At 39.1% G+C, this 288,358-nt stretch overlaps 1 protein-coding gene across 12 annotated transcripts; it reads left to right on the top strand.

The window, feature by feature from the left end:
* The first annotated feature begins 45,696 nt into the window (after positions 1–45,696).
* On the top strand, positions 45,697–226,397 carry ZBED1 (zinc finger BED-type containing 1). Of its 12 annotated transcripts, none has more exons than XR_011136614.1 (8): positions 45,766–46,046; positions 86,665–86,772; positions 102,316–102,384; positions 157,656–157,757; positions 172,817–173,024; positions 189,756–189,963; positions 221,995–222,369; positions 225,935–226,037. XR_011136614.1 is itself a non-coding variant. In XM_068922140.1 (8 exons), the coding sequence occupies exons 1-8, from the start codon at positions 45,932–45,934 to the stop codon at positions 226,130–226,132; spliced, it is 1,080 nt and encodes a 359-aa protein (XP_068778241.1). In that variant the 5' UTR covers positions 45,766–45,931; the 3' UTR covers positions 226,133–226,397. The 12 variants fall into 12 exon arrangements, 11 of the variants coding, with proteins under 11 accessions (XP_068778259.1, XP_068778200.1, XP_068778241.1 ...); XM_068922140.1 differs by lacking the exon at positions 221,995–222,369 and adding an exon at positions 204,420–204,491 and having other exon boundaries at positions 225,935–226,397; XM_068922149.1 differs by lacking the exon at positions 221,995–222,369 and adding an exon at positions 204,420–204,491 and having other exon boundaries at positions 172,820–173,024; positions 225,935–226,397.
* Positions 226,398–288,358: the final 61,961 nt, after the last annotated feature.

Genomic DNA, 288,358 nt, shown 5'->3' on the forward strand with positions numbered 1-288,358 from the left:
CCAAGTGTGAAGTCTAATTGTGTGATTCAAGATGATTTGACATTGAGTGTTGGTGACTGAAAGCTCACCTTTGCAACAGGGGTCTGCGTTTGAAAGGAATTTGTTTGGAAGGAGGTTCTTTTCCCATTTCGAACTGTTCAGGCTGTATTTCGAAGGTCTTTCGACCTGACTAGTTGATCAAACATGACATTACCATTAAAGCACCCTACTAATGTGATTATAGCAGCAGTGACATCAATGTTTACTTGCCCTGCAACTACAGTAGCAAAGCATTTGTTTACTTCTCTTATGTACACTGAAATGTTTGTTACTCAACAGTTCCGAACAGCAAAGCAAGAAAGGAGGAGGAAGGGAAAGCTCTTAAAGGCATTTAAAAAGTGGCATAACTCTGTTCTCCTCATGCACCTGGAAAGAAAATAATCCCCAAGTCCTCTTCCTTGAAATTTTTGCAGGTTCACTAGTCAGTAAACTTGTTCCTACCTAAGCGGCAAGAGCCCTTCACACTTTGATATGTCAGGTTGTATCACATGTCCCCCTCCAAATAACAGCAATACACACCTTCTGCCTGTATCCCAGCTGGCAGGAAATAGCATCCAATATAATTACAGTGGCTTTGCCATGTAGTGTTAATTATTTAACAGTAAACTAGCATTTAAATGTATTAGTTATAGAAGAGGATGGAATGTGACAAACTAAAGTGATTTCCAAGAAACATTAAATATTGACAGGTATGTGTGTGTGTGATTAAGTGTCTTAAGAGTCAATATGACTAAGTATGTTTTATAGTACCTGTCATAGCAAACATTAATTAAGTTAATATTTGAAGAGGCTGTGCAATAGTCTATTCAGTTATTGTCTGACCACTAGTGTTTCCAGATGGCTCATTATTATATTGAGAATGTAATTTCTAGGAGACAAGATGTATAAATATTTTTTTCTAACAGCTTTTAATCAAACATAAATGTGTGTGTGTGTGTGTGTGTGTGTGTATAAAGCATATATGTATATGTATGTATTTGCATAAGCACTAACGGGTGTTTTCCAGCTTAGCCCAACTGAAAAATTAGCAGAGCATTAATTAGGAATACCATATTTGATTTATAATTGAAAGTAGCAGATTCATTGGCTATGGAAAATAGTATATGTGTTCATTACTGTATATTAACAAAATGCAAAAACCTAAAAATACAAAAAACACCTTTCCTGTTACTGTGACATCTGATATAAGAGGACAAAATCCTGGCCTTGCTGAGGGCACTGGGAAGTTTTACGGTCAGTTTCAGTGGAGTCAGAAAAATATTTGGAGTTTTGCATGTGAATTTGAAACAGCAGGAAGTTACTAAAGCTAAGAGAAATATTAAAATAGTAGACAAAGGCAAACTGGTTACAGTACAATACCTAAAAGTGTTATTTATATATTTATTTCCTTGCTTGCTCAGAAGCTTAGCGGCAGTTTTATTTCTATCTAAATAGGTGCTTGTATTTCTGCCCCAGTCTAGCAGTTTGCACCAGATTGCTCTCTTCTAGCATATTCCTAGTGTTTTCAAAGGTGATATGGGAAATATGATTTGCTGCTGAGATATGAAGTACGATAGAATTGGGTAGATACAGATCACCTGTAAGTGTAATTCGGCAAAATGTGGTTTGTAACATCATGAGTAGTACCTAAAAACACCTATGTTTAAGGCAAAGACAACTTATCATGTTCCTACTTGAGCCAAGAGAAATCTTTACCATATTACAAAAATTGGTAATGTCATGCATTGAGAGGATATTATTATTCAAAAAGCAATTTAGTAGACTATTCAAGCATCGTGTGAACTAGGATACTTAAGGGTTTTGTCTTTTTTTTTTTTTTGCAAAAAACACTGGAAAAGTTATCACTGCCTCATCTGCAGAAGCGTGTTTTTTTTTTTCCTGAATGTTACAGATTAATTATTACTGTGAGGCAGTACCTTATAGCACAATCCCAGGAATCAAAAAATCCAAATACCCTGACGCTGCCATATGGGTTAAATGTGCAATACGTCTTTGGATAAGTCGTTTAGGTCTGCGTCCAACATCCTTTACTTGATCCTTATTCAAGCGAACTTCCTGGAAGCTTATTAAATATTTTTCAGAAGAGGTACAAAAGGTGAACCTCTCAGTTTTGCATATTCTCTAATTCCTGCCCTGTTAAAAAGGGTTAATTAGGGCCAGGATCTTCAGAATATGCCTCTTTGCATTGTGTACCATTTCCTTAGAACTGGCTTAAAATGTACGTTGAAGATCATTCCGGTGTAAGAGGGCCTCCTTAGACGTGAAAGGTTAGGCAAGGTCCATGGAGGGCTGTAAAAACACTGCATAATCGAGAAACCTCTGTGTCATAGGAGTGCTCAGTTGTTCTTTTTTCCCCTCCAGATGAGGGTAGAGTAGCAGAGCCTCCAGGCTGTTGTCAGACAGGAGGTCCGGATTTGCCCTAAACCAGCCCCATTTACTTAAAGGTTTGATGTAAGAACAATTTTCTGAAGTGCTGCTATCTGTTCTATGCAAGAGGTCAGACAAGACAATTTTGTAATGGTTCCTTGTGGCCTTAAAATCTGTGACCCTTCAAATATTTGTAACATGGTAAGCACTCGGTATGACTGTATGTTTATAAACTGCCTGAAGGTGGGATTGTTGGGGTTAGTTATGTTATGATTACAACACTTGAAACTCCAGAATGTTCCTTTAAAATATCAAATTCTGAGGCAGTGTTAGTGAATATGGTGTTATGAGAACAGGTATATTAAACCTGAATATGGTAAACTTGGTATATGAATGACATAGTTTTTCTTCTTTCTTTGCTATAGTAATGATCTGGCATCAGTAATGTTAATAAAAATTCTGGTGTTACGGAGCTCTAAAGTACCGAAATGTTCGCCCTTCACCTAAAGATCAGATTCTGTATACTGAAATAACACACCAGCTACATACTGCTAGACACTTGTCTGGCATGCTCCCTCCCTCCTGCGTGGCACTGCTTTAGGAACGGAATTTAATAGTAAAATGTATGCAAAAGTTACACTACCGTTTCTCAACAGATGACTTTTTTCCCAGTTTTTCTTTGATGCATGAGTGTTTTCTGCTTTTTCTTCTAAGCTATAATCTTCTGAACTGTGACTATTTAGTACATGACGCAGTTTGCAGACAAACTGCACAAATTGATTTTCCTGAAGTGGGCTGACAAAATGATGAGTGTATTGGAAAGCTACACACACTTAAATATTTGTTGTTCTACATTAAACTAGGTTTTTCAAGTAAAAATCCCTTTAGCCTTTTTTATTTTAGTGTGCTGCTTTTAATATGCATGCTTACTATGGTTCATATAGTTGCACAGCAGTATCTACAATTGTTAGAGGCACTCCAGTAGCTTTCAAAATTTTGCCTGAATGAAGACGTTTGAGCTACAGCTTGGAGGGATTCATAATAATGACCGCTGTTGATAATTATATCCTTAATTTGAATGTTTTGATGCACTACTTTTGAATGTTAAAAGATTCTTGCTGGTGTTTTCACGAATTATCATTGAACTAAATTATATGTAAAGGGGACATACACCAATAAGGTGACATTCAGAGTTTCCAGGTAGAACATTTTATGAAATTGGATCATGGTTGAGAATAAGGTGTGAAAAAAATTAGTTGTGACTTGTTAAAAAATCGGAGGGAATGGGAAAATAAAGAGGGAAGAATATTACACCAAGATGGAAGAAGAGAGATTCCAGCTTACTAAAATTTTAAAAAGTGCAACTAATGTGCAGTAGAATGCTGAACTCATGCCACTTTCATCTACAGTATATATGTATGTATGTATGTATGTATGTATGAACATGTTTTATATATATATATTCAATCAATATGGGTGAATCTCTCTCTCTCTCTCTCTCTCTCTATATATATATATATATATATTCATCTCTAAAACTAGTTGAGAATCTTTACATGGATAATTTAATTCCTTTAGGCTTGAAACTTGGCTCTATTATTGCCCATATACATTTACTTTAAAACAAAAGAGTGTTGCAGTTGCTTTCTAGAGGACTTTAGGATCAAACAAATATTATACACTGAAATTTTAAAGGAATCATTCTCATAAAGAAGTTCATTTTCCTTTGAACAAATACGACATGTGCTAGAAAAAATACATTAGTAACAAATAGTTTTTATGTATCATTTTTTCTTCAAAGAGATAAAGCCCTCACAAATTAGGGAAAGAGGCTATTAGGCAATTGACCTATTCTGATCAAGAAATATGTATGAGAAAAGAACATCTCAGAGGAAAAATAAGCAGAATTGTAATATTTTAGCTAAAAACAGTAAGAGCCAACACCTTCAAACAAAAGTACAATTTTTTTCACCTAGTACACATTCTGTACTTTGTGTCTTTATGTGCAAAGGAGGAAGCAAATCTCCTGAAGTTATGCATGCCAAAACTTAGGCACAGTGAAGCCTGCTACATTATTATGATACTTCTGAGGTATGATACTTTGTAAAGCCTGCCTGAGAAAATGTTTGGTTTTGAGTGGAACAAGAGAATATATGTACTAAGGGCGGGGGAAAAAAGCCTTTTGTATTTATTGCATATTGGAGCAAACCTGGACACATGAAAAAAAATGTTATTTGCTTTTCAGTATCAATTTCAGTAGTAAGCTGTATGTGCTGTGAACCCTATTACACAAATATTCGACAAACTGATTATTTTATATGCTACAGCAACAATGAAGCAAGGTTTTCATTAAGTGTGGTCTTCAGGGAAAAGATGTGTGACAGCTAACTTGCAGGATATATTATAAAGCTCTTTCAATTAAGGTACTTCTGAAAATAACATACTATCATCATCACCCTTGTAAGATACGTATATATGACTGGGATTAAAACTAACAAAGTTTACAATCAATCTCCATTCTAATGACTTGTTTTTATTTCATATGGTAATACCATTCTGGCAAGTCTAGTAGGGACTGTAACAAAGTGGGAGGTTAATGAAATCTTGGTATCAGTGAAGATAAAAGGAAGATATTGTAAGCGTACAGAAAGACACTCATTGATACATGTTTCTAGTGACTGGCATAGCATGAATGAACTGTAATGTAAATTAAGAACTAAGGAATATGCATTTATTCATTAACATGGTGATGCAGAAAGATGGCACATTACTACACCTACCAACTCCTACCAAGCCACTGCAGCCTGTGGTTATTCTGGTTAGTTTGAGAATGCTGGTAGAAAAGAGAGTAGGATTGAAAGCGGCTGGGCATTTCTAATCTGTGAAGCGAGCCAAAGTAAAACCTGTGTGGAGCAAACTTACAAGGACGTATGAGAGTATTCCCTGTAAATCCCTAGGAGTCCTCTAGCCACTTCTAGGGAACAGGCATGTGACTGCAGTGAAGCAATTGCTAATAATGATGCTAACAAGTCTGATACCAAGATCTGAATAGAACTTTGCTTCCTTGGCTCTTAGAACACTTTCCAAAGTATTCTGGGTCTATCACTTGCATTTTACATATGGAGGAAGAAAGCTATGGGAGGACCCAGAGAATCTTTTAAGGCCACCTCAACAATCCAATGATGTGTAAGATAGTCTTCAACACTTTCTTTTCCTTTTTCTTTCTCCATCTGTAGGAGGCAATGGTGTGCACTCTTGCCAAGTTTGCAGTGACACTGAACTGGGGGACCCAGTCAATACACTCAAGGGCAGAGCTGCCATTCAGGGAGACCTAGACAGGCTGGGGGAGTGGGCCAACAGGAACCTCATGAAAATCAGCAAGGACAAATGCCAAGTCCTGCCCCAGAGAAGGAAGACCCCTCGTGACGATACAGGCTGGAATGGAGGGGCTGAGGAGCAGCTCTATGGGAAAGGACCTGGGGTTGTGGTGGACAGTGAACTGAAGGAGAACCAGTGGTGTGTCCTGGCAACAAAGGGACCAACAGCACCTGGGCTGGATGGGCAGGAGCACAGCCTGTAGGTTGAGGGAAGGGATCATCCCCCTCTACATAACATTCATCAGACCACCTCAGGGTGCTGTACCACGTTTTGGGCTCCCAGTGCCAGAAAGACATGGACAGCGAGCTCAGCAAAGGGCCTCCAAGGTGGTTGAGGCTGGAGCACTTGCACCATTAGAGAGGCTAGGGGAGCTGGACTTGCTCAGCCTGGGAAGGGATGGCTTCGGGGACACTAAACAGCTTCCTGGTGCCTATGAGGGGTCATCAAGGGATGGAACTGGGCTTTTCATAGCTCAGCTTCATAGTTGGAGAACAAGAGACAACAGGCATAAATGAAGCAAGGGATAGAAGGAAAAACCTTTTCCCCATGAGAACAGTCAAGCAGTAGAGTGCGTTGCCCTATGAAGTTGTGCTGTCTCTGTCCTTGAAGGTTTTCAAGACCCAACTGGACACAGCCCTGAGTAGCCTGGTCGGACTCCAGAGCTGGCCCTGCTTTGGGCACGAGTGTGGACTACAGAATTCCTGAGGTTCCTTCCAACTTAAATTATCCTGTGATTTTATAATCTTATGAAATATGTACTCTTTACAGTCTTTTACTGGAATGAGCTGTGGCTTGCTTGTTCTAATGTACTTTTTCTCCCTTAACACTTAACATATGTTAACCAGGAAAATGAAAAAGGTCCAGGCCCGGAACTCTGACTTCCTGATCTATTCTCAGTAGTCCTAGCTATCCTTAGATTTCACTATGTCCAGCAGTTCATAGCTGGTAACTTCTTATCCAACACTTCCGCTGTATGGTGTGGGCTGGAGCTGAAGTGGTACACAGCAGTGCATCGCTATAGCAGAATGACCGCTATGCTGATATATGCATGGAGACCAAAGCCATCAGGTACAAGAGTAGCCTGAAGGTTGAAGACTAAAATCACAATGCGGTTATAGTCTGTTTAATTCTTACACTCTGTGGGGATTCTAGCACGTTTCTGGGAACTGGAAATTAATTCAGTTACATTGCTCTGACTATAATGTGATCGTGCTGGGCATATTCTTGTGCAATATGGTGTTTTCCCTACTCTTGTCCAATTTCTGTCTGGCTTGGTGTTCTCCTTCAGCTATACAAAGCATGTTATGTTAACTGTAATGTCCATGCAGGTAGTCTATGCAATAGGATTTTCAAGCAGTTCCTAACTTGAATAGGAACTCTTCTGAAGAGAGAGACAATCCCATGGGAGCTGTCAGCTTCAACATCAAACCTGCCATCTCATTCCTAGGCAGCTCACAGTTTGTATTTAGATACACAATTGAATACCAACTGAATAGAAAGATACTTAATGCAAAAGGCTGTTGTATTTTATTCCCAGAAAGAGAAAACATTCTGTATAGTAATCTGAGATTTTCTGTCACACCTGCCTGCTGCACTTAATCCTGTGCAGATACCAGTGAGAACTGGGAAGTTCCATAAGATGGACTTTATCCTAACATTTCTGGGTACACCAATATTTATTCCAAAATTACAAGACTAATTTATCAAGAGTAATTATTTTCAATGCAAATCTGAAATAAATGAGAGCTTCAGTCAAGAGATTCAACCTTTGATTCTTTCACATTAGCATACAGACTCACTACCGTCCTCCTTATTAAACTCATGGAAAGCAACATTTGTATATCTCAATATATATCTATAAATATTTGTATATATTGATTTTTTTTTATTTGAATCTATTTCAAGTCACGATGAAAAACTTTTTGCACCTAGGAAGGAAAAGATTGTTACATATTTGGATGCATAAACCACTATTTTGAAGATTTCTGAACTGACTTTAATTTTTCCCTCGTGGGCCTGCAAGGCTAGAGAGCTTTTAAATTAAAGGTGGCAGAGAAGCAACTTGCTATTTAGGTAGGTTTATGAAAGTTCTCAGTCTTCTAAAACTAAATTATGTATGAAGCACCAAGCTACTGTGTTGTGTATTAAATTCACAGGCCACTGTCTTTTTTACATTATACAGAGAACTACGGTGAATGAACTGGATATACACAGTGTATCTAATGCATTTATTCAATAACTTCTTTGAGTCTACTGTCTTTAGGAATTAAATGTTTAATTGTTCCTGTCACTGGAACAAGATGTTGACACCAAATTCATTTAATGTGAATCAGTATGTTGGAGCCGATATGCATTCCAAGGAAAAAGTGTGAAAGTCTTATCAAAAAGTATTACCACATTGCCAAGGGTTTCTTTCACTTCTGACTTTACTAATAAGATCAGCTAGAAGGTAAACCACAACAGAGAATGTGGGAACAGGCTCAGAGGACATTGCAAATCCTATTGTGAGTCATTCTCTTAATCATATAGGCAGAATCCTATGGGCAAGAAGGGTGATACATAAATGAAGGGAAAATTTTGCTTGCTGTGGAGGAGATGTTCATTTGTTATAAACAGCTGACTTCAGTGGAGTGGTGCCAATTTATATTAACAAAGGATTTGGTTCTGAGGATATAAATGCATTAATAAATGGTTGAAGTCCTTCAAACTGCAGACAAGAGCACACAAGTAAGTGATCCAGCTAGGATGACATCCAGCCACCTTTAACTCTTCAGTCCATGTAGCCTATCATCATTTTATGACTAGCTTGACAAGGACTGATGTGACACATATGCTTTTAAACTAATAATGTTTATTAATAATGTATAATGTGTGTACTATATATAATGGTGGTAAATTAAAAGGCAAACTGCTACCCCATGAGAAAAAATGTTCATGGTATATGATTGAGAAGTATAGCAATGTAACACATGACTGTGCCTCAAAGATTTTTAAAAACGAAGGTAAGCATGAGTAAAAAAAATCAGCACTCCAAAGAACCTCTGTACATATCAAAAAGGAGTCATTCCTGGATAAGCCTAACGGTGTGCTACTGCAATTTTATGAATGTCAAGTAGACAAACTAAACTTATTATTCACAGTTTGGTCTTCTAGATGATTAGAGAGATAAAGTGGTACTTATGATAAGTGTAAAAATAAAAACCCCCTCAGGAAAAGTAGAGGGCTAACTCTGAAAGACAGTATTCTGATGAGGTATACTGGTAACTGTGCTTTGATGCCTGAGAAGAGGTTCGGAGGACACCTCAGTAATAGCTGGAATGAGAGATCAGTGGATAGCATAGTATATACATGTACATACATATATTTGTGTGTATACATGTACATGTACTAAGTATATACATGTATACATGTATATACACAAATATATGTATGTACATGTATATAGACAGTACAATCTAAATATATGTATGTACATGTATATACACAGTACAATCTAACTCCATTTTAATGGATTTCTTTTGTAACTCAGTTTCCAGTTCTGTAATCAATGACTTCAGACTTCTGTTTTGCTAGAGTGAAACATGTTGTTTGAACTTTGACTTGCCTAATTTAAAGTGTCCTGGGGAATATGGCAAATTCAGGATACTTTTCTCTGGAAATTAGGATTCCAAAAAAGTAGGTGTCTCTGGCAAATCTTTTGAGAACTTGCAAACCTCAGATACATCTGGGAAAGTCAGTCCTTGGGATGCATTTCCCACCAGGACACAGTGTGAAGATGCAGAGAAGAGTCTACCCTGGCAGAGGTTTTCCATTGTCTGGCAAGGACAAGAAGTGTAGAGCTAGACCACGACTTTAAGATATACTGCATTGTGGCAGGCACTTTTTGGTGCAGGCTTTGAAACAAGCTTGAACGCACACTACTAAATTTGTAGTGATGTGGCCTAACAAGGCAAATGTTATGACTCTATGTAGGCATGTATCAATGTGCTTAATGAACATTTTATTAAATAGCATTTTCTATATTGAAATAGTAAGATGAATTTCTTATTTTGCTGTTTTTAAGGCGGCTGCTGGTTGACTTAAACTTCTTCATATCTTGTCCCTTATGTTCCTGTGATGTCTGTGCTGGTGTAATAATTTTTGTTCATTTCTCTCTGAGCAACAGTTTGAATTGTGAACTCCATTTATTTTTCTTTTTTATAGCGTAAATGTTATTTTCCTTTTAATTATATAAATGTTTTAAAGTGTAGGTTTGGCTTTTATAATCAGCTGGATGTTGTCGACTGCCTGATTTCAATTTTGACAAAGTACCTTCATGCTTCTTAATCCTAATGTACAGCACAACAGCTACCTAACAGTCTAATCCAACTCACACTGGAACTGTTTTGCAGGAAACCTGTACTTGATTGCACCTTCAATACTTGGGTAGTAATTTTTGTGCCCTGCTAGGGGACAGGCTGAAAAATCCAAAATTATTGTCACCTTTGAGCATAACGAAACATGACAATAAGCTCTTTCAAAGTAAAAAGTCAACACATTTTTCCATCTTTACTCTAATAGTAGCAGTTGGCATTTGTAGCCCAGAATACTTTGTCCTTTGAATAGCAGTACTTACTAAGAAAAGCTTACTCTTGTTTTCCCTTGTGTTAAAAAAACAAAACAAAACTTTTCATTCAAAAGCAAACTCAAATCTTGCTTGTTACTAGCACTTTGCTGGTTTTTGTCAATCATGATTTTTCAATTTGCAAGATGTTTCCTATGATATTTATTACATTATCACTTACACTAGAAGGATTTGTCATCATGAGTTTAAAAGAGATGCTACACGTACCTGCATATACAGGCACACACTCACACATTTATTACTAATAAGCCTCTAATGATGCTTGAAATAAAAATGTTCACTTCTCATTTGGCCATTTCCTGTAAATAGACAATCGTTTCCTGGTTTTGTGCTTAGTTTTGATTTGAAGTTTGTTACATGGGCTAGATCAATGCCCCAGAAATGAAGAATTAGATCATTTTATTCCCAAAAGCAGCTCCTGGTATGCTGAAGTTGATATGGCTTTCCACGGCATTTATGCCAGCTTTCAGCAAGGGGAGTGGTAAGAATGGAAGTAATCTCTGTCATAAACTAAACGTGCTTCTGAGCTACCTTTGTGGATGGGCTGTTTCTCTGGCCAAGATCACGGCCTCTGCTTGTGTGTTTGGTTCATTTCCTACTCAGCATCTTTAGGCAGAGAGATGAGATCTCCCTCTTTCAAGAGAATCCTCAGCTTCTACTAATGGCCTAACATCCTTTTATCAGGCTGAAGCTCAGTGATGACCCAAAGATGTAACAGTGCTCTAGGGCATAATTGGAGCATTGGCCTTATATCGGGCAATTTGTAGATTTGGAAAGTATCTTGATTGTCAGCTGATCTGGACACCCTCAGCTCTTACTGATTTTTTTTTTTTTGGATAGTGATTTATATATCTTTCTATAAATTTTAAAATTTAATACAAAATATAAATATATAGCTATATATAAATTTCAGTCTAAATGTGTATATATTTATACAGAAACATAAATCATGAAATGAGGAAATATTAAAAAATGGAGAAACATTTGATTATTTTTAGATTGGTTCTTAGGTATGCAACTGAAATACTACGTTGTTTTGTTATTTAGTTAGGGACAAAAAAAGAGGGAATAAAAATAAAGAATATATAAACTTTTTTCCATTGGAAAAGCTTATATTCTCGATCTCATAGTTTACCAAAATACAAAAGTATTTCTACAGGCATCTCATAGAAAAATAATAGCATCCATGGATTTAACAGTATTGCAAGATCTGTCTATTTTTATTTGAGAGTGGCTTGTTTGTTTTTACATAGAACAGGACCTACCAGAAAAGGCTTAGTCAGTTTGTAGAGAAAATTATTGATTTTCCCATAAGTTTGAGTGCACTGGTGTGGAAAGTATGATCTTAAACTTCTAATGCATTTTCAAATGTAAACAGCACTGGGCTTTGACCAGCCTGCATTTGTATTTGTTCAGGACCTAGCACCCCGGAGACAGAATACTGTAATAATAGGAATAATATCACTGTAAAAATAGAACAAAAACTGTAAAAACAGGAATGCTGTCTAGCCTCTATCCTGTAAATATGAACACCTACATAGCACCACGATGTCCAGATACTTTTAAAAAAAGATAGTATTAGCTCCCCTGTTTTACAGGAGAGGTAACCGAGGCAGAGGAGTTGAGATGCCTTATCTGAGTTCACCAGCAGGACTGTGGAAGAACCAGGCTTAGAAGCAGGCTCCATGAATCTCAGTCCGGTGAGCTGTTCTGCAAACTGCGCTGGAATAAGATAATGATGTTGATGATTACTGTGTTTTGATCTGAGAATGTAGTGGTAACAGGTTACATATCACTGCGCTATCATTCTATATAATTTTCCAAACATTTATAAATAATTCAAACTTCAGGTTGAATGTGGCACATCAAAGGTATCTCGTCACATTCTCTTGTTTCTTTACGTTAAAGGATCACTGGAGGCGGTGCTGATATGCTATAGCCATTAAATAAAACACGACATTTTGAAGTGAACGACATTTGAGTACTATACTTTGACTTATAACAGGAAAGCAGGAGCATTGCTAATAAATTTGGTTAGAGCACTGACATCCTGAGGACAGTTAGAGGAGTATATTGACGCTGGAAACCCTAGTTATTTAAAAAAAAGAATGAGGCAATTACTGACAAGATGAAAGAACATTGCTGGGTAGAGAGGCTGGGGCTCTTCATTGTGACCATTCCTCTTAAATAATATGTCATTATTTTAATGACATATTATCCATGTCAGCTTATGCTAAAATGGGAACCACTGTTTTCAGTGAAAGGAAACTGCATCTCAGATTCAGATTGAAAACCAAAGCAAACCCAAACTGCAAATTTGATTTTATTAAAATGTAAAACTAGAGTTATTTGAACATATCTTTGACCTTCAAGCTCTTTTCCTAAATGTGGGAACAACAGATGGTGTTGCTGAATGTTTAAAGTTGCATGAACGAACACATTAAGAAATGGACATAGTGCAGATAAAGTCTAGAAACATTTCAGAAGGATTCAGAAGGCAGAACTGCCCAACAAATTAAGAAAGCACACAGCAAAAGCGGTGACTGACCATGGCATGTTGGCAAAAACGAGACAATTTTTTTATTAGTGTCACCGTACAAAGGAAACAAAACCGTGTGAGGACAGCTGAACTAATCATTTCCCTTTTAAACTTGGAGAGTTGTGTTAGAGACAAAAATGCCAACTCCCCTGGACTCTATATGAATGAAGTGATGTAAATGAGACTAAATGGTAGTATCCTATTAGTGACTGAAAATGCAGTACCTTCTGTGATAAGAGATTTGGAAGGTAACGTAAGTGATTTTAAGGAGGTCTCGATCAATCAATTAAATGGCTTGCTAGGAGAAAATCCTTTTTTAAATGAAAGTTTACAGGATATTCAGTTTAAAATGTCTAGATATTATTAATACAATGTGATGACTTTTTAAAGATATGGTAATAATTTTTAGAGCAAAGAAATGTAGATAAAAGACCTGCAGAGAAGTTTAGAGACTGTTCTCAGCACTCCACTGCCCTCTTTTGCCATGTACCGGGAAGAGCAGGAATAAGCAGTCACAGGTGCCATCACAGCAATGGACACTTCTCTCTCTCAGGACAGATACCCTATAAAATAGCTTATACACCAGTTACAGCCCAGTAATTGTCCTTTGGAAATCTTCTCTTTCTTATTATAGAAGGAAAACTACTGCAAATATTAAATCTTTTACATGACCGAGAACCAAATATTCACAGTTCACTCCTGCAGATATTCCACTGAATTCTTAAATAGTAATTAGAATCTGATCCCAGGTAGACTTGTTCAGAAAGTATTGCTGAACAGCATCTAATGGATATCCGTAAGAAATGGAATTAAAAACTACATGAGGACTTGCCCTCCATGTGCATTCTGTTGGGAAACAATACAGACTTGTTAATATTACTTCTGCAAGCTGTTTTGCAAAGGAGAAAATCACTTTAATTGTTTACTTTCTTTCCATCTGGTTTATCAGGAAAAATCATTTTTTGAAAATTCTGGGCTGGCCCTTCAAAATCTTCCCATTAGTTAACAGGACACAGGTGAATAATTATATTTATGCTTATCTTTCTATTTTTCACAGTTGCTAATACTCCCTAGTAGCTTGAAAATGATTTTGCGCTTCCTACCATTTTGACACTGAAATTTATGTAGAAAAAGAATAGCCTTTGGCCTGCAATGTTGTCTTGTTACCTTGCCAAGATGTTTTTTGCTTTTGCACTAGTATTATTGACAGTGAAAACACAGTGGCTTGGAGGAGTTTTTATCTGTCAAGGTTCCTGCAAAGTCAGTAAAGAATAATAGTCCAACATGAACAAATACATTCATCTCAAACCGAATTGACTCCTGGGTAAACTTGGCTCCCCTTATTTTTACAAGTAGAACTTTTGTTTTTTATTCTTGTATTTCATGGGAAATGAGCCTTTCATGCAGTAATTATTTGTACAAAAATATATGTGGAAACATTTAGAAACATGCAACGTGGAAAGTATTAGTACTTATATATTACATATATCCTATTACACCATATTATTGACAATTATTAGACTACCTATTACAAGATATAGTCTTTTAACAGCTAGCCAGGATTCTCTTTTAATGTGAAGAGGTAGTAATCTGAGGATGCTTAACTTCTGTTATTGTCAATGGCAACAGATTTGTTGACATATAAAGTAGTTGCCATAAAATCTTTTCAATAGTTATTTTCACAAACTTGTGAATAACAGCCATTTAAAGGTTGATGCAGTACTATACACGCTGCTATATTAAAGTCTGGGAGCAGGACAGCTGGAAGGAAGATAATGAGAAGACTTCTGGGGTGGCCAAAGAGCATTACACAGCCTGAGAACAGGAGGTGAGAAAGCCAGGGAGATTTAGGGAGGACCATAAGAGCATATAGGAAATTAGGACAGAAGGAAGTTAAACTGCTCAATCCCATTCATTGAGTCCCATCAGGGCTCAATCCATGAGCCCTGATGGGATGCACTCACAAGTGCTGAGGGAGCTTGCTGTTGTTACCGTCAGGCCACTCTTGATTATCTGGAAGGTTGTGACTATTGGGAGAGGTTCCTGAGAACTGGAAGAAAGCAAGTATTGCTCATATCTTCAAGAAGGGCAAGAAGGAAGGCCCAGGGAACTACAGACCTATCAGCCTCACCTCCATCCCTGGGACTGAAGAACAACTAATCCTGGATACGATCTGCAAGCACATGAAGGAGAAGAAGGGGATCAGGAGGAGTCAGCTTGCATTCACAAAGTAGAAATCATGCTTAACCAACCTGATAGCCTTCTGTGATGGAATAACTTCCCGGGTAGATGAGGGCAGAGCGGTGGATGTTATCTGCCTTGACTTCAGTAAGCTTTTTGACACTGTTTCCCGTACCATCCTCGTAGGCAAGCTCAGAAAGTATGGGCTAGATAAGTAGATGGCGGGGTAGATTGAGAACTGGCTGGAGAGGGCAACTTTGCAGAGAAGGACCTGGAGGTCCTGGTGGACAAGTTGATCATGAGCCAGCAATGTGCCCTTGTAGCAAAGAAGGCCAATGGTATGCTGGGCTGCACTGGCAGTAGGTTGAGGGAGGTGATTCTTCCCCTCTGCTGGTGATCTTATCAATGTGTACAAATGTCTGATGAGAAAGTATAAAGAGGATGGGGCCAGGCTCTTCTCAGTAGTGCCCAGTGACAGGATGATAGCCAGTGGGCAAAAACTAAAACACAGGAAATTTCTGAACACTTGGCATCCTGCTCAAGCTGACCCTGCTCTGAGCAGGGGGCTGGATGAAATGATCTGCAGAGGTGCCTTCCAACCCCAGCTATTCTGTGATTCTGTGATTCTCTTTCCTGTCTGATCTACAGTTGGCCCAACTCTACTGAATTTTTGGCATATGTGTCAGCATACCTACCTTCCTCCAGCTGCTACTCTAGCAGGACATAAGAGAGAAAAGGGAGAGGCCTGAAGAGTCAGGATTACAACAGACTCTAAGGAGCTTGAAGAAGGGCCTATAGCTACAGTCTAGCTGAAGCTGTGGCACTGCGTATGAACAGATAGCAGTTGTAACAGAACTGCCTGACAGAGTGTGAGACGCTTGGTGGCTTGATGATAACAAATGTGTTGAAGTAACAAACTTCAGAGAATTCACAGCAAATAATCTGTTTAGCCTTCTCCTCTTGCCTTCACTTCCCTTTCCTTCCCTGTCGTCACACTGCCCTTACCTTCCCTGAGATCCAGGTATCTACAGATAGTAGATACTGACTTGCAGCCCTTCTCAAGGCTTGTGAAATTCTTGAGTTGAGTTTCAAGGGTTCTATTTTTTTCTGCTTTTTTGTCTATTATAGAAAAAGACATAAACATTCATTTAAGCTAGAAGCCCAGAAAGTTAAACTACAATTTTAGTGTACTCAAAAAAACAAATCTCCCACTTTCAAGCAACAATTTTAAGGTTTTTTTTTTAATTTACTGAGGGTAGAACGTATGAAAAACTGGAGCAGCACAACAGAGCATCAGGATGGAAAAACTGTAACAGAAGGACTAAGCTGCCACCCCATGGGATAAATTGAAAGTATCTGAAATAGTATATTATCGGCTTGGATCAGAACGTGCTTTTGAAATGATGCTGCTGATTGTCACAGCTTCCTGACCTTTGGTTCATATCTCAGAGCTGTCTCAGAGGATGTGAGCTGGGTTCTTTTTGGATAATCTGTGTTGCAGGATGCAGTCCAGAAGCCCTCCTAACGTGCTTCAGCTATCATATACTAGTGATACTGGTTATGACACAGGTGCCAGAAAAATATGGCTTGCTTTCAGAGGTTCCAGGTTTTTCCAAAAGCTTAAAGTTTAAAGTTCTTCGAGCTCTAACCAGCTTTGAGCTGACTCCAAAGTGTTGCTTAGAGCTAATTCCATAAAAGTGATCTTTTTTCTGTGTTCTTGCAACATACTATATTTGATAACATTTTTAACACTAAAGTGTAGCTATAAAAGTTATTATAAGTAATACTTAATTAAAATTAGTATTAGAAAAATACTAAAATATTAATATTTTGTATTTTTACAGTTTGGGAAATATTACTATAGATACAGATATTCTGCAAATCCATTTCTTTATGAGGCTATAACTATAATCTGTACAAAGCAGTTGGATATTTGCCATCAACTCACACTGGTCCAAGATTTCAGTATGAATTTCTCCGTTCAATGCTTTTTATATTACACAATATTTTTCTGTTTCAATGATCAAATGTTATATTTCAGTGATCAAGTTTTACGCCCAATGTACCCAAATATTAGAGAGAAGCAAGATTTTTTTTGATTTCTGTTATTTCACCATGTGATTTTTAAATTTTTTTATATTGCTACAAATGTACAATGTGTTCTGAGTGCAACTATCAAAAGATGCAAAGGGCAGTAGTTATGCATGTTCCATTGAACTTCAAAGGAAACTGGATGCTAAACAACCTCAGGATATTTTAGGCATTTCAATATATTGAATAGTAAAAGAACATTGTCAGGCACCACATTATTGAGAATCCTAATATCATTTTTGAGACTAGCAAAAAGAGCAAAGAAGTGTGGTAGTGGCCATCTATTAGCATAATCCAGTAATAACAGACTCTGCATAGCAATTATATTGAATTATCTATTTATAAAATATAAGTAAAAGAAAAGAACTGAAAATGATTGTTAGGTCCAAGTAGCCTATGTGTCAGAATCATGCTCTATAGGATCAGACCAATGAACTTTGAGAAGCTGAAACTAGTTGGGACACAGTTAGAGAGAAATATCTGTATAGATGGCTAACTGGATTATGAAATAGCACATAGACAAGAGAGAGGTAGCGGATGAAGGAAGTAATTTGTCAAAAAACTGAAGTAAGAGATCCCACCTTTACCATTCAGTAAACTGCACTTTTAACTATTATGCATTACTGGTACAAGTAGTCAAAAGGGATATCTTTGAACATCTAAAAGAAAGAATGATGACCAGTGGTCATATGAATTTATAAAGACAAAATCATGTCAGATAGTGTGGTTACGTTTTATGAACAAATCAAAAAAGTGGGATTTACCAGAGATGTGTTGTATGTAGAGTGCAATAAAATATTTGATACAATGTGTCACAAAGCATTATCTTGAAAAAGAAAAGATTGGCTTCAATACAGTAAACACTTGCATGGACATTGACCCACAGCTTCTTGGAGGACTGGGTAAAGAGGTGGCCAGTGGCAGGAATTAGAGAGGAACATTTTCAATGAGATATCTAAAGAGTGATTACAAGACATACTTTATTTAACATCTTGTGAGTGGTCTACCTTGAATACAGGTTCCTTGGGACAGGAACACCCTTTTTTTTATGTTTTCCTGGTCCATGGTGAACTTCCCTGGGCTATATTGTGGTAATAGTAATTAATTAAAAAATCCAAGATATATTTTACAAACTTGACTTTGCCCATTTGCAAGACAGATATTGCTGTGCAAGGCTTCATCTCCAATAATGTTCTAATGAGTCTGTCATGTAGAATTTAAGAGCTAACTCTTAGGAAGACCAGTTGTCTTTGACTCTTCTTTTGAGAGTGGAAAGAGGACAGGTCCCCATTTAGTATCTAATTTAGTTACTTTGGCTCACCATCTAGAAAGGTCTGTCACTCTCTAACAGCTAAACAGGAAGCTTGTGGATCTTACTGTTTAGGCTAAAGTTAACCTTTGTGGTTACTGCTCTTAGGTGCCCTGACTAATTGCTATTAGTAAGATTTCTGAGGGAAAATATTGGCCTTCTCCATACAAAATTTTATCCTCATCAGAGTCATAAACAGATCCTAATCCTGATGAGGACAATTAAGATATTCTCAAATGAAATACAGATGAAGTTTGCATTGGACAGATGTGTTACAGTATTGTATCACTTAGGTAACTAACAGAGGCCATGTTCTAAGAAGAAATAGTCTGAATTTAACATCAGAGGAAGCAATTTAACCCTTATTGTTTGAAGAAATCTGTACGCACACTGGCATTTTATGCCCTACCTCCATTAGCAACACTGATATGAATTAAAGCTACATTAGAATATAAACATTGTCAGCTCCTGAAATTCAAGCAGAGTGGAGATAACTGCTTCCACGCAATTAATAGCTGAAGCTGGTATAGAAGATTGGACTCTAGAAAGTGAAACAGTTACACAGGATGAACAAACAGTTCACCGTACAGGGAGATTTATATCTAGAATAGCTGTTGTCACAATGTTGAAACGGAATGGAGGAAAAACTGAATGCAGCAAACTTGAAGATGGTGACATTTTTTTTAAAGACTAGTTTTCATGGAAAATTCTTACGAATCTTGGTGGAGATTCCTCTATGTGACGAAAACCAGCCACTTAAAACTATCCTCTGAAGTACTCAGCAAAGCGATTAGGGAGCCAGATTCTTCACACAGACTAGTTCAGTTATCATCCTGTGGCACCAACAAAAAACAAAGACAAAAGATGTAAAACCTGAATGTGACTCTAGTGTATAGCAGTTTTGTATTGCCAAAGGTTGCTTGGTGATTAAATAAAGGTATATACAAAAGAAAGTCTAATCAAGTAGCTGGTACCCTTCACTCGAGGTGTGTTGATAACAGCGTCTACCGACAGATCATAACTGATAAGAGTACAAAACTGACTTGGGAACAGAAAATGATAATGACTTAACATCACTGGGTGACTTGACAACCACAAAGATCCCCAAAGAGCCAATTATTTCAAAAGACTTCAATATCAACCCCACAGAAGTCATAACCATAAACATTACTTCACAGAATCACAGAATCACAGAGTCAGAGAATGGCTGAGGTTGGAAGGGACCTCTGCAGATCATCTAGTCCAATCCCCCCTGCTGATGCAGAGTCACCTAGAGCACATTGCATAGGATCATCTCCAGACAGCTTTTGAATATCTCCAAGGAAGAAACTCCACAACCTCTCTGGGCAACCTGTTCCAGTGCTCTGTCACCCTCACAGGAAACAAATTTTTCCTCATGTTCAGATAGAACTGCCTGTGTTTCAGTTTGTGCCTCTTATCTCTTGTCCTGTCTCTGGGCACCACGGAAAAAGAGTCTGGCCTCATCCTCTTGACACCCTCCCTTCAGATACTTACACGCATTAATCAGATTACCCATTAGTCTTCTCTTCTCCAGACTGAACGGGCCCAGCTCCCTCTGCCTTTCCTCATAGGAGAGATGCTCCAGTCCCCTCATCATCTCTGTAGACCTTCACTGGACTTTCTCCAGTAGTGCCATGTCTGTCTTGTACTGGGGAGCCCAGAACTGGACACAGGATTCCAGGTGTGGTTCTCCCCAGGGCTGAGGAGAAGGGGAAGATCCCCTCCTTCGACCTGCTGACTGCTACTTACAGATAAGATGATCATCTGGCACAAAAAAACCAAAGATATCCAAGTATCAACTCATACATACAAACTGAGTTATAAAGAACCTAGAATAGAAATAAAAAAGTAATAATAATAATAATTACAGATGCCATTGGACTCTGAACAAAACCTCAGTGACTTGGAAATTCTAAATCAGTGCCCAGAGTCTACAAAATGCTGTCTTTTGAGAGTATTGACCACGCTGTGACAATGTTTTCACACTTAAGGATCCAGCTGTAATAAAGATTTCTAGGCCAAGTATATCCCATTAGATTTGTATGTGAAATAAGAAAATGATATGAAGAATTCAACAACATTAATTTAAATGTTAAGTCTATGTAGTTTAGCTAACTGTCAAGAAAATGAAAATACACTAAACAGGTCATCTACCTTGAAGGTACAAAGAATAGTGAGGGAGAAGGGTTTTTTTCAGATTGGTTCCTGCTCAGAGGATTACATAAAGCAACTGAAAAAACACTATAACGTCTGTCGTGCTGGGAGCTGGGTGTGAGTGTATGACAGATTCTTCCTTCTTGCCTCTATTTCTGAAATAAAAACAATACAGAAAGAATAATTATGCTTTAACATGGGCTATATTAAGTAAGTCAACACCTGAATAATTTCTCCTTATCTCCTGTTTCTGTGGTTCTTCAACATACGGGATACTGGCATTTCTAATCATTTTGTTCCATTGGAATAAAGATAAGTTTGTTTTTGTCAAAAAATATAGTTTCTAACTGATAAGACTTGTGATTTCTGATTCTAACAACTAAGTATTCAGTAATGTTAGAAGTACTATTTATATTTTATATAATTTTTAGGAGAAAAAAAATAAGATTAGCATTTTCCTGAAGCTATTTTATTAAATAAATTCAAGAGAAATTTCTTTACACACTTAGTAGAAAATAAATATTGGAAAATAAAGCAAAACAGAACTAAATAAATGTGGCCTCTGCTAAAAGACTTAGGGGCTGAGATGCCTGTTTTCAAAGCATCTTATAAACAGTAATCAAGTCTCGTAATTATGTGATTTTACCTATTTTTTTGTTTCTTTCACAGATAGCAATACCCACTCATTAAAATTCTTTCCTTCTCCCTTCTCCTTGTGGAAGAACAGCCAAGGACAAATTTTTTTTCTAAAAGACATTAAAGGTCCTATTGACTTCGATGAGAGCTTAATATGTACCCTCTGATGAGAACATTCGGTCTTCATAATTGTCCAATTAAAGATCCTTACTCAGAGAAGGATTTCCTTTATGGGGAAGCTTTCATGCGACTTACCAATGAGTTGCAGTGATTTTTTTCATCCAGTTAGTAGTTTGTTATTTCTGAAGCCGAATGACTTCACTGAATATATAACGTTCATTAAAAAGCAACGTGCTATTCAGAGGACTCTTGTTTTACATAATACTTTTCTTTTTTTTATTACAATGATAACTGACATTTTAGGAACTGGCTAGAAATTTTTCACTTTGAGTCTTTCACTTTGAGTCATGCTAAATGGCTATGAGTGTTCCATGATTTTCATTAAAAAATCTTTTGATAGGTTGTTGCCCCTGTGATCAGAGACACCCTGTGGCAGGGTAGAGATCACTGAAGTCAGTGGATCTCTGAGCTCATGTTCCATCTTTTCAATTTTCCTTGGAATGTCCAGTTCTGAAAGTTGAATGATAGAATTGTGATGTCAGAGCAATGTGAGAAATCTCTGCATATGTGGATCAAATTAAAAAGTTAAATCTAGATGAAAAAACAAATAAGGTGACAATGACACAAAAATATAAGTAATTTTAAAATGGACTGAGAAGCTAGCCTATGTGTTGGTGAAAACATATGCAAAATTGAAAAGGGAAACTTCTATAAGTACTATGACAGTGATGACAATTGTCATGATGGGTTTGATAGTCTTTTATTTTTAAAATCCTAAACTTTAACATTCTAATTGTATCTAATTATATCAGCCTCCCGATACTTTTAGAAGTGGATGTCTAATGACCAAGGTTTGTAGTAAAAAGTGGCTTTTTACCGTACTGAAAGTTTTGCAGACCAGAAACCTGATAAAAAAATTCAAAATGTGTTTATTTACAAAAAATGCCACGATTTTTAGTCTATACATGCTATTTTGAGACATAACCAAAGTCTGACAAACAAATCATGATTTGGAGTGAACTCTTCCTACCTTAGACATGTAATTCATATTTGAATCTTAGATGTCTAGCAAAGCCATTCCCATGAGGTACGTGCCTGGGCAATGGAGAGAAGTGGATGCCTATGAAAGCCTCCAGGGGGAGATGCTGACCAGCAAACTATGTGCCTTCTCTTAGGGAAACACAACTGCTCCCTGAAGGCCTCGAAACTCACCTGCTTCTCTCCACACATCATAGAGAATGAGGTTAAGAGGATGGCTGCACTGGACTCCTAAAGTTTAGGCAGAGATCAAGTGCTGCTTTAACACATGACCTTGTGCTTTGGTTTGGCAGTCTTGATTTACTGACGTAGATCTATTTTTTTTTTTTTCCCAATATTTGTGTGTTTGCTGCTCCAAAAGCCATTTACAGAGATATTGACAGCCTAATGATATACTTGGAATCAGAAAGGTTTCAGTGCTGTATTCAAGTACTTACTTTTATAAAAACCTGGTTTTAGTTGGCACATCTTTGAAGTAGCTGAGCGTCTAGACAAGACTCCTAAGAAAGAAGTGTTAATACATGGATTACCTCCACAAAAGAGACCTCTCTACCATCTGAGCAGAATAAATGGCATATGCTCCAGTTTACTGTCTAGTGGTAGTCTCTTTAGGAGTCCCAACTTTTTATTTGTTGGGATCGCATGGTGGGGAACATTTCCAATAGGGCGTGCGTCTGTTATTTTTTAGCGCTTCTTCAGACACAGATTACTGAAGTTCTGCTAGAAAGTAGGAATACCACAACCTATTTGGCAGTTTGGCAAAATCTGAAAATTTCACCACCAGCAATCGGCTTTTCAGTGTGAGCATGTCCCTGTTAACTATATTCACGTAGATGAGCTTATTAAGCTATGCAGACTGACATTTACTCCTGTAGAGAGCTGCCTTTATGTGGAAAGTTATCAGATACTAAAATGATTCATCTGCTACTTCAGGATAGCTGTTCAGTTTTATTTCAAGTTAAAATCAAACAGTTACTTTTGGCATGAAAAATAGGGAAGGCAGGCAGAGAAAGAGAAAGCACACCTTATACTTGAAATCAGACTTTATCTTATACCTTACTTTATTATACTAGTGAAGAAAATAACATTTTTATTTCCAAATATTTAGACACTCCAAGTAATATTCAGCCATCGCAACACAGTTTTAAATTAAGCAAGAGCTAGTATTACAGTAGGAAGCTTAGTTAAGTATTTTTAAATGTTCTTAATCTTAAATGGCAACATAATCTTTGAAGAAATTCAGTGTGTCTCAAAAAATTGACATAGGCATAGTCATGAAGTGGCAGCTGACCTGCAAGTGTGGTGTTGCCTAGCAATCCCTCACCATCAGACAAAATGCAGAAGTGGGTTAGAATGATTTACACAAGGAAAGAAATAAATGCTAATTTTCTCTAGAAGATTCTAGTTTCTGTGGTTATTAGGCAGGGTATTAATTCATGACCCTTTCTTCTTTTTTTTCTTTAGGTAGTTGAAAAACATTTTGAAATAATCAGTGCAAAGATGATATATCTGTGAGAACACAAATACATATGCATCCAAAACACTAATTTAAAAAATAGTTGCTGTAACTAATAAGTTTGGAGGGAAAGAATAATACATGCAAAGGGAATGTTGTTCTAATACTACTGTGAAAGTTTTTATAGCCATTTTGATTTCTGGATCAGTTGCCAGTGTCCTGACCCTGCCACAAACTCTTTGCATGTGGGATGCTGAACCTGCTGATAGTCTGACTGCTTTCAAAAAAAGTGCTAATCTAGCCTGAACTCACTGCATGACTGAGGCCTAAATTATGAGCAGCCTGGGTCTAGAGAGGAAAAAGCTCACCAGCTCAGGTCATTGTGAAACTCTTGTGCCAATCTATTGCAATGGAAAAGGAAGTATTCTGAATTTGGAAACTTGGTGGCAGAGGTTGAATGTTTGATGGTGATGAGAAGCTTCTTTCTCCCTCTTCATGTTTTGGTGTACGATCCACATTTCCTCCCTGCATAGTAGCAGATAAGGAAAAAGGAGACATTTTGGTTCATCCTATTTGCCATGTCCATACAGATCTCTCACTGGGTGCAAAGAGTAAGTTAAAAGCTTGGTTTATCACGTTTTATGATTGTGCTGTAGGAAGAGCAGGGTGGACTGATGCCTTGTGCGGTACTATGTGGCTGACAGGACATCTTCCCACTGTACAAAATAGAGGTGCTCTCTCTTGCTTTTCCTGGAGATTTTTCATGTCTCTTAGGAATGACAAGAAGGGCACCTCCTCCCGGGCCTCTTATGAACACTCATAGCCAGGTATTTTTTGCACCTCCTGACTGTAAGGACTGCAAGCACACCAAGAGTCTTTATGTAAAATGCATTCCCTCCCACTCTCAGATCTGCAGAAAGCCTAAACACAGACTGAGCTCTCACTTCCAAAGATTTCTGTGTGAAATTAATGCTGTACTCTTAACACGTTTAGTTTGTAGCACCCTGGAAATATATCTGCCCAAATGAAAGGTACAGGGTACCTACCGTCAGAATTCGTCACCTGCTCGGTAAAAAGTTCTTGTGAAATGAAGCATAGCATAGATTAGGGAAGATCTGTAATTTGTATAGTGTGTTATGAATTTCCATAAAAGATACCACCAAATGTAATAGTTGCCGTTCAAAAATAAGCACAATAGCTTTCCACTTGTTGGGTATTCTAGTACATGGTCAAAGTGTGTAAAGAATTTAATACCTCTGTCACTTAATCTGGAAATGTGACATTTCTATAGCGGATGACAAATGGTTTTCCAGGCACGTTTCTGAGTTTATTTAAACTGAGAGGTAGCTGTTGTCTTTCTGAAATGTCAGAGTGTTTGTCTGAAGACCATAGATACTCCTTTCCTTTAAATGGCATTAAGTGTGTGAGAGTAGGACACATAGGGTCAAAGAAAGACCCCTTTGTGCAATAAATAACTCCCAAGTCATAAATCATCACTTTATGTAAGTATCCAAAAAGTTTTCAGCACGGTTTTGTCTGACCTTTTAACAAAGGCAATAGTACTTCTGCTTGCTAGGCAACTGATTTTTGCTCATCTCTTGAGAGTTGAAATGAAATAGCAGTGATTCTTTACTGCTGCTTCAGAGGACTGCAGAAAGAAAGAATACTTAATCAGAATGCATAGCTTCAGGAAATTACCAACAGCTATTATGAAAATAAGTGAAAATATTTCAGAATCCCCCACTGTTACAAATGGGACTGCTTGCCAGTCCTATAGCTGTACCATTTTAATGATAATTTCAGGAGGATACAAAGCCTGACAACATGTATCATGACAGGGAAATCAGATCTGCATCCAGAGAGAGCAATTTCAGACAGGAAGCAATGGGAGAGTTTCACAGTTCCTTTCAGATAAGAAATGTAAGCCAAATACGAATGTAGAAAATGAATTAAAATGCCACATAAAGACTTCTGTCAAAAGTTAGGTATTAAAAAAAATCCCCCACAAAATGTACCTAAAATTTGCTGTGGACATGTATTTTCCCATTTGTCATCATTGCAGCTTCCTGTGACTTTGACAATAAAAAAACAGAACCAAACATTATTAATGATTTAGTTGCACTGAGTGTAAGGACTACACATTTTGTAAATATTTGCATTTTGTCTTTATTAAGACAGATTTTGCTAAGCAGCCAAAATCATTGATTTCTATAACAGGAAGAGCAGGCTTCCATTTGACGCCCAAGTAACAGAGAGAAAATGATTTTTCGTACATATAAGCAATAATACAACATTTTTAATCTGAAGTTGATACAAAATCTACTAATATTCCCATCTTTGTACAGACTTAGCTCTTGTAGGATACTGTATGAGTTTCACAGACGAACTATGCAGAACTATGCGTCTGTGTATGTGCCTAGGAGGAAACACTCAGTGAAGAACTGTGAAGATCTTGACTGATTTTGCAAGGGCATCCCGTTAGCTTGTGCATGTTCTGTGTGCCTTCAGTGCCCAATTCAGAGATATAATGTGTTTCCTATTGCTCTCAGCTGGAGATGTGGCAGGTAAGTTCAAGCTGCAGAAGCAGGCTTTTAGCTGTAGAGGTCTGCATTGCAGTCTTTGATGTGTTAATCAAGATGGCAGGCATCACGCAAGGTCATTAGCTACTTGTTTACCCCATCCTGGAAAAGGGCCCTGCAAAGCAGAACTTGCATTTGAACTTAGCTTTGCAGACAGGCAACAAAGTGTGGAGTGTTTCTGGATTTGCCTAAAACGTTTGTCTTACTCAACTGCACAGCCTTCACGGGCTGAGAGACCTTTAACAGAGAGGAACTGTGGAACAGGAAATTTTCAGTCATTTCTCTCTATATGACAGACTGCGGGCAAAACTAGAGTAACTCTGCTAACATGTGAAAAATCATCTGATAATAGGTTGCCGCCAAAGACTCATATCTCAGAGGAGGAATAGTCTCAATACTTTCTTTTTCTTGGTTTTGGTTCCAGAAGATGTGCCTGTCTCGTGACTGTAATAGTACTCAATCATCATGCTATAATTAAGACCTTTTCATGTAATCATCTGTATAACTGATTACTTTGGGCTATAACCTGCTCATGCTGAGCTTACTGGCAAAGTTCCCACTGACTTCAGCAGACGGATTGGACCTTTTCATAGCTATTTACCAATATTATTTGACAGCATCACACTTATGAGACAGTTCATAGTGGATATTAATTATTTAGATTCTAACTCTTGGGCTATTAAAATGACACTTCAGAAATAACATGCTCTTTTTCAGAATCCTGAGTTTGTTCTGGTCATTATTGCTTCTAAAGAATATAACACAGAAACAAGTTTAAAAGGTATGAAAAAGATTTTGTCCAAGAGGCTGAAAATGTTAGACTTTCCAAGTAGGAATACAGGAAGGAAGATGAAAGATGTTATGTTGTGGGCGATGCAACAACATTCTCTTGCTTTTTAATAGTAAAAAATAGCAACCAATTAAACAATCAACCAAGCAAATCCATTACAACGTTAAAAGGAAATATATCCACAGATTTATTCATTATGTAAAAAAAAAAAGTCCCTCAAACTTTTTGGCTAAGTTTTGCCATTAACTGTCATGGGACTAGGATGCCCAGGAGATTAGCAGGATGCCAAAAATGATTGGACATTATAGGGACAGCAAGAACAGACAAAATGTGAACTTCATAAGGAAAGTAAGCACTTGTTTGTAAAGGTTAAGAGCTCATTTTTCAAAATATTGAATATATAAAATTCATTTTGACTTGAGCAGGAGTTGAGGGTGTGCAGCAGGTTTAGAGAACAGATCTTAACTTCCTCTCACAAGGGCAAAGTGTCTCTATATTCGGCTGTTTTTATTTTTCGTAATTGGTAGTGGAGCAGCACTTAAGGGATACCGTTACAGACAATGATTCCCTCACACTAGAAATAAAAATTGTTCATTACTCCAGAGGCCTTCAACTCTAAAGCCAAGACAGCAATTGGAGACAGTTTATTTAAAAGAGAGGTGAAGAGAAAATTTCTGCAGTCAGTCTTTAAGCACCAAATGCAGGTGTCTGAATTTGGAAGCTGATCTGTTGAAGTTCTCTGCTTCGTCAACAAGCAGACAGGCTACTCGAGGTGATAGCACTGGTGCCTGAATATTGCATAACAAAACTCCACGTCTTTCTTTCTAGGGATTAAACAGGGGCTAGGGAGATGAGCCAGCTAACATAGATGGGCAGCATGAGCACACTTGCTGTGGAATTGCAGCTCACACTATTGGGCAAGAGGCATATCATTGCCAAACATTATTTCGCTCTCCTTCCTGTGGAGCTTTTGTTGCTGTTCACTGTCAAAACAATAACAGCAGCATATTCTACATTGTAGGCTGAGTCTACTATGAACTAGATGTTGGTGAGTACGTTCAGAAGATACAGTCACCTAATCATCCAGCTGAGGCATCCCCTGTGAGTGCATCACAGAACACGTCCTGCCTGAGTACCTGGCTTCCAGCCATGTCAAAGCAGGTGAAGGGATTGCATACCTGGGTCAGGGAGTGCAGGAGCACTTCTTCACCTCCCCCTTTAAACATCAACTTTATGGGTGTATATATGGTGCACCTATAGTATCTTACAGTGTGTTCTGCCATAGGGCTTCTATGTTCCTGTAGCATCTTAATCAAATTTCTTATGTGTTGTAATTCACAAATGCCTTCGGAAAGGCCTAATCTTAACTACTAATTGCAGGAATACTCCAAATACATGTGGATTGCATGTGAATTTTTATGGTTATGTCTACACTATCAGCAGTGTCGCCCAGCAGAAGCAAGCTGAAGATAAAACAGTTGGTACTGAGGACCCCTCACATACAGGTGCTCCAGAGGGTTTTACTTTGGACGAGGTGCAGTGTCACCCCACGGTCTCACCACCCACCAGTGGGTGAAGCACTTTCGGTGTGGTCATCGGGTATGTCCTCTGGCTTAGCAGCAACCAGGAGGAATCCTCTGCGTGCATGCTGAGACTGTGCTGCGCTGCGAAGCTATCAGGCTGTGAGGGAACAGTCAGGTTTTCTTCAGAGAGAGCAGTTCTTCATCTGAACTGAAATGCCAATGAAGGGGCACCCTCTATCTGTAGTTCCACATACAGGTATACTGAAAATCTGGTTTTATGCATAGCTCTGTTTAGCGAGGCTATCCGTTATCCTGTGTTAGCTGATGCACTGAGCCATTTTTCAAGAGTCAAGACAGCCTAAAGGACAGTGTAGGACCCAGGGCTACATTGTTTCTAATTCTACCTCTCTGCTTAAATGAACATGTCTCTTTATCCCTTGTTTTATTTTAACTTATCTCTCTTGGATTTTATGAAGATTAAATATTCATTCTTTGTACTATATTCAGAGATGTACAGTGCTCTGTATAACTAGGTGCTGTAAAAAAAAACAAACTACATGCTGCAGTAAAGCTGCTTTGTAATCATACTGCTAGAAAGGAAGAAAGAAGGGAAGAAAGGAAGTTAGAAGGAAAGACAAACAACCTTTTATTCAGGATATTGTCAAAGAGAGGAAGTGATGAAAAGTATCAAAACAGAACTAGTAAAACAATAATGGATGGAAAAGTTTATTGTCAGCAAATAATTATTTTCAAAATGCAAACGTTTCCACAGTGCTGAAAATCTTACTTCCACATTGTCGTGGAGGAGTGGGGAGTGATGCACTTCACTCGTAAGAGAGAAGCAGAGATGTGTTTTATTAAGATAAGATAGCGATTTAACAAAGTTCAATTGTAAATAAGACAATGATTCAACAAGGGTCAATGGCAAGGTTCACTTGGTTATTTACTGCATGGAGGACAGGGTCAGACAAAAGTGTCAAGGAGACCCTCCCGTTGAGTCACGAGGTTCAGAATGGACCCTCTTGCTCTCTAAACTCCTTCTCAGAGGACTCTAGGTGCGGCTGGATCCAGTCTTAGTCCCAGACTCGGTCAAGGGTTTATGTCTAAGGATTATGTGCACAATCAACCAAAGAGGTAACTCAGCAGAGTTACAAAGTTTCAGCATGCTGTTAGTCACTTAGCGGGGTAAGGAATCTCTTGACCTTGAGGAGTAACCTTGAGAGGCGTCCCTACTCCAGGGGAGATCCTGGCATGCAGCCCACTGCCATGCAGGAGAGCAAAATGGGCTCTGGGCTGCAGCGTTACTTATGGGGTAAGACGATTGACTCATAGTCATATATGCATACTTGCCGTACCTTGGCTGGTGCACATTCAACTAGTCCTTGGCTATTGTGCCAGATTCCGCTCTTATGCAGCTATCACGATCGGAATGCAGCCATCACGACCGCTATTGATGGTTTATAGCCTTACTGAGGGCTATTGTCTGAGCAGAGCTAGGAGTCAATGCTCAGGTTGAAGGGGAGGAGGGAGCGTGCCAACACCGTCACACACATCCTTGTTCTGCCTCAAAATATTCTGCTTTGTCAATTAGTGTTTAATTTTCATATTCCTTATCCTCATTTCATGTTGACTTTTTTATCATACCACAATACCAAATTAAATATTACAATCTGTTCCCATCAGATGTTACAGTTACTGATATGTGTTGGACGTTATTTTGATAGTATTTTTATTTAATACCTAAGAATCACAATTTTTGCAGAATTTTGCTCCAAGAGGAATTTGATTTTTGTATTCTGATTCCTTATGAAAATAAATATTGAAATGTTAAAGTGTCCCTGAGAGTGGAAATTCTTGCCAGCTGTAATTCTAATTATCTTAAGTAATTTAGTTTCTGAAGCCAAATAGACCAATGACAGCTATAATATGCAAGTCTACGAGTTGTAGTCTACTGATATTCACAACTTATGTTTTCTATTTGAACAATTTTCCTTAGTTTAATTTTTATTTTCTTCTCATGTATGACACTTATACAAGTCACATTTACTCTAAACTAGCTTTTAGTCATTTAAATCTTTTACTCCATTGATTTTAACATCAGGCATTATCTTGGTGTTGATATCTTTTGAATGCACATTGCATTCAAAAGATCTCTAGTTTATAAACTAACATTTGTTTGATCTGTTCTTTTGTTGGTTAGGTTATATGAATTAAGAAAAATTGACCATTTGCATTTGAAGAAAAACATTTATGGAAACTTGAAATTTCTCCAGAAAAATATTAGCTTGAATCCTTTCTCGTAGAGAAGATTTCTTTTTCTTTAGTATCCCCTCTCTGTATATGAGTATGACTAGACAAATTCACATCCCCAAGTAAGAGCTGATAGGATTTAAGGTGAAAAAACATGACATCTGGAATTTTTTTTCAGCTTACACATTTACAAAATGATTTAATTGTACTTACCAGCTCAGCAACTCAGCTTGGGCTATGGAAGTCAACAGGGGTTTTTCTAGCTTCTGTCTTATTGTATTTAAGATTCTGCAGGCCAAATTGTACTTTCATTTATACCTGTGCAACCCCAATGATATTTAGTAGTGTTGTACAAATGTAATTGAGAATATCGTTTGGCCTGCAGTTATACGGAATCACATATTTGTTTTTTTTCTAGAGTCGCTTTTCAAAGCAAAACCACAATTTCACTACAGAGGAACTGTGACACTTAAAGAGATATCATCACTATGCAAATCTGAGAAATAAAGGCAGTATTTCAGAAATTGACTGATAAAACAGAGCAATCCCATTTTGGAGGAGGTAGTCCTCTACAGCATTTACATTTTAGTTATTGCTGTTCTCATTCCTGTAAAACCGGTCTCAAAAACAGGCTGGCTATTCAGAATTGAGAGAGCGCTGGGAAGCACAACAATTTAGAAGGCAGAGGATCCATTCTCAAATCACTCGAAGGAAGCACTGGAAAGAAACAAGGCCTTTTTGTTATGACAAATATAGAAAAATGTTTTTGTATTGGAATGTGATTTTGGCAGCTGTTTTATTTTCCTTTTGTCATTTATTGTTACAAATCCAAAAGGATACTTGGTATGTCCAGCCAACCTTTCTTCCCTAACCTCCATTCTTGAATATTCTTCACAGTTCTGCTATTTCCTTTCATTTTTCAGTAAGTGTCTTATCCAAAGTGAACTAAAGTCTATGAAGTGTTTTTATAGATTTGCTTTGTATCTTATCCTTAATGAGTTACTAGACAAAATCCTCAGTTTAAGCAATTTCTGTCATTTTTATAAAGATATTGCTAGCTGTGAATTAGCTTTTGACAGAAGGACTGCAGCCTAACAATAGCACCGGGACATGCAATCATGGAGATGCTTCGTAGTGATGTCTATGAGGCTGTGTAGCCTTTCTTTCCTTCTTTCTTGATCTGGACTATATCTGCTGCTGAGGTGTTGTCACACCATGACATACAAAATGACAAGTGAAGCTGAAACTTCATTTTTAACCTTTAACTTCTAGTGTCATTTGACTATACTCTATAGGGAAAGTGATTTATGGTACTGGCTTTGCCCTCTTTGCTTTGCTATGAGATGAAGAAGTGCCTGATAGTGGGTATCCATCTTCATTGTCGTTATTTTAATTGGAATTTGTAGGTACTAAAGATGCAGAAGACAGTAATGGTGCCTTTCAGAATATTATAAGGTGAAGAAATGTGCTTAAGGAACTGGCAGATTCTAAGAAAAAAGTATAAGAAAAAACATCTCTATCAAAAAAAACAATGTTTGTTTGCTGATTCTAATTAGTACATAGTGGTTTTATCATGTAACTTTCATTGATCTTAATGGATAGATATGTTTCTAGATGCACAAGAGGGCTTATTTCTTAAAATTTGATTATTTTAAAGGGGTTTCTGTTATAAATAACTAAAAAGGACACTGAAAAATAGGTAAAGCCCAAAATGTTGCAAATACACTAAATATCACAAAATTACAACATGAAGACGTGTTCTGCTTTCTGGACTAACAGTGGTATTGCCAGAGCTAACTGATAGTTCAGTGCTCTGTATTGTAATAGTCACACTCCTTCCTTCCCTGTCAGCTCTTCTGAAGAATCCCTGCATGAAAATGTAAAGCAAGAGTTCAGATTTCTCTGTAGAAGTTGTCACAGGCAGAAGCCTTATACTTGAAGTGGAAGTAGAAGGCAAAGAAGAAAGATAAACAAAAGCTTTGAAGAAACTGTACTGAAGTAAGGAAGCAACATAATAAATGACTAGGTGAACTAGGTGCCATGCTTTTTTTTTTTTTTTTTATGATTTTCAAGCTCTGCCTAGCAGTAAAAGGAACATTGGTAAATAAAACTAGTCAATCAGGGGAGTGATTCATAGGCAAGAACACACCAATTTAACGTGAAAGGACTTATGGGGGTCTGAAGTGTGCAGTAAACTGTGCAGGTGATGGAAAAAGGCTGTGTGTGCTATCACTAGCTTCTCTCTCTTTTTCCTGTGAAATACATATTTATACCAAGCCTATCATCATTAATGGTAATTTTGGGAGCCACTGGACAGAGGTGATTTTATCACTCCACACTTTAGTTGCCAGTGGCTTTTAGTCACTAATAATCTGAGTTAGTTTTTGATTAGTGGCTACAAGTTATCAAGAAACGTATCTTTAGGGCAGTGAAACCTATTCTCTCTCTTGTAATTTTGGAATACATTTCAAGTGAAGTCAGCAGTGTTCCACTGATGCATAGCAAGCTTAATTGAAGGTAAAATTATTTCTATTTGCAGGTGCAATGCTAATACTGAAAGAAGAGGAAAGTTCCCCTTTGTGTAAAAGGTCTGAATGCAGCAAAAAAAAAAAAACCTCTTGAGTACCCAAAATGATATACTTACTGTCTCTCCAGAAATGGGTGAATGAATGTCATTCAAAGGACACAAAACAACCATGTAAAAAAATGTTCAACTAGTTGGTTTTTCTAGCGGAATCTCTTTAGCATACATAAATGGAAACCGGATGGTCTGGAAACAAAAAAACAAGCCAAAATATATGTACCAAGTAGGACCATCCTCTGATGCGATGATCAGAAAAGGGGTTAGAGGTTATTAAGGGAAAATCATTGAAACTAACCCTAGTGCACAGTAAAAAACCGAAATAAGATAATGAATTGCAATAGCACATGGTCAGATATATAAAATAATATGGTGATTTTATGTGAGTGAGAAAATAGCAAAGAACCTGTTTTTTCTTTTTTGTGGTAGATGGAAAAATGTTTTTTTACTGAGAAAAAAATGAAGTAGCTTTGCTCAAAAGGTATATTCATTTTCACGTACGTTATATTTTTAAGATTATGTTACATCAAGCGTTTGCTTCAGAAAATTATAATGATTGATATTTTATCTTTTTAGAAAAAACATTGTGATACATAATATGAGAATACCCAATGACTCAGCAAAAATAAGCAAGAAGTAATCAACATGGTTTTTCCCCCAGCACGAATAAATCTTCTTGACCATAAATCAAACAAGTTATTGCAGAGCTCAAACAGCTCTGAAAATTCCAAATAGCAGCAAAAGCTAATTAAAGAGGAAAGGTCTAGGCTGAAACCAAGTCTTAAATTCAAAATGTTTCAGGAACTAATTGCAAATTCTTTATTTTCTTTCTTTTTTTCCCTTCCCTCAAGTGGCAAAAAATAATAGCCTGAAACAAGAACAGAAAAAATATTACTTACAAATTGTCCTTACCAATGTAGTGACCTAACTGGTGAAGAAGTTGTGCGGTCCCAAAGTGTGGCTGGAAAATTACACAGATTCAGAGCTCTCTTCTACTAATCAGCTAGCAGATGTTATCCAAGTCATTTCATAGTATTAGATAAGGTTCTGGTTCATCTCCATCTGCAGTACTGATCTTGTTACTCTCAGCACATAAAGAGATTTCAGCCTATAAAGCCATAGCTGGATGGCTGTGCTACAGACAGTCAGGAAAGCCTGGAAACAGAGTTTTAGGAAAACATCCTAATGCAATGTTATCTGTATTTTCATCTGATCTAGCAGTTAGAAATAAGGAAGAGAGCTGCATAGTGTGTCTAGCCAATTCTGTGCAGGCATTAACAAAAACATCACTTGTCCATGGTTCAGTTAATACTAATACTTTAATCTCTTCCTAGTTTACGTGTGCAGTTTAGCACTGTAAATGTATGAAATATTCTATATACCAATCCTTATTTCTGTTTATCAGTCTCAATTACATTAATAGACACTCGGTAGTTCACTTTAAAGAGGAGGTGTCAAAATAAAAGTTAACAGAGTGCTTTGTATTGTAAATTCTCTCTGAGAAGACGTAAAAGATATTTTACAGTAAACAGGAAATGAGTAAGAGACAAAACAGAAGTATATAAAATAATGAATAGCTTAAAGATAGAGTGAGAATTTTGTTTTCCTGCCTCATAATACTGAAATAAGGGGCTATGAGAAGGTGGTAAACTCTAAAACATTGTGAAGAAATATTTTGTCACACAGTGTGTTTGCTTAGACCGTGAAACCTGGCACAACTATAAGAGATTCAATAAAATTAAAAAATAATTGGCATAGTCATCTAGATGTCAAATATATCTAGAGAGAAAGTTAATGATAGCAAGACACAAAATGGATATTAAAACTTCAGAATTTTAGTCCAACAATCATTATTTCAAAATCAATAATAGCTGGAGATGGCAAAGAAGGTGGAGATTACCACATAGGAGATTGTCTGCTGAGAATATTTTGCACTTCCCTCTAAGGTAGCTGGAGCAGGTTATTTTTACAGATACATACAGATACATACAAGATTTTACTTTTCGTCCGATGTAGCTATGCCATCTTTGTTCCCTTCCTTGATCTACACCACACACATTCATTCATATGCATTTTTGAAGTTGAGTACAATTTTATTTCATAGTATCAAGATTTAAATTAACCTTTTGATTAGAACAGGAACTGTTAATAATAATTAAATAGAATGAAAATTAATTCTATCTGTAAGAAATTAGCAGGTTTTTTGGCCCTGAATGTAAGCAAATTTATGGTTTTTTGTGTATATAAGCTCTATTTTGATTAAACAGTCAAGTCCTCTTTCTGTTCTTACTCCTTCTATTTAATCAGCAATATGACGAGAAATAGAATCAGATCCTTGATTACTATTGATGGCATACTGTAAACAGTTTGTTGCAAGATAATGCAAAACAAGGGCATGATTGATGTTGTGACAAACTAAAGACAACGAAACCCAGATGCAGAATTTAGAAAGGGAGACCGGTTTTACCTTGATTCCTCCTTGAGTAAAATATTTAAAAATAGTCAAATGGATGTTAATAATATTGTTATTAGGAAGCAAAAAAAAAAAAAAAAAAAACAGTTAAAAGACAGACTGACCATGAGCAAGTAGGCACAAGACCCAACACGCAACTTGCAGGAACCCCCCTTGTTTTGCAATTGGAAGCCCAGCTAGCAAGGTTGTGAGCATAAAGCCACTCATCCTCTACGTAATGTGTATTTTTAGTAGCTTTCTTTCCTTTAATCTGGATAGTAATAGAGACTCCCTGGTTTATAATTCTGATAGATTAAAATTTGTTTATTAGGGTTTACAGTTTGAACATGAGGCTACCAGGAGAATTTGCTTTCCACCTAAAAGTTTTGTGCAACGAGTGCACGTTATAGCCAATACAACTTTTTATTCAAAGTAATAGCAATACTGTAAATAGGATTTATGTAGAAAAAAATCCTTCCTCTTTTGAAGGAAGAAGTAACAGCATAAACCAACCCCTTTAAACACTTCCATATTAAGTCTTGGATGTAGGGAATGCTGCTACCCTTTTTAGATGCTTAATGAAATTTCAGAATTATTTGCCTCTACACATAAGCGTGCATATACATCTACCATATATATGTATATTTTATTTTTTTTACTATAAGAAATTGTCTTAGTTTTGAATAGTTTAGTACTGTAGACCTTAGATAAATCTGCTTTGATGTGAAGTCGGAGGGAGAAAACCATCTTCTGGCTAGGACTGTAGAATGAAATGTTCTGCAGTGATAAAGAAGCTTGCTATAACCTAACGATTAACAGTCAATGTGACATGTAGTGAATCACTATATGATTGCTCTTTGGAAATTTCTAGGAAAAACATCCTAGTCTGAAGAACTAACTTTAAAGATTATAACTCTTTACTTGAATTAGTGGTTGTAAAGGCCTTTTACTATATGAGAAATACTAGTTATAAAATAGACTTAAATTTTAGTTTTAAAAGCTTCTAATGCATATGAACTACCTATGTCATTTTATAGTGGCATGTTGGCACTTAAAAACATACTATTACACACACTTAAAATCTCCAGAAGCTAAAAATATTACCAACTTATACACAAACAGTGATATCTGAGTCTTTTTTGTTAGGTTTATCATCATTAAATACTGATTGTAAATGCCTGGTTTACATTTTCATGTACTGATCTGAACAGTAGCATATTTGAAAACTATATAGAGTCTAGACAAATACAGGATCTCAAATGCACAATTTCTAACCACCACGCCTCTTGGAATGGACATGCCAGTTCCTGAATATTATCTATCAAATTTTAGCAATCTGCATTCTATGGGCAGCTAGTGTACTGAGAAATAACCGCGTTTTCACATATTTGTCAATCTCTAGCGTGAGATTTTAAAAATGACTGATCTTTCACTCCACACTGTCAAAGATGATGATATTCAATTAAATTACTGTCTTAATATTAAGACTTTGAAAATAAAGTATGATAAGGGATGTATTGTGTATAATTTGAATAGTTTATCACCTTAGAAAAATAACATGGCCAGTATCATATGTGTAATTTATAATCGGGCATCTCTGCAGAATTCTGAAAGTATATTCTTAATAACAGTCCTGATTAGCTCTTGGCTTTCTCCAATACTTAAAATCTTTTCAAGTTTATGAACAGAATGAATTGTCTTTGTTCATTTCTAGTGCATATATTTTAGGGGTCAAACTACAATTCTGGAACATTTCGTTGTTCATCACAGATAAATGTTAAAAAAGAAGATTCAGCTCTGCTGAGTTGTCTCTGCTATTGTTCTTAAGGCAATTTGGCACTCCAATCACACCATGATTTTCCTTTATACTAAAAAAATGATATGAAGAATGAAAAATAAAGTTCAGTGTTTACAGACTTGACTCACCCCGAGACCAAGAAATAAGAAGCATTTTTTTCAGGTGTCTCCTCTTACCTCATCTATATCACGTGTGATTTTGTTCTCAAGGATAGCAGGACCTCTTTATTCTTTTGTTTAGCTATGGCTTTTCCTATTAGATTTTTTAATTCACACATTTTGACTCCATTCATTTCTTGGCCATGCTGGCTTTTTACACAGTTGCTTTGTGCTTAGTAAATGCATGTAATGCTATAGAACAGCCCAAATCCAAACCATTAGCTACACAATCCAAACATAAACAAGTTATATAACACTGCAATCATTCATTTATTGAAATAAGTAGAAAATTCAAGGCATGTATAATCTTCTTGGACAACTGACAGGCAGGTGTGATCAAGAGAATGGGGAATCCAGTGATTGTGCTCAGATAAGGAGAGACAGGTTTGTCAGGGTGATTAGAAAATAAAGTAAAATGGAATTAGGAAAAATGGAGAGAGCGTTGACCATCCCAGAACAAGGAGAAATAACAAAGTAGAGGCAACTGGGAATTGTAGATGAACATACTGCAGCAGTAGTCAGCGCGCATCTGAGGAGATTTGGGAACCAGAGCCTGATGATGAAGAGGAACACAAGGCAGCTGTGCTAGAAAAGTGATTAAAAAGAAGAAAATGTGTAGAATGTGTTTAAAGAACTGCTAGACTCTCCCTGATTCTCAGTTCCCTGTATATTTGGCAAAAGCAGGGAGAAAGGTAACACCGGACTTTCAGCACATCTCAGCTCTATCTGTTCTGCGGTAGGTCATTTAATGCGAGAGCAGAGCAGACTTTTAATTTAGAGCCTGCTCCCTGTTGCCTGCAGGAAGCAGAGAGTGAGCATGGTGGTTGGCGTTAGGCACATCCTTCCTGCTCTTGGCCCACCTCCTGCGCTCCCCACAAGCACCCAGCACAGCTCTTGGGGGGGATGGGAGCCACTGGCCCAAGCACCAGCTCTTGAACAGGAAGGGTGGTTTTACTGCTTCTCAGCTGTGCTGCCTTTCAGACTTCCTTGCACCACAAGAACAAATCAGCTCATGTGGACATTAGCGTTAGTAAAAACTGCCCATCTCCACCCTTCCCACTGCATGCATTCATCTGGGTTGGTAGTGAGCTGGTCCATTTCTCAGCTGTCTTTTCCTATCCAGAGTCAACACATATCTAGCCTTTCTCACAACTCCAATTTTCTGTTATCTACATATCTTCCTTTTCTCAGCATTTGCATTGTGTTTTGGCCTGATCTTCTTCCCTCCAGCTTGTTCTACACACCTTTTTTCTCATCACTGCATTTCCTCTCTCATATACAACAGCCTAGAGACAGGGAGTCTAAACCCCCCCAGACAGTCTTTAATGACAATAAAAAAATCGCTGTTCCCATGTTCAAGTCTCAGAGTGCTGTGGGCAGGATCTGCCCCCGAGGAGCCCAGAAGATTTGTACAGTAAGTACAAAAGCAGCATGGGCCCTAAAGACAGCATGTATTAGCTCCAATCCAGGAAGTCAATTGGCAAAACAGGAATACATGAGGAAAAGTACCTCACACAACAGGTGTTAGGCACACAGAGACAGACCAGAGCACAAACCCATGTAACTTCAGGTTGAATGGAAAGTTCAAAACAGTTAAGAATTGCTTTATTTTGGCAGCAAGTGATGCCTTCCATTATCATCTAAAACTTCAGAAACAGCTCCGTCCATACATACATTTCTGGATGGCACAGTCCTTGACACTTTGTCCATTTCTAGAGACCAGGAGACCTCTTGGAAGACTTGACATCTGGAGTGCATCTCCCATCTTATTGTACCTGGCCATCCATCCATCAACAGTGTGAGGACTCTCTGTTTGTGTCTTGAAGTTGTTGGCTTATCTATAATTTGTAGGACCTAACATACTGGCATGCTCAGGAACCAAGGCTCCCACATAGTTGGGGTTCAGTCCCACCAGGCCCTGAGGCTGGCTGGCAGCCTGTGTGAGAAGTGAATGCAATCCTCAGGGCAGTGTCAACAGACGTCACAGATGAAACCTGTGAACTCGGTTACTGAATCTTGACTACTAACAGGAGTAATGTTGTCATAGCTGTGCCCCCCTAAGGTTACAGGCAAAGTTAGGTGTGCCTGAAAGCTCATCTACGATATTCTCCCCACTAACTTTACCTCATTTAATTTTGATATATGTGATACTCATGTATTTTTGCAAGCAAATGGCACAAAACTAGAAGTGCTGATGAAGATGAAATCTGTTTTATGAGGCATGATTCTGCTTTTTTATTTTCTTCACATTAGAATGTCGCAAATCAAGTTTCTGATGAAAGCTATGTTTTATCTTACAGCATTGGTAAGAAAGAGATCATAGAAAGATGGAGGAAACAGTGTCCTGGAAAACTCTTGTTCTGACTGAAAATCATCTACTTGGCTCTTTCTTGGACCTTAGTAAAATCCTCTTAGATATGGGTTGGGCAGTGTTGCACACAGTATTCCATGTGTGCTTGCAAACATTACTATACAAACATTGAAGTAACCGCTATACAGTTATTGATACTAGACTTTTTTTAACACAACTGCAGTAACTGTCAACAAATCCATTACTTTAGCGGGCATAATTAATCTTTTTTCTATAGCATTATTTAATCAATGTCAGAATACTGCCAATCCACCTAGCTTGTTTAAGTAATCTGAAATTCTTCTGCTCCTCTCCCATCTGCACTAATATAAATAACACTGTGTCATTTTGCTGCAACAACTTTTCCTTTATCCCATCCAAGGCATTAAGGAATGTGTTAGCCAGCAGAGGACCTAGTAGGGAAACTTGATGCCCTGATGTTATTTTGCTCTTATTTCATGATGAAAGTTGATCATTTAGTTTTGCTCTATTTTTGATGTGGGTTTTTGTTTCTTTTGTTTTGTAAATATGTTGGTTCTTATCCCACAATTGTTTAGCATCCTTATTGTACATGCATGCAGGATCTTGTGAAAAGGCCTTTGAAACTTCATGTGTGCTAATTAATTGGTATTCTTTTATCTACTACTTATGGGCAAAAAAAAAAAAAAAAAAAAAAAGCCTGAGGAATAAATGAGAACTGATTTCCCACTGCTGAAATAATGCTGGTTAATCTTTGCTGTATCCAGAATTTCCAGGTATTTTTGTTATTCTTGCAGCCACTTCACCAAGTAAATTTGCTGGTCACAATTTTCATTCTGCTAATACCCCAAATCAATTCTAAGCATATTTACTATTTTAAAGTGTTTTTTGACAGAGATTGATCTTTAACAAAAGTTTTGTGTATTTCTGTTAGCAGCACAGCTGCTTTATACTTATGTTCCTGCAGAAGTTTCATATGTAAACACATATCTTTCTTTCAAATTATCAGCTTTTTTTCAGCATGTCTTCTTCTAATTCTTCAGTCTCTGGGTCTTGATTGAACTGCAGGCAGAGGCAAGGGGTGAGCTCAAATCTTACCTGATACGAAGTAGAGGTATTGGGGTGATGCAAACCCAGCCCTAAGTACTCATTTTCCAGGTTTATCACACCAAATATATCCTGACAGTGCAAGGTATGCTGAATACGCAGAATGCCCAAATACAGTAATCACAGCAGGAACAGTACTTCAAAAAAAATTCAGTGACGGTAGTAAGTATGCTGTGCTTCTTGTAACAGCTTAGTGGTTTGAGCATTTGGTTGAAGAGGGGAAGTAGGTTCCAGGACTCTGTTCATACTCATTAGTCCATATTTTTGCCCTATTGCTCTCTAGTCCAAAAAATGTAAGCTGTTCAGGGAGTAGGCTGGAACTCTGTCCCTTCTTTCCCATGGCTACAAAACTCAGATTTCTTCTGTTTACTCTGCTCCTGTGCTTCACTTTCTTATCAGCATAGCTACCTGACAAGGGTCACCTTTCCCAATGACATTATTTTCTCAAAAAGAGAAATATCTGAAAAAGGCTGAGAAAGGTCAGAACTTCCCTGTCTTCATGAACAAATGCCATCACCCTGATGCTGTTATACAGAAGGTAGCTCTTACACCCATTTACTATCTTCCCCACTGTTACTAAAGAAAAAACAGATTTCATTTGATAATTTCCCACAGTAGAAGATTCTGGTCTGGGTTTCAGGGCTTTTCTCTTTAGTAGCTTCAGACAGCTCTCCCCTTGGCAACAAAGTTTCTTTCTCCTTCCCAAGCTACTAATGAGGGTGCTGAAGAGCTAACTGTAGTGCTTTATATGATTCTGCTATGCTCCAGTGCAGGAGCCTGCAGCCTATTAGAATATCAGGCATGATGATACTTAATTTGGGGGTATCTAAAGCGATTGTTTTTTGCATATAGGGGAAAAAAGATTAAGAGTATGCAGTCTGTCAAAATTGTTTGCAGGTGCTCAAAAACCTACATGAATCCCAGACAGCGATCCTATTTCCCAGCACCGCCTAATCTTGTGGGCACCTCCCCACTGAACCTGAAAGCTCCTCAGGCATTTAACTTTATTCACCTACACATGTTAAGGAGATCCTGTTTTGGGAAGACAGGCACTTGTCTCTTGCCTAAAGTTCTATTACAATCCAGCTTTAGGAAGACAGGCTTTTAAATCCCTTGGCAAAGCCTGAAAAATTAGCAGCAGTCAGAATTATGTCTTCTGGTGTGGCATACGTGCCAAATACTTAAAGCATATATCAAATTAAGCAAGCAAGTAGAATTCTAAATTTACTGTTTGAGAGGGATTGATCTAACACCATTTACGTCTTAAGCAACTGCCCTAACTATTATGCCATGATTCAGGCAAAAAGCATTAGCGACCTCTCCTACTGAATTTGAACCGCTGTGTGGTGAATGCAACAAGTTGCTTGACTTGGTCTCATCTCGAAGGGAGCAAAACTAAGGGACCAAACTCATATTCCTGAGAGAGGTGCGTTGCATAGGAAGTCGTCACAGGATAAACACTCAAAATAGGCTAGGACTCCATTTCACTCCCCTCACCATCCACCCTGTGTAAGAGAGCATTTGACTTGCTAGGCTAACCTTGGGTCCCACCCTGTCTGCTTTTACATAGCCTCTCATTCCTGGCTGCACAGGACCTTAACTACAGCAGCTGTCGTCCATGAGACCTTACAGTGGTTGATTATGCCATGCTGCTGGGAAGTTTGAGCTAAGGGTTTAATTAGAGCCTAGCAACAACATCATCCACTTCCTTTCTTACAGCTTAATGCATCTTTATGCAAAAGGTGGGTGGAAACACTATGATCACATACTGCTTCATTAGTGCCAGTCCTGCAGATGGGTTGGCGCATGTGGAGATGGAGCATGTGGAGATGGAGCATTACTAGCATTTCCAATGACTTTCCAAGAGGATATCTGTGTTCTAACCACAAGCTGGCTTTGCCCACTGGCGGCAAGAGATCACTTCACAGTCAGTGGAAAGAAGGAAGCGCCCTAAGTACCTCAGAGGAAGCAGTCATCTTCTGCAGGTCTTCAGAAGTGCCTCTTTCTATCCACCAACTGTATAGGAAAGTCAAGGTAACTAGATTACACCTTTCCTCCCTTCCAGGGGTCAAACATACAAAATTTCTTTGAGGTAGTGTCTCAGGGAGGTATCTAAAGTAGAGGGACAAGATTCCATTCCAACTACTCAGAACTTTGCAGCTAATGATTATACGGAGAAAAAAAAAACAATATGTCAATAAAAGATGAAAACTATTAAAAAAAATCAAGGAAAAGAAAATATCAATTAAAAGTAGAATGTATTATAAGAAAATTTTTGAAAAGCATTAAGCACTAAATGTTTCTTTATATTTTCCTTCCTTCTCCATTTTGCCTCCCACCAGCCTGGAGAAAAACTGACTGAGCTATAGTGTTGAAAAATTTTTTTCTCATTCTTTCTCTAAAGCTCTCTACTCATGAACCACGGAGGACTGAAAATTAGTTTTAACACCTTCAGAAAAAATAGTGGGACCAATAAAATCATAGTATTAACCAAACAGTTGTTCCCCACTTAGTCTAATTCTTTATTTCTGTCTGAAAAGGACAGAAACATATTTATTTTCATAGCTTGAATATGCATCGATTGATTTCACTATACTAGAAAACCTGACTGAGAACTTTCCTGTTTATACTCAGATCATGTAAATACACTGCAGGCAAGTAGCACAGTTTAATGTTGCAAAGGGCTTTCATTAACATTATAATTCTGAGAAAAGGCTATAAAGCAGCATAAAGGAATCAAGATTTGATTTTTCCCGAGATAAGTTGAGAAAATAATACACCTTAACTAAATGTCAGTGTTTCCTCTTTCATGTCTTTTTGTGATGCTCATTTTACCACTTCATTCTTGGTTGAGAACAATATACATTTAGAATGAATCCTTCATTGATGCAAGCAGATTTACAACATTCTGTTTATTACTTATGTATGTCTAATTTCATGCGTTAATAGAAAAAAGGGAAGAAATTCATCAGAGATGCACAATATTAACTCTGTATTTTTGTCCTAGAGAACTACACAATAAGCTTTTATTTTATGCATATGACTGAAATTAGACAGCCAATTCTGCTGAACAATCTGACTTGACAATGAAAAACTATGTTAATTAAATCTCTCCTAGACGGTAAGTTTATTTTTCAAAAGAGATTGCACTTCAAATGCATTTCTAGAGCTTTGTACGGTTGCCCATGTCATCCCCAAAGACAAAGTGTTACTTACATCAAATCGAATGTGTAGGTAATACTCTTGTGAAACTATTGTTCGTACTTCTTGCTTTGTATCGATGTTGTTACTCATCTGTATTTATGGAACAATACCAGCTCTGTGAGTGAAAAACAATGTTAAGCAGTGCATTTCCAGTAGCCTAAACCCAGTCTACCAAAAGGGTTGGTAAGTAGGATTTGCTGTTCTGACTCAAGTGCTTGGCATCTCAAAAATTAGACTGAGGGTTTAAAATTGAAAACATGAAAGTTTCAAGATGAAGCACTTGATACGCAACTGCTGTAAAGTTATGTGTTCATGAGGCTGGTATAAAATTCAGGCTCCGAATGCAGCAAGACTTCTTAAGGCTACATTGCAGCGAACCTACATTCAAAATACTCAGAACTTTTCTGCAACGGCCAAAGCTGCAACAACGGGAGAAGTTAAGTTTTCTGACGTCCAAGGCGACGCGAGCTTTGCCTGGAATACGCGCTGCCTACGGGGTTAAGCAAGAGCGGCTCGGCCGCGCCTCAGCCAAGCAAACCCGAGTCGCCCCGACGGCGGCGCGCGGTCACCGAGCCCGCCAGGGCCTTCTGCCTGTTCACGTGGCGACCGCCCAGCTGGCGGCCACCGGCGCGGCGGCCCCGCCGCCCCTCACCGCGGCTGCCGCGCCCGCTCCCCGGCGGGGCGCCTCGCCTCGGCCCGGGCGACCCGCTGCCGCTCCGGCTCCGCAAACGAGAGGCCGCCCCGGCTCGCCGACCGGCTCCCGGAAGGACTGCGCCGGCTGCCCCACCGCAGCTCCGTCAGGCAGCCGAAGCGCGGCGCAGCGCAGCACGGGCCCTGCCGCCCGGGGCAGCCGGGCCGGCCGCCGCCACCGGACCCGCGGGGGCAGCAGCTTCTCCGCCGCCGGCGCGGCGCGGCGCGGCCCTTCCCCCCCGCACATGCCCAGAAGGGCGGGAGCCGCGGCGCGGCGGTGACAGCGGCGGCGCTTCCCTTCCGCCGGGCGGGGGCTGCGCTGCGCCGCGCCCCCGCCCCCGCCCGCCCCGCCCGCAGGCGGCGGAGAGCCCCGGCCGCGGCCGCGCACGCACAGCACACGCACACCCGCGCGCGCACACACACACAACCCGCTCGCTCGCTCGCTCGCCCGCCGGGGCGCCTTGCCCGCCTCGCCTCGCCTCGCCTCTCCCCGCGCCGCCAGGGGCGGGAGGCGGCCATGTCGCTATTGTCTGCGCGAGCGGTGCCCTTGCTCAGGGTTTACTGCATCGGCCTCGGCGTCATCCTGCACCAGCTGCGCCGCCGCCTCCGCCCGCGCTGCCCCCCGGCCCCAGGTGAGCATCGCGCCCGGCGCAGCCCGGGCACGGCGGGGGGCGGGGCGGGGCGCCGGGGGCTGCCGCCGCCCTGGCCGGGGCGGCAGAAGTTTGGCGCTGCCGCTCCGCCACCCGCGGAGGGCGGCGGAGCCCTGCCGGCCCGCGACCTGGCCTGTGGGGGCCGCCGCCCGGCCGCGACCTTGGCCGCAGCCGGGCCCCCGGTCCCCAGGCCTGGGGACGCCGCCGCCGGCAGGCCGCCGAGTCACCCCCCGCCGGGCTCCTCCTCCCCGCGGGCCGCGCCGCCTCGGGGCAGGGGGCCGGGGCGGCCGCTGAGGCTGGCGGTGCGCCCCCTCCCCCTCCCCGCCCCCGCCGCCCCGGGCCCCGCCTCCCGCCCGGCGGCCGGGCCGGGCCGGGCCAAGCCGAGCCGGGCCGGGCCGGGCCGGGCCCCGCCGCCGCGGCTGCTCCGTCCGGCCCCCGGGGCCGCGGCCGCCCCGGGCGCGGGGCGGGGCGGGGCGGGGAGCCGGGCCCCGGACGGCCCTGGCTGCGCCGCCGGCCTGAGTGCGGCCTCGGGAGGCGGCGAGGGCTCCGCTCCGCGGGGGGCGGGGGTGCCTTTCTTGTGCGCTTCCCTTTCTCTCTCTCTTTCTTTTTTTATTGTTATTGTTTTATTTTCTTGACCGCTGTGCCTCAGACCCCCGGCTTAGAGACGCGGAGCCAAGTAGTGTTCCCGGGCTCAGGTAGGTGCTCGGGGCAGACGGGCTGTCAGCGCCGGTGCGCGGGGGCTCGCCGCGCCCGCCTCCCGCCCGCCGGCCCCGGGGGGTCCTGGCGGCGCCCCCGCCGCCGAGCCCGCGTCCTGCCGCCGCCCGGCCCGGCCCCCGCAGCCGCCGCCCTGGGAAGGAGCCTGTGTGCTCTCAGCGGCCAAGCTGTAACGCTGCTGTCATGAGTTGCCGGCCTCTGCGCTAGCAAGCTATCGACGTTTGTACGAGGGACTTCAGGGGAGTTGTTTGTGCGAGAAGTTAACGTTTTTGCATCTTTCTGATTTTGGTCCACAGCTTATCTGATAATAACTCTCAGTTTTTCCCATATAACTTTTATGACGGAAACTTTGAGTTTTCCAGAAAACAAAACTCTGAATTTCCTCTTTCCTGACATCAGTCTCTTAAGCTTTTAAAACGTTTGTAATTTTATAAGCTTAACAGCAAACTACAAGTCCGTACGGACATGTACAGTATCATCAGGACTCAGCAAAAAACTACATACAAGTTGGTGCCTCTGACTTTCTCTGCCTAGCTGCAAGTGTGCCTTTGTTGAACTGTTGGTAGTTAAAACAAGAGTAACAGTAAAAAAATTGGAGAGAGCATAGCATTTCAGTAAGCAGACGAGGCATCCATGTGTAACTTAGGTTGCAGAAATAATTGTTTTAGAGACTATCTGAAGCACTGAGGAGCAGAAAGAACAAGTAAGCTACAGGGTAAATGCGTATCTGCGCATTTCACCACATGTGGCCCCACTGGATAGTGGTACAGTTAAGTTTATTCATTCCTAATAATTCTGCAGCAGGTTTGGATTCTGCTTTCTCATTCTCAAAATGTAATGATAAAAAAGCAAAAACAAACAAAAGAATCCTAACAACAAAAAAGGCAGATGTGTGTACAATTTGAAGTCATCTGAGCATTTTTCTAGCATTAGTGTTTCTTGGCAGAGTAAAACTGGGTATTGTGCCTAGGGTGTGTAACACTTTCCAAATCTTTTTTAGAACTGAAGAGAAATAGCATGACAGAAGTGTGACCCAAGTATTTTGTTATATTACGTTCTTAAATATTATTTTAAAAAATGTTAAATATAGAAATGTCAGATTAGGCATAGTGAACGTACAACCTGGGAAATGTCAGCTGGGCCAAGTAGGACCAGCATAGATTTGACAGATCTGGAAAGTTTTCTTTCAGTTCTAACTCAGGCTGGTTTCTTCCAAGGACAAGTAATTTCCTCCTGGGATAGTTGTGCACAATTGCTTCTTGGCAGTTACCTTTACCTGCTGCCTTGCTTTAACTTGGTTTGTCTAGCCATTCCTTAAAAAAAGCAAGTCAGCTTGTCAGCAAGAGCATTTTTATCTAGATGAGCCTAGTTTTCATATAATAATTTCAAAATAACAGCTATATTGTGACAAAAAGTATTTCAAAAAGTGAAAGGGTTGATTAGAATATGCTTAATTAAACCTTGGATCAGTAAACTTATTGTGAAAAAAAAAAAACAAGTTACTTTTCAAGATGGTAATCTAGAAAGCTTTGAAATGCATACGTTAAAGATTCTGTATATCTTTTTGCATGGATGTCCTCTCACAATTATACACATTTTATTGTGATGATAACTGTCATAGTATCTTCCATGAGAGAAAACTTGAAAGGAAGAAATGGGACTGGGTAGTGAACTGATCCATGTCTCTGATCCAGTCTCCTTGGCCTCAATTAGATTGTCCGAGTTCCCAGTCATAATGCAGCATAGGTGCAGCTCCGTTGTGGAAGTTATAAAATAGAGACACATCTCATGCTTGAACTGTAGGCTGATGGATAAAGGCGATACGGAGATTGAGTGTGAACGTAGCCCTTCTGTCCTGAGGTATGCTGTTCATCTTCCAGGAAAAGCTTACTTTCTAACATCTACCAGAACGGTGTTCAGGATCTTCAAAAGTAAAACAAATTAGCTCCTTTTCTTTCCCCAAACTCTGACTAAGTTGTATGCTCTTGGTATATGTGCTTTAACACATGTGCTGTCACATCCTACTAAAGTTCATCTAATTTTTATAGGTGGGATTAAAGATAGTTTATCTGGGAAGGAGGACAGTTTGAATTCTGAAATCTAGATTCAGTGCAAAAATTTAATAATTGTTTTGAACTATGAACAAAAAGACAAAACTATTCAGCATGAAGGTACAATCACAAAGTATTACAGCATAGGAAAGGTAGCAGTTTTGTCCAAAATTCTAATCCCTGAAACACAGGGAGAAGAAATTTAAAGCCAGGAAGATAAAGAGGCTGCAATCGATGACTGTATCATTAAGTAAAATCACTGTGCAGCAGTGAAAGAGAAGAGTTAATACTCTTTCCTATGTTAAAAACATTTTTTTTCAAGTACCAGTTGCATTAATGGTCTAATTGCAGATACATATTGTAAACTGTATTAGTGTTCTGTGGGCTAAACTATTAATAGTTGCATTAGAAGCTAGTTTAATTTTTTTTTTTTTTACAGTGCTTAATCTTAATTAATTGGGGGAAAAAAGACCTACATCTATAAGCATCTCAATAACTTCAACTTTTCTAAAACAAAGACCTAATCAGCGATTCATAAAAGATTAACTAATATTTATTATGACACCAGGATATAAACACTGGAAATCTTGTCATTGAAAGTAGTCTTACTGATAGCAAAAATGTTTTATATAATAATATTTTTCTGATATTTTAGAAGTTTCTCAAGGAATTAATTTTGGGTGTTTCCTCCTGCATGTATCATCTTCTGTATACTTCGTTTTATTGAAATACGTTATGGAAAGACTAAATGCTGCATGTTTTGTAGTTTGGATGTCTTAGTAGTTATACTTGTACCTGTGATGTGTAGAAAAATAGTTTTGAAGAGCGTAGTAGTGTGACTGAGGTTTGGAAGACCTTAAACCGGCCCGTAGTCTTGAAAGTGATTTTAACTGCATGTATATTTTTAATTTGACCCAATTTCTAACTAATGAATCAATATTTTAATTTGTGCGAAGTTTCTTTAGAATGGATCATGAAATATTAATTTGAGAAAATATATCTCTTAATTTTAATTCATATATTGAGGGCTTTTACTTTAAATGACTAAAGTATAATAATAGATTAAGCACTTCCTGCTTAAAGTAGTAAGGACTCTCGGTTATAAAACATCTCGTTCCAGTGGTAGCTAAAGGAATGATCAGGTAGGAAAAGTTGATGTTAGGCAAAAATTAAATTACATCTGATAATTAGTACTCCTCCCCCACACGCACACAGAAGAGAGTTATTTAGGTAGCTTCAGAAGTTAGGAAATGCCAGTTTTATTGTTGCCTCTGTGCAGAATGAGGCAAGGGTTCTGTGAAAACGGTACCGTGTAATTAGAGTCTGTGTCATACGGTATATACACAAGGGGGCAGAACTAAGGCTGCATGATGGCCATACACCTGACATTTCCTAACATTCAAATGCTTGGTTTCACAATCAAAGTTACTCTAGTACAGTTTTTGAAAACTAGTAGTATTCGTATACTAGTAGTATACAAAATAGCATTTTCCTTGTTAGTGGGGAAGTCAAATTCTGTTTCTTATCCTCTGCAGTGCGACATCATTGGGCTTTGAACCTTTGACGTCTAGCCCTGCAATATACTGGAGACACATGTTTTTATGTTATGAGAACGAGCATGAGTTGAGAGGTGTAAAGAGCAAGGCTGTGCCTGAGAGCGTGAGCGGGAGAGCACCCATCCGTTGCCAGCAGCGGCCGGGAGTGCGGGCATGAGGTGAGGGGCCAAGTGCTGTTAGGGACCCGAAACCTGATCTCTTCTTCCTCCCCTTCCTTCTTCTCCTGTGATAGCTGATGTCATCTCCAAGGCCAGTAGAGAAAAATTCCTGCAGAGGTGTTGTCAATTCAGCTTTTAAAAGGCCTCAGCCCTGGTATTTGGTGTTGGTTTTGGCCAGCTGTATGAACGAGACAAAGGAAATAGCAACTTTTCAGAATTTGCACTGCATTTAAACGTGGGTGGAAATTCAAGAGAGAAGGGAAAGGCACTTTCGTAGCCTGAAGGCTTCTGTCTGCAGGAAGGTCTTCAGCAAACAAAAATGGCACTAGTTTTTTTATGATGGAAAGTTAGGCAGCCTAAAAGAGCGCTTCTGTCAGCTACCCATATAACAAGCTGCTGCACTTCCCAAAGGCCATGAAGTGCTTTGTTTCGAATAGATTTCATTCTGCTAGGGGTTAATGTGTTTAGTTTTGCTCACAGTTGAAGGTGCTCTGTTTTTTTGCCAGGCCTAGGCTGTGGACATTTCAATTGTTTCATGGAAAGAGGAAAAACTTACCCTTCTTAGAGAAAAATGTGCAACTTTTCTTTTTTTTTTTTTTTTAATAATACCACTTATGCTGTATAACATTTGAGCAGAGAGAGAGATGATTAGTAGTTTATATTAGGGCTATTACAACAGTTGAAATGTGGTTTATAGCATTCAAATAAAGGCTAACTTATGTTGACATATCCTGAACTATGGCAATGCTACTGTGTGCCACTGTTGTTAAATGCCAGATCTATCTAAAAATGACAGTAAAGCTGTAATGTACTTGAGAATAAAGGGTGGGGTGAGTCTGTAACACTCCCTTGCTCTGAAATGTATTTTATTGGTCTTTGATGAACTATTTTGATCCAAGATGTGTCATGCTAATTTTAAATTTTAAAGACACATCACCTCTTTCATTAAAGTGCCTTCCTCCTTGCTTCCAGGAACTGTCATGTAATAGCAAAGGAAACCATAAAATGTAGTGAAATATCAGGAGCCTCTATACTTCTTTGAGATACTGTGGCATGGATTGAAGTGGAGGAATCTATAGAAGCAATAATAATACATATTGATATGATGTATCTTGTCAATATACAATTGAAAGCTTTAGCAGTGATATTTATATTATTCTGTATTATACCACTTTCTCTTTCAAAATCTTCAGTTATTGTGAAAGTGCATACCATGGAGCTGTCAATATACGCCTCTTTGAACTTATGCAGCATTACCGTAATGAATCACTGGTTTATACTGACAGCTAAAAAGCACTGAATGAATCATAGTAGCAGGCATACCAGTACCTGGAACATTTTTTTTTTTCTCCTTCAAAAAATCTGCACCAAGAAGTAAATCTTTAGATATAAATGCTGAAAACAAGTCTAATGAAATACTTACCTTACATCTCTCACTCAGATTCTAAACCAACAGCTTTATTTAAATACATTTGATCATGGTAAATCTGTCTTTGTTTTTTCATTCAAAATCAAATCAATCATTCAATTCACAAAATTCTGCAAAATATCTATGATAGTTCAAAGGGAAAACATGTTGGTTTTTTTTTCCTTTTTTCTTTTTTCTTTTTTTTTTTTTTCTCAATGTTCTTCAACAGCAGAAAACCCTCTGGGAAAAACTTGCACGCATAAAATTCTTTGGGATGATCTTCTGCAGCAAATTTGAAAAAGTCAGATCCTTTCTTCCTCCCTCTACCAGCCAGCATTTAACTCGGGGTTTTCTGGCACATGTGGCTCCTGATGAACAAAGCAGGGAGCAATCCCATTGCTCTCAGGCTGGCTGCATGAACGGTCTTTTGGTTTCTGTTCTACTTTCTTCCTCTGGAGTCTTATGTAGCAGATCACATCAGTGTTTAACTGAGGGCTTCGTTCTGCTTCCTGATCCTTGCCAAGCTCCTCAAGAAGGGCGCGTTGTGCTCACTATGGCTAGACTGATGTCGTGGAGAAAAGTAGAGAAGTGTCAGTGTGCAGTTGTGCTGTTCTGTGGCTTGTTTTTTTGGTATAGAGAAATAAACTCCGGCAACTCTGGTTGCCTGCGCCATGGACAGAGACGCTGTAGGCATTAGATACCACTTGCATTTGACTACTTGCACCAGAAAAACTTTTCTGTACAGATGTTTAGATACAGATTGCCAAGTCTTGCCTTATCACCACACTCTTCTCTAGAATGTCATCCCGCCTTCCCCTCCCCCCGACTTCTTTACTCTTTTGGGGAAAAAAAAAAAAAAAGGATATTTATTTTCTAACTGATGTGCTTAATAACATTTATTAGTGGTTCCCTGTCTGCCTTTTCCTGTAATTATAATGCACTTTTATTCCAGGAACCATGATTGTGAACCAGTAGTTCAGGAGGTTGATTCGATTTCTGAAAGAGAAGGACAGGAAAAGTTTCAAATGCGTATTGTTGCTCTGCTTGTAGGTTCAAATTCTGTTTCCTTTTCTTTCAATCAGAAAACATCTTTACATTTCAAAGGAGCAGGATTAATGCCATAATTTGCATGATAAGTTTTTTAAAAAACAAACCTCAGTTTAGTTACATCAAGCTAACAAACTTCTTTCAAAATAAACAGGCAATAAAACCTTTGCTCCTTCAGTATCAGGTTTCATTTGAAATAAATGTTAATAATGGAGTTCACTAACTCTTAGGCAGGAGGGTGTTGATCTAGCTTCAACTGTAACTTAAGGGAGAAGGAAATCCTGTAGCAAATGGCAATAACGTATCAGCTCTGTGATGACTGTTACACTTTCTTTACCAAGAATTATGTAATTCCAGAAACAAGATGTTCTCAGATCTTCTAGCTCAGTTTCACAGCAGAATGTGATATATTAAAAACCTTTTTAATTTTTGATATTCTAATGGGCTTCTTGTAGGTCACACTTCCTGCAAATCTCATCTTTAAATTTGCAAATGTAATTAGTAAGGTAGGTTTCTTGGTATATTCACAGAAACACTGTTTTCACATAGTTAAGTGTGGTCAAACTTGTGCTTTCTCATTGTATCTTTATCTTGCTGCCTTTATCAGGTACTCATTAATGAGTGAAGGATCAAAAGGTGGGACGGTGGCCAAGAAGCAATGGAGAATAAAAGTTTAGAAGGTTCCCCATCAGACCTAAAGTTAGTGGCTCATCCGAGAGCAAAGAGTAAAGTGTGGAAGTACTTTGGGTTTGATACCAATGCAGAAGGATGCATATTACAGTGGAAGAAAATCTATTGCCGTATTTGCATGGCACAGATCGCTTATTCGGGAAACACGTCCAACCTTTCATACCACCTTGAGAAAAATCACCCTGATGAATTCTGTGAGTTTGTGAAGAGTAACACTGAGCAGATGAGGGAAGCCTTTGCTACTGCCTTTTCAAAAATCAAGCCAGAATCATCACAGCAGGTTGTTCAAGATAATCTAATTATGAAGACCTACCAGAACTATGAAAACAAAAAGCATCAAGAACTGACATCTGCAGTCATCAGCTTAATTTGTGAGGGCATGTATCCTGCATCTATTGTTGATGAACCCACATTCAAGGCCCTCTTGAGAACAGCTGATCCCAGGTATGAGCTTCCTAGCCGGAAATATTTCTGTACAAAAGCTATTCCTGAAAAATACAACGCTATTAGAGAAATTGTATTAAAGGAGCTCACTGAAGTTCTGTGGTGTGGCATATCCACAGACTTGTGGAGGAGTGAAAACCAGAACAGGTCATATGTAACAGTTGCGGTTCATTTTCTCAGCAGTAGTCCTTCTAACTGCCTGGCTGTTAACTCACGGTGTTTAAAAACATTTGAAGTACCAGAGGATAATACTGCAGAGACTATTACACGAGTCCTTTATGAAACCTTTATTGAATGGGGGATCAATACAAAAGTCTTTGGTGCTACAACAGATTATGGTAAAGACATTGTGAAAGCTTGCTCTCTCCTAGATATTCCAGTACAGATGCCTTGTTTGGGACACACTTTTAATGCAGGAATACAACAAGCTTTTCAGCTCCCCAAACTGTGCAGCCTTCTTGCCAGATGCCGAAAACTGGTGGAATATTTTCAGCAGTCTGCAGTAGCAATGTATATGCTGAGCGAGAAGCAGAAGCAGCAAAATATCCTCCACTGTATGCTCGTAAGCGATCGTGTTTCCTGGTGGGGAAGCACGCTTGCTATGTTGCAGCGTCTTAAGGAGCAGCAGTTTGTCATTGCAGCAGTTCTCGTGGAAGACAGCAATAATCACCACCTCATGCTGGAAGCCAGTGAATGGAATACAATCGAAGGCCTGGTGGAACTGCTGCAACCTTTCAAGCAGGTTGCGGAGATGATGTCTGCCTCCAAGTACCCAACGATAAGTATGGTGAAGCCGCTTCTCCACATGCTTCTCAACACTACCCTGAATATCAAAGAAAATGATTTGAAAGAGATCAGCATGGCAAAGGAAGTAATAGCGAAAGAGCTGTCCACCACCTACCAGCACACCCCTGAAATAGACATGTTTCTCAATGTTGCAACTTTCTTGGATCCTCGCTACAAAAAACTACCTTTTCTTTCGGCATTTGAGCGGCAGCAGGTTGAAAACAGAGTTGTGGAAGAGGCAAAAAGCCTTTTGGAGAAAGTAAAAGAAAACACCTTTAGGACTGAAGAAAAGTTCTTCACTGTTTCAGAAGAGCCCCCTGTGAAAAAAATAATAATCTCCTCCACTCCTCCTCCTACTAGTGTAATCAACAACATGCTTGCAGAGATCTTTTGCCAGACAGGAGGTGTGGAAGACCAGGAGGAATGGCACGCTCAAATTGTGGAGGAATTGAGCAACTTTAAGTCACAAAAGGTCCTTGGTTTGAATGAAGATCCACTAAAGTGGTGGTCTGATAGACTAGCGCTGTTTCCAGTTTTACCAAAGGTTCTTCAGAAATACTGGTGTATTCTGGCCACAAGGGTCTTTCCCGAACGCCTTTTTGGTTCTTCTGCTAATGTTGTAAGTGCTAAGAGAAATCGGTTAGCCCCAGCTCATGTGGATGAGCAGATCTTTTTGTATGAAAACACTCGGAATGGGTCTGAGGCAGAACCAGAAGACGAAGATGAAGGGGAGTGGGGTTTGGAACAGGAACAGATTTTTAATTTGAATGACTCAGTAAATGTAAACAACAATTTCTTTAACATCCGTGACAGTGGATTTGTTTAACAGGACTACATTTAATAACAAAAAAAGGTATTTGTCTTAAGTTACCAAAAATACTTCTGTTTGATGCTATGAATGCTGTAAATATTGAACAGTTGTAACAAACTTGATTTAGCTTCCAGTGTCTATGTTTTTCCCACTGTCTTAAAACATGAATGACTTGTGATTAAACAGCACTGAAATGAATGAGGAAATAAATTCTACAAAGACCGTGATTTCTGACTGTGACCCAGATTTCAGAAAGCACTTATCCATGTGCTTCATTTCCACTTACTTCAATGGGACACAAACACGTGCTTATGTGCTTTCTATAATAAAAATATTTTCCTGAATTAGGACCCTAAGCAAGGGAGTTTTTAATGTTCATGCCTCCATGTATAAATCCTGTGTGGCTTAGGATGTTAGCTTTAAATTTTGGATTTTAAGACATTATTTTTAAAAACCATAGATCAGAGCAGCAAAGATTTTTAGAGTGTATCAATGCTATAGAATAGATAAAAAGATATTGAGCCTGATTTTCTTTTTCACTACCTCATATCTTAGGCCTGGTCTATGCTAGAAAAATTCACCTGATAAAACTGTGTCAATTAGGGGAGCAATGTATTATCATTTTAACTGATACTGTTATGCTGGCATAGGCTGTAGTGTGGGTGCACTTATACTGGGATAATTTATTTTCTTTGCAGCATGGTATAAATGCTATAAACACTTTTTAAACTGGTGTTGTTTAGGTCGAGGCAGTGTTGTGTTACATTCACTTTGTACAAACGTTATAGATAATTCCATGAGGTGCAAAGCAGCAGAGAAGTCAGGCCCCTTAACAATGAATGGAAGAATAGAAAGAGAGGTTGGAAAACTCCTAAGGGTCATGGCTCTGTTAATGTGTGTATTTTATAAAGTATTTACCCTTTAATTTAAATGGGGACTTTGCCCAGGGTAGCTAGAAAATTTTGTTGGCGAGAAAAGTAAAATAAATAGCTTTAATATTATGTAAATATATTTAAACGAGGGGACCGCTCTATTTCCCCACATGTATTTAGTAACTGTTTTAAAATTGTTTCTTATTATGTTAGCACTTAAACTTTTTTTTTTCCCTGTCTCTCTTTCGATTCAGTTTGTAGAGTGGACTTTAGTCTGGTCCAGTCAAATGTTAGACTATTATTTCCAATTAGTTGTTGTGTATTGTAACTGCTCCCTTTATTTCTGTATGCTTAAATGTTTTAAGCCCTCTGGAGAACTTGGCAAAAAACAAAAAAAACGAAAAAACACATCTCTTACAAAGTACGGCAGGTCATGAACAGGATTATAGTTCATACTTGGCACAGAGTGGGATGACAGCCAGCATTTTTATATGAGGTATGGTGGAGGACTTTTAACAATGTCTAGTTATTATCAAAGTTTTCTGGTGGTTTTATATTTGTTACTTGTGTCTGTCCTCCCCCACAAAATCTCCCAAATAGAGCTGTTTGGGGAGGGTCGTTCTCCCTTGAATTAAATGCCAATATTTCCTATTAGCTTTTAAAGGTGTATAAAGATGTAAATGAGATAACTTTTGAAATTCTGTGCCTAGATGCAAAGAACTAACTTAGATTTGCTCTCCTGTGGCAGTCTCAACGGTTATACTGTTAAACACAAACATGCATATATGTCTTAGGCTTTGTGGTAATGGCTGGCAGAGTGAAAGCCTAAGAGTGATTTTGCATATTTGTGTTAAGTGTCTATGATTATGTTAAGCACTACTTTTTTGGTGAGAGATCTATTGGATACTGCTTGTTACCAATTTGTAGGAGAAAATTTCAAGTTTATCATCATGCCGGTGTCCTCAGATGTTTGGTTTTAGAAAGGGCCTAGCCAGAAGGAATATACAAAAATGAGAATTACAGTGAAATTTAATATATTACCAAAATGTTTATTTGTATTTTGCTTTGATAGTTCTTACAAGTTTGAGGTGTCTTTATTTTCTTTTGCCAGTACATGGTGGGAAGGGTAGGGGGGGAGGGAAGGATGGATTATAAAATAAAGGAGCAGTGAAGTAAATAGTAGCAAACTACCTGGCAAGTTTAAGCCCAGGAAAAATGAGTTTAACAGCTAATGTGACACAGATTTGGCTGTCAGTAAGCTTGAATTTTCATTGTCCAGCCCTCTGAAAATTCATTTGCATTTGTATAAAGTACCTGCACAGCGCATTATTTTGAATGTTGCTACTTTGTGTGTGCACTGAAGAGGTGCCTGTGATTATCCCATGAGGTAGAACAGAAGCTTGGCCTAAAAACGTCCGGAAGTGTAGGCTATCTGTGAGGGTAGCACAGTCAGATAATGGGAGGGAGCAAGATATAGCAGGTCTCTTTTTCTGTTACCTGAGTTCCTGTTACTCCCCTAGAATATTTAAGAAACCCTTTTTGTTTTGTATGTCGGGTTGGATGCCAGCCAGCGTCAGTTGTGTCCATTTTCACCACCGCCGCCTGCTACTACTGAGGTTGGCCTTCAAGGAGTTGCACAAGTGCTGGCACAAGGCGTACGGATCTCATTTTATACCAGTGTAATTTAAAATTGAAATCAGAGTAGGGAATACCAGAGTGAGCAGAGTATCAGTCTCCAGGTCTGAATTCAGCTCACGTGTATTGGCAGTACCCAAGTCCTGTTTCCATCTTCATCTTGCTAGGGCTAAAAGTGTGTAGTTCAGCTTATGGCTTACCTCATAAGCAGTTTTACTGAGACCAGGGCAGTGCACTATTCTCTTCCTTCTAGCTTCTTTTTATTTTTTGGTATCCAAAATAAAACTGTAGTTGGTTGAATTGATATGTCTCAGCATTCTTTTAAAAAAAGAAAGAAAGAAAAAAAAAGAACAAAGCCATTGTTAGTCCTACCCATTGTCTGTGAGATTTTTATTTAATGTTCTAAGCCTGGAATATTGTTAAATAAACTAGAAAAATAAGTTAGTTACTAGATTATTTGTCTGATGTGTGTTCATATCTACAGCACTTTATGACTTTGAACTCTTCTGCAACAAGGGGAGGTTGTATTCTAAGGTTTTAAAGCTATGCATTTATTTTCCTTTTGATGCTGTAAGTTATTTTAAAAAAATGCTGTACAAATCTTTTGGATTAAAAATATGAAGATGAAAAAAGTCAGAAGTTTAGAGAATTTCTCTTGCTTAAAAACGTGTGAAGTTTTTCATTTAACCTAATTTTCTGTTGTCTAGTTGGGTGAAGAAACAAAGTTGCAGATCTATTTTAAATATTGTTACAAAATGAGTAAAACTATGTTGTTATTGCCAAGGGTGGGCCCAGAATACATTTCAAATTATGCTATTAATTCAGATTGATGTTGATTTTTCTTGACAGCTAATTTGAATCCTCAGTCTAATATTTCCTGTTCTCTTTGGCACAGCTGAGATCTCTTTGAGAGGCAATAGAGGGACTTCAACTTTTGAATACTTTCGTGCTGGAAAAGTGTATTTTCAAATGCTCTTTCAAAATATATATTTTGTGTCAAAAGAAGAAGAATTACCTTTTGCTACCAAGCCAAGTATTTCCAGTTCAGCATTTAAACTCTGTGGTAGGATTAAGAATGCAGCTGAAAGGACTTTTCTCTGAAGAACCAATCTTTAAATACAGTCTACCTTTCTGTGTCATCAGATAGTATTATGAATCTCCAAAACCAAGATGAAGTTGAAGAGGCGATTTTTTTCAGCAGACTGTATATGAGATTCCTCAGTTTAAATTAAGGACACAGATATACATCGTAGTGGGTTTCTGATTTTGAAGCTGTGGATTATTTGGGGAAAGGACATAGTATTTTGTATTTCAATTGCAGTAATATATCAGAGATCATACTGAAATTATGGCTTTGTGTTACCAAGTCTTAACAAAATGTTTTCTGGCCCCAAGTGAATAACTTAAATAATATTTCAAAGCAGGAGAGTTTGGGATATTCACAATACTTCTCCTATTTAGCTTTATGTTAATGTTATCACAGTAAAGAAGAACTTGGATCACTTTGAGCCTATTCCAGGCATTTGGAGCAGGATGATCTGTGGGATAGAAAGCTGGCATCTGAGCCCAGAGCTCTGGATTCGGTTTCTTGTCTGCAGCAGACTCCTGGTGTGATTCTGTAGTTTGTTTTGCCATCTGTGAAACCAGATGAAATGTGGGGGATAAATGCACTGAGAGGCAATCACGTGATTGGTGACAGGGCCTGTAGAAGTACCCTGAGGAAAATGCCTCTGTAAAGAGCTGGAGCATGGTGTGACTCCCTGGCTCCCTGCCACTGTCGCAGCTGTGCCTCTTGTGCCCTGGAGCCACCGAGGGGAGTGCAACACAGCCAAGTCCACCTGGGCCAAGTCCACCTGCTGCTTCCTGCAGAGCTGCCCTCCCTGTCAAAATCAGCTGTGATCCAAACTCAAATAAAAACTCACATGGGAAAAAGATCAATAATATGCAATTGTCTGAGTTTTTTAATATGCGCATTTTAAGATGAACTGCAGTAGAAGTTTATTCAGTGCTCTCTGCCGCTCGTGTTAGCTTTGGCAGTTTCTCCGTCATTAGTATCACAATGGTCCAGGTAGCTTTACAGAAACATGTGTATGCAGGCAGGAATATTACAGGCAAAAGAAACTTACACTCATTGGCTAGCTGTAGTATTTTATAGGACTTCTGAAAACTTGAATGTTAGGTATCGTTCTACATGACCTTGCCCTTTCTGCGTGATGGCTTACAAAGAAAGGGCTGACTGAGTACATGGTTTCTGAGGGAAGGAAAGCATTTGAATTTTAATGTGGAAGTAGTATACTTTATACAACGCAAGACTATCTTGCGTTGTGAAAACTCTCTTGCTTTTGCTCCGTTTGTTTTGTGGCCTTTTCTTTTCGGCAGGCCAAGGCTATATGGTCTGTCTCACCATATTTCCTCTGAATTGCTAGCCTTCTGCTAAATTCAAGATGTATTTTATTTTAGGGGATGCAGGGAAATAACAGAATTTAAAAAAAAAAAAAGAAAAAAAATCTGTGTCATAAATAGAACTTAAAGATGCAGTGCAATTTTTTGTCTGCCTTAAAAGCACATCACTAAAGCATTACTAGTGACTTCCTATTATTTGAATAGGAATTTCAAAACATACCTCTACATTTACTGTATAGTGCTTTCATTTTACAGCTTGAACAATAGCAATCAATTAAATAGATTTTTTTCTCTTTGTCTTAGCTACAGTTGTTCTCAGCATCCCTATGGTTAGGTTAAAATGACACAAAGGAACAGAAGCTTACTATAAAAAGGCAGAACACTGACAGCTTATCTCATGTTTTAAAAACTTTTTAAAATGATTAAATTTGATTTATCTTTTTAAAAATGATAAGGCTACTGCAGAAACCATCTTTAGATGAGATTCCTTCAGATTCTGAAATGATAATAATACAATTTTTGAGCATTTATTATTTTGGCATTTCCATTCACGATGGCATTGATTTATCTTTCTTCCAGAAGAAAAGGTTAGTGTTCAAAAAAGTGATGCTCCTGCCATCGGTAATGCTTCAAAGTGGTAATCAGACCTATTGTTTATACTTTTTTCAGAGAAGTTGAAGGCTTTTACCTGAAGTCAGTGTATGCTGCTTTCCATGCTTTACAATTACTGCTTATTTCTGAGGTGTTTCATGTGCAAAATCCTACATTATCTTTATTACACTTCCCTGTGTTAATTATAGCCATGTAAAGAAGATGTGCAGAGGCGTGCAGCCAGTGACGAACCAGCTTTCTATCCACTCTGAACACGTGTAAAATTCTGCTTTAGGAAAAGGCTTTTATGTAAGAACCTCTTTCAATTTGTATAGGGCCTGTGCTTAAAATTGTCTGGGCAGGCTGGTGGTGGCAGGAGCAGCCAGGAGGAGATGCCCTGCGGAGCTCTGCTGATTCCTGGGGGCTCGCTGGGGCAGTTTGCTGGGTGGGCTTTTCCAGCCATAGCAGGAGGATGGTGATTTTAAAGCACATAACCTCATTTAACATTTGTTTAGAATAGTCTACTGGGGCTACGACTTCAGTGCTTCAGAAAGACAGAGCTAGAGATTCCTCCCTGTGAAATGATGTGTCCTTGAATACATGGCTGAATTGAACGAAAATTTTCTATATGAAGTCAAAGATACTGGGGAATTGGTCTGAGCACAGTTAGAAAAAAAATCTTGGCATCAAAAGCTTAATCGGCAATAGGAATCCTTATTGCATATGAGGGTAGAAGCACAATCTATGCTGTTCTATCTGTTTGGCTTTTGAGGTAATGTGTTAGAGTAAAATGATAGTAATTTGTGCTCTTGGCTGAAAAGCTGTGTCTGAGAAGCTATATAATTGTTCAATTACTTACGTATTTAATGCTGACACAGAAAAGTGTGTTCTGTGTCTTTCATATAAAGATGTTATATAGATGTTAAGCTGCAGTTCCTATTTGGTAGCTATTTAAGGGGATAACATTTACAATGGTTTTACTTTCTTAAACACTGTGACCAGAGGTACACATAAATTTGACAGTCAGAAACAGGCCTGGATAGCCCTCTTCCTAACTTTTAGGTATACCAGAGACAGGGGTAGATGTTTTTAGTTGAAAATAAAAAACAACTGTTCTTTTTGTTGGCCCTGTTAGGTAGAAAACTGATTAAAATGCAGCCATAAACGTTTATGATAGTATAATAATTTGTATACATATATCTGTGGAGAATAAATGATCTTGATTTATTTAGCACAGTGAAAATATTATTCTATTTTTTCATAGTTGTATGTGTGTGATCTCATTTAACAGTAATTCCCCAGGCAATGCAGAATAAGATTTTTTTTTTTTTTAAGTAATTTCTTTGACTATATACAATTTGCTGGATATGTTATTTTGCCCAAATACTTGCACTCACGAATGAGAAATTAATCATTTATTTCTTAAGAGGGTGCCGCTTTGCTTTTCAGTTTTAGCCATGTTGTCTCAGAATTTCTCAGTTTCTGGGCAATGGGGTTTCATTCTTTTTTATTTTTGTGTGCTTTTTTTCTTGAGTCACCAATGAGATTTACACTGGTCAGTTTTTTAGAGTCATAGCAAGAAAGATGTCAAATCAGCATCAGAAAAGCTCATGCCAGAAACATCCTGTTTCATATGATAAACACTGTGCTCCAGATGAAATCTTCATTTCCTTAAATATGGGTTTCTTGTGCGTTTGTGTGTGTGTGCATGTGTGGAGAATAAAGTACTTTTACAAACAATGCACAGTTCTGTTTTGTGGATGAGAGTCTAGTTTGCTGGGAGTTTGTGCAGTGGGGCACACTCAGTGGTTGGGCCGTAATTTTAAATTTATTGAACACAGCAGAACTTATACATATGAAAAGAAAGAATTCAATAGCATTTGAAATCTAAAAAACTCAATTGCTTAATTAATAAGAACAAATAGGAGGTGGGTCCATCTAGTTTCTCTGTCAAAGCTGAGGAGAAGAGAGGAGAATAGGAAAAATGCTAAAAATGTAAAGGCAGCCTGCAATTCCTTCAGTTTTTATAATCTAGAATGGCATTTGTGAAGTCTTTAAAAGTAAAATTTGCATTTTGGGAAAGTAAGGCAGTTCTCTTTCATTGACGACCTTGTCAGATTTGTAGTGTAATTCCACATAAAACAATAGTTATTTTTAATTACATTTTCTTACATAGAATATTTAAGAAAACTGTCTTTATTTAGTCTCTTGCTGTCTTTCTATTTGCGTAGGTGCTCTGAAATCATGACACCACTTAAACCTATTCAACTAGGAATCCTTTTATAATCTGATGTTTCAGAACTGTGTGAAACAAACGTTTTACACACTTCTAAGTGTTTTCCTACAGCCAGTTGTAAGCAGTGTCAGCTTTAAAACATTGGTCTCTAAAATAGACGCACAGTGTTTTTAAATAATAAGATAGCGGAGAACAGGAGAAGAACAATTTATTCTTGTCATCTGTTGTTTAGTATATAGATGCCCAGGCTGAAATGGCTGTTGCTGAATGATAACTTTTACACAGTTTCTCTGGTCTGCCGAAGATGCATATTCACATATGGTTAAAAAACTTACTATTGATCATAGATGTGGGAAGTCTCAAGGGAGCACATACTATAGTGATAAGGATTTAATCTGGGGATGAGTGGATAACTTGTGTTGAGTATTTTGTGTGCAGTGTGTATATTTTCCTGTCACTAATTTTAAATCCTGTTTTACTTCCTATATAGGTAGCCTGTACGTTAGCGCTGGTGTTTGCTTTGTTATTTGCTATTTGACTTCCATACTTAAAAGTATAAGAATAGAAAAATATTATCTGCAAACTTTAAGACATGATAAAGAAGTTCACACCTGGTGTTATGTGGCTTTCTAACTGTTTTCATGTGTGTTGGTGAACGGTAGGTTGAGGATGATATTCAGTTTGCTCTGTAGTGTTACGAATGCAAGAGTGGCGTTGCTGCTAAGGGATTTCTGTGCGCCCGATGAGGAGGGAAAAGAGCAACCACGTGTGCATGTTATATCTAACAATATGAGGCAATCATAAAGCAGTGATGTTAACTAGTTCTTTTGGAGTCTTGCAAACAAAACAACCCCCTTTTTGTGTCCTTTTCTCTCCTCCCTGCCATTCTTTGGCTGATGTTAACAAAGATTTAAGAGCTCTTTTGGGAAAGAAAAATACCCAGAAAACGTTAAAAACTTTACCGATTGTTAAGAATATTACATATAGTTTTTGTGCCTTCTTTGACTGTGTGTGGGTTGGTGGAAGATAAAATTTTTCTTTTACCTGGACACAAGATCTGTGGATGTCTAAATAGGTTGGAGTGAGCGGAGATTGGTAAATTCTTCCTTCAGTGAGTGATATGGCTTAATTTACATCTTTGATCTGTTGGCTGTGCTTCTAACCTCTCTTTAGGCTGTTCAGGAAAGTTGCTGTGCGCTACAGAGGAGACATAGATTCCTCCGTAGTGTTTCCATGTGTTTATGTGCTGCTATAGCTGCTTTCTGGTCTGTATGTGCTTAAAGGAAGAGCAGGTTTAAGGGTTTTTCCCTGATTGTTTCTTTGGTTGGTTGGTTGATCATTCCGAGAAGAGGATTGTGCAGAAGATAACGTTGCAGGGTGATAAGTTTGCAAACTCTGAGACTACAAAATGATCAATTCATTTTTTGACCAAGATTAAAATGATACAAATCTGGCCTAAAAAGGAGTCAGTGAGAGTTTTCAGATATTCTGCATTTCAGAAAACAAAACTCCTTAAATTAGGTGTCTATATACAGATTGAAGTAATTAATATTAATAATCCATTTTAAATGCCCAGCCTTAGGAAATGAGAGAATACGAAGTACAAGTAATTGCATTATTTTTAGGTAAAATTCTGAGAGTAAAAGGCTTAAGTTAAAGGACCTCCTCTTCTGTCCTATTATCTACATCACAGCAACGTGGAAAAGGATCCATGGTATTTCAGTGAGCATGCAAGTCAAATCTTCTTTTATCTAGTCATTACTCTGCTTGCCAGAGTGTTTCAGTTTAGGTTATTTAGTCTAAACAAGCATAATCAACAGTTTCAGTAGATGTGAATGAACATTTCTATTCCTTGGTCCTTTTTCTTATTGATAAACAGGAACTTTTGTTTTGTTTATTTCTGCGCAATAGAATAAAAAGGCAAATAGGAATCTAATATTAGAGATGGGAGCTTGGGTGTTTGCTTAATGTGCATGCTGCTAAATCACTGATTGATTTCAGAGCTAAGCAGTGCAGCATGTTTGTGCCAATACAGCATTTTGGTGCAGAGATGGCCGGATAGCATCTCACAGAAAATAGCTAAATATTAAGTCGCTCCTTTCCTCTGGCTGCTAAATTCCTTGTTCTAGCATCTTTTCTCCCCATATTTCCCTTCTAATTGTATACTTCCTTTTTCCTTCACCCTCTTTTCCTCATGGTGCGATTTAATACTTCTTACCTCATATTGATTGACTCTTGTTCCTTGTGATTCACTGAAAACTTAACTAGGTTTCCCCCATCTCCTTGCTTCTAGTTTAAGTCTTATGTGGCCTTTGCTTTCAGGTCAGCACTACTCCAATAAATGTGATACTCAACCCAAACATTAGCTAGCTCTGCAGCTGGGAACTTCTCCAATAACTCAGCGTGTCTGCTTTTTGGTGTCTGTTTGGAGTAGTATCTGTTCACTTAGGTGACATAATAAATTTGACTTCTGTTAGCATTAAGGATGCTACAGCCAAGGAGAGTGAACTATAAGATGTATTTGTTCCTTAATGTTATAAAAAGAACTGCTTGCCAAATTCCACTCCATCACCCTTGAATTGAAAGTGCTGGAGGTCATAGAAGTGCAACTGAAGGACGTAAAGACGTGCTGCTAGGGCAATTGCATGGGTGGGAACCTCATCACGGACAGCCTAATGTGACTCCAGTGTGAGTCCACTTGCATGGGCCAAGTTGCACAATCTGAAGTCTTGCTTGGCTGAGCTGTGAATACTGAAGCAGCCTAGTACAGTTTTGCAAGGCCGGAAGGCAGAAGGAAGCAGCCACAAACCCCGTGATTCTATTCTTAGAGATCTCTCTGTAGTAGAACCGTAATATGCCCGTTTATTTAGACTGTTCAAATCCTGTCCCCTCACTTCAAAAGAAGTATTTTACCTGAGCTGGAGTAATGTTGAAGTTTATATAGGCACTGATGTGCTGATTCTCGATTCAAATAGGTTATGATATAGCTTTGAATTTACTGAATAAATAGAGTCTTATGAAATACTTTGAGGTTTTTGTCACTAAGTTTATGTGATTTTTGACTTACCTTGCACATAGGTCAAGATTCAAGATTTGGGCAGTTATTCAGTAGAAAAGTAATAATTATAAGTGTGCATATACATATATATGTGTGTGCATATATACATATACACACACATACACACACACATGCATATATGTATACACATATACTCCCCTGTCAGTGTTTTCAAATATTATATTCTGTCAGTTCCAAGCTTCCCACCCCTGTAGTTTCTAAATTACAGATATAATTACACTGTGATTCTTGGTTTGTGGCTTTGTCATACTGTATAAATTATCGAATTAAAGCTACAGATTTGGTGGAGCATAGCAAAGTTTAAATGGAGTTACTGCCAGCAAGGAAAAAAGTATTTGATAGCTGTAACTCTTAAAACAAACAACCCAAAAAAAGCAATAATACTTTGTATGATTAACGTTTGCTTCATGTCAAACTTGCTTTTTTAAAAAAGTGTTGTAATTTTTAAATACAATTTTAATATTAGCTTTCCTTTCACCATATTTATGCTTTAATTGAGGTTTGATGCTTCACAGGAAATTCCCTGGGTAATGAAAGTGCATCTCCCATCCTACCTAACGTACACTCAGAGCTGTGTAATGCCAAGGATAGCATTTGGCTCTGATCTGCTTCTGTTTTTTGCAGTGTTACCGTTTTCTGACAGAGTGTGCTTTCTGAGCCATAGCTGTGGCACTGTCTGAGGGAATGGCGCTGCTCAGTGTTTTAAATGAGCCTGAAGGGAAAAAGAAACATGGTCCTTAAAGATAATCTGAAATGTGTCTGTAGGAGGACCTTGGGGGAACAGTTAGAAAGTTACTTTTTTCTTTGTGACACATTGCTAATGTAATGATGTAACTAAACACTCTCAAACTGTGTGAAGAAATAATCATCTCCGATAAATTCTGCGCTGAATTCTGTTTTGTGACAGAGTGTTAGATTCACTGATGTGGGAAAACTAAGTCACACCAGATTAAAACCCAGTAGCTCAGTGAGCTTCTGACCTGGGATCTCAAGCCTCCACTTCCTATACAGACAAATCATGGATTGAAGTTAATGAGAATTTTGAATGTTCAAAAAATTTGGGATTAAGTTTTTAATCTGCTGTGATGTTTCCAAGTAGAACGCCTCAGGCAGCGGTTTGATGCCACCTATAGTTGCCGCGGCTTGGTGTGCTGCAGCGAAAGGCGAGTGATACTTCGTCGTAGGAATTCGTACCAAAATAACTGATATTAGGGCCTGTATACCACGTGCTCTACAAATCCAGCACAAAAGAAGCTCTCTGTGCTAAACAGGTTATTTTTAAAACAAAACTAGACAGTTACAGATAACAACTGTCAACCTGTTTTGGCTAAGGAATTTATTAGTGACTGGGGGTCAGAACTCAGGCCTTGAAACGAGTCGGGCTACCATCGCAAATGGCTTATAAAGGATGTGATGCTCAGTCTACATATTGCGCAGAGTGAAAGCAATCTCCTAAATATAAATAAAACATTACTGGCACTGCAGTTTTTTGTAAGCCAGGACTGCTGCAGTGAAGAGAGGAGTTTGTCTGTAACTGTTTTACTGAATATATTACAGAAAACAGAATGCCTTCAGACCAGTAAATGCAAGCTTTTTGGCAATTGTATGTGACTCGGGTGACTAAAAACTAAATGCTTGCACTGTAAAATATTTCTTACAGCAGATATACAAGTGCTTCTTGAACCTACTTATTGAGAATAGCATATTGTTAATGAATAAAGTCATCCAGTGTGAATAGAGATATCATCTGATGTTCTGCTGTTAGAGTGCTCTTGTGCTTATTGATGTCTTCACATACATGTCAATCTTACTTGCGCAGTCATAACTGTATTTATTCCATTACATGGTGTGTGATTTTAACATTAAATAATTGGCCTAAAATTAGTAGGAAAAAAGTCAAGAAATGCAAAATCCATCATATCCTGATGATGTACTTCCTAATCATACGATACAGATATTTAAAGAGCCACTAACTCAATTCTGAAACAGATCTCGAAAGTGGAATGTACTGTCATCAGTAATGTGAGTACCTTGCAGGAGTTAGCACAGAAATGCTCTGCACTTGATTTCACGTCCTTAACTATATTCTTTCTATAGTTTCTCTTGGGTTCGTTGATCGTTTATTGTTGCTATGTGTAATCCTCCAACAGTTCAGGGAGGAAAGAAATATTTTAAGATATAGGAAAAATGACTGCAAAACAACAAAATATATGGAGAATTTTAAGTGCAGATTTTAGCTTAACTGTGGCCGTTAGAGTTATCGTACAATCAAATACGTTCTTTCTTGTTTTTGTACTAATTCAGTGACCTTTACCGGATTTCTGCTATTACATGTAACGTATCTTCTATCCTTCTCCTCCACCTCCATTTTTAAAGTGTTTTAAATTATTTTTTTTCTGCTCAGTGTTTGCTTGTTAAAACCAAACATAAGATAGTCCAGCAAGGCACAGTGAAAACCATATTTTTTTCCAAAGGAAATCATTTTTCTTTCTCCAAAAAAAGTGTGTATATTTATGTGTGTACCTGCACACGCGCACACACACACACACACGCACACAGTTTCTAATTCAGTAAGGTCCAATTTATTCAGTTTGAAATTTTTCGACCCATATATTTTTCAACCCCTCTGCTATAAAAGACAAGCTTAACTCCATTGGGACTATCCTGTACTGTGGCAAATCTGCTTCCATCACTCCTCGTGCAGGTGTGGGTCCTTTCCACAGGCTTTTTTGGTTTTCTCCCAACTGCACAATCCCTCTGGCCAGAGGGGTCTGGATTACGCTGCGATGAGGACGGTGAGCCTTCAGCTTGCTCTCACTACTCACAGTCTCATCGCCAAAAGCTTTGCTCCACCTGAGAAACTGACTTGTTATGGCAGCTTGTGATGAGAGCACGAACCGTAAACGTGATGCCTCCAATAGCGTGGGCATAGTTTCACAGAGGGCTTTGCAGACGCAAGTTGAAACCACAAGGCTGAAGCATCAGCGAATGGGCAGGCTGTCTAATGCTGGACGGCATTAGCTGGCTGTGCGCTGTCCTGTGGCTGTACTAGGAAGCGGCCGGAGCCCCCATGGCTGGCCTGTCTGCAGCTGATTTGCAGAAATTGTCTGGAGGTTGCAAATGAATCAGGGTCTGTGTCAAAACCCGTTTGAAATATATTCCTGTGGCTTGGTCTGTCATGATTTGGAAGAAAAAATGCGGAGAACTTTTCTTCTTTGCTCCTGGCACACGGAGCAGCAAAACGACTGGGGAAATTTGGGGCTGGTAAAATGTCCTCGCCCTCGTAAGAAACATCATTTCTATTAAAGCAGTGCAGATGGTCTGATGCTGGTGAGTTCTTCAGGGTGTCTCTCTTTGTGCGCACGTCCTTACCGTCTGCCTCTGCACTGACTGTAATTACCTCTTTTTTATCTGGACACTGGCCTTCCCTAGATTAAACCTACACAGGGCTTACTTTGCTGGCATAGGATAGCCACCTGGATACTCTACTGGGCAAAGCAGCCTTTTGCAAAACAGCATCTTATTCAGCAGAACAATGTCTTCCAGTGTCCCCAAGCAAAACAGAGAATACCACTGGCTGCAGCTAGAGTATGGACTTTTACTGATACAAGAGTGCTGGTCATAAACTACAGCAGGACGTAGATGTATTAGCCAGATATTTTGGTGTGCCTTTGGAGGGAGGTGATACTTGGCAAAAATGAAGGTGTTTTAACCCTAAAAGCTGCCAGATATCCTGTACAGAAAGTTTCAAAGCTTCAAATACAGTAAAATATGATGTTTATATACAGGTTCTAATAGCTGATGTAGCTTGCAGAGAAGAGAGGGCTCATGTTGCTCTTGCTGCAAGGATCTGCACGTCTCTTACTTTCTTTATTACTACAATTCTTTTTGAGATAGTTCTCAACTAGTGGAGAAGCCTCTCTACAATGCAAAGTGTGAGTGGGTTGAGCGTTCTGATGGTGTGTTGCCTGTGGGATGATTAATGTAGAGTCTGTCTGAAAATTTAAGTCTGGAATCTAGACCACTTACTACATTTTAGGGTGACATCGTTCAAATAATCAAGGAGAACATAGCAAGCAATGTAAGGTGTGTGTTTGAAACGCAGACATTGTGCGTTCCTGGAAAAAGCCCTAGAGAGAGAAATACTGGAAACAGAAGAAAGCTACTGAACAAACCAGTGCAAGCATTTAGTCTTTTATTCCTCGAGCTCTTTTTTTTCCCCTGATATGTTTAAATTGCTAAATTGCTTTATGTTTCTCAAAAAACTTCTTTCAAATGATTTTAATTATTTAGCATCAAACAGAAGTTAAATGTAGGTGCAACGTTCTGATGTTTAATATGAAGTTTTTAATATGGGTGCTGTCTGTAGGTAATGGCAGTCCACCAGCTTTGCAAGGCCTACACACTGAGAGATGCCTGAAGATAGATCAGCTGCACAGGAGCTGATTGATTATTAACCTTCTTGTGTTGAAAATTGAGCTGTAAGTTCTATCTTAATAAATAAAGTATCTTTTCCTAAAAAAAAAGAGCCACACATGCACACATATACACACACACACAACCCCCCCCCCCCAATCATTGCTTGAAAGATTGTGTTGCACTAAGACAGTCTCACACTAAATGACCTATTGCAGGGCCATTTGATTTGAGCTTGATCCACTGGTCAGTTAAAATGGAAAAGCAGAATGCAGGTATGAAACCTGTTTGTGCTGGAGCTGATGTCTGAAAAGTGCTGGTATTTGTGTTTAATGTTCTTAGAAAGACTGATATGGTGTACGGCTGTGTATCAATCTCTTTGAACTACTGGTTAAATGAAATTCTTTTTGAGTGAGATCATAGCCTGGCTAACAAAACACCCAGTGGTGTCTAGGAAGCCTCAGTATTCATTCTGAGAAAAAAATAAGGGTTAGGAGATTTCAGTCACCGAAGTCATGCATTTCTATATCAAATGAACTTTTCCCTTTAAAATTTTTGAAAACTAATTATGGGAGGTAATTAGATGTAGGAATAAAATTAGGACATTGTGTCATACTACTGGAACGCTGTCAATAATGGAGTCCATTTTGTGAACAGCTCCATTTCTTCAGAGAACTCTGTGATGCTCTCTAATTGAAATGTTAATAGCAGAAAATGATACTATAGCATAATGGCCTCTTATATGGAGACATACTTCAAGAGCTTTTAATCTGTGTGGAAATTCCACATATTAAAAATCTTTGACAATTTTGATGAACAGCAATTACAAGGTATGCACAATAGCGGCTTTTTAAAGTTAACTAATTCCCTAAGTCCCATGAATCGGCTTTAGATTAATGGCCTATAAAATTTCATAAGAAAATAAGTTTTTCACTGAGGAATAAAAATGTCTAATTTTTTTTAATCTTTCAAAACAAATAGCTGTCTCTGCTGCAAAGGATATACCTTCTTTGTGAAAACTTTGGTACATATTTTGTGAAGAACAGGAAAGATGGATAGAAATTGAAAATACGCCTGAACGTCGGATAGCTTCAGCATGTGCCAAGGGAGGACAGGTATCTAATAATGGTTTTCATAGAAAAGGACTATCTTGGGAGAATTAGGAGATTATATGTAGTACAGTGGAGGCATTTCTGCTTTTGGACTGTAGCTTCTATATTCCAGTTGAAACCTCTTTCCTGAGCATGTTACCAAAGAAGGGAACTGTGAATAAAATTCCATCTTTGGAGAACAAATATTTTTATTTATTAGACAAAAACATATACATGATATACTGATTGATATATTGAGTACATTTTTTACTGCTGTTTGAATGCTTTACCAGGCGTTTACTAGGCAGAGAAATAAAAATGTCATCGAGAGGATAGTCTGAAGAATGTGGAAACAATGCTTAGGAAATTACTGCTGAGAGGGAGAGGAAGGGGTATTGAGGCTTTAATTCCATCTTTTTTCTTGACCCAATGGCACCTGAGAATTATCTTGTGTTAATGTTGATACAGTAATGGTTTCTGATCATTAGTCACTTTTGAAGATTTTAATAATATGGAAATGAACTTTTTCACATTTTATATTTTAATTAATTGAGGATATCTCGGGGTAGCTTTAAAGGCTGATTCTTTTATGTGCTATGTTTCCTGTTAACTGGATTTTTCCCAATAATCACTAATCATTTAGTACCTCTCTTCCTGATTCTAATTGCTAGAGCTTTGTATATTATAACAAGCACTTCAGTTCAGAAGTGATTGCACAATTTTCTAAAGTGAAGTACTCCAAAAACTTTCAATTACCTTTTAAGTTCTGTATACTGACATATGACTTCTTCTTGCTTATTTATGTTTCATGGAAATCCTGTCACTCTAAAACCGTAGGAAGTAAAGGGGACTGTTTAAATGGTAGCAGAGCATTTTGTTTGTTGGAAGAGGCAGAGCTGAATATGACCTTCAGCTGTATGCTCTTAAGCTTGATTGGAATTTAGAAATGATATTCTCTATCTCAGGGAGAAAAGAAGATGCAGTTTCAAATAATCTTCATGATCTCACCAATCTTTTTTCCAAAATATTTTATCTAATATAGTAAGGAAATGTTTAAAGAGACTATGTGTCTGTGTATTGGTTGCCGTGCTGTATTTCTCCATCTGCGCTCTGAGTGAAAAGTGATGGAATGATTAATTCAGTCTTTTAATAGCATATAGTCAAAATAACAGGTGTTAGAATTTACAAGCAGTAAAACTAGAAACTATAAAGAACATACTAGGATTTGTAATACAATGTACTACGTTGCCTTGAAATATGGTAATACTGTCAATACTGTCCTGAAAATGAAAAAGAAAAAATTTGGATTTTTGAAGGTCATAGTGCAAAATGTGATTTGTTTTCTGGAATTTTTTAATTCTTGTGATGAGATACTAAAAAGTAGATAGCTTTATTTTGCTTTTGGTTTGATTTCTGGTTTGACTATAAGTAAGTGGTGCAGTTTCTATATATGCAAATGTTGATGAATATTTAAGTCTTAACATTTTTTCAACTTTGGGTAGTGTAAATATTCTCTAAAAGTCAATGTTCATGATGGAACCTTTCTTCTACGAAGGGTATGAGAGCCTGGGTGCCCAGATTGATTTCTGCATTATTTGGGATTAAATCAAGAGCAGCTATTTTTTCTGAGGTCTCTTACTCTTGAAAAAAACAATTCATCATTCATAATGTTCTGAAATGTGGTTTCTGCAGTGTATCTAGTTGTGACATTTACTCTGTTTATAGTAGAGTGATAGACACTTCACTCTGCAGATTCACTCTTTTCTTTATAATTTCAAAGTCACTGTCATCATCGTGGTTGTTAGGTCAAAACTATAACCTAAATGATAATTTTTCACAGTTAGACATGAAATTTTAAAACATTATGAGTTCTGTGGTGCATTTCATGCAGATAACAGCAGTGTTTATCAAATTTTACAAAAAAATTGGGATATGATATTTCTGAAATATTTTCTGACATTATTTAAATTTTGCTTTATTTTCTATTTATTGCTTCTCACGAATTGATCATTGGCTTTCTGAGCATGAGCTGGAAAAGTATTACGGCTATTGGGGACTTTTTTTTTTTTTTTGGAGAAATCGGTCTTTGAATGGCAAATTTTTGGTGAAACTGGAACTTTCTGTTGGTTAGAATAAGAGTTATATTGGGAAGGCTTTTTTATGCCCAGGATATAATTGATGAGGCAGACAAGCCTGACTCAGAGCAAGACTTGAAACTGTTTCTTACATCCTAGGGGACGTAAACCATCAGACAATTCGTTAAGTAGTTCTGAAACAGACTTGCATCTATCTATTAGGTGTTTTTATAAGCTTGAAGTCCGGAGAATCTGTCAGAGTCCAGTACTCTCTGACCAGGTTCTTTTAGATATTCCACACATAGAGGGTGTAATGATTAACCTCAGAATTTACTTCTTTGAAGATATTTGATGTTACACAGGATTTTTGATTTAGCAGTGATACAGCAATATACTGAAAACACAATGCAAGCCTAAATTACCCTTAGCAAACCATCGCAATTGCAATACACAGTTCAATCACAATACCAATGTGATCCCCATTACCGGTCTCTATGATATGCTCACCCTCGCGACGCTGGGCACCCCCAGTCCCCAGGAAGGGATACGTAGGTTCAGACCAGCTCAAGCCCGTTGTTCTCTTGGAAGTTCTTTTGTTAGTTGTTGAGCTTTTATCCTCTATGTTGGGCTGAGCTATACTTCCCCCATGCTGGTCTGGCTAACTTAGGGAGACATTCACGCTCTTCTGATGAACTCAGGAAGAAACATTTACACCAGTTGATCCACTCAACTGACTTAGCTGTTTATCTAAAACAAAGGCCACCCTCCGATCCCCTTTGTATTGGGATAAAGTCGGTGGTCAGTCACACCCTACATTATTCCTGAGCTTCTCCTGCACCTCACCCTTGCCCATCTCCTTGCAATGAAAGAAGGCTCCCTGATAGGCAAGGGTGAGGTTTATTTGTCACAAACTCTTAGGTTCCTGGTGCAGAATGAAAACATTTCCAATGTCTGTACCTTTTGCAGGATGGGAAAATTCATTCTACAGATACTAGACTATGCAGAGTCTTCTCTGGGATCTTCTGGGATGAGCGCCTCTTTTTCATCTGTTATTTCACAACAGGAAAAAATATAATTACAAGATGATGTGACTTAAAGAGCATTGTGAAGTTTTACATAAAATGACATTGCCTAAGGTATTGCACAGTTACTTTCACCCAGAGGGGTGGAGTATGGGAGTGTGTATCAGTAAATCTGTTCAAATGATAATCAGATGCTTTTTCTTAAATTAAAGATACACTTGTATTAAACTTCCCTATCTTTAATGTGAGTGGAGACAAAGAGAAGAAAGCCAAAGACTAAGGTTTAATAGGTAAATGTATAAAAGGAATGAAAGATAAGCAGGGGAGAGAATAAATGGCAAATGAAAATATGTCTTTTTCTGTTATTGTAATAGTATTTTCCCATGTAAGAAATGATATGAATAAATCGATTTTTAAAATATATGCATATGTAGGGAACGGTTACTTTCTTCTTGGAGTTAGGATCAAGTTTCTTCTCTTGGTCTTTTTAACAAATCCATTAATCCTTAACACTCAGGGTGTGGCTAGCCAGTGCACAATAATAATTATCAGGATTTCTTCATACTATTGCAATGACCTTCTTGTCCTTATTTCACAAAACACTGTGCTAGATTTTTGTGAAATACTTTTTATGAGAGAAGTCAGGACTTTTCATATCTTAATAGCTTTGGCTGAACTGATTTAATACCAGGCCCTTCAGTTACTTCTCATGTTGCATGGGAGTGTAGTGATATAGAGGCGTTCATGCCCCACGAGCCTTTCACATTCAGCTGTATGGCAACAAATCCCTCAATTGTCTTCCAAGCTAAGAAGGGAGTTTCATGGTCTCAGTCTAGTCCCTGGTTGGCGTCTGTCCCCAAGAAAAAATGATTGCATAGTTCAGTAAAATATGCCCTGTGTTGTGTAATATAAGCAGGTAGTGCTGTGCCAAATATTCTTGCACAAGTTTGTCAATATATATCAGCCCCCGTATCTGAAATATCCTTGTTACTTGAGACTAGTGCTTCTTCAGCAAAAACTGGCTCAAGCTTGGAATAGCAGGGATGTTTAAGATAAGATCTGCATTGAGCTTGCAGAAGCATAACTTAACTAGCAAAATCTATACTTGCAGGTCTAAGGCGATTTTTCTGTCTCTTATTTTTCTCTTTCTCTCTCTCTTCTTCACCTCTTCCTTCCATCCCCACCTACAGATCTAATGCTCTTCTGTTCCTACAAATTCACACATGTAGTTGGAAGCTTTCCTTCCCACTGAAGATTGTGGGCAAACCTGGATTCCTGTGGAATTTCTGGCAGATTTTAATAGTGTACTGCAGTATTTCCCAACTAGCTGATTTGTATAAAGGTGTGTTCAATCTATCTATTTGGCGTTTGTAAAAATTAGATTCAAATTTCTTATCTTTAGATGAGTTTTGGCTAAAAGAACAAAGTACCCTAGAATGGCAAACATGGCCAGAAGTGAGATTTAGGGCTCGGGAACTACACCCTGCCTTCTATTTTTGCTTTATTTACCTTAGGGCAGCTCCATATTTGTTGGGATCACATTTCCTAATAACTCACTGTCAAAATCAGCCTGAACTTGTATTGTGAAAAGATCGGGTATATACTTCATTGTGGCATGCAGCCTTGTATCCCTTGTCTAAGAGAAAACCAATTCAGGCATTGCAAGAAAACTTCCCAAATTAACCATCCTCCTTAATTTTCTACATTCACAGTGTCTTTCCGTTTTGATGGGCAAATTTAGCCTTTTTTTTGTGTGTGGTCAAAGGGCCTGACTGCAGAAAGTCTGTGTAAGGTTTATTAGTGAAAAGGTTCTTCACAGTTAGAGTGGAGAGTCAATTTAAATTGGTTCTGAAAATTATTGTTTCTATTGTCATCTATATTGTTTTTGAAAAGTACGATTATCTTTTTCTCTCTGTGTAGCCATTCTGGTAAAAAAGACCAGGATCAATATTATTGAGGGCCCTGTTTGACAAATAAACCTAAGTCACTCAGGCTCCAACTGAAAGGTATGTGAAAATGCAGCTTCCCCAGGCTCTCTTAACTAGGCAGAATGTGTTCATTTGCAAACACTCCAGTCACAAGCTTTAGAAAAGATGGCACTGAAAATATATGTGCACATGCAAAGAAAATATTCGACTTTCTGATGACGTTGGCAAAAGTTATAATGTTCCTTCCTACCACTTAGTGGCTACAACGCCTTGATTTACACCTTCTTCCACTCACCAAACCTAACTCGATTTGGGTCTGTAAGTAGCAGTAAGCCAAGCAGTACAGGTCTCTCTGCCTGACTATTTTTGCTTTGAGGACAACACATCTATACAAAGCTTTGTGATTCAGGTGTATTAAATTGCTTGGAGAGGTTACTATCTCTTTCAGCCAAATACCTGGAGGTAGGGGAGAAGGTGAGCAGAGGGGCAGTGTTGAAGCACTTGAAAATGGCCTCTTCTCTGCAAAAATATTTTATCTTTCTTCAGTCTTTGGAGAAGCTAATACTCCCTTCTTCTCCTTCTCCTTCCTGCCTTGTCTTTTAAGCTTCTCCCTTTATCTGTATTTATACTGTCTTTCCAAGAATCACTAGAAGAATTGTGGATAGGTGTGTCATGCAAATGAAGTTTTCCAGTGCAGCACTTACCCACTCCCATTTTTGCTAGAGAGATCTCTTATCACAAGGCTTTGATTTTTGATTACTGAAAGCTGTTGCTTTAAAATCTGTCTCAATTATAGTACCATTATTTTTCCTTAGCAAAAAATATTTCTGTCAGTTCTGTAATGCTGGTACTGTGACTCTCTTCTTACTACTGCACCAGTTTATTTTACATCTTCTTTACCAGTATGTGGATTTCTTTTAACATAGCTGGGTCTTGCTATGGATGTTTTGATACAGTCTTTTAACAGTGTCATTGAGCTGTAATAATACTGCTCACCTATGTAATAGGTGCTCACCTATGAAATTCAACAAAGGCCAGTGCAGGGTGCTGCACGTGGGGAGGAATAACTCCCTGCACCAGGACAGGCTGGGGGTTGACCTGCTGGAAAGCAACTCTGCAAAGAAGGACATGGGAGTCCTGGTGGACAACAAGTTGAGCATGAGCCAGCAAGGTGCCCTTGTGGCCAAGAAGGCCAATGGGATCCCAGGCTGCATGAGGAAGGGTGTTGCCAGCAGGTGGAGGGAGGTAATCCTGCCCCTCTCCTCAGCCCTGGGGAGGCCTCCCCTGGAGTCCTGTGTCCAGGTCTGGGCTCCCCCGTCCAAGAGAGACATGGCACTGGTGGAGAGAGTCCAGCGGAGGCCTACGGAGATGATGAGGGGACTGGAGCATCTCTCCTCTGAAGAAAGGCTGCGGGAGCTGGGCCTGTTCAGTGTGGAGAAGAGAAGACTGAGAGGTGATCTCATCAATGTGTACAAGTATCTGAAGGGGGGGTGTCGAGAGGATGAGGCCAGTCTCTTCTCTGTGGTGCCCAATGACAGGACAAGAGGCAACGGGCACAAACTGAACCACAGGCAGTTCCACCTGAACATGAGGAGAAGCTTGCTTCCTGTGAGGGTGACAGAGCACTGGAACAGGTTGCCCAGAGAGGTAGTGGAGTCTCTTCCCTGGAGATATTCAAAACCCACCTGGACACGATTCTGGGCAATGTGCTCTAGATGGCCCTGGTTGAGCAGGGGGGATTGGACTAGATGATCTCCAGAGGTCCCTCTGGAGGAGGAGGAGGAGATGAGGATACGTACAGGCTCCTTAATCTGGTGAGCAGACTATTTTTCCAATTGGCAAAGCTGCTGACTCTCCTCCTTTTATCTATCATTTACTACCCTGCTACGTTCTGGCCATTTGTCCTGGCTTTGCAGATGTCTGATGAACTGGCTTGATTGGATTGCCAGGTGTGCAGCCAGCTCAGCAAAGCTGCTGCAGGCACTGGCCATGCTGCACACGTGCAATCGGGCTGCCGTGTTCTGGAAGGGCTAACTTCGCAGTGCATGGGTTGCACACACTTTCCTGTTTAGGATCTCTCAGACTGAAATATGGGGGATGCAGCTATTCTGAACTCCTGATGTTGGTATTTGTGGCCTGGTTTATTGGCATGCAGTGTCTTAACACCCTTTTGAGCCTTATGCCGCGTTTAAATAAGAACCTGGGTCTTACAGACGCCAGGAGTTTTACTGTCATTTTGGGAGCATTTGTTAATGATCCGTCTTCCCTACCAGTCACTGTGTGGGAGGGTTCTTGAATTAGATCTTATGGCTGCTGAAATTCTTGCCATCTGGCTATTGTTGTTCCATTAATAGCACCTTGAGATACTATTCATTCATAGGATATTTGTAGGACACATTTGCATGATTTGGTTCCTCCTGCTGTTCTGAGTCTTTAGCACCTTTCCCATGACTAACTTCAATGCCAGCCTGTCTCCAGTACCTCTGTTGAATCTTGACTTTTACTTCTTTTGTGAAGATAAAGCCAGACAAAAGCGAGCAGGCTTGTCACCTAGTTGATGCAAATCTTCAGTTATGCTTGAAAAGAGATGCTCTTCCTGGGCAGATAAATTACCCCTGTGCAATATCTCCAGTTGATTCAGGGTATGTTAAACCTTATTGGTCATGTGCTAGTGCGCATGACAGCTGCTCCTGAGCAGAAAGTCTGATGGCTTGGAACTGATGAAACCAGCGGATCCCATTTCATAGGAGGACTAGTCAGGCTGGTTGCCACCTACATGGTTTCCAACCCTAAAAGCCTTCAATCTTAATTACACACTAATGTTCCTCAGGAAGGTGCTAGGAAGCAGAGGCAGAAAAGATTTTTGTGTGCAAATTCAGGAAGATCATTTGCATTTGAAAGATCATCTATACAAGCTTATAACTTGCAACTTCTTTTCTGCTAGTGAAAGCTTTTGTCAAAAAACAAAAAACAAACCTGGTTTATTCCTCAGGACTTGAATGCCTGACATGCAATGTTTTCTGTGAGGATGTGTACCTTCTCGAAGTCCTGGAATGATACTTTTGAGTCTTGATGCTGGGTACTGGCTTTCTACCAAGATAGAAGTGTATGGAGATGTTACTGTAAGGCTCCTACAGAAGTCTACTGCTGAAAGCTGTATGGATTCCCCAGTGGTCTCCTGATTGCCTCCCAGAGTAGCAAATTAATTATTTTGTACCATCTGTTTTGAAATGGATGTTAACGGCTATAATCTCAGCACTATCACAGTATAAATTGGGGGAAAGAGTTGGAACATTTTGAGACAGGAGAAACTACTCAATAATTCTGTGGTAGGTTGAACTATATGGATTCTTTTAGCCAGCTAGAACAACTTGATTGTGTTATATCTTGTGGCATTAGATTAGGACCGACAGTTACAGTTTACCCTCTTTTTCTGACTCAGTGTTGCTATACAGGAACAGCTCCAAACTTGATACTTGCTATTCTGTCATCAAACTAAATATTCATGTGGTTTCTTTTCTTTTCTTTTCTTTTTTTTTTTTCCGTTTGTGGTTCTGCCAGTTACCTTCAGGCATAATATTTGCATGTAAATTATTCAGTTATAGAAGGAAGGAAAAAAGTAACTGTTAAGATTTGTCTGTGGAGGTCTCTTCAGCATAAATTCCACCAAAATCCCTGTGCTACATGCCCAGTTCAGTAGGTGCAAGCAGCTCCCTTCTCAGCACCTCCCAGGTGACCTTTCTCACCAGCTGGTTGGATGCCTTCAGCAGTGCTTGTCTTTCTTGACTGATAATGATGGAAGACTTATTTAGACAATCTAAATTCTGCCTTTGGCCTTTAATGTCTCAAAAAGAGATTTTAATGAAGAGATTAATATAAAGATATTATATTTTAATGTCCACGTGACTCATAATATTCCACAAGGCAGATATGGGATTAATAGTGCAGGGGACGAGACTTAATAAAACTTTGATGCAATTTGCTTTGTACTTTGTAATAAGCTTTTAGTACTTTTTTGCCTCAAACAGACTGTATTGTAAAGATTACAGAATACCAAAGCAATCAACTTTTAAGGGGAACTCTTTTTCTGGGATTTGCATTGTCTATGTTTACATAGTACACTTCTGCAAAGAAGACAGTTTAATGCTTCTGTTTTATTTTGACTGCTTTAATTACCCTCATTTCTACCCCTGAAGTTGAGATTTTGCCAGCAGGAGCTGGTAATTGATACAGAGCATCATTCTCTTTTATTTCTCTGTGGTTTTAGCAATTGCATAGACATCTTTACAGTCCTCTTTAAGAGCCTCTAGGAAATCAGTATTCTTATTTTGTTTAAAAAAATACAGAGTTTGCCTTAAATTCTTCCTAGTATCAGCTGTATGTGGGGATGTGTCTGTACATGGAAGTTATTTCAGATTAAGAAAAAGTATATATAAAAGCACAGTAATTATTCTAAAATAGCTTCATATTTGGACATATTTATTGCAGAATAAATCTACCTTTTCTGCTTTAGTTTAATCCATTTTCAGAGTAGATGAGCTTATTTATTCTGAATAATTTGAGATGCAGGCAGAACCTTCAGCCTGAGAGAATCCTCTATTAGAATTTGGCTTGATAAATAAGTGCTTAAAGACCGCAGCTAGTTTCTTTGAACACAAAGGGAAATGAACAGATAGTGCTTGGTCAGGGTTTTCATTAACACCGGTGCTGTACAGTTCTAATGTCCCGCCATGAAATCACTAGTTACACCTCTGTAACTGAGATCAGTATCTGCCTACTTTTCAGGAGCAGAAGTAGAGCACAAGCTGCAATATTTTATATTAGGTGCAGGAAATGTCAAAGAGAGTCTGCTTTGTATAGCAAACCCGCCGGGACATCACTGCCACCTGTCTCGGAGGGGGCTCTCCAGTGCCAAGCGGTGTTTAGCTCAAGCTGTCACACAAAATAAAACCATATCTGCTGGAAAAGCAGCCCAAGCCTAAGTCTGTTTTGGAAGTCTTGTATTAGTTTGCATTTTGAAAAAGTTGTTTTCAGGTGCACCTCTGTAGAATTCTAGTGGAAACAAGACACTCACAGACTGTATTTTACTATAATTAGTTATAGCTGACTTAAACACTGCACCTAGATTTGATCTTGGCTGGCTGTGATGAAGTAAAAGCTAGCAGCATGTCATCTTCACAGAGATTCTTTTTTGCATTAAGGTATCTATCTTGACGCACCTATTTCTGCTGATGAAAAAAACAAGAATTGGGGTGGGTGATTTTTTTCCAAAAGATTTATTTCAATTTTCAATGGATTTTTTGTTTCCCTTTTCAGATTTAGAGACTGATATACTGAGGTGTGATATGTAGTGTTATGTCTATTCAAAACCATATTCTCTGGAAATTCTATATCGTACCTGTTGTAAATAAACAGATATTGACCATTTACCAGTGTGTCTGTAACCCTTATTTCTCTCTTGAAAAAAGAAAATCTTAATTCTCCTGAATGATTTCTTAGGTTCTTGGAGGCAGCTGCTAAAAAAGGCCTATTTTAAAATATTCTGTGTTATATGATCTTGCTGAATGCATTCCTACAGTGAAATCTGTGTCTCAGTCATGCTCTTATTTGCAAGCTGGTAATGCACCTGATCTGAGTGACCAAAAATTCTCTTGTCTGCTCTGTAGCCTTAATGGATAAGATAGGACCAGGCATTTTCTTTCACTGTCCTCTGCTAAACAGCCCTTCACCATAGTGATATCTGCTATCACTTTGCTCTTCTGACTTCCTCTTTTTTTTCATGTTATCTCCTCTCCTATTCCTGGCTTCTTTTTCTCCCCTTCTTTCACTCATTTTATTATAAGTGAATTAATTTTGCACTAAAATATGACTTAACTGATAGACGAATATAGTGATCGCATGTTTATACAACATAAAGTCCAAATTACAGGCTGACAAGGTAATGAGAAGGGAGGAAGCATAGGGAGTCAAACGAGAAGGAAAATAATGTAGCTGGGCTTAAGTGAAGCAATTCTCTGAGGAATTTCTTTTTGTTGTTATTATTGAAATTTTGTTGTTTTTTGTTTCACTATAGCTGAAAAGAAAATGACTTTGCTTTCCTTTTTTTTCTAATACGCAGATGAGATTGAGGATTAAAAGATAAAAAGGAAGGGAGAATTATGGGGGAGGAAACAAGCCTTGCATTTGTACAACTTGCTTTATCAACTTTCATAGCAGAATTTTCAATATAGATTATGACTGGATTAAACTTTTAACGAAAATTACTTAGTAGACACAAGAACATGTTTTTGCCTTCTAGATGAAGTTTTCTTTGCAAATACATATGGACTTGCCACATGCAGACAATGCACATGAAACTGTCGTGTGTCCAAAAATGACCTTTCCTACTTTAACATCAGTGCAATGCTAGTGCTCCTTATCTGAACTTAAACCTGGTCAACCCTTTCTGAAAGGGTTCAAACGGCTCTTGCAGTGTGGACTCAGTTGACCATGCAGTGTGGACTCAGTTGACCAAAGGACTGTTTGCTTACTAAGAGCTCCTTTTTACATATCTTGAAATTTTTGAGCTAAGAAATCTGAACTGGGATATAAGAAACTCAGGTATTGGTGCAGTAAACTTTAACTTACATTTTTTTTCACAAAACATTTCTTTTTTTTTTATCAAGAGGTGCCTCTTGGTGAAACTAAATGTACGGGAGAATCCAGACCTTTGAATCTCTGCCAGAGGCTGCTTTGAGGAGGGCCTTTTTGTTAACATACATGCTACTTTCCTCCTCAAAATCCTATCAGTTTGGGGGCCATTTTTTTTTCTTTTTTCTGTCCTTACCATTTCATTCATTGTTTCAGGATATGCCTTAATAGAACAGTCTGCCTTCTCGCAAGTAATATTACCCTGTTTCTATTTAAGAGACGTGTCTCCTTTCTGCGCGCCCTTGGCACAAGAGAACTTGTTTTTATTTTCAAGTAGTCTAAAATGCCACCCAAGTTGAACAATGCACACCTATTGTTTCCCCTTTTTAAGGATTAAAATTGTTCAGGGAGTAGTTTTCATTCAGTGGCTGAAAAGACTTGAGATTTTGTACTTGCCAAATTTCAGATTTACCTGGTCACATTGGGATATAAGGGCTATGTATTCCTAGAGAAGTGATATCTTATATCACACAAAAAACATTTCTTTTTTTTCCTCTTTAAAATCTTCATTTCCTGTCTGCATTTTCAAAAACTGCAAAACCATTTTATTCCTTTTTTTTCCCTGCTTCAGTAACAGAACAGACCAGGAAAAACATCATCCAAAAAAGTCAAGTTCAGTAAAGTAATAGGCAATTAAAAAAGACTACATTGAGTGGAAAATTTAGCCAACTGTTTAATATCAGGCCTAGCTTAAATTTCTAGGCTTAACTATTAAAATAACATGGACATCTCTGAGTTACAATAAATAGTATTGGTGGAAATAAGCAGGACTGCTTATATAACTAACTGAATCCAAGAGCAGAGGGTTTTATTTACCTCAAATGATATTTGTTACGACACATACATGTGTGGATATCACTGAAATAGAAATTATTTTTCAAATAATTGCAAATAATTCACACTCTACATGGGTGGAAAAAATAATGTAGGTACCCAAAGAATATAGAATTTCATGTTGAATCATACTGGAGAGAACTATCTTTTAAAGAAAAGGTGAATTCCAGGTCCTTTTTGAAGTTGCTATGAGGAAAGTAATAGGTATTAGCACTAGTGCTATGTTTCATAACTACAAAAAAAAAAAAAAAAAAGCTTGTGTTACACAACAAAGAGATTCCCTAAAAACCTAGAATACAAATTAGAAGGCACTTTGACAGATGAAAGTTGGCATCTTTTTAACATTTGTTATCTATAACATTGCCTACAGATACTGCACCATGGCAAAATGAAATATTCAACACATTTTTTCCTGTACAAGTATTTAGTAGCTTATTTTAAAAAGCAAATAGAAATTCACTTCAGTAGTATAAAGACCACACGTGATTCGTATGAAAGATTTACCACCTCATCAAAAATCATATTTGATATTTGACTTGGTTTATTTCTACCCCATACAGTTAAATTAAAATCCCTGCATGACAACCTTTACTCTTCTTTGGCTGGAGTGCTCTGTCTTTCTTGGTAGAGCAAGAACATTTCCTACCAAGCTAAATGATGCAATCCTCATCCTCATGGGAAAGTTGCTTACCTTCACAGGATCCCTTGATTGCTCATATGAGTAAGGGTTTCGTAATTCTCTCCATCATTTTGAAGACAGTGCAAGCAAAAGCAATTCGTTGATGTTGTTAAGGAAGACATACTTTTCATGCATATATTGTGTACTTGTAATAGCACTGAAAAGATGTACGGAACTGGGCATCAGGCAGGAATTCTGCATAGCATCTAGTCCTTCTCAATCTTGTAACAGATTGGACTTCAGAGCCTAAAGCCAATGTAGCAATCTGGACCGTAATCCATTTCTCCAATTTTAAATAATCCCATGAGCAAATTTGGTAAAAGCCCCTTTCTTACATTCTCAGGACTTTTAGCCTTGTTGGCCCACAGACAGGAGGAATCACCTCATTTGGGACAGCAGCATCCCACCCCTGCTGCAGGCCTCCAGCCCCTTCCCCAGAGCTGGCTGCCTGCTGATGGACCAGCTGCCCGTGAACAGACTGCCATCGCCTCACCAGTGGCATGGTAGCCACTTTGCCTCCTCCTATGGTTGGAGAAGGGAAGAAGGAGATGTGGGCCGCAGGTCTAATCAACCCCTGGGAGAGGGGTGGGTCTCAGAAGCCCCTTCTTCATCTCATAAATTTTAGGAATGTGCCCTACTCACTGGACCACTTGTTTTTGGTTAAAAAGTCCATGCTGGAGTGGAGCTTGTGTGCAGCCAGCCAGCTGTAGGCATCAGAAACCTGGGCTTCCGTGAGAGATGGCTTTGGTGAGGCTAAACCACCTCCTCCTTCCTGCAGGGGCCACCGCCCCATGATTTTCAGCAAGGAGAGTACTCAGTTATGCAATGAAATTCGGTAGAAGAGTTTTGCCCTTTGTTTGCATGTGTTCTTTTTGACTGACATATTTACTGTTTCCCCCGTGTTACTGGTGCAGCAAAGGTAGAGCTCTGTCCTTTGTCATTCACAAAGTTTGCAGGATGTCATGCTATTAGTTGATGTTTTTCCCAGCATGCATGGCTGATGAAATAATCCCTGAATTGAATTGTACCAGATATCATATTGTTCTTAGACAAAGGTAAGGTAAAATTTTTAGAGGATAGATTATGACAGGATAACAGAATGCATGCCGACAGAAATGAGTAACTTTCTTTTCTGAATTAGATGTATATCTTTTGCATCATCAACCTTAGTCTTTCAAGAGCTGTTAATATTGGAAGATTATAGTGTGGTTAATAATGCCATATGTTCTGTACTTTTTATTGCTGTACAGAGTTTGTTTTTGACATTGTTTACTGGCCCAGCATAGGTGATCTGTTAAATGTATGCTCTATAAAATAGATCTTAAATTCGTACTCGTGTTACTACTTTGAACTAACCTTGCGTTATGTCTCTTTCTTCATATAGTTTTCCCTACACAAAATGGAAAGGTTGCTATAGTGACTGGAGGTGCTAAAGGAATCGGTTACCAAACTGTGAAGCATTTGGCGAGACTTGGCATGCACGTTATAATAGGTACAGTCATTATTTTTTTAACATCAATATATTTTTTGTTTCAGAAGGTAAAATTTTACTTTTAGGGAATATTTATATTCCAACGTAACTAAAGAGATGGCAGGGGAAGGAAGGACAGGGAAGTTACAAGGGTTTTACTAGCGTTTAGCATAAATAAAAACTGCGTTTATGCTTTGCTTTGCAAGATTTCAAATAAAAGTGGATGGGCTATTCTGTGCAAAAACTTGAAAGACCTGAGCTACCTTACGTAAGATGTAAATAATAAGGTAATGATAAAGACTTTAAAAAATGGGTTTTAAACAAATATTTTAATATTTTGTCATTAATTTCCTTAACTGAAGATAGAGTATGCTTGAACTTTAGGGTATGCATTTTTAAGAGGAAAACTAATGGAGAACTTGATGGAAAATTCTAGTATGTGGTAAGGGATTATTCATGTTCCTTTGTCTAACAGGGCAAAATAATCCCTTCTAACTTCAGACACATAAAAATTACACGTTTACTTCTAAACCTTGTCACTGTCGGTGACCTTTTTTAGGCAGAGCAGAGAAATAAGTACCCTGAGAGGTACTTATTCATGAACGCTGTGAACTGACATTCGTGTCCTTCTAAGATGGACCAGACCAGTTAAATCACCTTCTGGAGGTGCCTATTTTTCTCCATTGATTATTGAGTTTATAAGATGACTATCTCAGACTGAAATGTCATTTAGACATCTGAAGTGACCATAGGTGAATTTCCACAGGAACTCCAAAATTACCTTGAGCACATAATTTCTTCTCTCTGCTACAGACAATATCAGCGAAAAAAATGTGTTTCTGTGCTTTAATATATTTACTAGATCAATATATAACAACACCAATAGTCATTCATATGTTTAAAACACTACATTTTCTCCCTTATTCTTCCTTTAAGCCACCAAATTTTTACTTAAAAGAATATAGCTTTAACACCATGAAGCCACTGAAGGGTAGTATTTCGTAATATACAACCAAATTGGTGATGTCTTTTTATTCAGTTTTTATGCAGAATATGCTCTCTCTAAGGTTTTGTACATATATGTGTCTTGAGTAAACAACAAGAATGTAGTAGCTCTATATTCTTTTAGTGTAGTGCAGTCAGTAACACTAATGGGATTGCCCTGGAATTGTGCAGGTGTAATGCAGAATACCACTTACTCATACATTTTTTAATAGATGGGTCAAAATCAAGCATCTGCAAAACGCAGGCAGATAGCTAATGATGTCAGTATTAATATTTCATTAAAGAAGTCCCTTTTCATGTTTAAGGTGGACTGCAAAAATGCACTCAATGGGAAAACAAAAAAGCTATTTTTTTCTTTTTGCATAGAGTCAAATAAGCTTAGAACAATGCTATTTTTTTGAAGACTTATTTTTTATCATTTAATGTGTAGGAGATTTAGCGTAACAAAATTCAGTGCAAGATCTTTTGGAAAGGCAAGGTGACATTTATTTACAAAATTTCTAAATCAGTTAGTTTTACCCACTCACAACGATTCTCCCATATATTTCATTCACTCACATTTATGCTCATATTCGTACAAGCACCAAGATATGTGTGCCCAACTGCTCTGGTCAGCATCACTTTTGTGCAACACAGAGGACAAGGCTATTGAGTCCTTATCACGTCTGTGGTTATTCTTGATTGCAAAAGACAAGTTAGTCTATGGATGTGTCTGTTATACCCTTTAGGAATCATCACCTGTTACATAGTGGTCCTTTGCTTCAGAATTTTGCTTATTTTAGCCTCCATGAACCTTAGGCCAGGGTGTTGCTCACTATTTGTTTTCCCTTGTTTGGAGAATATAGACTAGGTCTATAGTTTGTTTTCTAGGTGGGCTAACAGGAAAAGTAGTGGTGCTGCTGATATACTGCAACATCCTCCTGGCCATCCTCCTGGTGTTAGAGTGTGTAGTCTGCTGAGAAGTCATCTGTGCTGTGGTCTTGACAAAAAAGGACATGTTCCTCAGTTTTGCTGCTGGAAACGGTGGCCTGGAAATGGTATCCCGGGAGAATGCCCTTCGCTATCAATACAGGCCATTCTTTTGATTCTTTGCTCTGCTGTTTCTTCTGGTGGTTACCGACACACACATTTCCATTTATTTTTCATTTGTACCAACATTAATATTTGCGTTACAAATCTCTACAAATGTAAATTAATACAATTAATTATAGGAAGCATTTGATGAGTAAGATTTTCAAGTGACTTAATTCTCTCAAACTCTGGCCTAAACACTGGCTGGTGAGTCACAGCCCTCTTCTTTGCCAGTGAAATTCTTTAGAGGAAAGAAGTCTGGTCAGTAAAATGGATAATCTCAGGCTTTGTCCAAAGTGCAAGATTAAGAACGGTCTCAAAAGCACATTAAATGCAATGACCTTCCAGCCTTCTTGCTAACTGTAGTGCCAGGTGTCCAAAATATGCTTAAAATACCTGTTGATACACTGGCATGCTTTAGCACATTCAGCTTCAGGCCACACAAGCAAAAATTTAAGCCTCAAATAAGACACTAAGTGTGTTGAAACTTTCTACCAAAGGAATGTTTTCAGCCTATGTTTGTATATTAGCATGGGATTATGTGAAGAAATTGTGGATGTTAGGTGAATTTGGACTTGAGAGCTAGACCAGCCTCATGTTTAGCTGACAGTCAATTTTGCCCATTCAATGAATGCTTATTTTCCACCATAGGGTCTAAGTAATTGGGAATGTAAGAAATTATATCAGTAAGCAATGATAACCCTGTGGTGGGAAAGTCAGTCAAACTTGAATGGGTAATATGAAGATGAACTACTATTTGTGAATGATTTTGACTCCATTTCACATTTCAGAGGAGTAAATGTTTGAAGTAACTTAATTTCAAATGCAATCTACCAATGGAATGAGCAAAACAAATGGAAAAAGCATTTTACTTTGTGGAATATAAACAGTTATAGTACACAAAGGCAGTATTCTCAGTTAGAGCATATTAGCAAGCTGTTGCACAGTGATTTTACAGCTTCTTACTTTCCAGGCTCAACATTAAACTCCTTTCTCCCACACTCTCTGCAGACGCTGTTAGCCCTGCTCTCAGCCTCTGTCTGTGGAAAAAGGTTGGTGTGAATGCTGAAAGTAATTCTCTACAGGTCTATTTGATAGATTTCATTAAGGCCTTTTGCTCTGGCAGTGATAGCCTTACTCTCAGTTAGTAGTCCTTCTACTTCAGGGATGTCTCGTGAAGGACAGTTGGGATCGCTGATAAGAAAACTTACTGCCAGTTGTGACTCTTCTGAATCAAGCCATGCTAGGAGTTCATGTTTCCTTTTACAGAATTATTACTTGATGAATAAGCTTGCATTACCTTTTTCAGATAGAGGAGGCAAATTACACACTTTTGTGTAGTTGTGAATCAGTAGTTGTGATTGAAGATAGTGTTCTGTGTGGAATTACAAATAAACATGTTCTCATTAACGGAACATTGAAAAGGCCTCCAGCCCATATTGTCTTCTATTTGTAGTCATTCCTAGACCCCAGCCATGTTCAATTCTGATTCATAGTGTTGACCATAGTTTTGTGAGTCTGAACTTAGATTCATTGAAAGTATAAACTCTTCACATTTCTTTTGTCCTTCTTCACCAGGGTTTCAATTTTAAGATGATTCTATGACTGCGTATTAAAAATGCTAATTTAAACAAGCAAAGCTTCAGTTTGATTTTTCTCTCTGTTCTGAGCAACTTAATAAAAGAGGACTGGAACAACTTTTTGTGATGATATCTCATATAGGAGCTTTGATATCCTTGTCTGTGAATGGTGAATGAAAGACAAAAGAATTCCAGCTTGACAATTTTATACATATGCTGCATAGCATAAAACATCATGTTCAAGACCGTGTAATCAGTCTTTAGTGTCTAAATGTATCAGTGTCACAACTTTCTAGGACAATTTCACATTTTGAAGGAAATAGTCATCTGAAATAAATATATATATATAAATATATATACTCAAGTGACTTATTTGAGGATCAAATTTAGGCATGAATGAATGTACTTCACACGCAAGCTCAGCACTTCTTTGTGACCTCTGTAAGCCCTGCAACGCACCAAACAGGAGATATTTCTGTCACCTCTTTCATTCACATTGGTTTCCAATTTTCAAGCTGGATTCTCTACACCATAAATCATACAATTCTAATATAGTGCCATACCACAAAGTGACTTTAGAAAGATAATTAAACTCTATCAAAATGGGACAATTAATCATATTCAGAGACAGTTTGATTTAATTTCAATCACCATAAATTTATAGGGGATACTTTAGTATTCTTTTCTCACTATAGATAGATGTATGAGATGCTTCGTTATAATTTTCCTAAAAAAGTATTTCTCTTCCTATATTTTTGTCATAATTTGTTAGGTCAGAATAGAATTAATAGAGTTAGTCAGGAAATGTTAAAATGTCATCAGACTCTCAAAATGGGGTGGTGACTTCCTTTCTCCTATATGAACACTGAAAAATGCATGTAGATTGTAATGCCTTGCAATTGTTATTCAGCTTAGTTTTTAACATATCCTTACACTGCTATCAGGGTTATGAAACACTCTGCTATAATGCTGTATATTTATACACAAATGCATGTACACACAGCCATGCAAAGCCTTCCAAATCCATAAGAATTTTTTGAACATTTTAGTCCCTAATTTCCGTTTTCTGTTAAAACCTAGAGTCGCACAAGGGCAATAAGCATACTTTAGATTTGCTTTTAACATTTTTTAAAATGCATTTGTGTATGTTTATTCATTTAGAGAATTTTACTAATAGAATTTATATATTTTTATTGGTTATTTGGCAATATTTTAAGGCCACTTATTTATGAAAAAAATTACAGTATTCTTTAGGCCATTAAAAGATATTAGTAAAATAGTGCAAACATTTGAAAAGACCCTTAGGGCACAAGAATTAAGTGCTGAGCAGTATTTTTAAGTAGAAATGTAATTCACTCAAATGTGTAGTTTTATTATATAACAAAATACTTTGGCTAACTGAGCCTATAAAAAGACTTCAACAGTTAAGTGGATGAGAGAGATTCGGGTTGATATAGTTTATTTTGATTGGATTTCCAGAGAATCTTAAAACAAGGTTCCCTAAATGTCTTAAAGACACTACACAGCCAAAGGATGAGAAGAAATGTCATTATATGGATATATTGATTAAAATATAGGAAACAACATGGACAGCAATGTTAATTTTCATGGTAGGAGAGGGTGTTACCACTGGAGTTCAACAGGAATGTATCCTAGAACCTATGCTTTCAACGTATGATTTCAGAATAGTTTTAGAGGTGGAGCAAATAGTGAAGTGACAAGTCTTTCAAATTATATTAAATTATTCAGGGTAATAAAGACCACTGCAGTGTGTAAAGAATTGTAGAAAGACTATAAAAGGCTGGGTAGTAGGTGTTGAAATGCAGATGAAATTCAATACAGGTACATGTGAAATGATGCGCATGGGGAAAAATGATCCTAAGTCCACACACTCACACACAAAAAAAAAGAAGGGTTCTGAGCTAACTATCATCACTTCAGAGGAAGATCTAGGGGCTGCAGTAAATAGCTCTATGAAAACTCAATGCTCAATAGTATGCAAAAAACCCATATAAAATATTAGAAATTGTTAGGAAAGGAACAGAACAAGCTACATCAGTTAGTCACTATGTAAATACTTAGTGTGCCAGCAATGCTAGGATGAGTTCTTATCTCCTTATTTCAAAATGAATAGCAAAAAAACTGAAAAGATTTAGAGGACAAGGTAATCAGGGAGCGGCATCCTTATAAGAAACAACTAAGTGGGCTAGGAGTCTTCAATCTGAAAAAGTATTGACTGAAGAGGTATATGAGGCAGTTGCATAAAATTCAGAGTGGTAGGATTATGATGTTTGCTGACAGGGAACCACTGTTCACTGTCTCTCCCAGAAGAAGAGCCAGGGAAGATCCCATGCAGTGGTGTACTCACAGCAAAAGGTGGTACCTTTTTCATGCGGTCTGTAGTGAAGCTGTAGGACTCCTTACTGTGAGACCAGATGGATGCTAATGACTTACATGGGAAGAAATCCTTTACAAGTTACAGAGTAATTGGAAACCATCTCTGACTTAGGAGACCCCTGAATTTCAAATTGTTCAATTGGGGAATGTTTCAAGTAGATGTTGTTCTATACCTGCACTGTTATTACACAGCTTTGGTATCTCAGCTGACCAAATGGGTCAAGGAGTGCAAAGCTCTGATCTCCTATTCTACAACCACTTGAGTATCTGATACGACATGTGCTTAACTCAGAGAATTAATCAGAGCTGAGAGGTCAGGAATCCTGAATTTTCCCTGTTTTAATGCACATCATGGGAAACTTGGTTCACTAATATTTGCAGAATATTTTGAAGACATCAAATAGCAATTAAGATACATTTTATGATACAGTTTGGAACAACTAGGATCAAAGTTAAATTGTATTTGTATTCTGCATATCTACAAAGAGGTTTGGTTTCTGTATAAAAGAAAACTGTGACAGGTTAGTAGTTCCAAGTCAAGGCATTTTGAAATCATTCTAAAATTCTGAACAAACTGAAACAGTTCTTGCATCCATTTTAGTATTTTATTGGTTAAAAGTTAGTACTGTTGCTGCATGACTCTCAACCTTGGATTACTTCATTTTTGGGGAAATTTAGTTTTAAAATTCACAATGTCAGGTCATTTCAGTTTGTGTTTGTATCTTAAATCACACTAAGCAAACTGAAATGCCCTGTTTGAAGACCGTATGTATCAATCTTATTATATATGAAATTTCATAATAAATTAGAACTTAGTTTTTGATTAGCCTGTACAAATTAACTATGCTGAGGAAGTAAATGAGACAACTTGAATATTCCAGATCTTGCTATAGCTCTTTAGAACAACGAATTTTTTGTCATAAAAATGAGGAAGTATGTAAAAGGAACAGATAAAAAGTTACAGTGCTTATGAGTAGTATGGAGACTATTATAAGCATATTTATAAATACAATAGCACTCCTCAGGAAAAAAAAAAACAGGCTAAAATAAGCCATTGTGATATAAAACAAAATCTCTCAATAGAATAAAAGTATTTAAATAAAAGCATATAACTCAAAAGTTGAAGATATGTCCAAAAGAGAAAGATAGAGCTATGTATAGTCTGTAGAATCTGGCTAAATTAATATAAAAACATAATAAAGGGTGCTTGAAAAATATTTTGAAGAGCAATCTGCTAAAGCATAGACATTAATATTAAACCTTTTCAAAGGGAGCTGAATTAGAAGTCTGCTAGAAAGTTATTTGGGCTGATAGATAACTAAAGTGCAAAGAGCTACTCGTGAATAAAAGGCCACAGAAGAAGAGAGAAATAGTTCAGGAAAGGTTCCACATCGGACCCTTTCCTTATGAGATTGTGTTTGAAGAACTGCCTCAAATGGCACTGTTACAGAAAATGCTTTGTAACAAGGCAGTAACATAAATTAGTAACTAGTCCTCAGGAGGAAGCTCACCTGAGTCTTCAAAGTCCAAACCTGAGTATGGACTTTCTGGACTATTATCTTTTACATAGGACCTTCAGTCATCCTTATCACAGGAGAAGTGTGAAGTAGGCAAATGTGATACCAATTTTAAGAAGAACTTTGTGGATAATTCAGTGAATGTGATTTCTATATTGGAAAAACTAGTAGGCATTATAAGAAATACAGGGTTAAATATATGATGATATATTATAGAAGAGTCAGTCTGGCTTTTCTAGACATGGTAATTTATTAGATGCTTTGAAGACGTCAACAACCGTGTGAATTCATTTAATCTTGATTTTCGAAAGCTTTTGGCAAGGCTGATGCCAAAAGATCTTAAAGAAGCTAGCTTGTCTTGAGATAAAAGAAATATCTCTTGTAGGTTAATCACTGATTAAGAGACAGAAAACAACATTTAGGGAGTATTAGCCGGTTTTGGGATGTAGCAAAGGGACTCCTAATCCCACAGGCATATGTTCAACATATTTATAAAAGCTGCAGAAAAAAGGTAATACTAGGATGATGAATTTTGCACAAATGTATTTAGGATAGTCAAATTAATTTGACTAATGATGTTTAAGGGACCGGAGCATATGTCATACGAGGAGAGGCTGAGAGAGCTGCGACTGTTCAGCTGGAAGAAGAGAAGGCTCAGGGAGCTCTCATCAGTGTGTGTAAATATCTGATGGGGGGGTGAAGAAGAGGGAGCCAGACTCTTCTCAGTGGTGCTCAGTGACAGGACAAGGGGCAATGGGCACAAATTGAAATACAGAAAATTCCATTTAAACATAAGCATAAACCCATACTGTGAGGGTGGTTGAACACTGAAACCCGTTGCCTGGAGGGCTTGTAAATTCTGCATCTTTGGAGATACTCAAACCCCTACTGGACTCAGCCCTAAGCAACCTGCTGTAGCTGACCCTGCTCTGAGCAGGAGGGTTGGAATAGATGATCTCTAGAGGTGCCTTCCAGCCTCAGCTATGCTGTGACTCTATGATTTTATGAAATCTTAACTACTGAAAAGAACTGAAGAATCTCACAAAATTGAATGACTATGTGGTAAAGGGATGAATAAATACTGAGTGTTAGTTAATACAAATACAGCACATGAGAAAAACAACTGCAGCTATATATTTGCAAGAATAGGATCTTAATTTATTAACTGTAACTATTCAAAAAAAAATCTGTGATTTACTGGTGAAAGTTCTCTGAACATCAGCTTCAATATTCAGTGCTAGTCAAAAAGGCAAATGAAATCTTATTAGTTCAGTAGGAAATACAATGAAAACAAGATAGGAAGCTTCTTTCCACCTTTATGGAAATCATTGTTTAATTCTGTTGTGAATACTTAAAAGGAGGAGTCTGGTAGAACTGGAAAAAATACAAGAAAGGGATAATGAGGCCTAAAAGATGGCTCTGTGCAAGGCAGGGCTAGTAAACGAAGGCTTCTCAGCTTGCAAACAGATGACTGAGGTGTGACATCGTAAAGGTTTATAGAATTAAAAATGGTACAGAGAAAGAGAATAAGAAGTACTTATTCTCTTTCTTAGTATGCATAAAGTAGCAAACATCCAACAAACTTTAAAATAAACTACAGCACAGTCTTTTTCATGCAATTATATGTGTAATTAAATCACAGAACAACTTGTCCCAGAACCTTTTGGAGGCTAAATTCTTAAATGAATTGAAAATGGAATTAGATGAAATAATGGGTGATAGGTCCACTGAGAGGCTAGGTGTAACCTTTGATTCAGGAAATCTCTCAAAGGACTTATTACTGAAAGGGTATATCAGAAAAGATCACTCTAGATTTAATGTGTCACTTCTTTTGTAAGCACCTGCCACTGAATATTGCTGAAAACAGGGTACTTGTCTGGACGGATCCTCAGTTTGATAAACAGGTCATTCTTCTCACTGAATCAGCTGGGTTGCTGAAACAGGGCAAGAAAGATGTGCTATTTTTTCTTTGTAAATCAACACCCTCTTTCCTGTTTAGTTTTGCTTCTTTTCTCAAAGGAACACTTACGGTGATATTTTTGTCTTCATGTTAGAAGGGGTTTTATTTTTTTTCTATTTAATTGTGACTATTGTATGATGAACAGGATAACAAAAGAAGTGTGGTGCCTTTTATACTATGTCACATTCTTACACCTTACTGAATAACAGATTCATGCCTTGGAAATGTTACAGGTGAAACCGAAGATCTGTATTCCTCTGTCTTAAATAATATTTTTTGTTTTTATTGAAGACTTTATAGGTTTATTTTAAAAAAGTATTAAAATGTTCACATCCTACTGAGTTCAAATTTCTCATGGTTATCATCCTTAAAGCTATGTGTAGCTGCATCCCTTCCCTTCTTTCTTCCCTTTCCTCCACTCTTGTTCTCACCCTGATTTGGTGCATCAGCCTCTTTCAACTTCATACATTGTTTTCCTTGAATCTACTCTTGTCCTTGAATCTTATTTCATGGCTCACTGTGGAAAGAAGTTTCACACTTGCTCTTTCTCAGCCCTTTGCCTAATGCAAGCCTCTGCAACACTCACCTGCAGCAGCCTCCTTCTGAGGACCAAATCCACTTAGTGGTTGACCTGTCTGACACACTGCTATACTCACAGGAGCATTTAGGCTCAGAGCTTTTCCAGGCAGGCATTCATCTTTCTGAGGCGCATGCCATTCGTTATGCAGTGCCATACACGCTTGCAAATTCATAATCTTCATAACATCAGGTGATATGACACTGATTTTCTCTTGAGGCTTTAGGTGCCCTCACAAGCCCTTCACACCAGCCCCCCAAACACTGCAGTTCACTTCCAGTCATGATGAGAATTATGCTGCTGTGAGAAGGCTCCTTAATTCAAATATCCAGTTGAAATCTTTTGTATATTCTATTATACTAAGAAAACTAACTATTACTATGTGGAACTACTTAATCATATGGTATACATTTATACAGAATTTATTTCCATAATACCAAGCTGCTCTTGGTAATATAAATATGCATTAAAGTTTATGGACACCACTTCTAAGCTTCGATTACTTGGTCAGTGAAGATCTTTACATTAGACCTACCAAGTCTGCAATTCAGGCTGATGTACTTTTCTGGTTCCCTGTCACCTGAAAGTAGTAAACTGTCTCCCCTCATCTGTGCTGAACATCTTAGCAAAGCAGAGGAGGGTAATAGGGCAGGCTGCTAACCCTGAAAAGCTGTTTACCCTTTTAGAGATTAACTGATATACAGAAGTATGGCTAAAGAAGAAAAGGGATTTATTTCTGGGAGTTAAGTTCCCCAGATGCCAGTAAATGCGCAGGGTTGCACTTGTGAGCGATTATATCACTGTTCATAGACTATTATGATTTACTTTCTGATGCTTTGCATTACATTCCTTTGAAAAGTGAAGACTGGAAATTCCTGTTTTAATAAAACACGTGTCAGAAAAGATCTTACTTTTTTATTAAGATCAATTTTGTACATAAAATATGGGTGTGATTAATAATTATTCTTTTGGAGAGATTTTCACCTGCAAGGAAATTAGAAAGATTGTATGAAATTATATATAATAATGTAGCAGGACTGCTTAAATAATGGCAACATAAATATTTGCATAGTGCACAAATTCATTCAGCCTTGTTAGGCTTCTTAGGGTTGTAATTTTGCCATTTGCATTCAGGCTGAACAATACTCTGTAATAAATTCCATTGTAATCACTGAAACGATTTTCAGATTTAAGATCTACCTAAAGTGATTAAGATGACAGTGTCTGACCTTTAGGGTAGGATCTAAAATCTATTACTGTTAGTAAACATTTTTCTTTGTACTTCCGTGGGGGCTTTAGATCAAGGTGTTTTCGCTTGTAACATTTGTTGAATGAGTGTTGAAGAGGAGAGTCACTTTTTGATAGAAAGTTGTATTTAAATTTATTATCCAGTTTTGTTTTGCAATATGAACTTCTGTATTTTGTTAAGAATTAGAATTTTTCATATCATTAAAATGACATTTTATATAGTTGCATCCATTCAAACTTGAACGTCTAGTTTTATTTTCAGAATTGATTGCAGTCAGTGGTATTGTTGAATCAATCTTATTTGAATTTTTCACTATTCTGCAGGAACAAAGTAGGAGAAAAAAGTTAGATATTTTGATGATTTAAGCCCTCAATATATTGACTCCTTTTTTTCTTAAAGCTTTTTTCCAGATTCTCTTGCTGCGTAAAAAACATAATCTATCTTCACTTTCTCCCTTATCCTCCCTTCAAACCATTTGAACGCATAGTAGGCAGATCTTGTGCTACTAATGCTACTGATCTTAAAATTCTCTTAGATGAATTCTTGCATGTTGAAAGTATGAAAAATTATGGTGAATCATTGGCAAAAACTCCAGCGAAAGGTTTCTTCTGTGTATCACAAACTTTCTAAAAGGATATTTACAAATGTGCTACTGAGGAGCTAAAACAGCTGCTGGTGATCAGGATTCGATCCTCATATTATAAACTCGCCCTCTCTTTAACTATAATTAGCACACTATATTCCTGTTTAGCCTGCTTGAATGAACTGCTTTTTTATGAACTGTCTACAGAAGGAGATAAAAATTATTTTTGAATTTTACCACAAATAGTGTCAGCTTGGTGACTTAAAAAATATTTTCTGAATTTAGAATAATTAATTTAATAGTAAAAAGGATGTTCTCTTTTATGGATAACACTCTGTACTTGGAGGATCCCAGAGTGATATAGCAGCAGAGAAGCAAGAAAGGAGTGTGAATCAGGATCATGAGCCCAGGTGGCTGATTTGGGGCAGTGTCCAGCGCAGCCTGAAAGCAGGATTTGTTTCAACTTGGGAGTGGTTTGGGAAGAAGGGTATGTGAGAATAATCCCACCTGTGAAAACAGCAGCCAAACATGCAGATTTGACATGTTTGCTGTTGTTTAGTTGGGTGTTTATGGGACTATTCTTCGTTCTAGGGAAAGTTCTCAAATTCAGGCTTAACTCGTTGTTAAAATGTGAGAGATTTTTATTTGCCTGTCTCCTGAGATGGATGTCAGAGGGTGAGTAATAAAGATCAGGGATATTAACACCTATCCATGCATCTGATGTAAAAAGATTTATTCCTGTTTCTTCCAAGTGTATCTTCTGACAGCTGTATCTACTGCTCAGAGTCTATTTCTATTTGCAGTTATTTAAAAACGATAGAACTAGGTATGGGATGACAACATGCTGAATGCATCTGAAATATTCAGATAGGGAAATACATCCACACAATATATAGAAATAATTGCTTTTTCTGTAGGTTATATCTAAGCCAGATCTGAACTGATTTTCACACGGTAAAGAGAAGAGAAAAAGATCCTATTTTTGTATCCCTTTTTCCCATTGCCAAGTTAAAGCTTATACTTGTGTCCGCTGTAGCCTTACAATAACTTTAAAGAAATAGTAGCAGAACTAGTTTTTACTAGCCTTTCTCTTGGGAATGGCTGAAGTGTTTTTGTTCACACTTTCAGCCTGAGGCAGAGATCAGCCCAGGAAGTTGCATGCCTCATAGCAGAAATCTCAATGTGGAGTTATAATGGAAACTTTTAGCCACAATTAGCAACATCCCATTCCTCTTCTACCCACCATCTGCAAGGGAATGCTGGTCTCCTTGATCAAACTCAGATGTGTATTCTCCTAATCTTATTGTATCTTTTTCAAACATGTGTTTTGAACTTTTTGCAAGGATTGTGGTCATTTATTCACTTTCTTTATACTTTCTTACAGATTTTTCTTTGCAAGAAGTATTTCAAAAGCCTCTATCTCGGTAGCAGCTTTCAGTGAGGCTCTTTCAAATGTATGATGCTCACAGCTTCCAGAATCTATTTTTCAAACTCTCTGTTGAATCAGGGTAGCAATAGACATTTGAAGTGACTGTTTAGCAAAATACTTATTTCATCCCAGTGGTCTAGAATGAAAAAAGTATGCAAATATGAATAAACTGAACTCATTTGGAGGGCACAGAACCTTAATGAATAACCAATTATATATGAGCAAAACAATGTGAATTAAATTTTGTTGTGAAACACAAGCTGTCTTAGAAGAACAGATTCAGTGAACATATTGAGAGTTAAATCAAGACACTGGAGGCTATAATAAGCATATTCTCTGTTTGAGGAATGCTGAGTGAAAGAGGAATCAAATGAGACCTTCACAGAACTGACGCAGAAGTGTTGTTTTTAACCTAACTCTACCTGGTGTTGTAACACACTGATTTTGAAACGCTACTCTAGTAAATCACTTCAGGTGAAATAGTGAGGAAAATAGATCCCTTGCCTATAGCCATAGATTTCCCTAGATATGGCAGTTTCACTGGGGGAGGGGGTTGTTTGTTGACGTGGTATTTATATCCAGAAATTAGCATCAACCTGAGTGTTTCTGTTCTGTAAACCCCCCTGCATGATTTTATGGGGAAAAAACAACAGCAAGGCATAAATACTACAAATGTTTGCTTTGTTCCTTTTTTTTTTTTTTGTTAAGTCTGTGGAGTTGTCTGAGCAATATCATTCCAGAGTTACTGTAATTTATAAATAGCAGTTACAGGGCAGCACAGCCCTAGGTTTTATGTGAGGAATATTTTCTCTTCAGTATCTGAAATGTTAAACATCTTTGTTTTGGCTATGTTTATGTAAGCATTGAGTTTTCCTACATATCGTGAAAACAAAGATATACATTCCCTTCAGATGTCAATGTTGCAAATCATTGTTTTTTATTGCCCAAATACAGAAGCACAGCAAAATCTCCATCCTCAAAAGAATGCATTAGTCTACCTCCCCAAAGTGGTCAGGTTGTCCCAGAAATCTCCATCCGGTGCCCTGAGCTAATGAGCTTCAGCTAATGCAACCAATGGATAGCACATAATCTATCTCAAAGGAGTTAATTCCATTTTTGGAACATACTCTCTGTGAGATCAAATTAATACAGTTTAATAGTACTATAAAGCATGTTCTAACATCCTAAAGTAAGTACAAGCATGTACTACTGTGAGCAGGGAGTTGAACCAGATGACCTCCAGAGGTCCCTTCCAACCGTAATTTAATCTATGATGCTAGGATTCTATCCTTACCCTTGATAAAGTCGAGCCACTGTTACTAAAAAATGAGGAAAAAATTGAAAAAACAAAATTTCTGCATAGCTAACTAGTAAATGAGAGGACAAGAAACTTGTAGCAGGGCACAATATAAAACCTGTATAAAAACCAAGGCAGAGGTTTATATAATCAGAAAAGGAGAAGGCAACTTCATAAAGTTCCTTACAAACATCACTATTTATATATACTTTAGATAACAAACAATTAGATATTTTGATGTTTCATGCTATGGAAAATGTTTGTGGATGGATAAATGGAATATTAAACAATTTTCAAAATTTAACATATGCTACCAAGCACAAAATTTTGCTTGTGCTTGTGTTTTTCTCTTCTGAAGAAGTTATTATAAAACAATTGCCAAGCAAATGTCAGGCAATTATTAGCTGTCCCCCTTATCTGAATGGTACAAAAGGCATTTATTTGATGCTTAACCATATTTTCTGTTAGTATTGGTAAAACCTTTCCAGACCTTTTGGGCCAGCGTAGAGGGACCTTACTAACAACTGTGAAGTTTTCTTCTATTTTGGAAAAAGAGGGAAGGGGTCCACTCTCATCACCTATATTAGGGTTGTTTTGGAATCAGTGTGTGGGATAATTCACTTTGCTCGCAGATTTACATCTAAATTCAGCTGTTCCAGCCAGCAGATAGTCATATCTTGTATAAACAAATGAAAAAAGCATGCAGAACTCATGTGAACAGCAATACACTTGTATAACACTTTTAAAAAACTTCTACTATTCTGACACTCATGAATCACTCATTTTCACTTAAACCTTGTTGTTTTACATTGTCGTTAACCCTTATAATGACATGCTTATACTTACTGTCCTTAAGTTGATTGCATTACTGACATTGTATTTTCTGTATTGTGATACAGCTGGAAACAGTGAAAGTGAGGGCCAAGAAGCAGTGAGGAAAATTAAAGAAGAAACTTTGACTGGAAAAGGTAACACACTATGTCTTTTTTAAGGACTTATTTATTCCCGTATTTTTGATGAATATTCCTTGATAGTGTTTATTGGTAAACAAATGAAGAGGTACCCCAGTGTATCATTAAAGTGTTTATTTTGGGAAATTAATTCTTAAAGTAAAACTGTCATAGGGCTTGAAATGATTAAGATGTTTTTGGTTAAAATATTTGTTTGAAATCTTTACTGTGAGTCACTGCAAAAGAGCTGACTGGAGCTTCTACTGGTCACTGGGAGCTGCAGGACTCCGTACAGTCTGTGTGTGTGTGTGTGTGTGTGTGTGTGTGTGTGCGTGTGTGTGTGCGTGTGTGTGTGTGTGTGCGCGCGCGCGCGCGTGTGTGTGTGTGTGTGTGTGTGTGTGTGTGTGCGTGTGTGTGTGCGTGTGTGTGTGTGTGCGCGTGTGCGCGTGTGCGCGTGTGTCTGTGTGTACAACAATTTGATAACTAGGCAAAAAGTCAGAATACTAGCCATTTCTACTAAGGGGAGCATGACAGCAGGTAAGAGTGGGTGTGCTCTTTTCTTTGTCATTGCTGGTCTTACCTCTCATGGTGCATGAAATCCCATAAAAAGGGTAAATCTTTTTTGGGTAGATGTTTCTAAAAGAACAGAGAAGCCGAACTGTTTTATTTGACACATGGCTAGAGCTTATAGTCCCTCATAATCAAACTGTGTTTTAAAAATAAACAGACCTTTTATACCAAAGTCAAAATTCCCATGTCGTTGCAGTTCTTTGGGTTTTGTTTTGTTTTAATCTGAGGAGCGACCATGTGAGGCTAGCATAAGGAGAGCATAGCTTGATTTCTGAGAAAAGGCGTATTGCATACTATCTGCTGTGTGATTATAATTTGCAGTTTATGATGGAGGTTAGTGCATTTAATATTTTCATGTCTTGAGTTCATTGGGTGTAGCTCCTAGTAGTGTATGATGATTCACTGCTGCCACTTTGATGTATCACTTCTTGGCAAAATAGTAGGGGAGTGCTGCTACTCCACCCTATTTAGGATTTTCATGGCTTTTGCTGAGAACTGATTCTGTTTTTGCGCCTCTAATAACTACTGTTATGACGATCAAAATAAGTTAATTATTGTGTTAAAAAACCTTTCATTAAGATTTATCTTTTGGCTTAAATAAATGTGCATCTATCATAGCCTCAGGATACATGTATGCTATTTTAAAGCATCATAAATTAAGGCACAGTCAGAAGAATCATGAAAGGAAAAAGGTAATTATTACATCGTTTAAATCTTTTGCTGGAAGTTTCTGTACAGAGATCAAAACCATTTGGCATTAATTATATCACATGACCTAGATGAAGTTAAATAAACTAAGTTCTGTCTTATTTTCTCACGTGTATGCGATGATAGACTTTTCTAGCACCTCAAACTTGCTTTATTTTTCTGAAACAAGTAAGCTTTAACTTTCAGTTATAAACTTTTTCAAGGAAGAGCTGGCAGTTTGAAGAACCTGGAACTGTATCAGAGGTTGACTGAAGCTGCCCCTGCTTACAGAAGCTGTTCCCATCTGGAATACTGGGCTCCTAATGAAGAACCACTTAAAACAGTTTTGTTGGACAGTCAAGGAGCTACTCTATCAAAGACCATATTGTAGTAATGTGATCAAGGATTGGGCCAACAGAGCTGTCATTCTTTAACTATGGACAAACTGTATGAATGCGTGCGATCAGTTTGCTATCCAAGTCTTGTATCTCTAATGACAAGGAAAATCTCCTTGCTCCTTTGCAGATTATACATAGAAAGGGAGCAAGAGACCCCATCCTCTCCTTATTTCCTTCTGATAGTGTGCTTCCCCCTCACCCCACCCCAACCTGACCTTTCATCTGTAACCCTGCTCTTGCAATAAACCATCAATAGCAGTTGTGATGGCTGCAACCGATAGGGATGGCTGCATCCGACTCAGAGCGGAATCTGGGGAAGCCGATAACAGCACAATAGCCAAGGGCTAATTAAGCATGCACCAACCAAAATACAGCTAGTAGGTGTGTGTGAATATGAGTTAATCATTTTACTCCATAAATAGGGGGCAGCTCAGAGGCTGTTGAGCTCTCCTGCATGGCAGTGGGCTGCATGCCAGGATCTCCCCTGGAGCAGGGACGCCTCTCAAGGTTACTCCTCAAGGTCAAGAGATTCCTTACCCCGCTAAGTGACTAACAGCATGCTGAAACTTTGTAACTCTGCTGAGTTACCTCTTTGGTTGATTGTGCACATAATCCTTAGACATAAACCCTTGACCGAGTCTGGGACTAAGACTGGATCCAGCCGCACCTAGAGTCCTCTGAGAAGGAGTTTAGAGAGCAAGGGGATCCGTTCTGAACCAAGTGAACCTTGCCATTGACCCTTGTTGAATCATTGTCTTATTTACAATTGAACTTTGTTAAATCGCTACCTTATCTTAATAAAACATATCTCTGCTTCTCTCTTATGAGTGAAGTGCATCACTCTTCACTCATCTGCAACATTCCTGGCTGAACTGTAAGCAGCACTATATTCCACAGAGAAAGCTATGGGAAAAGGCTGGGCTTATTGAATGCATGTGAATTACAGTGTTTTTGAGGAGATATCATCCTTCTATGCCTTGATCCACGCTGTCTGTCTGAGGCTCTGTCTGCTTTCTAAGGGTGAGCGGTTTTACTTGACATAATCTACACTCACTGCAGGGGCAGGTAGAATTAAAAATAGGTACATAAAAGTTTACTATGAAGCAGCAGATGAACAGTAACTTGTGTGTTAACAGTTTCATTGAAGGACAAAGGATAATAATAAAATAGCTTTGCAGAGATGTGACACTTTTTTGCAGCAGCATGGCAAGATATGAAGAGAAGGCTGATAAAACTTTTAAATATGGGGAGGTAGGAAGTCCTGTTTCCCATGCTGGAGGCATTGAAACCAGAGCCAATACCAGAAAGATGGAAGAGCATGGGAGAGGAAGGCAGTTGTGGCAGTTCCCCTATGAGGTGGCATCACAAAAGGTCACGGAAAACCTAAGCCATATGTCACGTCACCTCTTCCAAGCACGCACCCTCTCACATGGTGCTACACATTGCCAGGCAGCCTGCTTGGTTCCTCTTTCCTCCCCATCAACTCCAGTCTGTTTAGGTACCCTCCTCAACTGAGGGTTTCTGTGCTGAGTTACCTATTGCTAAGTGTAAAGAGTGAAGAAGGAGGTGGGTGGGTGAGTGGAGGAAAATAAAGTATGAGCCCTAAGGGGCATGTGAAGTCCAATCCATTTGACTGTCAGAACCTCCTCAATGTTAAAGCAGTCAAAGCCTTCAAATATCCAGAACAGACCAATAGAAGTGTTGCATTGTCATTAAAATTCCATATTGGTGCTATTTCCAAAAGACCAAGGGAAACGTATTGCTAAACTCTGAGTCATAAAGCTGAGAGAAAGCAGAATGTTGTGGGCATTTGTCTTCCTGCTATTTGTTAAATTGGGAACTTCTGTTGTTAATAGTAGCAATTATATGCTGGGAAAATTGTTGATAGCTAGGAATTGCCACAGAGATATTCTAATTGTGTAAGTTTCAAATTTGCTCATAGGGTGTGTCTACATTAGTGTTTTAGTTCAAATCAAGACAGCGCTTTTCAGGCTTACTGAGCTTTGGTTCACAGCAGGAAAAGCATCATAGTTCATGACCTGGATTCTTGTTGGACAATACTAACCTGGGAGATGAGCTGCAGCAGCAAAAGAGCATTTTAACGCGTGGGAGCAAACTCAAGCTAGTCTGAAATAAGAATCCCAGCAATCAATATAAGAGCCTGTGTTGAGTGCCCAGCACGAGCTATCTCTAGAGATTCACTCCTATTGATCCAAACTGCTTGTTAATGTGGATATAACCATTGCTACCAGCCATGAGCGCACTGTTGAGTTACAGAATTTAGACATTTCTCTGATAAACTCAGCTCTCAGTGATACTAGAAAAAAAAAAAATCTTTCCATGTACATAATAAGAGTATATCTCCTGACTCAGTTCCTCTCAGTTTGCATCTCTGCAAATGAATGCTGGTTTTGGCCTGATGATTACAAACATACAAATGTTGGAAACTAATATATAAACATGAATGGAAGCTTTATTCGTTCCAGCATAGGTTCATGAATGCCAATGGAATCAACAATTACCAAAAGTTTATGCATAAATATCACTTAGCACAGTACCAAGGGAAGGCTGTCACAATTGCAGTGTAGGAGCTGGAGTCTAGCTGCAACTAGACTTAAATGGGGAAAAAATTAAAAGTTAGTGCAAAAATGGGGTGTAAAATTCATATTAAGCATAGACCTCTTCAAAAGGATAGGCCTGTATTTAGTCTCACCCAACAACTTTGTGGCAATTCAAATAAAACCACAATTATAAAACAACACACTAAATCCACAGCGCTCATTAGACTTCCATTTAAAGCTAGGTGAGGAAGGAAGATGAGACTTTCTCCTTCAAAGTCAGAAGAATGCAGATGTTAGCACAACAGAAACCAAATTGTGTTATTTACTCTCTGACCCACATCAAAACAGCGTGGGCTAGGCAGTAGGAGGGATGATGTCTCCTCAAAAACACTGTAATTCACATGTATTCAATAAGCCTGGCCTTTTCCGAGAACTTCCCCTGTAGATGTTTGTGCTTCTTGTAGTACAGGCAGAGAATAAGAAGAGTACAAACTCCCTTGCTCCGTTGCTGTGTATAGCCTACTAACAAGCAAGGAGGTTTTTTTTTTTGTTTATATTGGAGATCCTAGATCCAAGAGTTTACCCAAAAGACGGGTTTTACCCAAAGCCAGCCAATATGTACCAAGCATACTGGCAGAATAATCATGGGTTATTCCACTGAGGCTTATTTGTATATCAGGTACAAATTTTAACAAAACTGCCCGCATCTTTCTACTCCATTCCTAACCATTTCTTGTTGACTTTTCCTGTAGACTAGATGAAGCCATTTGGAAACCACATTGCCAAAATTTTGAATTTATTTTTGCCCAAGAGTTTATGCTGGCATGGACATGTGCCGGTGCTGTGTAAGCCACTGGAAAGACTAATGCCTTGTTAAAACATATATAAAAATGTCGCCCTTGACTGTTTCTGTAACATATTAAAATAACATTGATATGTAGGTGTTCAACTGATTGGCCAAAAAATATTACAAAATATCTATGAATGAGAAGTGTATTATCTCTCCATCTATATGTCTATATGAGCATGTGTGAATTTATGTTTGCTCATGTCAGATTTGGTTTTCATACTGATGTAGTGAGGTGTAAAAGTGTAACACGCTAAGTTTGTGGCAATATCTGAAGTGGCTACTCTATCCCTTCTACCACATCCTGCCATTCACATATTGTTACTCTACTGCTGTGGATGCTGAAAGATCTGTAGGATTGTTTTAAAAGAGTTTTCTGGTAATAGCAATACAGTTTCCATCTACATGGTGTCTTTTTTTCATGCTGATGCATTATCTCTATGATCTATGACTAGTATCTCTAGTCAAGGTCAGTCCTCAGTTACAGTTGTACAATTGAACTCCAGACTCATGAAGGCATCCTGAAAGACAGGGTGGTGATTTGTGAGAAGAGTGAAAAAAGTCTCATCATTCTGACAGAATGTCAGTTTGCAGGACCCTCAGTGGAACATCTGAGCTCTTCTTTTTTGTGACTTGATGATGGATAGAAAAACCTTGCCTAAAGATAAAGGGTTTTTTTTCTTTTTTTTTTTTTTTCCTCTAGGCTATTTTAAGGTTATATCAAGTATATTCAAGCTATATGAAAATATTTAAATCATGACAAATATTCTGTGTGTTAAGCTTGTATCCAGGTCTTTTAGGATTGGGTCCTTCACATACATAAGGTACAGAAGACCCCTCGATAAGAGTCCAAGAAACTAATATAAAGCCTAATACAGTTTCTCTGTGCTCATGTCAGTTACATCCCTCAGATAATACAGTTGGAGACTCCTTATTCTATATCAAGCAGGGAAGATTTTAATCCAGAGAAAAGTTTCTCCAAAGCCCTCTGATAAAATCATTTAAGTGAAGAATTAGCAAATCAATTTTTCTTCTTTTCTGTTTGTTTTACATAATATTTTAATGCAAAATATGATTAAATTCATCAAGTTTGCTTGCTCATTTTTTTGGTTCTTTTTTTTTGACTTTTAGTATAACATTTTACAGGATTTTGCCCTCCGTGCTTATGCACATTTAAATTAACATAAGATCCACTTTTCTGAGATTCTTACAACATCTTCGAAATTGAGATGTCGTGTTAATAGGATGGCAATTCAGACATTAAGAGCAATATGAATATGGTTTATGGAGATAAAAATGAACTGCAGATTTGGATACTGACATGGAGATAAGGTCTTTCAAATATAAAATGTATTCATAATGCAAGCAAAAGCTCTGCCTGTCAGTTTCCTAAATTCCCATTTCTTTTGGAAATGTGAAGCATATTCCATTAACAGGCTCTTCCACTAGGAAACATGATTTTCTCTTATTTAAATTATTTCTAATTGAAATGTAGAGACAAAGAAGTGCACAGGTGTAGCTGTAGGCAGAATAATAAAGTCCTTTCAGATGTTTTGAAATGATTTTCTGACTGTAAATCACCTAAGCTTTGTGTGACTAATGGGACAAGAGCTCTGAGGTTAGAATTTTTCTGCTTATGCTGCCTTACTGAAGGTAAATCAGAGAAAAGAAATTTTAAAATTAAATTGCCTCTACAAGGCCTGAAATTAGTCCTATTTCACCCTTTTTTATGATTTTGATCCTCCTTTGCATACTTCCAGAGGCATGGTGTCAAGCGGTGACCTGATAGAGGTGGTGCTGGATTTGACACCTTCCATAGCATGTCATTATTTCTTCAGGCTTGAGAAGTAGTTACAGGTGAGTTCTGTGGGCTATTTCCAGACTTTGTCAGTTCATGAGGAAATTGCCGGAGAATGCTAAAAGATAAAGCCAAGAAGACGGTAATTTGTTTTCTCTCTGGAATGCTTGTATATCTCTCTTCCAAGATCTACTTTCTATGGTCCTATATTCCATGAGTTTTATGTAGGACTTCAGAAGTTTATTTGCATGTAACAAACAGAATATTTTCTGTGCAAATACCATCAGCTTCTTCATGTGGGATCCAGCTGCTGGAAGTGCTGAGAACTTGCAGTTTGAAGTGAGCACTGAAAAGTTAGAGCCTATATTCGAAGTACTTAGGTTGTATGCATAACCTTCCAGATGTGAACTATGTGTAAATAAAGAAATGGTGATCTACACAAGTATGCCAGTAGCTGAGAAGAGCTAGTGCTTCATTGCCAGTTCAAAAGTCTTTCTGTCACAGTGTAGCAAAATCCTCCCATAGACTGATGTCACTTTCCTTGCTGCTTTTCAGTTTTGTGAACAGCAGTGAAAGGAATCAGCTTCATCTTGCAGAAGCGCTGTCTGTGGCCTTTAACCAGAAAAGAGAACCCCAAAAATAGGGAGCAGTCAGGCAGAGGCTGATGGGCCTCCTTGCAGCATGCTTGTGAGCCTGAGCACACCTGGAGATGAACAGTCAGACTTTTTCCTCAGAAGAGCACCTTGTGAGGTGCACCTTGTGAGGGCCAAAACTACTAGTTTGTCCATGCTTCTATCTCAAGGCCCTTTTCAACAGCAAAGAATATAAACTTAAATTAGATGATTTAGCTCTTGAACAGGGGCTGAATGTCATGTAAGGAGTGAGTCCAGCAAAAGGCCATGATGATTAAGGGACTGGACCATCTCTCATAGGAGGAAAGGCTGAGAGAGCTGGGACTGCTCAGCCTGGAGAAGACTGAGGGAGGATCTGATCAGTGGGTATAAATAACTAAAGGGGGATTGTAAAGAGCATGGGATCAGACTCTTCTCAGTGGTGCCCAGTACCAGGATGAGAGGCAACGGGCACAAACCAAGATACAGGAAATTTCACTTGAACATAAGAAAACCTTTTCTTTTTAGTGTGAGGGTGGCTGAACACTGGAACAAGTTGCCAGAGAGGCTGTGGAGTCTCCATGCTCAGGGATATTCAAAACCTGACTGGACACGTCCCTGACCAACCTGTTGTAGCCGACCCTGCTCTGAGCAGAGGGTTGACCTGACCCCCTTGCTCCTCCAGAGGTGCCTTCTAACCTCAGTGATTCTGTAACTCTGTGACCCTTTGAAATTTTAGCAGCCAAAACTGACTGACACCATGTCTGCTGACTACTGTGTTTTGTCTCCTTTCTCTGTGGTATAAAGCATTGTTTTTCAAGCCCTGCTTGACAATTGTATCAGTGTTTATGCAGTACCCATAATAAGGCTCTTGGGCACTGATAATGGTAATAACTGCAATAATTTTATCATAATGCAGTCTTAGGAAATGGGTATTTGAAAAGTACTTTGGAGTAGTACAAGCACCCCCCCCCCCCATCTGTGTAGATAAAATATCAGCTCTGCGGAAACAGGGAAGAGCATTGAAACATTGGTGCTGAGAGCAATATCCTGACTGAAAAGGCCAGGAAGTATAGCCCATGATTCAGGAACAGCTTGCTTTTGTTGTTTTTTCTGGAGTATAGGCTAATATATTTTATTTTAAGACACAGATTTTTGAAACCTAAGTTTTAAATAAAATGTGTTCAAGATTATGTGACATATGAAATCTTTGCCATGTTTTCACATCCTAAGTGGAAATTAGAATGCTCATGTGTACTTCAAAATCCTTCCTAGCCTTTTTAGAAGTTTGCAGAAAATCTGTAATGGCATTTTTTCATAGTATTCTCTGGTACTTTATGCTATGAAATCTTACTTGTAAGAAGAAAAATAAATCCTCTTAAGGGGACTGATAAACACTTGATTTAAGCAAAACAGCTAACACGAGAACCATTAGATGCTTAATAATCATGTCTGGATTTGGATTTTTCATTTCATCAAGGCAATGTTTCTGGGTGGCGTGATGTGAACCATTATCAGCATCTGATTAATTTCACACAGAATCACAGAATGGCTGAGGTTGGAAGGGACCTCTGGAGATCATCTAGTTCAATCCCCCCTGCTCAACCAGGGCCATCTAGAGCATATTTCCCAGAATTGCGTCCAGACGGCTTTTGAATATCTCCAGGGAAGGAGACTCCACCACCTCTCTGGGCAACCTGTTCCAGTGCTCTGTCACCCTCACAGGAAGCAAGCTTCTCCTCATGTTCAGGTGGAACTGCCTGTGGTTCAGTTTCTGCCCATTGCCTCTTGTCCTGTCATTGGGCAGCACGGAGAAGAGGCTGGCCCCATCCTCTCGACACCCCCCCTTTCAGATACTTGTACACATTGATGAGATCACCTCTCAGTCTTCTCTTCTCCACACTGAACAGGCCCAGCTCCCGCAGCCTTTCTTCAGAGGAGAGATGCTCCAGTCCCCTCATCATCTTTGTAGCCCTCCGCTGGACTCTCTCCACCAGTGCCACATCTCTCTTGTGTACTGGGGAGCCCAGACCTGGACACAGGACTCCAGGGGAGGCCTCCCCAGGGCTGAGGAGAGGGGCAGGATCCCCCTCCCTCCACCTGCTGGCAACACTCTTCCTCATGCAGCCCGGGATCCCATTGGCCTTCTTGGCCACAAGGGCACCTTGCTGGCTCATGCTCAACTTGTTGTCCACCAGCACTCCCACGTCCTTCTCTGCACAGCTGCTTCCCAGCACGTCAACCCCCAGCCTGTCCTGCTCCAGGGGGTTATTCCTCCCCACGTGCAGCACCCTGCATTGGCCTTTGTGGAGCTTCAGGAGGTTCCTCTCCGCCCAGCTCTCCAGCCTCTCCCGGGCCCTCTGAAGGGCAGCACAGCCTTCTGGGGTGTCAGCCACTCCCCCCAGTTTAGTTTCATCAGCAAACTTGCTGAGAGTGCACTCTGTGCCTTCCTCCAGGTCCTCAATCAATACATTGAACAAGGCTGGACCCAGTACTGACCCCTGGTGGACACTGCTAGCTACAGGCCTCCGACTAGACTGTGCCACTGACCACAACCCCCTGAGCTCTGCCATCCAGCCAGTTCTCAATCCACCTCACTGTCCACTCATCCAGCCCACACTTCCTGAGTTTACCTAGGAGGATGTGGTGGGAGACAGTGTCAAAAGTCCTACTGAAGTCCAGGGAGTCAACATCCACTGCTCTGCCCTCATCTACCCCAGCCAGTCATTCCATCCTAGAAAGCTATCAGGTTGGTCAAGCATGATTTCCCTTTGGTAGATCCATGCTGACTCCTCCTGATCACCTTCTTGTCCTCCACATGCTTAGTGATGACCTCCAGGATGAGCTGTTCCATCACCTTTGCAGGGCTGGAGGTGAGGCTGACAGGCCTGTACTTTCCTGGCTCCTCCTTCTGGCCCTTTTGGAAGACTGTAGTCACACTGGCTTCCTTCCAGTCCTCAGGCACCTCTCCTGATCTCCAGGACCTTTCCAAGATGATGGAGAGTGGCCTAGTGATAACATTCGCCAGCTCCCTCCGCACTCGTGGGTGCATCCCATCGGGGCCCACGGGTTTGTGGGTGTCAAGTTTGGACAAATGATGTCTAACCTGATCCTTCTCCACCAAGGGAGAGTCTTCCTTTCTCCAGACTTCCTCTCTTGTCCCCCGGGTCTGGAATTCCTGACGGCTGGCCTTAGCAGTAAAGATTGAAGCAAAAAGGGCATTCAGCAACTCTAATTTCCCCAAGATAATTGTCAGCTGTGTTTTAGTCCTTTATTTAACAATATATCTGCCACTGTTTTCTCCTACCGAGATTACTGTTGATTTCAGGCTGCTTGAGAAGGAGCAGCTCTTCAGAACTGATGTGACTTGAGGAGATAAATCAAATCACCTTTCCAACGTGTAGTTTGACCTAGCTGAAAAATAATCTTTGTCAGTGTTTTACCTCCCAAGCACAAAACGTCTATGGGTCTAAGGTAGGAGAGAGATCTCCATGGCTTTGGACAAGATTTTCTGTTGTTCTGTGTTTCCTCTCACTCTATTCTGATCTCACTTACGCTCACACACTTTTGCTTTTTGAATAATTTACAGCTACTAAACTTCCTGGAATATAGATCTCATTTAAATAGTGCCGTATCTGTACTTCTTTCTTTTTATGAATTTAATGGCATATCAGGAAAAAAAAAAGACATATGTATTGTGGGGGAGGAAAGGAAAAGATAGAATAAGGAAAAAAGCAGCTTTTCCTGTTCAAAACTTTGTCACCACAGTTGGTAGCTTCTGAGCTGGAGATGTGTGAAATGTTCATTTTCCAATCCAAAATCTTGCAAGCTTGCTCTTAGATTATATTTTACACTTGAAAGTCAGTCAATAATTGCAAAAATTCCATTGCCCTAACTGGAACAAGTTTTCATGAAGACAGAAATTTCCTGGAAATGTGTCTGTTTTGATGGGAAGCTTTACTGGGGGCAGGGGGAGAAAGAGAAAGAAAGAGAACAATTTTGGCACCCATATCTGCAAAATAAAGGAGAGAAAATGCCATTAACAAGTAGTTAGAGGTAAACTTGAAATGCAGTAGTTTCAGGTTGGGTCAATTCAGTTCAAAGATTTTTCATCTGGCTCATTCTGGGTTTCTTGTGTTCCAGACTACTGTACTATCAAAGATAGTGTTTCTTTTAGAATCTAGAACTAAAAGTCTTCCAGAATTGATAAGCTGGGGTTTAGATTTGCAAATGAATGCTATCAAGTGATTCCTTTTCTTCACCAAAATTTTGCAAAGATTTTGTTTTAAAATTACCACAAAATGGAAATGTTATCCTGTGGATAACACTAATTTCATGTGAATTTGAGCCGATTTTCCACCCATCTGGCATTTTTTTTTTCCTTTGAGATGGTGCAAAATTAATTGCCCAGTCCCAAACTAAATAAGGGTTTCAGATGGATTTCCTTCAAGATTTCTTTCTGAATGCAGAAGGCAAAGCGTTATGCTTTGAAACCATAGGACATAGATAAAAAGAGATGTTAGAAAATCTGCTTATTTGGTGTAAAAACTGTGCCTGTCTTGGAAAGGTAATGTAGCGAGGAGTTCTTCTGAGAATCTTATTAAGGTTCTCTCTCACATTAAGGTGATCTCAAATGTTTGGCTAAAAACTGTGGTATCTTACAGAGATATGAAATAATTTTGTGGAGCCATAAGCCTGTAGTTACCTTACAACTGCATGTGATATATAACTACATTGTGTTTGCCTCCCCAGATGACCTTTCAGCCAGTCCTACAGAATATAGATTTTTTTTTTTCTGCTTGAAATATATCTCTGGAAAGAAAATATCATCCTTTTCTGTGCGTCCTGTTAGAAGGTTATAATCCTATGTTTGTCTTTGCTTGCAAGAGAAAACAGCTTGGGTCACATTCACATATTATCCAGTTATCTGCCAAATACTGACTTTTTATATAAATCTGGCATTCAGATTGGTGCATTCATGAAACCAACAGGAGGGTACATACAGACTAAGTCTGAATGAATCTTGTTATTTCAAGTAATGAAAATGACATCACAGAGGGAGTAACTCTACCTTCGCTCTCCTCAAGTGGCATATGGGAACAGAACATACAGCTAACTATGTAGGGCCAGAAGGGGGGACCTCGGAGAATAGGAATCTGCATTCACTGTCCACTGCAGAGCAGACTTGCATGCACTTTTCTTCATCCTCATGCAGTTAAAAACTTCTGAGGAGGAGGTAAAGAATTTAGGGCCATATTTGCATACTTCAGTGGGAATTTGGGCCCCTAAGTGACTTATGTAATCAATAACTTTGCCAACTCTTGCCAAGTATCCTGCCAGTGTATGTATGTGGAGATGGGAAGGATAATGTAGCTGAAGTGGCTTTGGGAAGCCAGCTCAGGTGAGGTCTCAGGCGAGAGGGCAATATTCTCTTTTGAGTCCTGAAGTTTACCTCCTCTTCTACTCCCAAGGCAGTCTGTCCAGGCTGCATGGTGGAATAAATCCTTTGGTAAATCCAGCGCCACTTGTGTTCTCATTGAAGTTTAATGTTTAAATATGATATGTGCTATTGAAATACAGCAATCAGTAGGCATCTGTGGTAGAGATTTTATTTAGTAATTTTTCCATTTAGATGAAGAAGAGCTCATCAAGTCATTTAAACTGCCAGTGCTAAAGTTAACTTCACAAGGATAGTCCAGAAATACCATTCTCAGGTTGGCTGCAAATCTCACACCTATATTCTGTAGTCTCTTAAACACAATTTTACCTTGTTTGTGAAGATAATATTCTGAAATAATGCTATACTTTCATTCAAGGTGTTTCCATGTAGATAATTTTTAGATGCTGGAACCAAAAGGGTTAACCCCTCTCCTTCACGTAGAAGAGTGCTACCTGCCAGCCCTGAGTTTAGGGATTCGTAAGACAACAGAGTTAGGCCAGCTATGGGGAATTAATTAATTTCCTTCAGCCCACGATAAAAAGCATGTGCCATGGGGAGTTTGGATCAGTCTGGTGAGATGATTCATACAGGAAAATTGCATAAGAAGTAGGTTGGAACTGCAAAGAAAAACAGCATTTGTGGATATGTCTTTTTCTGCAAATAGGTTCACTGTCTCTCCTGTGTAGCCAGTCAATGAATGTAATCGAGCTGTTCTCATCCCAGTGACTGACTTAACTGGGTCTTTTCACAAGTGGCATCACAACAATATAGAATAACTTGCAGCATTTAGGATATTGTTCTTTCTCTCTGCTGTTTATAATACAGTACTTCTTGTCATAACAGGGATAGGAAAAGCATCATGAAATTATAAAACATGGAAAAGTATTAGAAATGGGCAGAGGATATTAATTATCCAAAAAGTAACTTTTCCGGTCAATTTAATTATGAATTGACTAAATCACTAAAGATGAATTGGGTCTTTTAAACATACTGCTAATTCTAGCAGTTAGAGCTATCTAAAAAAATCAGTGCTATTTTTCCTTCAATTTCTTTTTAGCCCCAGTAAGATTATATGTAATTGATGATATAAGCAGAATTCAGCATCAGTGGGATGGTATAAATGTATACCACCAGCAATAAATTATCCTTTTACTTTAAAAATAGAATTTTTATTGGCCCTTTATAGTTTTAAAATAGTATGCCAATTTCCTTGTTTTGCAGATTAATTTCAGCTTATCATTTGTTTATATAGTTTGTTATTTGGGTTAAATAAAAATTAACAACCTGCTGCAGTGATGCTGTAAAAATGAAGATATAACTATGTTCTCAAATAACAGCTAACTGGGACAGGTAAAATGGGGGGGAATGGCAGAAAAGGAGAGCAAAAAAGGGACAGAATGACTGAATAAAAAAACACTGTAAATTTCACATTCCACATTCCACATTCCATTTTCCATTGTCTTTTTGAAAAGCCTTTTTTAAATTTAGTTTTAAATTTATTCTAGAATAGGCAGTTAAGACATTAACATGTAAGTTAGTAAGACCAACAAAGCTGAGAGACACTAAAATATGAGAAGAAAGGAAGACTAGGGAAAAAATAGCAAGAAAAGTAGAAAAGGGTGTAGAAGCATATGGAAACTGAGTAAGTAAAAGAACCTAGAAAGAAGTTATAGTCACTCAAGTTTAAGGAAGTGCAAGATTATATTCAGAAAATCTGAGTCAGACGGGTTGGCTGGTTGTTTGCTGTATATGCTAAGCAGACTTTGAATAGATGAGTCCCTGAGAAAACAACTGGAGTCATTCCATATTTCAGGGTTTAGTTGTTCAGAGTTTCATTCAGCACAGTTACATAATAGAGAAACTATCACACTATCACATTCCAGTTAACACGGCACAGCCTTTATAGCTGTATTTGCTTAAAATACACAAGCTAGGCTAAAACAATGTACATGAGACTGATGCTTCGCTTTAAGTCTCATTTATACCCTCACAGTAGTATTTAAGAGGGTATTAGCTTTGTTTAAGTCCTCAGCTTACGTATTTCCCCCTACCTTTACATCAAGGAAAGGTGCATATTTTCCTTTTCATTCTGTGTACTTACTTTCCTAATCTTCTCTGAAGGTATTCCAAATAGTTTCGTTTTGCTGGCATTATTGTATTTCCTTCTCCTTCTCTCTCTCTGTCTCTCTCTGTCTCTCTCTTTTTTAATAATGGGAAATCTAGCTTTGTAACACACATGTAGCTGTTTCATATTTTGTTTAAAATGGTATTGATATCCTTATATGAGTTGCTTTATATTCTCTGTTATTGCAAACTGCAAGCAAGCAGTAAGTATCAATGGGAACAGCCTGTACTTTCATTGTGCCCTTTCATTTTCAATTTAAAAATTGATCTCAAGTTAATGGTGCTTGCATAGTCAGAAAATTGGACATTCTTTTGATAAGAGAACATTGTGATTTGCTGTTCTGCACATCCCATCTAATATCCTAGGTTTTATTTAGTTTCTCTTTCGCTAGATTCTGAAATGGAGGCATAAACTTACTGCCTAACCAGGAAAAACAAGCTCCTTCATTGACTCGTAAAATACACTCTGATGATCTGGACCTCATTATATCTTTTCTCTGCCATCCATTCTGTTGAATTAGTTTAAACGCTGTTAAATTAAAAAAATCACAAAGTAAGAGTGGTGTGTTATGTCCAATGGGTGTCTGTGTCCTAGGAAGAGGTATCATGCTATCCTTAGGAAAAGCCTAAAAAATAACTTCTGTTAGTATTTAACAGAAAATCAGAAAAAAAACTGCTGAATCATTGTGCAAATTTTCTCTGAAATGGAAGGAAATAACTCCTGATGGGTTTTTCTCTCTTCCTTTACTCCTCTTCCTGCCTACTCTGTCCTAGTACCTCCATGGCTTCTCCATTCCTGCTGGACGATACCCCTGTCCTTGCCCCAAACTGATCTCCTCAAGTCTCAGTTGTATGCATTTTGGACTATTTCTGGCTTGCTTTTTTGTATTTTAGAATGGCAAATTCTGAATTTGACTCCCAATGACAAGACAGAGATAGGTGTCAGTAGGCAGACATAGTGCTTTAAGGTTATGAGCTTAAACCTAAGTTATCCATCTACATCTTGTCATCACTACCCTCAAGCAGTTCCTTGGTAATGTGGATCTCTCTGTTCCTCGGATCCCTTTTTAGTTTGATTTTAGAGCTCTTCATTCATCCATTGCTGTCTATCTGGCCCAGCACTGGTACACTCAGGTGCTAGTTCCTTCTCTAGGTTAACAGGAAGAGCAGTTATGAGTGACTCTGCAAGAAAGCAGAAGCAGGAAGGCAGCCTTGGCTGGAGGCCTCACCTTTTTAAGTCTCAAAGCCCTCTGTATGCTGTAGAGGCTCAGTGGAGCAGAACTGAGTGTGTACTGAGATGTGAGAGCATGCACCTACACTCTGATGGCTAGCAAGGAAGTGGTAAGGGGCAGAGTAGTAGTGACTTCTCCAACTGCAGCCAAATGACTGAATTAACAACTGTTAAGCTTGTTGGTTACCTTGATGGTTGATTGATGGTTGTTGGCCCTTGGTGGTAAGGGCCATTGGTTTAGGTAAAGGGGTCTTCCAGCTATCAGAAGAGCTGAAGGATCTTAAAACAGCAGAGCACTGATGGGAGAGGCCACAAGCCTTGCTGAAGGGAGAAGGAACACAGGAAGGCTGTCACTGCTGCAAGTCAGGGCATGAAGATGTAGAGATTCCCTGCACTACTCAGAGACTTGGGGCTCATGTTGCTGTACACTAATAGGGAAAGATTAGGGAGTCTGCAACAAGGTTTGCGGGCCAGCTGAGAAAGGTGGGTGAGCTCCCTTGTGTTTTTGTGAGTGCTATGGACAAGCTCAGAGCTACCAAAATCTGTATGAGTGACATCAGACAGTATGTAACATAGATGTATTCACATAGTGGTGAATGGCGCAGAGTCAAGTTGGAGGCCTGTGGCTAGTGGTGTCCCCCAGGGGTCAGGCCTGGGTCCAGTCTTGTTCAATGTATTCATCAGTGATCTGGAGGAAGGCACAGAGTGCACTCTCAGCAAGTTTGCTGATGATACTAAACTGGGGGGAGAGGCTAACACACCAGAAGACTGTGCTGCCATTCAGAGGGACCTGGACAGGCTGGAGAGCTGGGCAGAGAGGAACCTCCGGAAGTTCCACAAAGGCCAGTGCAGGGTGCTGCACGTGGGGAGGAATAACCCCCTGCAGCAGGACAGGCTGGGGGTTGACTGCTGGAAAGTAGCTCTGCCGAGAAGGCCCTGGGAGTGCTGGTGGACAACAAGTTAAACATGAGCCAGCAGTGTGCCCTTGTGGCCAAGAAGGCCAATGGGTTCCCAGGCTGCATGAGGAAGGGTGTTGCCAGCAGGTGGAGGGAGGTAATCCTGCCCCTCTCCTCAGCCCTGGGGAGGCCTCCCCTGGAGTCCTGTGTCCAGGTCTGGGCTCCCCCGTCCAAGAGAGACGTGGCACTGGTGGAGAGAGTCCAGCGGAGGGCTACAAAGATGATGAGGGGACTGGAGCATCTCTCCTCTGAAGAAAGGCTGCGGGAGCTGGGCCTGTTCAGTGTGGAGAAGAGAAGACTGAGAGGTGATCTCATCAACGTGTACAAGTATCTGAAGGGGGAGTGTCAAGAGGATGAGGCCAGCCTCTTCTCCGTGGTGCCCAGCAACAGGACAAGAGGCAATGGGCAGAAACTGAACCACAGGAAGTTCCATCTGAACCTGAGAAAAAACTTCTTCACTGTGAGGGTGACAGAGCATTGGAACAGGTTGCCCAGAGAGGTGGTGGAGTCTCCTTCCCTGGAGATATTCAAAAGCCGTCTGGACGTGATCCTGGGCAATATGCTCTAGGTGACCCTACTGGAGCAGGGAGGTTGGACTAGATGATCTCCAGAGGTCCCATCCAACCTAAACGATTCTGTGATTCTGTGATTCTGTATTCCAGACTTTCTCTAAAAGCGAAGGGGATGGGGAGGAGAGGGAAAATGCTAGCCTGTATGGTGAGGAACACCTTCCACTTCCTTTACTAAATCAGATTGTGCCAGATTTAGTAACCAGCTTATTACCTAGAGGAATTACCCACTGAAGCTGCACTTGTCAGCCCTCTGCTCAGCTTAATGGGTTACCAGTATCAAAACTGCTAGTGCAGTAGTTCCTACTAGTAGTATTAAAAGCTTTAGTTTTGCTCCTAATACAAACAATCATGAAGTCCTACAGAAAATGAGCAGCTAGTCTCATAAGTTAAGCCTCACTACAAAAAAATTGAGAAAAACATTGCATTCATCCGTTTTCCTAAGAATCAGTTCGCTCCTTTGGAAATTTTCCTCTTCCAAATACCAGTTGAAAACATGAGCTTTGTAAAGTCCAGTCAATGTACATTCTAAAATCAGAAGCTGAAATGGGATTACAGTGCACTTCTGAAGTTAGGAATTTCCCAAAAGACTAAGCAAAAGTACGCAACTAGGCCACATTTAACAGAGGAATGATTGCAGATAAGTGCAAGTGTTGCAGGAGAGTGGGGGAAAATAGACTATGGGAAAACAACATTCTGGACAAATATGACTTCTTCAAATATTTCACCACTGAAGTTGTGAAGCCCTGCTCCTTCTTTTTCCCCCTCCTCTGTGGGAAACCTGGTATATGCATTTGAAATGCTTATATCAGCATATATTGACTCAATTCTCAAGCATTATTAAAATCTTTAAAGTCCTTCTAGTGGTTTTATGATCATGCTGAACATGAACAGCGAGCAGGTAAAAACCTGTGAGACCACATTGGTGCTTTAGGAAGAAAGAAATTTCTAAACATTATAGTTTTTTTCTTGACATTATTTTCTAAATTGACTTCTATCCCTCACTACCAGGAGCCAAGCAAGTCAAAAACACCTCTTTCTTAAAAAGTAAGCGTTAAAGGCAGCTAAATATAATAATATGAACAAGGCAGAACTTGGTATTTACTTAGCACGAGGAAGAAATGTCAGGGACTCTACATCTAACACTTTATATGATTTCATGATAAACATGAATCACAATGCTACTTTATTTTACCTCTAAATATTTTTTACCTTTTTGAAGCATTATACATTTCTAAGTAATGGGTTTTCAGGGTGTAATTCCATCTCTGTTTGAAACTAACAGCAAAAATTCCATTGACTTGAACACAACTGGGATTCTACCCCCATAATTTACAATGGTGCAGTGTATTTCTGTTTCTTTCAGTGTACTGTCATAATCAGAGGTTTGCCCTGGATTTATCAGTGACGTGACAATTCCAACAATTTGGCTGGCCAGTTACTCAGAGCTGTCCGAGGGAGGCCAGAATTTTCATCCTAGTTGACTATCAGTTCGTGCTGTGAGGTGTGAAGTCTCATGGGCCTTATATTTTGAATTACAATAGGTATGCTTGCAAATGCTATTCTTATCCATATATGTGCTTAATACTAAAAAACATGCACACACACAAAACCTCCTAAATTCCTCTCTTTCTTCAGTCAATAAGGACTGTAATTCAGCTATGCCTTTTAAAATGTGTACCTTTTAATATTATTTTTTTCAATGAATTTACAGTTAATTGCAAGGATTTTTCTTTAAGGCTCCTAAGCCCTTATTTAGCCAGTGTCATGCTGAATAGTGGTGTGATTTCCACATGTGCCCGAGTTCATATATGCTAATCAGCTTGACTGGTTAGAAAGCCAGAGCCTAGCACCAGGCTCCCATTTTCAGAGAGAGCGGCCTGTAAGGGTTAGCCATTAGCTGAATTTAAATGCCTTTTGCCTTCATAGTGCTGGAATCTCAGCCTGGCTCTCCCCAGCTCTCTGCTGGACTTAGAATCCTGCCATCTTGCATGGGCAGAAGCTGGTGAAAGCTGATGACTCCCAGTGCAGTGAGTCAGAGCCTGTTTTTTTGTGTTAGGGCTGATTTCAACCCAAAATAGTCTCAAAAACTGCTGTTTTCTGTTATGCATGGTAGGTATGGGTAACCAGTCAAAAATCTTAGGTGCTTTATATTAGAGCAATGAAGAGGCTACCCTCTCCCAGGTGCTTGTGGAAAACTCCCAGCTCCTATACTGTAAAAAGTCTTTTCCCCTCTAGCTGGATGATTTTTTTTTTTTTTTACTTCATCATCTTTTCAGAGGAAAATGACTCTGTGGCTTCATATTCTCCATATTTTGCAGTAGATGCTTTTACTTTACTGTAAACTTTTTTCCTCTAGTCCCAGACATTTGGCAATCATTTCTTTAATGACCTTCTTCTTTTGAAAAAGTCACACTTATCTAGAAGGTTCTTTCCTCATAGCTTATTTTTCCCAGCTTTCATGCAGCACGTTGCTCTTATATGTAATCATTTCTCTGTTGAGTGTCGCCTAATTGTGTACTTCTGCTTGGTCTTTCGGGAAATTCCTAACGATCCTCCCAAGCCGTGGTTAAGCTAAATGTTTCTATGTCATCAGTAACTTTCACCACCTGTCTATTCAGCCTGTTTTACAGAAAATTCGTAACATCTGGCACCTACCACTTGTTTGAGTATAAAGCCAATACTCCACTACGTTTCTCTTGAGACCACTCAGAATTGGCAGCAAACAAAGGCAACCACTCTGTTCCTGATGAACGTTATCATTAGTTGATCTTTAGACTCAGGGGCACAGGGAAAGGTTCTCCTTGGGGCCAGAACAAAACTACCACTGAAAACCTGCACTGATTTTCTGTAGTGAGGTGTGTGCAGAACAGCAAATACTTAAATAAAGCAAATAAGCATTACTCGGAAATGACTGGTGCCTTTACCTCCAGTCAAGCCCATCTAATTATAACAGCTGTATTGGCAGTCATGGAACTGAAGAATGACACATATGGGTTGCAAGAGAGAGGAGCTGAAGATACCAGGAAAGTAGCATGCTAGAATGTAAGCTGCAATTGTGTAGTGTCTTTAGCCATATGGTATTTTATTCAGGAGCCTGCCTATGTATTAACTACCTCAATGTGTGGCTGTCTGAATTCCACTGAGGAGACAGAAAAGCAAATGAAGGAGCAGTTAGATACAGACCGAGCAGACACCATGGCAAGACATAGAATGGGAAAGCTGTGTTGACTGATTAAAAAACCTTGTTCAGAAAATAAGCCTAATTTTGACTGAATACAGTAAGTAAACATTCAGAAAAAAGACGGATAAATTAAGATTTTTTTTCTCTTTTGTTGGAGTAAAGAAAGAAGTCAGGAAATATGAGCTGCCAGAAAGAACATCTGAAATGCTTTATAGAGGTATTTGTGAATATTGTGACATGAAATAGTGTGTGTATTTTACCTAGATATACTGAACTGAAAGGGATGCAGATACTAGCATCAACACAGAGTGCTAGATAAATGCAAGATTTTTGAGTGCACACTTGTAGGGCATAATTTTATCTGACAAGGGAGAGTTTAGAGAAACAGATCCAAGACTGAGAAGCAGTAAGGGTGGAAGAGCTAGGAACAACTGGAAGATGACTAGGATACCAACTGCAGTTGGAGTTCTGCTTCTCTCCATAAAGAACCACATTAGCTTTATAGCATGGATCCTTCACCTTTTTTTAGTGCAAGAAGTAAACAGTGGTTGCTATCCAGTCTCCATGTTCAGTCTCCCAAGTGATTTGAATTGTTACTTACAAGGGCACTTTGATGTCCTTGTGCATTTTGTGGAAATCTCAGAAAGCAGAGGAAAAGAGTGGATGAGAAATAAGAGCTGTTTCTAAAGATGAACGAAGGTTGGAATCAATGAGTATGTTCTGTACTTTGGATGTTTTTGAAAAGTGTGCTATTTATTGTTATAGTGAACATCTAAAAGCTTCATTTCACTAAGTGATTCAGGTAGAGCTGTACGTTAAGGTTTGTTTTGGCTAGGAATTAATCTTTTCCTATGTTAGCTGAAAATAAATATTTACAAAGTAGATAATGTTTTATTTCTTCAGTAACATGTCAATAACAGCTTGTCTTTGGGAATTTCAGCCTTTCCAAATTCAATATCAGCAATCTTATGTATTTGCTTACCTATTTAATTAAGAATTGGCAGGAATAAAAGGGGAAAAAATAACTTACTTCTGAGTTGATATGATCTTAATTGAGAGTGTCTGGCTCTCACATAGTCATTGATCACTTAGTTTTGTGAATTGTATCAAGGCAAGTATAAGGAATATGTAATACTCCCCTATGGCAATAGGAGAGAGCCCAGGTGTTTTAACACTGTGTTTTGAAAAAGCTCCCAAAGTAGCATGTGGTTTTGGAATCCATGGAGCAGGCAGATGACACCTTTCGAAACACCTGGATTCCTGGATCCATCTGTAGGATATAGCCCTCCTGCCTGAGATGTTATAGCATATTAATTGCCTTTGCCATGCTTGAACAATACCCATTTCTTCTCAGTTCTTCTTTATTCAGAACAAAGGCTACAATGTTTCTACAAAGACCCAATGCCCCAGAAAATGTATTTTTCCCTGTCTTGTTCCCTTCAGATTTGCAGAAAGACTCTGAAGTCTGGAGGAAAGGGGAAACAAGTTGCTTTTACATGTGTTAGATCTTCTATTTCCTATATATGCTCCCTACAATTCTGCACAGTTGAGGGAAACATACCAATGCTTACCTTAGTAACGGTTTGATTCTTAAATAAAATGTAGTTTCTAATCAGACCCTTTCAAATCGTGCAGTAGCAATAGATCAGACGTGAGCATTGAGACTTTAAAATATGTAATAACACAAGTGAGGATTTAGCTATATTTTTGCTAGTTTCCCACTTTATCAATTTCTAAGGAATAGAGATAAACCATGACTATTGAACAATGTAGAGACCAACCGGTACAGCTGTGCATGGGGGAAAAACACAGGCAGTAGAAAAGAGTGAGAGTAAAATGCACTTGGGTTAGTGAACTAGTTTCATAATGAATGCATGACTTGAGCTATTTCTTTTGACTCTCTCAGGTACAGTATTTATGAGCAAACTGATAGATTTTAAGGGAATTTAAGCAAATAAAGTCATCAAATGTGCTGAAAGAATTAAATCTCATGATAAGGTGGACAGCAGACCTTTGTAGGAAGAGAAAAGAAACCCCAAAACTATGTCTGATGCAACTTAGGAAAAATCTATAACATGCTTTATTAAATGGTTATTTTTTGCCACTGCTAACAGCTTGTATGCTATTTCCAACTGTGATTTGCCTAACTTCAGGTTTCAATCCTGTTGTGCCTTTGTCACTTACACCAAAGGGCCTTGGAGCTAGGTCAAAATATTTATGCTATATTAGACATAGGTAAGGTGCCTGTTATGTAGTATTGGCTCATGTCATGACTTTGAGTGATCTACTCACATGGTCTCCTTAAGGCTAAAAATACAATCCGTTCCAGTTTTTTGGAGGGAGAACTTTTGGGCTATGTGTAAACTCACTGACCTGGGCGGCGCTTCCAAATGTTGATGACATCCTCACCCCATACTGAGGTGAGAGAGAGGCACACATCAAAGCTGACCATTGCTTTTCTTTTTGCAGGGAGGAAATCTGCATACTCTGTCTGGAAGGCTAAGTCCTACTATGCTCTGGACAACTAGGGAAAGCTACATCATATTCCCATAGAATAACTGTGTTTGGAAGGGGTCATCAAGTCCAACCTATTAGGAACTTTTTTTGTAAATTATTAAATAGGAAACAGATTAGGATAAAATAATATTAACATGTGTTAGATGAAATGTTATTTAGATCCTTGTTTTTCTGAATTTTTAAGTTGGTTTGCAAGGGAGAAAAGCATCAAATTTCAGTGTTAGAGAGTCAGGAGATTTCTAGAGCTAGCAAGATGGTTTTAGAAGGAGATAAACATTTTAGAAGTTTATACAAGGCATTTCATCCATCCTTTTAGATCAAAGTCTCAGCATCATCTAGTGTAAAAACTATAAATAATATCTTCCAGATACAGCTGCTAGTTCTTTTTGTTCTTAAGATCTAGGGAGACAGACAGTACGAATCTCCTTCCCAGACTCTACCACATTCACTTAGTGACAGATACCTTAGCTAGGAAGGAACTTAAGCATACATCATGAAATTTTTATTCCTTGAAGGAGGTGAGGGCTTTCGTTACCCACTGTTATGTCTCCTATATGAGAAGTAGTCCTTTGGATTGCTATGCTGGGAACACTGTTGTTCAGTCCATCTAACCTTATCATCAGAGTCTACTGCTTGAACTCAGTGACTGAGAGTGCCTTCATGTACTACCTTTGAGTAACTTGTGCTCTTTTTACTTACTAAATATCTCTGAGACACTACTGGGTTCAGCTTGGGCAGTTAGTCTTTAAACCACTGACAGCTGGAAACTGCTAGAAAATGCTGTAGGAAGGATTTATTGCTTTCAGTGACCACCTGCTATGGGACAGAACCAGGGAGGTCCTGGGCCAAGTGAATCTTTTTTCTGCTCAGTTCTGTATAGTGTCCTATCAGGATGAAAATACCTGCTCTGCATTGCTGGATCTCTCACTCATTTCCAGCAGGTGACTGATGATATTAGCTGGACCCAGCCTTTGGGGGTAGGAACGCTCTTTGGCATGCCTTGAACGAGTAGGAAAACAGAGAATTGGTGCTGACTGCAAGAATAAGATTAGGGGCTTGAACTTGGGCTTTCCACTCCTGTGCTGTGTGCCCTAATGCTATATAATTTATTGTGCCACCTTTAGCTATTTTAATCTTTGTTGAGCTCTCTTTAAGTTATTCATCCAAGCTCCTTCACAAGTGAAAGGAGAGAGATTGGCACATCTAAAAGGCTGTTTTCTCCACTTTAGACACCTGTTTTAAAGAGGTCAGCATAAATGACTGGCTGCAACTAGGCAGCTACTGTTTAGATAGCCACAGTTAACCGAGATTGGTCCCATTCTTTCTGTTCCACTGGTGCTATGCATAATTCATTTATTTATGGAAATGACAAATGTTTTTTGGAATTAGTGAAACAATGGTTTAACGGCTCCCAGAAGGATATAAATTAAAGTATTTCAACCTGCTGCACAGCAGTTTGTGTCTATCTGCAATAAAAGGAACATTTATATTCCTTTTTAACATGAGATGAGGGAGGAAGTAATTTTACAAACAATGCACCCAGCTCTTCTAGACAAACTCAAGAGATGTGTGTTATGGTATTTGGCTTCAGTCCAGCAAAGCTATTAGCCATGCGTAACTGTAACAAAAAGAAATCTGCTTAACTCCCCCTTCTTATGCTTTTTAACACATTGATCATGTGTTTTGATCCATTTAGCTCATTGTGCTGGAATATTTGAGGATCCACAAGAAAAAGGTCACAATTCAGTTCAAGGTTCTGTTTACAAAAACAAACAACCCCCCCCCCCCCCCCCCCAAAGCCCAACCTACATCCCCGGTGAGTTTTCCTATTCTTTATTTTCTATCTGTTAAGTACCAGTCCTCATCCACTTCTATTTCTTGATGATCTGGGTGAAATTTGCAGGACTCAGACCTGTCAGACAGGATTAGACCATGAGCTAAAAACAACTATTATTCACAAGAAAAGGGATATCAGCTTTCTCTGGTGGTAACACTGTTGGATCCTCCAGAGTGCAAGGATTATTCATCAAAGGCATGGAAGGGCAGGCTTAACATTTGTAATGTTAAGATATTTTTCTGTTTTTAATTTCTATTTTACTTAAGGGGAAAAAACCTTGTAACATTGAAAGCAACAGTAAAGGGCATGAAATCAGTTGTGCTATTTATGGAATAAATGGTTTAGATAAAGACAGATCAGAATCTGTCTATAGTTTTGCCAGTTTTAAATCTCTCTAACGAGAACATATCAGTGTATTCTACTTTGTTCTGAATATATTAAAATTATCCACTGCATTTTATACTTCTGTGTGGTTCTGATGGGGTCTCCTGGGGTGCATGAGGCAGAGTGTTGCCAGCAGGACGAGGGAGGTGATCCTGCCCCTCTTCTCAGCCCTGCGGAGGCCTCACCTGGAGTCCTGTGTCCAGTGCTGGGCTCCCCAGTACAAGAGAGACATGGCACTCCTGCAGAGAGTCCAGCGGAGGGCTACCAAGATGATTAGAGGGCTGGAGCACCTCTCCTATGAAGAAAGGCTGCGGGAGCTGGGCCTGTTCAGCCTGGAGAAGAGAAGACTGAGAGGTGATCTCATCAATGTGTACAAGTATCTGAAGGGGGAGTGTCAAGAGGATGAGGCCAGCCTCTTCTCCGTGGTGCCCAGCAACAGGACAAGAGGCAATGGGCAGAAACTGAACCACAGGAAGTTCCATCTGAACCTGAGGAAAAACTTCTTCACTGTGAGGGTGACAGAGCACTGGAACAGGTTGCCCAGAGAGGTGGTGGAGTCTCCTTCCCTGGAGATATTCAAAAGCCGTCTGGATGTGATCCTGGGCAATATGCTCTAGGTGACCCTGCTGGAGCAGGGAGGTTGGACTAGATGATCTCCAGAGGTCCCATCCAACCTAAACGATTCTGTGATTCTGTGATAGAACTCTTTTAGCTCATTCATGCCATGGACTTCTGAATGAGCCAGTGGAGCACCTTTCCTTCTATTTTTTTCTTTAGGGTGTTGACTGGAGTAATTGTAGCAAGTTACCTGACCTTGGAGTTAGAACTGAATAGAAACTCTGAAGTTTTAGGTTTGATTGTTATCTCTAGCCTGGGCATGAACAACTAATCTTTCCCCTTTTCGGTTCCTTTCTGTGCGTGTATTTTTCTTTAAGCTGGACACTGCAAACTCTTTGGTCTCCGGGCTGCCTTTGGTCTCCCAGTAACAATGCCTAGTGTAGCACCACTTTTCTATTTAGGGCTTCAGAGAAGTCCTCTTAAATAGACTGAAGAGGAAAAGCACAAATTTAGAGTTACTTCTGTGGCTGATCTATTGGTCTTCCTATTATCTATGAATATGTCCATAACTTATATATCAATACAATATGTATTGCTTCATGTAGCGGGATTCTCCTTGCTCAGGAAGAAGGTCTGACTTCTGTGAACCTCTGAGATAGTGGTCATGACTCCATAACCAAATCTGCGTTCTCAAACAAGCTTCAAATATATACACTTAGGATCAACGTCTATATATTTTAGATATAGATGTCACTCCTGGAATTTCCAGAAATGTAATTTCCAGATTACATTATTTTACATTCCAGAAATGTAAAATATCTGATGCTAAGTACAAAGGCCATGTCCTCATTCACTGAAATTTAAGCTTGTTCTAGAGAGATCTGCATAGTGCTATATAAGTCTATACTTACTAGTGCAGTGTGTATATGTGCATTAGCAGTGAAACACAGGCATGCTTCACCTTGCTCAGTCCTTATTTTATGTAGATGCTCTAAGATTATGGTAATGCAATTTTGCCCCTTTGACAAGTGGAGGAAGCTTTTCAGAAATGGTCCTTCCTGCGTAGAGGTCACAGTCTGCCACCATCATGAATACCACCTTCATCTGTGAATAGTTCAGCTGAAACCGTTTTCAAGCCAGACAGAAAATTAAATTATTCACAGTGGGAAGAGCTTTTCTGCATGATCCAGAATGCCAGAATCTAGCCCTCTGGGACTGTTTGTGCAGTGAGATACTGTTGTTTACTGTGAGTACGAGTGACAAAATCTGGCCCAAAGTTAGTTTCCCCTAAAATGTAAATATAGATACTGTCACAGAAATATGTGCAGGGAGGGGCACAGAACTCTTTGATCCATCTATGATCTTTCCTAGCAAAGTCTCTGTCTTGGTGAATGGCTGCAGCAGTTTGAAACTTCACTAATGTTATGAGGTGACTAAGGGGAAACATTGCTGATCCAGCTCAGAGAAGCAGGCAGTTTGCTTCTATAAAATTACAGTTAGGAAAGCTTTGGGGAGTTTGTGTCAGGCACATCTGAATCACTCAGATCTGAAATGCTGCTAGTCGTGAGAAGGAGAGGGAGGTCATGTGAGGATGAGAAGCTATCTAGATGAACAGAGTAACATTTAATGAAGTGTACAAACCATAGAAAAGGAACCTGTCAGCAGCTCTACCTGTTTTATTGTCTTTCATAAAGACTTGCAAAATATAACACTCAGAAAATGCAGATTTGCATTACTAAGTAGACACTGAGCACCTGGCCCCCTGGTTTGGTCGGAGGTTCCATGGTTTTGTGCAAGGGGCATTTCCCTGGGAATTTGGAGTGGTGATGTCGTTTACTGCAGTTCTGCAAATGAAATACTGTGTATTCTCGAGCAAACCTCTTTCTTGTTTGCAGTTCTATACATACACAGTAAATACCAGTAAGTGCGCACGGAAAATAAGATTGAGGTTTTCTATGACTGGAAAACTAGACTCTCTGACAAGACTTGGCATAACGCTCGAGACCACTGACTCAGCCTTGAAAATCAGGCTGTCTTATCCCCACAGAATAAATTAGACATGATAATCTTTGCAAGTGGAGCAGTGAGTAACAAAACTGCTGGTCAGATATGGGCATACAGTGTTGCTTTTCACAATACTAATATGTTTCTTTAATAGTTTTGTTGCTTTACAGTTGTTTGCCAGTGCTTGTTTCACCTTGCACTTGTGCACTGTGTCCGTCCGTGGTACAGAGGCTTCATCTTTATTTTTGCCTTCAACAAAATTTTTCTTTAGAAATAACATCAGTGTTGGGGGAGGGAATGCTGGATTTTTTTTAGTCACCTCACATCACTCTTCAATTCTTCTCTTTCTCTTTTTTTTTTTTATTTTTCAGTGCCAGTCACATATCCCAGATGCCAAGTGCAGCAGCAGCTGGCTGCATGGCAGATCCCTTAGGCTGCAGCTGGGAGAACACTCTAGGACTTATTCTAGCTGTGCCATATAGATGGTCTGCAGATTATTTGTCTGAGCTGCCATGCTTTCCAGACGCCTCTAGCTTCTTTCTTTCCTTCTTCTATTCCTATAATACATGATGCCATGAATACCTGAAAATGCAGCCTCGGAGAAATCTCTCATATAATGTGTATAAGGTTTCATCTAGCATTAGATTACGAACATACTCTGTCCCTGAATACCCTATGTCTATGATAACAGGAGTCTTATATGAAGCTGAATGGAGAAACATTAATTCAGGAAGTCTGAACTCTCTTTAGAACGATGTACTCAGTGTCCAGATTGCTGGAATGGTACTTTTCTCTTCATAAAGTCGATGTGAGTGAGCTGCGTGAATGTGAAAGACAGAGCAGAGCTTCAGATTTAAACTGGAGAATAAAAGTGACAAGATCAAATAAGAGTAAATTATGAGAAGAGTACAAACACAAAATAGTGTGTTATCTACAAAGGAGAGTTAAAAGCAAATTAAAATCTCATATTTGTCTCCCTGTATATTTTCTTAGGAACACCTGCACTAGTGAGTCTTCTTTACTAGTTCTGCTGTACATTACCTTTAACTAAATCCTTTTAGAGATGTGTTCCAACAGTGCTAAAACTACCGCTGGCATTAATGAAATCATAATGAACATATGGTTGTGCTTCTAACTGCAACATATGTTTTGTAATAGCAGTATAATTTGAAAATAAAGTATAATTTATCCTGATTAAACTTCAGTATCCTTACTCAAGATCAGTAACATCTTGATAGCTGAATGATTCCATCTCAGATTATTGGGGCATATAATTTACTTACAGCTTCAAGGTAATATTTCAAAATATTACTTACTAATAATTTACCTCTCCAGTACTGTGAAGGGTATTAACAGGCTTGAATTTGTTTGTTCTAGAGACAGAACTGCTCATTGACTCAGCCGCCTTCTTTTCCTTTTGGAAAGCATCAAGAAAATAGGTTTCATCAAGTCAGGCAAATACACTACCTCTAAATGTTCTAAAAACTCCTATGCTCTGCTTTGCATCATTTTTGTTTTCTTAAGATACAGCTAAAAGGATGGAGATTGTTACAAGTATTTTAGTTCTGTTCTCATTGCACCTTTCCAGAATAATTGATTATGCTTGCAGAAATAGTACAAATATAGTACGGAATCCAGCTCAAAGCTTCTGTAAAATGCAGAAATGTCATACAAAAGTAACTATAAGTCTAACTAAAATTTTCAGTGCAAATAAAGGTAACTCCACTGTCATTTATTTTAAATCTAATGCTGTATGCTCTCATCTGCTTTATAGTCACCAAACTATTTCTCTTTCTTACAGCTCCTGCATTATCTATGAGTGACACAGTCATATAGGATTTCACTGGTGTGGCTTTCCCTAGCTACTTCTGCATAACTGTTACCTCACCTCGCCACTTGCTATTCTTAACTTTTAGCTTTGTAGAGACATTTCATATTTTGAGATTTTCAAAGGACATTGCAAGGGGGATGTTAATATGTGCCATTCTACTGAGGCTATTCATGCTTCTCTCCCTAGCAAACATGTACTTGTATTCTACCTTCCTAAAGGAAATGCCATTGAATAATCAATGTTATCTCTTCCTCTTGATGAAACCATACCTAGTAGATTTGTTATTGTACTTTCTAACAGGAAACTAGTCTGTGAATGCATTCTTGATTTCTCTCTCCTTCGTAGTTCAGAATAAAAACCTTCTGTTTTCCTCTTTTCTCCAAGGCAGCTTTTCTTCCCCTGTTCGAATTCTGAGTGAAGGATTTGATGCAATTTTTGAGCTCCTTTAATTTCAATTTTTTTGTTGTCAGTAAAGTTCCTGGTAGTTCTCTTTCATGTTTCCGACTGGTAGAATTCCTGATGTTTAGTCTCACATGACTGGCTGATAAGATTTAGTGGCAAAATATCTTGACTGCCCTAAAATAGACTATTGGAAACCTGCAGAAATGTTATCTATTAAATGTTTCTCCATGCTCTGTCCCATTTCTTGCAACAGGAGGTTTTGTTCCAAAAGCTCTTGTGTATTATCTTTTTCTATTTTTCTTTCAATTTCTTTCTAATTTGACTGTATACAGGAGGTGCAGTTATATCCAAAATATTTACAGATATTCCAGAGACTTCATTCAACACTTCATAACACCCAAGAGTCTTCTACTTAGAAACTGGGTAATAAATGAAAATACTCTTGTATTTCTTTCTGATTTTTTTCACCTGCCTCAGATATCAATTTTCATCCCCAAGTCTTATGCTTTGTCTTGCTTTCGGCTTGTCTAAGTTATTGACTATCACCATCACCTTTTCCCAAGTTTCTGATCATATTCTACTTTTAACTTTTATAATATCAGTTGTTCTGTCAATTCCCTTCAAAGAGGACTTCTTCCATCTGCCCACCTGTGCTTCTCTTCCTATCCAGCTCTCTATTTTAGCCATGGTTTCTTATGTCATGTTATGTTGCCTTGTCTTATGTACAACTTCCTGTGGTTTCAACAGTCTTCATCATTATCCTTCCTTTTTCTCATTTTACTTTCCCAAAACCTCCTGCTGAAGTAAATATACGTTTAATTATTAACTTCAGCACAAAGAATATCAAGCTCCACATGGAAATGTTTCTGTGGAACAATGTCAAGAGGGCAGATCATCTTATGTGAATGAAAATTCGTAATGTAGAGGTTTTGTTTAATTTTTCTTTGCCATCATAAAGCATTATCACAGGGCTATGAAATGCTAATGAAAACTTGAATTATGTGTTATAAAAGAAATCCCAGTAGACCAGAGATGTATGGATTTGAGGTTCATATACGATAACATTTATATATCATAAGTTGTACTGTATTAAAAAGGTTCTTCTGAAAGAACCCCCCACTAGTGCGGATGGAAATGAAACGTGGAAGTGATCCATCCAGGAGAACATGTAAGACAAACTTTAATATTCCAGCTTTCCTATTTTCATGACAGGGAAGATGCATGAAATGACTGAGGATAGATTAGTGGGTTCCTTTATCAGGTAACCTGTATTTATTTAATAGTGCTAATATTGCTGAAATTATAAAGGAAATTGCATAGAATTTCCTCTCTGAAGAGGAAATGTAAGTCAGAGTAGGAAAAAAACAAAGCCAACCAAAAAGAAACTTTCAGTTTTGAGTTTTGAGCTTACTGATGTACACATATTTTAGCGGGGAAAAAGCTACTTTTCCCTTCAAATCTTCTTGAAGGTTGAGGCCTAAAAGAAAATACATATGGAGTAAAAACAAAGTAGTCCTATTTAAGTGATAACAATTAGTTTTAAACACTATATTATAATGCTTGAACTGGAAGATATTGCAGTGCCATGGTATGACACATCTCTTTTTCAATAAGGAAGACTAAACCTGCATTTATACCATAGATAATACATAGCAGTGTTTGTACCCTTGCAGTTTGTCACAGAATTCAAGCAGTACGTACCTGAAAAGTTCTCTTTTCATGGCCTATGGATGTGTATTATATGTGGAGATCATGATAAAATGCTGCTCTAACCGCAAAATCACAGGTATCTGGAGCTCAAGAAAATCTGTCTTGAATGATGAGGGGAAAAGAAAATAAATAAAATATTAAAATATTTCTGTGCATGATAGAACCCGTCATTTCTGTGGCCGATACTACATTATTTACTCAATGCATATTTTGATATTGTGGTATCACCTGGGCAACAACTGACTACTCCATCATAATTCTCCATTAGGATAAAGCCACAGAGCAAGGAAAAGCCCTGAGCTAATCTGAATAAAAGATAGAAAAATGCATGTTCTGTGAGGTGTATTCTGTACTAGAGTCTTAATATTGTGGAAAAATGCTAATTTCATCTGTTCAGTAATATTGGTGAGCTTTCTAATCTCATTTAATACCACTTTGTATTAGCATTTTTCTCCATTTGAATTCTCTTCGTACATAATTATATATTTTCAGGCTGTTTGGTCAGAGAGGTGACACAACCAGAGAAGGAATATGAATGACTACAGGATGTACTGTGCAGAGTAATGGTGATGTCAGATAGCCTTTTTTATGAAGATAAAAAGGAAAACCTCCAAGCCAATTGGATTTTCTGTTGGAAGTTTTGATTTGATTCTGCATGAAGCCACAATGTTGTATAGTAATCATTTTCCTTTTCCTATATTTTCCTTTTAATTTTGCAGTAAACAATGAGTTTAGTTACCAATTCAATTTTTAATCATTTTCATAGAGATCAAAATCCCTTGGAATATGAAGCACTATTTAGCATATATTTTGCAATTACCTGTACTAATTTGCATAATGAATTAACTAGTTCATTTATGAATGTTATGTATATATGCGCAAGGTGTCTGTGTATAAAACCCATAGATCCATGTCCATCCATATGCCGTTTCTCTGTTGAGAACTGTTGCCTCCAAATCTGTGCATCTGTATGCATTGTTTCTCAAACGTTTACAGTATGAATGTTTGCTGCTGTCAAAACTGCGATTACTGAAGGAATTAAAGTAAGCAGAATCCACCACTCACAAGCCATAGCGTGGCAATGTGCCTCAGACAAATTAGATGCATTACAGTTGTGTCCTACAACCGTCAAGGAAGTGGAAAAAAACTGTGGCGTCTGTGATGGCACAGTCTGGTGATGACACATTTGTTGACCAACTTATGATAACAGCTTCTTCATGTTGTATTGGAGTAGGGAGAAAATACATGAAGGGAAGAGTTTTCGTTGTAGCCAAACAGCTGTGATAGTTTCCACTGACTGAGAATATTATCCCACATCTTCTATTAGAGCCAGTATTTTTGTTTAGATCTCAGGAACTTCTGAAGTATTTATTCAGTGATTTTCTGACCATGGTAGCAGGGGAAGTGGAAGAAGCCATCTTGTCACTGGAAAAGCCCAGCTGGAGGTGAAGTCTCTATCACCATTACTCTTGCTCTTCTGCAAAGGGTGATGCACCCACCAGCGAGTGGTGAGATAACCAGGACAGCTCTACTAGGTAGAAAAGTAGGACTAAAATGAGTAGGCAGAGGAATAAAGAGTCATCAGCGAAATTAATTTGTAGTAGATTTGCTTCCCTGAGCACTGAGACAGCCTTTAAACTGGGACTATGCCCTGCCCTCCCTGAATAGCAGAACCAAGTCCTTACTTCTCTCTTTTAGAATATGGGTGTTCTTCATTAAGGCATGTTTGCTCATCTTAATGAGCTGTGTGAATCTATTAAGTAGGGAGGCTTGACTTGAATTGATTTGCTTTGTTTAAACATGCTCTAGCTTTTGCTCATGTATATAGCTCATAAAAAAGAAACCTGTTTGAATTTAGCCCAGTATCCCATGATGACTACTTGGATGTTCTGTCATAGCCAAGAGCTTTGAGTCTAGGATTTTGCTGGCAGCACTGCAGCTGCAATAATTAGAATGATATGGAAAACTGAATGACAATTTGAAAACCGAAAGGACTATTGCAACTCTGACAGTTCAGAGATTGCTGACTAATGTCCATTCAATGTGTGTAGGTGAAATTCACGATGCTTTACTTTTTAAAGTAATTAATATGGATCTAATCTATTTCAGAAACCATTCTTTAGTTTAAATACATAGGTAGGAGGTTTATTTGAGTGTTTTGTTTAACCAATCACTTAAAGAGTCAAGTAGAATTTTTAGTGAAATTAATTTTACTTTGTTAATATTTACAAAGGCCTTTGAAGATATTTATTGCCATATATTTGTTAGATTTTATTCATATGGGTTGAAGAATGACCCATTTTTTGTCTCATAAGCAAAAAGTATTTCTACAACTTTCTGGACCTGTCAGTAGTATTTTTTTCCTGATCGGAGCCCGCAAAGGCAGATTTATTGGATTTTCAATAGCTCCTGCTGGAACTATGTACTGAATAAGTATGAATACTGTGTGTCATGAATTTGGATCCTTCAAATTATCTAAAACTGTCATATAATTAATAATAATAATAATAAAGCACAATGTGAATTTGACATGCACAAACTGCGGCCTTAATTCAGTGAGTGGGGATAGCAAACTTTTTTTGACCTGATTTTTGGCTGGAACACAGTCAAGAATGTTGTATTCAGCACCTTCTCTGAGGCTGAATTTAGATTTCTTAGTTGTGATTATTTTCAGTGAAAGAATAGTTCATTTTTAAATGCAAATATTTTCAGTTTTAAGATTTTATTTGCCCACAGTCTAAATAATTCCAATTCCTGTGATGATAACTATTTAGAGATTGAGAATACTAGCCTTTCATCGGAAAGTATATCAGTGAGTGTATTAAACTTGATTATATTTCTGCAATTTTTATTCCTCTTTTAATATAAATTCTTGTTGAATTGTTGGTCTAGCCAGTGCTTTAGGAAATCACAGCAGCACAGGACAAATGGTTATAATCTAAAAATTGGCTCTTTTATGTGGTTGATTTTAATGAATCAACAAAAGAAAATCTACTTGCTGTGGTGAAGTGATCTGTAATCTTAAGAAAGAAGCAATTGTAAAGAAAAATGAAGTCTGAGAGCGCATCTTTTTCTAAAACTAACATGGGTTATATTACTGGTATATTTTTTGTCAATATACATCTGTATATCTGATGTCATCGAAGAATAAGGAAAAATGTCATTGCTGAATAATTTCTGGTAATTAGCTTAAAAAGAGACAGATTTATGGAGGTGCATGCTATTTTGAGCAACCAGTGATTGTACTAGATACACCTCATAGACAAACTTTAAGTCTTCTGTTTAACAATAGGTTCACCATCCTGTCATCCAGGTGGTTTGATAACCCTAAAAAGATGATTTTCCACTTTTGAGAGAATGTTTGAAAGTTGTGCATATGTTTTTTATGCATTTGGGCAATCAATCAATTTTTTTACTTGGCTCTCTTCCCAGCTGCTGGTTGCCTTTACTAGTTAATTTTGCATTGAACAAGCAAATAAATATAAGGTAGTCTCTGTTTTGATTGTCATGTTTTGAATTCTTAACAACAGCCTAAAGTATTACAGCTATATCCAGTCCACATATTGTGGCAAGTCTTGTGAATTAATTTCAGTAATGAATATGAGGAAAATGCTGCTAAAACCCTGCAGTACAGCTCTGATATATTTTCATAGCTATGTACTCTTTAAGAATATTGCCTTGTAGCTTTCATGTAATGATGATTCGTTTTTCTGGAAATTAAGGAATATCAATTTAGCTTGTTTCTTGGTCTATTTCCAAACAGCAGAGTGTTTCCAAAAAGAATTGGTTTTGACCTGCACTGTGGCCCCCTTGACTCTCACACAGTGTGGGTAGCTTAAAAGGCAAACCCAGCCATTGATTGGTTTGGCAGATATTGATATATTGATATAAAGGCACGCAGGGCCCAGATACTGTACGTAGCATGGAGCCTAGCCAAGCAGGGATGCACAGGGGGCACGTGTGCCCTGGCAGGGTCAATGTGGATGCAGAAACCCCAGGAGGAGGAAAACAATTAATATCACATCAACAATTAACATCACTAGGCCAGACGTGGACCACACTACTCTACAGACGCTCTGAAACTGAAAGTTGCTGCAGTTCTCTGGTGCAGCTCCCCAAAGCAGCCAAAGTTGGTTTCTGTTTTCCATTTTAATCCCTGTCACCTCCTTTCCTTTCAGTTGCTTCATATCTTTTTCATGCTTGATCTCATGCCAAGGTAAATTACTTGGAAAAGCTCAATAAAATTCTGGTCAACTGTTTCTGAGCTGCAGAAATGGTCTTGATGCAAGTCACTGGATACAATATGGTCTCTCCTGACATTTTAATGGCAGTGTTTGGCTTCAGGGGCTGGAGGGGGAGGTAGCTGTAGTTGGCAGGGTTAAATTTGGCCTAGGAAAAAAAAGGAAAAATTTGAACGCACCCCCAAATTACATACTTGTTAAATTGCTTGCTTCGCACTAGAATAATTTCGCTATTAACCTTAATAAATTGAGATAGCCCATAGGCTGCACAAAAGAAGTAGACAAGTCAAGGACGTGCCTTAACTCTTTTCCCATTGGCTACCATTCATTGTCTTTTCACTAATCCTTCTTTTCTAAAAAAAAAAAAAAAGTATCAAATAAAAAAATGTGACCTTAAGATTAAGGAAATCAAGGATGCAGACATACTTTAGGCAGTCCACTGCAAGATCAAAAAATAAGCAGCACATTAAAACCCTTAAATCTCTGAATATACATATCTTTTTCAATGACATTCAGAAAATTGGACTTAAGGCAACAAGCTATATATATATGTGTGTATACACACACACACACACACACAAGGTAATAGAAAAACTGGGGAAAGTGTAAGGGAGGATCAAGGAAACGACTGAATGGTTGCAGAAAGTGCCTCAGAGGGCAGCTTAGGTGTTACCCAAGTATTTGCTAAGCGTATTTGCTTATGCACGGCTCTGCATCAATTCCAGACCAGAGCTGACTTGCATCCTGCCAGTTTAGACCCCAAGCAAAAAATCTATGTTCAGTTTCTGTCTAACCCTGTAGATTTTTCCTGCAATAACCCAGTCAATTGTCATTAACTTTGAGAGAAAAATACAAAAGGTACTAAAACTAAAGGGCCTTTCACAGCTATGGAGAAAAGCATAAAAAAATAAATGGCAACAAGTCAGAGGGAGCTGAAATCTAATTGGTTTTAATACAACATTTCTAAAGATTAAAAATGTGATCATATGATGTGTGATCTCCTGTGAAGACCAGAATCAGATCTGAAAACGCAGGTGGTTATTTTCTTTGTTCCTCAGTTAAAGGCAGACCAGATCAAATGACAATTTACCTTTAATAACAATAGTGATAAAACAGAAGCACAAATTACAAGAAGTTGTGGATATTCTATTTCTTCTAGCCTTAGATCAAAATAAGCTACCTTTCTGAAAGAGAGGTTTCTAGTTCCGAAATATAAAGTAATGAGCTCCTTGGATCTTTGAGAAAACTCTTATGATATGAACAAAAAAAGATATAGACAAAGATCGTTAGATGGGTCGGTAATAACAGGTAAAACTCTTTCATTTTTCAACATTATAGTAGAATGATAGGTGCAAAGCATGCAGTCACTTCTAAATAATTTTCATTATATTTGGACACCTGCTCTCATAGGAAACAACAGTGTAATGCCAGTTTCTACTCCTCTTCAAGATTCCTCTGACAAATGTAAAACTAGCTAGAACATTTACTTTCTCAGTATTTGTAAATTACACGTAGCTGCTAGAAATTAATAACATCAACCAAAAAAGTAGGACTTCTAAATGTTTTCTATTGTTCTTGCCATTTTTATTTACTCTAACTATGTAGGAAAATATTTATATACTCTTATTGCTGACACAGGCAGTGAAGGGAGGTGACCCTCTAAAATTTCCTTTGAAAGAGGCCGCCTTTTTCTTTTGATTGTAAAGAAGTTGAAGTGTCTCACATCAGCACTGAAGATGGATATGTAGAGTTTGACCATGGGAATGCTCTTTGGAGAGCAGGGATTTTTGCAGATTTCCTTGTGATATTTCTTGTCCTGTCCTACCGTGATAAAATATCTGTTAATTTCAGTAGGAATAGAGTTATGTCGGCACTGAGCATATGGGAAAAGTGCTCCAAATGAATTAAAGTGGCAGAGAGAATGCAGAAAGAATACCCATTTCTAAACAGTTACACACTGACTTCCTACCTACTAATGAGCTAATTAATTCATGTTTTTATTAGATTGTAAGAAGGACTAAAAGCATTTTGTCTCATTGTTTTTATCATTCAAACTTCTGATGATAAACTTCTTAAGTACTGTTTTCAGACCATTACATACAAGACTTGCAGTTAATGTATAACTGACTATAATTTTCAAACAACTTATGCTTGTTTCTCGTATGCATTTCATTAAAATGCTTTCAAACATAATGGAATTTCATTACAGAAAAGCAGAAAACAAAAAATGCATTTACGCAGCCTATTTATTGTTCGCCTGTTTATAAACATGAAAAGCATTTTCGAATCAGTAAGCATTTTATCAAGTAAGGATATGTCCAAGAGTGACATTGCTGGCATATACTGAATCTCATAAAAGGTCAGAACCGGACTCCCAGCCTTTGTTGGGGGAGGATCGGCTATCTTGACTTTTTAGTCACAGATGAGATTGGATGACAATGACCTGTTTAATGTTAAACTAGTCACTGTGAGATCCCCTAAATCTAAAAGATGCTGGAAAAGGAATATATAGTAAAATGTATGTATGAAAATTAGCACAGAGTCCAGGATCAAAAGAGAAGGTCATTTGACATCAGAGGAAGTAGGACACGAGCTAGCAAACAGTTGGGACAAATGTAGTTGTCAGCCTTGGGCAGAGGGATTTCGACTACCCACCATGGATAAAGTCAAGCAAGTTTACACAGAGGACCGGGGCAGGAATCATCTAAACATTAGAAAAGAAGATTGCTTTTAGTGGCAGTTGCAAAATATGAAGTAATTGTGCAGGGAAACTTTGATTTGCCAGCTCACTCTCCCATTGTAACCGAGAGTATGGTAGAGAAGGGTGTGATAGGAAACTGGAAAGATAAGTCAGAAGTCAAAAGGGATATGATATATCCATGGAAATAGGGATATGACATACACATCAGTAGGATAGTGTGTAATAGTGTCAAGGAGAGAGAAGTACAAAAAATTGTAGAAATATAACAGAGGCTTCAGTTTTCGTTCTTGAGAAAACTGTCAACATTTTCTGTTTCATTACTGACGTATTTTCGGTTTTCACCATTTTGTGAGAAATTTAGCAACTTTTACCTCAAAATAATGCCCTTACCTCTGCCCTCCCATATTTCGTTTTATACTCCCCCAAAGATCTAGCAAAGAAGAAGGAGCAATGTATTAAAAAGTTGCCAAGATGCGTGGAGGTGACTTTTACTGCATGTCCTATATGGAAAACAAAGAGCATGATTTGAATGTGCCTGTCATAGTTGATTTTTCCCTCTGTTGGCATGACGACACTTTAAAGAATTTTAATGGCAGACTTTCTAGTGTGGCTTAGCTGAATGTTTCAATATTAACTTTTAATAATCTCAAGTGCAGCTCTCTGTAGGGTAATGAAATTCAGCAGAAATGTGCTGCACTAATAAGCTTCAAACTGTTAATATTTAGGTGACTTTTGCCTGTCTGGTATCAAAAGCCTTCCCTCAACCATAACATAATATGAGTTTTCAGCTATAAACGAGAGGCTCATCATTTAAAAATAAGTACAAAAAGAAGGGCACCAGAGTATTCAGTGATATTAGGATGACTAACGGTGACAAATATTAGCTACTGCTATAGTGGTTTATATTTTCAAATACCTGTGAAAAAGAGAAACAATCCTAATCAGTGGTGTATACTTTAATGAAATTGGGAAATATTAGTGCCAACTTACATTGAATTCTTTCTAAAATATTGGGTACCATCCTGTTCTGCATGTTCAAGAAAGGTGAACACAAACTGAAACAGATTTTAGAGAAGGATTTTTAGGGTGAACAGAGAATTTGCTTTAACAAAAAAAAAAAGAACTTGGCTTGTTTTTTTTCCAAAAAAGCTAAATGTGAGAGACGACTCTCTTACTACCCATAAATGTATCAGTGGGGCAAATACTAGACACAGTAGAAATATACTTAAAATATAGGAGGAAGGAAATATACAAGGAAAATGTTCTCCCAGAAACATTGTGGTATAAACTAGCCATAAACACATTTAGGCTAGAAGTAGCCCACCAGTTGGAGAAGTATGGTTATGGCCTGGGTTTCCCATAATTGCTGGAGAAAAAAAAAAAACTCTTTCTAAGATGGACACTGATGAGTTTATGAAGGGATATGAAATCATGTTCTTTGATATACGTATGATCTATGATGTCTTTCCTGCCCACTCCATGCTTCCTGAGTTTAACTGAAAAGATATTGCTTGTACATAACCTTATACAGTACAATAAAAATCAGAGTCCTCCAGCGATTTTGTCCTCTCTTCCATAAACCTATGCAAAAACCGTAAGGGTTAGATAACATCTTTTTATTGTTTATGATTGCAGTGATTTCTATAGCTCAATCAAGACTGGTGCTCCATTGTGCTAATAGAAGAAGGCGATTAAAGAACTTGAAGTATATAGTTTACCACTAATTAAAATATGAATAAAATATATATAAAATTAATAAAATTAATTTATTAATAAATGAATAAAATTTAATTATTAAATAAAAAATAAAATTAATTTATAAAATTGCCATTGTATTTTCACTCATAAGAGTTCATAATAATTATTTGTCACAGGGCAATTTTAGCATTTCAACAGAGAAAGAATTCCTTACTAATGTATATAGTTATTTTGCAGTATTTAACCTTTCTAGCTAAAGTCTGGCCATTTTGCTTACAGAGCTGTTTGAAACCTTGGGTTCAAGTATCTCTCAAAGGCTCAAATAGCACTGAATACTTTCACCCATACTACCAAAAGCTAATGTGACATTTTAATGAACTGAGGACAGAAACTGCTGGAATAAATGTGTTATATGGTCGCAAAACCTACATCTTTGCATGGTCTGATGATTTGTTAATGCTTTTTCAAAGTTCATAACGAGTTTTCCCAGTGCATTCTTTCTAGGTGTATTGGATAATGTGATATGAACTCTGAATAAGAATTTTTTCAGTTCTGGGCTTTATTTTAAATCTGATAGTCTTACCATTTGTTATCATCATGGACTAAGTATTTGTATCTATCAGGTCATCCTTGTACACATTAGTATTTTATCTACATTGCCTTGCAAAAGTGTCAAGCTGTGAACAGATAACTGAAAGACGTAGCATTTGTTATGCTAATATGTTGTTATTTGACTATGTTTTTTTACACATGTAGCTCCTTTTGCTTCAGATAAATCCCATTAAACTCTAACTGCAATAAGGGCCTAAGGGAGTCTCTCTATTTATAGGTAAAATCACACCTTTTTCTATTCTTTTCTAATTGTGTGACATTTTAACTATATAAGTAGTGTTGCAGTATAATCTTTCCTGACTCATTTGGATACTTAGGTCAGGATTTTTCATGACTCATAACATTTCTAGGATTATCTGTTATGAGGCTCCGTGGTCCATGTTTTCCTTTCCAAATGTTTCAGATCTGCTTAAAATGTGAAAGTGATAAGTTTTGGTCACTTGGGCAATATTAAGGCTTTTGCTGCTGTTTCAAACAAGAAAATGAATGATGTTGAGAAGAATACATTTTAAAAACATTTTAATCATTTATTTATATTCTAAGGAAATTAAATTAGTACATCTGTGTATGATCCGGTGTACTTCAGGCTAAACCAGATAGGCTGTTTGACCTGTATTTTATTTTGAAGTTACAGTGGCAGAAGCTTAAATTGTATTAAGATTTTCATTCTAAATTCAACTTCCATCTTGCTCATGCGTTTTCAGATCACTTCAGCTTTTAAGATTTTTACCTATGATGTATTATGGAATTGATATGTCACTTATCATTTTTTACAAGGGCATTTCTAAAAAATATTGCATTCTGAGTCAAACTGTTTTTAATAGGTGGCTTTATCAGACTGACCATAGTATAACAGAAAAAGTATTCAGCTGATCTTCGAGAGAACACAATGTTCTTGACATTGTATAAATTGCAGTCATAAGTTTTTCTCTTTTATTAGACATCGGTCTCTATGCTAATAACCTGGTCTTCTTTGCCCTCCTGTAGTTAAAACAAATAGTTATAGTTTAAAGTGACAGATATCTGAGTCTTCGCTATTTATCCCAGGAATTAATGAATGACATAAATTTTTCTTGAAATGTCTATTTCTGGCCTCTAGGATTGCTCCAAATATTCCATAAGTACTAGAAACATACTCCTTCCCCTTCGTTCATTCTGCTTTCATTGAAAAGCTTCAAAAGATAGAATTCTATTTTAAGGAAGAAGATATCATTTACATCCTTCCTCTGCGTCCATAAGCAGAAACAAATCTTAAAGAGTGGCTGAAAGAATGTAAATATGAAACTGTACTGGAGGGAAATGGAGAAGAAGTGACACAGAGCAGAAAAGATGTTGCTCTCGACTTCTGCTTTAGGCTAAGCTATCCTGCCATGTATTATGCAAAATGCACCATAATCCTGGTTCCAGAAAAAGAATGGGGAGCATAAACCGGTCGTTCCTAAAAGGGGGCTCATTTCAGTCATAAAAGTACTAGTTAGGAATGCAAGTGCTAAGCGGAATAAGAAACTGTGCTGGTCATGGGTAGAACAATTCCAATGAAGCTAGAAGAGCACGGAAAGACTCTGCTCTGGGAATGGAGTACAAATATCTCTTTCTCAAAGTTGTGGGTAAAACATAACTTGCAACTTTTGGAATCTTCCGAATGGTCACCCACACACCTCAGTGGAACACTTTTTGCCTTTTAGTGTTTGCTGCTTACTCCAACTGAGGCAAGAAATTTATTAGCTTGATATTGTATCTACAGTTCTCAGTGATAAAGTAGGTGGAAACATTCGGAATTGTCAGAAATTTTTTTCAAACTGTGACATTCTTTGCTGATGTGCTCATTGAGTATGCAGTTTTTTAAAGAGATTTTTAAAGTCCTTTCACATTAAAATAGTATAACATCATAGTTGTCACAACTTATGTAGAGAAAGTGTAACTACTTTTATGTTAAGGAAATATACCTTAAAGAACTGTGCTCAAAAAGGGCTGGATCAGAGCTAAAAAATGTAGCAATCTGGAACAATGCAGTTAAGCATCTTAAAGGGATTCTTTTCTGTTAGAAATTTAAATCACCTAAAAAGCATTGCCAAGCTGTAACAAGTCCTTTATTGCACAAAAACAAAATGATGTGGAAAATAAATATTGCCCTCCAGCAAAATTGCATTCCAAGTTGCCCAAATGTCTCAAATTGTTCTCTGTTCTCTCTGGCTCAGGCTTCCCTTTCTTCCTCATTTACTTAGCTGAGGTAAAGGCAAAGAGATTTCTTAAGAGAAAAAGAGTGCAATTGTTTCCAAACTAGGGAAAGGAAATACGGGTGATCATTTTACCTTTTTTTGCCATGTCTTCAAGAAAGGGTGTCATTCTGCTTCGCCTCTTTTTCTCTGGGATGGATGGATGTTTTAGAACAGGAGTGAAGGCTGAATACTGTGGGCAGTCATTCAGACAGATTGTTTGGATGTGTATTATGGATGCGTGTGCCTATCAAAAGGGAGAAGATTACAGCTTTCTCACTATAAAGTCCTGAAATGTCTCAGATCTGTTATTACACACATACTGAACCAGCTGAGCAGAGTCAGATGAAACTCTGCCTAGATAATATCAGGCGGGTCTATACTCAGGAAATACCAATAAACTTGCAACTGATGAATTTAAATATTTATCCAAGGAGACAGGGAACACAGAAATACTCCAGTGGTTGTCATGAACAACTCTGCACTCCTTTGTTTGTCACACAGGATAACTACTGTTGTCTTCCTTTCTCATTAGAGGAAAGGAAAATACAACCCTGGCCAGACAGGCTTTCTATAGCTCAAGATAAATAGTCCTGTGGATAAAAAGTAGTATCCTTGTTTCTTGCTAGCTTCCCTCAGCTAGAACCTCATCAAGAAAGTATAGGTTCAGCTCAGTAACCAGCAGTGGTAGTGTCACGCTCGTCTCCCACAGGAGATCAGAAAGATGTGTTATACTGGTGCTAATCTGTGCAACGTTCCTGCAGCATCAGGCTCTCTCTTTGCTAGAAACAATATTCTATAAATAGGGGCACAGTTAAGCCATTTCTACCCTTTTTTTTTTTTTCAACCTCAGTGTAGGATACTCATTTACTTATTTTTTTTAGATTTTGGGGTGATATCTGCCTGAAATGTAATCATCCCTCTTAAATTCAGGTCATGATTTTGATCCCTTCTGGCCTCACTGGAGAGGGAACTTTGCCTCCCAGCTCTTACATCTAGCTAGTGCATTGTGCCACTGTGCTGTGCCTGCAGCGTGCTGAGAGCTGTGACCAGCAGCTGTGCAAGCAGTGTTTCTCAGGACAGTAGAAGATGATGGTTTGCTTAAGCAGAAACCTCCTGAAAGAAGATTCCTTCTTGAGGGCATTGAGACTGGGAGGAGAGGATGAGGTGAAGCCAAAGGGAGGTGAAGCAAATATGTATGAGGGTGATTGGATGGCAGTTAGTTCCTCCTTTGAGGATTTTGGAGGCTGAACAAAGTAGGACATTTAGTTTCTTGCACCCATTAGAGCTCTGGAGATGTGGCATAGGCAGAAGAGGAGTACAGGGTGGAGGGAGTCCCTTAGGAGAGTATGCCAGTGTTTAGGAGAGACTAACATTTGCATTCAGAACTTGTTTTGAATTGAAGCATCATTTGTATATTAGAGCCCTCTCAACGCCCAAGTGGCATCTGAACATTATCCTGTTTACATTCCACTAGCTACCACCACTGTTACAGTGCAGATGGCAGTATGTCTGCCTTGGGGTATCACTTGTAATAAGGAGTGAAGGTCTGCAGTTGCCAGAAACTTAATTATCAACAGCCAAGGGTCTGAAAAAGTAGAAAAATTAAATAGAGATAAATCACAAAGTGCTGATGGCTGCCATCCAAGTAGTTTGAAAGAGCCAAGCAACAAAGCAGCCAATCTGCTAATCCAAATATATAATTTGTCCTTAAATTATTTGGTGCTCTACCTGCCCTTCAAATATGTGTTGATCCAGAGCTTTATATGCAGCTAACCAAATTTACTTCTGTTCCAGAAGTGGTGGCTGAATAGATCTGTGACACTTTTTATAAACACTTTTACAGAGGAAGTACACAGCTCCTGTGCCTGTGAGTGTAACCAGGACTGGATTGTCGCTCTGTCTTAATGCGGCTACTGCTCGCCTGTTGGTGCTGGGGAAAGTGTGCTGCAGCAGCTTTTTCCCAGGCATAACTGACCTATTTCCCCAGGCAGAGGATCAGCTGCACTGCCCATCGTTGGGTGAGGGAGGGGAAGTGGAAAGGTGCTCACCAGCAGCTGCCTTTTGCACCGTAGCCTGCGCCAGGGCTGCTCGTGCAATGCACAGTAGCGAGGAGGAGGCTTTATTCAGTCCTCTGCAGATGCGCGAGTTGAGCTGAGTCCTAAACATAGACTTAAAGAGGTACTATGGTGGGTGAGAATCTGCTAAAAACAGTTAGGGTGGTTTCTATATGTTGTAGCATGCTGCACCAACATTTTGCATCAATGCCTTTTGATCTTGCAGTTCTGCTAATCTGGTGCTCTGCAGCAGTTCAAAATACAGCATTCAGATCCAGGCCTGCTGTTAAACTTAGTGTGCTAGAATACTATATTTGATTGCATGACAGTTATTATCTGATTTCTTTCCCAATATGTGTGGATTTTATCTTCCCTAAAAGCGCTAGTTCGGCATTAAGCAGAAATCAAAAAACCTTGTTAAGTGTTTAGATCCAGTATACTGCCAGCTGCAGGTCTCTACTCCCATTCTTCATACTTTCAGGGATCACAGCTATCACCATATTAGAAATAATAATCTACGGTGAGGAGAATTTCTAGCTTCTTCATTAAACTCAGATATTACATCAAAAAATGTAGCAAGAATAATTTCATACTTTGTTAATTCCCTGCAGAGGATGTAAAATTTGAAACAGTCTTGTCTTTCTGCCCTTCTGTTTCTTATGTAAGGAAAGGACTAAAAATCTAGTTTACCTATATTTAGGTTATACTTCAGTATAAACAGACTAACCAGAATTTATTCTTTCTCCCCGCCCTTGCTTAAAAGCTTGTCCCTGAAGGGTGTGCACCAAGGAAAAACAGTGCTGTGGCTTTTGCTTCAAAAAAGATAGACTTTTTTTACCTACTGCTGGTTTCCTCCCTGCTAACTAGACAGCAGATGTACACAAACATAGATGCATACATTTGTTACGCTTTCTACTGCAGCTATTCTTCTTTGCTTGCCAATCCAGCAAGCTTAGCTGCCATCACACTAATGCATTTTGCCTTACCTTGCTCCCCTTCTACAGATGAGAAACTGAGGCGCTGGGGAGGAGCCTTCTGCTGTATTGCAGTTAGCATGTTCTCCACATTCACAGTGAAAGAGAGAGGCTCCTTGAGGGGCCAGGGCAGAACATTTGAGCTGGTTCATACGTTATTGCTAGGGAAAGCATGTGCTCATGCATGCAGTCATGTTTATGCCTCTCATGTAAGCTGCTTTCTTTCTGTAGTGATCCTGAAAGTGTGCAGTTAATTTGTCAAGATGCCAAATAATCCAAACAAAACATGAAATAATCAAAGCTAAAATACACCAGAGCTCTATTGAATTAATATTGTTGGGTTCTAAGATAACTGCTTAGCAGTAGCTACAATGAAGGAAGGAAAAAGGGAGAATTTATTTCAGGTACTACTCAGTTTTCTGTTTTCAGGAGTGAATAGCTCAGGGGAAAGATAGAGGGACCCCGAAGCTTTGAGACTGGCAGTTTGAGTTTTTCTGAGGTCAGCAATAGTCATAACTACAAATCTTGTGTGCCCTGAACTTTTGGTCTCAAGCTTCCTATTAGTGGGGTCTTCTGTGATTAAGGCTAACATTTTCCAAAGCACCTAGAGAATCACTAGCCCAAATCCTACTTGCAGAAGTAACAAAACTAGATCCATGAAGGAGACTTCACAAAGCCTGGTGGCTACTGTGGTGAGACCTGGGGCTTGGGTACTTTTTGGGTGAGGACACCTTACAAGCCAGATTTCTTATGTACTGTTGGCACTCCTCAAGGAAGGCAGCTAGAGACTGGAGCACCATGCTTTTAAAACAAGTCTTCTGGCTGTGTTTGAAAATAAAAAGCTGGACTTCTCAACTGTACTCATACATACCAGAGATGGCAGATGCTTTTGGATCTTTGTGTCACCCTTGCAGTGGCATTTAAATCAGAGATAGGAGGAGACGCCTAAAAAAGAGAAAGGTGAGGTTTCGGTCACAACCATCTCTTTGGCATCTCCTGCTGGTAACTGAGGCCTTGCCTCAAAACGTTAAGCATGGGGGCTTAAAGTTCGTGGTGGCTGTTGTGTACCTAACTTCTATGCACCTAAGACAGTCACACACACACGCACATATACACACAAGCATTGTATTTCTCTGTGCTAGGTTTGCACATTCCCCTCTGAAGCCAAATGCCTGTAGGTGAGCCATTTATCAGGCCATTTTCCTAAATGCTTTAAAAATTTTCTCCCTATATTGCAGATCTCACTAACATTTTTTTATGAGTTTAGCTGATGAGAATATCACAATAAAGTCCAAAAACTGAATGGGAATGCAAAAACTAATCTGTGCAGGCAGTCCTTTCTCTAGAGCTGGAAAATAAAGGAAGGAATAAAGGACAGTGGGAAAGAAATATCATTTTCAAGCCTGATTTTTGAGCAGAAGAAATACTTAAGCTTCCTTTTTTGTTCACCTGACAGAAAAAGAACCCTCTGTGACTCCTTGCTCATTTGATTTGTCTTTCACTGTGTGAAATTCCATGTCAGTATGAGCAGGGAACTGTTATGAAAGATAATTGCTTTGAAGCCCCATCACTAAATATGGACAAGGCATTAGAGTGATCATGTTAAAAGTCATGGAGAACCAGAGAGGGAGACAGGAAGAGAAGAAGAAGAGAAAAGTAAGTAATAAAACAAGATTTGGAGTAAGCAAAGGTCTAAACTTTCCTAAAGATGACCTGATCTGAAAAGAAAGAAAAAACTTTATTATATGCATACGTTGGAAAATAAGAAGTATCTATTTGTGTAGAAATGAGATGAGAAAAGAAGTAGAGTCCCGTGTACAGCGCAGCTTCTGAAGTAGCAGTCAAGAGATCCTAGTTCTATTCTTGGCGTTTTATTCACCTGCACGTTTTCTTCCTAGCACTTTTGCTATGTGGTAAGATCTCTGCAGAAGACTAGTAGCTGCAAAAGCCTTGTGATTTATAGAGCAGCTGCACAGCTGCCAGTTCTCACCTGGGATGCACAGCTCTACTGTAGTTATTTTAAAAATGATAATGTCTTCTTGCACAGTTTGCTTAAGCTCAGTCTCAGTTATGTGATATATGCATATATCCAGACAAAACGCAAATACCACAACTATCTTTATCTTCTTTGACTGTCAGGATTCATTCATCAATTAGAGCAATGATATCTCAATTTTTATGTTGAGAAGTCACAGTTATTTCAGAGGCGTTCATCATACAAAAGGAATTTAAACACTCCCTTCAAGACTCCTTATCTTTTTCCAGGATGAATTTTCTTTGTGTTACCAACCTATCTGTGAGTCTTTGGCAAGATCCTCTTGGAAGTTCTCACTCTTTTTTTTTTTTTTTTTTCCTAATTTTGAGTACTGTGAATAACACTGAGTCATCCGCAAGCATGCCCAGTTCTCTATTTTTTCTTTCTTTCTCTGTTTGTTCATTATTAATTGAATCTGAAGGATGGGATTCAAATCACCTAATTTTTGAGCTTTACGATACACAGGTTTAAATCTGAGTCAGTGTCCCTAAGCTTCCTTTGCAGTCTATGGAAAGAAATAAGCAGATGTAGGACATGATTCATCTCCTCTTAAACTAGATTTGTGAAACAGGTCAGATGAATCATACCTTAGAAGCCCTCGACAGTCCTAAGCCTGCTTAAGCATGAAAGAGGGACAGCCTAGTGTCAGGTCTGGACAAAATGGAAAACCCAGCCTTTGCATCCCCATTCTCAGAGAAAAGGACGACAGCAATGCTGCCCAAGGTGGTTTGAGTTCCAGTACTATAACCAAAATAATTTCTCAGATATGGGCTGGCATGAGCTGGCACAATGAGTTACAGCAGCATACCTGTGTGGAAGGAGTGACTAAATTATATTCTGAAGAAAAAGGCAGCCATCAAAAGATTGCTAGGCCTTTTTTGTCCTGGCTTCTTTCATACGCATCTTTATATCCTTCTGAAAAGCCTTGAAATTATATAGGTGGCTCAATATCATAATTTTTGGCCTTGAAACCTCAGATGCATTGGAAACGTTCAAGTTCAGAGCTGAGAAATTTGAAAGAAATGATAGCTCCATTTACTTTGTAGAACTATACCAGTTTAATTCAGTTGAAGATTCAGCATCTTTTCTAGGAACACTCTTGCTCCTAGCTTGCTGTGAAGTGTATTTTCATTTTGTCACGTTACAAAAGCCTTGCTGACTTTGATCTTTCTTAATCATATACACTGTGGAGAATACTTTCTTTCCATTAAAATTTTCTGAATGGTCAAGACAATTCCATGTTTCCAAGGTTTTATAGGACTTGTGGCACATTTTTAGGGAACCCCATGGGTACTTTAAATGTTTACTAGTAAAGAACAGAGTTTTTCACAGCTCGCTTCTTTTATATTTACGATAACTATTTATTTTAAGCTATGTGTTTTGAACTTCATGTAGTCGAGAGGACTAAAAAATATCACTGGGAAAACTTCATTTTTTATCTCTCCTATTCCTTTTTGGCAAATAACTCTGTATTACTTCTAAAAAGTTCTTCACTTGAGTTTCATTCCTGATGGAGCGTGTCACTATGAGGACAGAATAAAGTGTGTGTCACGTAGGTGCCATATATTTTGAGGTTTAACATGAGATATAAGTCATGGCCTAGGGGTAACCCACTGTAAGAAGTTAATGTCATCCAAGAAGGAAAAGCAACATATCTGCAATTCACTAAATAAGTGATGAAAAGTATCAATATTCAAAACAAAAACCTATTCACCACAGAACAAGAGGAAAATGAATCTGAAAGTATGTCTATTAGCAATGAGGGCATTCTAAACCATCTTCTGTCTATAAATGATGAATCTTCAGATGCTCATTGTGAGCTCTTTTGTCTCCATAATGCAGACGGCATTTATCTGAGCCTCTTCTCTTGCACAGAGTTTGTGGTCCTCATGGAGGGAAGCAGGCATACCTAAGTATGAATGGAAGCAGTGTTGCCTTCCTTAGTCTTTGAAAAGAGATTTGAGAAGAGCCTCCACTGCAGCACGTTTTTGTGCCAAATAGCAGCTCCAGAGTGAAACTGATGCAGGCACGTTATCTTCCCTCAACTTTTCCAGACGTTCTGAATGGGGCTATGAAATTGTCAAAATTGTATTTACTTTCAACATGTGGAAAGCACACCAACAGATACCAGAAATGATGACAGAAAAGATCCCCAAAGTGGTCGCTCGCTGCAGTACAACCAAAGCAAGATTTCCCATCGCAGCAAGTGAGGGTGTCAGGGGACTGCAGTCAGAAACCTGGGTGATGAACACTTAAACCCATGAGGAGAGAGAGGGAGATGGCATATAATATGCAGCAAGCGTGTGAGAAAACTGTACATATATATAGCATATTTGCTTTCTATTACTCTATTACTCTGTTACGCTATTGCTCTATTACTTACTATTACTAACTGTGAATTCTCAGCTCCCTGCTGCAGCTCGCAGAGTTGCAGCTTTCTCCAGAATATGTACAATGTTTCACTTTTTAACATTAACAAACAAAGAAAATAAAATCATGATTGAAAATTGCTTTGATATTAGTAATAAGAGAAAGTCGATCCTGAGTTCTGATTTCTGCCCAAGTGGAGAGATGTCCATAATACTTTCACGGTGGTGGTTAGATTGGAATACAGAAAAAAGAGTGATTCCTAGGTGGCCTCCATCTTAATCTGAATCTGATCTAAATCAAAATAACATAGTCTTTGTGGGAGCCCCAACTATGCATTTTTCCAGTGTTCAGCTGATCAATGAGTGTCTCAGAAGTTTACGGTTACTGATCATTCACTGCAATATCTGTCCATTCTTTTTATTTCCTTCTGTAGCAGACCAAAATGCCTTTTATGCCTCTACAGTGCGGACACAGAAGAAATGTGCAACCAGAGTTAACTGTGCTGGCATGGGAAGTAAACAAGGCAAAGTTTAGATGATCAAAAGAGGTGTATCAATAATGTGAAGAACCAGTCAGATGGAAACGCAGCGTGAGGAGTTGACCCTGAAGGGGGAGCTTGAGGGAGTCTGAGAACTCCGGGTCTGTGTCAGACTTTCATAGCACTGGGGCTCCTGGCTCAGAAAGCTCTCCAAGAGCCAGCGAGTACCCTCCTATCATGTCCCCTGGCTTCAGTAAAAGTGATTAGGTGAGATGAGGGTGCCCAGTGCTGGAACAGGCACTGAAGTGTACAGGGGCTAAGGCGTGTCATGTTCTGTGAGCCAGCAGAGCTTTGTAGGATCGATATATCCTTATTGACTAGCAGCCAGAAATACAGTGTACCAGCTTCCCTGTTGCTGAAGGAAAATGCTGCAGAAGGATAAATAAATCAGTAAAAGAAAGCAGTTGGGCAAAGCAGCAACTGTAGTATCACCATATACATATTCATATCTGTTTAACGTGTGAGTAACTCTAGCCATCTTTTGGGGAATTATGCTCCATTTTTTATTGCCTAAATTTCTAACAACTGAGTCCTCAAATTACAGCAAAATAAGATTAAACTCTTTTTAAGAGTCTTAAAGATTTTTGCCAGTATCTGACAAAGACATAATTGCTTTCTTTCATTGGAAATATTAGTTAGATAAGAACAGGAGACCTATCCTCTACAAGGAAGAAATATTGGCACGTCTATCGTTGTAAAAGTACCTGAAAGCAAGGAAAGAAATAGAAGAAGGAGGGAGAAAATAGAATAAGTTAGAGATTAGAGTATTTCAGTAGCATTAGCTGTGAATATTCTGTATGTAGGTTCTGTTCCCCATTTTTATTCTTAAAGACATGCTGCAAAGCAAGCGAATCAGTTGGTTTTAAAAATCTATTATAATATTAAAATCAAAAGCAAAATGACCATTATTGTCAATCAATAAGTGCATGAATAATTTGAAGTCTAGTGGTCGACGAACTGGAGAAATAGTATATTTAAATATTAATTTTGGCATGTGTTTCATTCTGCGTGCTATTACTGCACATCTTTACTCTTTTGCTCACACCTACTCTACACAGAAAACGTCTTGCTATCATTGTTCCTGAAAAGTTGTTCAAGATACATTGCTAATTAAAGTTCAAATTTGATCCTGTGTTCACATGATTAAATTCTATGCTTTATTAAAAGATATTAAGAAAAAAAATCACTTTGCTAGTAAATTTGTCCAAGCTTTAGAATATTCTAAAAAATGACCATTGTCTTTACCTTCCAATTCTTCAGTATGCTACTAGAAAAAAGAAAAAAAAAACCCTCAGTCTATAGGACAAAGAAGAAATTTGGTATCTGTTCACAGCTCTACAATTGATTCACCACATACTTGGAGCCTTTTTTCTGACAATCTCACTAGAATGAAGTGGCATCTGAGTCAGTAAGCAGTTCATTTTGGTGAAACTCCCTCCCTGGCGAGGAAGCATGATGCAGGAATAAGCATGAATAGTGACTTTGGCCATTAATGTTTCTGCCCCATGAGCAAAAAGAGAAATTTTGGGTTTGATTTGTTTGATTGTTTTTTCTTTCCAAAGCATGTTCTGATCTTTTGATGGAAAGTATTTCACAGATACTGAATATGATGACACACTTCCTAAATAAGCAAGTAAATAAGCTTAGTAATAATAGTATTGCCATAGTATACCATTTGTCTAGGCAAAATACAGTCATGAGAAAAGACAACATTTAAGGGATGGGAGACGGTACTGGTCAGCACGAAAAGCACTTGTTTTGCCACAGTAGTTGCCTAACCACCGTCTAAATTACTGTAGGCAATGCAAAAAAGGGCAATTTTGAGGCGAGATGAGAAGAGAGATTAAAATTTATCTTAGTGAATGTCTGCAGGCAACTGCTTTCCTTGCACACAGTGGCAGTGGCAAAATCCAGGAGAGAATAACGCTGTCACAATCCTCAGAGGTGTTGAAGAAGTGACTGGATCCTGCACTGGGCCACAAAATGCTGGTAATGAAGGAAGTCCCCTGTCTTCTGTACCTAGACGATTATTTTTGTATTAAAAGGCACTTCTCCATTGGTGGTGCGAGTGGCTGCCCATTAAGTTCCTGATCATTTTCTCAGATGATTCTACCTCGAAAAATAGAGCACCAACAGATTCTACATAAGGATTCACATAGATCTCTATTCCATTCGTTGTTACATTAGTTACTAATAAGTTAGTATAAACAGGTTTTGTGTATCTGAGCAATTACAGTGTCATTCATGTGGTTCTATATGGCTGCCAGGCCACAAGAGGAACGACCAAAATACCTTTGTTCTTTAACAGGAGTTAATGACTATTGCATTTCAGTACCACTTCCAGGTGCAGGACATCAATTAAATTAAACAAAATTGAAGATCTCCCATTGGTCTGTAGGGAGCTTAAGAAATTGTCCAATCCTATCCATGCGTAAATGTTGTTGAAATGGTATGAGTTTACAGCCATGTAGAAAAAAAAAAACATTGTATTTAAACTTTTTTTTAATTGGAACCTATTGTTTTTTATTTATTGAAAATGCTACTAGATAATTTATATAAATTCACTAAGACAGTTTTAATGGACTAATATTGTTTGGGGTCAAAATATGAGAGAGTTATTAAAGCTCTAAAGTGCACACAACAAAAGGAAATGTTCTCCTATAAAGGACTGTAATAAGCGCTGTGATTGTCTTTTGTTACTTAGCTTGCTGGTGTGTCTGCAGGCCTTGCTAAAGTCCTATTGTAAACATACTATAAAGAGGTGTTATAGGTGCAGCTTGATGGGGTGAAATAGTTTGGTGGGCACACCCATGGAGGGGGGGAAATAAGTAACAGAAAAGGTCTCTTAGCGAAGCCTGTTTGCTAAATAGCTTAATGCTTTCACCAGGTAGCTGGTGCAGCAACACCATGAGAGTCAGGGAGTGAAAACTGAACAACTGAGATAAGAGTAGCATTTTCAGATCTGATGGGTCCTAAATTCTTGGAGAATGTAGGTAATTTAAAAAAAAATTAATTAATTTTATTGAGTTCTAGTGAGGGTCTATGACTGACTAATACTTTGGAAGATGGATACTTTGTTAGATATACATTTTCTTAGAAAAAAACATATCAGCATCACATATGCTTTGAAATGTTTAGCAGATAATCTTGAAAATACATAGGATGGTATATTTGGCATCAGAACCACAAAGAAACATTTTTGTGTGCAAAATGGCTTCCCCTGTCTCCATTTTACTTCCATCTGCCATGTCTTGTTCACCTCAACTTTGGAGAGCTGCAGCCTTTTTTCCTAAGCAGTAGCAACAGAAACAACCAGCGGGACTTGGACTTATTTGCCCCATTTGATATCCCTTTTCCCTGCTGGTGGCAGCATTCCTCACATTTATGATGTGAAAAATCAGTAGCTTGAAAATAAAAAGAAATGAAGGAAGGAAGAGAGTAAAGAAGGAACCTTGTGAGGCTAGCCTCACCCATCATTTCCAAAAGTACCATATAGTTTAAAAATCTTTACTTTCTTTGTGACATTATCACAGGAGTCCCTCTTGTTGTATATAAGTGTATTTTTGTATCATTGTAAATGATTTACTTAACTCTACTTTGTTTTTGTTCATCTCCTCTTCTCTCCCAGTGGAGTTTTTATACTGTGATTTGGCTTCCATGAAGTCCATACGGCAATTTGTGCAGCAGTTTAGAGCAAAGAATTGTCCACTCCATGTCCTGGTGAATAATGGTGAGTTCTATTTTTTCTTCACATATCTGTAGGCAAAGATGTTGATAAACGGGGTTCTTGCCTATCACTTCACGTTTCAGAGAAATTATCTGAACCATTCAACAGCACACAATATGTCTTTATTAACAGAGAAGTCTTTTTAAGAGTTAAGTTGCATTTCATGAGAGATTGTCAGCTGAGTGGTGTTAGCACTTCAGTGCTACTCCTTCTTGTGATGGTACCACAAGTCTTGATCTTTTGTTGCGTTTTTTAGCTCTCCAGCACTAAAAATGATGCAATTGAACAAGAATTGGAGCTTCCTTTAAAAAAAAAAAAAAAAACAACTGTACATCATGGCTGTAGCAAAATCTGCCCTTTCACCTCACTTTACTTTCTTTTCTCTTATATTCTCCCTGTCCAAGCACAGGTGTTTGCCATGGCCTTATGGTGGGCTGGACTGGGGGGTTTAATCCAACTGGAAAGTAATCTAGCAAATTACCCAGCTGGCTCAGGGCAGTGACTACTCAGACCATGGTGTCACTGAAAAGTTGTCAATAAAGCTTTCCCCTCAATGGTTGGAGAAGAAGTAAAAAAAGTACAACATTTCTCTTGCATTCATAAAATTGTTAAATGAAGCTTGTTATTCTTAGGGATTTAAACTTTTGTTATTCATGTACTTTCCATCTAATTATGTTTTATAGCCACGACATTTTTGGAAATTGGCCTATACAGTAATTTTCCTCCAAAAAGCCCCTCGTGCTCTGTGTGCAGTTTCCTAAAGGGGAATTTTCACTTGTGTATTTAACTAAGGGAAAAACCTGCCAGCAACAATTTAGGTTCTTTTTGAAGCTTTTTGCTGTCATATGCTGAAGTTGTCATTTTCCCATTTATTTGCATGTATTTTTACTAAGGCATCCCAAAGAACCCTTTCTCTTTTCCTGTGCACCCTTCTATCCCAGTGAAAGCAAACGTGCTGCAAATAAATGATTTTTCTCTTTTGTTGATGCCTTGAAGAGCTCTCAGTAACACTACCAAATTTTGCAGTAAAAATTCGAGAGTGTTTTATTTCCTGACTGATGTGAAACATTCATGAAATGTTCAATTAAATGTTCATTTCTATTTGATTAGTCAAAGTAGCCCACCATTATTATTTTAATGGTACAATAATTAAAGGTACTGGATATTTAACCTGAAAAATCTTTCTAGTTTAACATGTCTGCTTTAACAGATACCAAGGGTAATGGTTCAGCTGTTGCACAGATGGGACACAAAACTACCTTTTGAGCAACTGGCAGTTTGCAGAGCACACAGTTTTTGGAACTGGGCATAGGTCTTGCTGCCCACAGCAGACAGCCCCACCTTCTGCCAGTTGCCTGCATGAGCCAAATTGGGGCCGGGTGCTGGGGGCTCAGGGGACCACCTGGGGCAGGCAGTGGTGGGACTGCCTTCCTAGGGGCTCCCAGAGACAATGGCACGGTGGGGAAGCCCTCTTGAGTGAAGGACGAGCTTCTGCCGCAGCCACTGTCTAAGCAGGAAGGATGGAAATCTCGCGTGGTGATAGTGTGTGCACTCACGTCCCCAAATATAAAACTGAGGGGAAGAACTGAAAAAAAAAAAATAGGATTGAGCTCATCAAGACACTCTTGTGGGAAGGGTGTTTATACATGGCAGTGCTTCGCTTGTTACCTTGATTTCTTTTTTCTCATTAGAGGAGGAAGCACAACACTGGTTAAACACCCAACTCAAAATGTTGCTTTAGATACATAGCAAAGACCAGGTTTTTAAAGCTGTTATTTATTTTCTGATTGGTTGCATGCGGGAAGTAGAAACCTGACTACTACAGCTAAGTACATCATAATCAAGAAATAAAATTACATGAAGACCAAAGATCTAGGCCCAAAGCCACATTTGAGAAAGAAGCTTGAATCTAATATTTGCCTGTATCAGTCTATATTTTTATGACCCAGGTGAAAGGCATTTGCTTTCACTCATGCTTGGTTACCAAATACTTACAATTGGCCAGATAGAACAGTTATTTAGGAAAATCCTTTCAGAAACTGCAATGAAATAAAGGATTCAACTCTGCTTTTTTTACTGAAGCTGTAACAGAATCACAGAAGTAATCATGTGCAAGCTGCTGTAAAGACTCCCTCATAATTAGGTTAGTCTCTGACCTTTACTTGACAAGTCACCAACTTCCACATCTAAAAGATCTTTCCCTTTATCTTTGTCCTTTTCTTTTTTTTGTTGCTTGTGTAAATAATCTGTAGTATTTAGTTTTGTTGATGATTCTTTAGTAAAAGCCCAGGTACTTTCTTGGTACAAGAAAAGAAAATGAACTTGTTTGATGAAGGAGTAATAGCCTGATCCAAAAACCTTTGAATGGCTTCTAGTGGCCTTACGTCAGTATTCAGTGCAAACAAGATAAATGCTGATGTCTGGGCTAACTGGTAAGCTTTTCCTTTTCCCTTTCCTTTTTTCCATTGATTTTTTCACTGTTAATTGATTCACTTAGGAAAAAGATTAATTCCATTGTGGACTGCAAGGCTGTAGAGACTACTCAGTCAAAAGCCTCCTTGCAATCGCTAGCCCCGCTGTCTCCAATAACCGCTCCCTTGGATATGGGCTCAGGTCCCTGGAAGAGGACAGTGCTTGCAATAATTGAATGTTTGATGGGGATGAGTTGTTGGGGCATGTTATCAGTGAGTATGTATGCTCTCTGTCAGAAAACTTTATTGTCAATAATGAAGCATTTTGCATGACTGATGGCTTGGAATAAGATTTCTTATAATGGTACAGTTCCTTTTCTTATGTCTGAACGTACATAGCTAAAATAGTAAGTTGCTTGATATCACCTAATGCTTTGTTATTTCTTACAAGTCTTGAAACTCTAGAGTTCTTGATATAGACAAGGTTTTGTTTAGTTTTGTTTTGTTTTTTGGCATATGGAGAGGAGTTTGCTGGCCAGACATCTGCAAAATGCATTTGTAGGCACTCATGTGCTTTTGAGAGTCTGACCCAAAGTGTGATGAGGCTAATGGAAAATTTCCATTAGGTTTTGGAAATGGGGCTTTGTGTGGGCCCTATGACATCTGAATCAGACCATCAGGAATCTAATAAGAATTTTCCTCTCCATCTGCACAGAATCAGGCACTTTATTATCAAGAACTATACCCTCTTCCTGCATTTAATGTAAAAATGTTATGCCAAGAACCATTACGTTTCATTTCTTTTCACAAGATATTAATATTATTAGATTGCTTCAAATTAAAATATTTTAAATTGGTTAATATAATTACATCTATGTACCTAGTGGTCTGTCTACGTCTTATGGCCATGAATATGTATACTGTATCTATGTGAAAGTATATGATATTTGATGTGGCTTGTGTGAGCCTAATAAACAGCCCATCATTGCCAAGTGACTAGGGGAAAGTTCTAACATAATACAGCGATGCAAACTGTGAAACTAACTTAGAAATATTATTAAAGACAGCAAATTTGGTGTGAGTTGCCATGTTAGGTAAATAATCAAAGCTGTGTATCTGACCTAAGACCATTGCAAATTCACTAATGTCCCAGGTCACTGATGATTTTTTTAAATTTTACTTGTTGCCCATAACTTGCCTATTTCAGGGATCTGGTTGGAAGTTAGTTTAGTAACAAACACATTAGTTTCAAAGTATTCTTCTCGAGCTAGACACCCAGATTCCACAGGAAATTCTGTAAGATTTAGGTATCTAACTGCTTCATGCACTTTAAGAAGTCTTATGTGAACATTTAGGGCTTTCAAACTGGGGAGAAGTACACAGTGGCCACCTCCTCTCTTTTTGTTATAGCTGATTTTAGCATTTACATTTAACTTTATAACTTCTAATTTGAAAGCAAAAATTTGGTTGAATGCGCATATGTTTTCAGCTGACAAATGAAGGCCTGTTGTTCCATTACTATGCTGTCTGCATCTGTAATGTACACTCTCAGCTCTTGATTTTTAAAATGAACAGAATATATTAAAGATGAAAATAGGGCATTGCATAAACATTTTTGAAAAATATAATGTGTTAGTGGTAGAAAGGGGAAAAAGCTTATGATACACAAAATTAATGCATTTCTCTGAGAAAGAAAAAAGAAAGTAATCTAAATAACCTGACAATAAGCCGGAAAACGATGGATGAAGTACAAGCAGTTTAGAATATTTAAGTTGACAAAAGGTCAGAAAAATGTTCCTTCTAGGCCAATAATTAACCATTGAGTGTCTATTTTAATACTTCTGCTTTTAACAAGTATAGTATCTTTATACAGTTGAAAAGAATTTAGTATATTACAGTGTCTGCAGCAGTGTAATTTTTATATGAATTCATTAAAATAGCATTGCTGTTAAGATGCATCCCAAGTCTACTATCTTCTTGAGGTTGCAAAAGGGACAGATAGCCCATAGCTGAGTTACTGTTTCATGCTAGAGAGATTTTTTTTCCAAATTGAAGTCAATCATTTTCTTTTGTATGCTAGAAATTTTTCTAAGCAAATTTTACATATGTTTCTGCTTACATATTTCTGCAGTACTTAGTGGTCTTAAATCCAACAGCGCTAACACGAAAATCACAACATCCTTAGTGATAATAGAGTAACTACAAATACCAAGTATATCTTATCTAATTCATTAACAATGAAACACCAGCTACCTTCTCTGTTGCAGTTCATGGAATGATTTGTACTTTTGGCTACAGCTTAGGAAAGGAGAGAGAGGTAACTACAGGGACATTTAGTATATTCCTTGACACATGCACACACAAAAAACTTTAGGAGATTTCAGTATATTATTAGCTCTTTGCAGGTGGATTACCGCTAATGTATATTAGATTCAAACCTATCTAAACAATTTTAAAATCAATACTTCTAAAGCACTGCCTGATTCAGAGGTTCATATTCCATATTTTCCAGGTCATCTGAGAAATCTCAGTCTCTTGATAGAGTGAATGAGTTTCTGCAAGCTTTCCTGTTTAGTTCCTATGGCACAATAAAAGCTCTCTATCTCAGTTGTTAAGTATGTGAAATATATATATTCCTTTGTGTTACCTACACAGAGTTCAGCCATGCGCAGTCCAGGCATAATCCTTTGCACAGATCCATTTAAACAGTCCCTTGGATGCTGTCATGGTTGATCACATAATAAATTTTTCTTGCATTTGAGTATTTGCAGATCAAATATTATGAAGAAATGTGAGATATGATGGGTAGGAACAAGTGAATGTATCAAATATAAGCAGTTTTATATCTATGTACATCATTCACAGCTATTGCTAATTAGTTAGATTAATAGTAACTTACATTATAGTAGTGGGATCCAGAAAAGATCCTGTCTCATTATTTGAGGTTGGAGCCAGCTCCCTCCTCTATAACAGCTGCAGTCCTGACAGACTATAAAATGAATAGAAAACAGGCAAACCACTAAGAAGCAGAAATTCACTGGAGAAGGCTTTGAGGGGCAGTTAGTGAGAAGGGTTGCTTTTGGCTTTGGTGGAACTTGGATTTCATCAAAAATGCTTTTTCTCCAGTCGTATAGGAAAGCTTTGGTGAACTCGGCAACTGATATCTCATGAATTGATTACCACATCATCTTTCCTCTTTACACTTTCTTGAAGACAGACTAGAGCAATTTGTAGTCAAAGCTGAAGTGGAAGAGGTCTAGAGGGAGAGGGAGAAAGAGAGCGGGGACACACAGAAGGGCAGAGTACTTGACTTGTGTGTAAATGGGTGATAGATAACAGACATCATGAGAGAGCTGGGCCTTGGAGAGATAATAAGAGCTGGAAAAGGCAGTTTAAGGGGGTTTAAAATGGATATTCCACGAATGATGGGCAGAAGGGTGCTTTCCTGTAATATTCATTTGTTCTAAAATTATGAGATAATCAGAGCCAGATTTTCTGAGGAAGCTCAGTACATGACAGGTGCCATTTAGTCAGATTTTTCAGAAGGTATTATCTTTCTGAGAGAGTTGACTGTAAATTATAGGGAGACTGGCTCATCACATACTGCTGTTTAAAGGTATTAGATACCTTATTAGATATTAGGAAGTAGCCTATCTGGGTGCGTTTTGTCAGACGTAGCACCATGCTGTGCTGCTTAGGATACGCAGCTCAGCTTGTTCAGAGCCATTGAGGACTGCGCAATTCTAACATTTCCCTAATGCCTAGATGTTTAGCAGCATTCATCCTCCAAAGTTTTTATTAAAATTGAATAGCGTTGTTGTCTGCCAGAATGGTGTGTGTATCCTATATAAAGAGATCAAATTTGTTATAAAAGATCTGTTTTTTAGCAGAATAGCAAAATATTTTAGAAGAGCAACTTCACACTAGTTTGGACTGTCAAAGTGTAAGGATTTCATTCATGAAAATCCTGATTTTTTTCGATACTATCTTTGTCTTTCTAATTATTTCGAAAGCTTTTTCTGTGCTTATGTTATCAAATATTTTGTGAGACAGCAAATATCTCAGGCTCCACATGCTTCAGGTTCTTGACCCATTTGCTTTTATGTCCTGAATGTGAATTTTTTATCAGTGGAAGACAGATACAAAATTCAGCTATTGATGGATTAGGAAAATCAACCTGTTCTACTGAAGTGTGGGACATTTGCCACTGGCTTTTCTCAGAGGCAGGAAGGAACCGTGCTTTATTCTTACCTAATCCTCTCATACGTTTTAGGTAAAAGTTTTTTTTTTTTTTTTGAACACATTGCAAAACAAGATATTTTACTTTTAACAGAACCTCCTATTGAATGAAAAAGCCATGGCTGACTTTCCTGTTCGGATTGTGAGCTGATAACTCATATTTGTGCCTAACTCAAACAGCGAAACAGTGGCAGAGCATAAGTTTAGGAAAAATGTTTTTGCCAGCTAGACCCAATTATGAATGCTCTGTTTTATTATAGTGTAAAAATAACGCCTCAGTTGTGGATCAGATTTCCTTTTTTTAACTAACTCATTTTCCAGAGAACTAACCTGTGCTTTGTGTACTCACTATGTAGCAGCATGACATTGAATCAGAAAGTGAGGAATACTTTTCAAGGACACATTTGCAGCCTTTTCAGATTTGTGCTGAACCTACCAAGATTTGGTCGTTTGCTGCTCTTATAGGCCTTGCATGTGAATTGTCTATATGTTTTTTTCTTTTTTTTTAAACTTCTCATAAACTTAGCACTTGCCTTCACTGGAAAGATGCATTGTTTTGTCTCTGTTGGCAGGGCTAATACCGTCCACTTCTCCCTTGTAGGCGTTATCATGAGAGATAATTTTCAGTTCCTTATTAATTAGTCAAACGTTTAATGTTTGGACTAAAAGTTTCCATATCAAGTATCTGCCTTAGGCTAATTTATTTTTATTTAATTTTTGTGATGCCAGCTAAAAGTGTTTATCTGTTTCTACAAACTGCAAGAAAAACATTTTTTTTGTTTTTGCTTTTTTTTTTTATTATGTCAAAGTTGACAGCAAATTTCGTTAAAAAAGCTCTAGTGTTATCATATTTTGGAATGTACTTTGACGTTATCATATGTTGCCTTTTTGTCAGAAATGGATGAACCTTTTGCCACTTGTAGAATCTTCCCACTCTGGGTCAAGTCTGAAGCCCATTAAGCACTGTACTTGCAAATAATCTTTTACGTTTTAATAGCTAAAGATTTTGCCTGTATCAGGCATGTCCTAACTTGGGACTGAGCAAGTCTTTCCCTTGGAATCACAACCCTGAGCTGCTGCAGGAAACAGTGTGCGCAGGCAAAGGCACTGGCACTGGTGCTTTGGCCATTCTCTTGTGCTCTCCCTGGTTACCGCTGAGTTGTGGTGGAGATGAGCATGATGGCTGGCCTCAGGTCTCTCCATCATGCAGATTTGGGGGCTTGGCTCCTCTTCCACCTCTGCGCCAAGTTTCTGTCCCATGAAAAACAAACTACTGGGTGGGGAGAGGTGGACGGGGGGTGGTTTACATCTGGGTTTTACCTCGATATAGAGCTGGGTTGTGACCGTGGAGCTGGGGCATGATTTCAGCATCTTCAGTACCTAAATTTCTCACTGCATGGGGCTAGTGACCAAATCTCACTGGAAGGGCTGGCTCTTGCATTTTTAGACATAAGGACAAATCTGTAGCGTGGAAGATGAAGAAACCTGCTTTGAATGCAAATGGGGCAAGAGCAAAACTTCCAAGAGGCATAGATTTGTACAAGGAGTCTAATATGGGCAGAACTGAAATAGAAAAGAGGCAATTGAGGATTTGAGGGTTTAGAGCACTCAGATTGGGTGTAATGAGGGACAGACAGTAGAAAACTGAGTGAAGAGCTGACAGGGGAGTAGGACTGTCACATGGGAAACACTAGGTTGGAGAAAAATGTGATTGCAATAGGTTTGTTTTTGCTGATTAGGAGACTTTTAAAGAGAATTATGCTATAAATGCAGGGTAAATTCTTGTTCAATATTAAGAAATTCATAAGAGAGAGCAAGTAGTGGGAGGGAGCTGGGGTGGGTAGTGGGAAAGAAGAGAGGCATTATGTATGTTTGAACTATCGGAGAGGTCTCAGTCAGAGTTTGTAAAAGATTAGACACCAAATAATCTACAAGAATGTGAATTATCTTGATGACTGGATTCTCTGTTGTGTGCAGACTGAATCAAGCTTTTCTTGCAGTTAGGGAATTCTTGGCTGATCTCTTATTTGTGGGTTTACTAACATTTAGCAGAGAGAAGAATTCTTCCTTTCAGAGGGGATGTGATGAGAATCTCTCTTCTGTCTAGCCACTAATTTTGACAGAACTTGTAGCAATTAATTCTCATCTACCCCTGTGTCTCAAATGCTTAAAACTGAACAGGGGATTCAGAAGTTGTTGCTGGGAGTCCCAGAGACACAGATCATGGCTCTGTGAGCAAATGAGTCTTAAAAGCGAGGAAAGGATGAGACAGGTGTGCGACTGGCAGATTCCTGCAGGATACGGCAGGAGATCTCACGAGATACAGACACAAAGGAGTTAGAGTGGCTGGATAAGAAAATCAGGGACAACGAATGTACTGTTTGTAAGGAGGTATGGAGGCAGATGTAACTGATATGCATGTCTGGGGCTGAACCTCTCCCCTCCTTCCCTCACACAGTTTGTTCCCTGATAAGATCAGTGTCAGGTCACCTGATTTTGGTGGTAAAGGAGGGAGGATAACACAGCTCAGAATTTAGGCTGGGAAAAAGGCATGCCATCGTTGGCTTCAGCAGGGCCATGCCTTGTGCTGGTGTATGGAGCTGGGGAATTGCCAGGAAGCCAGTGTGCTGAAATGGGAGTGTGCAGTACACAACCTCCTTGACAGGAGCTAGTGGGAACTTGCTCAGTCCTGGAATGGAGATTTGGGCAGATTAACGTGGAAGAAACTTGTTCTGGGAAGAGGCAGAAGAATCCAAATTTGCTGCAGACGACTCCCCTCCACAATCTAGGACTTGGGTCCCAGCATTCCCTTACTTTTGACACCAGATTATGAAACCTGTTTTTGCGATGTCCTTTCTCCTCCAGTGAAGGTCCACTCACGGGAGACTGTCTGGCTACTGAGCCAGCCAGACTGACAGCAGATGTCCTAGCCATCTCTCTGAGGGACTGAATCTACTGATGTGGATTCTAGGTGTTGTCTGGTGTCATCGTTATGCCATGTGACAAAATTGCTTGCTTTTCTTTTGCTTCCCCTCAGATTGCTTTAGGAAACTGCATATACATATATTCAGAACTCTGTAAGATATTAAGAAGTGCAAGAATTAGAACTACCTACACAAGTCCCTCTGGGGAAATAGGAAATAGGACTGTATCGTGAGAGACCTATATCAAACTTAATCTGTTTTTTTTAACTCTTTGAATTCTTGTCTTTTCGACTTTCATATATTATTAGTCTAAGTTTCTATGTGTGGGCGTGTCTACAGTCTGAATGCTTCCCTGGGATACAAACAGATGTATAGTACCAGCACAGTGCTCTGGACATAGTTATGCAAGCGATGCTTCGTAGTGGTGCTGTAAGTCCACCTCTCTGCAGCCCAAACAAGGCATGCTGTTATATAGGTACAGAGATATTCATTCCCCTGTAGCTGTTCCTGTTTAGGAGAGAAATGGGCTATGCTATTACACAGCTAGATAGATCCATTGATAGATCTTTTTGATGGCGTATGTGTGTGCAGAGTAGACCTATTTTGGAACTATATTAAAGTGAGATGGGCTGCCTTCTATACCTGCATTCTTGAGGAAAAAGATCATGCTACTAAGTGAACTGACTACACCAATACGAAGTCCGTCTGTCAAAAAGGCCTTGTGCTTTCATATGGAATCACTCTTTCTCTATTCTTTATCCCTTAGGGAAGTTTTTTGGTGCAATATATCTCTCTTTCTTACTTGTAAATAGCAAGAATTAGGTGAATGTGCTTACATAGGTTCATCTCTTGCTCTGAAGGCATTACGTGTTAATGTATGCAACTGACCTCTTGCGTTGACTCTCCAGCTTTTGCTTGCCAGGTGTAAAAAGACTTGTCTCTGTACCCTGTTCCATGAGCCTAGCTGGGAAGGAAGACATTTTGATGTACATCTAGAAGAGAGATTTAAAATCTTGCCTGGTTTGTGTTTGATTTATTTAAAGTGAGTTTGAGAGAAATACCTTTAAAAATGTCCAAGTACTGTAAATAAATCTAAGTGAATGAAATGCTTGTATTTTTAAAGCTTTTAAAGCATATTTTATAATAGAGCTGATGAATGTTTTGTGCAAAGGGTGGTACAGGAATTATAGCAATGTTTACCATTATCAGCAGTAGAGGCATGGCACAAATTTTCCTATGCCATCCTATAAAAATACCTTATGCATGCATATAATATTTATGCCTGCCACAAACTTTTTAGTCATGCTGTGTTCAAAACTAGATTCATTATGCTTTTAAAATGCTGTGCAACTAATTCATTGATGGATCCCAATCAAAAAGTTTCATTAGAAACTTTTATAGAAAATCATGATAAATGACTGATTACAAAGACAATGCTCTTGAGGTGCATACATTTACTGAGAGAAAATTATCCTCAATGTTCTCTACTGAATAGGCATCATAACAAAAAAAGGAAAAAAGAGCTTTTTATTAAGTATATCAAATGAAAATATGTGCAACTTGAACATACTATGATAGGTACATAACTGCAGCACATTAGAATGTAGCACTATATCTACAGTAAGAACAGTCTTCTAGAATAGTTGTGCTGCAAAATATTTTCTGTATTCTAATTTATTTCTAGTCTTGCAAGATCACGGATCAGTGTGGCATTTAGAAGGTTTTTTGCATGCATACTCTTAGTTCTTTCCCTGAATATTCCAATAATAATAGCTAATCAATTGCAAAGCAAAAGCTCATTATCAGCCTACTTATTAATTCATTTTCTAGTGCCATGCTCAGATCAGGGATGGCTTTTTAAACAAAGCCTTCTGGAAACAGTCCAGCTAAATCAGAGAGGAGAACCTATAAGAGAGTTGCATCAGAACCAAGGTGTGTAACCTTAATGGTCTGTATGCTGCCATTTCAAATTTCACATCCACTCCAAAAGCACTGAGGAGACTGACTAATCATAATAAAAGTCAGAAAGATACTTGTTGTATGGATTCCATACCAGAAGGTTAAGCAAAACCATTCTTAGTTGCAAAGAAGAAGTAAAATGAAAAAAAATGCATGTTTTCATCGGTATTGCCTTAACTGGAAGAAGAAAAAATAGAAACATCTCTCATTCTTAGAGCTCACCGTTCAGTCCTTTGAGTAAAGCTAATGACATTTCTGGACAAAAGAAAATCAATAGCATGCCACTTTTAGTATCTACTGAATGTTAGGTAGTTAATAATTTAAAAAAGAGAGCTTGTTGCTACACTTAACGAGGCTTTTCCTTTTGTCAGAAAAACAATCAGGTTCGGTTGGGTGTTCCTATACCCATGCACTCTCTCTCTCAGTAAATTAAAATGGCTCCTCCTCAACAAAGAGAAAGTGCCCTCATATTGGAGGGCAACATTTTTTGATAGGCTTGATATGAACTACCTTAAAGTTGAGAGCCTTAAAAAAACCCTCCATCTTTCAAATATGTTATTGAGTTAATAATTACTTGAATAGCTCTTAAAGACAAAAAGGAAGTTAAAGTACGAATAAATGCAAGTAGGGGTGATTATGTTCGCTCAAGGACTTTCCCACACTTTATGCTTAATGGTAGCTCTTACAAAATGACCAGAATGATTTTGGGAAACGTGTATCTTATACATAGGGTATTGCATGAGTGTGAATTTTCTCTGTCTCCCAGCCTGAGCTCAGATCTGTTTTCTGCATACAGAATGCACAGTGCAGATGGTGGATACTAATTGGGGTGGAGAGCAAAGCCTCTCTGTGCTCTCGAAATCCCATGCCTTTCTGGAGGTCAAGGGGCCAGTCAGTGTACAGGCAGCCCATGGGTCTATCTACTGAGTAACAGTCTCCCCAGGTTTACCTGCTGGTTATGCTGCAAAGCAGAACAGCTGTAGCAGCCATCTACAGTGCTTCTGGTCTCTTCCGACCAGAGAATTTCTCTCTCCTTCCTTCTGGCTCAGGCTGCAGAGATGGAGAAGCATTATAGTGAGCCCTGCAGCAGCTTGGGCAGATGCAGCAGAGCCGTTGGGGTTTGCTCTGCAAGTGCTGTTTCATGTTCACCTCACTTTTTCGGACTTAGATTTTATCAGCGTTGCTGCAAATAAACTTATTGTGAGCTGGCAATACTGCTTCCTCCCCTTTTTTCCAAGCCTCAAAGCTTTTGAGGGTAGGATGGGCTTCAGAGGGATGCAAATCATTTGCTTGTACCAACCCCAGTTTTCAAAGATGCAGTGTTGTTCCCATCTGCCCTCCAATAGCTCCTGCCAAGCCATGTGTCTGCTAAACTCCCACTGCAGTAGGGTGAGACTTTATCTGGGAGCTCAGTTTTTTGCCTTTCCTGCCCTTTTCCTTCTTCCCTCCTTTCCTTCAGAAAAAAGAAAACTCTGAGTTGCAGCAGAAGTTGTCGCACATTTGTGTCTCTCTGCACTCTTCCTGTCAGTGTTTAGTCCAGGTCACTCTTCTGGATATAATTATGTGCTACATAAGCAGAAGTATAGAGGAGAAGGAAATCTTTTCCTTTTTCAACTATGTGAGCAGTTGCAACATTCATCAGAATAAGTGCCGTCAAGGAAGAAAGAGAATACAATGGGACATCCAAACAAACGGTCTTTAGTTTGTGTCTTTCCATTATTAAAGATGAGATTTGACATTCAGAGCAACCAAATTTTCCTGTCATTCTGAGGCATCAAGGAAAATGGTTGTAATGACAGAGGTATATGCCAAGAAGAGCTTTGGCAGAGCCAAATCATGTAATTTCTATTGCATTTCTTGCATTATTTTATCAGCCAGCTGAATGGAAGAGGATTTTGCTAATGTCCAGTCTTAAGCTCTCTGTATAAGAGTACATTATGTCACATGTGAACCTTTCATTTGCTCTGTTTCCACTCTGGCCTTCTATCTTCTCGTGTTCCTTCCCTTTATTCATGCTTCTTCTCGAGTTGTCTTCCTCTTACTTTCCCACTTTTGTTTTCTTGTCTATCTGTTGTGTTTTACACTTTTTGTTTGCTTCCTTTCACCATTGCTCTTAACCCATCTCCCTCATACATCCTTTCTCCTAACTGTATAAAACAGCAGTCTGTACAAACAGGAAAACTGGTAAATTCCACCCCTACAAAATGACCGTGATTCGCTCTGGACTGTGCTTTCACAAAGAGCCCGCTGTGTCTTCAATATGTGGGCCCATTAAGCACTAGCCAGCCTATAGGTATAAGACAGAATTGCTATGGATGTTGATCACGTTGAAAAGATACCTAAAACTTATTCTGTTCAGTCTGAGCAGCCAGTAAGAAAGCAGAATTATCTGACAGTTGCCTACCCCAAAAGAAGGAGTGGTGCAGATGCACAATATGTAATTTAAAATGGTAACTTAATATGCTGTCATCAATCTGAAGTCAAGAAATGGAACGGTAAAGGGTTTCTAATGGACATATGAAGCTGTTCGAGGGTGAAGCTTTTAGATCCATGAGCAGAAGTGACTTTTCTGCTGTATCATATTCTTGAGTTTTAGCGAGAAGATAAATGGCTTGCAACATTATTCTCCATGAGTCACATACATCTGCATTTAAATTGCAAAGGTCAGGTCCACCTGTACAATAGTTAAATATCAATTAAATATGAAAAATTTATAGCATTTGAGTCCACATTATAATTGAATGGGATAGCTATCCCATGCAGAGTGCCAGTACACAGTATAGTTTATACAGTAGCTCAGGATTTTCTGCAAAATGCTGAAATCAACATTGAATGTTAGGGATTTAGATACTTATTTTAGGCACTGAGTTTGAAACCTGTGGTTTGTAGAAATATATGCCAAAATATTGCCAAAATAAGCATTCATGAAGTTGTTTCAATGTGCATCTGTATGTAAACCTAGTTATTAATACATAGTGGGTAAATTTACTACATCTTTTCTCACCCGCACCAAAGAGAAATTGCAGATTTTAACCAAAGACAGAGCAAGTCTTTAAGCTCCAGCCAGGACTCAGCAGAAAGCTGTCTGGGAGACCAAATCTAGGCCTGGTCTTGCCTCTCCTGCTATGAGCTTTTTGATGGAGGGAATGTTGTTGGGATCTCCCAGCTCCTACCTATCCTAGGTAGATTTATTATTGCCATGGATCTGCAGTGTTGAGTTCTGGCAAGCCAACAGTGGGCTAAATAAACTTTTAATGTCTTCAAAACACTTTTCACAAATGAACTCATTTGTCTTCACAGTGGTGCAGGGACAGAGGGGGTCAATCCACCTGTTTTCTGGATAAAGGAACTGAATTGGATTTTCTCAGCAGAAATCAATTAGTTTCAGCTTTACACTTCACATGCCATCACCAATCACTCGTCAGTCTAAATTCTGTGTTTACACAGTGCAGCGTGGGATCTATGTTGCTTCTGTTTTGCTTCTTCTCTGAAATAAATCAACAGATTTTACCTCTACTTGCTCCTGCAGCAGGGGTGATGCTGGTCCCTGAAAGGAAGACAGAGGATGGATTTGAGGAGCACTTCGGCTTGAACTACTTGGGACACTTCCTGTTGACTAACCTCCTCTTGGATACGCTGAAGCAATCAGGAACGCACAGTCACAACGCTAGAATCATCACTGTGTCATCAGCCACCCATTATGTAGGCAAATTGCACCTGGATGACTTACAAAGCAGGTACCAATCCATTTTTAGTATTCATAAATCTGCAGTGAGGGCATGTAGATTAAACTCAATGGAAATTGTTGCTGAATACTGACTGTGTATGTAGTGGGGAGGGATTGACTGTTTTTAAAATTAGCAATACTCTCCAAGCAGTTGCTGATATCTTTCAGGCTTAAACAAAGCTTTCAGCCTTCAGTCAAAAATACAAATAATTTATAACCTGGTAAACTGAGTCTTTTATCATGAACCTTGAAAGCTTTGCTTCCTTTCTAGTATTTAAACTGTAGTGATGGCTGCAGTGTAGAGTCTAGCCTTGCCATTGCCTAGTTAGGGAGACTGTATAACTGGGATGCTGTAAAATGGCTTGGGTGAATGCTAATAGACTTCATCCTCAAGTAAATATCTGCCGAGAACTGTGTGCACGGAGGCCCTGATCCTGCCTTCGGACAGGTGCAGACAGATGTCTGTGGCTGTTCACTCTTCTCCAGCGCGGTGCAGCGCTGCTGGGGCATGTCCCAGCACTCTGACGATGGGCTTCAGCCCTGCTGGGAGCCCAGGATGTTGCTCTGGCATAGCCAGCTGGCTGCACCTTCCTGGCTGGCTTTCAGCTGTGCCCAACCCACACACGTCTGCTGCTCCTTCCTCCCTGGCAGCGCTGCCCGCTGGCACTCAGCTCCCCTTGTGCCAGCCTGCAGCTGGCTGTGCCCCAGCCCTGCCAGCTGGCAGAGGCCGTGGCCCGTTTCAGATGGCAGTCCTCCTGCTCCGGCATCCGGACCGGCTGCCTGCCTCCCCGTTGCCTCTAACCTCTGGCTTATCTCGGACACTCAGCGCTTCCCATCCCACCTCCGCCTCCATGGCAGCTACCAACTGCTCCTAGCTTCCTGGAGTCCTCCCCATCCCTGGGCTGTGCCACCCATCCCTGCTGTGCTTGTCGTCTCCTAGAGCAGCCCCATGAGTCAGTGAGCCCCACTTGAGCCCCACTTCTTGCCTGTGTCACTCTCCGAGCTTTCCTGAAGTGATGAAGAACGGAAAGTTTATTGAGATCCAAATAACCCCATCTTCTTATTCTACATCTATGAAGCTGCATGACCGTATTCTGTGCAGCTGAATATCTACGGAATTTTTTTAACATTAGGAGGATGCCAAATGATGCAGTGAATATCTATTCTCATACAGGAACTGTGTAGCAAAGTTTAGTTAACTGAGGAATGAGCAGGATAACTGAGATAGATAAACTAAAAATTTTCCACATGCAGTCACTTATGGAAATTACTTGTTTACTAGCAAGCTCAATTAGAGTCTTTCTTCTGGTCCACTTCAAAGAATTTCTGCTAGTATAAAGGGACTCTGAGTTTTACATCATTTCTGTGTTGAAACTGTGTCTCAGTTCTCAGCTTTTAACAAGGACTTTGGCAAGTATTTAGAGGCACCTGGCCTGAGGTTTCGTTTGGAACAAAGAGTAAAATTGTATGGCTGAGCTATTTCCACTACATGTTTTACATATGAATGCTGCATTAAGCATGTCAAACTTTCTCTTTAACTTCTGATTACATACCAGGGCATCAGTTTTATTACAAGCACATTGTTTAAACTCTGCAGAGTAGTAGCAGTTTAATCTCTTGCCTGTAAAACAACCACAGGAAATTACCCTTACTCTTCCCTTGATGTATATATTCATTGTTTCTGATGTGGTGTGCTGGATGGCAGCACGCAAGGGGACTAAGGGGAGTGTAATTAGTATTTCTTTGGGGTAAAGTGCAGAATGCAAAATTAAATGTGGCTGTTCTGGGTCTCTAGATAACAGTAGTTTCCTTGATTATAGCAAAACCTTGTACTGTGCCTCTTTAGCTTGGGATCATCCTTATCTGTAGTTCATTATTATTAACTCATATTTTAAAGGAACCAGAAATGTTTCCGTTAGAAAAGTTGTTGCTGAGCGTGAACATGACCAATCTGATGAACTGCCCCCAGAAAATAACAAAAAAGTGACATTTACCCACAGCTTTTATGCCCATACCTACCCTTTTGCATTTCAATTTTATTGATGTAAGAAGAGACATAAAGGAGGACAGAACGTGACTGATTTTGTACCCTCTTCTCCATGTGATGTCTGGAATAGCTGGGAGCTGGTAGTGCTACCATACATGTATACAAGCATATATGTGCACCAGTGGCTTCAAGAGCTCCTGTGGTTTGAGCTTCAAACCTTTTCTTGGTTCAGCTGGAAGAGCATGCTCCCTTTTTTTTTCTAAGCCTAACTGCTGATAGGCTTCCACATGGGAGAATTGTTAGTTCTCTCATAAATGATGCTGCTAAAGACAGTGAGATTATTTTCATGTTTGAAAATATGCTTGCAGGGTGAGAGAGTGGCTTAGCAACGCTGGAGGACTGTTGCAAGGTACCATACACAGACACTATCTACATCATGAGACCCTGGAGATACCTTGTGATTCAGAGTAATATTTAAGAGCTTTAATAGATGCAATAGAGACACCCATGGTAAACACTATGATATGACAATGTTCCATGAATTGCCATAGTTTTCCAGTGATGGCATCCCTCATTTTCGCAGTTCTTGTCAATGTGAAATCTTTTTAAAAGTCTTATACTGGTTTTTTCCTTATTTTGAGTTGCAGTAGTTGGCCATAATTTGTTTTGCGACTTGGGTCTGTGTTCCTTGATTGGTTGGTCACGGGAAGGCAGCAAAACAATTTGGAGTCATTTACTCATAATGGAGAAAGGGGACTTTCTGCTGGAAAATTATTAATAGCAGTGGACTGAATTGTTTACCATACCCTTGTATCATCATTCACAGATTTTGGTTGGGCCAAACTGGAGGTGAGTAATGGTAGCAGAGGAGGGATCCATCCATCAAACACAACAGAGAAGGAAAGGCAGAGGACTGTGTTGACATAAAGGAAGAGGAAATGGAGGTTTAGTTCTCTGCTTTATCACAGATTTTCTATAGGATCATTCTCCCACTCCGGAGACTTTGGGTGTCCAATCACAGCTGTGGCCATAGCTCCTGAACTTATTTTGCTTGTTCTTGCTTCTCAGAATTCTGATTTGAACTCAGAAGTCATCCTTATCACAGTGACCACAGGGCAATGGGATAAGACATAGTTCCAGTGCAGGGACAGGAATAATATTAAATATAGCTTGTGCTAGTATCTTCCACATTTCCTCTTTCATTTGTTTTCTACCGTTTCACCTTTCTGATTTAGCCCATATTTCTCCTTTCTCTTTTTCGCAGGAGCATTAATTTACATCTTTCTTGATTTTTCCTTGGCTGTTAAATTATTTTCTTCCTTTGTTATCTCTCCCTTCATGCTTACCTACTTGATTTCTGTATTCATAGGTTCATCTTCACCTTTGTATTTTCAGTGTTTCTCTTTCCATTGCTTTTTCCCTCCCTATCTCATCCTTTTTTCTCTTCATTTTTATTTCCACTCTCCAATTAATTTCTTCTTCTTCTCTCCGTTTCTTCTCTTATCTTCTGCTCCCCAACCCCAGTCCAATTTCTTTCCTACAAATGTCATTTCATCCCCTTCCTGCTCATCCTCTTCTCACACACGCACACCACTAAAAGAGACATAGCATGGGTACATCAAGGCAGGACAGAGCTTGTTCCATGTGTGTTATTGGAAATACAAACTCACCAGAGCAATGACTGTTCTCCCAGTTCTTTTGCTGAAGGATATATGAAGAACATCAAACACTTTTTTGTGGTCTTTTAGATCCAGATCATTTTCAACAGAAATCACATGAGTCGACAAGGAGATCCCTAAGGCAAATCGTTCTCCTTCATCCCTACTTCGAATACTACTGTTTTCAAGAAGGTGAAAGTTTAACAGAAACACTTTCTGCAACCATTTCAACAATGGTGATTCAAGCAATTGCATTCCGACTAATACAATTTGCACTCTAACAGTAGAACAGCATAACTCTCATGCTTTTTATTCCTCTTTTGCGCGACTTAAATAATACCCTAAAGTATGAGAAAAAAAAATATGGCCACAGCAGACCATGGCTGTCTGTTTCTAGCAAATGTTTTCAGAACATAGTGCCATCTTCTCCATTTCAGGTAGACTTGAACAGTACCTCACAATTCATGGTGTTCTTATAAGACAGGGATAGAGGACTCTCCTTCAAGTACTCTGCCTACCAAAGAAAGAGGGAACTTAAGGAAAAAATCAAGAAAAAAAGACCTTATTCCTTTTCCCTAGCTGTAGAAGTGCTTTCCCTTGTGTCATACTCACTCAAATGTCCTCTCTTTCCCAGAGGTTAGCAGCATCTTTGTGTCTTCTGTCTTGGTTTTTCTCTATGACTAACTATACCTTTCATCCTCTTCTCTTTTTGCTTGCCAAATGGGGCCTGTAATGCTGTGAATCACAGATTTATGAACTCCTCAGCCACAGTAACAGAGCTCCTTTTCTGGTCCAGGTCTCCTGTACATTTAGGAACAACACTTTCTCTGCTCTCCTTCCTCTGCACTGTTACTGCAAAGGGAGCTAATGGTTTTTTGTAATTCTCCAAGCTGATGCAGTCCCCAGGTAATTTCTGTGCTTTTTCCCCTGTAGCCCCAGTGCATGAATCATATCAGGGACAACAGAGATTGAAGTGAAAGAAATTTCAGAAATCCCAGCTGCATCATGTGCATCCTAGCTGGTGTCAGATTGAGCAAACAGCTCTGCCTAGAATGAGAGAGGATGCTGGGGAGATGAGGCAGCTCCGGTTAATCTCTTCTGCTAGGCAGTTCATAAGGGGTGTAGCAGAGGCTGTTGCACACTGCTGGGAAAATCTGTCTTGCAAAGTGTCTGGATACCTCTTGCTCTTGGATAAATAGTCTCCTTCATCATGGCTTCCCGTGTGTATCTGATGTTTGCTGGTAAATGAAGTCGCAATTAAATCTGAGGGAAAAGTTGAAGATTTTGTCTCAGAAGTATTGCTGAGATTTTGAAAATATCATCCATGAATAGCAATGGAAAAATAAAATATCAGATGTTTTTGTGAAATATTAATACATTTTTTCAGATCAAAAACATTTATTTCAGTGATCTCAAAATATTTTGTTTCAAATTTAGTTTGTAATAATATTTTGAAGTAAAATGTTGATCAAACTGAAACTCCAGACCTTTAATTTAAAATTCATCCTATTGAAGTAAGATGCTTTCATCTGTTTCAAAGCACTTTTTTATTTGGACATTTGTTTAAACATTTTCACTTGAATGATTTTATGAGTCAGTATTGTTAAAAATGAACACTTTTGGGAAACTTCCCAAATGGCCCCTGTACCTCTTCATGACTGATCTGCCACCTGTAGCTGCTTAACTCTCTCCTTATGGGAGAATTTGTGGAATCTAAGTTCAAATCTCCACTCTCTTTAATTCAAGCAAAAGCAGATGTGAAGTTGGTGTAGCATAATAGTAGCACAATATTGTTGTTTTATTTCTATTTTTATAAACAATAATGAAAATTTATAAAATGAAGTAAGAGGGATTTTAAATATTTCCCTTTTATCTGTTAATACATTTTAGTCATTACTGAGGTCTTTCACAGTGACATATAGAGAGTTGTGTCTCTGGACTAGTTCAATTAGTACTACTACAAAATTAATAAAATTATGTGAAAATGATAGAAATGGTAATCATAAAAGATTTTTCTAGACAGGAAGATGCACGTTATTATAGATTCTATTTCATTTGGGAATATGATTTTTTGTTTGTGTTGTATCTTTTAGACAGCTGTCCCACAATGGCTTTTATTGTATGTTATGATTCTATTTACTAGATGAATTACACTCTCTTGACAGGACCAAATACTAAGTACTGCATGCTGCTGTTTTCAGTTAAAGTGCCCTTCCTGCAACATGCTTCCAAGCTTTACTGTGTATAGCTAGATGATTATGTATTCACTGGTATAAATATTCAAATGCTTACTGCATCTACATAATGATATTTTAGTCTTTTTTTGCAGAAGATTTTTTGTATAAGTGGAAAAGGATTTGCTGATTGGCAAAATGATCCCTTCCTTTTGCAGCAATTAGTGTTAATTGCAAAAATTGACTTGGTGGCCTGGAAAATTAGTGTTCTGGTGAAGGCACAGATCTCAAATATTATGAATTAATTTAAAAAAAAAGGGGGGCTATTTTATCAGAAGACCACTTCTCTCATCAGTCCAAAAATGGGATTTAAGTTTGTATGTAGTGTGTCTTTTCTCTGTTGCAAGCCACAGGTAATCCAAATCCATTCCTGCAGTGCAGAATGAAGGTAAATTTTTGTCAAAATATCAACTTTTGAAAGTTTTAATTTTAAATTTATTGGTGTACTTTTGTTCTATCTAATCAAAATACTCTTAGGGTTCATTGCTATTCTGAAAAAAACAATAATAATGTGTCACCAGAATCACAAAGATAATACCAGAATTTAATGTATTCTGGAAAATTAAATATAGCTATTTTATAGGTCACAATGTTAAACTGCTTCTTGTCTAAAAGGGATTCATGGTCTTAATGATGCATTATTAATAACAGCTAATGATTTAATAGGACGAAAAGTTTCTAAGCAAATTCAAAAATGCAATGTGTTTGGAGGTATTTGATAATATGAGTATTACTGCTACTCAGCCTCTCCCTCTTCAGTGGGCTGAATGGGTAAAATCCACTCTTGGTAGCATAAAAGACAATGGATCTCATACATGTGCTATTTTCTGAAACAACAAGACAGTTCAATGATAATTTGAAAGTTAATGTACTGTGCTAGTCTGACAGAGAAGGCAAAAGGGACTTGCAGAGAATATGGAGCAGAGATAGATTGTCACCCTTGAGAGGTGAAGGTTAGTTTAACATCTCCCTATGAGCAGAAACACTCATTAAGGCTGAGTGAAGCTTAAAAGCTTTGGAGTTCAATTCTGGGCACTTATTCAAATTTTTTTAGCATGTCCTCTCAATTGCTTCAGCTCCCACCATTCTCACAATACCTTTTCAGCAGTGTTATCCTTTGAGCTGTGTAGTGTATCTGGGGAAAGCTAGCACAGTTGCCTGTAAATCCCCAGAATAATATGTTGAGGGATGCAGTCAAAATGTTCAGCTTGCCTTCAGCAAATCTCCTCTGGGTTCAGCAATGTTATTGCTCCTAGTTCTTTGCAACCAAACAGCCCTGATACAGCAAGTGCATTAGGATGAGAAGCTGTAGTGGAGGGACTCAAAGGCAGATTTCTGCCTCTGCAATTAAAATGGTAACTCTTAACCTCTTCTCTGCTCCTCACCCTAAACCTTTCCTTACAGGAAAGTAAAACTTAGTCTATTCAAAAGACCAGAAACAGGTCTTATGACCAAACAGAATTTTCTGTAAAAATTGTGTTTTTCTATGGAAAAAAAATATATATTCTAAATAAAATAAGTCATTGTAAAACTAAAATATTTTAGCCCACAGTAGTTCTAGTACTGCTAAAATGTCTTATGATAGTTTTTGCTTCATTGCTCCATTTCGTCTGTTCTCATTATGTGTAAGGTGCTGCGGTTGCACTGCATTTTCCTTAATGGGAAATAAGAACCAATTGTACACTGCACTATTTTAGCTTCCCAAGCAGGATAAAGGCTGAGGTGCCCTGTGGATCACTGTAGCTTTCTGAGAGGTCTAAGAGCCTTTAATCGTGATGCTAGCTGTAACATGGCACTGCAGAAATGTCCAAATTAAAATATTCTAATTTTTACATAAAGTATTTTGGTTCTCAGCTCAAAGTGGTTTTTCAGTATCTGAATTTCCACCAAAAGTCAATCAATCTGTCAGTCTAGGTGCATCTTTTAATTATTTTTTCCAGAGAGCTCTGGCCAACCTGTTTTTGTCCAATTCTATATTGGACTGATTAAAGAGGTTTGTTCAGCTTTGTACTGGAATAACAGTGAGTTGAGCCGCATGCCCATGTGGGAGGGATGGGGTGAGCAGGCGTGATGGAGGTGGTGGAGGAGGAGGAGGAGAGTAAGACAGTCCCAGGGCCAGCCTGCATCAGCCTAAGCTGCCAGGGAGCTGCCCTAGAAGCAAGGCCACTGAGCAAGCGCTGAAGAAGCAGAGAAGCTCTGTGACTGTATGTTGATTTTTCAGGGTTTGGTCACAAAACTTCTTGTTAGTGTGTCCTGGACCGCCTGTGTGACTTCATTTCTGGTGTGTTATGTAAGGGGAAGAGATCTCATGTGCTCTTCACTGAGATTTCATGGGCTCTGGCCCCAGGCCCTGCCCCTACCTAGGAAATACTTAATTTTCCATTACCAATAATGCAGAGCCCTGTTTAGAGTGTTCCAGGGTGACATAATATTGGGAAATTTAAAAAACAGCTTTAAGGCTGGATGGTGGAGAAAGTGATTACTGTCACTGTCTCTTAAGGCAGTTGAAAATAACCAGTTTGTAGTGCTGGTTACAGACCACGGTGAGCCACAGTTAGTTATTAGTTTCTTGCAGTTTGAAGAGAATTTTTTTGTAGCAAATGTAGTTTAATGGCAAACCAAAATGATGCAGAGAAAAAAGGCCATAACCTAACAACCCTCAGATAAAGAAGAGAAGCATCTTACTGGATTGCTTTTACTGTTTGCTAGTTTCCTTGTTTAGGTTTCTGAAGTAAAACACCCTCCTTTACAGGCTATTTTCATACACTTATTTATATCCCATATCTTTTCTAAAAGTGGCTGAAGGCCTGTAGCAACATACAATCTCACATAAACTAAGGCCTTTCCCATTGCATCTGGACAACCAGTCATTTCATGGGTGCAGGGAACTTACACGTTTGAATCTCTCCTGTACCTGTTGGCATTTCAATTGTATTTCTTCTTTAACCTAGGTGTCTTCCAGCAGAAGGGGAAGACTTTCCATGACTAATTTTAGGAGATGTGTTACTTGTTTATTAGCTTGTTCCTTCTCTTAATTCAGTTACTGGGATTTAGTAAGTTTTATGTCTGTTTGAAGCTGTGGTGTTCTTCTCCTAAGTATGTAAGGAAACACTGAGAAAGCAGAAGTTACTAGATTGCTTTAACAAACAAAAACTGATGTTTAAAATTATTTTGGGGTGTCAGAGTTGATAATCTTCTGTTGCTCTATGCCATCACTCTGTCCACAGAAGCTTTCTACAAAGTAGTTACAGACATCTGTGAGCAAAAGAGATTTTGTAGTCTTTGTGCACGTTCAAGCTGTATTTCCCCTGGTAAGACAGGCCAGTCCTTCAGTATATTGAACATTTGCGCCTGTAGAACACGTTCGGTTCCTCTTCAAGTCCAAGGTAGTGCAGTAGGTTTGGCCTATAGCAAAATGAAAGCTTATGTTATTTTCACATAGATCGACTAATTTCACATAGTCTAGTGAAAATCCACTTATTACATTTGGTGACTAGGCTGGACTTTAAATGGCAGCATTTTCTTATACATAAACAGGCTCTACAGTTCCCTTTCACTCCCAGAAACTCAGAATCTGCAGCTGCTCTGCAAACACTAAGCTGGTTTTAAGATGATTTTATCAAAATGGAAATAAGATTTTGGATTGCTCAGGTTATTACTAGGCCTCTATCTGTGTTCCTATGGAAGGAGAGAAGAAACTATAAGAAGACATCTTGCTTCTTTGAACTTAAAAGCTCTGTTGTAGGAGAGTGAGGAAACTTTCTTCGTAAGTGGGTGGAGAGTGCCTCAGAGCTCTTCTTGATTTAATGCAAGAGATAATCTGAAAACATGTGTGTCAATCTTCAATTACATGAGATCCAGATTATCCCAGAGATAATACAAAAAGATATGTGGCAGTTAAGTTTCCCCATTGACTCAAAAGGGTCACGAGGACACAGAATGTAGGTTTCAGAGCTCTGATCTCCTTGGCTGCATGTTTCATACATTTGAGAATTTATATTCAGCACATAGTAATGGAGCTGCACACGGCAAGGCAATCAGTAGCGCAGAAGAAAGGCTCTTGACATCTCACCTGCCTACATTAGGAGGAGAGGTCGGCCATGGGTAAATGATGCATTCATTCCATCAGGATGGCAGTAATGCTCATCATGGCAAACCCCTGCTAATTTTACCTTTTAGAAGTACTTTTAATAATATGAACCTTCTAGGTTCCTTCACTAGCTGCAGTCCTCTAAAGTCCTTTAATTTTTGTTCATTCTACATTTCCTACATGTTATAAGAAGGGGCTAGTCACTGAATGCCATGCATTTATGCAGCAAGGTACTGAAAGTTGGGAAGCAATGGCTTTTTGAGAAAAGGAGGAGCTTCCAGCTTGTGGCTCTTACTGAACTCTGTATGAAGCCTAAGCCAGGAGTCATTGACTTCCTGAGAAGTGAACTACTGCTAATAGACCATCAGCAGCAATATACCTCTTAAAGAGTGCGTCTCCCAGCTCTGAGCTTTTACCTTTATGCTTATCCTCTAATTTGAGGAAGAAAAATACTATCTTATCACTTTCTGAAAGATTTCAGACCAAACTCAGTTTTGGCCAAGGCTATGTGTGAGCAGCGCATGGAGTGGCTCACTGCAGGGAGAGGGAGAAGCTCTGAGATGTGGTTAGTCTCAGGCATTACTTTGTCTGTGGGTCAGCACAATATACCCAGCCAGGCAGGCTGGAAAAGTGCAGTCTTGTCTCTGGCTGGTCAGGTAATCCTGTTGCTGCCAACTAACCCATGAAGTGTTTGCTTTTCAGCTTGTGTAGAACCACTAATTTAATTTATCAGTCTAGTGTTTTTCCTTTCCAGTGTGCCCATCACAGGCTTAAGAGAGCACTTCAGGAGTCACTGCTATCTGAGTGCTTATTGGTTCAAATTACTGTGGCCAGTGCATTTGAGTTCAGACATAAGGGGGTATGCTAAGGCTGCTTTTACTTTTATATGTATAAATATTTCTAAATATATAATCACTTTTTTAAAAAAAAGTTACGTATGAAGTAAATGCACAAAATATACCTGAAGAAGTAATTGGCCCATAATTGGCCAGTGGACACCCAAGATACCCAGGCATGTATGTGAAATAGGTAACTGCGCAGCAGGCTATACCGGTAGCTGCGATTAGCAGCAGGACAACTACAGTACAAAATACAACTATAACACAATCTAAATAAGTATATATGTGAACTACTTAGATTTTAGATCTGTTCTATTAATGCGTATGTTTGTTTCTTTCAATTAGCAAGACATCATTTTTCAGTGGCAATATTCTAATTTCTCCAGTTGTCTTTTCTCCATCTTTGTACTTTCTTTTTTTTGTATTGAGGGAAAAATCACAGTAGATGAGACTTAGGAAAAGTGTACACAGGATAAATATTTGTAGTACAGTCAGGAAATATGCATAAATCTAAGGACCAATATTTAGAACTCAGGCTTTAGTTTATCGTAAAAAGACAGAAAAAAATGCTTATGAGAACCAGAAAAGACATACCTATATTCTGCAATATATTTCTGTAGCTGCCTTAAAACAAACTGGAAAATCTATCAGAAGTCTTGAAAAATCTTGCATTACACTCCCTAGACAAAGAAAATTTAAGTTTATGAAAGCTTTATGACTATTTAATAATAGTCTTTATATTCTTGACTAAGCAATGGTGATGATGTATTGCAAGATTAATACATAAATCATTAAAATACTTAAGTTTTTTTAACACAGCAAGTCTGTATTTTGCTTGATTCACTGATTCATCCTAAGGCAGATATTGAAATTTTGTGTGGCCTTTCATTAGAAACTCCAGCATGTCACCCACATTTTGCATCACTTCTCTTTTAATGGAGCACATGACGATCTGGTTGTTCTGCAGTTTGATCTTAGTGCACTCTGCCCTCCAGCCAGATTAACACACTGGAAATTGGTGAGTGTGATGACTGATGAGGAGGAGATGTCATATACAAGACAAATGCAGTGTAAAAGAGGTTCATGTCAGAAAAATCGTACTGCTAGCACCAGCCAGGTTAAATATAGCTGTATATTGCTCGGCACAGTCACATGGCTTCTGAGCCTTTTCTTCAAGTAAGATGTGGTGGGGAAAGGAAAGGGTGGAATTGTTGTGCCCTTCTTCCAGTCAGTGTGTATCAGCTTCCTTCCACGTGTATGCATAAGGCAAAAATCAATTGTTAATGAAAATGAAAAAATAGACTGCAGTGTAGGAGTCTGTACATGGTTGGTACAGAGAAAACAGGCTGTGCTGATCAGCAATTTTGACTCCCCCGTTACTCAGTGGGTCCCTTGAGCTGATTTAATATTGTAGCCTAAGCCTGATACCATTGGACTATGATGGGAGATCTGAACAGAATACAGACCGACTAAAGCCAGCCAAAAGAGAAACCAGAATAAAAAGTGGTAGTCACGGGAAGTGGTAAACCAGGATTCAGTTTTCAAACTTGTATAATGTCTGAGTCCATGCTTAAGCACCTAATTAGCCACTGCAGGCTCCGGTTTGAAAATTGGCTTCTCATTGCTGTGTACAAATACATTGCCCCAGCATGCCAGGGAGACTGCTGCTGGAGACAGCACAATGGGGAAGAGTTGTAAAATCGGCTTCTGATGGAAGCTACTTGGGAAAAGAAAAAAATCACCAAACCACAAAGCATTCACTCCAAAATTGAATAGTTATTTATTTTGTTTTGGCAAAAATACAAAATAACTCCTTTCTCTTCTCATCCCTAATTTTTGCAGTGAAAATTCAAGCTTGTCAGTCTATGCTGCAAAAAAATCTTAAAATGAAAATAATGGTTTCTGCTAAAAGTTATTGGTACAGAAAATGTATAACCTGCCTTATCCTGATCCTTTATTCGTCGGGACAGAATCAATGAAAGGTTCTTTTTAAAAGAAGAAGAAGGTATTGTATATTGCTGCTTGCTTGGCTGGGTTTCAAAGCAACTAATTAAATTCTGTCTGCTTTAACTTTTCCTACAGTTTCCATTTAGTGAACTGTGAGTTGTCCTATTTCTTCTGCACCAACAGGGCCAAATGCTCTAGGGGACATCCCCCCAGAGGAGACTCCTTTCCATGGTAGGAAGAGTCATCACTGTGGGCCACAGAGAGGCCCACTCAAATGAGTGGATGGGCATGAGCTTCTCCAGTTGGTTGTCAGCCACACCACTCTTTCCCACTGGACGTCTTCCCACCAAATCCATGCTCGCTACCTTCCCTGCTCTGCTTTTGCCAGCTGCTGACTATGCAGTGGCCAGCCATGGTCATGACGTGCTATCTGGCTTAGCTAGAGACTGCTGGACAGTATTTATTATGATGGATACTTAGGCCGTTGATCACCTGTATCTCCTGGCTTTCTGGCTGACCTGCCAGCAAGTGTATATACCATCTGGCTGGAAGCTACAAGTCTTTTGCCTGGCCCCGCAGTTAGGAAGGACAGTTCCTCTGACTGAGAGCTTGCCCTCACTGCGAGGTGTTGATAGCCTGAATCCTCAGCAAGCCAGACGTCGCAGGCACCTCTCATACACTGCTGTGCCAATGAAGCTGGCTGGCAAGCTACTTGCTGGCTGTACGTTATTTAGCCTCTTCTATACACACACATTTTAAAAGGCTTTTAGAGACTTCAGAAAAGGAAGGGGATGTGGAAATGTGTAATGTTGCCAACGTTATTGCATTATTTAACATATAACTATAGTTTCATTCGGTGCTGAAAATATACAGAAAGAGCATAGAGAGAGACTAGATCTAGATGCATAGGCTTTAAAGCCAGGTCATTCCACGTGTAGGAATACAAGTATGTGCATGGGAGATGCACTTATGGTACAGGAGCATACGTGAAGGAAATGAGACATTTTTCAGATTCTTAAACTCAAGACTAGATGTAATGAAACTAAGTAACCATTTTTTTTTCAGTGTGTAATTTAACTATCATGAAACAATGTTAAGCAAAGAATAAGCTTAATAAGACTGGGCCTCACAAATAAAACAGTGGTTCAACTAAAATACTCATCAACTCTGTGTCACAGATTATTCCTCTGTTTCATATAGTCCAGTAATATCAGATTCCTGAAAAGGAAAAAACATATGCATACAAAAAGTGGAAAGAGTGCAGGTAAACAGCATGGGGGTGCTGTCAAAAGTGTCTACTCTGTGTATCAAGTTTTACATCCTTCATCTCTATAGTATACTATTGAAGTCTGATTCCCTGCTGCCTTGGAAATTATTTGCATCTCTGCACTGTGATATAGAAGGCTTCCATACTGATTGGATGGCTTTTTATATCTTCTAAGCACTCATGTTTCCCTGACATAGGAAACCTATGAAGCACATATGTTTCCCTGCATATCATTCCCTGATATGCAAAGCATAAGTCTTTTGAGGATCTGGTCCTTGTAGTTTGTGCTTCATTGCCACAAGGTAAGTTAAAACAGCACTCACACAGCATGTGGGAATGGGAAGTCATGGGGAGTTTTCACTGTCCTTCTATGCAGATCCTGAGGGTTATTGAAGGCCAGACTAGACCCAGACTGAACAAGTTAGAGTAGTCCCTAACCCTGCTTCTCTGTGAACTGCTTGCCAAACAAGATCACTGTAATTCAATACAGTAAGTCTCGTCCCATGCCCTAGCTTATGTTCTCCCCTGATGAGGGAATGGTGGCACTGGTGGAGAAATGCCAGGATGCACCAGGCTGCATCATGAAGGCTGCTTCAGATAAGCACTTGCCATGGGTAGCATTAGATCTGCCTTGTATTGCAGCACAAGGGAAGCTAGTAGTGGCTGAGGATCTGGCCTTTTGAGTTAAAAGGGTTGAAACGTGCATGAGGCGTAAAGTGACGTTCTGAGTGTCTCAGATGAGGATATGGACATTACTGAATTTAAAATATAACTGCAATTCCCTGGCTAATGCTAAGTCACTTTTATAGTCATGCAGTGATTTATTTTTAAAACAGCCCATTTTACCTTGAGGCACAGGTGATATCTTTATAATAACGAAGCTACGTTATCCAGCATGTAACAGCTCAGGCCGTTGGTTGGTATGAGGGCTTTTTATGATCTTCTGTCCTTTTATATTCTCTCTCAAATTATATAATGCTTTCATTGCCTATTTGTTTGTGTTTCTCTTGAACAAGAATAGAGCAGAAAAAAGAAGAGATGAACTGGAGATTTAATGCTGTTGTCTTTTACTTCCTGTAGCTGAGCTGTTAGATATATCATAGTGTCTCCAAGTTTCTGAGTCCGTTCAGATAATGCTAACAGTTAAATCGCTTCAGTAGCCTTATACCTCTGCAGACACCCAGCCTGTTTGCTAGCATCCAAGAGTTTCTATGGTGAAGTGTACAGAATGTTATAAATTAGATATTGAATGAAAATGAGATAGTGAAAAGAATTCTGAGAAATATTGACTGTTTGGTCTCTGCATAATAAAAACTTTGCATGTAATAATAACCACAGAAAACTCAGGGCAGGCTTTTCTGCAGAACAGGAACATCGTTAGCTTTGATGTTTGTTGTGCTAAGGATGAAGCTGTAGTCTGCTGCTGTCACAGTGGCAGGACAACAAGCAGAGGGAAGGCAAGAGCTGGGAAAGAGAGATCTGCCTCTGGTTGGGTACTCCTCTATCTTTGCTCCTCCAGCAGTAGTTGCTGCCCTGCAGGCTCTAACCCCAGTCTCCCTATCAGCAGCAGCAAGTAGCACACCTCCCCAGGCTCCAGCATAGGCAAAAGAGGATGAGGATCATCGTTGTTTTGCTGCCCCCAGGAGTCTGTAGCTCCAGGCACCTGCCTGTTTTGCCTGTGAACTGCCTACAATGCTAGGAATTACCTCTGGCTCTACTAAGCACACAAAGGTTAAATGAAAGGCCTGTAGTAATAACAAGAGTGAATTGGCATGGAATAGGAGTTTGTGGAAGTGATGCCAAGGCCCCTCTCGGGATGAGCATTTTATGTGACATGCCTGTTAATCTGCCCAGAACTAGCCCGCTCGTTTAAAAAACAGTGCTGCCTGCATGAAGTGGAACACAACTAATCAGCAGTTCCTAAAAAGTTTGACTCGAAAGAAAGGCAAATTCAGCACCCAGATTGAGAGAGGTGCATGGGAGTCTCAAGAGGTAATGATTTGCCCTAACTCTCAGCGTTTGCGTATTTGTGCATCAGCACTGTACCTTCTGTTTGGCACAGGCCCAGCCCAGGCAGCTTTCTCTGTTCAAAGAGTTGTACATGATGTAATTGCAGTTACTTACATCATAGGCAGCAACTCTCCTTGCCCCATCTTTTTATCCATCTCCTTAGCTGTGTTTAATCTGATGTGCCACTGGGGCAGGTGCAATGCTTGCCTTACTCATCTGTAGTGCATTCAACACAAAGGAGCCTTAATCAGAAACTAGTAGGTCCTGTTGCAGTACAAATAGTAATAACCACGAGTAGTATGATCAGAGACAGATTTACTGGGTGGGAGGGGGATTATGTGTATGTAAGAAGAAGGTCATGAGAAAGGGAGGAGTGTTTTGGGGAGATGATATCACCAGAAGATGATATTCTGGTGGCTGGTGCCTCAACATAGCCAGTTAAAATAGTTTGGCATAGAGATTCTGCTAGGTACCATGTAATTTTTTTTTTTTTCCTGTAAATCAGACATTGTATCTAATGGAGTAATCACTAGAAGTACAGCAAACAGCACGCCTACTAGTGATAAAGTGTTTCTTGTGACTGCTCAGTGTAGAGCTGTGTGTTTGCTGGATACTGCAGAAAATGCAGTACAATGGATGTTTGTGCAATGCTATTTTCCTTCTGATTATCTTTTTGGGCATATCCCTCTCTCCCTTTTTTCTTATACAGATGTTCATATTCACCCCACGGAGCCTATGCCCAAAGCAAACTTGCCCTTGTGTTATTTACCTATCGACTACAGCATCTTCTGACTGCAAATGGAAGCCATGTGACTGCTAATGTAGTAGACCCTGGAGTAGTGAATACCGAGCTCTACAAGCATGTCTTTTGGGTTGTAAAAATGGTCAAATGGATGACAGCCTGGCTATTTTTCAAGGTATGCAGCTTTTTAAACCATTTTATTGCCATGTTAGTACATTGTGAGAGCTGTAATTAGCACAGAGCTGAAGGTACTTCAGAGTTTATCATAATATATTTTATTTATTGCATTTTTATGGGCTGATGAAACATACAAAATTGATAAAGACAGCCCTTCTCCAGAACATTTATTTTAAATTAATTTACAGTAAGAGGAGGGAATTCCTATCACTTTAGCTACAGCTGAAAAAGTAGATGCCCATTCATTAATTATCTACCTAATCTATTTACATTTGTTTGTGTGTGCATGCTGGTAGAATTGCATTCTAACAAGGAGCCAGCATATGCAAAATATTCCTAGGAAATATCTTTTACGTCCTGCTAATGAGAAGTAAACATGATCTGGCACTGTCTACATGTATGCAACATGTTGAAGAGAAGATGGCAAAGGAAAGAAGGAAGCTGTACGAATGAAAGACAAGTTGATGGGACATAGCCCAAACTCCACGCTGTGCAGATCCAAACACATGTGCTCTGGAATGTGGGTCAATTTTCATTTAGGTCTTTCATCTGAATACATACTTGTAATGGTACATTATCTTTTATTATCTATCTCTGGTCTACATTAGAAAATTTTAAGCTATGTAATAAAACTGATCTAAAATGGGGCAAACCCAGCTAAAGTTAACTTCAATAACATTTTGCAGTGGTGTAAGTAGATCAATCTGAAATCAGTTTAGCAGCACACGTGCAATGTTCTAATGTGAACAAGCCTTAGAAGGATTAGTTCTGAGAAAATGCACTGCTTATAACTTTCAGAAAGCAGTTTTGGATTAGATGAGTGGAATCTGATTCCATTAGAGGAAATTAAATGCCCTAATTAAAATGAAGTATTTTAGATCAAGGGGCATGTCCTACAAAGCAAACTAATTTTAAACTTTGATATGGAAATATCACTAGCTTTAATTTTAGAAATGAATCTGGAGGCTGGAAGAGTGATTGCAAAATAAGAGGCAAACAAATAAACCCGTGTTTAAAAAAATTAACAGTATCTTCTAAGTACACCTTGAATATTGCAATAAAATTGTAATAGGAATGCTCATAATACGAAATACATTCTTAAAGAGGGAGCATACAGCTTTGCCAGAATTTATATATGAAACTTATTTTGCATCTTGTGATTGCCATTTTAAAAGCCAGTCTGTAGTGGTGATGTTTTTTAATTGGACTCACTTTGTTAACATAACAGTTTAATATAGATGTTTAGGAAGTTTAGGTATTTCCACAAAATTCTGACACAAATTCTGTGTCTGAGGGTCAAAATCGAATCTCTTGTTGTTTATAGCACTCAATCCCATTCAATTTTATTGGTGTACCAAGGGAAACATTTCTGTATTATACTGACCACGTTTAGAAAGTAAATGGGATGTCACTGAGCACACATAAAATGAGTATGGATTTATTACAAGAGGGAGTCAAGTATTTACAGTTGTAACAGTAATGCTGGCTATAGTCCCTGATCATTTCTCAGTCTTTGTATGAGATGCCGGTCTAAAGGAATACTGCCTTACAATGGCTGAAGGACGCTGACTTGCATGGAAGTGCTATATGTATACTGCCTTCAAAGCAAAAACATGAGCTAAGTGTTTGCTTTTTGAGTCTGAATATACTCAGAATGCTTCAGCTACTGAGGCTGAGATTTTCCCGTTTTTAAATAACACTTCATGTGTTTTTCCTGTAAGCCAAAGGAGAGGGAAGGAGAAAGCTTTTACCAGTCTTCCCACCCTCTTTGAGACTTCTGAGTTACAACATCAAGTTCTACTCTTTTCTTAGGGTTTAATGTGCATGATATCTTTATAGATTTGGGACTTGATTTTTACCTTCCTTTCTCATCTTCAGGAGCGCTTTACCACATATGTTTGTCCTTTTCAGCTTCAGTAGAACTGCATCACAAAGTGCTGTTTCGTTCCATGCCAAGATCATGTTAGAAGTCCGTCTGGTAATTTAGATAGATAGTACTATATCTATTACTACAGTATCTAGTATTCCAGCCTTCGCAAAAGGCCTTCAGTGGTCTTGTGTTGATGGTGTGCACTAGGATAGATTTCCCCTGAGAAAAGTATGAAAGTAAGGATAGAAAAATTCAGTTCTCTGATAATATTGGTTGATAGCTGATATTGTGGATTTCTTTTTTCCTGGAATTTCATTCCTTCATACACACATATGAATCTTCCTTCTAGGATTACAGCAATAACACAGTGAAAATGAAGTGATTGCACTCTAATCATATTTACTCAACTAACTTCTATCATCCTAAAGTATTCCACAGTGGTTTGTACATGCGTACAGGAAATTGTTTCACCCACTGCAGCTTGGCACTCGTGACAATAAACATAGCCCAGATAGCACCAGTGAGGAAATGTATCATGAATTTATCACGTCACATTTTCTCAAGAGAAAATCAACATTTTGTTTGATTTAATTCCAAATTATTGTGGCAGTGCCTCTGCTACCTTGAAATGTATTTCTGCCAACACTTTGGTCCCTACTGCATTCAAGTCAAATACTTATAGAGGACACAGCGTGGCCCCAGCTCTCCCTGAGTTATTTGTATTTAAGGTTGCTCAGTTTATTCAGACAAGACTGTCAGCTCAACAACGGCTGCCTCAGAGCTGCCTTAGGATATTTAGAGACTTACTACTTAAGCAAACCAACCAACCTACAGTTTTGTAAATAGGCCATGATATGCACATATAATTTACTCAAAGTATTAACAGCTTGAGTTTCTTAAAACTGTGAAACATTGTCTTCTCATTTTTGTAAACAGCTCAGAAAAACCTCTGCTGAATCAGTTAAAATTTTTTTCCAACAAACTGCAGTGAGAAGGACCACTGTAGAAATATGACAGGCCAAACTAAAGGATCTGGTGGCAGCCATAAAGATTGCTAAACTAATATCCTCCTGTAGAAATGACGTTCCAGTCTTTTTCAGCTCCATTCTTTCTCAGGAAAGTTATTGTCTGCTATGAAACTTGCTCTTTAAATTTGCATTTTGCCAACATTTTCTCTACATTTTTAACAAATGAGGATAGCACCTCTCACAGCGAATAGAGAAATTATGTTTATTCTTCAAAAAATAAATTGATTTCTACCCCTATAACTTCTCAGTAAATAAAAGCTGATGAGCTGTCACAATTCTCTCTGGAGTGCAGTGAGATAAGTTTTCCCTTAGGAATTTTTAACATGAAGTAGTCTTCTTTTTGAAGAGATAGATACACTCCAAACCAGTAAACAATAACTAATTAATAAGATAATAATAACCTAAAAAGACATTCGCCAAGCATCAAATTGAAATTAAGCCAGTCGTGCAGCACACCAATTTTAGTGATGAGTCCTGTCCAGACTGAAAGCTGGGTAGGTACCCTTTCCCTCTGCAGTATTTCTGCTTCTGCTACAGATACTGGATATTCATTCTTAAGCCAGAGGGCCTACACTTCAGATACAGTTGCCTTAGAGGAAAAAAATGCTGACTACCCCATAACGTCCAACAGCAGGAGCTGTTTTGCTACTTACGATTTCATTATGCTATGGAAGGAGAAACACTGTCCTTGCTTCCCACAAAGCAATGTTTTAAACTTCCAAAAAAACTTCTTTATGACACACTTGGTGAATGCATCATTATAAAATATAGTTTATTCGGTCCTTTCAGCTGCCTCAGATCAGCTGTATTTAGGAAGGTGTTGTAGAAGGAAGCTGAGGAAATGTGCGCATCAGATCTTGTCTCAGCTGTCATTTACAAAGACATAATGCCATGTAAGTAATTATTGACTGACAAGCTGAAAACGAGCAGAAGGATTAATGATCTCACCAGCCTGTAAAAGTGAAGGGAAAGGCAGAATCAGGAACATAGGCTAGAAATCAGCCAGTATGAACTGGCTCATTTATTTCAACTGTCAAAATAAGCCTAACTTTGGTGTAATTTTCCTAAAAGATTTTTAAAGAAATACTTTAAATTCGTAAGCGCTGCTAGCAAACAATACCTAAAAGACCTAGATTCATGCCAGAAGACATAGTTATGCAGGTCCTATTGCAGCATTTCTTATTCAAACTATCCCTTTGGCACTCTGACTGTAGAAAATTCATTTCATCCTCCTCCCTGAGGTGTCAGAAGACAAACACATCACCACACAATAACACCAGCTGTACAGAACTAGAATAACTAAATTCTACAGCTGAAAGTATCAATTCATCAGCATCAACATCTAAAGTCCATATGAGCATGTGGTCCTCACGTAAAGCTAATCTGGAATTTTCTAAGGAAATAGAAACTTCTTGCAGAAACGTGTCATTTGCAGTTAATTTTTATGAGAGGCTTTTCAGATTAAAAATAGGATTCTGGTCAAAATCAGAGAGAAATAAACAGTCTCAGTATCTCTTCTCTTTAAACCAGTCCTTTTTTGTACATGTTGGTACAGGGATTTGAGCTTCAGGCTTTTACATTCCAGATTCTAATCAGAGCCATAAGGCTTGTTATTTTCTTTTTTCATCTAATAAATATCAGATTATTTCTGCAACCACAGAACAATTCTAGTGGTAAGGATGGAGGGATCCACCTGAGAAAGACAGTGAGCAATGTACCTTTGAATTTCCAAATCCTAGTGATCTGGGCACTTTTCTTAAATGTGGATCCCTGGAACTTGGCTAGGCATTCAGTTACTTCTATTATGGGGTATGCAGATGCAGTTTGGCTGCTTTATTTATTCTGACTGCTAAATAAGTAGACTGATTCTAAGTGCACACCTGTATGGCAGTTAGCCCTGGTCTCCACTGCAATTATGGTCCCAAGACATTACTGTTTTTGTGTGTGTTTTCTCAGATCAAAGTAGTCAAAATATTTATTTAAAGTGCCATGTCACAGGTTGCTGGAAGGTGTTTTGATGGCGGAAAGGTGAAGGATTTGTGTTGCATGCTTGAATGGATGGGATGGGATGGGATGGGATGGGATGGGATGTTGCAGAAAGGTGTGCAGAACTGGTGGGATTGTGTTGGAGAGCTTGATAGGGAGTCAAAACTATTGGGGTGCTTTTATAACACTTATTTGGAAAAGCTGCTGGAGTGATCTATCCCAAAACCACATCCAGGCTTCGTCTTGGAGAAAGCTAATTGGAACAGGCTGAAACAGAGCTATGAAGCAAGCTAAAAATCACGTAGTGTGCACAGTGAGAGATCGATCTGATGCCCTGTCCCACAGTTCTAGTGGTTCAGTTAGAAAATAAACATCCTTTTTTTCCAAACAGTGGGGAATTGGGAAGACTATTGCATCTTTAGAAAGTATTCAGAGGACAGGACATTTCCTTGTCTTACTCTGCCTCCAGGATTGACTCTTCTTAACCTGGAAAATGGTCTAAAGAAGCACAACATAAACCTACAACTTTACACTATGTAAAATTTTTTGAAGTGAAAATTTTGGAATGGTAAATTATTTAAATTTTGTGAAGACTTTCACCAGCAGGTTAGAAACATAATGAAGAAAGGTATTTCTGTTGCGTAAAAAGGCATGCTCCTACGCTCCTGTGTGATAATGGATTGTTCATTTTACTTGATAACTTGTGAAGATTCTTTCATCGTATCTGAAAAGAATCATTTTTTATCTGAAAGAGCGAAAAAATGTTCTCTGCATTGCTATAATGGGAGATAGTAAGTGAACAGTTAATTAATTGGGAAAACATATGAACTTAACCAATGTTAGCAGATCAGCAAATGTCATCTTGTAATCTGTAACTGTTTCTATATTCAGAACCCACAGACTTAATCAAGAAAGATATAGCCCATCAATCAATTTATTCCTTGCTAACTCTTCTTGATAGTATTTTCTCAGGTACTTAGTTAATATGTGTGTACGTTAATCTATTCTCAGTCATACTTTTAGTTGAAAATGGAACTGCATAATGAAAGAAGATAATTTGTTGTGTACCACGTACATGTCCAGGACTTTATACTGATTCCTATCAGTTAAAAAGAAGCAAAGCACAATGCCTGTAATATAGAGATCTGAAAAAGAGTCTCAAAGTTTGGAGGATTAGAGATAATATTGGAATTTCAGCTAGACCAGGTTAGCCTTTCACTTTTCAATACATAACCTTTATAGTTTAGGGCTATTGACCCCATAAATCTCATTGTACACACACTCAATGCTACTGAAATTCTTCCTTACATGCCTGAGAAGTTTCACCTCAATCACAATGTAATTAAAATTCCACCTTCTATCAGGCAATGCAGCGGTGTTTGAAACTTGAATCCACTGGCAGCAGAATACAAGGTAGCTACTAATCTTACTCATCAGAGTCTCTCTTAAATACCTCTTTAAGAGAGAGAGAAAAAGAGAGAGAAAGAGAGAGGACCACCCCAACCTCCACTGAAATGAAATGTTCAGTAAGGGTAGGAACAGGAACTTGGTAGTTACAGGCAGTTTCTCTCTTCCGGATGTAAGCGCCATAACACTGACTTAAGCAGAAAGTCCACCAGCTTCTCATCGAAAATCCTGCTACTGATACTGAGGGCAAGGAGCAGTTCAGAATTAGATCACTGAAGTAAAGACATGCAGATGAGGAGGCTGTGGGAGTGCATATTCATACACACGGAGAGTTTGCCACCAGGTGTGGTGTGCATTATAGATAAATTAATATTTGACTCAGGATGACCTCCCTAAATAAATGCCTTACTGTTTTGCTGCTTGGGAGTAATGCATCCATAACAAAAAAATGTTGATAAAATTTATATTGTAGAGCCCTGTCAATCCTTACTTAATATGAACAAATTATTTTTCAGGGTGTTTTGGAGGTTTACAGGTACTCCTTTCCCCTTTATATTTATGAAAGTGGCACTTTGTGTACTGGTAATCCAAGAACACTGCAAAACCTTTCAGTGAAGTGCAAGGAAATGTTTGCATGAATAAAATTGACACAATCTTTAATGTTTGTCTGGAAACTTCGAAGACTGGCAGAAAATGCCAAGTTCTTCCAAAAAGTTCATCAGTCCCATTTTCCAGTGATTCAAGCCATCTGTCCCTGGAATCTTGCAGAGCACAGAGTTTATAAATATCTGCAGTATGAAGGTCCATATCCAAGCTGCTCACCCAGTGATATCTGTACAGTCAATAAGGAGTCACTTCTAGTACTGAATCTATCTCATCCTAAACTAGATATCTACAATTGCCCAAATGAATCAAGTCCTTCAAGTGCCTACCTACCCCCATGAACTGCAAAGAGGTCCTCTGATGACTAGCTCAGCTGTAGACGTCTGTGCTATGGGCATATAAAATTAGTTAGGATGAATCTCATCCCAACATACTGGGCATTAAAGTTTTGTTATTTTAAAAAACAGAGATAATAGCCCAGAATTGAAGATAATCTATTTTGGCCTTCTCATAGAAACAAGTAAGAACTGGAAAGACATGTTCACTTACCTGGGGAAGAAATAATCTGATATGAAGTTGATTTTTTCAAATAGCCATTCTTAGGTGTTCAGAATACCATATATTTTCCCACATTAGCAGGAAATATATTTGTGGGCAGATTCAGGTGAGGTAATCCAAGCTGCTTATGAAATGTATTTCCCATATATGCTTACAGTCCATTGTGTACCTCCATTATTTATCACATAGCTATTGCCATGCATTAAACTGATATTTATGTATACTCCTTGTGTGTATTTATAATAGTGTAATATATGTGACAAGAGAAGGGTAAGAGTGCAAGCCATGGAAAGAAAACGCCATAAACTATTTGAGAAAAAAAACAGAAAATAACAAATACATTTATAAAATAACAGGGCCATTCAGCGCTTCTGAAAATTTTTAATCCAGAAGACGACATTTGAGTAACTCTGGTTTTAGTAAAGATTATAACAATTACGTCAAACACAGAGAACCCATTGCCTTTCCCAAGCATTCAAGCTGGCTTTTTGGAAGAGGTATTAAGATACTGTAAGACGTAGTTCACATGACTGGATTTATTAGAAATACTGTAAGAAAAATATGTTCTCATTATGTTCTCAGTTTAACACATGAGCTTTTTTGGATTTTAATGGGTATACCTGAGAGGAGAATTTGGAGCCCTGGCTTTAGCCCCTTTTTAAAAGGAACTTGATCCTAGAGGTAGCATAATTAGAACTCTGTCCAGAATTAGTAGTTTATATATTGTAGCATATTTAAAAACTCTCTTTAAAATGCTATCACATCTGCTTGCTATTGCATTACATTTGGCTATCCCAGTCTCAATGTTGGAAAGTGAAAGTAAGCACATGAGTTACATGATCACATACCAGGCATTCTGCAGGGAATAGAGAACGCATGCAGGAAAGGATTGGATGAAAACTGAGCAATGATTTCCAAAAAAACAAGAATGAACCTGGACAGCTTATCATGGATGGAACCTATACTGGTAGTTGTTTGGCCCTGTCATGCTGATCTAGTTTTCTGTGACTAAAAGAATAAAGAAGGTGCTGCTACTGCTGCTAGCCTCAGACATAGCTTGAAAAAATAAGAACTACCACCCCTAACTTACAAGCATCTCTTTATCTTATTAATGGTTTATCCAAGTTAGTATATATGTTCCTTTTTGAATGAATTGCAGGAGCCGAATCTGTTGACAGTGGCAGTCCTGACCAGCCTTGTGTCTGGCAGCCCCCATGTTCTCACAACTTTGCTATGAGTTGCATCGTGCAGTGATTCTGTAGCTGCCTTGCAGTAGACAATGGTATTCTGTGTCTGAATGTGTTTCAGAAAGAAAGAACATTATTGTTTGATTTATTCAATACTTTTGCCTGCCAAGCTTTTGAGATGCAAAATACTGTCTTCCAACGTCTGTGATACCACTTGTGGCATACTATCCTAAGATGATTACAAATGGAGAGAGAGAAAAGCTGTTCTGTTGGTTTTGGAGCTCAAAGTGTTGAAAATAAAATTACACACTATGAGTATGTTTTGACAAGTGACTCTGTTCTAAAAATGAATGTAAAAATGGCACTATGGGGAGCCATATTTATTTTCTCTGTCAGGCTTGTTCGTTATCCACGTGCAAAGATTATTTTTCTGACTGCCTAACCTGTGAACTCAGCCTGATCATTCCTCAGAGGGAAGTTCAGTTATTGCTGTTTTCGTGCTTCATGAACAATAATAGTACCTTAGATTCCCATTTTTCAGCTCCTTTGCCTGTAAATGATAACTTCCATGATATTTATGGTGGTACTTTGGTGGCTTTGCACAAATGTAGCTGATCAGAACCTAATAGACAAGTAAGTGATGCCCAAAACTAAAAGCATCCAGGTCATTCTTATTGCATATTCTTACAGTGGGGGTTGTCTGATATGTCTTTGCATCCTCTACATGGAGTACTATCCTTACGTAAAGCATTTTACATATGTGATCCTGCTCCTTGAAGTTTCTCCTTGATATTCGACTGGCCTTTTATATTTCTTGGCTGAGTTAGTTTTGTGGCATGTGTCCTATTTTATCTGCCGTTTACCTGGGGAAGCAGGTTAAGGCTGGCACAGATACACCAAACTCTAATCCCTTTAAAGGGCCTGCAGGTCTCCAGAGGTAATAAGTACTTCAAGTGTTTATACTACTAGATTCATCTGATTTTGCTTTAAATCCATTCAGGAGGTAGATCTGGAAGCGAGGAAGCAGTGGGTTTTACATAGTCTTCTCTCTGAATATAAATACTATTGTACAGTATGTTCAGCCCTCAGGTTTTGTTTGTTTGTATTGAGGGAAGCCTGTTTCATAGGAAGCACTGCTTTTACTGTAAATTGTATCCATCACCAAGTGCCTTGGCTGTATATCCTCTCCTACGAGAGTTTCAACTTACTCTGCATAACACTAGGTCAAAGGCAGATTGCTGGTGAGTCATCTTGTTTCCAGCATTTTGAAAAAGTAATAAAATATAAAATGTGTTTGCGCTGAGGTACCTAAATTTGTCATTTCCAGGTTCATACAACAGTTCACTCAAAGGGGTCAAGAGGATTATAAAGTACTTCCCATGCTCAAAAGGAGCACTAGTACATATGATGGACAAGCTGCTGCCCCTTGCTCTTGCCATTAAGAAGAAAGCATTTGCAGCGTTAGAGTCATTAGGCGGTAGAGATGTGGAGCAGGATGGTAACAAGTGCTGTCATTGTTACCCTAAAGTAAAAGGATCTTTAGCATGTTGCTTTCAATTCTAGTCTGTAGAAGCCATAGGCAACTTATTTTTCCTGTTTATTATCAAGTTATATCATGATATCCAGCAATAGCCTTTAATCAAAACAAACAGGCGTGAGGTTGCTTTTAAGGAGACAGTTTTGTCAGAAGAATGAATTGAAACAAGCTCACCAGAAATATGTTTACTTACAGACTTGTTTCTAGTCATTAGAAGTGAGAAAGAAGTAAGAAAAAAGACATAAGAAACTTGTTTCTGATCGTTGGCATCACTTTCTGGAAAAGCCTTCCACAGAGAGTAGTGGTGGTAAGAAAACTGTTGCTTTTAAGATGGCGTTTGAATAGGTTTATGGAATAGATCACCTGCAATACAAGCAGATCAGCAGTGTCCCAAGCGGTTCCTGCAGTCCCTTATTCCTTCTGTCTTCCTTTTGTGTTTGGAATCCAAATTTTTATCCGGTTTATCTTTTTTGCTCCCATGATGAAAAGAAAAAGGGAACCCAGTGTAGGGGTTCAAAGTAAAGCTTTCTTAACAAATGCTCATCATGACTTCAAATGCCTTGAGTTCTCACCAGATCCTTCTTTAGAAAACTTTTGATGAAAGAGTGACACTTCTTGGATTCCCCTCTAACTGCTCATCTGTACTGTTTTGGATGCCTTCTGCTGGAAGGCAGTAGTCTTTCCAGTTGTGAATTGATGAACTGTGTTGCTTCCAACAGTGCTGTCTTGTGATTACAGGAGAAAAATGAAGATGGGCTTATGGGTTAGACTGTACAGCCTTGAATGAAATTAAGGTCTTTCATTGTTCGAGTCAAGAAAGCTGTGCATGCTAATAAACTGGCCAAGGTAAATTGAAAATGGAGCTGTAGAGATAGTTGGTATAGTTACTTGTTAATCTCTAATTTAGGTTAATACAATGTTCTTCTAGAAATTGTTCAGTGCTCAAGAGACACCTCACAATCTCTAAGTGGCAGAGAGGCCAGGGAGCCAGGGGGGCAGTAGCAGGTAGCGCATGACTCTTCTGAAAGATACTTGGCTTCCTCACTGTTTCAGAGAGCAGTTTAAGGAGACCATCTTGTGCCTTCATGAATGTCTAGTTTGCATCTAAAGTACCTTTGAGATCACTACTTTCAGGATGGCTTCTAGCCCTGCTGGGACTCAGCAGAGGAGTTCCAACTAACAGTCACCAGAGTAGAGTAGCTGGGGTTTGCACATAGGGGGTTTGCAACTACAGACCCAGCTTCCCTCAGTGTTTTAAATATGTCTATGTTCCTAAAATATCGAGAAGAGAGAGCTTGGTTCAGGATTTTGCCTGAGGGAATGGCAGAGGTATTCTTATACTTATGAGGGTAAATCTGCCTCATTTGAATTGGTTTGCTCTGTTACCTGCCATATTTTTTTTTACAGAGAAATTAATACTGCATGTTTTAAAATTTGAAAAATAAATTTGCCTTTTTTTTAGATTTTGTGGACTTTTTTAAAAAACATAACATGATACGTTAGAAGGACAAAGCTAAAATCATGAGCTTGGGTGGGTCTTTTGAATAGCGAATAGACCTGCTACAAACTACTGATTGTGGATCCATTATGACAGCTAAGATAAGTTAAAAATCCAAATGACTAAGTCAAATCTTTGCCTTGTGATGTGAATCCATGCCTAGATTTAAAAATAAATCCTTTGGATTATGCTGAAAAGTTGAACTGTCAAGAAATAAATGGTGTGGTGAACTGAAACATAGGTCTCTTAAGCTACCCTAAATTTAGATGTAGTTCAGTAATCTCTCATTCACTTTTCATTGCTGTCAGCAGCCAGTGGGGTTTCTTTTATAATGCTGATGGAAGTGTCTGTCTATGAATCATGCCACTGAGATGTATGTTTTTTTTTGCCACTTTAAGGAATTAGTAAACAACACATACTTTCTCTGGTAAATAACACTGCATTGCAGGATCATTTGTACCAACAGTTATTTCTTTACTAAACTGCTTTCCTGCATAAAAATTTATAATTTTCAAGTATGATAGGCGAAAGATATATTTGTTAAATAAGTGCATGCAACTTCATTTCTTTTTTTTTTGCTGTATTTTCACTATCAGCATATATTTCTTTAAAACTTTTGTTGACAGCAGGTATTTATTGACAGGCTTTGCAAGCATTTTCTTATTATAGTTAAATAGTGCCATTATGCTAGAGAAATAGGTGAATCTAAAATACGGGAGTCTGGTGTACCCTGCATGTTTTAGAGTCCCTTTATTAAAATCTATGAAGTCTACATATATTTCATGTTAAAATATCAGTTACCACCTAATACAGAACTTTTCCATACTCAATTATATTAACATTAAATTATATTAATGAAAGATAATGTACTTTTAAATCATATATTCAACAAAAGTATAACCTACTGTACTTTTGCAAGTTATACACAGAATCACAAAATGGTTGAGGTTGGAAGGGACCTCTCGACATCAGCTAGTCCAATCCCCCCTGCTCAGCCAGGGTCACCTAGGGCACGTTGCCCAGGATCACGTCCAGATGACTTCTGAATATCTCCAGGGAAGGAGACTCCACTACCTCTCTGGGCAACCTGTTCCAGTGCTCTGTCACCCTCACAGGAAACAAGTTTTTCCTCATGTTCAGATGGAACTGCCTCTGTTTCACCTGATGCCCTATTGCTGGTCACCACGGAGAAGAGACTGGCCTCATCCTCTCGACACCTTCCCTTCAGATACTCGTACACGTTGATGAGATCGCCTCTCAGTCTTTTCCACACTGAACAGGCCCAGCTCCCTCTGCCTTTCCTCATAGGAGAGATGCTCCCGTCCCTTCATCATGTTCGTAGCCCTTCACTGGACTCTCTCCACCAGTGCCACGTCTCTCTTGTACTGGGGAGCCCAGCACTGGACACAGGACTCCAGGGGAGGCCTCCCCAGGGCTGAGGAGAGGGGCAGGATCCCCCTCCCTCCACCTGCTGGCAACACTCTTCTTCATGCAGCCCGGGATCCCATTGGCCTTCTTGGCCACAAGGGCACCTTGCTGGCTCATGCTCAACTGGTTGTCCACCAGCACTCCCACGTTCTTCTCTGCACAGCTGCTTCCCAGCACGTCAGCCCCCAGCCTGTCCTGCTGCAGGGGGTTATTCCTCCCCACGTGCAGCACCCTGCACTGGCCTTTGTGGAACCTCCGGAGGTTCCTCTCTGCCCAACTCTCCAGCCTCTCCAGGGCCCTCTGAAGGGCAGCACAGCCTTCTGGGGTGTCAGCCACTCCCCCCAGTTTAGTTTCATCAGCAAACTTGCTGAGGGTGCACTCTGTGCCTTCCTCCAGGTCACTGATGAATACATTGAACAAGGCTGGACCCAGTACTGACCCCTGGTGGACACTGCTAGCTACAGGCCTCCAACTGGACTGTGCCAGGGATCACAACCCTCTGAGCTCTGCCATCCAGCCAGTTCTCCATCCACCTCACTGTCCACTCATCCAGCCTGCACTTCCTGAGCTTGCCTATGAGGATGTAGTGGGAAACAGTGTCAGAACCCTTGCTGAAGTCCAGGGAGACAACATCCACTGCTCTCCGCTCATCTACCCAGCTAGTTGTCCCATTGTAGAAGGCTATCAGATTGGTCAAGCATATGTTATTATGCAATTTTGCATAATTTTAAATATATTTTAAAATAATATTAAATAATATTTAGATAATATTCATTCACTTTTAATTTAAGGCACCTGCAATGCTAAAGAACTTTTAAGTACAGAAAGCTTTATTGTTATAATGAAATACAAAGCCGTTAATATTTTGGAAGAGAGCAAAATCCTTTGCCCTTCATCTGCTATTTGTTATTGTCAGCATAGATTATGGGTGAGAGGACCTGCAATTATCCTTAATATACTTTTGAATTGGAAGAAAGGACAGAGTTATGGTGCAGTTGGCAAGCAGTCAGCTAACCTTCATTGAAAGTGTTGAAAAAAACCTCTTCAGTGGTGCTTCTTAATGATAAAATACATAGTGCTTGCTTTCCTGACAACACTTGGAACATGATAGATGACAGTAACCTTTTCTTTAAATTAATCCAGAAGCCCAGGAGCAGACCGTGCAGTGTGCTCAGGTTCACATGCTTTGTTATAGCAGCTTCTTTTGCTTCTCCTCACGTCATAAATACATTTTAACATTTATTTTTAAATAATATCAATATCTCTTGAGTTATATTCCCAGTTGCATTTCTTTGTGCCTGCTTCACTCTATGTAGTTTTGAAATAGTTATATTAGTACATATTTCATGCAGAAGCAGTCACAAGATTTCAGACAACCTTCTAGATTTTATTTCCTCTCCTGCGCAGAAGTACACTCTACTAGGGTGAGTACCTCTGTACAACTTGTCAATGAGATTTATGCTAAAAAAAATCTACAGGCTTGTTTTATAATTTCCAGTACTTGGCTAAGTAAAAGAACAACCACCAGTGAGCTTTATGAAATGAGTTTACATTTTCATAGTAGAGTGTAATGAGCATACTTAGCTTCTGAATCTATTTGCTGCTTAGGGAAACATTCACTTTAATAATGTGAACCTTAGTGCTGTTTCCCTTTCAAATTTGTCTTTGTGGTTACATTTTTGTGCTGTGGTCATCTACAGACAATTGTAAATTCTTTATAATATTAATTTAGATTAGAATAGGAATCCGCCTCATTTTTAAAGAATCAAGCAGCTTCTCCTTTACATTATATGAATGGTTAAAAATACTGATGTTTTCTTCTGTTCTGCAGAACCCCCAAATCTGATGATTTCTAGTCACAATTGGGTATTTATCCCTTTGTAACTCAAAGAATCACAGGATAGGTGAGGTTGAAAGACACTTCTGGATGTTGTTTGGTTCAAGCCTCCTGCTCAAGCAGGGTCATCTAAAGCACCTTACCCAGGACCCTGTCCAGACAGCTTTTGAATATCTCCAAGGCTCCACAACCTCTCTGGGCAGCCTGCTCCAGTGCTCAGTCCCCCTCATAGTAAAGAAGTTTTTCCTCATGTTCAGGCGGAACTTCTTGTGGTGCCTGTTGCCTCTCGTCCTATCGCTGAGCACCATGGAGAAGAGTCTGACCCCGTCCTCCTGGCAACCTCTCAAAAATATCTCCATCAGAAAATGCCTCCTTCAAATCAGCTGCTGCTTGTAACTGTTTTCAGATGGTAAAGTAGCTGTGCTCTGATGATAAGCATGAAGTTGTCTATTCCGTTTCTAAATAAAGATCAGACTTTTGTCCTGAAGTAAGCATAGTAACGTACAGATAAAATCCTAAATTAAAGATGCACCATTTCAGGCTATAAATCAGTTGCAGCTAAGCTGCATGTGACTCAAAAAGTAGACAAATGTGAGACATGGAAGTAATTGAAAAGCTAGCATCTTCACGGCCTTGTAAATCCTCAGTATTTATTAGCACATGTGAACAATGGGAAATTCTGTCCCTTGCATTAATAGAGGAGAATTCTGATTTGTACTTTGAATTAGTCTATATTTTTCCCTTGCTCTGTACTGACGTGCCAGTAAAAACAAGGTGAAAGGCTGTATGTAGAGAATTAGGCCAATGGGAATTCACCAGTTCATTTTAGGAGCTAGTGACAAATCTGTCTCCCAGGGAGAGACTTAGCAGCCATTGAGATGCATTACCTCCTGCTCTGGCCATTTCATGTACTTCCAGTTATTCTGAGCGGTAAAGTGTTACACACTAAAGAAGAAACCAGGGAGACTTTAAAAACTTGAAGTCCTGCCGTGGTATACAAGGCCCCTAAAATGTGAGGTCTTGATCATTTTGTGATTGTCAAATGTCACTTTTAAGAAAGAGCTTAGCACAGAGCCCCATGGTTACTGCATGTCAGTAACAGTCATGGCATTACTGGCTTTCAGTCTTATCCACTAGAAGTTTAGCCTTTGCATTTTATACTAGTCTTTAGAGTCTTGAATACGTTCACAGTATTGCAGGAGAAATTACACTGGTTCCAAGGAACTAAGGCAAATATTACAGTAGAAATTTTAAATAGCATGAAGATTTCTTGTAGGCATTGATTCATTTCCTTTGTGATGTCCATAATTGTTTATGAATTGCAACAAATTTTTTTCTCAGAATGGAGCATTATTCATGAAATATAGTCATTACCCGTTGATTAGCTCTAAAGTTATTTTCATGCGTCAATGGTTGCTGTAAAAAAAAAGTAGCACTTATTTTGCACCAATATGTAAGAGCTGTATATTGTTCATTAATAACTGAAAGGAGTCTTTTGAATATATATATTTTTTTAATTGCAGAGACCACATTGACATGTTCAATAGCCATAAATCCCAGGATAAATGGAAAAGTCTTTGCTTTTATTTATTTATTTGTTTTTGTAAATGTTCTGCTGTCTTAGGACAGAGCTACAATAAGACGGGCACATTTGTCACAGTTTGGTGTTAATATAATTTCCTGTTTTTCCTAGTGTATGATTCTTCTTTTAATCCCAATTGTGCTGATTTCTCTGTAATAGATAATATCTGCTACTTTTTTGATTAAACGATGAGACCATAGATTCAGCAAGGAGGGAGTAATTAAAACTATTTGTTTCACAGCCTGTCAGGGGCTATTAGGGATCAGACAAATATAAATTAAGGCTTTTTTTCCCACAGCCGAGTTACAGGCTTTGCAAAGCTCACAAACAATTCTAATCCTCTGTTACTGAGCACACATTTAAAAGTAAAGGTCAGTTATGTTTTCTTCAGTATGGAGTTTATATAATTAGGAAAACCCAGCTGTTTAGATTATTTTTATATAAAAAGAGCGCTGTCTGGGAAGCTCTTGCTTCTGTATTGTGGCTCCTTTATAAAGTTCAGGAACTGCAAACTGCTTGTATCAGTCCAAGAGAAAGTCACAGGCTTTGCGCCTCATCCCTGGAGCTGCAGCAGCGGCTCATACACTGGGAAGGACTGGAGCTGGTACTGACGGTCCCTGCACCATGAGACCCATGCCGATCACACTCATTCCTGCAGCCCATGCATGCGGGACTGCCACACATTGTTGCACCATGATTTCTGTTTCCCTTGTGATTTTGCTTTTCCTGACAGGAACCTTGTTTTCTGCTGCATGCTTGGCACTGCTTGCAGACTCACTGCCTGAAGTACCATTTTTTCCCCTGATATTTTCAGAGCTGGCTGGGTCAAGGTTTTGACAAGCTTTCAGCTAATATTTTCCTCTTCTTTCTCTATCATCAAAAGGCTTGCTGCTGTTGTTTGCTCCAGAGATAGTAAAAGCAATCTACCAGAATAGGTCATCCTTTGAAAGCTCCTATCTAGCTCTGCTCAGTTTCTGAAAGGCCCACGTAATACAAACGGGTGATCTGAGGAGGGAACCATTGAGGAGACAGTAATTTATACGGTACATGGACAGCAAAGAAGGCTGTGACGGAAAGGGGACAGCTGCCTGGCACATTGAGGTGGGAGCCACATGCAATAAGGACTAGGAGGGGGCTGACATTAGGCATGAATTTAGGAGGAGGAAAAAGGAATGAAAGGAAATATGGAGCTATCTGTAAGCCTGTCATAGGGCACGAAGAAAAAGCAGGCAGCAAAAAGTGTGAGTTTAGACTGCAAACGTGTTTTGCGTGCTGCCTAGAGAAACGGAGTCCTAATCTTGATTGGAACAATTCAGTTCTGCTGTGAAGTACATATTAAATAACAATAGACGGCTGCAGAGTTCTGCAGGCTTGCAGGTGAAGAGCTGAATTTTAAGCAAGCTGCAAGGAGCACAGGACAGCGGCAGGGAGAGCTGGAAGAGGGCTGCCTGACTCATGTGGTCTGCACTGGCTTTCAAGCCCCAACTCACATCTCAGCCTTTATTTTTATGAACTGAAAGTAGTTACTAAACCACAGCGCAGTTTTGCATTAATTCAGCTGGAAATTTTCCCAGAAAAGAAAAGTTTAGTAATCTGGACCATCACTGTTTGCAGTGCATTACAGGGAGGGAAGAGGGATAGGTCATTGATTGGAATCTCAAGGAAAGTGCGCGTTTGTAGCAAAATGGAATTACTAAAGAGCATAGTTCAATACAAGCGCCCTAAACAAAGCAAATTATCTCAGCACCAGATGAGTCCACAGCATGTATTTATCGAACCACAAAACTTCATAGTGTTTGTTTCCCATTTGAAGCAACTACTCCAACCTTTTAGTCAAAAAGCCCTGTAAATACAAGCACAATAGGAACTCTCATGGGGCACTTAATAAAATAAAAAGGTTAATACTCATTGCTTTTATTTTGGCTATTGATTATTTTACAAGTGTAAAGCTCTGGGTTGTTCTGTACAAGATCCCAGGGCATGATGCTGGAAGCTGCCTATGCCCACAAATTAATGGCTCCATCTGCTACCAAAATGAAGATTTACAAAACACCTTAAAGTTACTTTGAATATTAAAATTAACAACTTCAGTGGATAGTAAAAACTTGGGCCTTAATACTTACTAGTAACAACTTTCAGTATGTCCCGCCTCCCTGCTTCCCTTTTTCTGTTCCGCAGACGAGGACTGCCTTCTTTTGTTTTCTTTCTCTGCCCCCTTGGAAGTTAATAACTTTATCACCTCTCCCTAGGCTAATATCCCCCTCTGTATTACAAGTACCAACCAGTTCTTTCAGATTGTTGGTGATTAAACATGATAAATTCAAACTCACGAATAATTGTTTTCCAGATGGAAGTTTATTGCTCGCATTTCAGATCTTAGGAACTGTTTATGTGGTTAAGAGGCTGTGTGTTTCCTCTGCTATAATGAGCCGGTATAGTAAAAGATATTAGGCCTCAGATCTTGACTGACATAATTTTAGAAACATGACTAATCTTATTGAAATAAATGACACTATTTGCCTATCTAAAGTTATACATGTTCTTTTTATTTCTTCTGAATTTAAACCATTGGTGTTCCCTAGAGTGCAGTGAAGAGCCCAGGGTTGATTCATTTAAGGAAAGGGATTTAAGTTACAGAACTTTTAAACCTACTTTCAGTCAACACAGCAGAAAGCTTAATTTGAATAATCAAATTCAGTCCTACTTTACATTTGCATTTTTAGTTATTTTGTTAAAAGCAGGTTGATTCTGATGGGTTAGTTAGCATTAAGATATGTTGATTTGCAACTGAATACAGCCTTTGCTTTTAAATTTAGTATCTCTCTTTGGTAGCTGAGAAGTCAAGCTATGTAGAGAGCTCCATAATGGTATGGCTTCAGAATATATCTGTGATTTTAAGACATTTGCTTTATTTTGTGAAAGAAATTGGGAAACAGTAGTTTTGTTTACTAGGTGATTATTTTTTTAATTAACTGTTTTTACAAGCTATTGCAGATGAAATATGAGTAGAATTAAAATGAAGAGAATTGATGTTTTCAGGGGTTTTATTACTTACATAGAAATACTTTGAACTTACTGGACACATTATTTTTCTCATCAGAAGAGAGTATATACAATGTGTACTTACTGAATTAAATCAATTGATTCTTTTTACCGCGTCTGTTGGAAAAATAGGATTAGCAGATCTGAGCTACTCTTACCTGTTTCTGTTCTTTTACCAAAATAACTATAAAAGATAAGTCCATTCTTATTTTCCATCTTTGGGAGCATGTCATTCAGGATAGACCTAAATTAACATCCATGTTTGTTTGTTTGTTTGTTTTATGGTTCCAGATTAAATGCTAAAAACTGCCAGCGGGTGAAATTATAATCAGCATACTTTTGCACATATGCCTCCATCCCTCCCTGTCACTTTTATCTGCCTTCCAATTTAGGTTTTCTCCTTTTCTTTTCCACTCCTCTTAGCTCGGGGAATATTGCACATAAAAAACAATAGTTTGAACACACTATGTCAATAACAGAAAACCAGATCAGTTGTGGCATGGACAGTGCTAAACTGTACTTTGAAAACTCTTTGAAATATCCTTATTCCAGCCAATGCCACCTCTGCAGGATTACCACATTTCAGTCCTGAGGAAAGGTTCAGAGTCAGTGGAAGAGAGAAAGAGCCCAGGAGTGAGGCACAGGGAAAGGATAAGTACTCTAGGCAATTTCTCTTCTTCTGTACAGGAGCTCTGTTGAGAGAAAAGAGCTGTGCTGCAACAGGCTGCTCTGTGGCCTCCGATGTATAGCTGAGTGAGGGCCCTGCTTGTCCACCGCGGGACCCACTGCAGGTCAGTCAGCCTGCTGAGGGGAAGGGAAAACGAAAGGGAACCACGGCAACATAGGCAGGAGAATGTGAGAAGGGAAGCGTATTTTTGCTTTTATTTATCTCATCTTCCCAAGTGTTCTTTCTTTTTCATGCTATTAAGATGTGCTTAATGCGGAGACATAGCACCCTGAAGTTATTTAGGTTTAGTTTGCCTGCTTTGCTAATCATCCAGCCAGTGTGTTTCTGGTCTTCATCTCAACTAGCTCAAGCAAGCTGGCTGACTTGATTCGTTTTCAAGAAATACCTGTCATTGAGGCCCCCAGGAGCTTGGTTTACGTGGTTGTTCAGGAAGAGATTCACACCTTCTCCCCTGAGGAGGAAAGTTTAGGCAAGTGCCCACTGGCGGGCAGGTGAGCACTGCTAGGCTGGGAGCCTGTCTCCACCAAGCCTGCACACCCCTGCCGCTGTTTGCTGAACAGGGAGGAGAGCCTACAAAGCCCAGAAACTGCACTACTGTCAGGTTTTATATTGATTTAAAATAGAACTGTTTGTGAAATAGCCACTGGCCTGGGTAATATTACATTATTCAATTTTGTGTATGCTGTGTACAGTCCATGACTTAGGTGTTTGGATCTAGTTGTAATTCCTAAAGGTTTTCTGCATTGTGATTAGCTTTTAAATATTTAGGAGTTCCAGATCTGTTCATAGGGCTGTATAAACATCAAAAAGTGAATAGACCTCACAGCAAACTTGTGAAGTTGGTAATAAAAGTATTAGCTCCTATTTTCTTAGAAAGGGAAACAAGATATATGAGCAAAGGGGCTTGTCAAATGTCAAACAGTAAGTAAAAGAGTAAAGGCAGCGTTAGGGGACTACAAGCCAGAAGTAACCATTTATCTTATGCTTAAAAACTTTGTTTCCAGCGAAAACCAGCAGAGACATTTTACATTGCATGTGCATGCAGGTAAGAAAATAAATTCTTTGGAAATATATACACTCAGGTGCATTACCTTCAGCAACTAGAACCTTGCTAGGTCTCCTGCTGCCTGGGGCAGGTATAAATGCAGCTACTATTACAAACGTAAACACTTCAGTTTTTTTTTCAGTAAACGCTTTTCTGTGTTGTTTCATTTCGTTTGCCAGTCACAGAGTCACAGAATGGTTGAGGTTGGAAGGGACCTCTCGACATCAGCTAGTCCAATCCCCCCTGCTCAGCCAGGGTCACCTAGGGCACGTTGCCCAGGATCATGTCCAGATGACTTCTGAATATCTCCAGGGAAGGAGACTCCACTACCTCTCTGGGCAACCTGTTCCAGTGCTCTGTCACCCTCACAGTGAAGAAGTGTTTCCTCATGTTCAGATGGAACTGCCTCTGTTTCACCTGATGCCCTATTGCTGGTCACCACGGAGAAGAGACTGGCCTCATCCTCTCGACACCTTCCCTTCAGATACTCGTACACGTTGATGAGATCGCCTCTCAGTCTTTTCCACACTGAACAGGCCCAGCTCCCTCTGCCTTTCCTCATAGGAGAGATGCTCCCGTCCCTTCATCATGTTCGTAGCCCTTCACTGGACTCTCTCCACCAGTGCCACGTCTCTCTTGTACTGGGGAGCCCAGCACTGGACACAGGACTCCAGGGGAGGCCTCCCCAGGGCTGAGGAGAGGGGCAGGATCCCCCTCCCTCCACCTGCTGGCAACACCCTGCCTCATGCAAGCCAGGGTGCCCTTGGCCTTCTTGGCCACAACTGGTTGTCCACCAGCACTCCCACGTCCTTCTCTGCACAGCTGCTTCCCAGCACGTCAGCCCCCAGCCTGTCCTGCTGCAGGGGGTTATTCCTCCCCACGTGCAGCACCCTGCACTGGCCTTTGTGGAGCTTCCGGAGGTTCCTCTCCGCCCAGCTCTCCAGCCTCTCCAGGGCCCTCTGAAGGGCAGCACAGCCTTCTGGGGTGTCAGCCACTCCCCCCACTTTAGTAGCATCAGCAAACTTGCTGAGGGTGCACTCTGTGCCTTCCTCCAGGTCACTGATGAATACATTGAACAAGGCTGGACCCAGTACTGACCCCTGGTGGACACTGCTAGCTACAGGCCTCCAACTGGACTGTGCCAGGGATCACAACCCTCTGAGCTCTGCCATCCAGCCAGTTCTCAATCCACCTCACTGTCCACTCATCCAGCCTGCACTTCCTGAGCTTGCCTATGAGGATGTAGTGGGAAACAGTGTCAGAACCCTTGCTGAAGTCCAGGGAGACAACATCCACTGCTCTCCGCTCATCTACCCCACCAGTCATTCCATCCTAGAAAACTTGGTCAAGCATGATTTCCCTTTGGTGAATCCATGCTGAGTACTCCTGGTCGCCTCCTTGTCCTCCACATGCTTAGAGATCACCTCCAGGATGTGCTGTTCCATCACCTTTCCCGGGATGGAGGTGAGGCTGACAGGCCTGTAGTTCCCTCAAGGCTGGAGTGACATTAGCTTTCTCCCAGTTCTAAGGCACCTCTCCTGTTCTCCAGGACCTTTCCAAGATGATGGAGATTGACCTAGCAATGACATCTTCCAGCTCCCTGTGCACTCGTGGATGCATCCCATCAGGGTCCATGGATTTGTGGATGTCAGGTTTGCACAAATGATGTCTAACCTGATGCTCCTCGACCAAGGGAAAGTCTTCCTTTCTCTAGACTTTCTGGTCTCCTGTGTCAGGGATTCCTGAGGTCTGGCCTTAGCAGTCAAGACTGAAGCAAAGGTGGCGTTCAGTAGCTCTGCCTTCTTTGTGTCCTCTGTCACCAGGGTCCCTGCGCCATTCAATAGTGGGCCCACATTTTCCCTAGTCTTCCTTTTGTTAATAATGTATTTGAAGAAGCCCTTCTTGCTGTCCTTGACATCCCTTGACAGATTAAACTCTAAACGGGCCTTAGCCTTCCTAGTCACATCCCTGCATACTTTCTTCTTGCATATATTCTTCCCAAGTGGCCTGTCCCTGCTTCCACCTTCTGTACACCTCCTTCTTGTGATTGAGTTTTGCCAGGAGCACCTTGCTCATCCACGCAGGTCTCCTGCCCACTTTCCTCGACTTCTTACTCAGAGGGGTGCACTGTTCTTGAGCTTGGAGGAAGTGATCCTTGAATATTAACCAGCTTTCTTGGACTCCCCCTTCCTTCTAGGGCCCAATCCCATGGGATTCTTCCAAGAAGGTCCCTGAAGAGGCCAAAATTTGCTCTCCTGAAGCCAGGGTTGTGATCATACTTGTTACCTTGCTTCCTCCTCGTAGAATCCTGAACTCTGCTATCTCATGATCACTGCAGCTAAGGCTGCCTCCAACCTTCACGTCTCCAACTAGCCCTTCCTTGTTTGTTAATACAAAGTCCAGCAGCACACCTCTCCTCATCAGGTCCTTCATCGCCTATGTCAGAAAGTTATCATCTGTGCTCTCCAGGGATCTTCTGGATTGCTTGTGCCTTGCTGTGTTGTTCCTCCAGCAGATATTAGAGTGGCCAAATTCCCCCATGAGAACCAGGACCTGGGATCATGAGGCCTTCCTGTTTGTCGAAGGCCTCATTGACTCCTCCTTCCTGATCAGGTGGCCTGTAGTAAACCCCCACAACAGTGTCACCTTTATTAGTCTGCCCTTTAATCCTTACCCATAAGCTCTCGATCTGCTCATCATCCACCCCGAGGCAGTGCCCGATTCCAGCTGCTCCCTCACATAAAGGGCGACTCCCTCATCTTGCCTTCCTGGCCTGTCCTTCCTAAAGAGCTTGAATCCATCCATGGCAGCATTCCAGTCATACAAGCTATCTCACCATGTCTCTGTAACTGCAAAGAGATCATAGCTCTGCAACCACACACAGATCTCTAATTCTTCCTGTTTATTATTCCGCATGCTGCGTACGTTTGCGTACAGGCACTTCAGAGAGGTGTTCAAGCATGCTGATTTCCCAGGAGGGGGGCAAGAGGATCCCTCATAGTCATGTCTTGTAGGCACTTCCTTGGCTGCATGTACTTGCTGGAAGTATCCCCACTTGAACCCCGGTTTGCTGTCTAGGTGGTCTCTATAGCTTTCCCCTTCCCTCCATCTTTCCTAGTTTAAACCCCTCCTTACCCGGTTGGCCAGCCTGTTGACAGAGATGCGTGTGCCCCATTTAGTGGGGCAGATCCCATCTCTCCCAGTCAGTTGTCAATCTTCAAACAGGGTCTCATGGTTATAGACACCAAAACTGTGTTGCCGACTCCAGCGGCATAGCCAGTTGTTTACTTGGAGTATCCATCTACTCCTCCTTCCGTCCTTCCCCTTCACTGGCAGGACTGAGGAGAAAATGACCTGGGCCCCCAGCCCCCTGGCCCCTCTGGGGATTTCAGAGCTCTGAAATCCCATTTGATACTTTCCAAGTTGCCCTTGGTATCACTGGTACCCACATGGAAGAGTAGCAGGGGGTAGTAGTTGGATGGGTGGTCACACCTCGGCATCCATGACATCTTGGATCCGAGCCCCCAGCAGGCAGCAAACCTCTCTAGATAAGAGGTCAGGTCAGCAGATGGGTGCCTCTGTTTGCTGCAGCAGGGAGTCAACCACAGCAGTCACTCGCCGCTTCTTCTAGATGTTCCTGTGTGGCACAGGGTCCCTTAGCTCAGTTGCTTCACCTGAAGCCATGCCCAGCTCCTCCTCAGCTTGGAGGGCACTAAATCTATTTATCAACTGCAAGTCTTCAGGAAGAGCAGGAGCCTTTCTCCTCATATGAGAAGTGACTAGTTTCTGGCCTTCATCTTCTACAGAGTTATGACTTACTATTCCACATGGCACAGTGCCTGCTTGCATCTTCACTGCTGTGGGGCAGTTGAGACTCTTGAAGCTGTAGGGGCTGTGAGACTATTCCATTTATCTCACACTCATCTTCTTAGATGCTACATAGCCTGCTTATTTTCTCCGATAATTCCTTTACCTGGCAACACAGTTCATCTACAATAGCACATCTTCTGCTAGAAGAGTTGACTGTCAGACCCAGCCTCACGGAGAGGACCCAGCCTGAGACCTGCAGAGCTGCATTTGCCATCAGAAGGTCTATCTGAGTGGAAGCCTCTGACATGGCTGATGCAGCAACTCTAACAGCTACTGGGGAATGCACTCTGCAACATGACATAACTATGTCTGAGGAAGCATATACTACTATGACTGGCAACAAAGACCCCTTCTTTTTACCCTTCTGCACAAACTGCTGCATCTGTTCACTGCCTCTGTTCACTGCACTCTAGGCCTGGCTCTTCTATAGACCTCACCCTAGCACTTACACACAGGATACTTGACCCACCCTAATCAAGGGTCAGCTACAAGAAAGGCCCCAACTCTCTCTGATCAGGGGCAACCAACAGAGCTCGTTAGCAGCAGCTACACCTAGCTAGAGCTTCCCAGGAGAAGTTAAGATGTAGCTGTGCTTGCCTAGCTCTTCTTAGCTGTCAGCAGCAAGTACTCTCTAGCTCCTCAGAGGGTCCTCAGAAAATCTCCACAGCTTCCAACAAGGTTCTCAGAACTTATAAGCAGAGCTCAGACACTGGTGCACAAATTACTGCATCTGTTTGCTGCCTCTGTTAGCTGCACTCTCCTGCTAACTGGAACTGATGTAAACATAGCTACCATTACAAATGTCAACACTTCAATTTGCTTTTCTGTGTTGTTTCATTTCAACTGCCAATAACTGGCATGATTTGAAAGAATTCAACAAACTGAAGATGACCATACATTGATATAAGATAGTTCATCAGAAAACTAAAGCACTAAAGCTTTTGTGGTTGTTTGTTGTTTTGAGTTTTCTTTTAATTTTGATCCATTCACATTTTGATTCATATTTAAATTGTTCTTTCAACTACAAGGAATCCAGTATACATTATTAAACGAGGCAGATGTTCCAGCCACTACCTATCAAAGAGATGATTGCATTTCTAAGAGCTTTGTTGCGGGGAGGAGCAGTTTTATGCTCTCATTTATATTTCTCAGATAGTAATGATAGTTCAAAACTCAGTAGAATTAAAGCCTTGTATAGCTAATATAAATAACAGGATGGTTCCTTAGAATATTACTAGCATGAATACTAAACTGTAATTAAGTATTCTTACTTAATGACAGATCAGCCTACATCGAGGAATGGAGAAGATTATACTGAATTGCTCACATGACATTGTAATTAGGGCCATAGAACTAGTGGTAAATAAATAAATTGCTTATTTTATTTTACACGCACAGAAAGGCACAGCAGCCTAGTGCATAAGGAGTTAGGATTCAGGTTTAGGAGGCCAGCATTCTTTCCTCAGCTCTTCTGACCTGCTCATTTGCTTTAGTAAATCACTTTACTTGTCTGTGAATAGAGCTGTTGCAGAAAATGCCAGATTAAGATACCAGATGCCAGATTAAGATGCCAGATGAAGATACCCAGACAATTCTGAGTGATTTAGCTCAGGTTCCTTAAGCAATGGGTAGATGCTAGACATTGCTGCAATAGAGTATTATGCTTTTCAGAGGGCTAGTTAGCCAGACAGAGTGCTGTGTTCCAGAACTGGCTTGAGTATTATGTGAAATCCATGTACTCTCTCTGCCTTTTACATCCTGTTATTGCCTGCTTTGTTTCCCAGAGACTGAATGTTCTCCTGGCAAGTGACTGTCTCTGACTAGATGTTTATACAATTTCTTGGGCAACAGGGTCCTATTTGTCAAATTTTGCCTATTATTATTGAGCTGAGTAAAGTAACAAGTGCAATGTAATTTAGTAGCTGCAGTGATATCGCAGTTCTCAATATGAACATATGTATCCTTCATAATACAGAAGGAGCCTAGGAACCAACATTCAGGCAAAGTAATCTTTCTCAATGCATTTGACAAAACGAACAAAGGATTCAGTTATGATTAATGACTTTGACCCTAAGTTTCGATTCCCACTCAAATGAAACAATCATGTAAAGTTGAGTTCTTGTTTCTGTTTTGAAATTTCCTCAAACTTAAATATTGTTTTTATAGTCCTTCACTTCAACAGCCTAGAAAATGCAAAGCATCGATCTGAAAGCTTCCACATTCAAATCATTGGGGTTAAATGTCTAGTACTTCTAAGTGAGTGAGATTCAGTTTGAATTTAAGGTACCTAAATTTATTTTTCTGCATTTAGGCATCTACAAGTGTGTTTAATGTTTAAGCTGCCACTTGAAGCCAATGGCACTCTCTTCAGTGAGGCCAAGAAAGCACTTCAGCTGGTCAGCCAAAAGGATTCAGCTGCCTAATAAATACAGGCATCTGACACTATTTGAGATGACCCATGATATCCTGCTTAGTCCAAAGCAGCTTCTTTGGAAGAGGTGGGTTCAGCATTGTGGCCACAGCTGTCCTCAGTAAACCTTTGCTCATGTTCTGAGACTGACAGAAGAGCCGTCAGAAAGCCTCAGAGTAAAGCTGCTTGGCAATTTTCCAAGCAAATATATTTCTCAGAAAGCCCTGCTTTGACACAAAATGAAGTGAAACCTTCCACAGTTGGCTCCATCAAAAGATTGATTAGAAACTCAACATTCAAGCCTGCCTGCTCGCTCTGTGGGCTCCATGAATGAAAGGCAGAGCTCATGGTCTTTTGGATATGCTTCCTTTGTTCCAGGGGGCTTGTGTCTCCAGTCTCCTTCACAGCCATCTACCTTGAGGACTGGTGTGAAGACGAGGTAGGGCCTCCTGGGCTCTTTGGGTCTTCCCATCTGCCCTGTCCTCAGAGAATGCCTGGCTAGACTCAGTGGCTGGTGTGCCAGGGTGTCCATACAACCCGCTGCCCAGTTGGCCAGCTTGAGGCAGCTTAAAGAACCACTATCAGGGAACCTACCTGCTCACTGCCCACCAGGTAGGGCACTAGCAACTTTAGGAGACCAAAAAGAGAATTCAATTTCTTCGGAAATCTTTTCACAAGAATTTTGGTTTCAAGATGGAGGGTAGTAGAGATTCAGGATTTGATACTCTTCATGGTTACAAACTGCTGTCTGACAGTTCTCTCTACTTCTGTTCTCTAATTTACATTTTAGGATGTTCAAGGGAAAATGTCTCTCTTTTGCCAATAATAGACATAAACTATTCATATTAAAAAGCACTCTTCCTTCAACATTTTGGCACTTTTGTAGTTTGAAAATTGCCTTGTGTTCTTAATTTGCCAGTGTTACTTATTTATTATATATTAATCTCTTTGATTCCAAAATGGTTTCTCTGCAGCCACAACGTTGTCAGGAAAAAGGCTTCACATTTTAACTCAGCCATTTCTATTTCTATGTCTCTTTTAAAGATGAAATCAAAAGAACTGTGTTATGAAATAAATTTGTTAAAGAATTCGCTTTGTCTGAGTTAGCGGTTAAGAGAAATTAATTTGATGGTGCTGACTGTGTCTCTATGGAGAGTTGTATATTCGGTTAAACATCTTCATGTCTTTTTGGTCTGCAATTGAGGCAGAAATTAGAAAGAGAATAATAGTGAGCTACATAGAAAAGAAAAGGAAGACAGACAGAACACAGATGGAAACCAGGGGGTTTTAGTGAAAGCAGAGATCTTGGAAAAGCTTGCTGCAGACCTCTCTATCAGCTTTGACTTTCTAGGGATCTGACATTCGGTACTGGCTGCAGATACTATCTGAACTTATAACCAGCTGTTAAAGCAGTATTTATCAAAGGTTACTGAACATATCCTGGTGTCTGCATAATAGTTTCCATTCTAACCTTTTTTTTTATTAGTCAGTATTTCAACTGGTTGCTTTTTTGGCTGAGATTCTCAAAGCGATGATCACTTTAGACACTGTAGAAGTTACGAAACAAATGTTGAGAACATTTAGCCCATGTCTTCATGGAAAGGCTTGTGACATTAGAGCAGCAGGTTGTTATTTCACCTTAGAGTGTCTTGCATCCATAAGCGACCTGTTTTTGAAACCATTTGGTTGTTCAAAGATCATAGAAATCAGTGCTCTGTGGAACACAAGTAATTTGCTTATCACAAATTTACTTACTTTAATATTCATGAGAACACAATTTCCCAGAGTAACTAGAAACTGCATGGCTTAATGGATGTGAGAGAACAAGAGACTCTGATAAGACTACCATTATAAAACCAGTGTGGATGAGTGTCCCCTTGCCAGCCAACTTAATATTGCTGTTGAGGGGCATTCCACCAATTCTTAATATATTCTGCATTACAAATTGTATGGATAAAAGTGTTTCAAAAGGTTTTTTTCCTTAGCATTAAGCCATTTGCCAGCATGCCCATCAATCCTAGGTGCACATCTGCCTCTTTGGCCCTTTACTCCCTCCCCTCAAAATGCCACTGCAGTGTTGGTCATTCACTTTACCAGATATTCCCTGCTCTCTCTCCCCTTTGCCCAGCCCTCTTTTATAGCACCTCTCAAGATGACAGCATCATAAATACAAATATAGTTCCTGAGAGGCAGGATTACTGCTCTGATAGATACAGAAAGAGAAAAAAAAGTTATTAGAAAAAGTATAGTCAATCATATTTTAATGAAACTAAGTGCTTTTATTAGTATGATGTTATTTTTATAAGGTAAATGGTTCAGTCAGGCTCCAGACATATCTTAAAGTGATATTTTTCAAGGCATTTCAGTTCCTCTGTATTTAGAGCAACTTCACAGTTGCATTTATTTTCCCACCTACTTCATGGAAACCTGTGACACCATCACAGAAGTACCTTCGAGAGATACTTTGTTATGGCGTGCAGCTTCTGAGCAATACAGTTTTTTTAGGACTAGCTGTATTACATTTATTTCCTTTCAATCCTTCATCATCCTGATATTTGACAGTATCTGTCCTACTTACTACCTTTTTGAACAGTGGGCTTCTACATCTTTTGGAAACTCATCTGTGAATGGCAGCATGCTTTAACATGAGGTTACCCATGGTACTCTCATATGCATAGCATGCTTTAACACAAGATACCTTTATACACTGACCGCAAGCCTGAAAACTGTTCTCCCCCTTCATTCCTTCCTCATCTACAGTTAATTTAGCCATGCTCTTCTCCATCCAGAGGACCGCTGTCCAGGATGTGGTCTGTGCCATCTCTCCATGCCAGGTCCTGTACCTCAGGAATGTAGCTACCAGCATACAGGAGTCTGTGTGTGCGTGCCACTTCTAGCTCATGCATTGCACAATCTTATCCCACCAGTCTTCCCTGACCGACTGAGCCTGGGAACCATGAGTGAAGCTGCTCCAGAGTAATCATTCCTGTTTCTCTGATTCCACTGGTTGTGTCACGGCCTATTTTTTAATCATATAGCCAACTCCATCAAACAGTACAATTTGAAGTATATGCATACCATCCATTCACATCCATTCACATCACCATGTTTAAGATACCTGGCAAGGTTCTCAGTGTTTGATGGTAGCCCCTAAAAATGGTACTGGGAAAGTTAATAGATTTCAGAAAAGAAATCATAGGCCCTTACTAGTTTTACTTCCAGTGTGATTTCCTGTCATTTCCAGCAGACATACTATACAGCCTGAAGCTCTGTAATGGTACCATCTACTCATAACTCTGAGCTAGTAATTCGGATGGAGGCAGAAGGGCATGTAGATAGTGATTAACAAGGGAAGCGCCTCAAAACTATCACATGCAAGGGATGCAGACGCACTTTGTTTCCAAAGAGTTAAGCTGCTGAGCCTGCGGTGGACAAATTGAATGTCTGTGATACTCCACAGCAATATGGCTGTAGGGAAGGGCCACCATCAGCACATTTTATGAGCATAAGTACCTAGCATTGACAAGATTATATTGCAATTAAAAATTCATTAATCAAACTGTGTTAACGGGCAAGTATTAAAAAAACTTAAAACACAAAGCCCTTTTAGTACATGTCCCAATTTTGCATAGAGCAGATTATTTATTGGCCCTGAGGGATAATTATTCTTTGCTGAGCACTTACTATTAGTGAATATTTTAAATATACAGAGAAATATCAAAGCTTCTGTAAGAAAACAGTTGTTTCTTTGGGCCTCAATAGCGTCAAAATGATGCCTTTTGTGTATCTAGACTTCATTTTGCTAAAAGAGCTGGTTGCATACTAGTTTTTTTTTTTCTTTCTTTCACAACCTACCCATGTAATCAGCAATAGGAAGGTACGTAAGTTCCGTCAGACCCTTATTTGCTACTAAAGGGTACTGTAAACAAATAGTTAATTATAAGAAAATGTAAAAGTAAAAGACATGTTCAATACTGTAACGAACTAAAGGAATTACAGATGCAGAATTTTGTTAGGAAAAAAAGTCAAATTAGCAGAAATCGGTTTTCCTTGACCATGACAAAGGTATTGGATATAGTCAGTTGGATGCTAATAATATAATGATTTGGAAACAAAAAATCCAAAAAAAAAACAAAAAACAAAAGCTCAGCACAAGTAAGTTGGGAACTGAAGACTGAAGAAGTATTGTGGAATTTCTCATCTTAAGACAAGAAGGCTAATCAAGTCATGAACAAGATGCTACCGATCCTCTACATATTTTATACTGTTCTGTTACTCCTTTTTATTTACTCTGGCAGTATATAATGTATCCCTTATGATTGGAATGATGCTTACCATTGCTGCCTGTCTACCTGTAACTTTTGGTACAATACTTCAGAGTCACAAAGATTGAAACTCCATGCTGTTTGTACAGAGCGTCTTGACAAACATCCTGTTTTTTTTTTTTTTTCAGATCACAGTATGCAAAAATAGCTAGTGATTTCTCTGGCCTACCCTAAGAAGCTCTCCTTCCCAGGGGACCCTCAGCATCAAGGGATGGGTACTTTGCTTTGGCAGTAGTCTCCTACTTGCTGCCATTTTCTTTTGCAAGGGCTCTATGGTTCCTCCTCACCATCTGATAGTCACAGCCACATGATAGAAGGAAGAGCTATGGGCTCCCAGGAAAGACAGCAACCAGGAATGGGGCTGCCACTGCCAGAACAATTAATCCTGCTCCTTGCCCAGATATTTGTGAATAGCTCCAGTGGTTGCAATCTGTTCCCAGCTTCTTTCTTCTCAAGAGCACCACAGGCTCCAGGACACAGCAGGATGCAGGCAGGATGTGTGTGTATGTGTGTCTATTGAAGTTAATTTATGTGCATATAATAGATCTAACACTTCAGGAAAAGGTCTGACAAATTGTGCATGGGCAAGTGGATGTAGTGTGCTTTCACAGTAGGTACAGGCATGTACCTCCCAGAGGAGGAACCACAGCATATGCACCCCTTTTTTGCAGCCTCTGAAAATGAGTAGGTGCTTTCAGATGACTGGGACTGGAATAGAGTTTCCTTTTTCCTTTCATTTAAAACACAAAAAGCATGCCAAAACAATGAGGAAATCCTCAAGTAAGGTAACATTAAAGCTTTTGGCACTAAATAAGCACTCAGAAGATGGAATGAGACAGTTTATTAATTATACATATGGAACTCTGCTTCCCTTTACACAGGAAAAAATGTTTTGCTTTATCTTAAATTAGTATACACTAATTATTTAATGTATTATATTATTATTTTTCCCTCTATGTATTTAGATTATTGCTTTTAGCAACAGGTGGTAGAATATTCCTGGCACAGTACATGAGAATCATGTATATGGGAAGTATGTATTGAACCTTATACTCAGCATAATAGCTATGGTGCACAGGATGAAAAACAAAGATCTTGTGAAAATTTACAAAAGCTGACTTTAATGGACACTGACTATTTCACTATGCTTATCAGGCTTATCATGTGGTGGTCATCTATACACATTTATTATTGTCTGAGCCTGCCCTATCTTTTCTTTTTATTGAAGATTGAAAAACAATTTGCCATATGAAATTATTTGTAAAGCTCTACTGGAGCTGCATGAATAATACCAATAACTGACTTTCAGCTTCAAGTGTTCAACTTCCATATAGTCTTTATTTAAAGTAATTTATATTATTTTGAATAGATTCCCTTCTAATGTAGAACGTGACATACCAAAAAATAGAAATCCTGACAAGCTCTGAATATCTTTAGAGACCATTCCCATCAAATTAGCAATTGCACATTATGTTTCTGATGCTGTAGGAAGATCTGTATAGACCAGTCTCTGAGATTGCAGAGGGTGGTACTCATAAGGACAAAGGCTGCAACCACACAAAGTTCACCTGCAGACCTTCACCACTTTTTTAAAGCATTTTAGTTATGGGCTGTTATCATTAAGATTTTGTAGTCATAGACATGTTTCATTTATACTTATATGTACCAGAGAGTTGTTGGACTTAGGAACAAAATGTCCAGTGAACCATTTTAGGAGATAATAATTCAGCTGTGTCACTAGATTTTTAATTAAAATACAGCAGTACCTTAAAAAGTGTTGGCTTCTTTCAGTCAGACAGAATAAATTGTATAAAATATGAATGCTTCATATTCGTTATTGCTCTCCTACTTTACAGTATTATGATATGTTATATTGCATCATAATCGATAATGATGTAGCCGCTATAAGAGCATGTTTAGTTGAGAAAGAAGATGCTTTATTTAGAGTCATCCTGCTCCTGCAAAGTATTATGCGTGCACATAACTTTATGTTGTTTAAATAATATAGTGAATGTGAATGGCATGGTTTTTCATAAAATAAAGTAGGGTAAAGTGACAGTAGTAAAGCAGTAAAGTAAAGTAAAGAAGTACTTGTGTAAGTGTTCTGCTTTTTCAGATAGTTTCTCACAGTATAGTCATCTTAAAAATAAAAAAAATGTTCCTGAAGTTACATGGGCCTGATTTTTTTTCTAACATACTACCTCATATTTTGATATTTTTACTATCATATTTCTTTAGATCGTATTTGAAATAGGAAAGGCTGTCTTTGTGCAGTAACTGGAAATAAAAGCTGGCTGTTCTATGACCGCTGAGGGAAAGGTGGCATTACTTTGCTTTGCAGCATATTGGCATCAGTAGTTTTTTCTTCAGCTTAAACACATTTGAACAAGGTCTCAACATGTAACCAGCGGAGCATTTCTATTAGAGCATAGTGGAACTCTATGCGTGGAAGTGCTTCAGTGGGAGAAAGCTGCTTCTTCAGTAACTCACATTTCAAGGAATGGACCTGTGGTCAACGCAGAGGCTTTTTTTATTGTAGAAAATACAGCTTTTCATGATAAATTGGTATATCATTTGCATTACCTTTTTCTGATTAGCTTTGCAACTTTTACAATTGAATTGAAGGTCATGTGTTTGTGTGGATATTACTGCTAATCTTTTCCCTTTTACTTACCTGAGGCAGTGGCAGCGAAGCGTGATCTGCGGGGGTTTGCTGCAGGGCTAGGGATGTGGGTCACTGGCTCCTCATCACATTCAGCTTCTCCCACAGTGCTGGGGGGGACAGCAGCTCTCAGTACCCCGGAGGCACTGTGCTCTGCTCAGTTGCTGTGGGCACTCTGCTGGCTCATGGTGCCTTATCATGTGATTTGACATGGCTCTGATTTATTTGTAGGAAGGGAAGCTTTACAAAGTGCCGGATGCATCAAACAAACTAATGATTACTAATATACTGTGCTGTACTGTGTACTTTATTTTACAGTGGTAAAATAGAAAAAAAAATTAAAATTCAGACAACCTTGTCACAAAAAGCTTCAAATGACTTAGGTTTTTTTTTTTTTTTTTTTTTTTTTTAAATTAGGCGCTGAGTAACCTATTCAATACTGTCTCATTCATCAAATGAGTTTTCAGGAAAAGACATCCTGTCAGGTGCAGGAGACAAAGCTGTGAACAGGCTTTCACTATTAATGACTCATAGAATGATATTGCAAAGATTGTAAAACAACACATTATTCTCTAGTAGACATTAATCGCAATTATATCACAGATAAAGACAAAACATATCAAATATTGTGTTACAAATATGTCCTTCAAATAAAGAAAAAAAATGCCATTGACATAATTTCAACGATAGCTATGTGACGCTTTTAAATGTAAAATAGAAGTGTTTTGGATGTCCTCAGGATGAAAGGAGTTATGACTCTGAGCTATTCATTTATTCATTTTCACTTAACATTCAAGTTATATTATACATTATAAAACTTTGACCATTTTGCTTTAAGACACTGCAAAACTCTGATAATTATGCTCTGTATAAAATGCGATTCCCTAGTTTACCTGCCTGCTTGGATTGAACTGCAGAATCTTAATTTGCTGTAATGGATTTCATGCTCCTTTGCTTATATCATACTTGTTAAAATGAGCACATTACGCATACAACCTAAGCCTTCATCTTCTTCAGGCAGCGTACAGAGCCTTTCATCCTTGTGAAATGAATAATTACACTGGGATATTAATTTTTGTGTTTGCTTTTGGGTTTATTAGCTCTAACTGAAAAATAAATCAATTAATTTGTGTGATCTATCTGACTAGCTCTTGAGAAAATGAACCAGAGCTTACCATATACTGGTACTGTGGGTTAAAATATCTCAAAATAATACTTTTCTAAAAATGGACTGCACTCAGGCAGTTGGATAGGTGGCATTTTTATCATTGCCATCTTGAAGTTTGCATAGGCAGCACAAGTGTAATGCAAAACTAGGAAACTGATTGTCACTAATAAGGTCCTATAGTGGCATGTAATTCTTGTATTGTACCTATCTCACCTGAATTTATTTTTGGTTTCTGCAGACTCCAGAGGAAGGAGCCTCTACAACCATCTATGCAGCAGTATCACCCGAGATGGAAGGAGTTGGTGGCTGCTATCTTTACAATGAGGAAAGGACAAAATCAGCTGACGTAACATATGACGAGGAGCTGCAGAGAAGGCTCTGGACAGAAAGCTGCAAAATGGCTGGAATTTCTGATGAATCCAGCCGAGTTCCCTAAAACAAGCCACTTCCAGCTGGGTAAATGAAATATAGCGACAAACATCTTAGGTGAATTCTTGCAGCATCAGTCGTCATCCTGGAAATCGCTATTCAGTCCCAAAGGCAAACATGAACAGCTCTGTTCTTCACTTGAACCCCTAATCTGCTAGGGTGTGGGGGGAATATTCCCACAGAAAGATGTAAGTGGTTGGTTTTAAATCTAACCATCAGTTTTGTAAATCATTATGTTTCAGTCTGTGATTAAAATACAATCTTTAACCTTGTGGAGAGTTGAGTTTTCAATTTTTATTCAACAAGAATAGACTTTATCTGATGACTGTGTTGTTTCTGTGGCATGCTGAACTTAAGCCACCTTTGTACATATAGCCAGACTTACTCTTTTTTAATCAGTTCAAAAAGTTACATCTTCTTTCCTTAAGCTTCATTAATCTTTGAGGCACTTTATAATGAATGTCAGCTTGTTCTAATTCAGACATTTGGCATTCATTGTAATTATGCTGTTTCTATCATGACATTAGTTTTATATGTCAACTTTTATCCAAAGGTTTTAAGTGAAGATCAGAACCAAAAAAAAAAAAAATGTAGATAAATAACAAGATTTTCAGACAGCATGGTAAATTCAAATTTTTCCACTTGGAGGGGTTTAAAGGAGAACCATAAGAATGAGGAAGGGATCAAACATGAGAATGACTACACTGGTTTTGGCAGAGGGTGCAGTTAGCCTGTTGTCCTGTCTTGACAGTGGGCATATGTAGACACACTGGGAAGCGTAAGGATCAGGCAAGCGTATATAGTACTTTTGCCTTGTGATTTCTCAGTCTTCAGCTGATTTTATCTTCAGTATTTCCTGAGCCTGAGTTTGTCAATTTAGGGAGCCTGACGAATCTTTCTTCTAATTACTTGTCTCCTTTTCTCTTGAACCCATCTAAATTTGCATCTACAACTCCTTTGAAAAAGAGATTCGCTTTTTTTACTGCCTGTTGCATGAAGAATCACTTCTTTTTCTTGGTTTTTGAGCCCATTTCATGTGAGTTTCAAAGCTAAATTTCTTGGTCTGAAAGAGACAGCAAACAATTAATGCCTATTCACCTTTTTCACACTGCTAAGGATTTTGGAGACTTCTAGCGTGTCCCGCCTAAATTATCTCTTTTCCCTGCTTAAGAGTAGTCCCTGCCTACTCATCGGATTTACACAGCAGCAATAGGATATTTTACATTTTCTTGTGTATTTCTTTCCTAATAATTCTTAGGAACTGTTTTGCTTTTTTGACTGTTACTGAGTGTAGAACTGATTTTTTTTATGAAATTATCTTTGATAAACCCTAAGATTTCTCTTCTGAGTGGGGTAGTGTTCAGATACCAAAAGTTTTGAACATGCTTCAGTGTGTACTGCTCAGGGAACTCTACCTATGTATGCCAAAGAGAAGCTTCAGGAATGATGATCACATCCATGAAATACAGAACAAACAGGAATGCAGCGATATGAAGATAGTTTGAGTTTTCACAAGATCGAATAACTAAAAGACAAAACTGGATTCAAGATAGTAGCAATATTTTAACAGCAAAAGTGATAAACTATTGGAATAATAGAAAACTTCCCTTGGAAGTTTCAATTCAGTTGAGAAGCTGCCATGAAGCATACCACCTCAGTGAGAAAAACTTTCCAAACATGGACTCCATGACTAGACAGCCTGAACTCTTGCTGTTCATGGAGCAAGCTCTACCTTACTCCCACGCCATTATTTGTGTGTGTTGTCTGAAAAGCACTTTAATGCTGTATGTCTCATTTCATTCTTTTTTAAGATATGCAGGATGAGAGAGATAAATAGCTGGACGTATAGCTTACATTTACTTTGAGGGACTGGAGATCGTTACATGGCCAATTTGGAATGTAAGCATAGTCTTGCGCTCCCATTTTCAGCAGACTAGAAGAAATATGAATATGTTACTGTGGACTGAATCCAAGTCTAATATCCTTTTTGGGCTTTTAAGTTCAGATCTGGTACTTCACTAACTGTATCTCCAGCCTTTGGTTGAAAGAGAGATCACATCTAACTGAAAAAGATCATATTAACATGCCTGTAGAAAGGCAAAGAGACAGAAAACCAAAAAGTAGTATGAAGAAAGAAAAGTAGATAAGAAGAAAAATGATAAAAAATCTGAACCATAAATTTCCTCTTAATTAAGCATGAATGATTTATTCCTAGCTTCTTAGATTTAGCATATACAAGTGTCAGCAGTAGAAAAATTATCACTCAGTCACTACAGCACTTTCTCTGTATGACTGGATCTTTTTTTTTCCTTTTTTTTTTTTTTTTTCAGTATGTGAATGTAGTGGTTGTGAAATGTGCCAGACTGTCACTCTGGGAACTAAATTCCTCTGTTTATTCACGGATCATGAACAGGATGCAGTAAGTCTGCTAGACAGCCAACATTTTGACGTTGCCATAGCATTCCCACGGAACATCATTGCTGCTAGAAGTATGTCCAGAATTACTCAAATTAGATGGAACCAAATTGCCTCCAGGTTTAACTCAATTGAAGCTATACAATATTTGCATGAGCAGTTTCAAGTGGCACAGGGACTGGTAAAATAGCAAACAACAAAGAGAACTAGTCACTCTTTCAGTGTAATCTGTACCGCTTAGTTAACGGTCTCAGTCCAATGAAATCTACTTTAACAACACTGAAAATACGATGTGTGAGAACAAAGATCACAGATTGTGCCTGCATGAGGGAAAAAACGTGTCCTAAACCCGTGGATTTCTAAAATGGTGCAACACTGTGAAGATATATTTGAGCTACTTTCAAAAGAACTATCTCAGGAACAAAAAGCAGTAAAATGTCAACTCTGTGGTGTCATATAAACACATGAACAAAACTAAACGTAGTTATAAAGTGCTGAATCTCATTATGAGTGTTTACTTGTAACACTGTTGTAAAAATTCGACATAATTCTTAGAATATATGTTTAGGAAAAAAATTATATATAGCATGTAGAAATAGGAAAATGATTTTAGCTTTACACACAGCAAAGGTAAGAACTGATTTATTTTCACATTTCAAGGACATCAAATTTCTGAAGATCTGAGAAGACCTTTTTTTCAGTTAACTGAAGACATGGCTAAGAGATGGCCTGAGTATTTGCAGTAGGTGCATACATACAAAAAAAAAACTGCAGAGCTTTTTAACCTTGAAAAAAAAGCAAAATAAGATCCAAGGTTGTAAATTAAAGTTAGACAAATTAACCTTCCAACAAGAAAAGAGATCCTCTAGCTGCGATAGTAATTGCATATTGGAATACACAGATCTGATATCTGAAGTTATCCATCTATTTTCATTAATTATAAAGGACAATTAGGCCAGGTAGACTCCTAAGCAAAGTACCTCAGTCACACAGAAGTCATGCTTAGATTGTCTCTCAGATCCAAAGCGATAGCACTTCTGTCTGTATGAAAATACCCAATGCTCACAACATCTAGACTAATGTTTAATTGAAAAACCTCAGTGACTTTGCTTATATATAGCACAAAAAGGCATCCAAAACTAATGGTTCAGTTCAAATCTTCTGTGATCAACAAAAGCATCAGCAAAGGGCCACCATGGCCTGATTCTGTTGCCCCTGAAAGGAGAGGGAAGACATTTCAAACCATTATTTTGGCACTTTAAAAAAGGATTCTTTTATTTTTCAGCTCCTGCCAAAAATAAAACTTTAACCTTAAAAAAGACGAAAAGAAAAGGCTTGTTTTAAAGGATAGTTGAAAGTAATCTTATATATAGTATTGCAATGAATATAGTTACCTAGGGATGAGGGATGAGACGATATTATTTAAACAATGAGCTTGCACAGGAAATAAATAATTTACTGACACAGGGCCCTAAGTTTCTTAGGAGAAATGCTAACTCTTAACATTAATTAGCTAGATAATTTGTAAACAATGGGAATGTATTATGTATGGAAAGAAGAAGTGCTGTAATTTGCATGAGAATACACTGTTATTCACACATAACAAGGCAGTTGAATCCTTGCTTTAAGTACAAAATTGATTTAACTATGGAACCTCTAGCCACACTTCCCTAATGAAGTTTTATAAATATTTAAGCTTTCAGCTGTTCATTAAAGAAAGCAGGCTATATTTTTGCAATACACAGAAAAATTTATTTGCTTTACCATTCAATTTTTGTACCACTATCAAATATTTTAGTACACAGTGAGAAGCAGGTGTATCATAGGTGCAGAGGACTTTATAACCCGATGCCAGGCTTGTTGCTGCCTCTTCTGATGCACAGTAATGTTGGCCCTAAGCAGTGATACTTGGCAGATGTTAAAATCCTCATCCTGCATAAGTGATCTTCACGTAAGCTTTGGCTATTGTACAGTTCTGGCCTTAAACTGTCTTGCTCATTATATGATGTTGTTTATGCTTGAGCTGCCACAATGGAGAGACAAAATCATTTTCCAGCAAAGTTAACATGAAATCTCTGTCTCAGATAAGTTGAAAGTATATTTCTTAGATGCCTGAGACAGGATTTAGAGAGGGCAAAGGCTGAGAGCACAGACTGATCTGCAGTAGCTGAAGAAGTCAATGCAGAACGTGAAGTCCATTGCACAACCAGCTCAGGTGAGCCAGATAAGCCATTTTACAAATAGTTCTTTGAAATTAATTTTATTCTTTTTTTAAAACAAAGCCACTCAGTGTTTCAGCAAGGCACTGCAGTAACTGCAGACCCAGCCAGGGGCATCTAGGACATCACAGAAGATCAAGTATTTAGAGATAAACTCTCTAAGGCCTAAAAAATAAGTAGAAATTCCAATCTGTGTTTTGGGTAGTATTCTTGAAGCATCTATTTTAGGTGTTTAGGTGTTTACAAACAGCATTTCATGTTACTTTCAACTTCTTATAAGTACAGTTCACAGAAGAGTAAATATTAGATGTAGGGCAGAGGAGTGAAGCAACTTCAAGATGATGAGTATACAGAACCAAAATGTGCAGTCACTGTTATTTTTAAAATGTGTGTGAAAATATCAGTATGGAAGTCACAGAAAGTAGATTCCTCTTTCTACTGATAAAGTAGAGAAAGATTGGAATTTTGAAAATTTCTCTTGGCTTCTCTACAAAGGTGCCTTGAGCATTGCCAAGAAAAAGCTGCGTCAGTGGCAAGGAAAGAGTGCTGTTTCCAGATTTGTGTAGCAGTTAACTTTCTTACTGCAATCATCAACTCTTGTTAGGATCTATCCTTTTGGAAATGGATGCAATCCAAGAATTCCTTTCACACAGGTAATCAAGAGTCACAAAAGAGTAAGAAACTCGTAAAGACCATCATTCCCTAGACAAACACTGTCTAAATTGAAACTAGTGATCTTAAGGTGAAGAACAGTTTAATAAAAAACAAAACAAAAACAACTCCTACCTTCCCCCCGCCCCCGCCTCAGTCCCAATAGGCTATTGCACTTCTTCAGTGACATTTAATTAAATGTCCTTTAAACTAAGTGCCTAACTGGTCACCTCTTCACAGGCAGAGTGCAAGTAAAGTTAGCATGGTAGGCAGGCTTAAGTCCTTTCCTAAGGGTAGACCAAAAAACATAGTATTTCCCTCTATCCTTGCACTGCCTAAATTCTGAGAAAGGCCTTCAGTAACATTAGTATTAAAGGTCATAACAAAGCAGATGCATTTTATCTGTTATTTATCTTGCTTTCTCTGAAACTTGTGCCAAGTTTTGCCCCTGCTTGCCCCCATTAATGGAACTCATTATGTAGTCCATACTATCCTGCATGCTTTCAAGATCTGAGATGCATCTAAGGAATATTTAACAGTTCTGAAGGAAAAAAAACAAAAAACAAAAACCTCAGATTCCTTGTAAGAATTATAGCTATAGCTGTAATAGCATAGCCAAGGGCCAAATCCTGTCTTCTTTTCTCAGGAAAACTTCCACTGAAGGCAATCTCAGCTGTTTAAAGAAAAGTAAGACTAGGATCAAGAAAGTTAATGTAAAATATTTACACAGAAGATTTCCCTTAACTACACTGTGTAGCTCTGCTGAAGTTAATGAGACATCCCAGAGTCACAGTAGAGAGATGTGTAACTTAATAACTCAAGAAGCTATAAAAACTTTGTATCGTTTAAATTTGATAATGCCTCAGAACATTATCTCCGGAGTTAAAGCTCCTTTATGCTTCTATTATGCTTCTACATATTAAGTCTCAAAAAAATGTGCAGTCTAAAGAGAGACTGCACACTAAAAAATGTGAAGTCTCAAAATTCCACTGATATGATATTGAGAACGGAGACTAGCATTCATCTCACCTGAACTAAGTCATCTCAAAGCAAGATGGATAGTCTAAGCCTGTCAGCTAGACCCCTGTAGTCAGGAAGAGAAACACTTCTATGGGACAATTTCTCCTACCTACTTTAGCGTGAAATGAGTCAACTGCTGGGGATACTCTCTCTTTGGTCAGCCAGTGAGGGAAAGCAAAGTAGTCTAAGATAAACACCCAGTGCCTATATAGCATCAAGCTTTTGTTGGCTCAATCAGCTCTACGTGGAATCAAACTGGTTAAGAATAAAGCCTTTAGTTTCGGGGCGGGGGGAGTGAGGGGGTTGTTCATAGTTTCTTAGCTTAAAAGGTATCATTGCAATCGTACAGTTTACCTTCTGTACAACAAAGTTAAGCTAATTCCTGTTTGAACGAGATCATTTCTTCTACATATTGATCAGTCCTGATGTAAAATTTTCCAGGATATGTTTTTCCAGTCATAAGTTGCCTTTATCTTAACAACCTGAATTAATTTCACATCTAAATTGGAGTAGCTTTCCAGCTCCCAGCTATTTGATATTGCTACACTTTCATCTGCTAGGCTGAACAATCCATGTTTCTGATCCCAGTGGAGATGACCACAAGATAACTGAAAAGAAGTCATCTCTTGACATGTTTTGATAACCTAGTTTGATTAAACTCTTTGAATATTTCATTAGAAGTCATGCTTTACATCTTTGAATCATTTTTCTGTCTTTTCTGTCTAATTTTTCAGCATCCTTCCTGCTTTCTGGACACTGTATCCAACACATCTTTTCTGCAGATTTTTGCATAAATAGGTCATATGCCCTCACTAGTCAGTTAATTTTTGATCTGTTCCTACACCCCAAGTCCATATGAGCCCTCTTGCCTAAAGGAAGATCATAGGAGATCATAGGAAAGTTCATCTTCAGAGACTCTACAGGTCTTTTGCAGATTCATAAAATCTCTTATCCCATAAATACAGCCCACTTCATTTATTTCAAGATGTATGATCTAATAGATCTCTGAACACTTCTTCTGTTGTGATTTATTTCCACAGTTAGAGCCCTAAGTCTGTAGTAAAGAGTGCTTGAGAGGATTTTAGAGCTGTTAAGTCAGGAGGTGCAACAGGCATTGAGAGCTGGAGCACTGACATCATGAAAACATGCCATAGGTCAGCAATTAAAGCCATAAATAAAATAATAAACAGTGGCCTGCCTTATTTGTAACATAACTCATTTCACCAAATCATTCACTTCATCCACTTTTACAATTACTTCTGTTATTTATCACTCTGCTAGAAGCTGGCAGAATATGTTTCTCTCTCATCCCAGACAGGATTAGTTGTATAAACACATATTTCTCTGCACCTGTGAGGTGAAGCAATCCTGGGCAATTACACAGTGCTTCAGCACAGAATTGAAGGTTCAGCAACTTGTCTCTAAACCTTGGCTCTAGCAGTAATTTAGAAAAGCAGGTTAGGCTTTCAGAGATCTTTTTTTAATCTAATACTAATTCTGCATCTTCATTTTTAACCTCTCTTTCCCTGTCTTTCCTCCTCATACGCAACTTGCCTATGCCTGTGTGCAGGCAAAAGATTTCTGCCAAAGCTGACAGAAACAAGGTTTCATACTATACATCAACTTGACATGTCTGTGCTGATCATGACACCGTAACTCCCTCCTGCCCTGCTGGGTCTTATTCCTGGACACTGAATTCAGGCTGCACTTTCACAGCTTCTCTGCTTGTTAAGAGGAGAATCATTACCACCTCTTTCATGGGACTCTAAACCCCATTTCATACCACATTGACTTAATGCGAATCCCTTTTACCAAATTTATCACTATTCTTCTTGTAGGGCAGAAAACATTTTACTACTAACTTATTCTCTGGGAAATAGTGAAAGTACTGCTGTCAAGCTGCATCTGAACAAAAAAGCCAAATTGCAGATATTTCTTGCAGAACAGAAGTTTTGAAGTATTTCTTTTGGAAAATAAAAACGGTATAATCAAAAGGTTTAATGTAGATAATGTTAAAAAGTCAATAGAAATATTAACTGCTAAAAAATTTAAAATATCTAATTTTCCAGAACATGAAAAATAACAGGTCTTATTTTTTAAAATACTGAGGAAATATGATATTCAAGTCTGAAGTGATTTGGATCAATATAGCTGTGATTACCCATACGGCGTCACTTTAGATAATGCAGCATTTTGCAATGAAATACTCAATACGAGTTCAAAGATGAGACCTTTAATGAGAGACACATTCTTCGTTCTGTTCTGAAAGTAAAAGTCTACATCTTTAGAAACTGTGCTTTGAAGAATCTTTTCTTTTGATGAAGATGACTCGAAGATTTGAGCTATGGGAGAGTATTCATTGCACAAAAATCTTCCTAGGATCCACGACGACCCAGTAAGGAAGAGGCAGCACACACACTTGATTTTCTTTCTCCTGTCCCTCCACTTTTTCAGCTATGAAGGCTGCATAAAAAGAAAACAAGTTAGCTGTTATTGCAATGAGAAGCAGTTATCGCAATGAGAAAGTGCGCTTCTGTTGGAAAAACTGAAAAAAGGAAAGAGTTGTTACCCAAATCTTAACTAGGACAAGCACTTCCTATTGTCGATGTGTTTATATCTCAATTTTGAATAAACCCTTCAAGAGTAGCTCTCAAGTTCACAGTCCTAGTTGTTAGGGTGAGTACCCTTAAGGACTTAATTTCCATACTTGTCCAATCTTAATTTCGCAATAGATGATGACATAAAGTGGCTGCTGTCTTCAGTATAGCTGAAAAGGTCATATTCTGGATGTTGCTCTTTTTGAAACATCATCATCTTAATTCATTTGCAAATTCCTGGAAAATCATTTTGATTTTGTTTCAATTGCTCTGAGGTCAGGCAGAATGACCATGGTCATCCGAACAATAACTTCAAAAACTTGTGAGGTAGTTTTACAGATATTTTGATCCTCAGAAATCTATCTATAGTATTCTAAAGCCAAATAACAGGTCTAGGAAATAGGTTAGATTAAATTTGCATTTTTTCCTTTCACTGAAACACTGTAAATCTACATGACCTACTTCTCCCGAGAGCAGATGTTTTGGGACATTGCAGTTAGACTATTCATTAGGTCAGTTCAACAAAACAAATAAAAGCCTGTGCTTGAGCATATTCTAATCGGTAAATTGCTTTTAAGCACGCACTCAGATTTTAGCCTGTGCTTTATTGACTCCCGGCTAAAGTGTGCTGTGCTGCAGATATGGGATAGGTGAGGAGGATAATGAAATCACACCCAGGTGGGCACAATACACAGCACAAGTTAGAGGGCTAATATTTGTTTGTAATAAAGACCTAGACAAATTATCTACAAGTTTGAAAGAGGCTGTCATAAATACCAGCACTAACCAAAATATATATTTAAACTTTAAGCCTTTTAATTCAGTACTTTTGAATTCGAAAATCATTGTGCCTGCATAACCTACAGAGGAAAATGTTAGGGACATTAAAATATTTTTTAATATGAAACTAAAACGAATCCCATATTGCTCAGTGAATAATCATATATCACAAGTTCAAATCGTATCAAAGCTCATATATTGAAGCTAAGAATAGAGACAAAGAGTTTTGTGAGAAGATCAGTGAGAATGATCCCCCTGTAAATAAATGCAGGGAACTGGAACCATTTATTTCCAGGTACTTGATTATATATAGTGTTATGAGACAAATGAAAGCTGTGCTCTTTTGTTCAGGAACATAAACTGGTAACTGTATGTCAGTGTAAAATTGTTTACTTTCGTGAACGGAAAATAAATAAATTCAAAACCACTTAGATTTCATATGTTCGAAAAGCAGCTGATCTGCTGAATACAGATGAGCATATGTATTTCTTCCTATTTTTCTTGTGCCCTCTTTAATTTTTAATAAGTCTTTTGTTAGTCAGATGTGATAAAAAGCTTTAGCTCTAACCTTTTGAGGTAAAATTCAAAACTATGGGGAAAAATATGAAAGATGAATTTGTTTAGTTTATAAAAACATAACCACTTTGCCAAGAGCCTCCAGCTGGCAGGACAGAAAAATGTATCTCCTGATTGCAAATTGCCAGTTCTAAAATGGCACAGCAGTAGCTTTCGATACTGATTACCTGCAGCTGGCCTGGCTTTCAACTCTCATTTTCTAGTCAAAACAATACCTTCCTGTTGCCATGTTTTCCATATACCTTTTCCAAAATGCATACAAAGTTACTAAGCACAGTTGACAATTACTTGTGTTTTAGATTAACCTGTATTGTAGCTGTCAGAAGTTTGAGAATATGAGTGAGACAAAGTCTACATCATTCACCAGACCAGCTGGTATAGCTGTGGGGAAAAAAAAACAGAAAAACTTGCATCTCGTAAGCCCTTCTGCGAGTCTAAAAAATAGAAGTAGTGATCTTGAGAATAATTGCTCTCAGTTTAACTTCATTATATTAATCAATTAGATAGCTGGAGAGAAAGGTTGACTGACATTTCTGGGCCTGAGGGAGGATGTGGGCTTAAGAATATAAGATCTTTAAATCCCAGAGGATAGAGATAATTGGATAGAGGAAACTGAGGGGTTGGGCATGTTTTCATGAGGCTTAGGGGGCCTGAATGTTGCTTGAGATGAAATAAAATTTAAAAAGCTGCTTGGTAGATGTTTTGAAGGCTGATCTGGCAAGATGTGGGAAATGTAGCATGTAAATGCTCTTCTGAAACACAGGAAGTTCCATCTAAACCTGAGAAAAACTTCTTTTTCTTAGTAGTAATGAAAGTAAGCATATGCTTAAATTAAACGTGCTGAAATGATGTAGTGGATTGGCCTAGGCAGTGGGGCTGGCACCTCCCTTCTGTGGGTGAGTGCAGTGCTCACAAGATTTCGGAGTCTCAGGCTTTCTGATTCCCTTTTCTCATGGATCTGTTCCTTTCTGCAGGCTGGCAGAGCTTCAGCGCTGGCTAGCAAAGAGGAGATTGTCCTCCCAGCACAGCTGATCCCTCGTGGGTTGTGCTACATTCCTGGAGAGAGGGAGAAGAATTGACGGGGGGAACCTGGTTCACTCGCCCAGCATTCAAAGAGGCAAGAACTGGGTATTTTAGTAAAATAGACACATTGTATGTTGTGGGAGGCCCAGTCCTACAAGTGGGTGTTTGAGGAATGCAGAGTATAGCCAGTGATTTAGGACCTGAAGAGATTTAAGCCTGGCTCTGTCTAGTTGTTGGGTAAGAAAAATCATACGAGAGCAAAGCATCAAGTGTAAGGATGAAGAAGGTCCGGGTCATGTGCAGCAGCAGAGAAACCACAGATGAGAAAGGGAGGCTCTGAGTGAGTTCAAGTGCTCCTAAGGTTAGGTAAATGCTGAGCAGGGGTTTTCATGGTGGCATATTTTGTTATTATGGTGTCTAGCTCTGTCCTATTTTAGAGACTTTTTTTTTTTAACAGATCTGATCCTTTCTAGTTCACATTCATCATGGAGAAGACAAGGGAATGCTGCTAGAGCAGTGTAGCCAGATCTGAAATACCTTGCTCACACATTGCAAAAAGCAGTCCAGGTCAGCCTGCTGTTGGAGATCTGAAAGCCACGTTCCTGCCCCCAGGCACTGGAAAACCTGCTTACTCAGAGCACAGAAATGAACAGTAGGAGCAAAGTGAGCTCCTCAAAAGAAACAGAAACATATCTGGCAGAAACATGAGACTAATAAGACAGGCATACTACTGCAAACAATGTTAGCTGTTTTGTTGTGTGTGCATTTTCTCCTCCCCTCTTTCCTCCAAAAGAACATGAGACAGCTGTAATTACAAATGGCACCTGTGCTAGATGGCTGTGAGACCAAGATGTGAAACCCATGTGCAGCGGGTACAGGAGTCTTTCTTTAAAAGTGTCCAGTTTCTGTTTGCCTCTAGAGACAGAGAGTCTAACTCTTTCGTATATACACCACAGGAAGAAGAACTATTTAAGCTAGAGGACAGTCATGGTGGCACAAAGAAGCATAATTCAGCAGTGAAAGACTTAGGCTGAACATCAAGAGAAATTTTCTTACCATCTGGGGCTATAGCTCAGGAATAGCTCTAATGGGATTAGGAGGATCAAAGAAATTGAAGCATTTTTAAGATAGGAGCCCCACTAGAACAGGAACACGATCATATACAGTAGCAGAGAGCTAATTTTGATGACCCAAAAGGATTCTTGCAGATCTGAATTCCCTTGACACCTTTAACATTGTACCTATCTAGAGAGCGCACTTTGCCTTCTGGTTAATGCTGGTTAGTTACAAAGGCCTGCTGAAGACCTTTTAAGAGTGACAGCCCTAGGTAAGTCTGCCTTTAGTGAATATTTATTGCTCCAACATGAACTGAAACATAAAGGAGGAAATAATCAGAGTTCCTGTAATAAGTGTCAGTCAGGAAGATCAGCATCCAAGTATATGAGGGAATAGAGGGATCCCCTGCTTCCACTTCAGGCATCTCTCTTGTACCAAGGGAAGCTTGATCTCTGGCATGCTAAAAATCTGCTCTGAAATGGACAGTCTGGACCTTCCCTATCTGTGAAGTAGTACTGAGTTCTCATACCTGTGCACAGCCTGTAAATAGTGTTTGGATTAACCGTCCTTGCAATGTACCCAGGAGCAGGGATAACTCTTAATTCTCTCTCTTACACACACACACACACACACACACACACACACACACACACACACACACATGCATACACACACACAAAGCGAAGAGGCTGGTACAAACCATGAACTCTTGAGTCCATTGCGTGGTTCTGAGTGCTTTAAATTCATGTCCACACAACAGAGGTTATTGCACATTTGGCCTAATCACAGCACAAATGACTCTTTCGGGGCTAGCCGCTCTCCCGCTGCCATATGCGATGCTGCATAGGACTAATGCTCTCTCTTCCAAGAACTGGGGAAACCTCCTACGGTTAATAAACTCTGTTAGCTTTACTATCTACTTCAGTCAAGCAATTCTGAGCATTTTTTGGCTAAATTTATATAAAAATTCTTCTTCTCCTCTCACACTTCCAGATATGGGTGGATTACTTTCTTAATATTGTGTTCTCAGAAATTACTAGGGAGGTTCAGATAACAGTGAGCAAGTGCTGTCAGAAGGCACTCCATGAAGCTTGTGCTGGCAGTGAGCTCCTAGCGTCCCTGCTCACCTTTAGCAGGTTTGTATGCAAGAATAAAGATAGTGAGTGATAAGCTGCTGTTTGTCAGCACAGGTCATGTGAGTTCATATGAGAGGAGACTTTTTTGAAGATACCCTTTGCTATTTTAACTTTTTCTGTGAGTAGCTGCTGGAGGAGAAAACAGATGTCTATAGATGTCAAAAGTAGAGACTGGCAGCTCAAAAAAGCCCTTGGGAATGGACATGGGAGTTTAGGTCATTCATAAGACTTGGCAAAAGAGATGACATTTGGGAGAGGGAAAATTGACTTTTGCTCGCAGAAGGGTTTGGCTTCTGCACCTGACTTTTGCATGAACTCACGATGATTGGAGATGCTCTTACTGGATCCAGGTTACCCTCAGATGCAGAAGGTGTAGCACAGGGTCGAAAGACTGTCCTCATGCAGTGTTCTGGTGTTCTTACGGGGCTACAGCTCAAGCTCTGAAACAGAACTAAACTAGTTACATGTAGATGTGAGTACATTCAGATCTGCGCAAGTTTGAGAGGGGGCTTTGCTGTCTGTGTGGGCACAGCCTTACACGGGAGAGAAAGACTGTTAGAGAAAAAGATCTGGAGAAAGCCATAGAAGATGATTGGAAAAGGGTACATGGATTACATGTAACAAAAAGCTGTAAGAGAAGAAACATTAGATCCCATTCATTCTGTCACCTAACTTGCTTCTAAATTTTTTGATTTCAAGTGAAACAGCCCTCTTAACTTAAATATCTCCATCACTCACTATACAGTCAGTGGAGAGAGAGAGATGCTCTTGCAGTTTCCCAGGGGGAGGTCTTGTCCGGCCATGTATAGTACAGCAGTTAGGTAGACAGTAGCTCACCAAGGATAAAATTGCAAAAGAAAAGTGGGAAAATATGGAGTAGAAAACAAAGGCAGAAATGAAATAAGCTGGCTAAGTAATGTAACAAGAGACAGGACAGAGCAATTTCCAACACAGATATATGTGTCTAGGGGATAGTGATATATGAATGATGACAGACGAACAAGAGAAAGGAAATCTTTTTTGAGAAGACTGACCACAGAGAAGGTAGCTGCAGGAGAAGGGAACAGAACAAATCCCATTGAAGAAAATGGAGTAAACAAGAACTGGAAACCTTCTATTTATTTTGGAAGGCTATTTTAGGCATTGCTACCTGGAGAGCACCACCTTTTGCTTATCAGTATTTTAATGCAAGAGAATTAGAAGTTCTGATTATTCCTGACCTCTTATTTGGCTTGGAAGTAAATTCCGCATATGTTCTGTTTGCTTGATGCATTTGTAAATGACTATCCTGATCTTAGCATAATCTTTACAAGAGAGAACTGAAGTGAATATACTCTCTCTGCAACTGTGTCCAGAGACTGAAAGAAAATACAGAGTTTTGGTGACTAAGAGTTTTATGGTAGTATGGTAAACCAAACTAGAGTTGAACATTAGGTCAGTTGGATTGTTTTTCAAATTTCAGTTTTAGCTCAAAATTGTGATCCCTCATCCATGCCCAGCATGACCCCTCATCAATTTGTGCCCAGCAACAGGACAAGAGGCAATGGAGCTGAAACACAGACACTTCGATCCAAACACGAGGAAAAACTTGTTTCCTGTGAGGGTGACTGAGCACTGGAAGAGGTTACTCAGAGAGGCTGTGATTTAGTGAGAGAGGAAATATCCAAAAGCTGTCTGGGCATGATCCTGGGCAATGTGCTCTAGGTGACTGTGCTTGAGCAGGGGGGATTGGACTAGCTGATGTCGAGAGGTCCCTTCCAACCTCAACTATTTTGTGATTCTGGGAGAGGAGAGGATAGCAGAGCAGAGCAGAGCAGAGCAGAGGAGGGGAGGTTGCAGCAGACAGAAGACAAACTGAATTTCTTTATGTTAGGGAAAGCATGGCTTGGGGTCTACTTTGGACACTTGTTTGGGAAGGGAAATCCTAGATTCTAGCTCGCCACAACTATTTCCATATGGTATCTTCAATTGGTCATTAACTCTGAAGTAAGGAGGGCAAAAGTAGCCTAAGAATAGTCAAAGCCCAGCCTGTAGTATTTTGTTCGGTTACATAGTACAGTAGGAGATCTGTTCTGCCTAGCTTTTCGTCTTGATTCTAGCATCATTCTAGCATCAAGGCTCTAGGGACTCCAACATTATAAAAAAATGGTTAGCACTGAAGTGCATCTGCTACTTAAAAGAAATCTAGCAGTGTACCCTTCTCAGTCTTTTGAAATAAAGGCTAACAGCATTCATCCTTCAGGAGAGCCTTCTAGGCTATGTCTGGTATAGGCAGAAATGTTTCAATGAACAGCTGAATAAAGTACTTGAGGGATGAGACTCAGTATTTTTTTCCAGTAAACTTTTAGACAGCTCCTTTCTCAAATGAAATGGCCATTTTGGATCCCTTTGTTAGGTAGCTAATGCTCCCCATGACAGAGGCTTACTCAGACTTCTGACCTCTGGAGCACCAAAGGCCTAAAACTGTCTATGAAGCACCCAGGTCTTTGATCAGACCTCGGCCTGGAAGCCCAACTTCGCATTCTCCATCTAGAAACAGAGACCTATCTCAGAGATTTCTGTTAATCCTGTCCTCAAGGAAGCTGATTTAGTGCCGGTTGCATCTGTGCTGCTCTCTTTTCTTCATGCATGACTTTTCTCCTGCTACTGAAGTACAATCCACAGTGAGTCTAAATATAAACAAGTTCACATTTGAATCTCACGCTGCAGCATGGAAAAATTGTAAGAGAAAGGAGAATAAAGTAATCACACACAGTCTTATAAATGTTATGAGCACATGCAAATCATTACTTTCGTACATCAAGGGCAAAATCCAAATTTCTTCAGAAAGAATCTTTGATGAGTAAAGGGATGTTGGCAACAAACCACAGAGGCTAATTATGAATTCTCTGTGTTGTGCTACTCACTGATCTCTCAGGTAGTTAGCTGGCATCATGCAAAGACTGCAGCATCCTAAATCAGGAAGCAGGGAAGGAAAAGATTTAAGGTTTGAGTCTGACCTGTCTTATCAATGTATAAATGGCGATTCATACCATGGCAGTGCCTGGCACTATACAGCATATAATCTGTGTTACTGGGATATTATTTTCAGTTTATATTGCATATGCAAACCATGGAACATACTTCCCAAAAGACATAAAATATTCATTAATTCTTAAATAACCAACGTCTATGAGTGCCATACATGAACTTCTGTATATCTGCAATCTGATCCTTTTCTGCATTCTCAGAGTTACGAAAAATGCTTTTATACATAAATGACATAAAGCAGCACAGGTATCTTCCCCATAGACATACTGATATTGCATTATCTATGGAATATCTGCCATTTGCAATGTTCCAAGCTATGTGTTAATCTTTCTGTACTTGAAAGGCAGCTGGTCTTTCCCCCTGCCAGCAGGTCTGATCATCAGAAAGATTTTGATGTTTTTATTCTGTTACTGCCATGGGTGACAGTAGGGCTTCCTATTTTGAAACTCTTTAAAAAGGCGTATTGCTATATTGCATCTCATTTATGAATTCATGGCACAGACAGAAGGGCTGAGACTGGATAAAATACTTCTCCACAATGGGAGCGCTCTTGCATAGCAACAATAAGCTTATGAAAGAGCTGAGCTGCCTTAAAGGTCCCCCCCTCATGAGAACAGCAGTCCTTAGCCTTTGAGAAATAGTGGTGCCTTCAGGACCCCTTTTCCAAACCTGCTTCCTCTTTTATGTATGTTCACAAACATACCGTTTTTGCCTCAGAAATAAAGCGTACCGGGAGCACACAGTGTTCTTTCGTTGTTGGGAAGATCGCCGAGCACCTCTCTCCATACGGACGCCGAGCAGCAAGGACGGCTGCCTCCGTATTCCAGTCATGTTCCCTCATTGTCTGTGCCGTTCTGCCCATCACCAGAGCACAGGAAACTGCTTAGGGGGATGTAATTCTGTTTAAAAATCTGTCACTGTGAATTACTGAGGGGAAAAGGCAAATCACGGGGTAGCATAGCAGTACTCTGTTGACAAAAAAATCCCAGACTTTTTCAGTGTCAGGAAGTAATTTGCGGTGAATAGCCAAGTGCCCCTATATCATTTCCTTGAGGCTAGAAACAGGGTAATGTCTTGTATATACAAAAACACACACTGCACATTGAAGGCATATTCCGAAACAGAAGCTGGCGCTTCTAGTTTCTGCCACTGCCAAATTTTAGTCCTCAGACCCCCGTGTATAAACAATTACCTTGCATCTGAAATGATCAGGTCTACCTACTTTGAAAAAGGTTTCCTCTGGTGACAGAGGTATAAGGTTTTCTCTACTGTTTTTGCAGTTTGTTTGCCTCAACATTTTTTGTAACCTGATTCAAAAAAAATGCCTAACTACGTTGTCATGAAGAAGCAGGATATTTACAATATAAAAACAGATGAGCCTGGGGTGATTTAGGAGACTGTAGGTCACATTCAAAATAACTTGCATGGAAAATTATTCAGCAAAAACTAGTAGCCTGAAGTGACCCATTGGTTCAGAGGCTCTCTAGTGAAATTAAGCAGCCTAGAAGAACTTCTGTTACTCCTCTATTTCAGAATTGTCATTGATCCTTGAAATGAAACCATTCATGCTCATATTTTTAAAAAGTTTTATTTGAGAAGATTGTCCCCAAGGAAAAGATCAGAAGAAGGCCAAAGAATCAATGGAATTGCATGCTAATCCTCAGAGCGGAGCAGGGGTGGGATGGAAGCCAAGAATACAAAGTAAGGAATATACCTTGCGCTAGCTCTCTGCACAGCAGCAAGTTTCATTTCTATAGAAGTCCTAAAATGCAAAAAGACCCAAACAACAACCCCCCCCCACACGACCGTTAACTGAGTAATAGTTAAAATTAAAAGTCATTTCAAGCCAGTATAGCGATTACTGGGAAAATGCAAACGCCATCAGTCTATGCAGACAAACAAACTCGCAAAGACCCACAAATTCTTCATCATCACAGATTCATCCTAGCCATTAGACTCCCTGCAACTTTTGAAGTATGAGCTGCAAACTTAGCATAGGAGAAATCTCCTTTTTTAGACAAGGTTACTTATGGTGGCAGAACCATCATGCATTTGCAAGACTCGTAGTATCACTTCAAAGAAGAAGCTCTTATTTCAAGTAAGCCTGTACTGCATAACGTGAGTGGATTTTTAGAAACAGATAGAAAGGAGACTATCATTGTACCTCTTTTTTTTTTTTTTTTTAAGTGTCGGTGTTTAGTTTAATGGAAGTTCTTTGTCTCTATGTAATAAAAGTGACTACTGCCTCCTAATACCCAGCGGTGCCTAAATTGGATTGATGTTGAATGATTAAATTATCCAGTGAACAAGTTGACCTTGAACTGTCTGCTGAGATTCTGTCTACAGGCTTGTGTTTTGCCCTTCTCACGTCCTTTGTCCAGTCTGGAAAAAAACCCAAATCCTTATATTACTATCAAATTTACAAATTAAATAACTTTACTACAATATGTGCAATGCCAGGTTGAATAGGGCTCTGATTAACTGGCTGAGTCTGGGCTCACCACTGAGAACAAAAAAGAAAATATAATAGTAAGTCTACTTCTCATACCATTTGAACAGAGAGAAAAAAAGTTAGTGAAAAATGGGTTTCCCAAAAATGGTAGAAAATGTCATTAACATGAACATTTTTTCACTCCTTTACATTTTTTCTGAACTGTTTAATTTTTTCCATCAAAAAAATTGAAACTTTTTTTGTCTGCATGGACACAGTACAAGCATTGGGAAAGAAGATTGAGATTTGGTGTGGTTTTTTGAAATATTTCTTTTCTTAATTTGTCTTGCCATATTTTTTAAGTTTCTATCTTTGAATTTCACTTTCTTGAAGGAAGTAAAGAAGGGAGAATGGAGGAAAAGCTCACAGACAAATATTTTTTAAAATTTGAAGTTTTGAAACAGAACCAGAAAGAAGAGATATATTTTAAAAAGCTCTATTTAAAACTCCCTCACCTTTACAAATGCACTGACAGGACTGAATCTGAGGCTTTAAAGAGCTCTTTAAGGTAATATAATATTTATTTTACCTGAAACCATCTGAGAATGTTCTTTTGCTTTTCTTCAGGTGCCTGCAGAAATCACTTTTCTTAATTCCATAATTGTGACTTTTCTTTCAAATTTCAGTTTTCCATTTTAGTCACTTAAAAGCCTTTGAGCCACTTTCTAATTTGGTAAAAATTATGAGCTTTATTGTTTCCAGTGAAATCTATACTGATTCACAACATCTAAGTGTCAAGTGCTGTTCTTTGAGGGGCACTTGTAATTGTAATTTATGTTTTAATATATTCTGAGCAATACCCAAAATGCTTTGGCAGGGCTGGTTGTAGCTAAGAAGCTTTATAAATAACTTTATATTAATGTAGCAAGGACTTGAAAAACATTAGGCCCAACAAAGTCTAAAAGATAAAATTGTCTTGATTTGTGTCTTGAAAAATAATTTCAGGCTTCTGGAAGCAGAAATTATTCTGCATCTCAGAGACAGGCTGCAACATTTGGAGAAAAGTGTAAGATTGCAGTCTAATTATAAAGGACTGGGCTTGTACCATTTTCCACATTTGTTATAATCAAAATCATTACACTAAATTAATTTAGCATTGTGCCATTTCATCTTGTTAAAAATCTGTGTCAAGAAAATAAACAAGAGAATAAATTCATTTGCTGCTGTACGTTATAAAAGTGTCACTACAGTATTTCACGTGATGCAGAAGTCTCTGGCTTACAGGCTGGAGACTGCAGTGTTCTGCATGGTTGTAAAATGCTGTGGTCTTGGCTAACAGAGCCCACTAACATCTGGGATCTATTCTCTTGAATACAGGTGTGTTTATGCTCTGTTAAGTCCTCAACAGCTATATTATAGAGCCAGAAGACTGAAGTATTCCTCACCTAGAAGTGCAAGGTAGAATAGTATTTATGATTTTGTAAGATCAGCTTTCAAACGAACTAGCTGCTAGATATTCCTCCTCAGCCTGGCGCTGCACTTCCAGTTAAATATCAAGGCACTCTATAAAGGATATTTTCTGCTGGGGAAGATGTCATTGTGCCCTCTCAGTGTACCAAAAAAGTGGATTGAAATGTTGGATGGCAACATCAGGGGATAAGCAGGTAATGAAGAGGGTAATGAAAACATAAGGCCATGGAATATTTTATATTCCTGCACCTTTCTCCCCTCTCTTTCTGGCTCAGACAACTTACGTTCTCGGCTGCACAACGTGTAGCTTCCCAAAGATACAGGAAAGGTGCCTTCAGCCTGCCCAGGAACCCTCTCCAGCAAAGGACTGGAGCTGAGGCCTTGCAATGCTTGATCAAACGCTGTCACCTGTAATCTATCACGCAAAAAGTCAACACACTTACTATTCAAGTCTGCCCTTCACTAGAGTCAGCCAGGTATCTCCCCTGAACTCCCAAGAAGACTGAGAAGGAGAAGGCCCAGGCTTTCATGTGCAGGTGCGCACAGATGCCCACCATCTACAGGGAAGCACTTAAATCCAGGAAACAAGCCCTTCTGTCTACCCCAGGTGCTTTTTGCTATAAATTCTGTCCTTAAGTGCCTGCCTGGCATTATGACTTCGTCTTAGGAAGGCAGCTGCTTCAAGATCTCCTAGCTGACACAGCAGAAGTGGCTGCTCGTTACTTATTTCCACGTAGGACACTGAAAAGTTAAAATACCTTTTCCATCTGAACCTTCCTGCTCGTTATGTCAGACTGATTTTTGTATGTTTGTACAACCAGCCATGAATTCTCATTTTTATAACCGCAGAGGAGAATGGTAGCTCTGGAATTTTTACAAGGTTAAATATGTCCACTAAGACAGTCTCTCAAACTATGGACATTTTATATTTAATCATCATGTTTAAATATCTTCATGCAACCCATTTGCACAGATTTTCATTACATTTTCAATGGGCTAATGACCATTCTGAGCCTGTGACCTTCTTGTGAATATTTTGCCAACTAAAATGCCAACTGGCACTATTTGGTCATTTTAAAAGACCAAAGCAAATATCTGCTCTTGTAGGTGACAGGGCTAGGAACTTACTTTTTTTTTTCTTTTTTTGGTATATGACAATCCTTTCTTCAGTTTTGCTGAAGCAAAATCTGGCTTCTCTGCTCTTATGAGCTCTCTTTCATAAGAAAATGAAAGATATCAAGCCTGGGTAACTATGAAAGGTTGATGCTGGGACTTCATTTTCCCTTTTTGTTTTGTTTTGATCTGCGTGAATATTTTTGTTCGTTCTCCTATCGCCAAAGAAGCTTGTAGTGATGGGAGGTTTCTGCTTTTAGGGCAGTTGATGAGGAGTGCTGTTTATGTGACTTGACTGTTACTGTATTATTTAATTAATATTTGATTAATAGTCATAGCACATATTTATTCCTTCTGTTTGAAAGAATTTTAGCAATTGTTCCTTAAGATTCTTTTCTGTAAAACTTCTCAGCAGCTCTGAGTTCAGCGTCATCGGTTTGCCACATTCGTCCCCATCATGCTGGCAGTATTTGATGGCTCTCAGCCTTTGGGGAGTGTGAGGAAATCAAGTCCCTTTCCCATGACACTGGGAACTAGGGTTATCAGCAAGGAAGCCATACGTGTGCTAGTACCATCTATAAGTCTTCCTTAACCCACACAAGCTGACAGCTAAAATTGAATGAGCGATGGGACTACCCCTTTCCTCCCTTCTTGCTGCCCTGGTCCATGCAACACATCCGCGATTGCCTGTTTTAGCTGGAGAAGTTTGATTTGCACACTGTAAACTATCCCAACACCCTGACCTGTCACAACACAGTTCCTGACATCTGCTCCAGCTGCTGGGAAGAAAGAGGAGAGAGACAGAGAGGTTAAGGCAAGCCTTGTCTCAAGGGGCACTCTGCTCTCCTTGCACCCGTCCAGATCATGGTCCCCACCTCCTCTTTCCCTTCAGCTGTCTCTCTGCCCTGTGACCCCAGCTTCGGGGGTTCATTGCTGTTGGCATCTACTCCTTCTCTTCCTCCTCTCCATTAACTTCAGCTTCCTTTTTATCAGCTCTTCTTGCCGTAGTTTCACTGCTGCTCCCTCATGCCCTCCTCTTACTGCTGAATCCTTTGCCCACAAACAAAGCCAGCAGAGGTATCATCTACACAAAGCTTTAATTAACACTGTGACTAATATTTCATTTTATATATGTTTAATACAACACACATACAGAAGTGTATGTACTTATCGCATTATTTTGACATACGGAAAATAAACCAAAGGGCCTGCAGGAACCTTTTTATGTAGCTATTATTCTTCCCTTTTCCTTATACCTCTCCCATCCATCATATGCAAACATGAATTATAAGTGCTTTGGGACAGAGAGTGTTTCATTTTATCTGCCTATTGGCAACAGCAAACTTCTGGATGAGGAGTGAATAAATAATATTTATTTTTTTTTAATTTATGAGTGAGGAATGGAAGTTACTTTTTTTCTTCAGAAAACAAACAAATGGGGGAAAAAACAGCTTTGCTTCCTGCAATACTTCTGCAGGACTCCTCCAGGACTAATTTCAATTTGTGGAAGCCTCTAATAGAGGGTGTTTTTCTTTACCACTTCAAGAAAAAAAGATCATTGTCATAAAGGGATCTCTCTTCTGCAATTAGAAAACCATATTTTAAAAAGTAAACATATATTTAAAATAATCCTGGTGTGAGTGGAATAGAAGATAAGTTAATCATCTTGTGTCCTCTGTCTTTCCTGCCTTGTTCTAAGAACTTCATCTCCCTCTAGATTAATAATAAGACAAGAGTTAGACATGAGATAATTTACCACATCATTTATTTATACATTTTAATGAAGGAAAGATCATAGAGGCAGAACAAAGCTGAAGTTTGTTGTCAGTTGGGTTGAGAAATGTACATAAATTCCAGGAACAACTTAGTCAGTACTGCCACTATTTTAATTTTAAATGGAAATTATGCAGCTAACAAGTCATATCCTGTCTTCTCACCACTGTTGATCTGCAAAGCAAGAATCCTAGAGGGCATAATGGGAGATCTCACAAAAAATACTTCTGAGAAATAAAATCTGATGTGTGATTCTCCAGCTTTAGTTTTAACTGCACTGCTACACTAGCATAAAAAATTTGGAAGCCATTTTAAAATGCTTTGAAGATTTCATTTTCATATTTTGCAGTCAAAGAGCATGGACCATTATCTTGAGTGATATCAAGTCATCATCATTTCATTGGAAACATATCATCATTCAAGTACTTGATTACACACCTGACATCAATAGGATTAGTTTAGAATAACATCATGCTGACCCAGAGCTGCATTTACAATGTTTGACTATAACCATTTTTTTTATAGGCTTAGAGATATTTTTTCTACAGAGAGCCGAATCAGAGAGGAAGAGGCTAAACACAGGCATGAATGGGCAGACTAGATGAGGGATGCAGAACAGAACCTGAGAACGTTTCTAACTGTCTGGCCACCAAGTGGTAAAACAAGGAAACATGGATATCCTGCCTCCCACTTCCAGCATTGTTTCTCTGTTTTACAATAAACAGTCACCATATTGCAGGGCTTAGAGTAGAAAGTAAGCGAGCAAGTGCCCTAACTGGTAGGCTGGGAGCCATTGCTTTGCCATGTGGTCACAGGCTCTTTGGATCCTTTTCTGTAGGATGAAGCGTCCCAGAAGGGCACACAGGCTCTGATACGGACTCTGTCCTGGGAGGAGGTTGGTATGGGCTGGAAACCTCTCTGGCTGTGGTGGGAACTGCTCCAAGGCATTTTGTAAGACTTCTGCCTTATGACAGAGAACAGGTGGGACATGAGTCATCCTCTCTCCCTTTACGTCAAAAGGTAGATAACCACTGCAGCTGCAGTGTGCAGACCCTCTGTGGCGGACACATTTTGGGAACACCTGTAGGACCAACCTTTCCAGGAGTAAAGGATGGAGAAACACCTGCTTTCTGGACTACAATTACACTTAGGCAAGAATGTGGTGCTGAGATGCCCAGTCCCATCGAAGTGGGGCATTTCTGCACATGTAACAAGGCATAACTCTAAAACTGACAAGATGCCTCCAGGGTTACCTGGCGTTTTTCAAGATCACAAGTTTGGATGGCACTGTGAGTCTCCACATTTCTGAGTTCAGGGAGTGTGGTGGAGCCAGCCAAGGTGTCTGTACCTAAGTGTAGGCATGCCCTTGTGTACTTGGGGAATGAAAAAGCCTGCCAATAGGCAGCATCTGAGAAAGCTTCTGAGAGTTTAAAATTGGGTGGTTCAGTGTCTGTGCTGTCCTGTGCATAGACTGTTGAGAGCAGTGTCTGTGCTCTCAAACATCCGGTGAAGTGTTTACTGAGCATGATATCTTTTGAGAGAGCTTCTCATAAAGGAACTCCCCTTTAAGCTTTTTCCATCTTGCTGTAATCCCTCACGGATCTTCCTCTGTGGCAAGTTACTGCTAAGGGTAAGATAGGATGTAAATGCAACCTATTTACTATTCGAGACTTGTAAGTCCAATAACAGATAATACTATCTGTTCTCTATTATTTCCCCTACAAGGATGCAAAGATTAATTCATCTTCTTAGTCATTTCCTTAATTAGCATGTCTATTTTCTTGCTAATTACCAAATCCCAATTCAAAATTTTTTTCTTTTTTTTTTTTTTTTTTTTGTCATTCAGGTGGGAAAGAGAGACATGAAGCTATGAAAAACACTTGTTTTAGTTTAGTTATTTCAGGCAAGATCTTCAGCTGATATAAAGTCAGCACAGATCTTGAGACTTAGCCTGTTCATTTCTTTAATGGAAAAGTTCAGATTAAAAAGGAGCAAATGTAGATTTTCTGTCATACTCGTGACTTATCAGTTCAGATTTCCCCTGAAATCATCTGTCTAAAGTTTCAAGTCTTTGCTAAAAATTTCTTCCCATGGTCTGCATTTACTTTCCTACATTCATTATCTTAATTTAACGTCATCTTTTTTTTGTTAAACCTCCTGAAAGCCTCATCATTGTCTCATCCTATTTATCACATCATAATTAGACTTAAACCCAAACCATATGGGATTTTAAATACCTGTTATCCATCGTGTCAAAGATTTTTCCAAAACTGAAATGGCACCACCTAAACCTACGAATGGGGAAATGAATCAAATGCTTTTTCCTCCATGTTGCTCCTTCTTTATGGCAGAAAACTCTCTTTGCAAAGCTACTTCCTTGTCCATGTGCAAGTTCCCCCTCAAAACTTGTCTCTATTTCAATGCCAAAAGTCTGATAGTCAGACAGCTGGCATGTTGTAACTGCTGCTTTTTGTTGCTGACCAGACTGCCTCATTTGTTTCCTCCATCTGTTGCTTGCAACTACCTTTGGTTCTCCGTTATTGATCGTGGGACAGGCGCTGTCCTTTTGCACATAAAATTCATGGTAGGGCTTTGGTTCCTGTGTCAGCACCTAGCAGTATCTTATCCTGGCAGAAAGATCTGAATCAACTTTAAAGTGAACTGCAACAGCGTAACAGAGATGCATGAAGCCCTTAGTATCAGGTACATCGTTTCTTATAAAAGTATATTTGAAGTGGTATACTTACAATCCCTTTTTATCTGTTAATCTGATTGTCAAGGTGCCTAGAAGCCTTCTGTTCAGGTAATTAGCATTCAAAACTACCAAACTGTAGTTCTTGCCCTGAAAAACTAAATCAAACATCTGAAAGTGTATGAATGTTGTATACCACTAAAACTATGTCTTTCATGTTTTTCATTATTTCAGATACTGAAGGTTCTTTTCGTTCTTATTTCCTCTGCTCCATAGGTGAGCATCATACGCTTCATTAGCAGTGTACTGTTTGACAAAGTTATCTCTTATTTATGCTGAACCCAAAGCAAGCAAATCAGTATTAATACAGAAGGAGAAGCTGCAATTCTGTGGCTGCAGAAGTAATGTATATTATTAATAAATGACAGCTTTAGAAATCCTGAAAGTGGTGTGACTATGAAGCACATGGAATTACACCCTGAAGGTGCAGCCAGAGCCAAAGGCCTTTATAAGGGTAGCTATTGCAAGTATACATGGGTATGAAAACCATTTATCACTAATGGTCAGAAATTAGGCTAGTGAATCAATATGTATTTATAATTCCAGTTACTGAAAGTCTGACAGGTATGCTAGATCATACAGGACAAATCTGATGTAGAAGGGAAAATGTCTTAATCTGTTTTCCATAGGAGTTAAACAAATTTTAGGAAAAAAAAATAATGATAGTAGCAGCTGATGAGGAAAATAACCCCACCATTTGCTTTCAGTATTTTGAGTAGAAACAGAAACTCCCTAACAGTAAACAATAGAAGCTGTGCATCTAAAATTCCCTGTGCTTCAGCCCTCTGACAGTTTCATTCCCCTTATTCTCCTGTAAGGCTGGCACCCCCCTGAGGTATCTTTGAGCTTAGTCTTCACAAGAGCTCTTATCAGGGAGCTGGGCTTGAGCATGATCAGCTTAACTCCTGACAAGGTAGTCATTTGGCCAAAATCACTTTGCTGCCTTTCCCTCTCAGTCCAACTGTTTCTAAGGGAACAACAAATTTAGGTGACAGACCCCTTGACAAAAGAGGCCTGTCAATCTCTTGACACGTACTCCTGTGCTTCAATGTCTTTACATATGCCCTTCCTTGTCTCCCTGCAGGCCCTTGACACCATGTCAGCCTGCAGTCAGGGTTGTTTTTGGTACGAAGGCTCAGCTGCTCCTCCGCAAGGATTCTCTGCACCTGCAGCCTGTGTTGAGGCAAAGGTTTAATTGGGGATGAGCAATGCACTCTTTTAGTCACCTCTACAAATGCCTCTGATAGATTTGGTGATTAGAGCTAGCTGATAAAATTTTGATGATAAACACTGGAAATGCTGACTTGTTCAAGGTGCTAATGGGAACATAGGGTTGCAGTTAAATGTTTCAGAGGGTTTCTTGGGGAAGGATAGTAATATACTGTAAGCCTTTGCACTAGATAAATGGTTAGATGAGGGTGCTTACCTGAATTAAGGAAATGGAGGCTCCAAAGCCCAGTTCTGCTTTACTGAGGCAGGACCTAAAACTGCTGCTTATCAGGCAAATATCTGGTCTGATCTGATCATTCTATACCAGTGAATGCTTTCTGCTATTAGATAATGTGGAGGAAGGTGAGGAACTCTGCTCCATAGGAAACCTCAAAAAGTGTCAAAGGGAATCTTTACCATGCTGTGGCAGTATATGTAGATCAGCAGAATCACTCTCTGTCCAAGTCCACTAATGCTTCAGTGGGTTCTGTAGTTTATTGGCAATTTCTCCTTGATGTTTTTCTAAGACATGAACTGTTCTTTAGAGCTATATCATTCTGTGGTAGTATGTCAATGTTATTTATACTGTTAGAGACTATTTTGTATTTCTTTTTTCCTAATTTATCAGAAGAATGTTTTAATCACAATTTTCATTATTCTAATAGGTTGTGCAGAGTAGCTTTTATTTCAAAAGTTCTGAAATGTTCCTTAATATGTAATTGTTCCTATTATTTTCAGTGCCTTCTTCATTACTTATGCCCAATAAACCCCATCAAACCAAAAGGCAAAGGATTAGACTTGAATATCTGACTCTTAACTAGTGTCTTTCCTATTGCAATGACAGTTTCTGTCTGAGCTTAAATACTGTAGTGCAAACACTTGCAGGAAAACGGAAGGAAGTAAGAACCGGCAGCAGGCAGAGATGGCTAGAAATCATGGGCTTTCGTTAAGCACGGAAAATATACATTCCCCAAATGAACGTTAGTTTACCATGCTAATATCAATAGATAGGAATTATTGAATGACACGATCGAGGCCCCTTCTCATTTCACTTGTGATTGATTCCTGATTTATGTGCAAAATTCCTTGTGCTGAACTTAATCATCACCAAAGGGAAACAGAACACGACAGGTAGTAGAATGGCAGTCTCCAGAAGCTGTGTGCAGCTGCCTTTTTCTGCACTCTAATGTGAACACACATGTTTGAAAGGTCTGGTGTACTTCTCCGTACCTACACCTTGTTTTCCGTCTTCCAGGACTTCTGCCACTGGCATAGCAGAATTAGCTTATGATTTTGTTTTTAATTCTGCAAACTCAGGAAGAAATTTCAAGAGGTTACAAAATGCCATGGTGCTGCAGGATGTCCCGACCTTTCATTTACTGACATCACTTTATTGTGCACTCCTTTTGCCCTGTTGAATAAGGACTTTTGAGGTCACAGAGAAATGCAATCCTACTTTATAACTGCATTTTAGTTGGCCCAGTAGCAGTGTTTTCAAAGTCCTAGTCTATTGGAGCCCTTTGATGTTCAGTGCCATGCTGAAGTATATATTCTATATCTTTGCCTTGAGCTATTGTGTCTAATAGGCTTTCTGGAGACTTGAAAAACTTTAAATATATGTAAGGTTTAAGAAGATTCACAGGCAAGAAAGCCAGTATGCACATCCATCTCCTGCCAGGCCCAGCAAGAGAGCATGAGATAACTTCAAAGCTTCCAAACACAAAATTTAAAAGGCTCAAGAAAGCCTTTTCCTGGAAACAAACTTCTCATCAATTGCTTTCCTCAAATCTTCTGAAGAAGGATGATACCCACAGGAGAACAAAATTGTCACAATAACCCTCCATCAAGTTTCTCTGGAATTTATTTTTTCCTGTGCCTTTATGTACATAAGAGCTTCTTTGCACTTGAAAGTTAAATCACATTCAAACAAATTATGAATTCAAAGCACAGGTACTGCTTCTGAATCACACCATAAGTGGATGCTGTCATTCCAGAATGACTGAATTGTTTCTGCCCAGTTGGAAATTGGATTAAGCCCAGTAAGAGTAAGACACTTGAAGAAGACATGATTGTTTTTATGAGTATCGCCACAGCTCCCACTTTCTATATAGGAATAGGCTTGAATGTATACAGTCAGGTAAAGGATAGTCTTATTATATTTATTTCAGAAATCAACTAAACAGTGTCAACTTTTTCCTTCTCTTTTAGCTGTGCTGTGGAAAAATAGAAAAAAAAAGGGATGGAATTCTGTCCCCATAGTTTATGTCCTTAATTTAGGTGCTATGCCACTTACATTTTTGGCACTGGAGTGCAGTGTGGGTATGTGACATGATCCTGTCTGGTTATATTTACACCATTAATGAAGAAAGGAAGACATTTCTATCTACTCTAGAGACAACTCCAACCTCTCTCATTTAGCGTTGCTCTAGATTGTGGAGAGAATTCAGTCATCTCTAGAGAGTGATGTAGTCTGTTTGACTCCAGTGTCTTCCACAGAGAGTTTACAAGACCCAGTAAGCAATACTGAGTATCTCTGTCTACCCAGCATTCATTCTGTGTAGCACTATTCTTAAACAGAGGGGAAAAGGGGATGTAAAACCAGTTTTTTGGTTTTTTTTTTGAACAGCCTAGAGATTTCAGGTCCAATGAGACAATCGGAAACAGTAGGCCACAATCATACTGCTGGGACACAGGGAGATTTGGTGCTAAGGTCCTTCCTTTCAGAATTGCTAGCTGTCAGTCTTTGATGGTCCTAATACTGCCCTCTCAAAGGTGTTGTATCTGGAAGGCCTCTGTCCAGCCTTATCCTCTTGGCCAGAACCTTTTCTTCTTTTTTTTTTTAGCCCTGGGACTCTTGAATTCCTGGCTGCATGGTGGACCGTCTTCTACCGAAAGTCTGAAGAATATGCCCCATGGCTCACTGGTTATGTGCATTGGAGAAGTGGCCTCAGTACTTTTCAGGTTGAGTAACACCTTGAACTTCCACTAGACAGTTAGTCGAGGTGGGCTGTGCTGTTACTAGCCACTAAACTTACTAGTAGTGCTGATAGCATTGAGCATTTTGGACTTTTCTCATGGTTTTATGTGAAGTTCAGATTCAGTTTAGATCAGCTGATCTAAAGGAAGATTGCAGCGGAACTTCTGACAAGAAACAAACAAACATACCTCCAGAATGGGCATAAAAGTTTAGTGATGAAAGTTAACATCCAAGAAAGGTTCAGCATTAAAAGGGAAGTAGTTGTTGAATGAGGTTCTTGTAGCACCGGGCATCCTGGAAAGATTGTATTGCTATTTGAAACTTACCGAGGCACATAGGTGCCTAAACCCTACAAAGATGGTATGGAGGTGGAGAGGATCCCACCAGAGCTACTGCAATTTACTTTCAGAAATCAGTTGTCAAAAGTCAAGAAGTGCAACAAATGAGTATTTCATCCATTGCATGTCTGTCATAGATGTAATTATTGAGTTCTTCCTAATTTCTTGTGATTATGACAGACAGTGACTGACCAAAACAGAGTTTTTGTGGTTCTCAGGCTTTTAGGCTGTATGTCTAGATCTTATTATAAATTGCAATCTACAGAAATTGGGAACAGTTTTTCCTCTGTAGATGGTAAAGAATAGGGTTTTGGATGGAAGTCATATGAAAATTGGTTTTGAGCAATTATCCTTTTAGCATTTTTGTGCAAGTTTGTTCTGGTTTCTTTTTGTTGTGTTAACTACAGCCAAAACCAGAGATGAAAAGTCCAGCTAAATAATATTTGCAAATCTACAAAAATAATCTGCAGTCAGAAGGAACACATTTGTAACTGGTGGTTGAGCATTTCTATTTACACTGCATTCCTCAAACTATTTCTTTTGAGTAACTAAGACCATCACAGTAATATTGATCTCTAACTTCAAAAAAGCAGCCCTTACTTCCTTTAATGTTTCTTTCTCTCCCTATCCCATTTCTCATCTAACATTCTACTTTCTTCCAATGTTACTGAGGTAAAACACTGAAGTACCTGAGCCTCATGTTTGAGTTGATAAGACATTTTCTTAAAGAAAACTTGTTGTTTATGGAAGAGGCTGATGTGTCAAAATAAATACACTTGTAAAAGTATATTGGTTCTGATGAGCTTTGAGTGGAGCAGACGCAGTCATCTGATGGACACGCTTTCTTTCTCGCCCGTTGCCCTTGGGGGGATGCCAGGCTTTCAGCTGCAGCATCACACCAGGGCTGCCCACGACACTGGGGAAGCCTTACTGTGAAGCCTGGCAGTGGGCAGGAAGCCTGCTCTCCAGGGCTCTTTGTCACAGCACGAGAAGGAGACAGGTTACAGCATGCTGGCTGCAGTTGGAGCTCAGCGCTTGACACAGGGAATCTGGAAATCTTCAGTACAAAAGTCTGAGGCTCCTGTTCCCTCTTTATAAAGCTCCTGTTTTAGCCAGGAGTCAACCCACCCTGGTGAGCTGGAAAGTATGTATGGTTTGAAATTAGCATGTGTTTCCAGGATCAAATGTTTTGTTCAGAAAATTTCTAAACATTTCAAACCAGTATGTTTTCCAATTCTTCCTTGTGCTGAAAGGCCTGAAATGTTAAATTTTCTTTCTAAATTGAAAAAAAAATCTAGAATTTTAGAATTTCTTCCAAAATAAGAATTCGACACTTAAATGAGCTCTGCTTCCAATGCTGCAACCACTTTTCCATCTGCCATTTGTGTCTGGGTGTTCCCATGGTAAAGCGATACCCTCTTCGTTGGTGAAGCTAGAAAAAAAGAGTTGAGAAAATGCTGACTGATAATAAGTTTCTTTGAGGTTAGATGGAGAAACAATTTCATATGGAATAAACAAATGATATTTATGCACTGAAATAATGCAATAACTTTTAAATGTTCCCAGGAAAAAGGATTAGAAAAAAAGAATATAATGTACAATATTAGTCTACTGCAGCATAAAACTGTGAAAGAAAATGACAAGTCTTAGTAAGGTTTTTAAGAAATCCATTGATCATTTACTTTAGAATTAACAGGAAATTAGAATTTCTTTTATCTTAAACAGAAAATCTACTCCTGCTCTAACATGCATCTTGGGCAAGATAAAATTCAAGAAGAAAGAGTAAGTATACTTCAAAGGAATTTTAGGTTATTTTTGCATAAGGCAGTACCATATGACATTTTTTTCTTTCATCTGTATTCCAAGCTATAGGAAATATCTGGAAATATCTAGACTATCATAGGAAATTTCTATTCAGTTTGTACTGATATCATAGTCTTGTACTTTTTCTGAAGTATCTCTTGGATGAATTGAATGTGGCAAAGTAACAAAATAACTGAGTAAAAAATATCCAGAATAGAAATTTATCAGATCTGAACTTGATGCATTCATTTTATATTTTATATATTAATAAACATATTGTCAATACCGTTTTTAGTCCCAGGATTTTTGTTACTACATCTTAAAAGGAAATACAGTATTTATTTTTTTAGGCTCTTTGTTTTAGGAAAAACAAACAAGTAAGCATTGTTTAGTTTCCAGAGCCCTGAGTAATATTACCTTAACTGTGAAGAAAATAGTGGCATTAGATAGCTTTTTTCATAATTATCTGCTGTGAAGAACAAAACAGTCCAGTGCCTCCTTTCATTTCAAGCATTTATAGGAAGCTAGACTCCATGCAGATACCCTCTCAGGCTGACTCTCTGTGATAGCCCTTCCACTTCTCATATGCTAACCCATGCACATCCCTAGGCAATGTAGAACTCCAGTGAAAGCCATCCCTTGGTTAGAGAGTATTACCCAGATCCCCTGCGGTATGTGAAAGCCCATTCCCAATCCTTTCTAAACCTTGGGCTTCTCACGGTTTCACTGATTACAGCTTTTGACACAGCTATGCAATAGAGGAGGACCACTGTGTAGAGCATATCTGGACTTGGACACCAGAGAGGACAAAGCTGTCACTCAGATCTCTTCCTTCAGTTAAATACAACTTGTTGATGGTAAATTTGAGCTACCCTGCTGCACTGCTCTCTTCTTCACGGGCAGGACTATAGAACAAAGTGCTATCAGCTAGTAAAAATAAAAGCTGCCGACAGAAACAACCAAGCGTCAGGTTCACTCAGCATCATCTGATAAACCCCTGGAATAGGTGATCAATATTCATCAGCATCACAGTTCCCCTGCTAGTGATGGTTAATAGGCTGATAATGCCATCCTCCTTGTAGCCAAATCCCATCAGGGACCCGACAGCTGGAGCAAAAGGAGAAAGCTTATCAGATCTGGCAGTAGACAGTTTAGGAGGCTAAAATTAACCTTGGACCATTCACAGAAAGAACTAATTGTTTGTGACTGCTAGATTCCCGCCAGTGGCAAAGATTTATCACTGCACAGTTCTTATCTTGATATTAGTTTTTCTATAGAAAGAAAAAAAAAAAAGAAAATGTGCAGGAAAAAAAATTCTGGGGTTGTTTTTAACCCATCCCCCACATTAGTGTATATATGATGAAAAATAAAGCTATAGCTATAACTTTATATGTATGTCATAATGATTCATGTTGGTTCAGGTCTCCAGAACATACAGTGAATTCATGAGTTTGACAGAGCCTTAATTAAAAAAAAGAAAAGGCCTCTCAGAAATGCCCAAATCTACTGAAATACTTTTACTTTATGAAAAGCTCCAGTGATATAATTTCTTCCCCTCTTCCCTTCAGGCAGTATGTAGGCTGGTAGCTGTTTATGGCTGAAGAGTCATCACCTAGAAGTCATGAAAACTCATCGAGTTACAGGTATCTTGACTTTCAGACACACTAATGTCCTGCAGATGTACTGCATAACAGTACTGGAGAGCAAAATGTAGTACAAGAAAGCGAACCTGGAAACATGTGGCCATGCAGCCAGGGCAGAAAAATAAAAGCTGCTGCAAGAGGAGTAAGAACTGGAAAACAAGTTTCCTTCAGAGAATAAGAAAAGTGGTGGAAGCAGAAGAGGAGTTGGCAAGTGAGAGGAAGCCACAGTTAGTCCAACAAAGAGAGAGGAATGGACAGCCAAGGAGCCCAAGCTAGTTACTACAGAGAAAACCAGAACCACAGATTTGCATTAGTTTCAGAAAGAGGCCTATTTTTATGACTCTTATTAGGAAAAAGAAAATGAAAATCTCACCACAGAAGCTGATTCAGAGAATATAAGAAACTCAGAAACTGACTTGAAACCAATAGGATCTTGAAAATAGCAGAGATGAACCTATTGAGTGTTCTCGGCAGTAGAATAAGTGTGTGTACTATATTTACACTAGAATGGATAAAGGTTATCTAAATGAAGCTAGGACACTCAAAGAAGAGAAAGTTTAACTAATCTCTCCGGAATTTCTGCCATTCCTAAGGGAGAAACACAAAAACATAGCAAGAAAAATTAAAAATAAACAGCTGAAGGACTGGTTATAATAAGAAAGATTTGGGCACTTCCAGTCACATGTAGGCAATCAGATAAAAAACACCTTTCTTGAAGGATGTGCAACATATGGGTGTTTGGGATACTGAGGCATGATATAGACGCTTTAGAAGTCATGAAATGGGAAAGCAGAGAAGTGAAGAGGTCTGGAAACACTTCTGAATCACCATGTGTGAGGTTAAAACCCTAAAGAGAATTCAGGTAAATGAGGATTAACAGAAGATTAAGGAATGTCTGAGGATCTGCAAGAAAGCATGCTAAAAGTTTTACTACGACATTTCTGAGAACCAATGATAAACCCTCAGGGAAAGATGTATATGTATGGATTGAGCATATCTGTAACGTGACTGTAGAGATATATAACTACTGAAAGTCATACCTTTTCTGAAAGGTTTAAATTCCTAAATGTATATCATTAAAAAAGTGGAACCTAGGGTTGAGAAATGTTTGAACTGCCAAAAGTCAAGCTGAATTGCACATCACAAAAGATAGTAACACAAGCAGAAAAAGGTCTTCATCCATAAGAAACAAGGACGATGAAGGAAAATAGTGTTATTTCACAGAATCACAGAATGGTAAAGGTTGGATGGCACCTCTGGAGATCACCTAGTTCAATCCCCCCTGCTCAACGAGGGTCCACTAGAGCACATTGCCCAGGATGGCATCCAGATAGCTTTTAAATATCTCCAGCCAAGGAGACTCCACTACCTCTCTGGGCAACCTGTTCCAGTGCTCTGTCACCTTCACAGGAAACAAATTTTTCCTCATGTCCAGATGGAACTGCCTCTGTTTCAGTTGGTGCCCATTGCCTCTTGTCCTGTCACTGGGCACCACGGAGAAGAGGCTGGCCTCGTCTTCTTGACACCCTCCCTTCACATACTTGTACACATTGATCAGATCCCCTCTCAGTCTTCTCTTCTCCAGGCTGAACAGGCCCAGCCTTTCTTCAGAGCAGAGATGCTCCAGTCCCCTCATCAACTCTGTAGGCCTCCGCTGGACTCTCTCCACCAGTGCCACGTCTCTCTTGTACTGGGGAGCCCAGCACTGGACACAGGACTCCAGGGGAGGCCTCCCCAGGGCTGAGGAGAGGGGCAAGATCACCTCCCTCCACCTGCTGGCAACACCCTGCCTCATGCACCCCAGGATGCCCTTGGCCTTCTTGGCCACAAGGGCACCTTGCTGGCTCATGCTCAACCGGTTGTCCACCAGCACTCCCACGTCCTTCTCTGCACAGCTGCTTTCCAGTAGGTCAGTCCCCAGCCTGTCCTGCTCCAGGGGGTTATTCCTCCCCACGTGCAGCACCCTGCACTGGCCTTTGTGGAACCTCCGGAGGTTCCTCTCCGCCCAGCTCTCCAGCCTCTCCAGGGCCCTCTGAAGGGCAGCACAGCCTTCTGCTGTGTCAGCCACTCCCCCCACTTTAGTAACATCACCAAACTTGCTGGAGAATACACTCTGTGCCTTCCTCCAGGTCGTCAATCAATATGTTGAACAAGGCTGGACCCAGGACTGACCCCTGGTGGACACTGCTAGCTACAGGCCTCCAACTGGACTGTGCCAGGGATCACAACCCTCTGAGCTCTGCCATCCAGCCTGTTCCCAATGCACCTCACTCTCCACTCATCCAGCCCACACTTCCTGAGTTTACCTAGGAGGATGTGGTGGGAGACAGTGTCAAAAGTCCTACTGAAGTCCAGGGAGACAACATCCACTGCTCTCCGCTCATCTAACCAGCCAGTCATTCCGTCCCAGAAGGATATCACGTTGGTCAAGCATCATTTCCCTTTGGTAGATCCGTGCTGACTCCTCCTGATCACCTTCTTGACCTCCACATGCTTAGAGATGACATGTTGGACGACCTGAGGATGAGCTGTTCCATCACCTTTCCCGGGATGGAGGTGAGGCTGACAAGCCTGTACTTTCCTGGCTCCTCCTTCTGGCCCCTTTGGAAGACTGCAGTGACATTGACTTTCTTCCAGTCCTCAGGCACCTCTCCTGATCTCCAGGACCTTTCCAAGATGATGGAGAGTGGCCTAGCAATAACATTCGCCAACTCCCTCCGCACTTGTGAGTGCATCCCATCGGGGCCCACGGATTTGTGGATGTCAGGTTTGCACAAATGATCTCTAACCCGATCCTCCTCGACCAAGGGAGAGTCTTCCTTTCTCCAGACTTCCTCTCTTGTCCCCCAGGTCTGGAATTCCCGAGGGCTGGCCTTAGCAGTCAAGACTGAAGCAAAGGCAGCATTCAATAACTCTGCCTTCTCTGTATCCTTCGTCACCAGGGCACCCGCCCCATTCAGCAGCAAACCCACATTTTCCCTAGTCTTCCTTTTGCTATTGCTGTATTGGAAGAAGCCCTTCTTGCTGTCCTTGATGCCCCTTGCCAGATTTAATTCCAACTGGGCCTTAGCCTTCCTTGTCGCATCCCTGCAGACTCTGACAACGTCCCTCTTTTCCTCCCTCCCAAGTGGCCTGTCCCCTTTTCCACATTCTGTGTACTTCCTTCTTCTGTTGGAGTTGTGCCAGGAGTTCCTTGCTCATCCACGCAGGTCTCCTGCCCACTTTCCTCGACCTCTTACTCAGAGGGATGCACCCATCTTGAGCCTGGAGGAAATGATCTTTGAATATGAACTGGCTCTCCTGGACCCCGCTTCTTTCTCGGGCCCTACCCCATGACAGTCCTCCAAGTAGCTCCCTCAAGAGGCCAAAGTTAGCTCTCCTGAAGTCCAGGCTTGCAATCTTACTCATTGCCCTGCTTCCTCCTCGTAGGATCCTGAACTCCACCATCTCATGGTCACCGCAGCCAAGGCTGCCCCCAACCTTCACATCTCCAACTAGACCTTCTTTGTTTGTTAGTACAAGGTCCAGCAGTGCACCTCTGCTTGTTGGCGTCTCCACCACCTGGGTCAAGAAGTCATCATCAGCGCTCTGCAGGAACCTCTTGGACTGTGTGTGCCAAGCTGCACTCTCTTCCCAGCAGATGTCAGGGTGCTTGAAGTCCCCCATGAGAACGTGAACGTGAGGCTGTGAACGTGAGGCTACTTCCAGCTGTCTGTAGAAGGCCTCATCGATGACTTCTTCCTGATCAGGTGGCCTGTAGTAAACCCCCACAACAGTGTCACCCATGTTAGCCTGCCCTTTAATCTTTACCCACAAGCTCTCAACTTGCTCTTCATCCACCCCGAGGCAGAGCTCTCTACAGTCTAGTTGCTCCCTCACATAAAGGGCGACTCCACCACCTCGCCCTCCTGGCCTGTCTTTCCTAAAAAGCACATAGCCATCCATGACAGCATTCCAGCTATCATGGTGGGAGCTGTCCCACCATGTCTCTGTCACTGCAATGAGATCATGGCCCTGCGACACCGCACACACATCTCTAACTCTTCCTGCTTATTCCCCATGCTGCATGCATTGGTATACAGGCATTTCAGAGCCAGTCAAGCATGCAAGCTTCCCAGGGGAGGTGCAAGAGGATCCTCCACAGTCATGTTCCATGCTTCTCCCCTGGCTGCACGCACCCACTGGAGGCATCCTGACGTGAGTGGTGTTTTACTGAGTACCGTGTCACTATACCACTCCTCTTCCCCATCTTGCCTAGTTAAAGCCCTCCTTACCAGGCTGGCCAGCATGTTGGCAAAGACGCGCATTCCCCACTTGGTAAGGTGGATCCCATCTCTCTGCATCAGCTGATCTTCAAACAGGGTCCTATGGTCATAGAAACCAAAACCCTTCTGCCAACACCAGCGGCGCAGCCAGTTGTTATATTGGAAAACTTGTCTACTCCTCCTCCCGTCCTTCCACCTCACAGGTAGGATTGAGGAAAAAACGACCTGGGCTCTCAGACCCTTCACCACCATCCCCAGAGCTCTGAAATCCTGTTTGACGGTATCCAGGCTGCCCTTGTTGTCATTAGTGCCCACATGGAAGAGCAGCAGAGGGTAACAGTCCGATGTATGGCCAAGCCTTGGCAGTCTTTCCACGACTTCTCTTATTTGATCCCCTGGCAGGCAGCAAACCTCTTTAGACAAGAGGTCAGGTCGGCAGATAGTTGTCTCTGTCCCCTGCAGCAGGGAGCCACCCACAGCAACTACTCCACGCTTCTTCCAGGTGTTGCTGCGTGGCACGGGGTCGGTCAAGCCAGTTGCTTCCCTATAACATCTTTGAAGAATATTGATGATGAAGTAACAGTATTAAAATGGACTTAAGAGTTTAATGCTAAAACTTAGGTAAGAAAGAAATATTTAGGGGGAGGCAAATAGGATAATGATGGATCATTTCCCAGAGAAGTGGAACCCAAACTCCTATTTGACAATATTTCCAAGTTCCCTTCCACTACTGTGTCTCTCCCATCCTCCTGATTAGCATGTCAAGAACACAACAAATATTTTCTCAGTTCAGAATTATTCTATACCTCCTATTGGCCCTACAGGAGTCAGAAATCATCCATAGCAGAAAGAAATACTCCCTTCTCCCCTTTCTTAAGACTGATCTCAATCTTAATCTTAAAACTAATCTCAAACCTAGATATATTTTCTAGAGTTTCATATGATCTCTGAATTGTTGTTTAAAAGTTCCAGGTCTGGGATGCTAAACAACTGGACAGTGCAGCTAGAAATATGTTTGGTTACTTTTTCTCCTTCAGTCACCATTTTCTCCTTGCCCTCAAGATACCCTCGGGGCACTATCCTGCTAGACTTCAGCTAAATGTTTATCTAGACTAGGGCACTTTATTCTTTTATGATTCATGAAGATGTACTGGCCCATTAGCATCAGCAAGGATAAAATCCACTTTACCCTTCATTTAAATAATTTTCTTGCATCTGTATGACTGCATTACCCTGACAATCTTAATGCTGATGTACCTTTCTTTAAGTACATTCAAAATCAAAACCGAAGAACCAAATGTACAGTAAACAGGGAACTATAATTCCTCTAGCTACAGCACAGAAAATGAAACAGACTGAGATTACACAAGGTGTTGATATATTTAGATTTCTGTAAGGCATTTGAAATGTTATACGGCACTAAATCATTTAGGAAACTGAATGATATGAAAGAAACATGCCTTTCATTAAAAGGTTGATTAGTATGTCTCTACCTATAATCATAAAGGGTAAATCACTTTCAAGGAATATTTTTTTAATGAGATCCTTCTAGCCCTTGGAAGACAACATGAAAACAATTTTCTTATACTATTATACAGCTTTCTGATATTCAAAGACTGAGAAAATTGGAAACCATAATGAGAACATAGTTTGTAGGTATTCTAATTTGCTCAGTAAGCTGGAAATTTCAGCACCAACTGAAGTGTACAGCCAAATCCAAGAAAAAGAATAAGACTGTAGGACAAGCAGAGTAACAGCTGTTACCTAGGCAGACATGATTCTGGGGAAAAAAAGAGGTAAATGTGTGGATAAACATCATTTCTCATGCAATGTTATGATAAAGACATTAATATGATAAACTGGATGGTATATGAAGTGATGAACTCTGTGTAGAGACACAGTGGGTAACGCTCAGTTGCCTAAACATAGAAATACAGTGATATGTGAGGTGCTGTACAGTACCCCAAACATCATACCAGGTGTGGCAGATATGGTAAAGGACCTATCAGACATGAAGACCTTTCTGGAGCAGCAGCTGGAGGTGAGGCAACATACACAACGCATCCAAACTGTCACTAGGCACCTATGCTTGGGCAGTCAAATCCTACCTATATTAATTACCTCTGTGTTTTAGTATAGGGGCAACACATACAAAAATATGGTATCATATTCTGCTTTCAAAACCTCAAGAGAGAGTAGAGGACTCAGAGAACCCTGAGACTAATGAAAAGAGTGAGGAGATGTCTGTCAGGATAGGCGCAGGGAGCTCACCAAATTTTTAGGAGTCCCAAGGAGAAAGATAACTGACCACAAGGTAGAGTTTCCACATGGGGAGTAAAAGTCTCGGTATATCCAATTTTTCAATCTAAAAGATGAAATTCAGCTAACTGAAGGTCAAAGCAAGAACATTCTTAGCAAAAAATAAGTTGAGAGTTTTCACACAAGGAAGATGTCAAAGGTTATGGCCTGGGATGAAGGAAAGTGTTTTATTTGTTTCCATCTTATAAGGAAAACAGTAATTATGATTGAATATTATTCTAAAAGAACTGCTCTGATTCAAACAAGAATTATGTTTCGGCCTTTGTAATGAATACAGGAGGATTTGGTTTTATAATCTGAGATTATGAACCTGCTTCATTATATATTGAATTGGCCTGAAAAGTAAACTGTAGACCTGAGTTCATCTTGAGAAGAATCTTGACGGACTGGAGAAATGGACCAACAGGAATCCCATAAAGTTCCCTAAAGGGAAATGCCAGGCCCCTGCAACTGGGGAAGAAAAATTTCTTTGCACCAGTACATGCTGGGGGCCAACCAGCTGGAAAGCAGCTTTGCAGAGAAGGATGTGGGGATCCTGGTGGACAAGCTGAATGTGAGCTAACAATGTGCCCTGGTGGCAAAGGCCAACAGCCTCCTGGGCTGCATTAGACAGAGCGTTTATCCTCTGCTCAGCACTGGTGAGGCCACTTCTGGAGAGCTGGGTCCACTGCTGGGCTCCCCAGTACAAGAGAGACATGGACACTAGAGACTGAGCTCAGCAAAGGGCCATGGAGGTGATTAAGGGACTGAGGCATCTTTCCTACGAGAGGAGTCTGAAAGAGCTGGGACTGTCCAGCCTGGGGAAGAGAAGGGTCTAGGGGATCTTATCAGTGTATGTAAATATCTGAAGGAAGGGAGTAAATAAGACAGAGGAAAGGAAGAAAGAGAAAGAGGGACAGAGGACAGAGGGAGGAGGACATTTTAAAGGCAAATATAACATATGTCAAATACTAGAGACTAGATTTAAGGTATTAATAAAATTCAGTAATGGTTTCTAAAATGTACTCAAAAAATTTTACCTACCTTACATTCTTGAGTCTAATCCTTTGCTAAGTGATTTGACAATTAATAAGAAATCAGGTTTGCAAGTAAAAGCCCTTGCCATGCTTTTTTTTCACAGAAGAATGTGCTTCTTCTTGAAATTAGTATAAATTAGCCCTAAGGCGAGACTTCGAAAAAGTAGAAATGAGGTCAAGGAGTAAGTAAATGCATGATCGTGTTCCCAAAAACTTCTTTCAGAGAAACATAATGTTTTGGAGCATTCTTTGAAAAAGATGAAGTAAATGAATGATTTAAAAAAAAAACAACAAAGCTTTCCTCATTATTTAGACTACTTCCAGCTCTTTTCACCTTTCTCTCATTGAGCTTTCAAGACACTAAAGGATGAACCAATCCTTAGAGAACTCCAGCCAAGCAGAAACATTTCAGAGGGTAGAAGTTATCTGCGGACAATTCTTTTTATAGATAGATTGAGTTATTCTTAGCACAGGGCTAGATTTTTTTTGGTTTAAATAACGAGTGATTCATTGTTCTCATGATTTGCAGTTCTGCTTGGCTGAATTAAATAATGTTTAGTGCCCAGTCCTTGTGAAACTGCTTTACAGTACGCACAGGTGAATTACAGGTAAGTTTAACTTGCACTTGGCCTGAGGAAAGGTGGTTGACATACTTGATTCATTGGTTTCTTGAGCGTGTTACAGAAAATGATTGTATGCAGTGATCTGACCTTCTGGATACTTGAAATATTCGTGAAGGATATTTCAGTGTCAAATACTTAAATTATGTGAGAACAAGTGCTTTGTCTTTTCACAAGTCCCGTTTCACATCAGTGTGCTATTCTATGAGAGCAGAGCAGAGGAGGTGAAAAATCCAGCCACAATAATTTATCAGTGTGTGAGCAAGGTCAGCCTGCCAGGCATATGAGGGAATGGGCAGAAAGGCTTGCAGGAAGAGGAAATGGTCTAGGAACCAGCCTGTCCAACTCAGGTTTCTAACTCCGCTCTAACATTTAGCTATCTGAAGAAGCAATCTTTTTGAGCCCTGCATATAGAGAGGTAACTTGAGAAGTACCTGACTTAAATGCCTCAGCTTGGCAGGTGACGCTCTCACTCAATAGGCTTTTAGAGATGCTTCTTTCTCCATTACATCTAGGGAGTTGAAGTGCTGCAGGAGGCTACTTCCTTCAGAGCCCAAGGTTTCTGTCTCAGTTACCCGCCTGTCTGATGTGGAGCACAGCCACCAATTTATACTGTTGTTTTATCACAGTCTTTGGGATCCTATATTCAAAGTCCTTTCCTGCCTGACTCGCTAAATAACTTTTTAACTTTCATTTTTTAAAAGGTTGTCTTCAATTACTGATCCAAGAAAGTAATGACTCTGGTGTCCCTGAAGGCTTGTTATCCACAGCGAAAATTACGCACCCTCAGCTTCTTCACACCTCCCAGCCTCTCCTCCCTGTTGTAGCTTCCAACAGAGCTCCCACTTTGTTTGTGCAGTGGTGAGCACTGTCATTCTTGTGCATCAAGAACTGGACTCAAACTGCCAAACCACTTTGCACAGTATCACTGCGGGTTTCAAAATCTCGCTACTCACTAAGACAAATTTTAGTTAACAATTTGGAAGTCAAAAATCCAGACATTAGTATTCCAGTTACAAGTCATTTGCTATACGACAGTGATGTATGTGCACTGTGCCTGGACACAGTTGTTTAGTTTAAAATTAACTATCTGCTCATCCATGAGGAAGATATTTTCATTGGTATGTTTAGAGGAAGGGAGGAAGAACGTGAAATCATTGAGTAACATGTTTCACATATAAGAAGGAGAAGAAAACTTCATTACGAATGAAGTAAAGTAGTCAAACCAGCTGTCCTTTCACCATCAGCTTCATCCTCTGAGGTATAAATTACAGATGCTCAACTGGTTTGGATAAAATAAAAATAAATTTGCACAAATCTTTTGTTATATCGCAGATCAACTGATACCAAAACTAAGAAGTATGAAAAGTCTTTGATTTACATTGTTTTTTAGTTCTCTAATTTTTTTGTGTTCTTCAGGTTGTACAATTTTGTGCAGAGGTACAATGTATTTTATATTCTTAGACCTTTTTGTAATGGAGAGTCCTCACTCAGAGGGCAACAGACCCACAGCTACTTGAGTACTTATCAGACTATTCTGAGGTTCATCCTTTTGCTGTGAAAGCTGTGGGAAGAGAATTTTAACTTAGGTGAAGAAAAGCTGAAAAAAGTAAATATTTTGGAGAAGAGTTGGCTGCTTTTCATCCTCTCAATAATTTTGCCATCCCATTGAATAACAAGAAACGAATTACTCTGAAAAGGGGTTTGTGGCTACCCTTGCTCTCTGCTTCTGGCTGCAGGTCTTGGGGATACTTTAGTGTCATCGACTCTATATGATTGAAGGAATCTATATGAAAAGATATGTCCAACTTGGAAAATGCCAAGGGAGTCAAAGGTGTTAAAATGAGTGCATTGAGTTCATTATTGCTGTGATACTCTGTTGAATATATACCAAAGCTGTGGATAAAGCTGATGTACACACATAGCCTTCATATGATATACTCACTCGTAAAATGCACCTTTGAATATAAAGTAATATTGATTACTATTTCTTAAATTATAAGACAACATCAGTATTTTTATCAGGTTTTCAAGATTAAGTGTATCTGCCATTTAAATGTAGCAGTTAAGCTTACAAATAATTCCAGAACAAGCAGGATATCTTTGAAGATTAAAAATATTATATTTTGTCTCTTATTTTTTACTTCTCTGAAACACGGAACACATGTATAAATTCATACCTAAGTCATATTGCATATGATAATTAGCAAGCCTTGCAGGACAAAGTCTGTAAATAAGCTATATCACATAAGATGTTGTTTTCCAGAGTGGTCACATGATAGATTTTGGATTATTAAAACCTTCTGTAAAAATTTGAAGGGGGCATAAGTACTCATTTATTCTATAAATGAAAGTTATGGTACATAAAGCTTGTTGTAAAGGAAACGCTTATATGAAAATGTTTTTTTTTTCTTTGTATATGAAACTTTAAAAACTTCTTACAGTTTATGATCTGAGCAACCTTGATCTGCAGCCTTCATCTGACTACTATCCATAAGTGTTGCCTCAGCTTAGTTAATTTTTTATGTTGAATATTTGAATGTTATGTCTTTAGCTTGTTCATCGAATAAATGCATAGCATTCGAACACTAGGCATAAAAAGCTTTCACCTCAACATCTGGTCAGTAGTTTTTATGCTTTAATATACCAATGGGCAGCAGTGGATGAAAATATGAAGAAAGTGAGGTGAGAACTTTATTAATGAAGAAGCTAAAGTTCTCACCCAGCTTTCTTTAGATTTTTGTCCACCGTTGCCATTTTGCAAGCTCAAATAGACAAACTTAGTATAAAGATTGCAATGTGCAAAGTAAAAGCAGGCTTAGAGTGTTTGATCATTACCATTCATATTGATTAGTGAAGCTCCTATGATTCTTGATATTTACCATGACTTGATTTTCTTGTGCACTTGTATGTTGTTGCAATGTTGTATGGATTTGTTTAGTAATGGAAACTTACATTTCATTGTCCGCCTTCTATTCTAGCTGGCAGGCACATCACATAAATCTGAACTGCAGCAGCTAGAAACTGAACCTCTTCTGTAAAGAGTAAAGAAAATTATCCATGTGAATCAGTGGGTATTTCTCCTCTTTCCTGTGCACTGAGTGATACCTGGTAAAATGAAATTGAGCAATAGATTACTGGTCAGACATGAGCAACACACCAAAATTTGTCATCTTGTCTCTTATTACTCACATCTCAGTTCACTCTCTGTCCCTTCATACTTTCATGGCAATTGTTTTAGGACAATATTTATTCCCACCAGCCTAGGTTTCTCAAGAAGTTGAGCAAAACAGTCAGTTAGGCTCCTTCTATTACCAGCTGAAAGAGTAGGCAGCTTCTGAGCTGATCGATACATCTGACTTTATAGGGAGTCCAGGTGTTAATTTAGACCGTGTGTAATAACTAAAACGGAGTGAGATAGCTCCATCGTGTGTCACACACATTCACATCTGCACTAGTCTGCGACATGAAAAGTCATATTGAAGCCATTTGTCTTCCCAGGCCAAGGTCAGTGACGCAAACCGAAGATCTCACTGACCTCAGTCTAGGCTAGCTAGGGTTCAGAGTCTGACAGCAAGTATGATCTTAAATGTTTCTAAGGGAGAACTGGGCTTTCGACACCTGAAATAAAACGTTGAGCTGTTAGAGCCTAGATGATTACATCTTTCTTCTTTACTTATTTCTTTTGCCACCTGAGCAGACTTCCCCCCCCCCTGCCCCCCAATTCTGGTAAAAAGAAAACAGTTCTGATGAAAATATCATTAAGATCTATTTTACTACTTGTCAGCTCCCTTTGGAACCAATCAAAATTTTTCTAATTATGGCCTTCTTCACTTCCAAATCTGAAAACATACTTTGATTTGTAGAGAATGAGGGAAATAGTTTTGCAGTGCTCCACAGCACTTTATTTTTCTTGAGGAGATATGTTTGCCTGAAAAAAAGATCAGATCTACTTCACTGAGTATTTAAAGTACACTGTTTCTACAAATAATGAAAAAAAGACTACATTATGATTAATCTTTTTAGATTGCTTCATGCTCAACCTACAGAAAAGAATCTGAACATTCATCTAAATGGCTCCACACAGTTTCATTAGATACACAAAAAGTATTCTGTACATACACAATGATAGATGTTTACTGTATAAGGATTGTTTAATGGGGGCTGTTTAAGATTTCTAAAGTTTAGAGATCAATAAAAACAGTCTTCAGTAACAGATTTGTGCAGCTTTCCTAGTCACTGTTGCTGAAATCTTTGGGAAACTCAGGGGAGTAAATTCGAGCAGGTACAAACCTCTCGACTACACTGGCGTTCCTTACCTTTCCTCTGTTAGTGTCTGAGGTCATTCAAGCCAACGCAGGGATAGCAGCTGCCAGATCCCATTGTTTAGTACTTCTACAGGCACCACCAATAGAAAAATTCCTCTGTCTTCCACCTCAGGAAGGAAACGTGTGAGCACCTTTATTAAGCAAGGTCACATTTTTGGGCTAACTGCTTTGTCGTTCTGCAGTGAACGGACTGGAGAGGGTTAGGATGAAAGAACTCAGATTACTAGGCTCCCCTTGCAAAACTCACGTGTAGAGCAGGCACTGCAGGAGGTCTCTGAGGATGAGGTTTGGCAGTTTGTGTGCAAGGAAGGTGGAGGTGGACCATTGATTTCTCTCCTGAACTCCTTCGCAGTTTTATCAAGATGAAGACTCAACAATATGAAACTGCATCCCCTAGATATTGTCACTGAGAGTTTGCATTTACAAGCGTTAAACCCTGTACTAATTTAATGAAGTACGCTGTCAATAACTTACTTAAACATCATACTGTGAATAGCCAGCATTAGGTTCAGGTTCCCTTTCTAGCCAATGAGAAAAAAAGACTGCTTCAAAATTGTCACTAACAACAGGTACCACAGTGTGATGGCCTGAATTTCCCTGCAATTTCTTTCTGTTGTTGAGAAAAGAAGGTGGCTTAGATGCCTAAAATACAGGTGTAAGTATCCCTTCTAGTTACAAAAAGCGAAGAGGAAAGATCTTTCTGGCTTCCATGGTTATTCAGCGAACCTTAGTTTCTAGTAACCATTATCCAGCTGTAAGCCTGGATCTCAGCATTCAAGAAATTTGCAGCAAGTTTGCATTTGCATTTTACTAATGCTTAGCATTTTCAGTATTTTGCTAAGTCATCCCACCTAAAGCAAAACTGCAAAGAAAATTCATATTTCACATGAGTAACATGCAGCACAAGAAATGTTTTCCTGAAGATCTTTAGCTTACTGTGCAACAAAAAAGCCTTTTTATTGTTAATATAAAATAGAACAAAGAAAGTGAAGACATGCTATAAAAGTGCTGGAATAAAACATCTATCTGAGCGCTCATACACTTTCATATAGCTTTAAAACCCACTATTCTCTATTCTCTCCTTAGATCAATTTGGTGTAAACAGCTCCAAATCTTTCTTTAATCTCAGATATCCTCAGCAGTTTGCTGTATTGTTCTTTGCATTGTTCTATGGAATTCATTTCCAAAAAAAACCCAAAAAACAAAAAAAGTTTTACCCTGGAGGATTCTTTTTATTTTTACTGAAATAAATTGAAGTTTTTCATTCCGTCATTTGAATTACGGAAACTTTTTCCCACACACAGTGCGTCTTTTGGAAACTGCAGAAGGATGTACACGACCATTTTCGATGGGGACTGTCATCAAGGCACTAGGATATGATGCAACACGGAGGATTAACCTTTTTGTGATTTGGACTCTGTGGCTAGAGTTCCCAGAACAATAGATCCTTTCTTATTGTTGTGATCTCTTGCTGGTATCACAGTACAAATATCAAAGAAATATTATTAATTCTACAGTATGTTGTGGTGGGATTCAAAATATCTCAGAAGGATTCTAAGCCAATATGAATGAGAGTACTTCAGATGTAACAGGCATTTTGTACTAAAGTACGTTCATCTCTCCAGCACGATGTAGTTCATTTGTATGCAGTTATCCTAGGTGATAAAAATAATAGAAAGATATGCGAGTCTAAGTCAAGGAGAAGTACTATATTTTTATATGTTTTACTATCACCTCCTCCTCTTTCTATTCATAAAATGCTCTTGCTTTTTATTCCTACATATAAGCCCAGTGTTATATATACATATTCAAGCATCTAGTTTTCTTTTTAGACCCTTAAATCATCCTATTTGCCAGAACAAAACAAGCAATGTACAGAATATTAGGCAACTGTATAAGTGGCTAGCAACTCTCAACTTATAGAGTTTTCTGTGGAAGGTGAACAACTTTGTATAAACGTGAAGCCTTTAAGTGTCAAAATGAAAGGATGGCCAAACGAGCTACATGATGTTTTCAGTAATATAATTAGGGGGTGAAGAGCTACATATTCCCACATAATTATCAGAAAATGTTTCACTAATCAATATTAGCAAGTTTAAGTGCTAAAATACAATTGGGGGCTAAAGAAAGGGTCCCTGGTGCCCTGAGGTAAGGGTGATTAGTTCGGTGCCTAGCTGTAACTAAGTTACACACCTGATAGCACCTGATAGCATTTAATCAAAACTGTGGGGTATAGAGGGGCAGAGAGTAGAAAGTTTATTGAGTTTGCAACATATTTAGCTAGTGCAGTGAAGTCTAAAATGTCAATACCTGCTTGGTAACTTTATATTCACTGACAAAAGAAATGACACACCCTGTAAAAGGAAAACAAATGCTGCCAAGGAGATATTCTGTTTGGCTGTTGCTGGGCTGCTTGGTTTTTATTTGTCTTCATAGAGCTTAGAAGGAATAGGACTGGAAATCTGAACAAATATCACAAAATGAACAACACAGAGCTCTGTGATGGACAGATATCAATAAAAGCATGTCTCCATATGCTGCTGCTGCTGCTGTTGCAATCTGCTCCCAACCAAACTGGAGCATGCCTGGCAGCCTTCTGTTCTGATAGCTCAGGATGCCAAAAAGAGAGAAACTCCCCAAATTATTTTAGCATTTATGTTGTAGCATTAGATGATTATAGTTGCAAAGGATGCAAGGGCAGTGAAGGTAGGATGGAAGGAGTAATTTTATTTGGCTATTAAAGAAGTTTTTCCTCTTTTTTTGCTGTCTCCCTCATTAAATAGATCCTCCTTGGTACCTTGCACATGAAGCTTGCCCTGTCTAGCAGGGTAGTAGTCATAAGATAACGAGCACTAATGAGTTTCTGCAGTGAATGTTATGACTTGGGTGACCCATTTAAATATTACAAGCAGATAGTTGAATAATGAATGATAAAGCAAACGAAGACAGCCAATCCTAAGCACTTTGTCCTTTGAATGTCTTAAGTTGCTTGCCGTTAAGTTTATTAATCAGCAAAGGTTTAGCCTAGCCAGCAAAAATTAGCAGACAGTAAAAATGAAGACAGTTGATTCAATGTGCAATGCATTATATGCTTTGAAACAGTCTATACTAGACTGGTTTTGCAGTATTATTTTCCTGAAACTATTACGCAGTTAAATACATGAAACTAATTCTTTGTTTTTATCAAAAGTGGCCCTAGTTAAAAATTTTGCTGATTTAAATTCTATTCTGAAAAAATTGTTTGGAGTCAATATTTTTTTTTTCTTTATTTGAGTATCAGCAAAAACCCAAACACTGTCATAACCATAATCATGAATATGAAGTATCCCTTGGTCGAGGAGGATCCAGTTAGAGATCATTTGTGCAAACCTGACATCCACAAATCCATGGGCCCCGATGGGATGCACTCACAAGTGCGGAGGGAGTTGGCGAATGTTATTGCTAGGCCACTCTCCATCATCTTGGAAAGGTCCTGGAGATCAGGAGAGGTGCCTGAGGGCTGGAAGAAAGTCAATGTCACTGCAGTCTTCCAAAAGGGCCAGAAGGAGGAGCCAGGAAAGTACAGGCCTGTCAGCCTCACCTCCGTCCCGGGAAAGGTGATGGAACAGCTCATCCTCAGGTCATCCAACATGTCATCTCTAAGCATGTGGAGGACAAGAAGGTGATCAGGAGGGGTCAGCACGGATCTACCAAAGGGAAATGATGCTTAACCAACGTGATATCCTTCTGGGACGGAATGACTGGCTGGTTAGATGAGCGGAGAGCAGTGGATGTTGTCTCCCTGGACTTCAGTAGGACTTTTGACACTGTCTCCCACCACATCCTCCTAGGTAAACTCAGGAAGTGTGGGCTGGATGAGTGGAGAGTGAGGTGCATTGGGAACAGGCTGAATGGCCGAGCTCAGAGGGTTGTGGTCAGTGGCGCAGAGTCTAGTTGGAGGCCTGTAGCTAGCAGTGTCCACCAGGGGTCAGTCCTGGGTCCAGCCTTGTTCAACGTATTGATTGATGACCTGGACGAAGGCACAGAGTGTACTCTCAGCAAGTTTGCTGATGCTACTAAAGTGGGGGGAGTGGCTGACACAGCAGAAGGCTGTGCTGCCCTTCAGAGGGCCCTGGAGAGGCTGGAGAGCTGGGCGGAAAGGAACCTCCGGAAGCTCCACAAAGGCCAGTGTAGGGTGCTGCACGTGGGGAGGAATAACCCCCTGCAGCAGGACAGGCTGGGGACTGACCTACTGGAAAGCAGCTGTGCAGAGAAGGACGTGGGAGTGCTGGTGGACAACCGGTTGAGCATGAGCCAGCAAGGTGCCCTTGTGGCCAAGAAGGCCAATGGGATCCTGGGGTGCATGAAGAAGAGCGTTGCCAGCAGGTGGAGGGAGGTGATCTTGCCCCTCTCCTCAGCCCTGGGGAGGCCTCCCCTGGAGTCCTGTGTCCAGTTCTGGGCTCCCCAGTACACAAGAGAGACGTGGCACTGGTGGAGAGAGTCCAGCGGAGGCCTACAGAGTTGATGAGGGGACTGGAGCATCTCTGCTCTGAAGAAAGGCTGGGCCTGTTCAGCCTGGAGAAGAGAAGACTGAGAGGGGATCTGATCAATGTGTACAAGTATGTGAAGGGAGGGTGTCAAGAGGACGAGGCCAGACTCTTTTTCCGTGGTGCCCAGCGACAGGCCAAGAGGCAATGGGCACCAACTGAAACACAGGCAGTTCCACCTGAACATGAGGAGAAACTTGCTTCCTGTGAGGGTGACTGAACAGCAGCACAGGTTGCCCAGAGAGGTAGTGGAGTCTCCTTGGCTGGAGATATTTAAAAGCTATCTGGATGCCATCCTGGGCAATGTGCTCTAGTGGACCCTCGTTGAGCAGGGGGGATTGAACTAGGTGATCTCCAGAGGTCCCTTCTAACCTTGGCCGTTCTGTCATTCTGTGATTTACCTTTAGGATAATGCATGAATTCCTGAACTGCTGAAAAAAGAGTAAAAAAACAAAAAAAACCCTAAAACAACAAAAAGATCCCTCCTTAAGCAGAAGTAATATTTGCTTTATGAAAAAAATATAATCCACACTGCAGACGTCATTTTCAGAAGTTTTGTTAAGTGCTCAGTTTTTGAATTACCAAAAAAATGCTATCCAGATGCCCCAAAACAGTCAGCTAGAAGCAAAAAGAAGTAAAAATCATTCTGTTAGCAAGATAAGCATATTTATCTGCCAATTTATTCTATACTAAATTTTATAATGAAAATATCAAGGTAAAATAAAATATTGACCCATTTTTATACACCTATGCATCTAAATGTATGTATTTTTATATATCTAAGGTGAAATATTTTACTGTGCATCTCATTCATGTAAGTTACTCACAAATGAAACAATAGTGCTATTGCACCCTACAATCAGGGCATGAATATCTGTCGGAATTGGGGAAGGATCTGGATAACTTAAGCTACACTAGTGGGTGAGAGAGGCATGAAGAGGACTGCATTTGGAACTGTAGCTTGAACACTTGGGGACAGATACAGCACACCTCCAACGGCAAGCTATTTCCCTTTCCCTCAGTGTTAAAACTGTAACAGTTCTTACAGCCAGTCTATTACTCTAAAACTGTTTCCAAAATATCTTATTCAGCTAAGCCAGTGTTTTTCTTTAGTCCTACTGCACAATCAACCTGCCTGAGTAACTGTCTAAGAATGTTTACAGGGCATTTAATCAGCAGGAGATACCTACATTTACTAAGGTTACAGGAAATCCCCTGCGGCTTTGTACCTAATTTAGTCATCTTTAAAGCTTTGTATATTTGCTGTTGCAGCTGAGGACTGGCACTGTCAAAAGATTCTTAGCACTGAAAGAAAATTCAGCACCTCATCTGCCTGAAGTGAAATTCTTTGAGGTTTAGAAAGGTCTAGCTGCTCTGTTAGGTCAGGAAATTATTTTCCTTGTGCCCTGAAAATCGTAAATGGAAATTCATTTATCCAAAAAAACCCCAGAAAACTTAAACAAGTTTTTTCTTTATGGCTGGAGAGTAGTGAAAAGGTAAGGCTCTAAGACTTAATTATCAAAAAGGAAATATATATTTTCGACACATTAAAAAATGAATTCCCACCAAAACTTAAAAAAAAAATCCTAAAACACAAAAATTGAAAAGAAGGTTGACAAGATTCCCTTCCTATAACCTCCAAATAATTCCAGATCAGAGCTGAGATGGGGGCAAAATTCTGCCACCCATCAGTACTATGTATTCTGTTCAATGCCAAAATTTTTTATGTCATACGTTGAAAGCCAATTTATTCCACCTTTCTGTAGATGAGGAACATGTTAAGCATTAATCAATTGAAAAAGTCCCTTCCTCTGGGATTTGCCAGAATATTTGGCTTATTCATTTTCTTACAACTCATCGGGGAATGAAGTTTTTTTAGCCGAAAATGAGAATTGAACTGATTTTCTCAAATTTTGATTCGAACGTGAAATATCATATTAGGGTTTTTGTGGAATTAAGTAAGGTACTTAGACATCACTTAATGCCACAGGAATTGATGCTATGCAAGAAAGCATAGTCTAACCATGTTATTCCTGACATTTAAGCACTATTTAGCTTTATTTTATTTTCTTTTAATTTTTACGCTACGGAGCCCGGATGATCTGGACTGAACACTTCCCTTGATTCTCTGGGGCACTGAAGTAGCTTTCACTCACGCTTTTGCTTGCAGGCACATTCCATCCCTAGTGATGCACCATATTTTGTTTGACAGAATGAAGAAGAGACCAGATTGCTTGGCAAAACTAAGAAACGGAGAGAACAGGATTTGTAGTATCTACTTTATCAGCTTTAAAAAAACAGTAAATTACTTAAGCACATGTTTAAGGACTATTAGAGTTATAGAAAACTTAGTGCTAAGCACATGCTTAAGAGTGCCATTGGATAAGACCTCGTTCACTTTTAATAGTAGCCAAAGGGGAAAAAGATACAAGCAGGCAAAGAAACAACACAGTGAAGCAATTCACGACCTAAAGCACAAATTGCAGAATCATCAGGAGGAGGGGAGAGCATATAATATTTTCCACTTATAAAGTCACAGAAGAGGACTGCACAGTCCTCCTGCCTTCATATTTTACCTGAGAAAAGAAATATTCAAGACTAAGAATTACAAAGTGCCTCTGCTTTTGAGAAAGAAAAATAGAAGCTGAAACTCACTACGCAGGGACATAGGCCTCTGTTCCTAAATATAGCTTAGCTAAGTTTCAGTTCATCATACGGAAAACAAATGGGAAGCAGACACTTTGAAAAAAATCAGCCAGCCAAGCAACTTCTCAGAAAACCAGCAGTGACGTATGGCAGCTTCATTTCCAAAAAGGATTAGAAAGTCACCCACTGTGAATTAACCCCTCATAGGTGTCTCATGCGGAACAACTATAATGACCATGATGGTTAAAGTAATTAATTATTTTTGTAAGCCCTTAGCTTTTGGATCTAAGCCTCACTTCAAATGCCCTGGCCCTGAGGTTGGTTTCTAACCAACTTGTGGCCAAAATGCAGAGCATCCTAATGGTTGGTCTAAATGCTACCAGTGCAGAAGGCAGGACTACTTCATATAACTACATATATCTACAGTGTAATAAATGTCCTTGTAGATTAGTTAAGCTCTACATATCCTGAGACCCAAATAACTTATTCATCCCACATTAGTTGCAACATTGCATGAATCTGCTTTTTCTTTCATGAAAACTTACATTTCATGGCCATAGTCCTAACCTGCAAACATCTATATCACAAAATGCTACAACGGACAGACTATGGTGTTTCCACTCCTTGTGACTGGTCTCTGCACAGAGATGCAGCACCACACTGCCATCGTCACTCTACTTCTGCTACCAAATGTTGCATCAGCTTGGGCAGGAGAAGCTCAAATTTCTCTGCAAAATATCCTACACACATACTCCCTTTCTCTAGAAAGGCCACTTTGAACTGAGCAAATTGTAGCAAATAATCAGAGATGCTACTTACACAGGGGTAGCAAATAGGGGATGGGATTATTGTTTCCCCTTAAAAGAGGTGAATGATATTTCCTTGTAAAGCGTACACAGTCCTTTTTTGTGACACGCAGAAAGAGTGAAGCAGAGCACATATGAGGAACACTAAAAGTCACCCTACAGCCAGTTTCTCATTATGCAATGCTGCAGTGCTTTTGCAGTAAGGGTGACTGAGCAATCTTTTAGACAAAAATCAGCTGTGAAGAATAAAATGCCAGTGTGATCTTCTGGTGGTTGTTTTTCAGTACTCCCTCTGCTCATATTTCTGCTCTTCCAAATATTCTCTGCTTAATTAGTTTAATTACTAGGCTTATTGTTAGAGGTGAACATGAGGCCAAAGAGGCAGGGAAGGAGTTAACTGCTGTGCAGCTACTGCATTTGGTTGCAGGTTTCCTAGCCCAGGTTTTTCTTGCACAGATATAACTGATATGATAAGACATACCTGCCAGCCCTTTAAAAGGTGGCTTGTGACTTTGTGTACCACTCTGGAAAGGCAGCATTTCAGAGACTGATTAGCTCTGAGAAATGAAGTTCTTTCAAGGTCTCCAACTGTGCATGGAAAAGACTGAGGTACCCATTTGAGTTACTCTGAAATTAAAGATAAATAATATTAGAGCAATGATTTAATCGTAATATGGTTACTGCTCAGACTTGCTTACCTCTGAATCATTATTTTCCTCTTTCCAGGACATACCTCTGTAAAATGAGAGTGTTCTCTGACTTCATTACCTCAGTTTGTACTATATTATCCCGCCTGAATGCACAAAGAAACATACTGTGAAGATTCTCAGGATATAAAATAGCACTAGAGACAAGATTTCCAGAGCAAATAGCTTACAAATAGCTGTCATAACTGTGGGTGAGACCAAGTGAATTGCTCTTACCTGGAACTATGAAGGTTAGAATAATTAACTTTTGACTAAGATTGGGATGTAGAAGGACAAGATGAAGGCAGCTCCTGGACGTGATCCTATGGGCATGACCCTGTGAACTGCCTGACAATATTGGTGATGGTAGTGGAGGCATGTAAGTGGATGCCTGCTCATATTAAAGTTTCCTCAATCAGTTGCTTTGCAAGTAATCTTCTGGAAAATTTTTTCTAGCCAAATCTAGATGCTTGGAGTCTGAAATATTTTTTTGCCTTCCTTACAATATCAATAACAGAGGTACATTTCTAGTTCAGTATTCCTGCATTTGTTGGAATAGTCAGTTGGTAAGTACCTAGCAGTTTTGAGGGGAGTTCTTTTCCAGAAATCCATTCCGAGTGTTGTGGAAGCAAGTAGGTCTTCCCTCACCCTTTCCTCATCCCCTTCATTTTTCCAGATGTGTGATAGTCAAAAGTAGATTTCTCCCAAGGAAGGAGTCAGGAACAGAACCCTGTGGCCATTCCCATTTGCCTGCAGAAGGGAAAAAGTAAAGGATCTAGTCTGAAAGCTTCAAAACAGACTGTTCAGGGTTATTTTGGAGAGATCAGCTCACCAAAACTTCATGTATTTTGCTGAAAAGTCTTCTCTGATAAAGATTGTATTAAGAAACACCTTATCAAGACATTTTTCTTCTTTGTTAGTTTTAAATAATGCTTTCTCTGTTGTTAACTGTAAGTAGATTATACAGAATGGAGCTATCCATGCAACTTGGTTTGCCTTATGGTAGTATCTACTAGGGATTAGATGCAATTCATGTCTTTTCTGGGACAGAAGAATAAAAAATAGCATACTGGCCACAATTCATCTATACCTGTCTAGACATGCCTATCAAAAGACTGGCAATGTATAGTCATCTTGGATGTAACAACGAAACCCAACAAGTGGACATTAACTTTTAAGGATGGCAGCAAAAGGAGACAGAGCACGCATAAATGGTGCGACTAAAATTTCAAACCAAGGCCTGACGTCTGCAGACACTTTACTCAGGAGCACTATTGCCTAGTGCAGGAGGGAGAGTGAATGAATCCTGGTGATTTTGAGCCAAACAAGTGAGTAACAATGCCAGCACAGATGTGTGTGGACATTTTTCTCTTTCATTTGATACTGAATGGACCTTCAATAAATAAAAAATATATTGTTCTGACTACTTAAGGTTTCAGGTTGCATTGCATTAGCTGAAAGAATCGCTGTGATACCTAAAGGAGTCTATAATGGAAACCTTGTTTGGGAGGAGAGTCAGGGTTGAACAGTAAACAAGCACATCCTGTGTAAAAGCTAGAGGTGATTTTGTTCCTTGGACCTGGTGACAAACTGAAACATTTTGCTTTGACTTGTCAAAATGAAACATTTTGCTTTGACTTGTCAAAATGAAGTGTCTCTTATTAGCCCCCAAATAAATGTAAGACTTATAGGGAGTTTCCAGACTTTTTTTTCCATTCTGGAGTGAAAGATACTTTCAAATATCTGAAATGAACCAGTTCCCCCTAACCACACACCAGTGAAAGTATAGTTCTGCATGGGCACACTGGGTGACCATCTTTCACGGTCGGAAAGCATGGCTTATAATACAGGCCTTCAAGGGGCTTGTGGACTAGAAAAGATATGATCTGTTAATCAGTGCTGCCTAGCTCCATTCTTGTGCCATTTTTGATCCAAACAGTGAGTTGTCAGAAGGGAAAGAATCAATTTTAGAACAGTAAAATACATCAAACTGTGTAGTCCACTAAATTCTTGTAATACTGATGAATGCCTTTTTTCAGCAGCTGTCCAGCACAGAGCAAGCAAGATAAATCTTCTATTTTTCTGTGTGTTTGTGTCAGCACATCTGCAAGACTAACATCTGCTATTACATATTTAAACTTACACCATATTTTGCAGCCAGGTCATAGGAATGTCTTTAAATAAAAAAAAAAAAAACCCAACAATTCAAAATACATCATAATTAAGGAAAATCTAGTCTATATTAAACAAAAAAGCTTTTCTTCTTTTGTTTATATTTTGAAGAGTGGATGAGGAGTGGAAATCTTATGTTTGTATTAACAACTTCTTTACCTACTCCTAATCACAGACATGTATCCCTTTGCAAGCATCATGCAGCCTTTCATTTTTTATTTTTAAGAACATAATTAGTAAGGAGGAGCATTTAGGAGCCAACTGGGACTAACAGGTCAGGCAACTGCAGTAAAGAGAAATCTGAAGATGTATGTTGGCTGAGACAACAGTGACAACCCAAGACACCAGAAAGGAGATAAGATGCACAATGTCATAGTTATTCTCTGTCATTTAAGACTGCAGCCAGCTCTGTTTGCAATGCGCATGACGGGACATACAAGCAATAGGAATTGCACCTCAACATTGCTAGGCAAATGTTAGGCATCAAGTCCAAGTTAGTTTCTAGGCTCCCCCTACAGTCAATGGAAAAAATAGATACCTTTGGAAGGCAAGTTCCCCTGCTTTTCTGGGACTTTTACCTTGCTAACTTCAAGGTGACTTGATATGCATGTGTAAACCATGAAGTGAATGATGTGTGTGTTTGAGCATAGAACAAGTAAACATAAAAAGTGTAGAAATGACCACCTCTGATTATGCTTCTTCCATTTATTACTGAAACAATTATCCATGTTTACTGAATACGAAAAAAAAATTTTTTGAGGTCTCTGAAAAGAGGTCAGCTATCCTCTATGACAAAATGAGATCTTTGACCAGTTTCGGCAAAGTATGATTTTTAAATAGGATAATATTTCATCTTATACATTAATTCTAATCTCATTTTTTATTACTTCTTTTAAAGGTAGATCATTAACTGAAGTTAAGTTCCTCCTCATCCACAACCTCAACAGGAGATCTGTCATTTGAGAATTTGTCATCAGTTGCTGTTAGCATGGGGCAACTTCTGTCCTCTGAAAATCTGGCTTTGTAGTAGTATCTTATCCATGGTACTCACCATCGTATATTGAGAAGATAATAGGTTTCTGTAAACTTTATTCATCATATCCCTGTGTGAATTTAATGTTTCTGCTTTAGTTGCTTTATTCTGGCTGTGACCTCACTTCTGTTGAAAGGTGAAGTTTTGTTCTGTTTTTCTTTTTTTATTTAATTATTTTTAAAGGGGACACTGCTGAAATCATTCTTTCATCTTGTTAAGGAGTATGCTGTAGAAGGAGATCTTCAAGGATATCTGAGTACTATACTCATACGGTAGACATGAACAAGTTGTTCTAGTGGCAAATACAAAAGACGAACATTAGGATAACCTTTGTGATAAAGACTCTGTGTGCATTTAAATGAGAACTAAAAAAGGAGAGAGGTCAGAGAAAAGGCAACGAGATAAATTTTCTCATGTCAAAACAGGCAAAATTAATTCTCCTTTGGAAGTCTAAGTTAATATCGATATTGCAAATGCTGGTGACTGCAAGAAGAGGGAGGGAGAAAGAGACCATTTCTGCCCTCTAAAATGCATACTGTTGAAGTTTTGGTGCAAATATCTGTGAGTATCTGCCAAAATACTAACAGCTGCTAATTCCAGGTACTAAGCTCTTCAGCAGATCCTGGTGAACATTGACACAAAATGGACAGTTATAGGCAATCTTAAAATCCAAGTTAGTCGTGTGTTTACTTAGTAAAAGTTATAATTCTCCAGATCTTGCGCCTGACAATTTAGCAGAGATCTAGCACTCTTGCACTGTTCTTTTCCTAGGACAATATATTAAACAGAAATTAATAAGCAATCCTGAGACAAAGTCTCACTTTTATGGAGTGCTGTGACTGATGTTCCATTGCATTGTCCCATCACAGCTAGTGTATTTTAATTAAAAATGTCACGCTACAATGGTATTTGAATACACGCAGGTTCAAGCCACTCTTGTTTGTTCCATACTCTTGTCCTTAAAATAAGAATAAAACTGCTGCATTATCAGGCTGGACGGATTGACATATTTCTGTATTCAGTTTTGAAAAGTCTATTTTTCTAGCATTGTGAACACTGGATCTTAGCTTCATTGTCGGTGCCAAAACTTCTTACAGAGCAAAGACAGCAGTTGAGCTCATACATCAAGAATATTAGAGTTCCTTGGTAAGAGCCCAAAACTGTGAAATGTCCAAGAAAGCAGTAACTGCTTCTCTTCTTCAGTTTCAGGTTTTAGTCTTGGAAAATATATAAGTGCAGAACATGGAACTCTTCAAATGTGATAAAGATTAAAATTTAAAGACCAAATGTTGCTTGAAATTTCACATAAACTGGGAACCAATATTATTAGGAATAACTTAAGGATCACTATTAAATCCTTATAAAAAATGCACAGTACAAATAAATAAAGACCAAAGATTAGGTGATACATTAACGTACAAAAAGTCATAGGGGTATTTGGGAATATGGAAATTACCGTGTTTATTCAAGAACCTGCGTGAAAACTCTATGATGCCTTGTAGAAAGTAGTTCAAATTTTAGTCACTCAATCACATCAGCAGCCATGCTCGACTTTTACAGCACTATGAATGCGTCTTCTAAAAGATTAATAGGCAGTCTCCACAGATGCCTGCACATTCGGATATCCAGACTTGTTCCTCTGCTTCGCTTTCACATACAGCCGCACAGTGTTGTCTTACTCTAGAATCACAGAAAAAAAATTTTCCTCATTATTTCTCCCTTTTCTTTTACATCTCTAAGGTGTGAGAGTTAACTAACCACCAAGATGTCTCTATTCAGGCAGTTGAAGAATTAGTGTTATCCCCTGCCTTGCTGATAAACAACATGGCACTGCAAGCAGAGTACAGAGTATGTATTTACTGAAGATTCCCATAATACTTCTAATGCTTCATAATACTTCATAATGTCTTCTAACAACATAGAATGCATAAGCTTTACTAAGGCATATTCCCCAGATGACTTCACTTACTCTCTGTCTCCTTGACCAACTGGAGAAAAGTCTGATAGAAGGTACTTTGAAAAGTTCTCCTCTGAATCCTTAACCCTCTCTTTCCGTAAGTCACCTGGCATAGCTCAGCCAAGTTAGGGGCCTGTGTCCCAGGTTAAACAGAGTCTCAGGACTAAGCCACTCAGGACTAAAAGGAACAGCTGTCATATGTGATCAACTTCTTCACTCAAGTTAGAGCTTCTCAGCCGGGAGATTTCAGCCATGATCCTGGCTTAAAGAGCTCCCCTGTGGCTCCTCTGGCAGTGTCAACATCACTGCATGTGGAGCTGGGCGAAATTATGCCAGTGAACTGACTGATGTGTATCTATTTCTAGTAATGGTCTTCACAAAAAGACACTTATTCTTAACCCAGACCTCACTGAGCCAGTCCTCAGCAAGTCCTCACAAAAAGTTGCTTGCATAGAACGAAGGGGGCTTCATGGAGATGGCCCAAGCAGCTGGGACAGGTGGGAGAAGGATGACTTGAACGAGTTGTGCTGCTGAAGCATACCTAGAAATGATGATCTGAATGGTGAACAGGCTGCCTTGGTGTGGGCTCTCTCTGGCGCTACAGCTTCAGCTCTTCTAGCCTGAAATTATTGCTTTGCTGTTTGTGAATGCAGGTTGCCTCACTGTCCATGGGCTTATGGAAACACTGAATCTGTGTGTATGCAGACATTGGTTGAATGCAAATATATGTGCATAACTTTTGAAATCTCACTTCCAACATCAGTAATCTTGCAATAATTTTAGCTTTCTAGAAATATATTTCATTTAGATTGTCTATCTGCTTTTAAGAATTGTTACTTTCAGTATAAATCTATAGTAGGTCACCAGGTGTCCCAGTTTTGTGAGTGTCTCCTTTTCATAATGATAGTTACAGAGATGGTTAGGTGCCCTGGTTTTTAAAACTAGTGGAGAACCTTCTGCTGCTTTGGGTATAAAATTATTAAGCTTTTGTGGGAGAAAAATAGAAGACTGTCACAAGAAGAAGAGGCATTTTAAAGTGACAGCAAAATAAAATACTAATTGTCATTTTCAGTTGAAAGTGCATCCAACTCTCCCTTATCATTTACTATTATATTTTTCTGACATGGCAGGTTACTCATATTCATAAATATTTCCACTGAAATTCAGATTTAAATGAGCCATATTTTTATTCACTGTCAGGTTCTATAGTTACAAATGTAAAGAAAGCTATCAGATTTTATTCCCGTAGTTTTTCTTTTTCTTTTTCCTGATGCTACTGTAGAAATCTGATATCAGCTTACAAATCTAATGCATTTTTAGTTGTGCAGCCAAAATTCTCTGCTAACATTTATTCACATTAGTAGTTAATTTATGTCACGCTCATGTGCTGAGCCAAAATACTGCTTGTTCTTCTCTAATTGGATATAAAAGGTGAGTGAATTTGAAGCAGTGAGTGAATGTTTCTGAGGCAAGTGATTGATGGTGCCAGACATCATTTCCGGGACTTAGCTCCAGGCCTGACTTCTGAAAGCCACCTACAAGCGTGAGCTTTGGTACCTTAGTGTCCACAGTCCAGGCACAACTTGATAAGGTGGTTGTGCTTCTCTGGAGCAATGCAGACAGGGCTGAATTGCACTGGCTTTTTTGGAAGAAAACTATCTCAAACTCCTACTTTTTTCAGAGGATCTTATGAAATCACTACTGTCTAATAACAAACTGAACCAACTGAAAGAGAATAGGAGTAAAACAGGACCTGCCTCCCAAATGCATTACACAGCACATGTCTCTCTTCTTTGAGGGCACTGCTAACTTCCCTCTGTAAATTATTAGAAATCTCAGTGGCCAGT

This window comes from Struthio camelus, chromosome 1 (genome assembly GCF_040807025.1).
Source record: "Struthio camelus isolate bStrCam1 chromosome 1, bStrCam1.hap1, whole genome shotgun sequence".
NCBI lineage: Eukaryota > Metazoa > Chordata > Aves > Struthioniformes > Struthionidae > Struthio > Struthio camelus.

Coding starts and splice junctions, on each gene's coding strand:
- ZBED1 (XM_068922099.1), top strand. CDS start 53,657: ATGGAGAATAAAAGTTTAGAAGGTTCCCCATCAGACCTAAAGTTAGTG.